General features: G+C 41.7%; 6 protein-coding genes, 1 non-coding gene and 1 pseudogene across 15 annotated transcripts; 5 read left to right on the top strand and 3 right to left on the bottom strand.

Annotated features, from left to right (window-relative positions):
• Positions 1-2250: 2250 nt before the first annotated feature.
• On the top strand, positions 2251-2446 carry LOC132533551 (small nucleolar RNA U3; annotated as a pseudogene).
• Positions 2447-24939: 22493 nt separating this feature from the next.
• On the top strand, positions 24940-35247 carry LPCAT4 (lysophosphatidylcholine acyltransferase 4). The gene is made up of 14 exons (XM_007521671.3): positions 24940-25603; positions 26834-26976; positions 27280-27500; positions 29240-29352; positions 29888-29948; positions 30187-30245; positions 30414-30448; positions 30858-30912; positions 31030-31112; positions 31637-31762; positions 32283-32415; positions 34143-34241; positions 34508-34664; positions 34890-35247. The coding sequence occupies exons 1-14, from the start codon at positions 25490-25492 to the stop codon at positions 35042-35044; spliced, it is 1554 nt and encodes a 517-aa protein (XP_007521733.1). The 5' UTR covers positions 24940-25489; the 3' UTR covers positions 35045-35247.
• Positions 35248-36627: 1380 nt separating this feature from the next.
• Positions 36628-57058, bottom strand: NUTM1 (NUT midline carcinoma family member 1). Its single transcript, XM_060174188.1, has 8 exons — positions 56985-57058; positions 49225-49930; positions 46649-46777; positions 43713-43852; positions 42727-43007; positions 41570-41686; positions 37259-38875; positions 36628-37207 (listed from the first exon to the last, which is right to left on the bottom strand). The coding sequence occupies exons 1-8, from the start codon at positions 56998-57000 to the stop codon at positions 36842-36844; spliced, it is 3372 nt and encodes a 1123-aa protein (XP_060030171.1). The 5' UTR covers positions 57001-57058; the 3' UTR covers positions 36628-36841.
• Positions 57059-60704: 3646 nt separating this feature from the next.
• Positions 60705-61466, top strand: NOP10 (NOP10 ribonucleoprotein). Its single transcript, XM_007521672.3, has 2 exons — positions 60705-60827; positions 61098-61466. The coding sequence occupies exons 1-2, from the start codon at positions 60774-60776 to the stop codon at positions 61236-61238; spliced, it is 195 nt and encodes a 64-aa protein (XP_007521734.1). The 5' UTR covers positions 60705-60773; the 3' UTR covers positions 61239-61466.
• A 9856-nt stretch (positions 61467-71322) lies between these two features.
• Positions 71323-206403, top strand: SLC12A6 (solute carrier family 12 member 6). Of its 3 annotated transcripts, none has more exons than XM_007521673.3 (25): positions 71323-71566; positions 133703-133747; positions 145550-145644; positions 147713-147844; positions 149366-149512; positions 151089-151143; positions 153183-153313; positions 154171-154412; positions 158479-158693; positions 167998-168156; positions 168353-168451; positions 168730-168787; positions 171934-172108; positions 172746-172864; positions 173971-174069; positions 179563-179682; positions 181450-181554; positions 189404-189572; positions 194745-194940; positions 195462-195631; positions 198164-198295; positions 200317-200424; positions 200561-200745; positions 202161-202294; positions 203462-206403. In XM_007521673.3, exons 1-25 carry the CDS (start codon positions 71323-71325, stop codon positions 203551-203553), a joined length of 3426 nt encoding a protein of 1141 aa, XP_007521735.1. In that variant the 3' UTR covers positions 203554-206403. The 3 variants fall into 3 exon arrangements, with proteins under 3 accessions (XP_007521735.1, XP_007521737.1, XP_007521738.1); XM_007521676.3 differs by lacking the exon at positions 71323-71566 and adding an exon at positions 93740-93971; XM_007521675.3 differs by lacking the exon at positions 133703-133747.
• On the bottom strand, positions 159273-159405 carry LOC132533645 (small nucleolar RNA SNORA38). Its single transcript, XR_009545501.1, has one exon. It is a non-coding gene; the product is annotated as a small nucleolar RNA SNORA38 (small nucleolar RNA).
• Positions 206252-211452, bottom strand: EMC4 (ER membrane protein complex subunit 4). 4 transcript variants are annotated; one of them, XM_007521678.3, is made up of 5 exons: positions 211268-211451; positions 210827-210941; positions 207437-207590; positions 207034-207194; positions 206252-206611 (listed from the first exon to the last, which is right to left on the bottom strand). In XM_007521678.3, exons 1-5 carry the CDS (start codon positions 211351-211353, stop codon positions 206576-206578), a joined length of 552 nt encoding a protein of 183 aa, XP_007521740.1. In that variant the 5' UTR covers positions 211354-211451; the 3' UTR covers positions 206252-206575. The 4 variants fall into 4 exon arrangements, with proteins under 4 accessions (XP_007521740.1, XP_060031170.1, XP_060031169.1 ...); XM_060175187.1 differs by having other exon boundaries at positions 210819-210941; positions 211200-211338; XM_060175186.1 differs by having other exon boundaries at positions 211200-211338.
• A 13120-nt stretch (positions 211453-224572) lies between these two features.
• KATNBL1 (katanin regulatory subunit B1 like 1) lies at positions 224573-287621 on the top strand. Of its 4 annotated transcripts, XM_060175181.1 has the most exons (11): positions 224589-224728; positions 260224-260313; positions 262275-262405; positions 263674-263714; positions 268865-269144; positions 271930-272048; positions 273556-273606; positions 273790-273879; positions 274399-274488; positions 278603-278696; positions 283528-287621. In XM_060175181.1, exons 3-11 carry the CDS (start codon positions 262289-262291, stop codon positions 283558-283560), a joined length of 915 nt encoding a protein of 304 aa, XP_060031164.1. In that variant the 5' UTR covers positions 224589-224728; positions 260224-260313; positions 262275-262288; the 3' UTR covers positions 283561-287621. The 4 variants fall into 4 exon arrangements, with proteins under 4 accessions (XP_007521741.2, XP_060031167.1, XP_060031168.1 ...); XM_007521679.3 differs by lacking the exon at positions 260224-260313 and having other exon boundaries at positions 224573-224728; XM_060175184.1 differs by lacking the exons at positions 260224-260313; positions 278603-278696 and having other exon boundaries at positions 224573-224728.
• The last annotated feature ends 737 nt before the right edge of the window (positions 287622-288358 follow it).

Below are 288358 nucleotides of genomic sequence, written 5' to 3'. Positions count from 1 at the left end.
ATGTTAGACCACAAACTATCAAATACTTAGAGGAAAATATTGGCAGAACTCTTTTCCACATAAATTTTAAAGACATTTTCAATGAAACGAATCCAATTACAAAGAAGACTAAGGCAAGTATAAACCTATGGGACTACATCAAATTAAAAAGCTTCTTCACAGCAAAAGAAACCACTACCCAAACCAAGAGACCCCTCACAGAATGGGAGAAGATCTTTACACGCCATACATCAGATAAGAGTTTAATAACCAACATATATAAAGAGCTTGCCAGACTCAACAACAATACAACAAATAACCCCATCCAAAAATGGGGGGAGGACTTGGACAGAATATTCACCACAGAAGAGATCCAAAAGGCTGAGAAACACATGAAAAAGTGCTCCAATTCTCTGATTGTCAGAGAAATGCAAATAAAGACAACAATGAGATATCACTGCACTCCTGTGAGAATGTCATACATCAGAAAAGGTAATAGCAGCAAATGCTGGAGAAGTTGTGGGTCAAAGGAACCCTCCTGCACTGCTGGTGGGAATGCAAATTGGTCTAACCTCTGTGGAGAACAGTCTGGAGAACTCTCAGAAGGCTAGAAATGGACCTACCTATGATCCTGCAATTCCTCTCCTGGGGATATATCCTAAGGAACCCAACACACCCATCCAAAAAGATCTGTGTACACATATGTTCTTGGCAGCACAATTTGTAATAGCCAAAACCTGGAAACAACCCAGGTGTCCAACAACAGATGAGTGGCTGAGCAAGTCATGGTCTGTATACACAATGGAATACTACTCAGCTGTAAAAAATGGTGACTTCACCGTTTTCAGCCGATCTTGGATGGACCTTGAAAAAATCATGTTGAGTGAAATAAGTCAGAAACAGAAGGATGAATATGGGATGATCTCACTCTCAGGCCGAAGTTGAAAAACAAGATTAGAAAAGAAAACACAAGTAGAACCTGAAATGGAATTGGCGTATTGCACCAAAGTAAAAGACTCTGGGGTGGGTGGGTGGGGAGAATACACGTCCATGAAGGATGATAAATGACATAGTGGGGGTTGTATTGTTAAATGGGAAACTGGGGAATGTTATGCATGTACAAACTATAGTATTTACTGTTGAATGTAAAACATTAATTCCCCAATAAAGAAATAAATTTAAAAAAAATAATAAAAGAACAGCAAAAAGGAAAATAAATAAATATTTAAAATAGAATGAAATAAAATAAAAAGAAATTCATATTGCCCTCTCTCTATGCCCAGGGTCACATAAGTCCAAGCCCAGTCTCTTCAGGACCCATATCAAAACTGTCTTATGAGAATTAAAGTGGTTAATACATAAAAAGCTCTATCCTGGCCCCATTCCCATGGAGTTCAAGATGGAATCACATCTGCAAGTTGGTAGCTGAAAGGCAGTAAGTTATGAGGCAGGACAAGATTTTTAATAAATAGTAACCAGCAAGTAGGAAAGCAGGAAGAAAGCAGGTGATATAGGGATTTTAGGATGGTAAAAAGCTAGGAATTCTATTTTAAATATCTTCCTAGGGTCCATGACTTTAGTGATTTTTGCCTGAGCTTGATAGTTAACATGGAAGTGGGTTAAAAATGTTGTCTGGGAAGGTGTACTCAGAGTTGAGAATAGAACTAGAAGACTGCATTAGGACAGAGTAGCTCCCAAACTTGAAGAAAATAGATAAATACAATTAACTGTTTACCACATCAATCTGACCCAGGGCCCACGTATACTCATATTTAGCAAGAAGCCTATATAAACTCCTAGTCCCTGGCAGTAGCAGTCTGTGGTCACAGCTGGGAACATTCTAGGTTGCACTCATTTCAGAACCAGTCTTCCTCGAGTGGCAGAGTAGGATGACCCAGCCTCCCTTTCAAAAGTGGGGCAGTCCTTACAATTGCTACTTTATAATGAAGGCAAGGTCCTGGAGAGGCCCACAAAAGGACTTACGATGACACTCTTGATGGAAGTGACCAGTGATGGTGGAGAGAGGGGTCTGTTAAAGGTCTAGGCCTATCAGATATACACTTTTGGATGAAACTCAAGAAGAGCTAAGATTGGTCTGTTTTTCTCATGACTATACCCCCGGGCACATATCATAGTACTTACTAGATACTCAGTAAAAGTTTGTGGAATGATTTACAAAGTAAATGACCATCTTAACAAATTTTGTAGAATTGTGGTCTACAAACTATTTGTTTCTGTCATTTGATTTACTTGTAGAAAAATGAACATTCAAAGACTATACTTTCAGGGATCATTTCTATAGTTTGTTACTAGAAAAATGAACATTCTGAGGTCCACTACAGACCTCCTAATTAAAATCTCTTAGACTAAATTAGGAATTTTTTTTTAATCCTACAGAGTTGTCACTCCTGGTGGCCTTTGTTTTCCATTTTATTGGGAGAGAAATTGAAAGAGAAGGGAGAGGGAGAGAGGGAGAGAGAAAAATTGACACCTGCAGACTGGCTTTGCAGCTTGTGAAGTGACCCCCTGAAGGTGAGGCTCAAACCCAGATCCTACACTTAGTACTATGTGTGCTTAACCTTGCATGCCACTACCCGGCTCTCTTAAATCAGGAAATCTTTATCTACCTAGAAGCAGACAAACATCTGAGAACTACTGATCCAACCCAGCGATGTTATAGGAGAGGTAAGATAATTAAGTCCATAGAATTAATTTGAAAAAATATATATCATATATTTTTATAAGCATATACCCTATATGTTTACATAAATAAATATTTATACATGTATTTAATATATTGAGGGTACTTAAATATGTATTTTTTAAATATATATCATTTATATTTTTCTTCCTTTTATTATTGTCCTTATGTATTTATTTATTAGATAAAGACAGCCAGAAATTGAGAAGGAAGGAGGTTATAGAGAAGGAGAGAGGCAGTGGTCTGAGAGGTGGCACAGTAGATAAAGCATTGGACTTTCAAGCATGGGGGACTTGAGTTCAGTCCCCAACAGCACATGTACCAGAGTGATGTCTGGTTTTTTCCCCTTCTATTCTTCTCATTAATAAAAAAGTAAATAAACAAATACATTTTTAAAAAAGAGAGGAAGAGAGACAGAGAGACACCTGCATCATTGCTTTAATCACTTACAAAGCTTTCCCTCTGCAGGTGGGGGTCAGGGCTTCAAACCCTGGTCCTTGTACATTGTAGCATAAGTGCTCAACCAGGTGCACCACCTCCCAGCCATATATATATATGAATTACAACTACCACTTAAATGTCCAGTTCATTGAAATTACTTTATTGAGGCCAGTGGTGGTGTACCTGAAAGAGTATACATGTTACCATGCACCGAGATCCAGGTTCATAGGCACCCACTTTGGCCCCACTTACAGAGGGGAATCTTCAGGAACAGTAGAGCAGTGCTGAAGGTGTCTCTTCTTCTCTCTGTCCTTCTCTCTCTCTTGTTACCATCAGGGCTTCATCCCACTGGGCTGGTATTTTTAGACAGAGAGAAACAAACACAGGGAAATGAGGGAAGGCAAAACACCACAGCGCAGTCTGGGAGGTAGCACAGTGGATAAAGCACTGGACTCTCAAACACAAGGTCCTAAGTTGGATCCCTGGCATCATATGTGCTAGAGTGGCACTCCAGTTCTCACATACACACACCATTAACAATAAATAAATATTTTTTAATCACAGCACTGAAGCTTTCTCCAATGAGGTTGGAACTAAGTTCAAATCTAGTTTCACACACTGTCCAGGTGAGTTACCTTATCAGCCCTGCCCCTCTGTGTGTGTGTGTGTGTGTGTGTGTGTGTGTGTGTGTGTGTGTGTGTGCGCTTCTCACCCTCTATCAAATTTTTTAAATTATTTTATTTTGGTTTCATCTATATTGATGTTAAGTTCTCAGAAAGAACCTGAAAAATGACACTGGTCTTCAGGGTTCCTACAGGATGGCCATGAAATGACAGCTGCAAAATAAAATTATATATGTGTGTATATATATAATTTAAAGATTTTAAGTTTTGGGGCGGGGGAGACAGCATAATGGTTATGCAACCAGGCCCTCATGCCTGAGGCTCCTAAGTCCCAGATTCAATCCCCTGCACCACCATAAGCCAGAACTAAGCAGTGCTCTGGTATTTCTCTCTGTGTGTGTCTCTCTCTGCATCTCTCTCAAAAACAAAGTAAATAAAATTTTTAAAAAATAAAGAAAAGGGGGTCGGGCGGTGGCGCAGTGGGTTAAGCGCATGTGGCGCAAAGCGCAGGGCGTAAGGATCCCGGTTCGAGCCCCCGGCTCCCCACCTGCAGGGGAGTCGCTTCACAGGCGGTGAAGCAGGTCTGCAGGTGTCTATCTTTCTCTCCCCTTCTCTGTCTTCCCCTCCTCTCTCCATTTCTCTCTGTCCTATCTAACAATGAATTGCGTCAACAAGGGCAATAATAATAGCCACAACGAAGCTACAACAAGGGCAACAAAAGGGGGAAAAAAATGGCCTCCAGGAGCGGTGGATTCATGGTGCAGGCACCGAGCCCAGCAATAACCCTGGAGGAGGAAAAAAATAATAATAAAAATAAATAATAAATAAAGAAAAAAGAATATGCCATTTAAAAAAGATTTTAAGTTTCAATAATAAAACTTTATTATTTTGACTTAAAGTTTCTGCTACATTTCCCTGTTATATAAAAAAACTGATCATTTAAGGGTTTTTTTTGTATGTTTTAAAGCAGTCCTCAGGAAATGTACAAATATGCAGTATCACTAAGCCATTTCCCCCAGTTCAAAGTTTATTTTATATTTTCAGGGAGAGACAGAGAAGTGAGGGGAGGAGGGGAGAGGAGGCTCCACTCTAACCTCTCTTGGTGCAGTCCATGAAACTCCTATATGGTACGAGGTCAAAACCAGGACCTCCCTTATGGTAAGATGTGCACTTTACACACTGAGCCATCTCCCAGTCCACATTTAAGTGGTTTTTACTGAGCATGACAAGGTGATCTGGGGAACCAGGTCACATCCAGTTAAGCATCCAGTGAAGTGTACAAATACCTGGGTTCAAGCCCCAAGTGGTGAAACACTCAATTTCTCAGTTTCCCTCTGTCTCTATCTAATAATAAATAAAATTTAAAAAGAAAAAGAAAAGATGGCCTGCTCTAGAGAAGCAGTAAAAAGTCCTCCTCTTATAGAACAGACACTAGAGAAGCAGTTGGGGGAAGCAGTAAACACAAAGATAAGTGTGTCATTCAGAAGGTCATTAGTGCTATGAAGAAAAACATATTAAGTTAAAGATATAGAAGGCAGAGGGAGAAGAGGGGAGGAATGATGCTTTTTATGGAGGCTGTTGGGGTTAGTCTCTCAGAGGAAAGAGCATTTGAACGGTTACCAGAATAAAAGAAGGAAGTGAGGTCAAACAGAGGTCAAGTGCCTTCAGTCAGAAGCAAGTTTGCTGTAGATTTGGGGTCAGGATCCCAGTAGCAGACCAAGAGGATACATTATCATCTAATTTGCTAAGAAAATATTCCCAGGAGAAGCCAATAATAGAATTGGGAAAGCAGGACAGCAAAGGGAGAAGCCAAGAATGAATACATTCCCTTACAAAGTCCAGGCCTCAGCCTGAACATACAGGACCCTCTGGAATGCAGACTGATTATTGCTCAAGAGTTTATAGAGTTTACTTCAACTGGGGTCAAAAGAACAGGGATTTTAAGTGTCTGCAGTGGCTAAGGATAGGAAGCACTGGTACTGGTACTGATAGGGAGGCATATAAACTCTCACACACTGCCTTTTGTCTTTGCCTCAACAAAGCACTTTTAATACTTATCTTTCCTTAAGCAAATACCTCCTCCCCTTGTGAAATAAAATTTTTAAAAATAATGTTTGTCTTAGATAAGTACAGAACAACAGTCAGTGAAGCAGAAGGAAAAGTGACAGATTGTCACAGGATCATTTGGAAAAGAAAGTTGTAAGTGCTGGGTCAAAAGTAGGCAGAGGTTCTGAACAGGTGTCCTGTGTGTGCCAATGTCCCTGCCAGGGAGGTGAGGCTTTTTTTTACCATTTTATTGGTGGGCTAGTTAGTAGTTTATAGTACAGTTATTGGCATAACTAGAGTCTGCAAAACACTCATTTTCATTCTCCTTTACCACCATCATGCTACAGGGCTTCAAAGACTCACTCTCAAGATGAACAATCTTTTTGATATGTTGCTGTATCCGGTTGGCCAAGATCTTGTTTAATATTTTGGCATCTATGTTCATCAGAGATATTGGTCTGTAGTTTTCCTTTTTTGTTCTGTCCCTATCAGCTTTTGGTATCAGGGTGATGTTGGCTTCATAGAAGGTGGAAGGGAGTATTCCTGTTTCTTCAATCTTATGGAATAGCTTAAGAAGTATGGGTATTAACTGTTTCCTGAAAGTTTTGTAGAATTCGTTTGTGAAGCCATCTGGTCCAGGACTTTTGTTGTTGGGGAGATTCTTAATAACGGTTTCAATTTCTTTGTCTGTGATTGGTACATTTAGATTTTGTATTTCTTCTTGGTTCAGTTTTGGAAGTGCATAGGTTTCTAGGAATTGTTCCATTTCTTCCAGATTATCTAGCTTGGTGGCATATAGTTCTTTATAGAAGTTTCGCAGGATTCTCTGGATTTCTGTGGTGTCAGTTGTGACATCTCCTCCATCGTTTACAATTCTATTAATTTGAGTCTTCTCTCTTTTTTGTTTGGTGAGTCTGGCTAGGGGTTTGTCAATTTTGTTTAATCTTTCAAAGAACCAACATTTGGCTTCATTGATCTTTTGTATGGTTCTTTTATTTTCGATGTTGTTTATTTCTGCTCTAACTTTAGTGATTTCTGTCCTTCTGGTTGCTTTAGGGTTCCTTTGTTCCTCTTCCTCTGAGTCCTTGAGGTGTGCAGTAAGGTCGTTCATTTGAGCTTCTTCTTGGTGTTTAATATGTGATTGTATGGCTATAAGTTTCCCTCTCAGTACTCATTTAGCTGTGTCCCAAATATTTTGATAGGTTGTGTCTTCATTTTCATTAGTTTCCAGGAACATTTGAATTTCCTGCTTGAGTGAGTCTCTGACCCAGTGGTTCTTAAGGAGCATGTTGTTTAGTTTCCAAATTCTGTGTCTTTTGGTAATTTTCTGTTTGTTGTTAAATGTTAGTTTTACTCCACTGTGGTCTGAGAAGATACTTGGGATGATTTCAATGCTCTTGAATTTATTGATGCTGTCTTTGTGGCCTACTAACATGTGGTCTATTCTTGAGTATGTGTTATGTGAATTTGAAAAGAAGGTGTATTCCAGTTTTTTGGGGTGGAGGAGTCTGAAAATGTCCAAGAGGTCTAGTCTGTCGATCTCTTCATTCAATTCTCTTGTATCTTTATTGGTTCTCTGCTTTGTTGATCTGTCTAAGTGTGAGAGTGGGGTATTGAAGTCTCCCACTATTATTGTATTACTATTGATGTATTTTTGAAATTCTTTCAGTAGATGCTTAATGTATTTAGATGGTCCCTCATTGGGTGCATAGATGTTAATAATTGTTAAGTCTTCTTGGCTGATTGATACTCTAATCATTATGTAATGTCCTTGCCTATCTTTTATTACTTTATTTAATTTAAAATCTATCGTGTCTGAGATGAGAATGGCTGTTTCTGCCTCAAAGACTCACTCTCACCCATGGAGGCTCTCATTTCATCCTAGAACCCCAGGGGCCTGAACCTCCAGAGTCACCACCCCCTAAGGCTCATGTGTTAATGGAATGGAAGCCATCTTTTGAATAAGTTGTTGGCACACCGCAGAAATTTGAAATAAAAGGCATCCAAACTAAAATAATTAAATCATTTCTGTATCTATTTACAGATTTTATGATCTACAGAGAACATCTTAAATAATTCACAGCAAAATAAAATTAAAACTGATAAATGTTGCAAAGTTACAAGATAAAAAGTCAAACACTCAAAAATCAGCAATATATATATATATATATATATACTTACAAGTAATTTAAAGATGAAACCAATAAACCAATTTAATTTATAGTAGCATAGGCAAGAATCACAGAATTGTAAATTTTTTATTCTTTATTTTAATTTATTCATCCATTTATTGGATAGAGAGAGAGAAACTGAAATGGAAGGGGGTCATAGAGTAAGAGAAAGATACCTGCAGTCCCACTTCACTAGTTGTGAAGTATCTGCCCTGTAGTTAAGAGCCATGGGCTTGGTGGTCCAGGAGGTGGCACAGTGGATAAAGCACTGACTGTCAAGCAGTTGAGTTCTGAGTTGTTCTGCGTTGTTCTGAGTTCTGAGTTGTTCTGCGTTGTTCTGAGTTCTGAGTTGTTCTGAGTTGTTCTGAGTTCTGAGTTCTCAGTTGAGTTCTGAGTTCTCAGTTGGGTCCTGAGTTCAATCCCTGGCAGCACATGTACCAGAGTAATGTCTAGTTCTTTCCCTCTCACTTCCTATCTTTATCATTAATAAATATATATATATAATCTTTAATTAAAAAAGAACCTTGGTCCTTAACCCGCTGTGCTACCACCCTACTCCCTTAATTGTGTGTGCTCAACTGAGTGTACCACTATCAGACCTCTAAAAAAAAACACAATTAAGGGAGTAGGGCGGTAGCTCAGCGGGTTAAGTGCATGTGACGCAAATCGCAAGGATTGGCATTAAGGATCAGGGTTCCAGCCCCCAGCTTCCCGCCTGCAGGGGAGTCACTTCACAAGCGGTGAAGCTGGTCTGCAGGTGTCTATCTTTCTCTCTCACTCTCTGCCTTCCCTTCTACTCTCCTCTCTGTCCTATCCAACAATGACTACAACAATAAATAATAAGGGCAACAAAAGGGAATAAATAAATATTTAAAATATTTTAAAAAGAAGAAGAAGAAAGAAAAACACAATTAAGGGCCAGGCAGTGGCACACCTGGTTGAGTGCTCACATTACAGTGCACAATGACCCAGGTTCAAGTCCCTGGTCCCCACCTGCAGGGGGAAAGCATCACAGGTGGTGAAGCAGGGCTGCAGGTGTCTCTCTGTCTCTCTCCATCTCTATCTTCTCTCTCCCCTCTCAATTTCTCTCTGTCTCTATCCCAATAGTAAATAAATAAAAATGTTTTAAAAATAAGAAAAACACAATTAGTAAAAATTTAATCAAGGAAGTATAAGATGTGTATATTGAAAAATAAATAATGTTAAAAGAAATCAAAGAAGCTATAAATTGATGGAAAGATATCCTGTGTTCATCCATCAGGAGACTTAATATCCTTAAGTTATCTGCAACTATTCTAGAGATTCATTGCAATCCCCATTGGGAGAGAGAAAGATAGACACCTGCAGACCTGCTTCACCGCTTGTGAAGCGACTCCCCTGCAGGTGGGGAGCCGGGGGCTCGAACCGAGACCCTTATGCCAGTCCTTGTGCTTTGCGCCACCTGTGCTTAACCGCTGTGCTACCGCCCGACTCCCCATGCTCTGATTTTTATAAAGATCATTTTGGGGCGAACTGGGCCTTGAAGAACAAATGTATCTTTATAGGCCATCTCTCCTGTCTCCAGTTGCTAACAGCACCACAGCTGGTGTTCTCCATTTGAAGGCCTCCACCAATCAAGCCTAACAGGCTGAAAGGAGGCCTACTCTAAGGACAACTTGTGTTCTCATCAAGTAATGTGATGAAAGAATTTTAAAGTCTGACAGATTCCTAAACTAAAATACCACATTTGAACTACTAATATAATGTGCAATTTGACATGGTTCTAGAAGTGTTTTCTTTATTTGTTTGTCTGTTTGTTTTATTGGGGGGTTGATGATTTTAATTCAACAATGCCTTAAATAAAAAGAAAAGAGTGGGGAGATAGCATAATAGGTATGCAAACAACTTTCATGTATGAGGATCTGAAATTGTCAAGTTCAATCTCTGGCACAACTGTAAGACAGCTAAACAGTGCTCTGGTGAAAAAGGAGGAGGGGTGAAGCAAGGAAGGAAGGAAAAAAAAAGAAGGGAGGGAGGGAGGGGGGAGAAAGTAAAAATAACAAAAGGTAGAAAAAAGTACTCTGTATTTAGCACAGCAGAGCAAGTGATGAATTTATTTATATTTATAAATTCATCAGTATTGCTCAAGACATTAAAAAAAACCACAAAGATTTCTAGCCAATCTGGTCAAGAAGAATCAATATTTATCAAATATACAATTAAAGAAGTATGTCCGAAGCAGAGCTTGGACTGGAGTTGGCATATTGCACCAAAGTAAAAGACTGGGGGGGGGGGTGTTTAGGTCGTGCAATATGATGGCAGGAGAGGGTCTAGGGCATGTTAGATTGTTATGTGGAAAACTTAGAAATGTAACAGATGTATAAACTACTATATTTTACTGTCAATTGTAGACTATTAATCCCCCTAATAAAGAAGAAAATAAAGAAATGTGTAAAGTACAAGATGAAAAATTAGATAGCAAGGGCACCTGATGTGGTCTGAGCAAGTTGAGATTTAAGTTGAAAGTAAAAGATAAGTTGAAAGATAGGACATAAAGGAACTGACTAGGAGACAAATTCAATCTTAGACCATGCTCCTGACAGTTATCTGATTTGATATGATTTCATAATTGGTCTCTTTAAGGACCTATCTGAAATCAGCACTCAGTTCATCCTATGCCACCTCTTGCAAGTCAATTCCTCAATCTTTAATTAAGGAAAGGAAAGGCATATTTAATCAGGGCATCAACTTGAGTACAATCAGCAAATGTAAACTTTGGCATTGTGTTAAGCCTCGGTGCCTGTACCATAATAAAATTGGCATTAACTAGAGAAGACTTTTCATTTTTAAATTACTAGTTATTAACTCAAAGGAATCATGTTAAGTGAAATAGGCCAGAATTAGAAAGGTGAATATTGAATAATCTCACTCACAGATAGGACTTAATAAACAAAGAAAGGTTGGAGGAGGACCCACCCTGAGAGCTAGAGTATTTTGCAGAAAACTAAGAAATTTTTACACATATACTGTATGTACTGGAAACTGTTGTTTTCGCCGGGCTGGCTTCACGGGCGGGTAACAGACGACCAGGGACTCATGGTTGAGATGTAGGCAGTATCTCTTTATTCATGCAGGATGCAGCACAATCTAAGCTGAGCTAAGCTAAACTAAACTAAAGTACCCTAAAACTCACAATGCTGTCTTTATATATACTTGCCAAGTAGGGTGGAAACAGGATGTGACATAGAGAGGGTAGAGAGAAAAGTGACTGGTGAAAATCAGAGTGTGACAAGGAGAGGATCAGGGTGTGACAAGGAGAGGGGGTGGAGCAGGTGAGAATTCTACCACTAAACCACCAATGCCCTGGAGGGAAGGTGGTGCTTGTTAACAGAGGTTATGTAAATAGAATGAAGTGGTTATGTAAATAGAATAGTGTTAAGCAGGGGGGATTTAAACCAAATGAAACAGAAGGGGTTTTTAAAAGCATACCAACAGGAAACCATCAACCCCCCCCCCAAATTAAAAAAAAATTTTAAAAAGAGGAAGGGGTGGAGAAATACAGAATGAAACTTTTTTCCAATTTCTTTTTTTTTAACTATTTTTTTCTTTATTGGGGGAATTAATGGTTCACAGTCAACAGTAAAATGAAGTAGTTTGTATATGTGTAACATTTCTCAGTTTCCTAAGTAACAATTCAGCCCTCACTAGGTCCTTCTCTGACATCATGTTCCAGGACCTGAACCCTCCCCCCAACTCCAGAGTCTTTTACTTTGGTGCAACACACCAAACCCAGTCCAAGTTCTGCTTTGTGTTTTCCCTTCTTGTCTTATTTTCCAACTTTTGTCTATGAGTGAAATCATCCCATATTCATCCTTCTCTTCCTGACTTATCAGCATGAAATTTAAAAACAGCTGTGGGTTTTTGCAGCATGTCCAAGGCCTCAGAAAGGGGAGAGGTGGCTAAAGAGGACTGAGGATCCAATGTCCCTGGTGGAGGAAGATGACAAGTTCATAGAAAGTGTGCTGACACTTACCAAGGGGATGTAAGGTATACAGATGTGACAAGCTTGTAAATCAAGTTTCCCAATAAAGTGAATTTAAAAAGTAATATAAAATTATTAGTTATTGGAACCCAGGAAGTGACTCAGTGACAAGAGTGTTAGACTTCAAATTATGAGATCCCAAGTTCAATTTCCAGCATCACTATTATTAGAGCAATGCTCTGGTTCTTTCTCAATCTCATGTTAAATACAGAAATATTTTTGAAAGTAAAATAAAACAATTAGATGTTAATCTAATGACTATTTTTTAACTGAGTTTCAGACATCCAGATTAATCTAATGTCTATTAAAGTTTTAAGTTCTCAAAAGCCTTGATAGCATTATTAATAATTAAATGGTGCATCAGAATTAAGTAACTTTTTTTAAACATTTATTTATTTATTCCCTTTTGTTGCCCTTGTTGTTTTTTTACTGTTGTAGCTATTGACGTCGTCATTGTTGGATAGGAAAGAGAGAAATGGAGAGAGGAAAGGGAGACAGAGAGGGAGAGAGAAAGATAGACACCTGCAGACCTGTTTGTGAAGCGACTCCCCTGCAGGTGGGGAGCCGGGGGCTCGAACCAGGATCCTTATGCCAGTCCTTGAGCTTTGCTACTGCCCAACTCCCAGAATTGAGTAACATTTAAAGGCAAATGCCGGGGGCCAGCCCAAGCAGGTGTCAGGGTCCTAAAGGAGGAGAGGTGTCGGCGCAGCTGAGGAAGACTGAGAGACAGTCAACTGCTTCAAGAACAGGAGAGAGGCACCTCTATGGTGCTCAGGCAGAACTTTATTTTATAGTCTCATAAGACTTAGATCATTAAACCAAAAATCACCAAGGCTTTGGTCACTAATACAATAATCACCAAGGCTTTGATTATTAAAACAAAAATCACCAAGGCTTTGCTTATTAAAACAAAAATCACCAAGTAAGAAAAGGGATCACCTCCTGCTTTGTGGAACATTTGCATTCCAGGGGCACTTTTCTCCCTAGAGATCACATCACAGTTTCTGTGTATTTTGTTATTCCTGTATCTGTGTGCTAGGCAGATGCCCTATTGATTAAGATTAATATTCTACCTGTATGTTTATGCCATCCTCTTGCCCCTATACATCACAAGCTGTGGTTCATAGAAAGTTCAAGCTTGTTATGTTTCTAGGGGCCTTAAACAAATTGAACAGCCCCATTTTTCATAAAATCTGTTCCACTGTTTGATCAAGAAGTTTTGTTTTGTTCCTTACTGAGAAGGTTCTAAGGTGGTGCTGACCTGGCCAGCCTCTCCATAAAGTTAAGCTCTCTAACTGGAATCCATCTTTCTAGTATTCTCACTGTGTGACCTAGGTTCTTGTGTACTATTTCTGTATAAGGAAGTGGAAGCACAGTAGTGGGTGGTAGATTAAAAGGCTCATTGTATCTAGGCGGGTACCATAACTTTCCATTTATTAACTATGCTGTGTAAGGTGGCCCTTTCACTGTGGGAACCACCAATATTTCCCTGTATTTTAGGGGGAATACTAAAGGAAGTGGTGTAGACAAAGGGGAAAACAATTCTTCCTCTTGGAGTCTCCTGAAAAATTCTGCATTACTGATATTGCTTGTTCCATTAGGATCAATCTTATAGAGTGCAGCTCAGGTTTTGTCATTACTTTTGTTATTGGTCAGGCTCTGAGCCTGGCCACAGGTAAAGATTATTAAGACCACACAGCGCTTATATACATGGCAGAAGGTAAAATGGTTTCAGTTTGGCTTGGAGAGTCAACATTGCTGAACTTCCTGCGAAGCTGGTACTGTGTCAAGCAGCTCGCATAGCGGTGCCTGCGCCAGGCAAAATGTTTACTGCTATCTTTGGACTACTGAAAAATAGTCATCACGAGTTAGAATTTTGTGGTCTTTGAATCACTGGGTACCCAGACTTTAATCAACAATAAAAATCATCATCATTAAAACTTACTGATAGGTGACGCTTGGAGTGCTTATGAGGGGAGTAAGAGTGGAAGTGGAGAGGCCAGTTAGGAGGCATTAGTCTGAGTAAGACAATACAGTAACCTGGCTCAGCTCAGTGAGATATGATGATAAGTATTTCTTTAAGGAATATGTTTTAAAAGAAGAGTCAGTAGTTGCTGATGGATTAGATGTGGAGGGGGGAGTCATTAGAACTTCTAGATTTTTCACCTTAGCTATTGATTGAGAAAGTCATTTACTCATATGGGAAAGGTGTTGAAAAGGAAAATCAAAACACTGTTTTAACTGTTGCCATGGACTGCGTTGCATCACACCAAAATGCATACATTGAAGCCCTAACTTCCAGTGAGGCCTTTGGAAGATAATTAGACTTACATAAGGTCATGAGAATGGGGCCTTATGATGGGATTAGCTTCCCCCTCTCCCTCCTCTTTCTGTTTGTTATATGAAGGTAATTAATCTTTTGGCAACTGTACAAACAGGAAAGAAATCTTCACCAAAGAATCAAGTCAGTACTTCACAGAACCAAGGCCAGAGACGTAAAATAACAGAGAAGCAAATGAAAGCTTCAGATTTGTTGGCTACAATCTCATGGCCCACTTTAATATCTGTTTTGTGTAGTATACTGACCTCCAGAATGTGTCTGTGGAGGAGAGGGGCTTGAGAGAAGATACTGAGGGATTTGGAAAGAAAAAATAAACTACACCTTCCTTCACCAATAAATGAGCAAGAAGAGCAATTGATTTCTACCTACACAAGCAGGTTTCACTCTTCTCTGTCCTGTTCCCCAGGCCTTCTACCCCTGTAAGATATTAAGAATCAGCATCAAGGGCTGGGGAGATAGCATAATGGTTATACAAAATACTTTCTTGCCTGAGAATGCCTGGTCCCAGGCTCAATCCCAGGCGCCACCATAAGCCATCGCTGAGCTGTGCTCTGGTTCAAAAGCAATAAACAAAATATTTACATGCTCCCAGTTCATTAAGCATAAAAAATAAATTAAAAAGAAAGAAAGAAGGAAGGGTAGGGGAATTGTGAACCTGCAAAATAGCTCACCTGGACAAAATAGCTTAGCTATGTGAGAACGCAGGTTGGAGTTCAGAACCCACAACATGGTTGGAAAGTTCTGTACTGCGATCTCTCAAACTCTTTGTCTCTCTGTCTCTCTCTCACCGAAAAACAAAGTGGATCTGGAGCAGATCTCATCCCTTCTCACTACCTTGCCACAATCTCATAAATCCAGTGCTTTCCATACTTTATCTGACTGGCTTTTGCTCACAAGATGAATTTCCTGTAAATTGATCTGTAATAACTGTGTTTGTTATAGGAACTTCTTTTTTTTTTAATTTTTTAATATTTATTTATTTTTCTTTTTGTTGCCCTTGTTGTTTAACATTGTTGTGGTTATTGATGTCATTGTTGTAGGATAGGACAGAGAGAAATGGAGAGAGGAGGGGAAGACAGAGAGGGGGAGAGAAAGCAGCAGGTGGGGAGCCGGGGGCTCAAACCCAGATCCTTACCCCGGTCCTTGTGCTTTGCACCATGTGCGCTTAACCCACTGCACCACCACCCAACTCCGTGTTATGGGACCTTCTAAGAGGCTATGATGATTTACCCTTGAAATCACCAGCTTGGAACTTGTTTGAATTATTTCAGATTGATGTAGGGTGAGAGTAAAGCACACCACAGTGAACCCTTGCATGAGAACATTTTGGTGTGTAGAAGCTAGATTACTTGAAAGATTCACCCAGACAACTTCTCCCTGTGTACATTTACCTTAATGATAGCTATCCTTTTTTTTAGGTCCTAGATATTATGTGTGTTACTTTTTTAAGGTGTTCTTCCTTTTGGACTCAGAGGGCTAGATCCAATTCTAAGGGAAACAGGCAGGAACTATACCATTGTGACCTCTTTGTTTTTATAAACTATTATTATGTCATTAACTAAAAAAATAAAATGAAGTAGTGAAGTAGGTCTGCAGGTGTCTCTCTTTCTCTCCCTGTTTCTGTCTTCCCCTCCTCTCTCGGTTTCTCTCTGTCCTATGTTAAAGCGCGAAATCAAACCACCATCCACTGCAAGGAAGCAAAAGATGTTTATTCACGAATTCGAATCCAGGCCGAGATGGTGACTGGTAGCAGTCCCCCAAGCTCGACCTTGAACAAGGCTCAAACCACACAATTTATAGGAATTCAGACTACACTCAGGAAGGGGGAACACATCACCTTATCAGCCTATATCCAATCATTTTAAACTTAGCAAAAGCCTGATCCATTCAGAGCGAAGCATGGGCCAGTTCTAAACATCACACCAGACCAATAGGTCCCCGCCAAAGTGGGGGTCACCACATTCTTTTGCTCTCTGTTGGGACCACCCGGCCATCTGTCTGCAATTTATCAGGCCATCTGTTTTATCTGGTAACAGTATTCCTATGCAGAGGTCATGAGGAGGCCTGTCCACTGCAGGGTCTGTCAAAATAATTGATGGCCTTCACTGTTTAGGTTCTGTGAGGGGAAAAGGGCAAGGAATTTTCCACCTCACTGGGCAGGAGGGCAAAAAGCAACTATATTTAAACTATTCTAAAAAACTCAAACTCAAAAAGCAACTATACTTATAACTATTCTAGAGTTACTGCCTCTAACATCCTGTCCAACAACCACAACATCAGAAACAACGACAATAACTACAACAATAAAACAACAAGAGCAACAAAAGGGAAAATAAATAAATATTTTTTAAAAATTAAAAAAAAGAAAGAGTGAGAAACAAAGACACCTGCAGCACTGCTACACCACTGGCAAAGCTTTCCCACTCCAGGTGGGGACAGAGGGCTCAAACCTGAGTCCTTGCGCATTGTAACATGTGCACTCATCTAGGTGCAACACCTCCCAGACCCAATAAATTCATTCTTTTTTTTTAAAGATTTTTTAAAATTTATTTATTTATTTATTTTCGCTTTTGTTGCCCTTGTTGTTTTTTATTATTGTTGTAGTTATTATTGTTGTTGGTGGTGATGTCGTCATTGTTGGATAGGACAGAGAGAAATGGGGAGGGGAAGACAGAGGGGGGGGGAGAAAACACCTGCAGCCCTGCTTCATCGTCTGTGAAGTGACTCCCCTGCAGATGGAGAGCCGGGGGCTCAAACCGGGATCCTTGTGGGGGGTCCTTGTGCTTCACGCCACTGCCCGACTCCCTCCTTACAAAGTCTCCCTCCTTATAAAGTCTATAGGTATCTGAAATCTTTTTTTTTAATTTTTTAATATTTATTTATTTTCCCTTTTTGTTGCCCTTGTTGTTTTTCATTGTTGTTGTTGTTAGATAGGACAGAGAGAAATGGAGAGAGGAGGGGAAGACAGAGAGGGGGAGACAAAGACACCAGCAGACCTGCTTCACAGCCTGTGAAACAACGCCCCTGTAGGTGGGGAGCCGGGGGCTAGAACCCGGATCCCTAAGCTGGTCCTTGTGCTTTGCGCCACCTGCGCTTAACCCACTGCGCTACCGCCTGACTCCCGGGTATCTGAAATCTAATATGCTTTGTATTGGTTACCAGAGGCTGTCATAACAATATAGACAAAGTGACTTAAGACTGAATTTATTGGGAGTCAGGCGGTAACACAGCGGGTTAAGCACACGTGGTGCAAAGAGCCCCCGGCTCCCGACCTGCAGGGGAGTCGCTACACAGGCAGTAAAGCAGGTCTGCAGGTGTCTGTCTTTCCTTCTCCCTCTCTGACTTCCACTCCTCTCTCCATTTCCCTCTGTTCTATCCAACAGTGATAACGTTGATAACTACAACAACAACAAAAAGCAAGGGCAACAAAAGGGAAAGTAAAATATATTTTTAAAAAATCTAACTTAAAAAAAAAGAAATATAAGATCTCAAGAAAATGTTTTCAGAAAGAAAGTATAATTCATAAATACAAGTATATGTAAAAATTTGAGATTGGGGTTGGGCGGTAGCGCAGCAGGTTAAGTGCACATGGTGAAAAGCACAAGGACCAGCTTAAGAATCCTGGTTCAAGCCCCCACTCCCCACCTGTAGGGGAGTCACTTCACAAGCAGTGAAGCAGGTCTGCAGGTGTCTTTCTTTCCCCCTCTCTGCCTTCCCCTCCTCTCTCCATTTCTCTCTGTCCTATCCAACAACGAACAACATCAAAAACAACAATAATAACCACAACAAGGCTACAACAAGGGCAACAAAAGGGGGAAAAAATGGCCTTCAGGAGCAGTGGATTCATGGTGCAGGCACTGAGCCCCAGCAATAACCCTGGAGGCAAAAAAAAAATTGTGATTAATTTAGACCCCACTAAAAACCTAGATCTAGGGAGTCAGGCAGTAAATACACATGGTGCAAAGCGCAAGGACCCGCGTGAGGATCCGTGTTTCAGCCCACACTCCCCCCCCCCACCTGTAGGGGTGGCCACTTCACAGGTAGTGAAGCAGGTCTGCAGGTGTCTATCTTCCTCTCCTGATCTCTGTCTCCCCTCCTTTCTCGATTCCTATCCAACAACAACGACAGCAATAACAACAATTATAAACAACAAAGGCAATAGACAGGGAAAAATAGCCTTCTCCAGAAACAGTGGATTTGTGGTGCAGGCACTGAATCCCAATGATAACCTTGAAGCAAAAAAAAAAAAAAAAAAAAAGCAAAATTTTTATGTGAGCCAGGATGCAGGGGACTGTTGTAAGGCATCCTTTAGGTCCAGTACTGTAAACCAGGAAGCATTCCCAGAGCAAATGTCATGTTTTTTTGGGGGGAGGTTAATTTTTTTTTATTTAGTTTCCCTTTTGTTGCCCTTGTTGGTTTTTAATTTTTATTGTTGTTGCAGTTATTATTGTTATTGATGTCATTGTTGTGAGAGAGAAATGGAAAGAGGAGGGGAAGACAAGGGAGGGGAGAAAGATGTCATGTTTTAAAGAATTTTGGGAGTCGGGTGGTAGTGCAGCGGGTTAAGCGCAAGTGGCACAAAGCTCAAAGACCAGAGTAAGGGTCCCGGTTCCAGCCACCTGTAGGGGAGTCACTTCACAAGCAGTGAAGCAGGTCTGCAGGTGTCTTTCTCTCCCCCCTCTGTCTCCCCCACCTCTCTCCATTTTTCTCTGTCCTATCCAACAACAAGGACATCAATAATAACTACAATAAAACAACATGGACAACAAAAGGGAATAAATAAATATTTTTAAAAACCTCACATACATAAAGAGTTCTTTTCTTTTTCTTCTTTTTTTTTCTCCAGAGCACTACTCAACTCTGGTTTATGAGTGGTGTCAGGGATTGAACCTGGGACTTTAGAGCCTCAGGAAAGAGTCTCTTCACGTAACCATTATGCTATCTATCCCCCTGCAACCCTGGCCAGAGAATTGTTTTCTAGGGAAAAAAAAAAAATCTCCTTTGGGCATCTCTCTTTGGGAAGATCTAATCTTAGAAGCATGAAGAATTTAAATCTGCATACCTTTGTTTTACAGAGTCTTTTTTTATCCTTGTCATGGGGTTTTAGCCTTCTAGGCAGAATATTTCAGGGAGAGCAAGGCCACAGCACTGAAGCTTTCCCCAGTGCTATAGTATTTCCATATGGCATACCAAAAGTTCAAATCTACATCTAGCATATGGCAAAGCAGGCGCCCTCCCAAGTCGGATACCTTTTGTTCTGTATTTTTATTGGAGAGATTAATGATTTACAGTAACTAGAGTTGTTGGTACATGTGTAAAATTTCTGGGTTTTTTAATAACTGTCCTTACATACTTTTTTAAATTCTTCTTTATTGTCTTTATTTGATACAAACAGCCAGAAATTGAAGGGGAGGGTAAGACAGAGAGAAAGAGAAGCAAAGAGACACCTGCATGAAGCAGGTGACACCACCCATGAAGCTTTGCTCCTGTAGGCGGGGACTGGGGACTTGAACCCAGGTCCTTGCACATTGTGACATGTGCACTCAACTAGGTGTGACACCACCCCACCCCAAATTTCTCAGTTTTCTACAAAACACTCTCACCCCCAGCCTAGGTCTTCCTCCACTACCGTGTACCAGGACCCAAATGCCCCCACCCCTGACTCCTTTACTGGTACAATTCACCAGACACAATCCAAGCTCTGTTTTGTGTTTCCCCTTTCCATTCTTATTTCGCAGCTTCTTCCCGTGAATGAGATCATCCCATATGCATCCTTCTCTGTCCGGCTTATCTCACTTAACATGATTCCTTCAAAGTCCATCCAAGATGAGGTGAAGAAAGTGACTTCATCATTATTAATAGCTGAGTAGTATTCCACTGTGTGTATATATAACACAACTTTCTTAGACACTCATCTGTTGTTGTACATCTAGATAGCTTCCAGGTTTGGGCTATTACAATTTGTACTGCTAAGAGCATAGGTATACACAGATCATTTTGAGTGAGTGTCTGAGTGAAATATCTTATTTATTTATTTATTTATTTATTCCCTTTTGTTGTCCTTGTTTTATTGTTGTAGTTATTATTGATGTCATTGTTGTTGGATATGACAGAGAGAAATGGAGAGAGGAGGGGAAGACAGAGATGAGGAGAGAAAGATAGACACCTGCAGACCTGCTTCACCACCTGTGAAGCAACTCCCCTGCAGGTGGGGAGCCAGGGGCTCGAACCGGGATCCTTGCTCTGGTCCTTGCGCTTTACGCCATGTGTGCTTAACCCACTGCGCTACCACCCGACTCCCGCCTAGTGAGATATCTTAACAGTTCCTTTTTGTTAATGACCTTCCATTTTCCCTCCCCCAATATCTTCTGCTTTAACTAAGATATTTAGAGATGACATCTAAGACCACACACAGTTGCTCAGTTTTATGGGTAATTTGGTTTTTATGGGTACAGGAGGGATATATATTATTAATATCCTTGCATTTTTTTCTGCCATGTTCTTAAGAACCCAGAGAGATATAGGATATTTTTAATTATATATATATATATATATATCCAAGATTATTGCTGGGGCTCAGTGCCTGCACTACGAATCCACTGCTCCTGGAGGCTATTATTTCCCTTTTGTTGCCCTTGTTGCTTACCACTGTTGTTATTATTGTTGTTGTTGTTGCTGGATAGGACAGAGAGAAATTGAGAGAGGAGGGGAAGACAGAGAAAAGGAGAGAAAGATAGACACCTGCAGACCTGCTTCACCGCCTGTGAAGTGACCTCCCCTGAAGGTGGGTTAAATGATATTTTTATCCACTTATCTTCATAAGTGAAGAGGAGAATTAGAGAGAATAGAGCAGTGATCAGTTCTGGCTTATAGTGGTGCTGGGGAATGAACCTGAGATCTCTGGAACCTCAGGCATGCAAGTCTGATGTACTATCATTTCACTATCTCCTTGGTTCCTTTATTTTTACTATTTTTATTTAATCTTGTTATTGGGAAATTAATGTTTTACATTCAACAGTAAATACAATAGTTTGTACATGCATAACATTCCCCAGTTTTCCATATAACAATACAACCCCCACTATGTCCTCTGTCATCCTTTTTGGACCTGTATTCTCCCCCCACCCACCCGTCTTTTACTTTGGTGCAATATGCCAATTCCAGTTCAGGTTCTACTTGTGTTTTCTCTTCTGATCTTGTTTTTCAACTTCTGCCTGAGAGTGAGATCATCCCATATTCATCCTTCTATTTCTGACTTATTTCACTCAACATGAATTTTTCAAGGTCCATCCAAGATCGGCTGAAAATGGTGAAGTCACCATTTTTTAAAGCTGAGTAGTATTGCATTGTGTATATAGACCACAACTTGCTCAGCCACTCTTCTGTTGTTGGACACCTGGGTTGCTTCCAGGTTTTGGCTATTACAAATTGTGCTGCTAAGAACATACGTGTACACAGATCTTTTTGGATGGGTGTGTTGGCTTTCTTAGGATATATCCCCAGGAGAGGAATTGCAGGATCATAGGGTAGGTCCATGTCTAGCCTTCTGAGAGTTCTCCAGACTGTTCTCCACAGAGGTTGGACCAATTGACATTCCCACCAGCAGTGCAGGAGGGTTCCTTTGACCCCACAGCCTCTCCAGCATTTGCTGCTGTTCCCTTTTCTGATGTATGACATTCTCACAGGAGTGAAGTGGTATCTCATTGTTGTCTTTATTTGCATTTCTCTGACAATCAAAGACTTGGAGAATTTTTCATGTGTTTCTCAGCCTTTTGGAACTCTTCTGTGGTGAATATTCTGTCCATGTCCTCTCTCCCCATTTTTTGATGGGGTTATCTGTTTGCTTGTTGTTGAGTTTGGCAAGCTCTTTATATATTTTGGTTATTAAACTCTTGTCTGATATATGGCATGTAAAGATCTTCTCCCATTCTGTGAGGGGTCTCTTGGTTTGGGTAGTGGTTTATTTTGCTGTGCTATTTTTACTACTTTTAAGTAAAGATTGGGCTTTACTTTTATTTACTTGTTTATTTATAGAGACAAAGAAAAATTGACGGGGAAAATAGAGAGGGAGAAAGAGAGATACCTACAGCATTGCTTCAGTGCTAGTGAAACTTCCCCCCTGCAGGGTGGAGTCTTGGGGCTTGAGCCCTAGTCCTTGAACATTATTATGTATGAATTCAACCAGGTGCACCTCTGCACAGTCCCCTTCCTCAACCTCTTAAAAAATAAAATAAAAAGAGAGGGAATGGGCGGTAGTGCAGGGGGCTAAGCGCACATGGCACAAAGTGCAAGGACTGGCTTGAGCTCCCAGCTCCCCATCTGCAGGGGACTCGCTTCACAAGTGGTGAAGCAGATCTGCAGATGTCTATCTTTCTCTTCCCCTCTCTGTATTCCTCTCTTCTCTCAATTTCGCTCTGTCCTGTCCAACATCAATAACAACAAAAATAACAACAACAGTAATAAGAAGGGCAACAAAATGGAAAAAATGGTCTCCGGGAGCAGTGGATTTGTAGTGCAGGCACCAAGCCCCAGTGATAACCCTGGAGGCAAAAGAAAATAAATAAATGAATAACATATATATATATTATATGACAGCATAATGGATATGCAAAAAAAATTTATGCCTGACACTCCAAGGTCCCAGGTTCAGTCACCAGCATCACCATAAACAAGAGCTAAGCAGTGCTCTGGTCTTTTTCTCTACCTCTATCTCTTTCATTAAAATAAATTAACTAATTAAACGGCAAACGCTAGAAGAAGAAGAAACTAATTAAATATTAAATTTTTTTCATTTATTTTATGCACTTACGTTCATTGCAGTACTATTTGTAATAACCAAATTTGGAAGCAACCCAAATGTTCAGTGGTAGGCAAACAGTTAGAGAAATTACACAATATATACGCAAAAGACTATTACTCAGGTGTAAGGAAATATAACATTTTTGCTTTTGCTACAACTTGCAGGGCGCATGAAAAAACAATATTAAGTGAAATAAGCTAGAAGGAGAAGGTCAAATACTGGACGATCTTACTCGTAGTTGGGATTTAAGAAACAAAGGGGAACTATAAGGTAAAACTCAATTCTATATGGTCGACTGCAGCAGATGCAAGGACTCTCACGCAGAGAAGCAGGAGGGGACTGAAAAGGGGAGTAGAGGGAAGCCAGTGTCCTATGAGAACAAGTTGTTGGAAGGTATAGTGTGCTAACACCTATCTTGGCAAGATGTGAAGTTGTACACCTATGACAACAGCAGTAAATCAGCATTTCACCAATAAAGTGAGCTATAAAATCTTTAATTAAGATTTATTTCACAGGAGATAAAGAAAATTTCACATGTGAAAAAGAAATAGAGCAAAAATCTGGAGCACTGTGCCTGTACAACATACAGGTACTAGGGATGTAAGTCCTGGATTTTACCCATTTCACTAGCCCTCCCCACACCACCAGCACCAATACACACACACACTCTCTCTCTCTCTCTCTCCCTCTCCCTCTCCCTCTCCCTCTCCCTCTCTCTCTTAGTGGGATGTGTGCCCAAACTAACAAACTGGCAGAGAATAGCATCAAAGACCAACAGCCTCTCCAGACACATAGAAGATGAACAAAACTAGTGATGAAAGAACATAAATCCACACTAGCCTAAGGGTTTTAGTGAGCTCCACAAAGAAAAAGAATTAGCAATTAATATTAAAACTTTCTCTGGCAATCTAGAAGGTGGCTTAGCTGGTATAGCACAGGACTTGCATAGGTGAGTTCCCAGGGCTTGAGACAGGGCACCTAAAATGTCACAGATGAGCTCTGGCATCTTTCCCATAAAATAAAACTAATTTTTTTCTTTTTTTTTTAGATGTTTTAAATATTTATTTATTCGCTTTTGTTACCCTTGTTGTTTTATTGTTGTTGTCGTTGTTGGATAGGACAGAGAAAAATGAAGAGAGGAGGGGAAGACAGAGAGGGAGAGAGAAAGATAGACACCTGCAGACCTGCTTTACGGCTTGTGAAGCGACTTCCTGGGATCCTCATGCGGGTCCTTGCGCTTTGCACCACGTGTGCTTAACCCGCTGCGCTACCGCCCGACTCCCTAATAAATATTTTTTTTAATGTTTCCTGGAGAGTTGGAAGACAGCTTCACCAGGAAGAGGGCATGCTTTGCCATGAATGCATGCCACCCAGGTTCAAATCACAGCACCACATGAGAGTACTGTGGGGAGTGCCAAGACGAGGTCCTGTACTGTGGTATTTCTCTTTGTCTGAATGAAAAAAAAAGACGTATCAATTTTCTGACCTTACCATCGCCTGACAACCAGGGCTTGACTCATGTGTGTTTTCTGGCACAGTTTGAGCTTTAGGGGTTACAGGAATTACTTTATTCGGTAACTCAGAGGAGATGGGGGCGGAAGAGACGGGGGCGGGGCGGTGAGAGGAAAAGATCCTAAGAGGGAAAAGAGGATTGCTTCTGGGCTCATCGCAGCTTTCCTTGTCCACACGGCCTTTCCCCAGATCGGCCGACCCGGTTCCAGAGCCCTCAGCCCAGGACCCCCGGCCGGATCCCCCACGGGCAGGACGGGGGCGCGCAGGTGTGAGGCAACTTGCGGCCACCAGGGGGCGCGGGCGCCTCAGGTCCTAGCCCGATGGCGTCGCCTAGTCCTGGCAGGAAGAGGGCAGCCTGGTGGGGTGCAGGGGCCGCGACAGCCAGCGGAGAAGGGACCCCGCCTCAGCCTGGGGCTGCTGACCTCCCGCCACCGCCCGCCCTCCCATCCCCGCCACGGTGAGCAGGATGCTCGGGCGGGGTCGGAGGGCGCCGTCAGCTCCGCGCCACTTCGCGGCCCCGGGTGCAAGATGAAGCCGACTTGCGCGGGGAGCAGCGCCCGGGGCAGCGCGCCGGCTCCGCACGTGGCCCGGCGGCCGCGGAACAATGGCCGGAGGGGCCGTGGGAGCCGCGGAGCCGGGAGCCCAGCAGGCACGCGGGGCGCCGCAAGCCCCGCCCCTCCGGCTCCCTGACGACGCGGCCGGGCCGCGCAGCCCGCTCCCCGCCCCTCGGCGCCCTGCACCAGGCGGAGCCGCGGCCACAGCGCCGCCGTCCGCAGCCGCAGCCGCTCCCCTGCACCGTGGGGGCCGGGGCTGGGACCGGGGCGCCTGCCCGCCCTCCTCCTCCTCCAGCTGCTATGAGCCGGGGCAGTCCGGGGGACTGGGCCCCCCTCGAGCCCAACCCCGGACCCCCAGCGCCCCCGAACCCCTTCGTGCATGAGTTGCACCTCTCCCGCCTCCAGAGGGTCAAGGTAAGGTGTGGGCGGGGGGCGCCGGGAGAACTTGGGGGGTGGGCACCGGAGGCCTTAGGGAGCCCCGGCGGAGATGGGGACGCGGCTCGGGAAGGATGTGGCTGAGAGTCCCCGGGTTGCGCACGTGGGGGCGGGCGGGGGCGGGCGAGCGGCGCTGCAGGAGCCGCGGGGGAGGGCTGGGGGCGAGCTGGGAGGTGAGCGCCGGCAGTCTAGGTGAGGATGGAGGGCTGCCGGGGACCAAGGGCAGGGGAGACGGAGGAGGACGCTGCGGGCTGCGGGCTGCGGGCTGCATCCTGCGGGGGCCGGTGGGCTAGGATGGAATGGGAGGCTCCAGGAAGCCGGGGGTGGAGACGTGGGGGTGCTGCGTGCTCAAAGGGCAGAGCTTTCCGGGCCCGGAGGCTGTGTCCCCGTGCCCTTCCAACACCCCCTCTTCCCTTTCCTCCCCACCCCCCTCACTGCAGCACCTCCAGGAGGAGGAGGATGGGGGATAGAGAGGGTTGACTACAGGAAGTAGAGGGCTGCCCCAGCCTGGGGCAACTGGGAGGTGATGTGGGAGGGAAGTGTCCCAGCCTTGCCCTCCCTAGAGGCTAGCTCCTGGGGCTCGGTTTGTTTACCTGCTCCCTCCCCAAGGCAGCTGAGGAGGCTCCTGGCAACCCTTGCCTTGTGGAGAAGGGCGAGCTTTTTTCTTCTCTGTCTCCAGTACCAGGAGGGCAGAACTGGAGACAGCCCCACGCTGGGAGAGAGGGCCTTTCTGTGCTTCCCCCGCCATCTGTCTGTCTCCCAGGGGCCCAGAGTGGCAAGGCCCGTGCACCTGGTTTCTTTTAGGCACAGGAGCTATTTATGGAATGGGACATGGGGGAGGAGAAACTCCTTCCACCATGCTGTACATCAAACCCTTGTGCTGGGCACGCCTTTCACACGCCTGATCATTAAATCCTCTATAAGAGCCTTTCCAAGCGCTAGATGTCTCCTATGACATTGGTTTTACAAGTGCAGTGAGCAGGAGCTGAGACATAAAAGGGGAGCCCTCATTCTGCTCATCTTTTCTCCTCTGGCCCTTATGGGTATCTCCAGCCCACCTTGGCTACCATCCTTCTCCCTTGCTCCCGCTGCACCTGTCTCCTGATCTACCGGGAGCATGATGGCTCTCTGCTCCCCAGTCCTTAGAGGGCAGGGCATACCTAGCCCCAGTCCTGAAGAGGCGTTCTCCACCTCCCCGCCCCCCTGCAGTTCTGCCTCCTGGGGGCACTGCTGGCCCCCATCCGGGTGCTTCTGGCCTTCATCGTCCTCTTTCTCCTCTGGCCCTTTGCCTGGCTGCAAGTTGCTGGTCTCACTGAGGAGCAGCTTCAGGAACCAGTTTCAGGATGGAGAAAGTAAGTGGGGGCCAGCCCTCAGGCCCTCTTTGTCACTGCTTTTCCCTGCCATCACACCTTGAAAAGAAGGGGGTGGAAGGGTGTTCTGAAGCTCTCCTGCACAGCTGGGGTGAGTGAGGCATCAGGTTCCCAAGACCAGGTCTCAGGCACGGGGACATGTCTCACAGTGGACAGAGACTGTAGCCCCGTGAGCAAATAACTGAGGGCATAAGAGGGTTCTCTGCTTTTCTTTGCACCTGAGCTTAGGTGAGTGGGGCTTTGAGCCACGCCCCCACTGAACACTGAACACAGCCTTGTCTGCAGGACCATATGCCACAGTGGGGTGCTGGGCCTCAGCCGTCTGCTCTTCTTCCTACTGGGCTTCCTCCGAATTCGCGTTCGTGGCCAGCGGGCCTCACGCCTCCAAGCCCCTGTCTTGGTGGCTGCCCCCCACTCGACCTTCTTTGACCCTATCGTCCTGCTGCCCTGTGATCTTCCCAAGGTTGTGTCCCGTGCTGAAAACCTCTCTGTGCCTGTCATTGGAGGTGAGAAAGTTGTTGTTTTTTTTTTTTTCTTCTATTTATTTATATGGGAGATGAGAGAAAACCAGAGCATGTCCAAGAAGGATTCAGAGGACCTAGTGGGGGTTGTATTGTTATATGGGAAACTGGGGAATGTTATTCATGTACAAACTATTGTACTTACTGTTGAATGTAAACTCTGAGAATGAATTAATGTAAAACATTAATTCCCCAATAAAAAAAAATCAGGAATAAATAAATAAATAAATAAAAGTAATGACTAGCAACAACAACAACAAATGACTAACAGTGAGTTAAGATGAAACTATATTAGATTTTGTTAAACATTTAAAGTTGCATTAATGTTCTAGAAGCCTTAAGCAAAGCCAAGAAAAGCACATTAAAAATCTTCCAGACTGGCAGCTAGGAAGGTCGTACCATTGGTACAGCCTCTGGCCTGTGAGCGTGGGGTCCTGAGTTCCTCTTCTGCCCCTGACAGCGCATGTGCCAGAGTGATACTCTGGTTTTCTCTCTCATTACTAAATAAGTAAAGGAATCATTTCATTAAAAAAAAGAAAGAAAGAAAAGAAAAAGAAAAAAAGAAAACCAGAGCATAGAACATCACTCTGGCACATGTTGTGCCAGGTATTGAACTCAGGACCTTATGCATAAGAATCTAACTCTTTAGTCATCACCTGGGCTACTAATTTTTTTGTTGTTGTTGTTAAGATTTATTTACTTATTAATGAGAGACAGTGCTTCACTCAGGTCAATGGTGGTGCACCTAGTTAAGCACACATAGTACAAAGCGCAAGGATCCTGGTTTCACCTCCCTACCTGCAGGGGCAGTCATTTCACAAGTGGTGAAGCAGGTCTGCAAGTATATTTCTTTCTCCCTGTCTACCCTTTCTCTCTCAATTTTTCTCTGTCCTATCCAGTAAAATGGAAAACCGGCCACCAAGAACAGTAGGTTCGTAGTACCGGTACATGCAGTTCCAGGGACTGAACTCTGGACCTCATACTTGCAAGTCCACTCCTCTAACCGCTTTACCACCTCCTGGATCATGAGAGAGTTTGATACAAGGTTGAAGGAAAAGGTTGACCACTCTGAGAAAGAAAGAAAAGGGGAAGGTTGAAGAAAAGAACTGACCTCTAAGAGGACATGGGGGCATAAGGGATACTGGCTGACATTGGCAAATAGAATGCAAATTAATATCGTTTGTGAGTCTGCCTCATTTGATTCTGAGGGCAGGGGCTGAGAGAAGGTGGTGGAGAACTGGCCTTGTTTCTAAAAGAAACATACCATAGGGGACTGGGCAGTAGCTCATCGGGTTAAGCGTACATGGCAAGAAGCACAAGGACCAGCGTAAGGATCCCGGTTAGAGTCCCGGCTCCCACCTGCAGTGGGATCGCTTCATAAACCATGAAGCAGATCTGCAGGTATCTATTTTTCTCTCCCCTTCTGTCTTCCCATCCTCTCGATTTCTCTCTGCCCTATCCAATAACAACAATAAACAACAAGGGCAACAAAAAGGGGAAAAAATAGCTTCCAGGAGCAGTGGGTTCATAGTGCAGGCACCGAGCCCCAGCAATAACCCTGGAGACAAAAAATAAAAGAAGAAAGAAAGAAAGATACCATAATGGTAGGGACTCCTGGACAGATAACTGAGTTTCTGCTGCTGTAGCAAAAGGGTGAGGAAGGTGCCAATATTAACACTTCCAGGTAGGAACTGAGTGATGCCTCGTATCTTCTCAAACCCCAGCCCTTCTTCGCTTCAACCAAGCCATTCTAGTATCTCGCCATGACCCAGCTTCTCGGCGCAGAGTGGTAGAGGAGGTCAAAAGACGGGCTACCTCAGGAGGCAAGTGGCCCCAGGTGGGTATGGATCTCAAAACTGTCTCCTCATTTGCCATGCATGCTGCTCAGATTCAGGCCCCAGCAGCACATAAGAAGTATCATAGCAAAGGGGGAAGCTTCAGTGCTGTAGTGTCTTCCTTCTCTATATACAAATGAAAAAAGTAGCCCAGGGGACCGGGCAGTGGCGCACCAGGCTAAGCGTTCATAGTACAAAGCGCAAGGACCCGCTCAAGAATCCTGGTTTGAGCCCCCGGCTCCCCACCTGCAGGGGATCGCTTTACAAGTGGTGTCTATCTCCCTCTCTGTCTTCCTCTCCCCTCTCGATTTCTCTCTGTCCTATCCAAAATAAAAAATAAAACGGCGAGAGGAGCAATGGATTCATAGTGCAGGTACCGAACCCCAGCGATAACCCTGGAGGCAAAAAGGAAAAAAAAAGACCAGGCGTGAGCCCAGCTCCCAAAAATAAAAGCATTCTCTCCTCCCTTTGTATGTGCATTTGAAGAGGCTTCTTTCCTCTCCTGATCTCTGTGCCCCCCCCCCAACCCACCCCCAGGTACTATTTTTTCCTGAGGGCACCTGTTCCAACAAGAAGGCTTTGCTTAAGTTCAAACCAGGTAAATAAAGGGATGGTTGGTAGGCCACAGGAGTCCTACATTTGAAGAGGGAGTCTGCAATAACCCAGGACATGGGGGAGGGTGATGGAGATGAGGCACCTTGAAAAATCTCTGAAAGTCAGAGAGGATAGCTCAGATGAATGGAGCGAGACCTTATCTGAGAACTGTCCACTCCCCTAGCCACCTCTGTACACCAACCTTTCTCTGGGGGGCGGGGTGGGGTGGAAATGGGATTTAGGAGCCTTCATTGCGGGAGTGCCTGTGCAGCCTGTCCTCATTCGATACCCCAACAGCCTGGTGAGTCTTGTTGGGGGCGGGGGGTAGGTAGGCAGAAATCTGCCCTAAATAAGAATCAGTGGTGTGGCATGAGGGTGGGAGGTGGGCCGGGCCTCTGCTCAAAGGGGATTAGTCAGTTGGGGGGGGAAAAGGTATAATGTCCTTCCCTCACCCCTATTTCTTTCATAGGATACCACCAGCTGGGCATGGAGGGGCCCTGGAGTGTGAGTTGTGGTGTTCCTAGGGTGGGTATGGGTGGTAAGCAGGGGCCATCGGAGAATTCCTGGGGCCAGTTGGCTGCACACACTTTGCCAAACCTGAGCTCAAGCCCCTTGTCCCCACAAGCAGGAGTGGGAACTTCACAAATGGTGAAGCAGAGTTGCAGGTATCTCTTTCACTCTGTCCCCCCTCTCAGTGTCTCTTTGTCCTATCAAAGAAAGGGGGGAGGGAATGGCCAGCAGTAGCAGTGGCCACCTCCTGTACCTCTTCATCCCTGCAGTGCTGCTCTCCCCCTGTTGCCCAGCTGCTCTGACTAGGAGTTGATATCTATATCTGTAGGCAGAATCTTCCCACTCCCCTCCTTAGTTAGGTGCTGCTTTACACTGCTTTACGCTGAGGTCTCTCTTCTCTTAGACTCAAAGTTCTCTGGCTCACAGCCTCTCAGCCCTGCAGTATCGTGGATGTGGAGGTAAGGTTGCCATTACCCGGGTGAGAGGACAGACCTTCTGACCCCTGAAGTTTCAAAAAGAAAGGGGGGGGGATGGTGTGAAGGGGATCTGATTTGAGAATTGGGTTCGTGTTTCAGTTCCTCCCTGTGTACCACCCCAGTGCTGAGGAGAGCCGGGACCCCACCCTCTATGCCAACAATGTCCAGAAGATTATGGCACAGTGAGTATCCCACAAAGTACTTCCTGGAGCAAAGGTCCCATGGGTAGAATGTGAAGAGGAGCCTGAGGTTTTGAGGGGGGTTTTTTGTTTGCTTGTTTTATTTTTTTATATTTATTTATTTATTCCCTTTTGTTGTCCTTGTTGTTTATTATTGTAATGATTATTGATGTTGTTGTTGTTGGATAGGACAGAGAGAAATGGAAAGAGATGAGGAAGACAGAGGGGGAGAGAAAGACACCTGCAGACCTTGCTTCACCGCCTGTGAAGCAACTCCCCTGCAGGTGGGGAGCTGGGTGCTCGAACCGGAATCCTTCCGCCGGTTTGCGTCGCCTGTGCTTAACCCGCTGCACTACCGCCCAACTCCCAGTTTTGAGGTTTTAAGGACAGCAGGAGGGGCTATAGGAATGTGAAGACCAAGGAACCTGTGACAGAGAAAGCCTGATCACTCTCTGCTGCTTACAAACAAACCCAGTCAGATTCTTCTGCCTCTGTCCCCCTCCATTACATCCCTTTTCATCTTACAGGGCCCTGGGCATCCCAGCCACGGAATGTGAATTTGTAGGGAACTTGCCTGTGATTGTGGTGGGCCGACTGAAGGTAGCCTTCGAACCACGACTCTGGGAACTGGGGAAGGTGCTTCAGAAGGCTGGGTAAGTGACCTTGAAAATAAGGGTGGGCATTGTTACCTGTAGACCCGGGGACAAAGTAATGAGAGCAGACAGAAAGGAGGAAGGAGGACAGTGTTGTTTTGGTTTGGTTTAGTTTTTGTTTGTTTTCTAAGTGAAAAGAGAGGAACTTATTAAAAGATAATGGAGTCAAAAGTATGTATAATAACCCTGGTGGAAAAAAATAGGAAAGGCTCTCAAGGGTGAGATGTGAGTCATAGCATCTTAGAAAAACACCTGCTGAAGCTATGAGAAAGAGCTCCTGGGACTAGGTCAAAGTCCTGGGTAGTGTGCCCAGAAAGAAACTGAGTCAACTCAGGGGAAATAGCTCACATGGATAGTGTGCCGCTTGGCCACAAGTGAGACCCAAGTTTAAGCCCAGTCCACACCCCATTGAAGGAAGTTTCCGTGCTATGGCCTCTTTGACACTTTGCCTCTCTGTCTCTATCTTACAAGAGAAAATAAAAAGAAACTGAACTCTTCTCTGCATTCAATCCCCCTGTAGGCTGTCCCCTGGCTGTGTGGACACTGAGGCAGAGCCAGGCCGAAGCCGAATGATCAGCCAGGAAGAGTTTGCCCAGCAGCTCCAGCTCTCTGACCCCCAGACAGTGGCTGGTGCCTTTAGCTACTTCCAGCAGGTAAAGGAACCGGAGGACTGAGGACAAGGTGTAGAGCTCTTGATACTGTCTGCGTGGCCATGTCAGACCCACGGGATGGCCAGTTTAGAGTCTGTAATGGACATTCAAGCTGATATCATTTGGTGTCCCGTCTTCTAAAGTGGGGGATTAATTCTCATAGCATGTCCAGTGCATGGAAGAGCGAGTGATTTTTTTTTTTGTTGTTGTTGTTTTTTAATATTTATTTATCCCCTTTTGTTGCCCTTGTTTTTTTTTATTGTAGTTATTCTTAATGTCATTGTTGGATAGGACAGAGATAAATGGAGAGAGGAGGGGAAGACAGGGGAGAGAAAGATAGACACCTGCAGACCTGCTTCACTACTTGTGAAGCGACTCCCCTGTAGGTGGGGAGCCAGGGGCTTGAACCGGATCCATATGCTGGTCCTTGTGCTTTGTGCCACCTGTGCTTAACTTGCTGAGCTACCGCCCAACTCCCCAGAGCAAGTGTTTTAATCATTGTGGAGGGGAACAAGGAAGAAATCGTTGCTGAGGTTCATGAATTTCCAGAGCCAATTTAGAGACTGGCAGAAATGGGGTGGGCACAGGATCTTATGGACAGTGGGTGAGCATCTTTGGAGAAGAATCATGAAGGGAAGGTTGGAAGAGGTCAGTGGAATAGATTTAAAATAGTCACGTGTTTAAGATCCAGCAATATTTGCAGTGTCCGGATAGGTTTCTTTAAATATCCCATGGTTTCTCTGGGGGGTTCCTGAACTTTCTCAAGAATCTTGGCAAGCCATAAATTTCCTGGGACATAGCCAAGTTTTTGTGTCCAATTATAATAATCCCAGAAGATTTTCAATGTTTATAAACTATTGCCAGTGATTCTAAGAAGCTCTTTTTCATTCAAGATGCAGGCTCTGACTCTCCACATCTTCTGAAGGGTCAGAGTGACCAGATATGTTGTTGCTTTGGATGGATGCAGACTGTCCCTGAAGGAAGCTTCCTATTTAGCCTGTTAACAAAGCAGAACTAAATGCCTATCCACTATAGAAAGACATCCTCCAGGAGTTGGGCGGTAGCGTAGCGGGTTAAGCACACGTGGTGCAAAGCCAAGGACTGGCGGAAGGATCCCGGTTTGAGCCCCCGGCTTCCCACCTGCAGGGGAGTCCCTTCACAGGTGGTGAAGTAGGTCTGCAGGTGTCTATCTTTCTCTCCCCTCTCTGTCTTCCCCTCCACTCTCCAGTTCTCTCTGTCCTATCTAACAATAGCGACATCAATAGTAACTACAACAACGGCAACAAGATAAATAAAATTTTTTAAAAAAGAAAACAAAGACATCCTCCCTGGGGTTTTATTTTTGGTAAGAAATTATGATGGTGACCCCTTTTCAGTCTGCTAGACCAGTTCTCCCACAAAGACTGTCTGGAGAGAACTAGTTCTTCCTGTCGGGGGGGGGGGCAGTGATGCCCTCTTTGGTCTACCAGGATGGTAATTCCTGAGGAATTCTCTGAAATTCCCAGCAGTCCCAGAACAAGACAGTGTCATCTCGTGGCTTGAAGGTTCAACTTAAAGCAGTAACCTGAGAAGACTAGGGTCCCAGGGGGGTTCACAGTTCCAAGGGAAACTAACACAAGGGTGACCCTTAGCCCTTAGCCTGCTAAGAAGAGGGAAGACCAGGTGGTTACACTGCACATAGGACATAGATTAGGTCAATTCATGGCCCTGGTTCCTGTTTCACCCTCTAGGATGCCAAAGGTTTGGTAGACTTCCGAGATGTGGCTCTGGCATTGGCAGCGCTGGACAGGAGCAGGAGCCTGGAGGAGCTGACTCACCTGGCCTTTGAGGTATCATGGTTGGGAAGGACACACAGTGTCTGTCCTCACCCCACCTGATGGTCTGTGTGGGATGCGGTTTCAGTCACTTCTGGGGAGCAACTTGCCTATCCTGCACTGTCAAACTGCAGAGCCCCAGTGTCTCTGTATTGATGCCTAGCCAGGAACAAGAACTCAGCAGCTATTAAATCTGAGATTCTGCAGAAATGGCTCTGGGTGAGCGGCGTGGGATGATGGCACTAGGAGAAACTCTTGACTCCTACCCCTTTCTCTCCAAGCTCTTTGCCGAGGAGCAAGCAGAGGGGCCTGGCCGCCTGTTGTATAAAGACGGCTTCAGTACCATCCTGCACCTTCTACTGGGGTCCCCCCGCCCGGCTGCAGAGACTTTACATGCTGAGTTATGCCAGGAGGGACCCCACCAAGGCCTCTCCTTCCGTGAGTCACTGTTTCTTGGCCATGCAAAAGTGGGTGGTAGGGAGAAATGCACTGGTCTGGAGTTAAATGGGATCTGTTGACCCTGATGAGGAGCCTCTGATTGCTGAGGCTGGGAGTGATGCAGAAGGGCAGAGGTTCTGGAGAACCAGTTCTGGAGAGGTGCTGGGGTGCCCTCTTCTGGTCATTCTCAGATTGTTGTTCTCCCTCTCACTCTTGTTCCTTCAGGTCAGTTCCAGGACTTCTCCCTCCACGACCCGCTCCACTGGAAACTCTTCAGCACCTACCTGCGTCCCTCCCAGCTGCTGAGCACCTCTTCCCCAGGCAGTCCCTGTGCCCTGGCTAACGGGACTGTGCAAGCACCCAAACAGAAGGGCGACTGAGGGCCTTGACCTCCCTGCTTGCATCCAGACTCAGGGCGCCCTGGGCTCACCCTGGGCCTCCCTCATACCCATCTTCGCTCCTGCTTGATTGTTTTCGTTAGAGGTGTTTGTTTTCTTTTCTAAGTTGATTTTCATTTTTTCTTTTTTCTTTTTTTTTGTAAAAAAATATTTTATATATAAATATATATATATATATATCTATATCTATTTAAAAAATGAAGCCCGGACACATTGGTGATCTCATTAGATGGGAAGGAGAGGGACTTGCAGGCTGCCTTTTGGGGAATCCCATTGGTTGCCAAGGTCAGTTCTCTTGGCCACAGTTGGGTGGAGCATCCCATAGAGTTGAACAGGACTCTCTCAATTCATATAAATCATGCAAATATCACATCCTCTGTTGTTGTCAGTGAGATGGACAACCAGAGCATCACTCTGGCATATGTGGTAGCAGGGATTCAACTTAGAACCTCATGCTTGAGAGTTCAATGCCTTATCTGCTCAGCCACTTCCCAAGGCTGCTGTACATGCACGTTTTAATGGGTCTTCTCATGTATTTCTTTTCAGCCTATTACCTTTTGTTCTGTCCTTATTAGAGATTAAAAAATAGCTAACTGCCATTCCATATTTAACACTCTTCCTGAGGTCAATCCCCTCCTCCTGAGTAGGGGGGAGCGGAGCTTTGTCAGTAAGAGCCAAGCCTCTTCCTTGCACCTCACCACCCACACCAAGTTTTCTGCTGTGGGATGAGGTTGAGAGCATCTATGCTTTTTCTCTCCAACTTGGAGGAAGGATGAAGTTCCAGTGATGGCAAAGTAAATAAACAGTAAGTCCCACAGCTGCAATGGGAAATAAGGAAAGAAAGACAGATTCCCCCTAGAGACCTTGGACAGTACCTGTCCAGATTCTGAGAGGGTGTTTTTTTGTTTGTTTGTTTGTTTGTTGGGGGGTGAGGGTGGGGGAGTTAGACTTCATGACTTCAAGGCTTAGGTCCCATCTCCAGCACCACCACAGACAGTGCTCTGGTGAAAAGAGGATGGGGGGGAGGTTTATCTGGACTGAAAAGATGACAGGATGTACTGAGGGTCCCCCTGCACTCTAATGCTACATCCAAGTTTTTGATGGGGGAAGAATAAAGTGATCATTGGTTATGTAGTGCTGGGGCTTACTTGAAAGCCTTGATGAGAAGTGGCATAGAATCCAAAACTACTGATAACGTTTTAGTTTGTTTAACCAGAGCACTGCTCAGCTCTGACTTATGGTGGTGTGGGGGACTGAAACTAGGACTTGGGAGCCTCAGGCATGAGAGTCTCTTCGTGCAACCATTATGCTATCTACCCCCACCCAATAACATTTTTTATTTCAGCTTTCTAGTCCATCGAGCAGAAAAGCTCTAAGTATGAAAGACATGGGGAGGAGCTAGGTGGTGGCACCCCTCAATAAAGTCCACATTACTATATGCAAGGGCAAGGGCCCAGGTTCAAGCCCCCCAGTCTCTACCTACAGGTGGGAAGCTTTGTGAGTGGTAAAGCAGTTCTATAGGTGTCTCCTCTCTCTTTCCTTCAAAAGAAAGACACGGCTGTGAGAACAGTAGCAACAACTTTTATTTTCTCCATACAGCTCTTTGGAGTTACTTTCCCTTCACCTACCACTAATAGAACCACCTCCAACCAGTGTGACTTCCCTCCCCTAACTCACCATGAAAAAAACAAACAATAACAGTTGAGCACAAGTCCCTGTTGGTGTTGGAGTGAAATCTATGCTGGGGCCACCTTCAGGGACAGGGTGGTCCTGCTGCTCCTACTGGCTACGGCGGCGTTTTTTCCTTCTGCCCAAGGCAAAACTATCACACCGCCTTTTACGGGGTTGTGTGGATCGAACTACCTCCAGAGCCAGGGGCTTCTCAGAGACTCCAAGTTCACCTTCTAGGTGAGGTCTCTTTCCAACTGGGGATGAACCTCCAACTGAAGCTTGCATCCCAGGATTGGCGGCCGAATTTGAAGCTTGGCTGAGACTACTTGCCTCAGCAGAGAGAGAGTGAGACACACTTTGGGAACCCTGCCCTGTAGGGGGCAGGCCTGAGGCCAGACCGGGAGGAAGTCCTGGCGTAGATAAGCTAAGTTTAGAAGCCAAGAGGTAAGCAAAACTGGAGAGGCTCTCATCTTCCTCCTCTTCCCCCCCCTCCTCCTCCTCTTCGTCCTCCCCCTCCTCCTCTTCCTCCTCCTCCTCCTCCTCTTCGTCCTCTTCCTTTGCAGCAGCCCTGACTGCTGAGCCACTAACAGGAGAGTAGGATTCTCTGGGTACTAAGGCACCATCCCTTGTTGCCCATACAGAAGAAACGCTTCCATGGCTTTGAGGGAACGCCATGGATTTAAGGATTTTGTGTGCATGTGATTCTTGATCTCCCGCAGAGGGGGCAAGATCTCTAAACTTGGATAAATCAGCATCCTCCCTGCCCTTTCTTTGGGGGTCATGAGAATCAAAATCTGGTGGGCAGATATCTTCGAAGACCCCCAGCTGGAGGCCCTGGGCATCTCCGATGTCTGGTGTACTAGCGTACTCTGTGGTTTCCAGCAAAGGGAAAATGGAAGTACCTCTGCTCCCATCCTCGTGACTGGCCTCAGGAAAAGAGGCATCCAGAGTCCCCAGTATAAGGAGATGATCCTGACATGCAGGCAGGAAGGTTTCTTTGGAAGCTCCCAGTACGGGGGAAGCGATTCTGCTATCTAGCAGTGGGGCGTAATCTTCAGCCCACAGCTCACTGGGGGCCAGTGTAGTCCCAGGACTTGGTTCTCCATGTTCCTGGGAGACTGGGCTGTAGGCCTTTGGGGCTCCTTGCAAGCTATAGTAATTTCTCTCTTCTACGGCCACTGTGACATCCGAACCTCTGCAGGGAACTATGCTGTCCCCTGCATCTCCAGGCGCTGTGGCTTCCCCCGAAGCCAGAGAAATGTTGCTCTTGGAGCCTGGAGTCCCAGAGCCTCCCTGAGGCTCAGCTACACAGTCCCCAGTGTGGAAGTTCTCTGTGACCTCCTCAATCTGGAACGGCAACTCCAAGTCCACAGCAACCATGTCACTGCTCAACCAAAATCCTGGACTGAGAGAGTCCCTGTCCCCAGCTGCTCTGGGGGAGCAGTTCTCATAGTTCTGGACGATAAGGGGGCCTCTGTCCTCTCCCCATATGGCTCCTGAAGAAGTTTCCTGCCCTGCCGCTGACAGCTCCTCCAGTGGATGCTCACCAAGGCCCCCCATCTGCTGTCCTGTCTGCAACCCCAGGCCCTGCTCCTCAAACGACTGTCCTTGCAGAGGGGCCAGCTCGGTGAGTCCAACATCTAAATCAGGAACTATCTCGAGCTGGGGGGCTTCCTGCCAGCAAAGGGGAAGCACTTCGGAGGGCTGGCCAGCTACCAGAGAAAGCTCCAGGGACCTAGGCCTGCCCAGGGAGTCATCCTGATGTGGAGGTATGTGACCTGGGACTTTTCCAGATCCTCTAGTCTCAGTCCCCAGAGGCAGAGGAACTGCAAGTGGAAGCTGCAGGTCCCAGCCTCGAGGCAGGGGCTGAGTGACCCCATCCCTGTGCACCCACCTCATTCCATCCAGCGCCTGCTCCTGCCCATTGTGTATGTCTCTCACCCGTTTTCCTGGAGAAGCAGCCTTCCCAAGGCAAATGCTGCCCCCAACCACCCGAGACCCCGGCAAGAGCCGAAGCCGGCCGCCACCCTCTTCATCCTCATCCGAGATTGAAGGGCTGGAGTCTGACTGAGCTCCACTGCAGGTCAAAGGAGCCTCGGTGTCCTCGTCCTCTTCCAAGGCCAAGAGTCGCTTCTCAACCAGCTGGGAGAAAGGTGGACAAGCATGTCACAGTTAGAGGCCAGGAAACAGCTTACCCACTAGAGAACACACTCTGCCATGCACTAGTGCCCTCGTTTGAACTCCTGGTCAACACATGGTAGCACCATGCAAAAAGGGTAGCTTCACAAGCAGTGGAGTAGTGCTGTGGTCTGTCTATCTCTCACTGTCTCTCTGTCACTAGAGTTATCACTGGGGCTTGGTACCTGCACTATAAATTCACTGCTCCCTGCATTTCTTTTTGACTGACTGGGACAGAGAGAACTTGAAAGGGGGACATAAAAAGAGAGAAGACTTGCAGCACTGCTGCACCACTCATGAAGCTTCCCACCTGAAGTTTGAACTCCAGTCCTTGCATGCTCTACCAGACCACCTGGCTCCCCTCTCTCTCTCTCTCTCTCTCTCTCTCTCTCTCTCCCCTCTCTCCTTTCTCTCTTGCCTTCTATCTTAAAAGAAAAAAGTTCAGGGAGTTGGGTGGTAGCGCAGCACATTTAAGCACACATGGTGCAAAGCGCAAGGACTGGCATAAGGATCCCGGTTTGAGCCCCTGTCTCCCCACCTGCAGGGGAGTCGCTTCACAGGCGGTGAAGCAGGTCTACAGGTGTCTATCTTTCTCTCCCCCTCTCTGTCTTCCCCTTCTCTCTCCATATCTCTCTGTCCTATTTAACAACAGCAACATCAACTACAACAATAATAACTAAAAATCAATAAGGGCAACAAAAGGGAAAAATAAATATATATAAAAAAAAAACCAGTCCAGTGGGAGCAGTGGAATCATGCACATGAAACCCCAATGGGGGGAGAGGGGGAATACACACACATAGTTAGATAGGGGTGAGGAGATAGTACTTGGGCAAGACACAGAATGTAAGCAACTGGTTTACGTGATGGCATCAGATACTGAAACTCTGTTCTGCCTTCTTGGCACTTGGTCCCTGCTTTGAGCCCTCATACTGTCATTTTCCTGCATACTTTTTTCTTTTTTTTCTATTTTTATTCAATAGGATGAAAAGAAAATGAGAGGGGAGGGGGAAGATAGAGAAGGAGAGATAAAGATAAGACACCTGTGGTCCAGGAGGTGGCACAGTGGACTCTCAAGCATGAGGTCCTGAGTTCAATCCCCGTCAGCATGTGTATCAGAGTGATGTCTGGTTCTTTTTTTTTTTTTAAGATTTTATTTATTGATTGATGAGAAAGATAGGAGGAGAGAAAGAACCTCTGGTATATGTGCTGCCAGGGCTTGAACTCAGAGGACCTCACGCTTGAGAGTCAAGAGCTTTATCCACTGCGACACCTGGACCACAACGTCTACTTCTGTCTTATCTCTCATTCTATCTTTCTCATTAATCAATAAATAAAATCTTTAAAAACAACAACAACAAAAAAAGACACCTGCAGACCTGCTTTGATACTCATAAAGTGTCCCCACTGCAGGTGGGGAGCAGGGATCAAACCTGGATCCTTGTGTGTGTCTTTGTGCACCATAGTTTTTTTTTTTCTTATTTTATTTTATTTTTGAGAGAAATGCAGAGAGACAGACAGAGAAACACCAGAGCACTGCTCAGCTCTGACTTACGGTGGTGCGGGGGATTGAACAGGGCTTTAGGAGTCTCAGGCATGAGAGTCTGTTTGCATAACCATTATGCTATCTCCCCCACCCTTTTTTTTTTTCCTACTAGTGTACTCATCAGCTCTGATTTCTGGTGGCGCCAGGGACTGAACCTGGGCCAACTGGTACCTCAGGCATGAAAACCTGTTGAATAAACCTCCATGATGTTTCCCCAATACTTTTTCTTTTGTTTTTGTAATTGCCAGGGCAATTACAAAAAAATCACCACACCCAGGCTTCTTCTTCTAGCGTTTGCCCTTCTTCCGTAGCCAGTCAACAGCGTCAGGTTGAGCCTGATGTAAAGTTTCGAGACCTCCTTTGAATCTGGAGAGGTGGCAGTCGTTGACTATGTGGGTGTATGACACACACCCAGGCTGACTTTTTCATATAGAAAGAAGCAGAGAAGGTTGGGGTAGCATAGTGGTTATGCAAAGAAACTCTTATGCCTGAGGCTCTAAGGACCCAGGTTCAATCCCCTGCACCACCATATCACCATAAACCAGAGCTGAGTAGTGCTCTGCAAAAAAAAAAAAAAGAGGAAAGGAGAAGATAAAAGAAGCAAAGAAAGATCACAGTACCATGGGGGTGGGGTTTGAACCTGGGTTGTGCACTTGACTAACAGGTACCACCCACATGAACTATCTTGCTGGCCCCTTTTCCTGAGTCTCACAGTCCTTTACTTCTTTTTCTTTCTTTTTAATTTATTTACTTTTTATGTTGCCCTTGTTGTTTTTATTGTCGTTGTAGTTATTAATGTTGATGTCGTTGTTGTTGTATAGGACAGAGAGAAATGGAGAGGGGAGAGAAAGATAGACACCTGCAGACCTGTTTCACCACCTGTGAAGTGACTCCCCTGCAGGTGAGGAGCCGGGGTCTCAAAGCGGGATCCTCATGACAATCCTTGCGCTTTGTGCCACGTGCGCTTAACCTGTTGCACTACCGCCCGACTCCCTACTTGTTTCTACAGCCAGAACTGTTCATCTGTAAAAGTCATACCGTCCAAGACAGTAGAGGACTAGACAAAATAACATGAGCTTCTTATTCTGATGGTCCCTGCTGCGCAGGCTTACCTCGGCCAGACTGAGTCCTTCCTCTTGCTCCAGCTCCTCTATTAGGGCCAAAGGATCCCTCTGTTGCTCTGGAGACAGCAAATCTTCCAGAAACCGGGGGTGAATGACAGCCTCTACCTGGAAAATGGAAATGAAGGTGTTGAGTCCATTATAGGAAGTAATCTGTGCACCATGAGACTCTTGACAAGAATCCAGGAACCCCCAGCTACCCTCCTAGGGGTGTATATAAGCCAGGCTCCCACCATGTACACACACTCACACCATTTCTCAGAACTAGGAGAGCCTAGTTATTTGTTCTTTTTCTTTTTTTTTAAGAGGGAGGTGGGTCAGGCAGTGGCACACTGGGTTAGCGCACATAGTACAGAGCACAAGGACCCAGTTCAAACCTCCTGGCTCTCCACCTGCAGGGGGGGGGGGCTGCTTCACAAGCGGTGAAGCAGGTCTGCAGGTGTCTATCTTCCTTTTTTAAATTTTTTTTTTCCTCCTCCAGGGTTATTGCTGGGCTCGGTGCCTGCACCATGAATCCACCGCTCCTGGAGGCCATTTTTTTCCCCTTTTGTTGCCCTTGTTGTAGCTTCGTTGTGGTTATTATTATTGCCCTTGTTGACGCAATTCGTTGTTGGATAGGACAGAGAGAAATGGAGAGAGGAGGGGAAGACAGAGAAGGGGAGAGAAAGATAGACACCTGCAGACCTGCTTCACCGCCTGTGAAGCGACTCCCCTGCAGGTGGGGAGCCGGGGGCTCGAACCGGGATCCTTACGCGGGTCCCTGCGCTTTGCGCCACATGCGCTTAACCCACTGCGCCACCACCTGACCCCCGTGTCTATCAATTTCTCTCTGTCCTATCCAAAAAAAGAAAAACAGGAAAAAAAAAATGGCCACCAGGAGCAGTGGATTCATAGTACAGGCATGGAGCCCCAGCAATAACCCTGGAGGCAAAAAAAAAAAAAAAAAAAAGAGGGAGGGAGGGAGGCTACAGCGTTGAAACTTCCTTCAGTGCAGTGAGTTGGGTTTAAACTTGAGTTGCACATGGCAACGCCATGCACTAGAGCCTAGTTCTTAACTACTCTGGGCAGAACCCTGGATCTCTGATTCCTGGGCATCCTCACCCATCCCAGGGCCAACTAGGAACTAGGCACCCAGGTCCCCAGCCCACCTTGGAGACAAAGTCCTCCTGAGAACACAGGTCATCCATGTAGTTCAGCAAACCCAGATCTGGATATAGCCAGGCCTCCTGCGGCTGCTCTTCTTCCTGTTTGTCATCGGGCTCTGTGGTAGCCAGGAGACTCACTGCCAGCCCTTCCATGATGTCAGCATACTCTTTCACCGCTTCTGGTGGGATCTCCTTGGGGGCCTGAGTAGCAGGAGGCCTCTGGGTTTTGCGTTGCCTTCGGCGAGGAGCTCTTGCCTTAGAAGCTGCCTTCTTAGGGATGTACACTGAGGGGAGAGATGGGAAGTGGCACAGAGATGGCAACTTCCACGTCTCAACCCTGTATATATAAAGGCCACAACCTGGGACTGTGGAAATGGTTCTAGATTGCACAGGACTGAGCCAAAGCACAGTACCAACTGGGTGGAAAGATGTGGGGCTGCAGGCCTAAGTGAGAGAATCACTCTGTGCAGGATCTTAGAACCCCTGCAATTCCAAGGAAAATATCCTGATCAGACAACTCCTATACCTTAGGCAGGTAAGGTAGCATATGCCTCTTGAGCAGTCTTGGTGAAAGAGTAGTTGCTTTTTTTGGTCAAAAGTTAGTACCTGTGGGGACCACAGGGCGGCGCACCTCATTAAGTGCACACATTACAGTGCACAGGGACCTGAGTTCAAGCCCCTGGTCTCCACCTGCAGGGGAAAAGCTTCACAAGTGGTGAAGTAGGACTGCAGGTGTCTCTCTGTCTCTTTCTATCTCTACCTCTCCCTCCCTTTTCAATTTCTCATAATAAATAAGTCAGTACCTGCTTTGGGACAAAGGCATCTGAGAACCCAGCCTCCTATATATGTTCTGTTTGGGACACTAAGTGCCACTTCCTAGAGGGAAAGTGGCAAGTGCAAGGACAGTGCCTTCCTTGACCGGGGCCTGACTTGTACATAGCACCTTTGAGTCTTTCCCCACTACTCCTCTAGGAATCAGATAGCTTTACCTGGTGGCTGGCAAACCTCAGGCGGCTGGGGCCCCGGAGGACTGAGTTTCACCGGGGCAGCAGGAGGCAAGCCCTGGGACCCATTCATCAGCTGTGTGTTCTGAATCTGTATCTCTTCCTCCGACTCAAACTCCATAAACCTGCAGAAAGAGAGGAGAGCTGGAGCAGTCCTGGGGTCAGGGCTGCAAGGAAGCTGCATATACCAACAGCTGCTGAAAACAACTGAGAAAAGCAGCTGCTCACAAACTGCCAGAGAGAGGTCAAGCGGTAGCGCAGCAGGTTAAGCGCGCCTGACACAAACCGCAAGGGCAGCCGTATGGATCCTGGTTCAAGCCCCCAGCTCCCCACCTGCAGGAAAGTCGCTTCACAGGCGGTGAAGCAGGTCTACAGGTGTCTATCTTTCTCTCCCCCCCTCTGTCTTCCCCTCCTCTCTCCATTTCTCTCTGTTCTATTCAACAACGAACAACATCAACAATAACAATAATAACCACAACCAGGCTACAACAACAAGGGCAACAAAAGGGGGAAACAATGGCCTCCAGGAGCAGTGGATTCATAGTGCAGGCACTGAGCCTCAGCAATACCCCTGGAGACAAAAAAAAAAAAAAAAAGAAAGAAAGAAAAAAGAAAATCATTTTTAAAAAACCGCCTAGAGCTTGAAAGCTTCTTCAGGACAGAGTCATGTATGGATCTTGCCCACCAGAGGGCAGCACTGGGAGCCAAGACTCCTGAGGCAGGGGCTGTGGTCCTAGCTGTGGTGCTAAGTTCAGTCACTTTGGGGAGGAAAGTGAAAGTAGCACTCCTCTCCAAAAAAAATTGTTTTTAAGATTTTATTTATTAACGAGAAAGATAGGAGGAGATAGAGAGGAAGAACCAGACATGACTGGTACATGTGCTGTCAGGGATTGAATTTGGGACCTCATGCTTGAGGATTCGATTATCCACTGTGCCACCTCCCAGACCACCCCCCAAAAAAATTTTAAAACACTGATATCTTAATCCATTATATATAGAGAGAGAGGGGGGGAGGGGAGAGAGACACAAACAGCACGCAAATCACTCTGGCACATGCTACTGAACTATGGACCTTAAGCTCATAAATCCAGTGTTTTAACCAATGCACCACCTCCCTGTCCACTTTTTTCCACCAAGGGAAATGTGTGATATAAACCAAAGACTATTCAGCACCCAAACTTCCCCTAACCAATCACTTCAAGAACCAGTAGCCTCTGCTTAAGATGATATACTAACTTAACATACTAACTTTTCCAGAGGAGGTGTGGTCGGTCCCTAGTCTGCACAAGTAACCAGCTGCTATCTGGTCAGTGAGACTACCTGCCTGACAGGGATGATCTCACTGCTAGACCCCTTTGGAATAAACTCTTTATACTACTTGGGCTCTAATTCCATCCTAAGTCTTTCACTGTGAATAAAAGACCTAGAGAAGGAAGCGTTTCCAAAAGGAGAGAGGATAGAAAAACGCCAAGTGTCAAGGTGGTGGAAAGAAAGACAACATTCTGGTTATGCAAAAAAGACTTTCTTTTTTTCTTTTTTTTAATATTTTATTTATTTGTTCCCTTTTGTTGCCCTTGTTGTTTTATTGTTGTAGTTATTATTGTTGTTATTGATGTCATTGTTGTTGGATAGGACAGAGAGAAATGGAGAGAGGAGGGGAAGACAGAGAGGGGGAAAGAAAGATAGACACCTGCAGACCTGTTTCACCACCTGTGAAGCGACTCCCCTGCAAGTGGGGAGCTGGAGGCTCAAACCGGGATCCTTACGCCAGTCCTTGTGGTTTGCACCACTGCGCTTAACCCACTGCACTACCGCCTGACTCCACAAAAAAAGACTTTCATGCCTACAACTCCAAAGTCCCAGGTTCAATCCCCAGCACCACAATAAGCCAGAGCTGAGCAGCGCTCTGGCTAAAATTAATATTTTTAATTAAAATAAAAGAATGTGCGACCCAGAAGGTAGCCCAGTGGAGGAGGTGCTGGATTCATGTGTGTGATGCCTGAAGTTTCTGGTGCATTGCGTGCACCAGAGTGGTATTCTGGTTCTTTCTCTGCTCTTGTTGATTAATAAATAGGGCTGGGGGTATAACATATGGTTATGCAAAAGATTTTTATGCCTGAGCCTCTGAGGTCCTAAGTTCAATTCCCCAGCATTATCAAGAGCCAGAGCTGATCAGTACTCTGGTATCCTTCTCCCTGTACCACTCTTGTTAAAATAAATACAATGTTTTGTAAAATAAATAAATAAAATTTTAAAATAATTTATTTATGCATAAGAAAGATAGGTGGAGAGAGGAAGAACCAGACATCACTTTGGTACATGTGCTGCCGGGGATTGAACTTGGGACCTCATGGTTGAGAATCCAGTGCTTTATCCACTGTGCCACCTCCTGGACCACAATAAATAATTTTTAAAACAAAAGAAGGTGGGAGTCGGGCAGTAGCACAGCGGGTTAAGTGCATGTGGCGTGAAGCACAAGGACTGACATAAGGGTCCCGGTTCTAGCCCCAGCTCCCCACCTGCAGGGGAATAGCTTCACAGGCGGTGAAGCAGGTCTGCAGGTGTCTGTCTTTCTCTCCTCCTCTCTGTCTTCCCCCCCTCTCCATTTCTCTCCGTCCTATCCAACAGCGACAACATCAATAACAAGAATAATAACTACAGCAATAAAAAAAAATAAGAGCAACAAAAGGGAAAATAAATAATAAATAAATATAAAAAAAGAATTATTTAAAAAAAAAAAAAAAGAATCAAGGTGGTGGAGGAAGCAGTGGAAATGCAGAAAGGCCCCACCCTAATCCACACCATCCTCCCATTACCCCTCCTAACGATCACTCACACATCCAAGCACAAGCCTCTATTACCTGCTCCTTCCCTCAACCACAGTCCTCTCCCCCTGGGAAATGAGGGCACACTGGACTTACTTCTCTGCCATCTCATAGAAGATCATTCGGTCAAAGTTGCTGGTGCGCTCCCATTCCTGTACAGCTCTGGGCAGTCCCTCCTCCAAGGTCATGGTGGGCTTCAGCCGGGCCAGGGAACGAAGCACTGGGCTAAAACCCAAATTGAGTCAGTTACATTCTGAGTATAACTCCCACCACATCCCAATCCCATTCACTTACCCTAACATCCAATTCAACCCATACGCCTCCTGGTCCAAATGTACCTCACACATCACTTGTGACTGGCCTTTCAAATCCCCACCATCCCATCCATTCGTTGATCACAATCCCCTTCCCATCAAAATTCACAGATCTCATAAAATATAGTGGACTCATCCTTACCCTTTTAAATATTTATTTTATTTTAATGAGAGATTCAGAGGGGAAGATGACAGACAGAGAAAGAGAGAGAACTGCTCAGCTCTGGTTTATGCTGGGTTGGAGATTAAACCAAGGTTATTGCTGGGGCTCAGTGCCTGCACCATGAATCCACTGCTCCTGGAGGCCATTTTTCCCCCTTTTGTTGCCCTTGTTGTTGTAGCCTTGTTGTGGTTATTATTATTGTTGATGATGTCGCTTGTTGTTGGATAGGACAGAGAGAAATTGAGAAAGAAGGGGAAGAGAAAGGGGGAGAGAAAGACAGACACATGCAGACTTGCTTCACCGCCTGTGAAGCGACTCCCCTGCAGGTGGGGAGCTGGGAGCTCGAACCGGGATCTTTACACAGGTCCTTGCACTTTGCGCCACCTGCACTTAACCCACTGCACTACCACGCAACTCCCAAAATAAATATTTAAAAAAAAAAAAATTTAAGCCCAGTAAAAGACTGGACATGTTACATAGTGGTTGTGGCTTTGAAGAAGGAAAAACTCCTCTGCTGGTTAATGATGTTACTTTATAAACCCAAACAGCCAGGCAGCCCAAGACCCCAGGCTCTTGGCTGAGCACCCATTTGTACTGTTATGCATACATTTCATCCTTTCTTGAGTTCTGGTCCTCTTCTCCGTTGCCTTTCATCATCATCATCATCATAGCAAGTGAAGTTTTACTGTGCTAGGTGCTCTACCAAAAAATTAATGTACTAGGTTGTTAGGAAAGTCATGACGTATTTTTTTTCTATGAAAAGATGTGTCGTGACTGTTCTGACAACCTAACAGATCAATTCATGTCATCTCAGCACTTCTGGAATCCACTCCCCCAGCACTATTCAGTTCTGGTTATGATGGTGTCAGGGATTAAAACTGAGGCCTCAGAACCTCAGACATTAAAGTCTTTTGAGTAATCATTATGCTATCTCTACAGCCCCAATTATATCTTTTAAATAGTTATTTATTAAATATTTATTTGGTCTGTATGGAGACTGAGAGGGGAGGAGGATACATACATATATATATATATATATATATATATATATATATACATATATATATATATATATGGAGAGAGAGAGAGAGAGAGAGAGATGGGGATCTCAATTATGAAACTTTCTTTCCTGTTGGTGGGGACCTGGGGCTTAAACCCAGGTCCTTGAGCATGGCAACATGTGCTCTCTACCAGGTGTGCTACTTCCTGCCCCCCCCATGACATCTTTTTAGATGAGAAAATTTAGGACTGAGATGTGAACTGTCTGGCCCATGATCATAAAACCAATGAGCAGAGAAGTCTAAGCCCAAAGCCACTAAGCAAGGGCTATCACTTCCCTACTCCAACTAGAATTATCGTGAGTCAAATAGGGGGTGGGGGTTGGAGGTGTGATAGCTGTTCAGGAGGTGGCGCAATGGATAAAGTATAGGAGGACTCTCAAGCATGAGGTCCTGAGTTTGAGCCCCTGTATCACATGTGTCAGAGTGATTGTCAGGTTCTCTTTCATAAATAAAATATACATATATTTTTGAGTTGGCATGGAGCAGTGAAGCCCTGATGATGACTAAAAATAATAAGTAAACAGTTAAAGAAAGAAAGTGTCAGAGGTGGCCCGGGAGGTGGCGAAGTAGATAAAGCATTGGATTCTTAACCATGAGGTCCTGAGTTCAATCCCTGGCAGCCCATGTACCAGAGTGATGTCTGGTCTTTTCTCTCTCTCCTCCTTTTTCATTAATAAATAAAATATTAAAAAAAAAAAAAAAGGTGTCAGAGACCTAAGGTCCAATCATTGTTTCTTACTTTGTGACAGAAAACATCTCTAAGCTTCAGCCTGCCACCTGTAAATGAAGCTTGCCATGAAAATAATTGCCTGGTGGCTCTGAGGTGGCATAAAAGACACAGCTTATTAGCATGAGGTCCCAAGTTCAGTCCCTGGCATTGCATGTGCTGCTCCGGCTCTCTATTTAATAAAATGAAATAAATCTTAAACACAAAAATAAACTTGCTTGCACTCAAGGTTATGAGGAGCTCTTAAAACACCTGAGAATGTGTTAGAAACTGGGGCCTTTGTCAAGAGACTTTATGTCACCAGGCGTTTCTCACACCACCTCTACCGCTGCCCTGAAGTATTCCCAAACAGCCTGGCCGCTCACCACTTCCGCAAGAGACCCAGGATAATCCGTCTCACTACTTACATAAGAAAGCAGGACAGGGCTTCCACATCTGGGCTTTGGGACTCATGCCTCTGGGCCAGGGTTTTATAGCGCTGCCAGCGACGGAAGTTCTCATAGACACCCTTGGAGGTGTAGGCGAGGTCACCCAGCGAGGGCTTGGCTGGGGCTGCCTCAGGACCTCCTTCCCCGACTGCCCCATGCGGCCCTGGCCAAGCCTTCTCTGGGGGAACGATGGGGGCCAGTTGGGCAGCCGGTGGCGGGAGAGCCTGAAGAGGAAAGGCTGGGAGGCTCTCCTGGCTTATCCCTGGGGCAGCCTTAGGTGGCGGAAAGGGTTTCACGTTAGTCGCTGTCACATATTGAGGTGGAGGGCCGTCAGAGGTCCCAGAGGCAATCCAGTTGAGAGCTGTCTGAGTAAGGATAAAGTTCTGAGCTTGAGAGGGTTCAGCTGGTCCTCCTTCTGTCTTGACTTTGACAATGACCTTGCCACCTCCAACACCACTGGGGCCAGGCCCCCCACTCCCAGTCACCAGCATCGGACTGGGGTAGGTAGACAACACCAGAGGGCTGCTGGGAGGGAATGCTGAAGACATGGAGGGCTGCGTTGGAGGTGGCTCCCACGTTGGCTGGTCTGGCCAGTCAGAACCCGGTGGGGATAAGGGAATAGCAGAGAAAGAAGACAGGGTTGCACCAGGTTTCATGGTCATGTCCGGTCCTGGCAATGGAGATGCTGTTGAGACAAAGAAAAAGAATAGGAAATCAAACGCTCCATTATCAGAATTACATCCTATGGGATCAAGAGTAGTGAGTGATTCTAGACAGGCGAGGGAGAGGATACAGAGGGCAACTTGTGTCTCTGTAAATGTCCACCAAGGGTGGAGAGATAGGATAACGGTTATGAAAAAGAGATTCTCATGCCTGAGACTCCGAAGTCTCAGGTTCAATCCCTTGCACTGCCATAAACCAGAGCTGATCAGTGCTTTGGTTAAAAAAAAAGGGGGGAGGGAGTCCGGCTGTAGCGCAGCGGGTTAAGCGCAGGTGGTGCAAAGCACAAGGACCGGCATAAGGATCCCGGTTCAAACCCCGGCTCCCCACCTGCAGGGGAGTCGCTTCACAGGTGGTGAAGCAGGTCTGCAGGTGTCTATCTTTCTCTCCTCCTCTCTGTCTTCCCCTCCTCTCTCCATTTCTCTCTGTCCTATCCAACAACGACAACAACAATAATTACAACAATAAAACAACAAGGGCAACAAAAGGGAATCAATAAATAAAATTTAAAAAAATTTTTTTAAAAAAGGGGGGTGGGGATTACTGTTTGAATACATTCATTGCACCAAAGTAAAAGATTCTGGGGGTGGAGGGGGTGGGGAGGGAGGGTTCAGGTCCTGGAACATGATGGCTAAGGAGGAAGTAGAAGGGGTTAGATTGTTATGGGGAAAGCTGAGATATGTTACACATGTACAAACAACTGTATTTTACTGTCGACTGTAAACCATTAACCCCTCCGATAGAGAAAAAAATAAATGGGGGGACTGGGCAATGCGGCACCTGGTTAAGTGCACATGTTATCATGAGCAAGGACCCAGGTTGACGCTCCCAAATCCCATCTGTAGGGGGGAAGCAGCCCATCTCTAGCTCCCTTTTCCTTCGCGATCTCTCTCTATCCTATCAAAATAGATATATTTCTAAGAATTTGTTTATTTATTTATGAGAAAGATAGGAGAAGAGAAAGAACCAGCCATCACTCTGGTACACGTGCTGCAGGGGATAATACTCAGGACCTCATGCTTGAGAGTCTAGTGCCTTAGCCACTGTGTCACCTTCCAGACCACATAAATAAATATTTAAAAAGGAAAAAAGAAAATGTTTGCCAACTGTTTTGTTACTCCAATGTAAAGTACTAGATATGTCTCAGTGATAATTGGACCTGGGTGCCAGGAGCTCAAATCCCATAATACATCCCACCTTGAACACAAGTATATCTCTTTTTTTTATTATTTTGTTATATTTTATTTATTTTACCTTGTTTTTTTTTATAGTTGCTGTAGTTATTGTTGTTATTGATGTCATTATTGTTAGATAGGACGGAGAGGAATGGAGAAAGAAGGGGAAGACAGAGAGGGGGAAAGATAGATACCTGCAGACCTGCTTCACCACTTATGAAGTGACTCCCCTGCAGGTGGGCAGCCAGCCGGGGGCTTGAGCCCGGATCCTCACGCCGGTCCTGGCGCTTTGCGCCACATGCGCTTAACCCACTGCGCCACCACCCAACTCCCATATTTCTTATTTCTACACATACCCAATACTTTTTTTTTTCAGAGTTAGATGTGCAGTCCAACATTTTGCAACCACCTGGCCCTAGAGCCTTTTCTGGCTGCTCTATGGCCCCTACCATCATTCATGAAAGCATTGCCACCACAACCCAGATGATAAGGCAGTAGATAAAGTGTTGCACTCTCAAACTCTGACCCTCTCAGCTCTGGCTTCTGGTGGTGATGAGGATTGAATCTGGGACTTTGGAGCCTCAGGTATCAAAATCTTTTTGCATAACCATTATGCTATCTTCACGAGCCAATATATAAGTTCAAAGAAGGAGAAAGAGGAGGAGAGGGAAGGCGAGGGGGAGAAAGAAAGGGAAAGAAAAAAAAAGAGAGAGAGAGAGAGAACTGCTTCCAGGAGAGTGCTTAACCCACTGCGCTACCGCCCCACTCCCGTGCAGAAGCTTTTTTTTTTTCATTTTTTTTCTTTTTTTTAATATTCATTTATGTATTTATTTTCCCTTTTTGTTGCCCTTGTTGTTTAACATTGTTGTGGTTATTGATGTTGTTGCTGTTGGATAGGACAGAGAAAAATGGAGAGAGGAGGGGAAGACAAAGTGGGGGAGAGAAAGACAGACACCTACAGACCTGCTTCACCACTTGTGAAGTGACTCCCCTGCAGGTGGGGAACCTGGCCAAACCAGGATCCTTATGCAGGTCCTTGCCACCACCTGTGCTTAACCTGCTGCGCCACCGCCGGACTCCTTCGTGCAGAAGCTTTTTAATTTGATGTAGTCCCATAGGTTTATACTTGCCTTAGTCTTCTTTGTAACTGGATTCATTTCATTGAAGATGTCTTTAAAATTTATGCAGAAAAGATTTTTTTTTTGCCTCCAGGGTTATTGCTGGGGCTCAGTGCCTGCACTACGAACCCAATACTCCCAATACTCCTAGAGGCCATTTTTCCCTTTCTGTTTCCCTTGTTGTTGTCGTTATTATTATTGTTGTCATTGCTGTTATTGTTGTTGGATAGAGCAGAGAGAAATCAAGAGAGGAGGAGAGATAGAGAGGGGGAGAGAAAGACAGAGACACCTGCAGACTTGCTTCACCGCTCTGAAAACCCCCCTGCAGGTGGGGAACCAGGGGCTCGATCGGGATCCTTACACTGGTCCTTGCTTAACCAACTGAGCCTGGCCTCCAAGGCAAAGCTTTACGTAGCTGCTTAACAAGTTAAAATTTAGCAATAAAAACAATCTGTGGGGGCTGAAAAGACAGCATAATGGTTATGCAAGAAGACTTTCATGCCTGAAATTTGAAGGTCCCAGATTCAACCCCTAATACCGCCATAAGCCAGAGCTGAACAGTGTTCTGGTTTCTCTCTCATTCTGTAGCTCTCATTGAGATAAATAATAAAATGAGATGAAATAAAATAGTTATTTGTGGTCTTTCTGACTGGGACTCCTTATATAGAAAGGTAAGACTGGGGTCGGGCGGTAGCTGAGCGGGTTAAGCGCATGTGGCACGAAGGGCAAGGACCTGCTAAGGATCCCAGTTCGAGCCCTGGATCCCCACCTACAGGGACATCGTTTCACAAGCCGTGAAGCCGGTCTCCAGGTGTCTATCTTTCTCTCCCTCTCCCTGTCTTCCCCTCCTCTCTCCATTTCTGTCATATCCAATAGCAACGACATCAACAACAATAATAAAAACAAGGGCAACAAAAGGGAAAAAAAAAAAAAGAAAGGTAGGATCAAGGCTGTCAGGCAGTGATATACTTGGTTGAGCTCACATATTAACATGTGCAAAGACCGGGGTTCAAGTCCCCAATCCCCACCTGAAGGGGGGGGAAGCTTCACACGCAGTGAAGCAAGTTTGTAGATGTCTACATTTCCATCTCGTTCTAGCTCTCTCTCTCTCCACTCTGAACTCCTTTCTGTCCTGTTAAATAAAATAGAAAGGAAATGGCTGCCAGGAGTAGTGAATTCATAGGGCTGGCACCACGCCCCAAAAATAACCCAGATCGCAAAAAGAAAGAGAAAGAAAAGAAGAAAGGGTAAGTAGGGAGGTAGCGCGGCGGGTTAAGCACACATGGCGCAAAGTGCAAAGGCCAGCGTAAGGATCCCGGTTCGAGCCCCGGCTCCCCACCTGCAGGGGAGTCGCTTCACAGGCGGTGAAGCAGGTCTGCAGGTGTCTATCTTTCTCTCCTCCTCTCTGTCTTCCCCTCCTCTCTCCGTTTCTCTCTGTCCTATCCAACAACAAAGACATCAGTAACAACAATAATAACTATAACAATAAAAAACAAGGGCAACAAAAGGGAAAATGAATAAATATTTAAAAAAATAAAATAAGAAAGGAAAGAAATGTAGGACCTGGGGGGAGGGTTTGAGCGGTAGCTTACCAGCGCACTGGGTTAAGTGCACATAGTACTAAGCACAAAGACCCGCACAAGGATCCCTGTTCGAGCCCCCGGTTCCACACCTGGAAGTTGCTTCACAAGTAGTGAATCAAGTCTACAGGTATCTATCTTTCTGTCTTCTGCTCTTCTCTCAATTTCTCTTTGTCCTACCCAATAAAAAATGGGGAAAAAAGATGGCCGCCAAGAGCAGTGGACTTGTAGTGCAGTCACTGAGCCCCAGTGATAATCCTGGTGGCAAAAAAAAAAAAAAGTAAGACCCAATAAAAATAAGATACTGATACTGAAAATTAAGCTTGAAACAGCACCAGCTAAGGAGGTTGGGGGGTGAAGGGGTGGGAGTAGGTAACAATGTTTATGCAGAGAAACTCCGGAAGCTCCAACAGCCCAGGTTCAATCTCCTGCACCACCATAAAACAAAGGTGAGCAGTGCTCTGGTAAAAAGAAAAGGTGGGTGGCTGTGAATTGGGGCAAATGGATCAAGGATAAATAAATATGTAAGGAGTGTCCTTACTTCACCAGGACATATTTCTCCTAGGAATTTTAGGAATAATAAAAGTAGTAGCTGAGGAAATATCTCAACTGGTAAATCATTAGAGTTTTATGTCTAAGGTCCTAGTTCAATCCCTGGTATCACATGTACTAGAGTAGTGGTTTAGTTTCTCTCTGCAACCCCCTTCTGTCTCATGTGAAACTCTTCTGCATGTTTAACAAATAAAATAAATCTTTTTTAAAAATTTTTATTATCTTTATTTATTGGGTAGAGACAGCCAGAAATTGAGAGGGAAGGGGGTGATAGCGAGGGAGAGAAAGTGCTAGGAGGAGGTACAGTGGATAAAGCACTGGACTCTTAAGTATGAGGTCCTGAGTTCAATCCCCAGCAACCAGAGTGATTTCTGGTTCTTTCTCTCCTGTCTTTCTCACTAATAATAAGTAAAATCTTTTAAAGAGAGAGAGAGACCTGCAACACTGCTTCACCACTTGCAAAACCTTCCCCATGCAGGTTGGAACCCGGGGCTTAAACCTGGTTCCTTGAACACTGAAACATGTATACTCCACATGTCCACCACCTGGCTTCATAAAATAAATCATACACATTTGGTGCACTGCACCAAAGTAAAGGACTCTAGGGGGCGTGAGGGAGCTTTCAGGTCCTGGTGCATGATGGCACTCCAGGAGGACCTAGGCTGGGAGTGAGACTGTCTTGCAGAAAAGTGAGAAATTTTACACATGTATCAAAAACTGTATTTGTGGTAAATCATGAATTTCCCAAATCAAAAAAAGTTTAATTGTAAATGATAGATTTTTAAAAAATTTATTTCCTTTTTGTTGCCCTTTATTGTCGTTATAGTTATTATTATTGTTGATGTCATCATTGTTGGATAGGACAGAGAGAAATAGAGAGGAGGGAAAAACAGAGAGGGAGAGAGAAAGATAGACACCTGCAGACCTGGTTCACCGCTTGTGAAGCAACTCTCCTGCAGGTGGGGAGCCAGGGGCTTGAACTGGGATCCTCACGCTGGTCCTGGTGCTTTGCACCCCATGCGCTTAACCTGTTGCACTACTGCCCAACTCTCATAAATGATAGATTTGCTAGACAGAATCAAACCATCTCTTGGCATGATTTGGACCTTATGTTTGGAAGTCCAGCGTACTAGCTACAGCATTACCTCCCAAGTTTCTTATTCATATATTTATTTTTACCAGAGCCCTGCTCAGCTCTGGCTTATAGTGAGTGGTACACAAGTGATTGAACCTGAGAACTTGGAGCCTCATGCCTGAGAGTCCTTTTGCTATCTCCCTTGACCCCTCCCTTTTTCTAATTTCTTTATTGGGGGATTAATATTTTACAGTCCACAGTAAATACAATAGTTTGTACATGCATAACATTTCTCAGTTTTCCACACAACAATACAACCCCCACTAGGTCCTCTACCATCTTGTCTGTGACCCTTTTAAAAAGCATTTATTCACTTACTTAAATCTTAGAAGGAAGAGGTGGAGGAGAAGTGGAGGAGAGGGAGAAGAAGAAGGAAAAGGAGAAGAACAGTGGGTTGGAAGGTGGTGCAGTGAAGGTGTTGAACTCTCAAGCATGAGGTCCCAAGCATGACTCCTGGTATAGAATATGCCAGAGAGATACTCTGGTTCTCAACCTCTCCTGCTTTCTGTAATTAACAAATAAATCTTTAAAGAAGAAGGAGGAGGGAGAGGAAGAGGAAGAGGAGAAGGAGGGGGTGGGAGGGAAGAGAAGGGAAGAAGAATAGAAAATCATCTGCCTAATTTCCTGCTACTCTCCTGTGCTATTACAAGGACTATTCTACTGGAAAACTGGTAACCTTCAGTTTTTGCTTCCTGACAAGGAAGGTGACATGAAATATGAAGCATGTCACTTCAACCACAGAAGAATGGAATATAGTGAGATGGGCCACACAAGATAGAACAGTTAAGAGCATTTCAGGGCAGTTCTGACTTTCATCCCAGCTAGAACGCCCTCTGCTGGTTCTGCTAAATCAAGGGACACTTGATTTAACAGAATTTAGTGATGCTTCCTAACCTGGACAGAAGCCATCTCTTGGGCTGGAAGGAGGCTAGAGTCTGAGTAGAGGCACTCAGAGCAACTTAAAGTCTAGCTTTCAGGAGTTATTCTAGACGTAATTTCACATAGTCCCAATGTCTGGTTTTCCAGTCAAGGCCTCCCTCTGCCCTTGAGAAAGATGGTGAGTGGTCCCAGCTCAGCAGTCTCTTGGGCTTCAGCTGCCTAGAGACCTGGCCCCTTCCTTAACAATAACCTTGCCCTCTCTGTGCCACTTTTCCCACATATTCTGAAAGGGTTCCTTTTTCATAGAAGCTGGTAGCTAACTGCCACACTTTCTCTAGATTCACAACTTCCTCTCCACCTCCCCTCTGCCCCCCACCCCTACCCCCAGGTGCCGTGCAACTCTGCTTCCTGTTCTTCCCCAAACTCCATCAAATAGCCCATTCTCTTCCCCCATCCTCCCCAAGTGTGATACCTTGGGGGAGAGCTAGTCTTCTCACATCCTTCTTGGTCAACCCAGGAGCTTGTTCCCAGCTAAAGTGTCAAGCTGAATCCCCAAGACTGTAAGCACAGGCAGACTTACCTCCATCTGAAGTCATCTTGTAAGGTCTGGCTGTCTGGAAGCCTCCAGAATGAGTCAGGTTCAGGACCCAGAGAGTGACCTGGCTCCATTAGGTGCACAAGGAAGGGAAGGTAAAGATGAGATCAAAACAGAACTAGAATGTAGGTCTCACAGCATTCTGATTGGGGGGGGGGGGAGGGAGAGTGGAACAGAATGCTGGATGGGGAGAAGGGAGATATTTCACAAAGGGTGCTCTAAGGAACCAAGAACCAGGAATTCCTTCTAAAGCAGAGGATGGTAACACAGTGGTTGTGCACCTCTTTAGGGCAATTTGTAACTTCTTTCTCAGACTCCCAGCATAGTTTTACATTTTCCATTCCCTATACAAGTCTTTACCAACGTATCTACTTTTGTACCCTTTGAATTCCACTTAGTTCTGTAACTGACTTTCTATTAATAGAAGGCTGTGGTGATGGCTTCAGTGACGGCTATATTTTCTAAATTCAGAGCACGCGTTCTGGCACATTGGCCAGAACACTGGATTTGCAATCATGAGGTCCCACGTTTGATCTCCAGCATCACATATGCCAGAGTAATGCCCTGGTTCTCTCCCTCTCTCATATTACTAAATACATATCTATTAAAAAAATCAAAGCACAGAGATTGTGTACTTAAGAGAACTGAATGCAATTAAGATTGTCTGAGAAAGCAGCCCAGGAGGTGGCATAAAGCACTGGACTCTCAAGCATAAGTTCCTGTGTTCAGTTCCTGCATTGCATGGGCCAGAGTAGTGCTCTAGTTCTCTTTTTCATTGACTAATAAATAAATACTGAGAGAGAGAGAAAAGGGAGGCCAATCAGTGGCACACTTGGTGGAGTACGTATTACCATGCACAAGGACTAGGGTTCAAGACCTCAGTCCCCATGAGCAGTGGAGTAAAGTGTCATGAGTGGTGGAGCACTGATACTTCTTTTTCTCTCTCCTTCTCTATCTCTCCCTCCCCCAATTTCTCTGTCTCTAAAAAAAAAAAAAATCAAATAAAAAAGCTGCCATGAGCAGTGGATTTTTTGTGTAAGTACAGAGATGCAGCCACAATTTTGACACACACACACGGGGAGAGAGAGAGAATGGAGAGTGAGTGAATTTAAAGTTGTCGTGTGGCCTGGGTCAACCACAGAATGCTGAAATTGCAAGCATGAGGTCCTGAGTTTGACCCCTTGTCAGAGACGCTCTGCTCTTCTCTACCACCACCCCCCCAAACATAATTCTTTAAAAAGAAAGCTCTTGCTGAGCCCAAATAACCCACTACTGTCAGTTTTTCAATTCACAGAAAGTTCAAATTAAATTTCAACACCAGAGCTTTCTGCTTTTTGCTATTTTAATTTTTTTTTTGGGGGGGGAAGCTTTATTTATTACGAGGGAGAGAAAAGGAAGAAAAGCATCACTTTGACCTGTATGTGAGGATTGGGATTGAACATGAGACCTCATGTTTGCAAGTCTGATGCTCTAGCTACTTTACAACCTACTGGGCTGCTTGTTAAATGTTTTAAATTCTCAAATGTTTAATATATGAGTGTGGTTCAAAAGTTAAAGTGAAAAATAGAATATATCGCAAATCTTTCTCCCCTTCTTTGTTCTGGAACATAGTTTCCTGAGAGCTTGTTTGGAGGTTCTAGCAGGGGAGCGCAGCTACTCTTATACCATCAAGAGCAAGACCGGTCAGTCTCTATTGGGAGAAGGCTGTCGTCTTCGACATATATTCGTCTTCGACGTATATGGAGCAGTGAGGGAGGAAGGGGACACCCACCTAGCCAGCCAGAGCAGGCGAATCAACCCTGGCAATCAATGGGGTGACATGTCGCAGCCAGATCGCCCTCATATCCGGAACAGTTTCTTATCCTAGGGGAAACTAGTGCTATCTCTTTCTTTCTTTCTTTTTTAATATTTATTTATTATTTATTCCTTGTTGTCCTTATTTATTGTTGTAGTTATTATTGATATCGTTGTTGTTGGATAGGACAGAGAGAAATGGAGATAGGAGGGGAAGACAAAGACAGACACTTGCAGACCTGCTTCACTACCTGTGAAGCGACTCCCCTGCAGGTGGGGAGCCGGGGCTTGAACCGGGATCCTTACGCGGGTACTTGTGCTTTGCGCCACGTGCGCTTAACCCGCTGTGTTACCGCCCAACTCCCTTTTTTCTTTTTAAGATTTTTAAAAATATTTATTTATTTATTCCCTTTTGTTGACCTTGTTTTATTGTTGTTATTGTTGATGTCGTTGTTGTTGCATAGGACAGAGAGAAATCGAAAGAGGTGGGGAAGACAGAGAGAGAAAGACACCTGCAGACCTGCTTCACCACCTGTGAAGCGAACCCCCTGCATGTGAGAAGCTCAGGCCTGGAACCGGGATCCTTACGCAGCGTCCTTGTACTTTGCACCACCTGCGCTTAACCCGCTGTGCTACCTACCGCCCAACTCCCGTGATATCTCTTTCTTAAGAATCCCAGAACAGATATTTAATGCAACTCTAATGCAAACTATATTATTTTTTTAAAAAAAACTTCCATTTTTTTTGTTATAAAATATATTTTTCCGGGGTGGGGGAGATAGCGTAATGGTTATGTAAACAGACTCATGCCTGAGGCTCCTAAGTCTCAGGTTCAATCCCCCGCACCACCAGAAGCCAGGGCTGAGCAGTGCTCTGGTGTTTCTCTGTATCTCTCTCAAAAATAAAATAAAATATTAATAAAATAAAATATATTTTCCCATTATAAATAATTCACCCATCATCGTAGTGATATTTGGGCTCCAATTTATTTTTTAAAATTCTATTATGTTTTGCAAAGAGACAGAAATTGAGGGGGAAGGGAGTGCCAGCGAGAGAGAGAGAAAAAGCGAGACACCTGCAGACCTGCTTCACTGCTCACGAAGCTTCCTCCCCGCCGGTGGGGACTGGGGGCTTGAACCCAGATACTTCAGCATGGTAATGAGTGTACTCAATTGCATGCGCCACCGCCCGGCCCCCTAATTTTTCTTTTATTTAAATTGGAGTCCTACCGGGAGAGTCTACATTTCTCTAAAAAAAAAAAACCTTAAATACCTCTAAGAGGTGCATCTTATTGTACTATTATTAGTTACTTACCACTGCAAGAAAAAGCCCTCGCTGAATCAAGCTCAAGAGACCTGAATTTGAATCTTAGTTCGATCACTAGAACATACGCCACCAGTTTCATAAAATAACTTCACGCTGTCCTCGCTGCACAAAATATTGAATACCCGTCATGCACTCCTTACCGCCAATAATTTTAAACAGGGCTGGGGAACCGGATGTGAAAGAGGGGAGGGAGGAAAACTTATTTTTTCTTCTCTAATGTAAAAAGGCCCTGAATATTGGAATTCTTGTTTTCTAAGACACTATAAACCCACTGCCTCTGAAATGGGTGTGTGTGTTGAGATAAAAGCAGAATTCTATGCATTACTATTGAACAAACGTCCACCCCTACCCCCCTCTGGTGCCTAACAATGTCTGGAACACAGTGGGCACACTCCTGGAGTCTTAGAACGCCCGCAAAGTTGCAAATGGGCGCCAATGCCTACAAGGTTACAACTGCGTTGCAACTGGGCCAAATTCCACACTAGTGCGCCCTCTCTGGAGCCACTGAAGAAAGGCGTGGTATGGACTACATTTCCCGGCATGCCACAGGGCAGACTTCCGGCTTCAAGGGCAGGAAATAGAGGAACACGTGGGTCCATAGAGCAGTCTGACTGTGCTTCAGACCTGGTCGGAAGGTCTCACTTCGCTGCAATCATGTTTCTTCTGTATTACCTCAATGAACAGGGAGACCGGGTCTATACGTTGAAGGTGAGGAGCGGAAACAGGTTGTGAATGGCCGGAAGAGAAATCTTCAGTGGGAAGGCTGGCAGAGATCAGCCCTGGGTGTCTAGGTGGGGAGACCCGGGAAATGCAGGAGCCCGCGTGGCGGCAGCGAGAGTGGCTGACATCTGGGTCTGACTGCTGCCTCTCCAGCCTTGCTGTGCACCCTGTGCCCCGCAACTTCTCTGTCTCGGTCTCCATCTCCCTGCCTTCCCCACCAGTCCTACACTCAGGTTCTGTTCTCTCTTCTTTGAGCAGAAGTTCGATCCCAATGGACAGCAGACCCTCTCGGCCCATCCCGCCCGGTTCTCTCCAGATGACAAATACTCCCGACACCGGATCACCATCAAGAGACGCTTCAAGGTGCTCATGACCCAGCAGCCGCTCCCAGTCCTCTGAGAGTCCCTGGAAGTTTCTTGCTTCTTCCACCGCAAGCTGCGCTCGGAGTCCCCGCGGTTCCGTCCGGGCCCGGAAGGCTCCCTCCCACCTTTGTTCTGGAATCCCGCTCATCACCGCCCTGGTGTTTGTGTGAGGCCATCATGGTAGTAGCATTGCCCCTCAAAGGCATACGTTTGGATCTTTTCATACTTATAATCACTGTCAGATCATTAAAATGATTTGAAAGAGTTTATTTTGTCTGGTGTGTGAAGAAAGGAGTGATTTTGTTTATTTTTAAGAAAAGATGTATTAATATGAGAGAACCAGAGCTTCTCTCTGGTATCTTTGATGCCGGCTGGAGATGGAACTCATATTTTTATCCTCTGGGCTGCCGAGTGTATGAAAAACAAGAGATGGGGCGGGAATAGATAGCCTAATGATTGTGCAAACAGACTTTAAAAAAATTTTTTTTTAATATTTATTAATGACAAAGGAAAGAAAAGAGAAAGAACCAGTCATCACTCCAGTACATGTGCTGCTGGGGATAGAACTCAGGACCTCATGTCTGAGGGTCCAATGCTTTATCCACTGCAAAAAATACTCCTAATGCCTGAGGCTTCAAAAGCCCCAGGTTCAATCCCCACACCACCGCCAGCCAGAGCTGAACAGTGCTCTGGTGAAAACAAAAGAAAGGGGTGGGGGTGGGGGTGGAAGTGAGGGGTGAGAGCTCCCCAGCAGTAAACAACTCCACCAAAGGAAGAGAAATTTCAAACTGTTGTGGAAGGAACAATGCTATGTGCTATATATGTGATAGAAGGGAAATGCCCTTGGTTTTATTTAGCTAATTTTTTTCCCCTTTTGTTGCCCTTGTTGTCTTTTTATTATTGTTGTAGTTATTATTGTTGTTATTGATGTTATCGTTAGGTAGGACAAAGAAATGGAGAGAGGAGGGGAAAACAGAGAAGGTGAGAGAAAGACACCTGCAGACCTGCTTCACCGCCTGTGAAGCGACTCCCCTGCAGGTGGGGAGCCGGGGGCTTGAACCCGGATCCTTCCTCCGGTCTCCTTGTGCTTTGCGCCGTGTGCGCTTAACCCGCTGCGCTACTGCCCGACTCCCATTTAGCGAATTTCTTAGACCTTTGAAAATGGTATTTTGACTAGAAATGGAAGAATTGTTTAAAAATAATAGCAGTCATACTTTAGAGAGAAGGCATTAAATTGGAAATCAGGAGACCAGAGTTATCCCCTTTTAGTAGAACGTTGAGGTCAGTTAACCAGTGTAGTTTTCTTTTTTCTATTTATTAGTTTCTGACATCACTGATTTTCTGGTACATGTGGTACCAGGGATTAAACTGTGGATCTCATGTTTGAGAGTCCAATGCTTTATCCACTGCGCCACCTCCCAGACCATTGTAGTCCTGTTTTTTAATCACTTTCTTTCTTTCTTTCTTTCTTTCTTTCTTTTTTTTTAAGATAATTTAATTTTTACCGAAACACTGCTCAGCTCTGGCTTATGGTGGTGCTGTGGACTGAACCTGGGAAGTCTGAGGCTCAGACATGAATTATTATTTACATAACCACTATGCTGTTTCCCCAGCCCTCTATAATCACATCTAAGGGTTTTTGGGTTTTTTTGCATCCAGGGTTATTGCTGGGGCTTCAGTGCCTGCACCATGAATCCACTGCTCCTGGAGGTTATTTTTTTCCCCTTTTGTTGCCCTTGTTGTTTTATCGTTGCTGTAGTTATTATTATTGTTGTTATTGATGTCGTTGTTAGGACAGAGAAATGGAGAGAGGAGGGGAAGACAAAGAGGGGGAGAGAAAGATAAACACCTGCAGACCTGCTTCACTGCCTGTGAAGCTACCCCTTCAGGTGGGGAGCCGGAGGCACGAACCTGGGTCCTTGCGCATTGTGCCACGTGCGCTTAAACCGCTGCGCTGCCGCCCGACCCCCCACGTCTAAGTTTTATCTCCATCTCTAAAAGTGGTGAAGCCAACATCTATAGTGTTTGTCCAGCTTTATGAACAGGATTACTTTTTGCATAATACTGCTCTCTGGAAATATTCCCGGGCTTTTAACTCCACCAACATGCCGATTTTTTTTATATACAGCTAGCTTTATATCGTTTTTTTTCCCTGGTGAGTTAGCTTATATGTGGAACTCCACTTGGATCTTAATTTGGAAAATGAGGTTTTAAATTGAAGTGATGATTCTGTTGTTTTTCAAACTACTGTTGGAGTGTGTGTGTGGTGGTGCAGTAATTAAAGGTGGCAAAATGGGTAAAATATTGAACTGAGTTTGATCCCTGGCATCGTACATGCCAGAGTGATGATGCTCTAGTTCTTTCTTTTTTCTTTCTCCCAAATAAATGGTCAGTGGTGGATAGTATACTTTGAATGTAATAGTCTATGGGTTTGATACCAGGCACACACAACAAACAAAATAACCTGGGAGACTTCATAGACTGAGCTTCTGTCACCATTCAGTTTTTTGTTCGTTTTTAATATACCAGAGCACTACTAAGCTCTAAACTCATGGTGGTGCAAGGGATTGAACCTCAGAGCCTCAGGCATGAAAGTCTTTTGCATAACCATTATGCTATCTCCTCCACCCAACCATGAAAATTTAATCCAATTTTTTCATATTGGAAGGCTAATGAGGCCAAATACTGCATATTGCCACTCAAGAGCTACTATCTTCTTTCTGTCTTTATTTATTATAATTTTTAAAAGATTTTATTTATGAGAAAGATAGGAGGAAAGAAAGACAGAAAGAACCAGACATCACTCTGGTATATGTGCTGCCGAGTATCAAACTCAAGATCTCAAGCTTGAGAATCCAATGCTTTATCCATTGTGCCACCTCTCGGACCACCTATTTTCTTTCCTTGTCAAGGTAATCAACTCATTCCTAGCCTTCTCATTCATGTTTTTGAAATTAGGTTTAGATGCTATTTCTTTTTAATTTGTTATTGGATAGAGATACCTGCAGCCCTGCTTCATCACCTGTGAAGCTTTCCCCCTGCAGGTGGAGACCAGGGCTTTGAACTCTGGTCCTAGAGTATTATAATGTGCGCCCTTAACCACGTATGCCAACTCCTGGCCCTGAATGTTATTTATTTATTTATTTATTTTTACCAGAGTATTGCTCAGCTCTAGTTTATAGGAAATTAATTTGGAACCTTGGAGTCTCAGACTTGAAAAATTTTGTTTGCATAGTCATCTGTTTCCTCAGATCTGTAATCATGTCTTTATAAATCAATCTCTTTATATCCACCAACAACAACCCCCCCCCCCCAAATATTAGCATGTTCCAGGTTTCTTGCTGTGTACACTGGAAAGAAAATACCCTTCCCCGCCCTTCAAACCAAAGCAAAGTTCAGTTCTTGCTTATGGTGGTGCTCAAGAATGAACCTGTGAACTTTTAGCACCTCGGGTAATGATAAAATGTGCTTTTGCATAACTTAATGTTATCTTTTCTACTCAGAAAATGTTTTGACTAGAAAACGTTCTAATCAAGAAAGAAAGAACTGTAAAAAAATCAAATTAGTGGGGGTTGGGCAGTAGCGCAGCAGGTTAAGCACACATGGCGCAAAGCTCAAGGACCGGCTTAAGGATCCCAGTTCAAGTCCCAGGCTCCCCACCTTCAGGGGAGTCGCTTCACAGATGGTGAAGCAGGTGTGCAAGTGTCTATCTTTCTGTCCCCCTCTCTGTTTTCCCCTCCTCTCTCCATTTCTCTCTGTCCTATCCAACAAGGACGACATCAACTACAACAACAATAAAACAAGGGCAACACAAGGGAAAATTAATTAAAAAAAAATTTTAAGTCAAGTAAGTTTAAATACACTTAAAAAAAAATAATCGTGGTCCAGGAGGTGGTGCAGTGGATAAGGCTTTGGACTTTCAAGCATGAGGTCCTGAATTCAATCCCTGGCAGCACATGTATCAGAGTGATGTCTGGTTCTTTCTCTCTCCTATCATTTCTCATGAATAAATAAAATCTTTAAAAATAAAATTAATCACTGAGAGGTTAGGAGCAGACTACCACTCCACAAAGAACCCGAGGCATCCAGCATGAAATTCCTCACACTCGAGAACCATCCTCCCTACTTTTTTTTACTTTTTTGGGTTTGTTTGTTTCATAGCACCACTCAGTTCTGGTTTATGGTGGTACAGAGACTTGAACCTGGAACTTGGGGGGTCTCAAAATCTTTTACATAACCTTATGCTATCTCCTGCCCAGCTTTTTGGATTTTTAGTTTAAGTGATTCCCTGGGTATTAACATTTGTGCTTAGAAATTAGGGCTTTAAGAGGATTAGTATATTGGAATTAGAAAGCATACATACATACATGAAAATTTGATGGAAAAAAATCCAGTATTTCTTTGTAAATGACTTATGGGCTTGCCTCAAGGAAAAAAATGATCCTTCAAGGAAGTCAATTTATTGCTTCCTGAAATTAGAATGCTGGGAAGCTGAATTAATCACAGACTTTCTAAAGAATCAAATTTGAGGAGTATATATGTATGTATTTTTAAATTTAGGTAACTTTTACCAGAGCACTTCTGAGTTCTAGCCTGGAGCTTTGGAGCCTCAGTGTCTAATGTATTTTTGCATAACTATTGTGCTCTTTCCCTGGCTCAGTGAAATATATTTTCAAAGACCCCCCCCCCACATTTGGTTACTTGGACCTTTTAATTTTACTTTAAGTTTTTTAAACTTTATTTGATAGAACAGAGAGGAATTGAGAGGGAGGGGGAGGGAGAATGACAGAGACACCTGCAGCATTGCTTCAGCACTTGTGAAGCTTCCCTCCTGCATTTGAGAACAAGCAGCTTGAACCTGTGTCCTTATGCATTGTAATGCCTGCCCCCCCAATCTTTTTAACTCTACTTTGTCATTTGATGAGAGAGACTTTCCAGGTTTAGGCTTGTTTGTTTATTTTTTATTGGGTTACTGTTGGGACTCAGTGACTACAGAACAACTCCACTGCTCCCAGCAGCCTTTTCCCCCACTTCTTTTTTTTTTGACAGAGGGAGAGCGGAACAGATAAGAGACACGTGCAGCGCTGCTCCAACACACACAAAGCTTACGCCCTGCAAGTGGGGACCAAGGGTTTGAACCTGGGTTCTTGTGCCTGGCAACATGAGTAGTTTCAAGTGGGGTACCACTGGGCCCTTTATTGGTTTAGGTATTGAGTTCTGTCTCCAGGGTTATGCTGGGGCTGGTGCCCATACTACAAATCCATTGTTCCTGGTGGCCATTTTTTAAATTTATTTTTAATTTACTTATTTTTTATTTTATTTTATTTTATTTATAAAAAGGAAACACTGACAAAACCATAGAATAAGAGAGGTACAACTCCACACAGTTCCCACCATCAGAACTCCTTATCCCATCCCCTCCCCTGATAGCTTTCCTATTCTTTATCCCTCTGGGAGTCTGGACCCAAGGTCATTATGGGTGCAGAAGGTGGAAGGTCTGGCTTCTGTAATTGCTTCCTCACTGAACATAGGTGTTGACAGGTCGATCCATACTCCCAGCCTGCCTCTCTCTCTTTTTCTAGTGGGGCAGAGCTCTGGGAAACGGGGCTCCAGGACACATTGGTGGGGTTGTCTGTCCAGGGAAGTCTAGTTGGTATCATGGTAGCATCTGGAACCTGGTGGCTGAAAAGAGAGTTAACATATAAAGCCAAACAAGTTGTTGACTAATCATGAACCTAAAGGCTGGAATAGTGCAGATGAAGAGTTGGGGGGGTCTCCATTTTGTAGATAGCTGCCAGTCTCTTGCCCTTATTCAGCTTTTGCAGTCCTTGTTTTGATAAGATTAACTTTGGAGTGAGTGAGGGAAGTAGGTGAGGAGGGTACCCAAGCCTAAGTAGACACTATTTCATTAGGAACTCTATGGTGTCTTTTTAGGTCCTTCTACTTGCTTGCTGCATATACTGACTCACTGCAGACTATTATGCACTTTTGCTTTCAGGTATATATTTTGCCCTAATTTATAGATACATGTGAACATATGCTCTATCTAATGGGACCTGGTCTATATCTAGGTTTTGGGACTTTGTTAGGAAGTGAACCACCTGGGATGGAATTAGAGGTCTCACTTGAGTAATGAGGCTGAAGGGTTGATTTTCCACGTCTGACATCTCTGGACACAGTCTGAAGTGAAGCATGCTGAGGTGGTACTCGCTGCACTGATTAGGTTGGGATTGGTGGATGCAATATCATTTGGTATGAATTGAGAGAAGCATGCAGGAAAGTGAGCCCCACCCTAGAGGTTCCAAGACTGGGGGAAATATAGGCTCTATATAGGAAGCGGGAGGTTCCTGCTGTCGTAGGGTTTAAAAAGGGAATAGATAGTTATTGCTATAATCACATTATTTGGCAATTGGGTTAACTTTGAAATATACCTTTGTTAGGATTTGCTGTATCATACACAACATCACCACAATTTATGTCCTTTGACGTTATTTGTATATAGCGGTGCATGGGTTGCTTCTGTTCTCCCTGGTTTTTTTTTTTTTTTTTGCCACCAGGATTATTGCTGGGGCTCAGTGCCTGCACCATGAATCCACTGCTCCTGGAGGCCATTTTATTTCCCCTTTTGTTGCCCTCATTGTGCCTTGTTGTGGTCATTATTTTTGTTGTTGATGTCATTCGTTGTTGGATAGGACAGAGAAATGGAGAGAAGAGGGGAAGACAGAGAGGAGGAGAGAAAGATAGACACCTGCAGACCTGCTTCACCGCCTGTGAAGTGACTCCCCTGCAGGTGGGGAAGGGGGGGGGGGCTAGAACCGGGATCCTTATGCCAGTCCTTGCACTTTGCACTACATGCGCTTAACCCTCTATGCTACCTCCCGACTCCCTCAACATAGCATTTTCTTTTCTTTTTTCTTTTTTTTAAGAATTTATTTATTTATTCATGAGAAAGGCAGAGAGAGAAAGAACCAGACATCACTCTGTTATATGTGCTGCCGGGGATTAACCTCATGGTTCAGAATCCAATGCTTTTATCCTCTGCACCACCTCCCAGACCACTCAACATAGCATTTTCTTACAGAGGTATAATTGACAAAAAAGTAAATAGTTGTGCTGTACAGCATTACTAGACACATGTATGCATTATGAAAAATGGTACTTTTTAATTATCTTTATTTATCTATTGGATAGAGACAGCCAGAAATTGAAAGGGAAGAGGGTGATAGAGAGGGGGAGAGACAGAGACATCTGCAATACTGCTTCACCACTTGTCAAGTTTTCCCCTTGCAGGTGGGGACCAAAGGCTTGAACCCTGGGGCCTTGTACACTGTGATGTCAGTGCTTAACCAGGTGTGCCACCACCTGGCCCCATGGTACATCTTTTTAAAGGACTTATTGGTGTCCTCTCTCTCTCTCTCTCTCTCTCTAGTAAGAGAGAACCAATGTCACTGTGATGCTCGGGGTGAAACTTGGAATCTCACGTTTGAGTCTTATCTGTTGTGACACCTACCAGGTCAAGACACCCTAGTTGTTTTTCTTTTCTTTTTTTTTTTTTTAAGTATTTTATTTATTTTAGTTTTGAGAGAGATGCAGAGAGAGAAAGACACAGAGAGAAATATCAGAGAACTGCTCAGCTCTGGCATATGGTGGTTCGGGGGACTGAACCTAGAACTTCAAAGCATCAGGCATGAAAGTCTGGTTGTGTAACACCATTATGCTATCTACCCCCGCCTGACACCCTAGTTCTTAAAGGACCAAAAAAAAAAAAAAAAAAATTAACACAAGGAGGTTAGGTTGTGGTGCACCCGGTTAAGTGCACTTATTACCATGCTCTATGATCCATATTCAAGCTCTCTCTCCCCACCTGCAGGGGGAAAGCTTCATGAGTGGTAAAACAGGTTTGCAGGTGTCTTCCTCTCCCTTCAATTTCTTTTTGTTTTACCAAATAGGAAAAAAAAAAAAGGAAAGATGGCTGCTAGTAGTAGTGGATTTGTTGCGATAACCCTGGTAGATATACATGGCAGGAAATGTGTATAAGTTTAAGAATAAAATGCTGGGAGTCAGGCAATAGCGTAGCGGGTTAAGCGCACGTGGCACAAAGCTCAAGGACCGGCATAAGGATTGCGGTTCCAGCCCCAGACTCCTCACCTCTGTCTTCCCTTCCTCTCTCCATTTCTCTCTGTCCTATCCAACAACAACGACATCAATAACAACAACAATAATAACTACAACAATAAAACTACAAGGGCAACAAATGGCAGTAAATAAATAAATACTTAAAAAAGGAATAAAATGCTTAGGTGTAGGAGATAGCATAATGGCTATGTAGAGAACTTCTTATCCCTGAGGCTTCGAAGCCCCAGGTTTAATTCCCAGCATCATCATAGGCCAGAGCTGGGTAGTTCTGGGTGTGTGTGTGTGTGTGTGTGTGTGTGTGTATCAATAAATAAAATGTTTTATGAACAGAGTTTTACTTGAAAATTCCAATGAAGGTCATTCCTAGGTATGTGACATTTAGAGATCTGTGACCTTTTTTTAAGTTGAATGATATTATCCGAGATGCTTTTATGAAAGAGAGAGATAGCGTTTCTCGTGCAGAGGGGCTGGGGGCAGTCGCCTGTTCCCTAAAATACTTCCAGAGTGCTGTCAAGAACTTTTTTTTTTTTTTTGGCTGCAGTGTGCCCAGGCCTCCACACGCAAACTACAATTCCCGTGGTGCTCCGGGGCCTCAATCCATCTCACGCCCACCAGCGGCCCGCGAGGGGCGCACGCGCACAACCCCCATCGCCTCTAAGGTTGCAGAAACTGGGCGGGGCTCCCTGACGCCCGTGGGCTGGTTCCGCCTATGGGCCCCTCCCTCCAAGCCTTCTAATCGGACCGTTAACCTCGAATGAGGAAGGAGCGGGGAGAAGTGGGAGGGGCGGCTGCATGGGTAGAGCCCGCCGGACCCGGGGCCGGGGACGGAGCCCGGGCCGGCGAGGTCACCTAACGGCCGCTCGGCGTCTGGCTGGGGAGGGAGCCGCCGAGTCCTCGTGTGCGCGCCGCGGCCCCGAAACAGTTACCGGCGCATAAACAACAGCTGCGCGCGCACCCGCCTCAGCTGGCGCCGCGGTCCCGCACCTGCGACTTGTTCTCCGCAGCCCCGCGCGCGGAGGCCGCGTCTTCTCCCCCTGGGACCTGCAGGAAGGACAGACATCGCAGGGTAGAAAAGGACTCCCGGCAGAGAGTGGCCCGTGCTGTCCCGGGCAGGAGAGCCCCACCGGCCGCCCAGCGGTTCCATGGTCTAGCCCCGACCTGCCGCGACCCGGCGCTGCACTGGGCTTCCTCTTGGTCCGCTGACCGCCGCCCTTCAGACCCCGCGGCGGGCGGTGGGCCGGCCACCCCGCGGCCAGTCTGGGTGGCAGGACTCCGCTCTGCCCGCGATCCTTGCTCTCCTCTGCCCACTCGCGTGGGATATCCTCCCCGTTATGCACGCGCACCTCTTCCTCCAGACCCGAGCGGATTACCGGGAGCCGCGGGTGGCCCTGCACACGCCCCCTCCCAGCCGGGCCTGGGGAGTGTTCACCTGATGCCCAACAGGTGGCCGGGTGCGCGCCCATTTGCTGTCGATCCCCACTGTCTTCACTCGCTGGAGGTGGGCCTGCGTGTACTTGACTCAATTGGGATAAAGGACTAAACTACCTTGGCCGAAACCTGCGGGCCGAGGAGGGGGGAAAAGTTGCACCTTTTTATGCTGAGACCGCAACCACGGGCCGGGGGAGATAGCTGGATAGACAGCTCTTCATTCTGAAGGGACCAAGTTGCATGGGACTTGCCGTCGACTTTTCTCCCCATCTCCCCCCTTAAGTCTTTTCAGAGACTGGTAGTGCACCATTTTCCAGGACAGTCTGCTGGAATTCCAAGTGGAAGGAGTCTTGTTTGGGGCTTTTTTTTTTTTTAATGGGGCGTAAATCAAGATAATCAAGGTAATTGAAGATTTTTTTAAGTTGTCTTTTTTTTTTTTTAATTTCGATCAAAAGTAGCTTACGTGGGAGGAAGGATTTTGCGATCCCCACCCCCTCCTTTGTGCTGGTAAAGAGAGAAAGGGGAGGAAAGTGCATCCTCCAGAAACCACCGCCAAGATGGCTTCAGTTCGGTTCATGGTGACTCCAACCAAGATCGATGACATTCCAGGTCTATCAGACACCAGCCCGGATCTCAGCTCTCGATCCAGTTCCAGGGTGAGATTTAGCTCCCGGGAAAGCGTGCCTGAAACCAGCCGGAGTGAGCCAGTGAGTGAGACTTCGGGGATCACCACTTCGCTGGCAACTGTTGCGCTGGACCCAGCCAGTGACCGGACTTCTAACCCCCAGGATGCTACTGAGGGTAAGCTGGAACACAGAAGGCAGGATACTTTGATTACTAACTTACTCATCCCGGGTAACTCTCCACCAGGAGATCATTATTTCATTAGGATCCAGTCGTCAGCATCTTTTGCAGATGCTTGGGAAGCCTTGCTATTAGCTCTGCAGTAATAGTCTGGCATGTGGGAAAGGCATATAGGAAGGAGGAAAGTAGAAATGTATGTCACCTTAACTACCTCACTTCCACCTCCTTAGAATTCAAATGTGTCTTTTAGTTAAGGATGAATGACAGTGAGTAGTTTTTCAGCACAGAGACTGTTAAAACTGAGTGGAAAGCTAACTTTGGGACTCTGTTACTTTTAAGGTCGGTTGTGAAAAAATGATTTCATACAATCATTTCAGATATACATCACACAGATATATATAGATATCGATATCTCAAGGAGCTCACTTAGGATGGCTTTGGATCGATTAAGTGTGCTTTTCTGTCTAGTGGAGTAATTTAAAGGAGGCTTTTAGGGCCTGATTCCTCTGTAATTTTTTCACGTTGAACTTCAGATGGAATGTGTTACTGGGCAGTCTTTTTAGTCAGTAGTAGCGTACAAGCCACTTACAGACCAGTTCACGTCTTGAGCCTCCTAATTTGTGGCAGATGGCTTGAAGGTTTTTCCTTGGATATAGTGGGAAGAGGCGATGGATGAAAGAGAGAAATGAAATAAACTGGAAAAGTCATGTTTTTTAGGCTCTGAAGTTGAAAAGTTGGGAACTGGGAGTGGGGCCTACCGGTAGCGCTGGTGGCGCCACGCAAAGCGCAAGGACCGGCTTAAGGATCTCAGTTGGAGCCCCTGGCCCCCCACCTGCAGGGGAGTCGCTTCACAAGCGGTGAAGCAGGTCTGCAGGTGTGTATCTTTCTCTCCCCCTCTCTGTCTTCCCCTCCTCTCTCCATTTCTCTCTGTCCTATCTAACACTGAAGACAGCAATTACAGTAATAATAACTACAACAATAAAAAAACAAGGGCAACAAAAGGGGAAGTAAATAAATAAATAGAAAAAGAATTAAAAAAAAAAAAAGAAAAGTTGGGAACTGTTGCGCTGCTTTATGTTGAGCTTTGTGCTGTATTCTAACTGATAGATGCCTGGCTGGTAATGAACACGTCCCCCTGGCTCCCACCATACTGGGGGAAGCTTGGATGCTTTAGTGTTCTTTCCCTCAGAGTCTTTTTGTTATTTTCCTCTCTTCCTGTCTCTGTCTGAAAAAGAAGTCAATTTGGAGTGGTAAAGACCAGATGGTGAGAAAAATAAATAAAATAGTAATAATAACAGTAAAATCATAAAGACTGGTAAAATGTTATTTTGCCCATATTTGAAAACAGTGTCTTTCACTTGTGAAATCAAAACTGACTTGTTTTTTTCCGGTGTCAGGAAATATTCTTCCTCATAACCTCAAGTGTACAGAATGATCTTGGTTCTTGATTTATGTTGGTGTTTAATAAAGTAGATTTGATAAAGTTTGTAGTCTTAGAACTTACTTAGCCCTGGCCATCATATCTTTTGTGGAGATTATTGCAAATTGGTTTCTGGACTTAATTATTTTCATCTTTTTGATCAACTTTACACCATGTACCAGTGTGTTAAAATTATTGTGTTTAAAATTATCATTTCCTCTTTCTCAAGTTGTAATTTCTGACTTGTGGCCTGAGTTTTAGTGTATCATCTGGTACTTAGGTTGTGAAAAAATAGACGACAGCAGTATTGATTATTTAATGCTCTAATTATCAGTAGATAATTATCATCATTCTAGCATATGCAGTGCTGGGGATTGAATTTAGGACAGCATAATGGTTAGGCAAAAAGTCTTTCATAGCTGAGATACTGAAGTCCCAGGTACATTTTATTAGACTTATGACTTACATATTATTGGATTGTATTTTTATTCTGCTTATAAAAGTGGATGTAATTCAGTAACATGTTAGCCTAGCTGAGTAGGATCTTGTTCAGGCTGCTGTTCTTATCTTGCCTGTTAGCATTGTTTACAGTCTACAGTGATATCATTTTCACACTGTAGAGATAAAACTGGAGACATGGGGGCCAGCTGCAGTGGGGGAGGCTTCACAAATGGTGAAACAGGCCTGCAGGTATCTATCTTTCTTCCTCTCATTCGCCCCCTTCTCTTCTCAGTTTCTCTATTTTACCAAATACAAGGAAAAGAAAGAAAGAGAAAGAGAAAAAAGGAAAGAATGGCCTCCAGAAGTAATGGATTTGTACTGCTGGCACTAAGCCCCAGTGATAACCATGGTGGCCAAAAGAAAAAAAAAGAAAACAACAAAACTGGAGACATGTCTGTCTGTGTGGTGCATCTGTGAGGTTGGAGACATGTCTGTCTGTGTGGCGCATCTGTGAGGTTGGAGACATGTCTGTCTGTGTGGCGCATCTGTGAGGTGGATTTAAAAAGTCCGCTCTTGAATCGTACACATTTGCCTTATTCTTTGTTTCTGTTATCACCAGGGCTTCACCATTCCAGGCAGACTTTTACATATTTCCTTTTTCTTTTCTTTTCCTTTTTTTTTTTTTAATTTTTTATGCAAGAACACTGCTCAATTCTGGCTTATGGTGTGGCTGGGGATTGAACCTGGGACCTCAGAGCCTCAAGCTTTAAAGACTTATACATAACCATTATGTTGTCTCCCCAGCCCTAAGTATTTTCTTATGAGAGAGAAGAGGAAAAAAAGTGAAGAGAACCATAGCATCATTCTAACATATGCAGTGCTGGGAATTGAATTTAGGGCAGCATAATGGTTAGGCAAAAAGTCTTTCATAGCTGAGATACTGAAGTCCCAGGTTCAGTCCTTCACACTACGGCAAGGTAAGCCAGAGCTGAGCAGTGCTGCTCTGGTCTCTCTCTCTCTCTCTGTATCTCTCTCATTAAAATAAAGACAAATAAAATTATATGTAAGTATTCTACCTGTGCCACCTCCTTCCTGGGCTGCAGTTTGCTATTTTAACATTTATAATCCTGTGATATTTTTTTTCTTTTGGCCTTTTCTGTATTCTTCTTTGGTTTTGACATTGGCATGATTCTCACCTCCCACTCCTCCCATGTATCTTTTTGTAGAGAGTTTCCAGATTTTCCCATCTTAACTTACTTGTCAGATGCCTTTACTCACTTTGCAGTTGCACAACCCTGGGTAGTAAATTTTTAATTTCTCTCTCTCTCTCTGTTTTGGTCATTGTTGGGGCTTCACTGCTCAGAGTTTACTTTTTCAAATTGAAAAAGAGACAGACAGTCGCTGGGAGGTCAGGGATTGACACCACAGTCTGAGTTTCCCCAGACTCTTAGTACTGTCATGTGATATATAAGGACTCAAACCTGAGTCACATGCATGACAATCCAGATGCCCTCTCAGGTGAGCTATCTCACCATCCCTAAGGGCTTTTGCACATGAAGTTTAAATACTTTTTAAAGGGAATCAGCCACTTGCACAGCAGGTTAAGTTCAGGTGGCGCAAAGCGCAAGGACCAGCCTAAGAATCCGGGTTCGAGTCTCCGCCTCCCCACCTGCAGGGGAGTCGCTTCACAGGCGGTGAAGCAGGTCTGCAGGTGTCTCTCTTTCTCTCCCCCTCTCTGTCTTCCCCTCCTCTCTCCATTTCTCTCTGTCCTATCCAACAACAACAACAGTAATTACAACAATAAACAATAACAACAAAAGGGAATAGATATTAAAAATAAAAAATAAATAAATACTTTTAAAAATGATTTATTGTAGCGTAGCAGGTTAAGCGCAACTGGCGCAAAGCGCAAGGACCGGCGTTAGGATCCTGGTTCGAGCCTCTGGCTCCCCACCTGCAGGGGAAGTGAGCACAGGCAGTGAAGCAGGTCTGCAGGTGTCTTTCTCTCCCCCCTCTGTCTTCCCCTCCTCTCTCCATTTCTCTCTGTCCTATCTAACAACAACAACATCAGTAACAATAATATTTACAACAATAAAACAAAAAAGGCAAGAAAAGGAAATAAATACTTAAAAACGATTAACAGAAAGATATATGTCAAATTAAGGTTTTCAAATTTGGGTATACATTGGAAATAATTGAAATCAGAGCCTTGAAGGTACATTTTTTTACATGCACTTTTATATTGTCATATCACAGTAGTCAAAAGATGAAAGCAATCCAAGTGTCCATCAATAGATGAGTGGATAAGCAAAGTGTAGTGTATACACACAATGGAATATTACTCAACCCTAAAAGGAAGGAAATTATTTATTGGGGTATGTCTGATCTAGTAGAGTTCATGTTCTGTTGTGTGTGAAATCCAGGCTTCAGGCATTGACACCACATGGCCGCACCACAGACGGAACCAGATGCAGTAGCACAGGACCTTGGGTTTTTTTTAAAAATATTTTATTTATTCATTCCCTTTTGTTGCCCTTGTTGTTTTATTGTTATTGATGTCATTGTTGTTAGGACAGACAGAAATGGAGAGAGGAGGGGAAGACAAAGGGGGAGAGAAAGATAGACATCTGCAGACCTACTTCACCGCTTGTGAAGTGACTCCCCTGCAGGTGGGGATCCTTATGCCAGTCCTTGTGCTTTGCGCCACCTGCGTTTAACCCACTGTGCTCCCACCCGACTCCCGCAGTACCTTGTTTTAACCGCAGGAGTTCATTTGATTAGCAGGAAGTATCACTGCTATGTCAGCTAAGTCTTAAGCTGTAGGTAATTATTCTACAACATTCTTACATTTTTCGACATTTCTGGTGTTTAGGTACAATTCACTTTTAAAGAATTTTTATAATGTGTGCACTTAACCAGGTGCACCACCACTTGGCCCCTAAAGAATTTTTATTTGTGGTCCAGGAGGTTGTGTGGTAGATAAAGTGTTGAACTCTCAAGCAAGAGGTCCTGAGTTCAGTTCCCAGGCAGCACGTGTACCAGAGTGGTTTGGTTCTTTCTCTCTCTCCTCATATCTTTCTCATGAATAAACAAAGTCTTTTAAAAAAGATTCATTTAAAAAATTAAGTAATTCAGTCAGTGTCAGAAGATAGCTCACCTGATAGGGCATGTAGGTCAGCATGCACACAATCCAGAGTTTAACCCTGACAGCCCTGGGTAGTCCCACATCAAGAGGAGAAGCTTTGGTAGAGCATCTCTCCCTTTTTTCTATCTGAAATCAGAAGAATGAACAAGTTGTGGTGGGCGGTTAGTGGCACAGCTGGTAAAGTGCATAAGCTACTGTGCACAGTGATCCAGGTTCAAACCCGTAGGTCCTGCCTGTAGGAGGAAGCTTCACAAGAGTGCAGTGCTGCAGGTGCCTCCCTGTCTCTCCTTCTGCATACTTTTCTATCTCTGTAATAATTAAAATAAGTAAAAATTTCTTAAAAGAATGAACAAGGGTGGAGGGTAGATAGCATAATGGTTATGCAAAGAGACTTTCATGCTTGAGGCTCCAAAGTTCCAGGTTCAGTCCCCCGCACCACCATAAGCCAAAGCTGAGATTCAGAAAATAGTGAAATCATGCAGGTGTGAGGCCACAGCACCACACATACATAAAAAAGCAATCTGGGGATCAGGTGGTAGCACAGCGGGTTAATCGCACATGGCGCCAAGTGCAAGGACTGGGGAAGGATCCTGGTTGGAGCCCCCAGCTCCCCACCTGCAGGGAAGTCATTTCACAAGCGGTGAAGCAGGTCTGCAGGTGTCTGTCTTTCTCTGTGTGTGTGTGTGTCCTGTCTTCCTCTCCTCTCTCAATTTCTCTCTGTCCTATCCAACAACAATAACAACCACAACAATGGCAAAACTACCAGGGCAATTAAAGGGAAAAAAACAGCCTCCAGGAGCAGTGGATTCGTGGTGCAGACACTGAGCCCCAGCAATAACCCTAGAGGCAAAAAAAGAAAGAAAGCTGAGAGGTTGGCAGAACCTAGATCTAAGTTTTTATTTATTTATTATGAAATATAGTCTTTATAGAGTTTCATGTGAGAGTTGCCAAAGCAACATTTTTTTCAGTTTTTTAAAAAATTTTTAAATTTATTATCTTTTTTTATTGGATAGAGACAACCAGAAATCAAGAGGGAGGGGTGATAGAGAGGGAGAGAGATAGACACCTGCAGCCCTGCTTCACTTGTAAAGCTTTTCCCCTGCAGGTGGGGACTGGGGGCAAAACCAGGTCCTTGCGTATTGTAATACATGTGCGCAACCAGGTGCGCCACCACCTGGCCCCGCAACATTTTATTTTATTTTATTTATTTTTTAAAATATTTATTTATTCCCCTTTTTTCTCTGATTTTTTTATTGGGGAATTAATGTTTTGCATTAATTAAGTACAATAGTTTGTACATGCATAACATTATCCCCTGCACCACCATAAACCAGAGCTGAGCAGTGCTCTGGTAAAAAAAAGGGGGTCGGGCGGTGGCGCAGTGGGTTAAGCACATGTGGCGCAATGCACAGGGACCGGCATAAGGTTCCCGGTTCGAGCCCCCGGCTCCCCACCTGCAAGGGAGTCGCTTCACGGGCGGTGAAGCAGGTCTGCAGGTGTCTTTCTCTCCCCTTCTCTGTCTTCCCCTCCTCTCTCCATTTCTCTCTGTCCTATCCAACAACGAATTGTGTCAACAAGGGCAATAATAATAACCACAACGAAGCTACAACAAGGGCAACAAAAGGGGGAAAAAAAATGGCCTCCAGGAGCAGTGGATCACCGAGCCCAGCAATAACCCTGGAGGAGGAAAAAAAAACGCAACATTTTATTTTTACCAGAGCATTGCTCAATTCTGGTTTATGGTGATGCTAGGGGGATTAAGCCTGGGAATTTGGAGCCTCTGGCATCAAAGTGTTTTTATATAACCACTTGCCCCCACTCTGTTACAGAGATAGTTGAATTAATAGCCTCTGGCATGCAAGTCACAAGCTCTACCAGTTGAGCTAGTTTTTCAAACTCTCAAATTTTATAGTTATTTTTGGATGTCCTAATTGGAAAAATATTATGGACTTTTTGGATTACCTACCTCACTCTTAGCTGGGACCTAAGAAACAAAGCAAAGGGAAATAGAAGGCAAAACTTTAAAAACTGATATATCTCAGCAATTTCAAGGACTCAGAAGGGAGGAGGAAAGGGGGTTGAAAGAGGGTTGGGGTTTCAGAGCCTTAAGATGAAGAAAGATGGCAGTTTGGTGGTGGGTGAGGTCTCTTGACACCTATCTTGGGGAGATGTGAAGCTGTACTCTGTGTAACAACGATAGTCTTATAAATCCTCAATAAAGTGAAAAAAGGGGGCTTTTTTTTCTTACTATAGAAATTTGGTACTTGATAAGCATAGAAATAGAAGACAAAGGCGACATTGAGTTGTAAGGAAATGACAAATGTAGTTAAGTCTGAATCATAACTTCATTTTTCTCTACAAATTCCCTGTTGTCTTAACTTAGTGCTGAGTTTCTTGCTTAGTTAGCCAGTGATATTTTTACCACTACATTGCAGGCCATATTACATCCCGATCATCCTAATGAGAAGTTCATGCAAGACAGCCAACTGATGGCATTCACCTTTTTACACTCATGACCATTTTGGTCGGTAGCTTTAATTTTGCCAAAGTGCCGCCTGGGTTTCTTCCATTTTGCCAGAGAAGTCTGCTTTTACTTTGGAGTAAGGCTATGTACCCCCTCCCTTTCTCTCTCTCTCTTTTTTACTTGCTGTGGAATATATTTCAAAGTTTGTAATTACCTAATTTCCAGAGAAACTTATATGGTACACTTTAGAAGTGGTCCCTACATGCCACATTGGAAAGGAATATGAGGAAATGTGTTGTCTTTTTAAAATTTTTATTTATTCATTTATTGTTGGATAGATAGAGATAATAAAGAGAAACTGAGGGCTGGGTGGTGGCATATTGCTGGGTATTGAACTTTGCCTGTGACATGTGAAGTGAGTGCTCTAGCACTGACTTATATGATTGGCCTAAATTAAACATTTACTTATTAACATGAGAAAGAGAACCAGACCATCACTCTGATTTATTTAATGCTGAGGACTGAATTTAGGACTTCATGTGTGCAGGTCCAGCACTGCTGTGCCAGCTCCCAGGACACTTTTCTTTCATTTTCTTTTCTTTTTTCTGTGTTTATGCCATCCAGAGGGTGGAGTAGTAGATAAAGTGTTAGACTCTCAAGCATGCTGTCGTGTCAACCCTCAGTATTTATGTGCCTGAGTGATACTCTGGTTTTCTCTCACTAGTAAATAAGTACATCTTTTTAAAAAAATATTTATTTATTGATTCCCTTTTGTTGCCCTTGATATTTTATTGTTGTAATTATTATTGTTGTTATTGATGTTGTTATTGGATAGGAAAGAGAGAAATGGAGAGAGGAGAGGAAGACGGGGGAGAGAAAGAGATACACCTGCAGACCTGCTTCACGGCTTATCAAGCGACTCCACTGCACGTGTGGAGCTGGGGGCTCAAACCAGGATCCTTACTCTCGCCAGTCCTTGTGCTTTGCGCCACCTGCGCTTAACCATAAATATTTTTTTAAGGTTTTATTTTATTTATTTATTTATGTATTTATGAGACATGATAGGGGAGAGAGAACCAGACATAATTGGTATATGTGCTGCCAGGGATTGAATTTAAGACCTCGTGCTTGAGAGCCCAGTGCCTTCCACTGCACCACCTCCTGGACCACCATAAATCTTTTTAAAAAGACTTTCATGCCTGAGACTCAAGGCCCCAGGTTCAATCCCCAGCACCACCATTATGATAGAGTTGAGCAGTGCTATGGTCTCTCTCTAAAATAAAATTAATTAAAAAGTGTAATCATGTTCTGTGGACATTTTTGCAATTATTTTTCCTGACAGTGGGTATGAATGTAATTTTTTAAGGCAGTATAATCACAGTGGGTAGCTTACATACCTTGTCATGCGTGCGTGCGTGCGTGTGTGTGTGTGTGTGTGATTTTGAATGAAAAAGCTGCCCAGAGTAATGAAATTAAATGTGCATTTCTGAAAAGTCTAGACTCCACATTAAGGAAAAAGGGCAATAAAATGACATATTTCTGAATAACTTAAGATTCTATGTTCCTGAAAGAAAATTTGGCCTAAAGATAGATATTTTACTGTCTTTTATATTTAATGGTCTGTAAATGTCTAGAGGGTGTAATAGTGCTGAGTTACATAAACAGTTACTGAGTTAGCTACTTCAGTACATCTGTCCAAAAGTTGATGAATATTCATATTTTGAACAATTTTTTAGTAGAACTATTTTTTAAAGATTTTATTTATTTATGAGAAAGATAGGAGGAGAGAGAAAGAACCAGACATCACCCTGGCACATGTGCAGCTGGGGATAGAACTCGGGACCTCATGCTTGAGAGTCCAAAGCTTTACCACTGCGCCACCCCTCCAGACCACAGTAGAACATATTTTTTTAAAATATGTATTTATTCCCTTTTGTTGCCCTTGTTTTATTATTGTTGTTGTTGGATAGCACAGAGAGAAATGGAGAGAGGAGGGGAAGACAGAGAGGGGGAGAGAAAGATAGACACCTGCAGACCTGCTTCACCGTTTGTGAAGGGACTGTACTGCAGGTGGGGAGCTGTGGGCTCGAACTGGGATCCTTCCGCCTGTCCTTGTGCTTTGCGCCACGTGCACTTAACCCACTGCGCTACCACCTGACTCCCAGTAGAACTATTTTAAAATGAAAGTTTTCTTCAGGGAATGAAGGAAATTCATAAAAACATTTGAGGTGAAAATTAATGTGAAAATTTGGTTTTGTATTGTTTTCATTTCTCTTTATAGAAATTCATCTTAATTTTGACAGTGTTGTTTAATGTCAGTTTTATTTTTCTATATACTTTTGTATATTCTAGTTGGGTTTCTGAATATACTAAAAACCCAATTGGCAAAATTTCACAGTATAAAATGAACCTCAGAGTGAGCTGAGTAGTAATCCTTGTTCATAGCTGCCAGTGTTAACTCTTTGGTGATTCTTGTTACTAGAAGTCCAGTACATTATCCATTGAAACACAGAGCCACCCAGTTGGTGATTCTTGAGTCCTCTCACACCTAGGCTAGCATGGAAAGGTGGGCATTCTTATATAGGGAGGTAGTTACCTTATATAAGAAGTTGCAATACTTTTTTTTTTGTTGTTGTTAATTTTTTTTTTACTGTCTTTATTTGTGTATTGGGTAGAGACAGCCAGAAATTGAGAGGACGAGAGACAGAGAGACACCTGCAACCCTGCTTCACCACTTGTGAAGCTTTCCCCCTGCAGGTGGGGACTGGGGGCTTGAACCTGAGTCCTTGTGCATTGTAACATGTGTGCTCAACAAGGTGCGCCACCACCCGGCTCCCAGAAGTTGCAATGCTTTGAGTAGAGAAAACAGTGGGAACTGAGACTTGATGTTTTATTTAGTACTTGGATCAGCAGCCAAAATGTCTGGCTTAGCTAGCTACCAACTCCCTTGATAGAGCAAAGACTCACCCCTTGAAGTTGTTCTTCATTGTTTTCCTATTTCATGGCTCCTGGGGGACACTCAAGTAAACACTGAGTAAATATTTTAATTTGAAATTTTGGTGTACATGGCTTGGGTGGTGGATAGAGTACTGTGCTGAGTTTGATCCCCAGCATTGTATATGCCAGTGTGGTGCTCTGGTTCTCTCTCCATCTACTTCTCTCAGTAACAGTAATAACAGAAAAAAGGGAGAGGAGCAGGGCTGGGAGGATAGCACAGTGGTTTTTGCAAGACTTTGATGTCTGAGACTTAGCTGTCCTAGGTTCAATCCCCAGCACCACTATAATCCAGAGTAGATTAGTTCTCTGGTAAACAAAAAAACATACAAAATTGAGATTTTTTTCCTTGCTCTACAATATTTTGAATTTATTAGAAAGTGATGTCTTGGGGTCGGGCAGTTGTGCCCCCAATTGAGCATACGCATGACTATGCAAAAGAACATGAGTTCAAGCTCCAGCTCCCTACCTACAGGGCATGTGTTTCACATATGGTGAAACAGGTTTATAGGTGTCTTTCTCTCTCCTTCTCAATCTATTCCTCCCTTCTAAATTTCTTTCTGTCCTATTAAGTAAAAAAGAAAACACACATACACACACACACACACACACACACACACACACACACACACACAGTTAAAAAAAACTGCTAGCAGCAGTGGATTCATAGTGCAGGCGTCAAGACCCAGTGATAACCCTCATGGCAATTAAAAAAAAAAACAGAAAAGAAAATGATGTCTTTTACATCTTTGCCATCTTTTGTTTCTTTTTTAAGTTTTATTTAAAATTGTTGTTGTTGTTGTTTTCTTTTTGTTTATCAGAGCACTACTCTGCTGTTGCTTTGGTGGTGCAGGGAATTGAACCTGGGATTTTGGAGCCTCAGGCATGTGAGTCTCTTTACATAACCATTATGCTATGTACCCTCACATTTGGCTGTCATTTCTTTGCCTCCAAAACTGACTGATAAGTATGTGAATTTATCAATAGATGCCATTTTATAAAAATCTATTTTCATAGACAATTTGATGTTATTTTAAGATTTTGAAAGTTTTAAGTCTTATGGCATGAGAGGTGACACGGGATAAAGCCTTGCATTCTCAAGTGTGCAGCCCTAAGTTTAATTCTTAGCATTTTAGGTACCAGTATGGTGTTTTGGTATGTTTTCTCTCCCTTACTAACAAAGATGGCTGGCAAAATAGCTCACTTGGATAGTGTGCTACTTTGCCATGTGCCTGACCTAGGTTTGAGCCCAGTCATCTGTGTACTGATGGAAATGTCACTACTATGGTTTGTTTTCCTCTTCTGTACCTGTTTGTTGCTCTGTCTTTATCTAAAAAGCAAAGCAGGCAAAAAAAAAAAAAAAAAAAAAAAAAAAAAACTTGCAAGATTAGAGCAAGTAACCAAGGAGTGAAAATAGCCTAAATGCCCCTAAACAACATAAACATACAACTGGCTAAGAAGAAATAAGATAGGGTGGGAATAGATAGCATAATGGTTATGCAAACTGTCATGCCTGGCTTGAAAGTCCCAGGTTCAATCCCCTATACCACTGTAAATCAGAGTTGTTCAGTCCTCCAGTAAAAAAAGAAATAGGATATATATTCAATAGAATACTACTCTTCCAATTAAAAATTATGAAATTGTGTCCTTCAGGACAATAGAGAAAGCTGAAACCTATGAATTTGCAGAAAAAGAAGAAGCCACCTGTCTCTAAGATAGTATGAGAACTATGATGGTTATTGTTGTGGGGCAGGGTGTGCAGGGACATATAGTTTTGGTAGTGGGTATGTTGTGGAATTATATCCCTGTTTCTTATTTGCAATTAATAGTGGGTTACAAGATTGTAAGATTATAGTGTGTACACCTACCAACAATGGTATCCCCACCCTCTCACCTCCCAAAGATAATCACCAAAGTTCTCACAAAGTCTTTGAAACTTTTTGTTTGCTTATTATTTTTTTAACTTTTCTAGATTTCTCATGTAAGTGAAGCTGTCTGGTAGTGGTCCATTCATTTTGTCCCCAAGGATACAATATCATCTTCTTCATTGCAGTATAGTATTCTGTAGAGTATATTTATCCCACAACTTCTTTAGCCAGTCATCAGTCAATGGGGATTTAAACTGCTTCCACTCTTTGGCTATTGTGAATAGGAACATAGAGGGGTATATGTCACTTTGAATTAGTGTTTATATGTCCTTTGGATCCTTGTAATCTAATAATCTTGCAAACCATTATTAAATCACTAAAAAAAAAGTTAACCAAAAAAGAAAAAAAATTCAGGACAGGTCATAGCTTTCTCAGAGTATACCTCACCATAGGCAAGATACTGGGGACCCTAGCACCACCATAGTAACCGTGGTACCAGGAGAAGCTCCACAAATTGGTGCGTCTGTGCTGTGCTGCCCCTTCTTTCTTTGACACCCCCACCCCCACCCCCACACCTAAAACACCGATACAGGAACAAGAGAATCAAAGTTTTTAAAATTATTTTAAAAATTTTTATTTATTATTGGATAGAGACAGCGAGAGATTGAGGGGGAGGGGAACTAGAGACAGACACCTGCAGCCCTGCTTCACCACTTGTGAAGCTTTCCCCCTGCAGGTGGGGACTAGGAGCTTGAACGTGGGTCCTTGCGCACTGTAATGCAAGTGCTTAACCAGGTGCGCTACCACCTGGCCCTAGAATCAAACATTTGTGAGGCCCCCAACCCACAAAGAAAAAAAAACCCAAAGGGAACAAAAATACCTATCTGAAGAGACCTATGTTCATAGCAGCACAATTTTTTTTTCCCTCCAGGGTTATTGCCGCGGCTTGGTGCCTGCACTAATCCACTGCTCCTGGAGACCATTTTTCCCCCCATTTTTGTTGTCCCATTATTGTTTTTATTGCTGTCGTTGTTGTTGGATAGGACAGAGAAATTGAGAGAGGAGGGAAAGATGGGGGGGAGACATTTTCAGACCTGCTTCACCGCCTGTGAAGCGACGCCCCTGCAGGTGGGGATCTGGGGGCTTGAACCAGGATCCTTAAGATGGTGCTTGCGCTTCGCGCCATGCGCACCTAACCCGCCCGCCCCCGCAGCATGATTTTTTAAAAAAATTTATTCCCTTTTGCTGCCCTTGTTGTTTTATTGTTGTTGTTATTGATGTCCTCATTGTTGGATAGAACAGAGAGAAATGGAGAGAGGAGGGGAAGGCAGAGAGGGGGAGAGACCTGCAGACCTGCTTCACTGCCTGTGAAGCGACTCCCTTGCAGGTGGGGAGCCCGGGGCTTGAGCCGGGATCCTTCTGCTGGTCCTTGTGCTTCGGGCCAGGTGCCCGTAACCCGCTGCGCTACCGCCTGGCTCCCGGCAGCACGATTTTTTTTTTTTTAAACAATTTTTAAAAAACAGTCTTTACTCTATACATTGGGGAATTCTTTTTTTTTAAATTTATTTCTTTATCGGGGAATTAATGTTTTACATTCAACAGTAAATACAATAGTTTGTACATGCATAACATTCCCCAGTTACCCATTTAACAATACAACCCCCACTATGTCATTTATCATCCTTTATGGATCTGTATTCTCCCCACCCACCCACCCCAGAGTCTTTTACTTGGATGCAATATGCCACCGGCAGCAGGATTTTTATAAGAGATTTTTAATTTGTGACTAATAGCAGCTTGCAAGACTATTAGATTACAGGGTATTGTTCCACACTCTACAAACCACCAAAGTTCTGTTCCTCTACTCTCCCAGTGATAACTACCATAGTACTCACAGTCTTTTTAAAAATATATATTTTATTTATTTATTTATTTATTTATTTATTTACTTATGAGAGGGATAGGCGGGAAGAACCAGACATCACTCTGGCATATGCATGTACTGCTGGGGGATTGAACTTGGGACCTCATGCTTGAGAGTCTAACACTTTGTCCACTGTGCCACCCCCCAGACCACAATACTCAGTCTTAAAGAGTTGATTTTATTTATGTTGATGTGTTTTTGCAAGTTCTCTAGATTCCACATAAGTAAAAGAAACCATCTAGTAGTTCTCTTTTACCTCTTTACTTATTCAGAAAAGCATAATCACCTCTAGTTCCATCCATTTTGTCCCAAAGGAACCAGCACCATTGTTTTTGATTTCAGTAGTCCGTGGAGTGTACCTCCTGTGACTTCTTTATCCAGTCATTTGTGCACGAGTACGTAGGCTTCCTTCACTCTTTGACTATTAGGAATACTGCAGCTTTGAACATAGGGGTGCTTATGTCCCTTTGAATTATTGTTTGCATGTCCTTTGGATAAATGACTAAGAGTGGAATTATAGCAGCATGGTTTTTTAATTGTCACCAGGGTTATTGCTGAAGCTTGATTCCTCCATGATGAATCCACCGCTCCCAGTGGCTATTAATTCCTTTTTTTTTTCCCTTCCTATTTTATTTGACAGAACAGGGGGAAGGGGAAAAGAGAGGGAGAGGGAAAAACACCTGTAGACCTGTTTCACTGCTTGTAAAGTGTCCCCCTGTAATGTGTGAGTTCAACTGGGCATGCCACTACCCAGCCCCAACAGCAGCACAATTTGTCATAGCCAAAAATAGTGATTTACAGGACAGTTGTTGACACCTTGGTACAGTCTCACTTCCTTGTGATCAGTGTCTTCACATCACACCCATCACCAACCCAATTCCCTTTTCACCACTGTGCCCTGGATACCTGAAACCCTGCCCTGCCCTCCCCACCCCACCTCCACACTCTCCCTAGGGCAGAGTCCTTTCCTTTGTTGCAGTACACTCCACCCAGTTCAAGCTTCACCTTGTTTTCCCTTTTCTTCCCTGCTACTTCTTTTATTTAATTTTATATTTATTAATTTGTTCCCTTTTGTTGCCCTTCTTGTTTCATTGTTATAGTTATTATTGTTGTTATTGATGTCATTGTTGGATAGGACAGAGAGAAATGGAGAAAAGAGGTGAAGACAGAGAGGAGGAGAGAAAGACACCTGCAGACCTGCTTCACTGCTTGTGAAGTGACTCCCCTGCAGGTGGGGAGATGGGAGCTAGAACCAGGATCCTTACATGGGTCCTTGTGCTTTGCGCCATGTGTGCTTAACTCACTGTGCTACCACCGATTCCCTCTTCCCTGCTTCCTAAGGAAAGTCATCCAGTATTTGTTATTCTCCCTCTAGCTTATCTCATTAACAATTTATCCAAGATATGGAAAAGGAGAAGATTCGATCATTTCTAACAGCTGAGTAGTATTCCTTTGTGTGTATATGCCACAACTTGCTTTCTTTTTTTAAAAATATTGTTTTAATTGTTTTATTTTTTTTAATTGGGGAATTAATGTTTTACATTCAACAGTAAGTACAATAGTTTGTACATGCATAACATTCCCCAGTTTCCCATATAACAATACAACCCCTCCTCTGAATCCTTCCTGGACTTGGTGCAATATGCCAATTCCATTTCAGGTTCTACTTCTGTTTTCTTTTCTGATCTTGTTTTTCAACTTCTGCCTGAGAGTGAGACCATCCCATATTCATCCTTCTGTTTCTAACTTACTTCATTCAACATGATTTTTTCAAGGTCCATCCAAGATCGGCTGAAAACGGTGAAGTCACCATTTTTTACAGCTGAGTAGTATTCCATTGTGTATATAGACCACAACTTGCTCAGCCACTCATCTGTTGTTGGACACCTGGGTTGCTTCCAGGTTTTGGCTATTACAAATTGTGCTGCCAAGAACATATGTGTACACAGATCATTTTGGATGGATATGTTGGGTTCCTTAGGATATATCCCCAGGAGAGGAATTGCAGGATCATAGGGTAGGTCCATGTCTAGCCTTCTGAGAGTTCTCCAGACTGTTCTCCACAGAGGTTGGACAAATTGACATTCCCACCAGCAGTGTAGGAGGGTTCCTTTGACCCTACACCCTCTCCAGCATTTGCTGCTGTTACCTTTTCTGATGTATGACATTCTCACAGGAGTGAAGTGGTATCTTGTTTTTGTCTTTATTTGCATTTCTCTGACAATCAGAGACTTGAAGCGAAGCATTTTTTCATGTGTTTCTCGGCCTTTTGGATCTCTTCTGTGGTGAATATTCTGTCCATGTCCTCCCCCCATTTTTGGATGGGGTTATTTGTTGTCTTGTTTGTGAGTTTGGCAAGCTCTTTCTATATGTTGGGTATTAAACTCTTATCTGATGTATGGCATGTAAAGATCTTCTCCCATTCTGTGAGGGGTCTCTTGGTTTGGGTTGTGGTTTCTTTTGCTGTGAAGAAGCTTTTTAATTTGATGTAGTCCCATAGGTTTAAACTTGCCTTAATCTTCTTTGTAATTGGATTTGTTTCATTGAAAATGTCTTTAAAATTTATGCAGAAAAGAGTTCTGCCAATATTTTCTTCTAAGTATCTGATAGTTTGTGGTCTAACATCCAAGTCCTTGATCCACTTGGAATTTACTTTTGTATTTGGTGAAATACAGTGGTTCAGTTTCATTCTTCTGCATGTTTCAACCCATTGTTTCCAACACCATTTGTTGAAGAGACTCTGCTTTCCCCATTTAATAGTCTGGGCACCTTTGTCAAAGATTAGATGTCCATAGGTATGGGGCCTCACTTATGGGCTCTCAATTCTATTCCACTGGTCAGTGTGTCTATTCATGTTCCAGTACCAAGCAGTTTTGATGACAATGGCCCTATAATACAGTTTGAGATCTGGGAGTGTGATGCCTCCTCCGGTTCTGTTCTTTTTTCTCAAGATTGTTTTGGCAATTCTAGGTCTTTTCCGGTTCCAGATAAACATCTGTAGCATTTGTTCTATTCTCCTAAAAAATGTGCTTGGGATCTTGATGGGGATAGCATTAACTTTGTAGATGGCTCTGGGTAGTATATTCATTTTGATGATGTTAATTCTTCCAACCCATGAACATGGAATATCTTTCCACTTCTTTGTGTCTTTTTCAATTTCCTTGAGTAGTGACTCATAATTTTCAGTATACAAGTCTTTCACTTCTTTGGTTAGGCTTACTCCTAGATATTTTATTGTTTTTGTTGCTATAGTAAAAGGAATTGATTTCTGGATTTCAATTTCTTCTAGCTTAGTGTTTGCATAGAGGAATGCCACTGACCTTTGAATGTTAATTTTGTAGCCTGACACCTTACTGTATTGCCTCATGATTTCCAAAAGCTTCTTGCTGGATTCCTTGGGTTTTTCTGTGTATACTATCATGTCATCTGTAAATAGGGAGAGTTTGACTTCTTCTCTTCCAATCTGTATCCCTTTAATTCCTTGCTCCTGCCTGATTGCTATGGCAAGAACTTCCAACACTATGTTGAGTAGTAATGGTGATAGTGGGCAGCCCTGTCTAGTACCTGATCTGAGTGGAAATGCTTCCAGTTTTTCACCATTGAGTATGATGTTGACTGTAGGTTTGCTATATATAGACTCCACTATCATCAGGAATTTTCCATCTATTCCCATTTTTTTGTAGTATTTTGATCATAAAGGGATGTTGTATTTTGTCAAAGGCTTTCTCTGCATCTATTGATATGACCATGTGGTTTTTGGTCTTGCTTTTTTTTTTTCCTCCAGGGTTATTGCTGGGCTCGGTGCCTGCACCATGAATCCACCGCTCCTGGAGGCCATTTTTCCCCCTTTTTGTTGCCCTAGTTGCTGCAGCCTCGCAGTTATTATTATTGCCATTGTTGACGTTGCTTTGTTGTTGGATAGGACAGAGAAATGGAGAGAGGAGGGGAAGACAGAGAGAGGGGGGCAGAGAAAGATAGACACCTGCAGACCTGCTTCACCGCCCGTGAAGCGACTCCCCTGCAGGTGGGGAGCCGGGGTCTCGAACCGGGATCCTTACACCGGTCCCTGCGCTTTGCACCACGTGCGCTTAACCCACTGCGCCACCGCCCGACCCCCTTTGGTCTTGCTTTTGTTGTTGTGGTGGATCACATTGGTTGATTTACATATATTAAACCAACCTTGCATGCCTGGGATAAACCCCACTTGGTCATGATGAACAATCTTTTTAATATACTGCTGTGTCTGGTTGGCTAGAATTTTATTCAGTATTTTAGCATCTATGTTCATCAGAGATATTGGTCTGTAGTTTTCTCTTGGTTGTGTCCTGTCTGCTTTTGGTATCAGGGTGATGTTAGCTTCATAGAAGCTGGCAGGGAGTATTCCAGTGTCTTCAATCTTCTGGAAGACTTTTTTTTTTTTTTCCCCCTCCAGGGTAATAGAGAGTGAGACAGAGAGATGTCCGCAGCACTGCTTCACCATTTGTAAAGCTTTCCCCATAAAGGTGGGAACCAGGGGCTCGAACCCAGGTCCTTGCACATTGTAACATGTGCGCTCAACTAGGTGCACCACCATCTGGCCCCTTTATTGAAAATTCTACATTTGTCCTCTTCCCCTTGAGTTTTGTAAACTCTTTATATTGACTTACTGTTGTTTTTAGCCTTTTGTCTAATCTTTGCCATTTAGGGGGCCAGGCAGTGGTGCATTGAGTTAAGCATACATATCACCAATATATGGCATGTAAAGATCTCCCATTTAATAGGATGTCTTTCTTTTTGGTGCTAGATCCTTTAGCTGTGCAGAATTTTATTTATTTATTAACACAAGATAGGGAGAGAGAACCAGGGGGCTTGGTGGTGGTACACCTGTTTGAATGCACAAGGGCCAGGGTTCAAGATTCCAAGCCTACGGTATTTCTTCTAAAGATTATCAAGAGAATAACATTAGTGCTGTTGCTGTCAGAAGAGATTAGCATATCTTACTTACTTTAAAAATTTTTTTATTTATAAAATGGAAATATTGACAAGATTGTAGAATAAGAGGGGTACATTTTCACACAATTCCCACCACCAGAAACCCATATCCAATCACCTCCCTTGATAGCTTCCCTATTCTTTATCCCTCTGGGGATATGGACCCAGGATCATTATGTGGGGAAAGTGTATAAATATTGTTAGCTGTAAACCCCATCAATTTGATCTGGGGCCCATATTCAGCACAGGAGCTTATGTCGCCTCTGTAGGTCTGAGCTACCATCCCTATAGGTCTGAGCTCTCATTCTGTGGTCACGGCTAGGAACATTCCAGGCTGCACTAATTTCAGTACCCATTTTTCTCAGGTAGTAGGTAAAGCATGTTGTTCAACCTCCCTTCAGAGAATGGAACATTTCCTACTATTGTTGATCCACGTTGAGGGCAAGGTCCTATAGGGGCCCGCAAAGGGTTCCATTATGTTGTTTCTGATGGAGATGACCAGTGACAGTGGCAAGAGAGATCTGTTAAGAGGTCTAGGCCCATCATGTCTGTGTGGGAATCCCAGAACTCCCCAACTAGGGCCCCAGGAGATGGGGTGGCCTAGTAGTGACTAAAGAGTCATAATTAAAGTATGTCAGTCTCTTACCCTTATTCAGCTTTTGTAGTCCTTACTTTGACAAGATAGGCTTTGGAGTGTTGAGGGCTCTTTTTTGTGTGTAGTTAATTGAGTAGATAGAGTGATTGGGGGGAGTGAAGTAGGTAGAATAGTGAATAGGAGAGGAGGGTGTCTAGATATAAGTTGTAAATATCTGATTAGACACTTTATGATATCTTTTTTAAGTCATTCTTGCTTGCTGAGCTTAAGTCTAAGTCTAATTGCGGCAGACTATTAAGCACTTTCACTTTAAGGTATATAGTTTCCCCTAACTTATGGATGCATGTGTACACATACCCTGTTCCCTAGGCCCTGGTCTATATCTAGGGTCTGTAACTTTGTGAGTACATCATTTGAAATGGAACTAGGTAGTCCCATGTGTTAGGAAAGGTCTCATCAGATTATTGGAATTGGAGTGTTAACATCTCAGGCTTGGTGTCCCTTCATACAGTCCAGAGTGAAATGTGGCATAATGGCACTGGTTAAACTGATTTAGTTGAGGTCAGCAAAGGCAGTATTACAGGATAGGGACCAAGAGAAGTGTCAAGAAATACAAGCAAAGTCCTAGAGTTTTCAGGATTGGGGGAAATGCAGATTTTAATGAGAATGGGAAGGTTCCTTGCTCTATTAAAGTTGAACCCTGGCATTTATAAACTATGTGACTGGGCAACTTCCTTTGCTTAATGTTTCTGTTCCTGTGATGATTAAATTACCAAAAAATAGATCTTTAACAACTATTGATTTCATTCTCTTTTAAAAATGACATATATTTGAGTTACTGAAGATTGTAAGCTACCATTCTTTCTGTTAGATTTAGCACAGTCTAGTCAGGTGTTACTAACAACAAAGGTTTTATTATGCTACATTGTCAGCGTGGACATCAGGGCATAGGGCTTAGTAAGCTACACACACACACAAATAGGTGTGAGACTATAGCCCTGACACCTTATAATGTAAACTAATGTCAAATCAATAAAAATAAAATAATAAAAGATTAACATTGAAATTTGTACAAAGCTCAGTTTACTAAATTCCATTGTCTAAGTACAGAGGTAGGGCTTCACAGTTGAAGTTAACAACTGAGAGCTTGATACATTTATCTGATAAAACATGCCAAGAGTGAAGCAAATTATTTCAAGTGTGTGCTGAAAGAATTCTGCACCTCTTAATCAGAAAGAATGTTCCTAGATTTTCACTAAAACACAATGGCTAAGCTCTCTGAATATAAAAAAAAATACTGAACTTTGAAAAAAATATTTTGCTTTTTAAAAAAGAACTTGAACTTTTTGGGAAAGTGAATGCCTTTTCTTGGATGTACTGTTATACCCTACATGTCTAACACTGCATCTTGTATAATATACATGTGTTTATTAAATATTTGCTGAATGAATACTCTTATCTGAAGGATAAGAAAAAACTTGGGGGGGGCAGGTGGTGGTGCATCTGGTTGAGCATACATGTTATAATATGCAAGGACCCAGGTTTGAGCCCCTGTCCCCACCTGCAGGGGGTAAGCTTCACAAGTGGTAAAGCAGAACTGCAGGTGTCTCTCTGTCTCTCTCCCTCTCTATCTCCCCCTTCCCTCTTGATTTTTGTCTGTCTCTATCCAATAAATAAATATAGATAATAAAAAATTAAAAATTAAAAAAAGAAAAAACTTGGATTAATGTGTATGACTTTTTTTTCTTTCTTTTTTTTTTTTTTTCTTTTCACCAGAGTACTGACCTGCTCTGATTTATGGGATTGAATCTGGGACCTTAGAGCCTCAGGCATGAGAGTCTTTTTACATAACCCTTATGCTATCTACCGCCACCCATGTGTGTCATTGACTTCCCATCATACGATTTGAAGTAAAGCAACAATAGAAAAGTTGCATATAATTCTTTCATTTTCTAAATTGATAGAAGACTAGTCTTTGTCTAAAGTAGACAGTTTGTAAAATGAACCGTTGTTTCTAATCTTCCCTCTGTGTGAAGTCTGAGGGCAAGAGATTGGAGATCATGAAGTGTCCTTTAGGGAGGCTTGGGTGGAAGAAAACAGATAGGTGAGTTCCCTGTGGCGGCAGTATGCGAATTCTGTCCAGCTCTTGGCAACTCTGGAGAAGCAGCCTATACATTACAGTGCTGGGGAGTTTAACAACAATAAGCCGTGGGTGGAGTGCTTAATCCTTTTAAGTGAATGATAAACACTAGAAGGCGTGTCTTCAGATTCCACTCCAGTGGGGCTGCAGGTCACGTGAGCTTCAAGTACTTCCCGATTCCTCGCCTAGGTCAGTCCCCCCTTGGCAGCGATCAGAGTCTTGGCTGGGACACTGAGTAGGGAGAGGAGGCAGGCAGAGAAAGTTGACTGTAAGGAAGTTCAGTACAGAAAGCTCTGAGAATCTCTTAACTCTAGCAATGCCGCACTTTACGGTGACCAAGGTAGAGGACACGGAGGAGGGGGCAGTAGCTTCGGTCTCCTCAGAGGGGGAGCCCAGTTTAGCAGAAAGAAAATCCCGTACTCTGCACTCAGAGGAACCAGGTGAGTCCTTGGTTTGAGAATTTTTTGAAACTTGAAGGGTTTTTGGCAACTAATACCAATGATGGCAACTAAAATACTCAAAATGCCTCCTTAAGGATGGAGAGAAAGTAATGTGATTAAAATGTTTTTCAGTCCCTCTGCTTCACTCCTTTGCATATCTGATCACTTCTCTCATTTCATGGCCTGGTTTATTTTTCCCCCACAAAGAATTCTGTGTTCATTACTAACAGGTGAAATGGAACCATGGCACTGTAAAAAGAGTTTTCAAGCAAAAAGGTGCCGTAAAAGTTTATATAGAATTTAGAATTCACCTTTTGCTCAGCAGTTTAATTTTTTTCTGGGGAAGTATATGAAGAGGATCATGGTTCAATAGTTTTGTGTGGTGGACTTTACACTTGTGACTTAAGTCATTCAGTATTTTGCCTCAACTTTCCAGTTAAACAGAAATTCAATAATGAATGACATAAGTATTCTTAAGGACAAAACAAAAATACAGTAGATGTTCATTATGGCAACTATCATAGCATCAGGAATTTGATGAATTTACTACCTTTCATAATGTGAAATGAATAGTGATTATCCCTATTATTTTTTGTGAATAGTAATATCTGCACTTGCTAGGGGCATTATTATTTTGAATTTTTAAACAGGCAATTAAAACCATAGTGATATAGTTTTAAATGCAGTTGTTTGAACCTCTTTTTAAGTCTTTAAATTTCATAAATTGTCAGTAAGTTCTCCAGTGTGTGAATCAAAGGGAATACCTTTTCTTTTCAAGTTTCTTTTCAGTTTGTGATCCTGACTTTTTCTTTAGCAACGAATTCATCATATTATTTTCCTGTAAACAGCTGTAGACGCTTTTGCTTGACTAAGTGGAGAGAGAGAGAGAGAGAGAGAGAGAGTGTGTGTGTGTGTGTGTGTGTAAGACTCTTAACTAAAGATGAGAGCTGTATAAAAAAAAAAACTGTTTATTTTTATCTCCCAGTGAGAATTGGCTAGGGGAAGATAAGGTTTTATGAAAATTATTTGTCAAACCAGGTGTCTCTCTTTTCTCTCTTTCTTTCTCTTTTTCCTTCTTTCTCACCTCCTTTTTTTCCCCTGCGTCAGAGCACTACTTTGGCAAGTGCAGTGCCAGGGATTGAACTGAGGACCTCATATTTGATAGTTCAGTGCTTTATTGACTGAAGTACCTCCCAAGCCACTTTGGAAAAAAAAATTTTTTTTATTTCTTCTTCACCAGCTCCATTATATTTGGGGAAATTTACTTGATTTACATTAGCTGAATGTTAAAAGGACTTAATATATTAACAACCAACTAGAAAATTAAAAAACATTTGAGAGCCAACAACTTGTAATGTCATTTCAAGATTTCATTTTCTTCAGTACTAAGTAGTAATTGCTTTGGACAAGGATGGAGTAATAGGTAACAATCTTAACTTGAATTTAATAATGCTTTCTATTTTGGCATTTTCCATAGCAGCCTAGAAAGTATCTACTTGAGTGACCTGTTGTTTGGCAAGTCAACAAAGGATGGCAGTATGTTATCTAAATTGTATGTGTTTTCAGAACTCCCACCTTCTGTACCCCAAATAGATTTTTGGACCATACTTCCAGAGGGATAAACAATAGGGAAGTTTCCAAAGGAGGGGGGGTGGGACACAGAACTCTGGTGGTGGGAACTGTGTGGAATTACACCTCTATTACAACTATAGCTTTTACAATCTTGTAAATCAATATTAAATCACTAATTCTTCTAGCGTTTGCCAAATCACTAATAAAAAAAACAAACCTTAAGGGGGTCGGGCGGTGGCGCAGTGGGTTAAGCGCATGTGGCGCAAAGCACAGGAACCGGCGTAAGGATCCCGGTTCGAGCCCCCGGCTCCCCACCTGCAGGGGAGTCGCTTCACAGGCGGTGAAGCAGGTCTGCAGGTGTCTGTCTTTCTCTCCCCTTCTCTGTCTTCCCGTCCTCTCTCCACTTCTCTCTGTCCTATCCAACAACGAATTGTGTCAACAAGGGCAATAATAATAACCACAACGAAGCTACAACAAGGGCAACAAAAGGGGGGAAAAATGGCCTCCAGGAGCGGTGGATTCATGGTGCAGGCACTGAGCCCAGCAATAACCCTGGAGGAGGGGAAAAAAAAAAACCTTAAAAAAACTAAATAAACTGTATGTATTTTTATTGTAGGGTTAAATTAGAGCTTGTTTGGAGGTTCTAGCAGGGGAGCGCAGCTACTAGTATACCCTCAACTTAAGACCAGTTCTGTCTCTATTCCAGGAAGGCTGTCCTCTTTCATCAAGCGCACAACTTCGGGAGGGATGCACATGGCACAGTGAGGGAGGAAGGGGACACCCGCCTAGTCAGCCAGATCAGCCAAATCAACCCTGGCGATCTATGGGGTGACTGATGTCGCAGCCAGATCGCCCTCATATCCTGTAGGGTTAAGTTCAAAGGGAAATGTATATGTAAAAGTTTTTTTTAAGAATTTATTTTTTTAATATTTTATTTATTTTCCTTTTTTGTTGCCCTTGTTGTTTTTATCACTGTTGTGGTTATTATTGTTGAAGAATTTATTTATTTATGAGAAAGATAGGCAAAGAGAGAAAGAACCAGACACCACTGGTACATTTGTTGCCGGGGATTGAACTCAGGACCTCATGGTTGAGAATCCAGTGCTTTATCCACTGTACCACCTTCTGGACCACTTAAAAGTTTTTTGTTTTTTTTGGCCTCCAGGGCTATTACTGGGGCTCAATGCCTGCACCACGAATCCACTGCTCTTGGAGGCTTTTTTTTTCCCTTTGTTGTTGCTCTTCTTGTTATTATTTTTTTATCGTTGTGGTTATTTTCATTATTGTTATTATTGATGTTGTTGCTGTTGGATAGGACAGAGAAATGGAGAGAGGAAGGGAAGACAGAGAGGGAGAGAAAGATAGACACCTGCAGGTCTGCTTCATCGCCAGTGAAACGATTTCCCTGCAGGTGGGGAGTCGGGGGCTTGACTGGGATCCTTACGCGGTCCTTTTGCTTAGTGCCACGTGCGCTTAACCCGCTGCGCTACCGCCCGACCCCCCCCCTTTTTAAAAGAATTTTTTAAAAAATTTTAAATTATTTATTTTCCCTTTTGTTGCCCTTGTAGTAGTTATTATTGTTGTTATTGATATCGTCATTGTTAGGACAGAGAGAAATGGAGAGAGGAGGGGAAGAAGACAGAGACGTGGAAAGAAAAAAAATTAAAAGTTTTGAAGGATATATATATTTTATATATATATATATATATTATTATTATTATTAACAGAGACAGAGAAATTGAGAGAGGAGGAGGTGATAGAGATGGAGAGAGACACCTGTAGACCTTCTTTACCAATTGTGAAGCTTCCCACCTGCAGATGGGGACCAGCGGCTTGAACCCGAGTCCTTTCGTTTGTAACTTGTGCCCTCAACTAGGTGCGCCAATGCCCAGCCCTTGGTCTCCTTGTTCTTGAGAACAGGGTTTTTTGTTTGTTTGTTTTTGAGCAGCTAATCGAAATATTGTTAAGTTCCAACCCTTTATTCTAAATTTAAATATTCTAAATTGATTGGTTTTTTTTTTGTTGTTGTTGCAAGCGTTCTGCATTAGCCAGGTATGTGACTAAATTATTCTTTAAAAACATTCTTACTAATTTATTATTGTATAGAGACAGAGAAATTCAGAGGGGAGGAGGAGGGAGAGAGACAGAGAGACACCTGCTGTCCTGCTTCACCAATCCTGAAGCTTTCCCCCTGTAGGTGGGGACCAGTAGCTTGAACCTGGTTCCTTGCTCACTTTAATGTGAGTGCTTAACCAGGTGTTTCACCACCTGGCCCTGAATCTTTTTTGGTCTGAGTGTTTTTTCCTTTCATAACTATGAAAGAAAAATATGTAGTGTTACATTAAATTAAATATATAGAAAGAACATTATCTATTAAAATGTTTTTTAAAAGATAAGACTTATTTGCACTGTGCTGGTAATTTAAGATAAAATAGAAATAAGACTACAGATATAACCAAAACTCACTTTTAAAAGTACATGAATTTTTGCCATCATAAGTACTAGAATTCCAGTCTATTATAACTCTGTATCTTGCCTTTGAGGGGAAAAGTAGAAAGTCAGAATTTCCCAGTGTCTATCTGGACTGTTTGCTCCCTTTTCAGTCTAGGTACTTCATCCTGTTTTCTCTGTAGCTTATCCATAAAAATGACCTGTACTTCACTCCGCATTATAGTCACCTGTTAACTTGTGCTGCTGATGGTGCTCTTTGGTCCAGATCTAGCCTTTTAAAAAATATTTATTTATTCCCTTTTATTGCCCTTGTTTTATTGTTGCAGTTATTGTTGTTGTTATCATTGTTGGGTAGGACAGAGAGATATGGAGAGAGGAGGGGAAGACAGAGGGGGAGAGAAAGACACCTACAGACCTGCTTCACCGCTTTTGAAGTGACTCCCCTGCAGGTGAGGGGGCAGGGGGCTCAAACAGGGATCCTTCTGCTTTGTGCCATGTGCGCTTAACCTGCTGCGCTACCGCCCGACTACCTAGATTTAGCCTTTTTAAAATTACCGCCTGAATTAGAATTTATTGAATGCAGTATGAAAAACCGTATTCATTATTATTTTATTTAAGAAAATTGTCACCAAGGTTACTATTGGGTTTGTTAGCCTGAAACTGTCCACTGCTTCTGGTGGCTATTTTATTTTATGATAGGGTGAGAGATAGAGAGGGATAGAAAGACAGAAACTGTGATTTCTTTGAATTTCAAAACTTTATTAGATATTTTTTCTTCATTCAACGTCTCGAAATGTCTGCTCTTTTGAATTTGTCTTTTCTCTGTGTTTTTTTAGTTTGTTTATTCATTTATTCCCTTTTGTTGCCCTTGTTTTCTTGTTGTAGTTATTGTTGTTATTGATGTCATTGTTGTTAGATAGGACAGAGAAATGGAGAGAGGAGGGGAAGACAGAGGAGGAGAGAAAGATAGACACCTGTAGACCTGCTTCACTGCTTGTGAAGTGACCCCCCTTGCAGGTGGGGGAGCTGGGGACTTGAACCAGCCTCCTTAAACCGGTCCTTGCGCTTTGCGCCATGTGCGCTTAACCAGCTGTGCTACCTCCCAGCCCCCACTACCTTTACTTTTATATTGTGTCAGTTATTTATCTTTACTTTTTTTAACGAGAACGTCGCTCAGCTCTGGTTGATAGTGGCGCTGAGGAATGAACTTGGATCAGTTCCCTGATGCCTCAGACATGAAAGTTTGTTGTGCTGCTGATAGTACTGTCTCTTTGGTCAGATCTATTTATTTTATTATTACTGTTTGAATTAGAATTTACTCAATGCAGCATGAGAAACCATATTCTTTTTTTACTTTATTTTATTTAAAAAAAAAAACTGCTACCAGGGTTACTATTGGGGGTTGTCAAGCCTGCATAATAATGTCCACTGCTTCTGGTGGCATTTTATCTTATTTTATTTTTTGATAGGATAAGAGATAAGAGGATCATAAAGAGAGACGAGATACCTGCAGCACTGCTTAGCATTCATGAATCTTCCCTCCTGCAGGTAGGGACTAGGGGCTTGAACCCAGGTCTTAGTGTATGGTAATACACCACTACTTGGCCCTCTATATCCATATTTTATATGTAAAAAATATTCATTTATAGGGTGAGGGAGACAGCATAATAGTTATGTAAAATGCCTTTCAAGCCTGAGGCACCAAGGGATCCCCAGTTCAATCCCCAGCACCACCATAAGCCAAAGCTACACAGTAATCTGGATATATGTATATGTATATTAGCATTAGGATATATATATTAACATTAGGGAGAAAGAGAGCTAGAGCACGAAATGAATGAGAACTTGAGACATTATACTTTTAGGCCCAAAGCTTTAGGTGTTTTGCCACCTCCCAGGCCATAATTCATCATTTCCCGTTTCCTTCTTTTGTTGCACTTTCTTTTTGTATACCAACATTTTCTTTTTGTCATCTTTCTTTATGCTGATTCTTAGGAAAGTTCATCCTCTAATTTTTTTTTTTTTTAAATAGGGGCCAGATGGTGGCTCCACTGAAAAAACACACAAGTTACCATTCACAAGGATCCAGGTAAAGGCCCCCAGTCCTCACATGTAGGGGAGAAGTTCCACAAGTGGTGGAGCAGACTGCGGGTTTCCCTTTCTCTCTTTCCTTTTCTCCCTCTCTCAACCTATTTCCCTGTTTCTGTCATAATTAAAATTTTTTTATATTTTATTTATTTTTTCCCTTTTGTTGCCCTTGTTTTTTTATTGTTGTAGTTATTATTGTTGTCGTTGTTGTTGGATAGGACAGAGAGAAATGGAGAGAGGAGGGGAAGACAGAGAGGAGGAGAGAAAGACACCTGCAGACCTGCTTCACCGCCTGTGAAGCGACTCCCCTGCAGGTGGGGAGCCGGGGTTCGAACCGGGATTCTTATGCTGGTCCTTGTGCTTTGCGCCACCTGCACTTAGCCCGCTGTACTACAGCCCGACTCCCCATAATTAAAATTTTAATGTATTGGGAGCTGGGCATTAGTGCAGCGGGTTAAGCACACATGCCACGAGGCACAGGACAGGCTTAAGGATCCCAATTCAAGCCCCCAGCTCCCCACCTGCAGGGGGAGTCATTTCACAAGTGGTAAAGCAAGTCTGCAGGTGTCTAATCCAGTGGGTTAAGCGCATGTGGCGCAAAGCGCAGGGACCCGCGTACGGATCCCGGTTCGAGCCCCCGGCTCCCTACCTGCAGGGGAGTCGCTTCACAGGCGGTGAAGCAGGTCTGCAGGTGTCTGTCTTTCTCTCCCCTTCTCTGTCTTCCCCTCCTCTCTCCATTTCTCTCTGTCCTATCCAACAACGAATTGCGTCAACAAGGGCAATAATAACAGTCACAACGAAGCTACAACAAGGGCAACAAAAGGGGGAAAAAATGGCCTCCAGGAGCGGTGGATTCATGGTGCAGGCACCGAGCCCAGCAATAACCCTGGAGAAGGAAAAACAACAACAACAACAACAAAAAAAAACAGAAAAAAAAAAACAGCAACAGCAATGGCAACAATAACAGTAACAACAAGGGAAAAACAATAAAAGGTGGGGAAAGAAGGGCCTCCAAGAGCAGTGGATTTGTAGTGCAGGCACTGAGCCTTGTCGATAACCCTGGAGGCAAAAAAAAAAAGTATTTCATCAAATTAAAGACTAGGGGGTAGGGGTGGTTTGGTTCGGGTTCTGGAACATGCTGGCAGAGGAGGACCTAGAGGAGGTTGAATTGTTACGTGGAAACGGAGAAATGTTGCACATGTACAAACTACTGTGTTTTACTTGTTGACTGTAAGCCATTAATTTCCCAATATTAGTTCAGAATTATCCACTACCACTTCTTGTCTAGCCTCCCAAAGTTATCCATGACAGTACCTGAGGGATTTTTCTCAAATATAAACCTCATTCATCTACTCCCCCATTAAAAACTGTAGGTGTAGTCTGGAAGGTGGTGCAGAGGTAAAGCTTTGGACTCTCAAGCATGAGGTCCTGAGTTCGATCCCCAGCAGCATATGTGCCAGAGTGATGCCTGGCTCTTTCTCTCTCCTCCTATCTTCCTCATTAATAAAGAAATAAAATCTTAAAAAAAAACTGTAGGGGACAGGGTGTGTTCGTTCACATAGTTGAGCACATGTGGTAACAATGTGCAAGGACCTGGGTTCCCCATTTACAGGAGGGAAGCTTCATAAGTGGAGAAACAGTACTGCAGATGTCTTTCTTCTTTCCCTCTCTAGTGTTAGTGCTTTTTTTGGTCTTGTTTTTTACTTATTTTTTATTAGAGATTTAATATTGATTTATAACTCCCTCTCTATTTCCACTTTCTCATCTCGGTTTCTCTCTGTATCTATGCAATAAATAATAAATAGTTTTAAAACCCTGTAATGTCAATATACTGCCCACAGAATGGAGTCTGTGCTACTTAACAGGTCATATATCTACTACTACTTGATCTAGAATGTCCAAATTTAACAAAAGTTCATGAATTTCTCTATTGTTTCCACACAGTTTTTTCATCTTCCTGGGTTATTCTTTCCACCAATTCAACAAATACTCTTCCTTGAAAACTGAACTCAAATATTACTTCCTCCTTAATGACTTCTCCATTACATTCTCCAAGGCATATGATGTAATGTGTACCATCCCACGGCTCTTTGCCCCTACCCCAATACAGCATTTTAATTCCCCTGACTAATTATATACTAAAGCTCCATAAGGATAGCCACTGTGTTCTGTTCATCTTTGTTTATCTGCTAGTGCCTGGCATACCGTCTGATTCTTAAAAGCACTAACTAAATATTAGGCGGATTACTTAAAATATAAAGCAAGACAGCATATATTCAGCACTTGAGAGGAAGATTAAACCTGTTAGAATATGAAACCTTGGGGGCCGGGTGGTGGTGCACCTGGTTGAGCACATACGTCGCTATGTTTAAGGACCCAGGTTCAAATCCCCAGCCCCCCATCTACAGAGGGGAAGCCTCACAGGCAGGGCTGCACATATGTATATTTCTCTCTCCCTCTCTCTCTCCTCCCCTCCCATTTCAGTTTCCCTCTGTCTAGTCAATAAAAGAAAAAGAATCTGAAACCTCCCTGCAGACCTAAGGAAAGAAGATACAGTTGAGTTGGACCATCAAATGTAAGTAGAGGAGGACAAGGAAGCTTTCAGTGAAATTTTGACTAAATATGCATGAGTCTAGAATCAAGACTCAAAGTATTTTGGAGAATATGAAGCAGAAGATTCATGACTAAGTGTAATAAATAGAGAAGAGTAGCTAGCTGGTTCTAGAGAATAAACACATTGAAGTGTTAGCATGTAGAGAGTGGTGTAAAGAAGTATACCTGCCTGTCTCTAATAAACTTGACTGCCAGGATAAATTTATACTTAAAAAAATTTTTTTAATGTCCTGCAACTTTAATGTCCTGCTCCCCCAAGGATAAGTTTATTCTATAAGCCAAGGTGTCCAAAAAGATGAACCAGAAGCTACTTACAGGGACTTAAGCCATTAGCCTCTGCTGTGTCAGTTACAGCCACCCATCCAGGTTCAAGCCCAGCCCCCACCTCCTTGATGGAAGCTTTGGTGCTGTGGTCTCTTTCACACACTTTCTTGTTGTTAAAATTCGGACGGCTCTTGCCGGGCGGGTCTAGCTTCACAGGCGGGTAACAGAGACGCGGAGACAACGGCTGGGCAGGGAAGCTGTATGTCTTTATTCAGGAACAACGATTCATAAACTAAGACAAACTAATCACCAAACAGAACTCTGCTGACTCTTTGCGGCGGCACAAGCACTCCCTCTTACTCTGTAACTCGGGAACTCTCCAACTCTCGTACTGGGGAACCCTCTGAAACTCTTCCACTGTGGAACTCTCTCTTACTCTCTAACTCTCAAACTCTCGAACTCAGGAACCCTCTGTCGGGGTTCTTTTGGGGCGGGGCCAAGCGGGCAGCGAAATTAACAGGATTGATGCAATTCTCTTGGCAGGGGAGAACTAGAACCCAATGTAAAGCATACAACACTTTCTACCTTCTGTCTCCGTCTAAAAATTAAAATTAAAAAGGTAGATTTTTAGATTTTTAATAGGAAGAAAATGGACTATTGCTTGCATGTGTGAGAATTGTGGTGACAGGAAGAATAACTGAATATTTTAACGGTCCAAGCTAGAAAGGATGGGGATATAATGACAGTGCTATGGAGAAGAGATTAGTAGCCACCGTCAGTTAGATATGCTGAATGAAGGAAGGGCGAGAAATTAAAAAGTTGGAAACAGCTATACTGACTGCTTCAACTTCTCATATTAGCCACCTTCTTGTTAACTTTTTTTTTTTTTTTTTTTAAGAAGATTCATTTCACAAGAGAAAGAGAGAAACCAGGGAACCTCTATGGTAAAAGTATGCTGCTGGAAATTGAATCTGGTCCTCTGGTATTTAAGTCAGCACTCTACTCACTAAGCCATTTCCCAAGTTATAACACTTATTTCTTCTCTTTTCCTATCAGTTAGACATATATACTAAGACAGTGTCACAATATATTTATTTGTATGCTACGTATATTATTGCCTGTTCTACTCTAGAACTTTTTTCACTAGCTATGCCCTTATTTGTTAGTCCCTTTAACCAGAATGTTTCCCTTTCTCCATATTCTCTTACCATTACTCTCTTTATTAACTATTTTTAGGTAAGAGTTGTTTGTTTGTTTTATGAGGGAGAGAGAAAGACCAGAGCATCCCTTAGTCACATGGAGTGCTGTGGCCTCACACATGAAAAGTAGCCTCTACACACTGACCTGCCCTACCACCCCTGTGCCTTTCTTTTTTAATGCAGAGCCAGAGCCTTGTGCATATATCAAACCACTGTTAAGTGGCATCCCTGGACTGACTTATGTATGTATTTGTGCTTTTATATATTATGAGAGAGGGTGGTGGAGAGAGAGACTATAGAACCAACCCACCATTCATGGAGCTCCCCTACTGCTAGCCATTATGTGAGCAATCTTCCTTCCCCCCATGCATACATATATTTTATGAATTTTAATATTTAGCTTTATCATCCCTTGATACCATCACTTTAATTTTTGTAGTTGATGTACACAGTATTTTATGTATGACAATTATTATTATTTCTTTTTTTTCTATTTTTTTTAAATTTTTTTTATTTATGAAAGGATTAATTAACAAAACCATAGGGTAGGAGGGGTACAACTCCACACAATTCCCACTGCCCAATCTCCATATCCCACCCCCTCCCCAGTAGCTTTCCCATTCTCTATCCCTCTGGGAGCATGGACCCAGGGTCATTGTGGGTTGCAGAAGGTAGAAGGTCTGGCTTCTGTAATTGCTTCCCCGCTGAACATGGGCATTGACTGGTCAGTCCATACTCCCAGTCTGCCTCTCTCTTTCCCTAGTAGGGTGTGTCTCTGGGGAAGCTGAGCTCCAGGACACATTGGTGGGGTCTTCAATCCAGAGAAGCCTGGCCGGCATCCTGATGACACCTGGAACCTGGTGACTGAAAAGAGAGTTAACATGCAAAGCCAAACAGATTGTTGAGCAATCATGGACCCAAAGCTTGGACTTTGGAGAGGAAGTGTTAGGGAGGTACTCACTGCAAACTCTAGTATACTTCTGCTTTCTTACTTTGGTGCCATACTCCAAACTCAGTCAATTTCTGCTTTGCGTTTCTACTTCTTTTTTTTTTTTTTTTACATGCATAACATTCCCCAGATTCCCATTTAACAATACAACCCCCACTATTTCATTCATCATTTTTCATGGACCTGTATTCTCCCCACCCACCCACCCACCGCAGAGTCTTACTTTGGTGTAATACTCCAAAACTTGAAAAACAAGATTAGAAAAGAAAACACAAGTCGAACCTGAAATGGAATTGGAGTATTACACCAATTATTATTATTTCTTATTTAAGCTCATTCCTCTCCAAACTTCTTAAGACTAAAGGGTTGGGAGTCTGGCAGTAGTGCTGTGGGTTAAGTGCACGTGGTGTGAAGCGCAAGGACCCGTGTTAGGATCCTGGTTTGAGTCCCAGGCTCCCCACCTGCAGGGGGGTCGCTTCACAGGCAGTGAAGCAGGTCTGCAGGTATCTTATCTCTCCCCCTCTCTGTCTTCCCCTCCTCTTTATTTTTTTCTGTCCTATCCAACAATGACAACATCAATAACAATAACTACAACAACAAGGGCAACAAAAGGGAAAATAAATATAAAAAAATTTTTAAAAGAGTGCCTAACATATAGTAGGTATTCAGAGTTTTGGTTTAATTAATAACAACAGTTGCCTAGAGGCCACTAAAGATAAGAGACTATCCTAGGGACCATTCTCAATGTGTTATTTGCATATAAATAACACAGTGCTTTAAGTGTACCTGCCTGTCTCTAATAAAGTTGGTATTCACTTCATTTTGCATATCATATCCTTGCTTCCTTCATTTTTAGGCGTTTACATAATTTCATTTTTTTAGCATTTTTCTTTTTTTTTTTTTTTTAGATTAAAAAATATTTATTCCCTTTTGTTGCCTTTTTTTTTTTAATTGTTGTTGTCTTTGTTGGATAGGACAGAGAGAAATGAAAAGAGGAGGGGGCGACAAGGAGGGAGAGAGAAAGACATCTGCAGACCTACTTCACTGCCTGTGAAGCGACTGCCCTGTAGGTGGGGAGCCAGAGGCTCGAACCTTTATCCTTACAGGCGGTCCTTGCGCTTTGCGCCATGTGCGCTTAACCCGCTATGTTACCACCTGACTCCCTCAGTTTACTTTTTTAAAAATAATATTTATTTATTTATTTATTTATTTATTTATTCTCTTTTTGTTGTCCTTGTTGTTTTATTGTTGTGGCCATTGTTGTTATTGATGTCATAGTTGTTGTTGGATAGGACAGAGAGAAATGGAGAGAGGTGGGGAAGACAGAGAGGGGGAGAGAAAGATAGACACCTGCAGACCTGCTTTACCGCTTGTGAAGCAACTCCCTTCCAGGTGGGAGCCTGGGGCTTGAACCTGGACGTCCTTCTGCTGGTCCTTGTGCTTTGCTCCACATGCGCTTAACCCGCTGCGCTACCACCCGGCTCCCCTCATTTTACTTTTTAAAATGTATTTTATTTACACATAACAGAGAGCACCAGCCTAGCACTTGCAATGCTTAGGATCAAACTATGAACCTCAAGCATACAAGTCTGATACTTTACCAACTGTCTTCTAATTGCTTTACACTTCCCAGACTTTTCCTAACATAACCCTGTCCCTCCAAGCAAAACACCCCAAATAGGAGCTGTGTTTCTTCCTTCCTGTGTTTTTGAACACTCCATGATTTTCTTTCTCTCCTTCTCCCCTCCCCCTTTTTAAAAAATTTATTTATTTATTTATTTGGAAGATAGGAGGAGAGAAAGAACCAGACATCACTCTGGTACATGTGCTATTGGGGATTGTACTGATAACCCCATGCTTGAGAGTCCAGTGCTTTAGCCACTGTGCCACCTCCCGGAACACCTTTTTTTTTCTCTTCTCAAGAGAGACCACTCTGCTATTTTGTGCAGTGCCAAAAACCTAACCCATATAAGTTCTGCACACTACTAATCATTACTACATCCTTCTCACCCCATTTTAAAAATGTGGTTCTGGAACTTAAATTTAGGGCCTCATAGATGTTAGAGATGAAGTGTATCACTCAGCCACCTCTCCAGCCCACTGAATCACCATTTTTAAGGTTTTTGAAAGTTCTATTTGAAGTTCTCATAACTTTAATCTCAATTACTCCTCTATTCCTTGGGATTATTGTAGCACTAAATCTAATCCAAAGATCACTAACTCTATCCCCTAAGTCTCTATAATTTTCTCTGAGCTAGTTTCCCCTCCCCCCCCCCTTTTTTTTTTTTGCCTCCAGGGCTATTGCTGAGGCTTGGTGACAGCACCATGAATCCACTGCTCCTGGAGGCTTTTTAAAAATTTTTTAAAAAATTCTTCTTAATATTTATTTATTCCCTTTTGTTGCCCTTGTTGTGGTTATTATTGATGTCGTTGTTATTGGATAGGACAGAGAAATGGAGAGAGGAGGGGGAAGACAGAGAGAGAGAGAGAAAGATAGACACTTGCAGACCTGCTTCACCGCCTGTGAAGTGACTCCCCTGCAGGTGGGGAGCTGGGGGCTCGAACCAGGATCATTAAGTCGGTCCTTGCTAAGAACCGGGATCCTTAAGTCGGTCCTTGCTTAGCGCCACGTGCGCTTAACCCTCTGTGCTACCGCTTGACTCCGGGCTTTCTCCCCTCCTCCTTTTGTTGCCCTGGTTGTTTAACATTGTGGTTATTATTATTGTTGTTGCCATTGATGTCGTTGTTGGATAGGACAGAGAAATAGAGAGAGGAGGGGAAGACAGGGGGAGAGAAAAGTTGACACCTGAAGACCTGCTTCACCACCTGTGAAGCAACCCCCCTGCAGGTGGGGAGCTGGAACCGGGATCTTGCACTTCGCGCCATGTGCACTTAACCCGCTGTGCCACCGCCTGACTGTTGTTTTTTTTTTACTTTTTTAATGTTGTTGTAGTTATTGATGTAGTTGTTGTTGGATAGGACAGAGAAATGGAGAGAGGAGAGGAAGACGGAGAGGGGAAGAGAAAGATAGACACCTGCAGACCTGCTTCACCGCCTGTGAAGCAATTCCCCTGAAGGTGGGGGAGCCGGAAGCTCGAACCGGCATCATTGCTTCGCGCCATGTGCGCTTAACCCGCTGCGCTACCGCCCGACCCCCCTTCATAGATCTCTTGTGCACATTTTCTATGACAGTAGTAAGAATTTTCCCCTAAATTTAGTACTTTAGAGAAAACCTTTATAATCTTTCCATTTTTGTGTATCATCTTTACGTTCATTTTATCTTTTTTTTGAGTCACTGCTTTTCTGGTTTCCTTTATAAAGAAGGATGTGTCACTAAATGAAATAGCAGCATGTTTGCCACAAATAGAATATTAACTAAAAATAGATGTAATACAAACGATTTTAATCTTCCTAGATACTGTTGCCAAGCAGAGGCTGTGAGCCGGTTACAAAAGAGATCTCAGAATTTTGAAGAGATGTTAAATATAGTCTAGTGTACCCATCAAAACGATTTAATAAAGGGCACTGACTTTCCATTAGTAGGATTACTTGCAGGACTTTTATGAGAAAGTGGAATCACATCTAGAGAATCAGGATCTCAATTATTAAGGGAATCTTAGTTATTCAGGGGCTAAGGGAAAGATAGCTTACTAGCTAGGACGCTTGCCTTGCCATACTTCATCACACAGAAAGTGCTATGGGGGCTGAGTGGTTGCGCACCTGGCTGAGTGCACACATTGCAGTGTGCAAGGACCTGGGTTCCATCCCTGGTCCCCACCTGCAGGAGGAAAGCTTCACCAGTGGTAAAGCAGGGCTGCAGGTGTCTCTCTGTCTCTCTCCTTCTCTATCACCCCCTTCCCTCTTGATTTCTGGCTGCCTCTATCCAATAAATAAAGATAATAAAAATTTTAAAGGAAGTGTGTTGGCACTGGAAGAAGCTCTGGTACTGTGGTGTCACTCTTCTCTCTAGCTCTCTTTTCTCAACTTAGTTGAGAAAGCAGGCCAAAGCAATAAAATCGAGCATAACCAAGGCCCTCAGCAATAACCCTGGAGGCAAAAAAAAAAAAAAAAAAAAAAGGGCAGGGGAGGGGGAAGAAACTAGCTCAGAGAAAATTATAGTGACTTAGGGGGTGCAGTTAGTGATCCATAATAAATCAGTAAATACTCAGTCAAAATGTACTAAGATGAGCCAGGGATATAGTGCAATAAATAGTGCAATAGACTTGTATGTCTGAGGCACCAGAGATCCTCATTTGAATTCCTGCACCACCATAAGACAGCCAAGAACTACTTTGTTAAAAAAAAAAAAGACTAACTTGCTAAAATATTTAAGACAAAATGAGTTTAATAAAATTTTCAAGCTAAAGATACAATAAATATTTTATGAATATTATTTTTCATTTTAAAAAATATCTATTGGATACAGTCAGAAATCAAGAAGGAAGGGGGGAGATAGAGAGACAGACACCTACAGCACTGTGTCACCACTCACAAAGCTTTCCCCCTGCAGGTGGGAACTGGGGTCTTAAACCCGGGTCCTTGTGCATTGTAGCATGTGTGCCTCAACTAGGTAGGCGAACCACCACTCGGCCCATGAATATTTATTTACTTATTTATTTTTTAATTTTTTGTTGTTGTTGCACTTGTTTTATTGTTGTAATTTTTTAAATTTCTTTATTGGGAGATTAATGGTTTTTTTTTTTTTTTTGTACTTGCTTAAGTGGGGCATGAATTTTTATTTTATTTTAGTTATAAAAAGGAAACACTGACAAAACCATAGGATCAGAGGGGTACAACTCTACATAGTTCCCACCACCAGAACTCCGTATCCCATCCCCTCCCCTGATAGCTTTCCTATTTTTTAACCTTCTGGGAGTATGGACCCAAGGTCATTGTGGGATGCAGAAGGTGGAAGGTCTGACTTCTGTAATTACAGTAGACAATAACTATAATAGTTTGTACATGCATAACATTTCTCAGTTTTCCACAAAACAATACAACCCCCATTAGGTCCTCTGTTATCCTTTTCCAGGACCTGTACTCTCCCTCCTATCCACACCACAGTCTTTCACTTGGTGCAATACACCAACTCCATAAATATTTATTAAAGAAATAATAAGTAGCACAAAGGGGCTGGTATGTTGTTTGTGAATGCATATTTTATCCAGATTATAAATGTAACATTATTGAACCAAATGAGACTAGCTATTAATACCACATGGTGGTACTATCTTAAGCCTGTGTTTTTTTTTATGAGTGCCAAGTATTCACCCACTTACTTTGACATTTTCTTCAGCATCATTGTACTGCAAAGTGTTTAGTCAGAAGAAATATTTTCAGCTTCTTAAATTCTAACCTTTACCATGACTATCTGCAGAACTATAATTTTTCCCCATTGCTTCCCAGGCTTCACTGGAGCTTGGTGGCTGCATGATGTTCTCTGTAGACTATTTTGTTGTTGTTCTTTTCAGATAGAGGGTGAAAGACAGAGAGGGAAATTGAGACAAGTAGAGGGGGAGAGATACCACAGCACTGCTTCTCCACTCCTGAAGCTTTTCCTTTCCATTGTGCTCTTTTGTGGTAGTCAAGGGCTCGAACCCAGGTTCTCATGCATGGGAAAGTGTGTGCTTGGCTGCAAGAGCTATCTCCTGGCACCTCACACTGTAATTTTTACTATTTTTACTAAAGATCATTCCTTGACATACCACTTTTTCAGGTAATGAATAGCTTCAATAATTTTCTGTAGTAAGCTTTATTATTTTACTTTTTAAAATAATTTATTAATTATTGGATAAAGACAGAAACTGAGAGTGGAGGGGGAGATAGAAAGGGAGGAAAGAGAGACACCCACAGCCCTGCTTCACCACTCATGAAGCTTTCCCCCTGCAGATAGTGGGGACCAGGTGCACCACCTCCTGGCTCAATATTATTATTTATAGTGAGCCTTATTTTTCTGCTCTTTATGTAGTAAATAAAGGTTTGTGTTTTTATAAATATTTTATTTATTTATTGAGAAAGAGAGAAAGAACCAGACATCACTCTGTTATATGTGCTGCTAGGAATTGAACTTGGAACCTCATGCTTCAGAGTCCAATGCTTTGCCCACTGTGCCATCTTCCAGACCACTGTGTGTGTCTTTTTTTTTTTTTCCTCCAGGGTTATTGCTGGGTTCGGTGCCTGCACCATGACTCCACCGCTCCTGGAGGCCTTTTTTTTATATATATTTATTTTATTTATTTATTCCCTTTTGTTGCCCTTGTTGTTTTATTGTTGTAGTTATTATTGTTGTTGTCGTTGTTGGATAGGACAGAGAGAAATGGAGAGAGGAGGGGAAGACAGGGGGAGAGAAAGATAGACACCTGCAGACCTGCTTCACCTCCTTTGAAGCGACTCCCCTGCAGGTGGGGAGCCAGGGTTCAAACCGGGATCCTTATGCCGGTCCTTGTGCTTTGCGCCACCTGCGCTTAACCTGCTGCGCTACAGCCCGACTCCCCTGGAGGCCATTTTTTACCCCTTTTGTTGCCCTTGTTGTAGCCTCGTTGTGGTTATTATTATTGCCATTGTTGATGTTGTTCGTTGTTGGATAGGACAGAGAGAAATGGAGAGAGGAGGGGAAGACAGAGAAGGGGAGAGAAAGATAGACATCTGCAGACCTGCTTCACCGCCTGTGAAGCGACTCCCCTGCAGGTGGGAAGCCAGGGTCTCCAACCGAGATTCTTGTGCCGGTCCTTGCGCTTTGCGCCACATGCACTTAACCCACTGCACCACCGCCCGACCCCCGTGTGTCTCTTTTTTAATCAGTGCATTGCTTAGCTCTGGCTATTGATGGTGCCAGGAATTGAATCTGTTACCTCAAAACCTCAGATAGAAGAGACTATGGCTCTGTCTCCATGGGTCAAGGCTAAGAAATGTTAAATTATTTCATCAGAGTTAAATGAACACTGTATGGTAGAGCTAGGACCTCACCATTTGTATGTTTTCTTTTAACTAGAGCACTACTCAGCTCAGGCTTACCGTGGTTCCAGGTATTAAACCTTGGCCCTTTGGTATCTCTGGCATGCGCAAAAGTCTGTTACTCTACCTATGATGCTATCTCCCCAGCCTAATCTTACCATTTTTTTTTCTGCATCCAAGTCCTGTTCTCTTTGAGCTGTGCCTCTTGTTTGTTCCAGGACAGCTGCATAGCTATCACAGTGAGTCTGCTTCACCTTTGTCTTCATCACTTCTCTTCTCCCAGTCTTTTTTATAACTCAGCAAGTAGCATCTGTGTTCTTATAATTGCTCTAGAAAGAACTTTGAGTTCATTCTTTCTTTCCATCTTCCCCTGAATGTGCCCATTAGCATGTTAATTTTGTGAGCCCTCCCTCTGAAACATGCCCAGCATCTGACTACTTCTCTGTATTTTTACTGATTTATGATTTCATCCAAACTGCCATTAGACCACTGCAAAAGCTTCCTATTTTTCTACTTTTCTCTGCTTAATTTGCCTCCTGTAATCTCTTCTCCAGACCGCAACTAAAAGGATTGTATTAAAACAAAGCCTTTGGATAGTTACCTAGATAACTCTAAAAGTAAAATCAAAATTCCTACAATACCCCACATGATCTGTTCACCCTTTGTCACACACGTATATCTTGAGAGCTTGTTTGGAGGTTCTAGCAGGGGAACTCGGCTACCAGTCCCTCTCTATTTGGGGAAGGCCATCCTCTTCAATAGAGCACGCAGCTTCGGGAGGGACACACATGGAGCGGTGAGGGAGGAAGGTGACACGCGCCTAGCCACCCAGATCAGCCGAATCAACCCTGGTGATCAGTGGGGTGACAGATGTCGCAGCCAGATGGCCCTCACATCCCACACATGTATATTTTATTCTGTGTTCTGTCACTGTTACACTGCTGCTTTCCTGCTAACCTGACCTCTGACCTTTCCCTTCTGCTACTCGTTGAACATGCAAACAGATCTTCCTTGATTCTTCTGACTCTTCTTCTGAGAGTGTGTATATGTGTGTGTGTGTACACACGCGCATGCACAGACATTTGTTTAACTAGATGCCTTACTTCAAAGTTTCTAATCAAATGTCCTATTATTCGAGTGACCTTTTTACAGTAACTATCTAAACTAGGACACAGACCATTCTAATTACTTGCCAGTTTTTTTGTTTTGTGACTTCTTTCACTCTTGACATACAGGCATTTATTATGTAGCTTTTTCTTATTAACATAAGGAGGAAGTTCTTTGTTACTACATTTCTACTGGTTAGAATGGTGTTTAGGGGATAGAAGATAGCTCACCTCATAGAGCGCTAACCTTACCATACATAAATTCTTGGGTTTGACTCCAGGCACCTCATGGACAGCATGGGGAGCTCCATGAATGACGAAGTACTGTTGTTATGTGTATATGTGTCTTTCCTTTCCCTATTAAAACAGAGAATCAAAAATTGGCCTCCAGATGCCACTCAGAAGTAACTTCACATATGTGCAAGGCCCTGGATTTATTCCTCAGTGCGACACTGAAAAAAAGTCTCATAGGATAATGCTGCTGTGTTTCTTTAAAGTTGGAGTAGAGAAAATTAGAAATGTGTTAAAACTTTCAATTTCTGGAATATTACAGTTTTTGTAGTATGCCCAGATAACATAAACATTAATATAATAAACAGAATGGCCTAATATATATGCCCTTGGCCATGCCTACTTTTTCTGAACAATTATGCAACAGTCTCCACTGTTGATTATTGTTTAATTAAATTACTGTTCAGGGTCTGGCAAGATAGCTCACCTGGGAGGGCGCCAACTTTTTATTTTAATATTTTTATTATTATTAGATAGAGATAGAAATTAAGAGGGAAGGGGAGATATGAAGGGAAAATGACAGACACCTGCAGCCCTGCTTCACCAGGGGCTTGAACCTGGGTCCTTTCACACTGTAATGTGTACACTTACCCAGATGTGCCACTGCCTGCCCCTCCCCCCCCTTTTTCCAACTTCAGCATCATTTTATTGAGGGAATGTTGATTTACAGCAGAGGTGGGGAACCTTTTTCCTGCCAAGAGTCATTTGGATATTTATAACATCCAAATGACATTTGACATATATATATTTACAGTCCTTATAAAGTTATCAACTTAAGAATTAGCACTGCTGCATTTCAAGTCCAACTTGCAGTTGCCTTGGCAAGGCCAGACCAAATGACAATAGCCTGAAGACTAGACATTCCCTAGCCCTGCCCTACAGAATTGTCAGGAGGGTACATTTCCACATTTCCCCGAGACGTGTCTGTACATCTTACTTTGCATCAAATTGTGTGAAGGGTGCTTGCTTTGACATGCACCTTGCCCAGGTTTGAGCATGGATGCACTGGAGTAACCTTCAGTGTAGTGATGTCTCTTCCTTTAAAAAAGAGAAGAAAATTATTGATCCTTTTTTAATGAGGAGCCAAAAACTTCAATACTGAGTTTTAGGTACAAGATATAGTCTAGCCTTTCTTTGCTTAAAATTCCCTACTAAGTATGATAAATGAAGTGATTATCAAGGGAGATTTAGGTAAAGACTATTGCTCTGGGCCAAGCTAGGGAAAATAATAAGACTCTTCAGAAAAACTATTTACTGAGACATTTTTGCAAGTGAGTACCACCCACAGTCATTTTTCTTAAGTCTCCAAGTCATATGGCAAGAAACTAAATAAAATCTCTAGTCTTTCCCATTTGCCCAGAAAATATTAAATATATTGAGCAAATATCAATTTTACGAAACTATTATATCATTACAGCTGTAAGAAAAAAAATATATATATATATTTACCAGAGCAATGCTTAGCTCTGGCTAATGGTGATGTGGGGGATTGAATCTGGGACTTTGGAGGTTCAGGCATAAGAGTCTCTTTGTGGGAGCCGGGTGGTGATGCACCTGGTTGAGTGCACAAGGACCTGGGTTCAAGTCCCTGGTCCCCAACTGCAAGGGGAAAGCTTCACGAGATAAAACAGAACAGTGCTGCAGGTGTCTCTCTTCTTCTCTATCTCCCCCTTCCTTCTCAATTTCTGGCTGTTTCTATTAAAAAAATAAAGATAATAAAGATAATAATAAAATAATAATAGTCTATTTGTATAACCATTATGCTACCTAACCCCACCCAGGTTCATTTTTTCTGATTGTATTTATCTGTTGTGAAAAGATGCATGTTTCTATTTCTGTATTTATATTTCTTTCGTTTTTCTTTTCTTTTTTTTTTTTTTTTACCAGAGGACTGCTCAGCTCTGGCTTATGGTGGTGTGGGGGATTGAACCTGGGACTTTGGAGCCTCAGACACGAGAGTTATTCTGTATTTTTTTTTTATTATTTATAAAAAGGAGACACTGACAAAACCATAGGATAAGAGGGTACAACTCCACACAATTCCCACCACCAGCTGTCCATATCCCATCCCCTCCCCGATAACTTTCCTATTCTTTAACCCTCTGGGAGTATGGACCCAAGGTCATTGTGGGATGCAGAAGGTGGAAGGTCTGGCTTCTGTAATTGCTTCCCCGCTGAACATGGGCGTTAACTGGTCGGTCCATGCTCCCAGTCTGCCTCTCTCTTTCCCTAGTAGATAGAGTAGGGTTGTCTGTCCAGGGAAGTCTGGTCTCATTATGCTAGCATCTGGAAACTGGTGGCTGAAAAGAGAGTTAACATACAAAGCCAAACAAATTGTTGAACAGTCATGAACCTAAAGGCTAGAATAGTGTAGATGAAGAGTTGTGGGGTCCTCCATTTTGTAGATAGCTAGTAGGCATATTTTAGTTATATTCCAAAGGGCCTGTGGCTATACTAGCTTTTTTTTTTTTTTTTTTTCTGAGCCTGAAATCTGATATGCAGGTGGATCCAAGTTATTATCTGGGGAGATGATGTCATGATTGGAAGAGGGACAGAAAGCTGGATCAGGGAAGAAAGTAGCTCCCTAATATGGGAAAGGGGTATAATTAATAGAGAGTCACACAGGTTTTTAAATATTACCTGACTACATTTTAAGTTAGGGTGTAGCTTAATTTAGAAGGCTATTAAAAAATAAAAAGAATTAAAAATTCTTGGAAAACTTACCATTACAGGAAGTAATTTGCTAAAATAAATATCATTTTGAGTAATATGTTGGGCAACTCCCAGTCTTAGTCAGACTTGGGTGTGCCCTCTTGAGTGACAGGCAGGAAAAATGTTAAATAGGAGAGTTGAGATTTAGTATAATAGAACGTAGAAATATATATATAAAATCAGAACAATGCTATCAATGTGGATTGCATACCTATCACTTTAAACCTATTTACCAGTCACAATGCTTCACAGGCATAGCTAGCTTCATTCTAGTGGGTTCATGAGCCTTTTTAAAAATTTATTTATTTATTCCCTTTTGTTGCCCTTGTTTTATTGTTGTTGTAGTTGTTATTATTGTTGTTGGATAGGACAGAGAAAAATGGAGAGAGGAGGGGAAGACAGGAGGAAAGAGAGACCCCCTGGAGACCTGCTTCACTGCCTGTGAAGGGACTCCCCTGCAGGTGGGGAGCCGGGGGCTGGAACCGGGATCCTTACACTGGTCCTTGCACTTTGCACCACGTGCGCTTAACCCACTGTGCTACCGCCTGACTCCCAATGAGCCTTTTTTTTTTTTTCTCTCCTAGATTTGCCCTTTGTCTAGCTTTTATATATAGTAAGCATTTACAGGTACTTGGAGGTTAGTTTTCACTTTAGCATGTAAGTATACATTAAAGACTGTCCTACATTTTTAAACTATAACAAAGGAAAAATAGAAATCTTAATTTGAAACTGTAGGGAACTACACAAAAAATACATTTCTACTCATCTCAGAGTAAAAATTCTAGATTGACTGTGCATCACCTGAGGAGATAGCATGAAGGTTATGCAAAAGACTTTCCTGCCTAAGCCTCTAAGGTTCCAGTTTCAATCTCTGGCATCACCTTAAGCCAGAATTGAACAGTGCTCTGATAAAAACAAGTAACGACAACGGCATAGTTCTGAAGCCTAGGGAGTATATTAAACAGTGCAGGAAGATCACTCTTTTCAAAAAAGAAAGTCATCTGTATGCCACCCTCGAAGATCATACCTACTCTAATTATTTGGTTACTTCTCTATTATATTCAGGTACATTCTTTGAAAATTCCAAATAACTTGTTTTAGGCTATTGCACTTTTATATCAAGATTGTTAGAATGATAGATTATTGAAAAGTGTAAAAATAAGTTCTCAGAACATTAGACTAGGCTGGGCAGCATAATGGTTATGCAAAAAACTTTCATGCCTGAGGCCCCCAGGATCCTAGCTTTAATCCCTAGCACCACCTTAAGCCAGAGCTGAGCAGTGTTCTGATGTGTATGCCTCCCCCCTCATTAAAATAAAAAAATAGGGAATAGCGCAGCGAGTTAAGTGCAGGTGGTGCAAAGCACAAGGACCGTTGTAAGGATCCTGGACCAGCGTAAGGTCCAGGATCCTGGTTACAGCCCCGGTTCCCCACCTGCAGGGGAGTCGCTTCACAGGCGATGAAGCGGGTCTGCAGGTGTCTATCTTTCTCTCCCCCTCTCTGTCTTTCCCTCCTCTCTCCATTTCTCACTGTCCTATCCAGCAATGACGACTTCAATAACAATAATAACTACAACAATAAAATAAGGGCAACAAAAAAGGAATAAATATTATAAATAAGTAAATAAGAGGCCAGGCAGTAACACACCGGGTTAAGCACACATAGTAGGAAGTGCAAGGACAGCGCAAGGGTCTAGGTTTGAGCCCCTGGTTCCCCACCTGCAATGGGGTCACTTTGTAAGCGGTGAAGCAGGTCTGTAGGTGTCTTTCTCTCCCCCTCTGTCTTCCCCTTCTTTCTCAATTTCTCTCTGTCCTATATAACAGCAATAACAGTAGCAACAACAATGGAAAAAAGATGGCCACCAGGAGCAGTGAATTTGTAGTGCTGGCAAACCCTGGAGGTAAAAAATAAAATAATATTAAAGAAAAGTATTGACTATATCACCTTTTGTCTTGGCAGTAGTAGAGTTTATCTTTGATCACTTACTAACCCAGAGAGTTATCTTCTCAACTGTAAATATTAATACCTGAAATTCTCAATTCTGTTTCCTCACAACATACCTGAGAAATAAAAATATTTCTATTAATGATAATGATCTCTGGCTTCTGTCTTTCTGCTGGTAGACTCCTTTACTATAGCTTAAACTTCATTTACTGAATTCTTTATCACAGCAGTTTCTGCTATCAGTTCACTCATGCTTTTGCTCATACTTTACCTGACTTTGCAGAAGTTTCTTCCATTGAACTTTTCGTTTCGCTGAGCATCTTCAGGATCACAACTTTAAATTCTCCTTTAGGAAGTTTGTACAGCTCTTTTGGATTTATGGTTTTCTTTAAACTGTAGTCTTGGCTCACCAGTGTCGGTGATTTCCACTGTGTTTGATTCTGTGTTGCTCTATTTAGTCAGAATTTTGGAACAACTGTATTTTACTGTCAACTGTAAGCCATTAATCCCCCCAATAAGGAAAAAGAGAAGAGGAGGGAGGAGGAGGAGGAGAAGAAGGAGACATCCTTCTGCAAAAAGAAAGCTTTTCTCTTAAAAAAAAAAAAAGGAATTTTGGGACTGCATTTTATCACTGACAGGAGAGAATAGATTTTCAGACTATGTGAAGTGAATGGAGTGCTTCTGTACAACTCTATCCCCAAATTCCATTGTTGTGGGACCTGGGTTCCAGTTTGCTGCTCACAGATTACTGGGATTCTCTGAAAGGTTGCTGCTGCTCTGTCCCTGAGCAGCTCACAGCTTCTTTTTCCTCTTTGTTGATGCTCTGAAGTTGTAATAGAATTGAGGTGGCTGATGTGGCATGAAGCCAGGACCTCGAAGCAGCAAGAGGCAATAGGGAGACTGGCAGGCAGCAGTCAACATGGCTACATGGAGCTGGCACAGCGGCTGTGTGGTACTGGGGCACAGTGTGTGATCTGTGGCATCAGGCCAGGGCAACTGTGTGGCTCTGCAAGCAGTGGTGAGGAGGAGGCCCAGGCTAGTGGTGAGGTGCCAAGGAGTAAGCTCTGTGTTACCTTTGGTGTGTGAGCCTTTCTATGTCCTTCCTGTTTAGATATTGCATCTTTGTCAGTTGTTTTAGCTTCTAAAATTCAAGCCTGTTTCTATGCTGGGTTATCCATGTATGTCGTAGTGTTCTGTTGTGGAGACAGATGAAAGCAGATCCTGCTAGTCTGCAATATTGACTTTACCTCCCCACCAATACATCGTCTTAGTCTCAAACTGTTATTCCTACTGTGTATTACATACAGCAGTTCAGATTCTTTTAGACAGTAGTTAATGAGTTTACTTTTGTTACTTTTTTTTTTTTTTACCAGAGCACTGCTCATCTCTGGCTTGTGGTGGTGTGGGGGATTGAATCTGAGACCTTGAAGCCTCAGACAAGAAAGTCTTTTTGCATAACCATTATGCTATCTCCCCCACCCTATTTTTTTTTTTTTTATTTCTAAAGATTCATTTATGAGGGAGAGAGAAGAGAACCAGAGCATCACTATAGTAGATGTGATATTGGGAACTGAGTCAAGGACTTGGTGCTTGAGACTCTGATGCTTGATCCATTATACCACCTCCCGAGTCATGGATTTCATTTTTGTTAAGATGAATTTACATTGAAGACAGAATTCACTTGCTGTTGTGACAGAGAAACTTTTTTTTTTTTTTTCTTCCTCCAGGGTTATTGCTGGGCTCGGTGCCTGCACCATGAATCCACCGCTCCTGGAGGCCATTTTCCCTCCTTTTTGTTGCCCTAGTTGTTGCAGCCTCGTTGCAGTTATTATTGCCATTGTTGACGTTGCTTTGTTGTTGGATAGGACAGAGAGAAATGGAGAGAGGAGGGGAAGACAGAGAGAGAGAGGAGAGAAAGATAGACACCTGCAGACCTGCTTCACCGACCATGAAGCGACTCCCCTGCAGGTGGGGAGCCGGGGGCTCGAACCGGGATCCTTACGCCGGTCCCTGCGCTTTGTGCCACGTGCGCTTAACCCACTGCGCCACCGCCCGACTCCCGAGAAACTATTTTAAAATGGAGAATTTTGAATTTTCTCATTTTCAAAATCAAATTAAGGAAGAAAATTTAAAAATTAAAGATATTCTCTTTCTCACTCCCTACTTGAAATTAAAAGGGAAAAAAGTCCATTTGTGCCTCTGTGGTTCCACACTTCCCAAGACGTGGTACTAAGTAAGAATAATAATAAAATTTCATTGTTTGAATCCATTTCCTACTTATTTTGGTTAGAATACATAAAGTATGCTATCCGGTAGGTACTATATCACAGAAACCAGAATTGTTTTTACGTATTTTCATTGGCATTGTCTAGGATACTTAAAAGCAACAATTCTTAAATTTTTTTAAACATCTTGAATCACTTTGACTATCTGAAGCCCACGAATCCCTTTTTAGAATAATATCTTTATATGTATAAAATAATCACCACACATATATAGAATTTAAAATAACTTGGTTGTAGTAGTCTCCTTTAGCTGTATTTTTGCTTTCTGCAGTTTGTTACTCATGTCAGCCATGGCTTAGAAATACAGCAGACACTAAGACATTTTGAGAAAGAGACCAACCACATTTATATAATTTTTGTCAGTATTGTTACAGTTGTCATATCTTATCATTAGTTATTGTTGTCAATCTTCCTGTGCTTGATTTATAAATTAAATTCATCATAGTTATGTATGTATAGCAAAAATAGTACCTGTAAGGTTCTATACTATCTGTATATCCAGGTATCCACTGGGAAGTATTTCAGTATATCCTATAGATACTAAAATACAGTTATGAAAATACTAAAATTATAAAACATTTTCATTCTATATCAGTAAATGTCAATGGCCTGAATTCACCTATTAAAAGGCATGGAGTAGGAAGATGGATCAGAAAACACAACCTAACCATGTGTTGTCTGCAGGAATCCCACTTAACTCAACAACACAAACACAGACTCAAAGTGAAAGGATGGAAACTACCATACAAGCCAATGGACCACAAAAAGGGGCAGGAACAGCTGTTCTCAATCTGACACGCTAGACCTTAAAACAAAATTTAAAAAGTTAGAGATGGACATTACTTAATGCTCAGAGGATCAGTCAATCAAGAAGACTTAATGATTATTAACATCTATGCACCCGATGAGAGGCCATCTAAATACATCAAGCATCTACTGAAAGGGCTACAGCAATATATTAACAGAAACACAGTCCTAGTAGGGGATTTCAACACCCCTTGGATGTTAGACTAGAAACTACCAAATACTTAGAAGAAAATATTGGCAGAACTCTTTTCCATCTTTTTTTTTTTTTTTTTTTAACCTCCGGGGTTATTGCTGGAGCTCAGTGCCTGCACCATCAATCCACTGCTCCTGGAAACTATTTTTCCCATTTTTGTTGCCCTTGTAGTTACCCTCATTGTAGTTATTATTCTTGTTGTCACTGCTGTTGTTATTGTTGGGTAGGACAGAGAGGAATCAAGAGAGGAGGGGAAGACGGGGAGAGAAAGACAGACATCTGCAGACCTACTTCACCACCTGTGAAGTGACACCCCTGTAGGTGGGGAGCCAGGGGCTCGAACCAGGATCCTTATGCTGGTCAGTGTGCTTTGTGCCATGTGTGCTTAACTTGCTGCGCTACCACCAACCCCCTCCATCTAAATTTTTAAAGGCACCTTCAATAAATGAATCCAATTACAAAAAAAAAAAAAAGTTGAACAAAAAACACAAAGCAGCACTTGTACTGGATCTGGTGTATTGCACCAAAGTAAAGGACTCTGGGGTGAGGGTGGGGGGGTTCAGGTCCTGGAACATGACGGCAGAGGAGGACCTACAGGGGCATTGAATTGTTATGTGGAAAACTGGGAAATGTGAACAGGGGTAGATGGCATAACAGTTATGCAAAGAGACTCTTATTCCTGAGGCTCCAAAGTCTCAGGTTCATGGTGACCTCACCTTCTTTACCCCATCTTGGATGGGGCTTGAAGATATCATATAAAGTGAGATAAGTCAGAAACAAAAGGATGAATATGGGATGACCTCACTCACAGGCAGAAGTTGAAAAACAAGATCAAGAGAAAACACTAAGCAGAACCTGGACTGGAGTTGGTGTATTGCACCAAAGTAAAAGACTTGGGGAGGGGGGGGGCAGGGAAGAGTTTAGGTCCTGAAACAGGATGGCAGAGGACCTAGTGGGGGTTGTTGTGTTGTGTGGAAAACTGAGAAATGTTATGCATGTACAAACTATTGTATTTAATGTTGACTGTAAAGCAGTAATTCCCCAATAAAGAATTAAAAAAAAAAAAAGACTGGGGTGGGGGGAGGGTTCAGGTCCTGAAGCATGATGGCAGAGGAGGACCTAGTGGGGATTGTACTGTTATGTGGAGATGTTATACATGTATAAACTATTGTATTTTACTGTTGACTGTAAACCATTAATCCTCCATTAAAGAAATAAAAAAAATACTAAACTTGTGGGGCCAGAAAAATAGTTCACTTGGACAGTGTGTATGCTTTTTATTTTCCTTTTTTTTGCTTCCAGGGTTATTGCTGGGGCTCGGTGCCTGCACTACAAATCCACTGCTCCTGGAGGCTTTTGTTCCCCCCTTTTTGTTTTATCATTGTTGTGGTTATTATTATTATTGTTATTGGTGTCATTGTTATTGGATAGCAGAAAGAAATCAAGAGAGGAGGGGAAGACAGAGAGGGAGAGAGAAAGATACCTGCAGACCTGCGTTACCGTTTCTGAAGCGAACCCCCTGCAGGTGGAGAGCAGGGGCCTCCAGGTGGATCCTAAGCCTGTCCTTGTGCTTGGGCTTGGCGTCATGTGTACTTAACCCGCTGCACAACCATCCAAACCCGTTTGTTTGCTTTTTTAAAATTTCTTTATTGGGGGATTGGTGTTTTTATTTATTTATTTTCCTTTTTTGTTGCCTTTGTAGTTTTTATCATTGTTATTATTATTGTTATTGATGTTGTTGTTGCCGGGTAGGACAGAGAGAAATGGAGAAAGGAGGGGAAGACAGAGATAGGGAGAGAAAAACAGACACCTGTAGACCTGTTTCACCGCCTGTGAAGCGACTCCCCTACAGGTGGGGAGCCAGGGGCTTGAACCAGGATCCTTGCGCTGGTCCTCAAGTTTCATGCCACGTGTGCTTAACCCGCTGCACTACAGCCTGACCTCCCCTTTTTAATTTCTTAATATGTGCGCTTAGGCAGGTGCCCAGTCCTTTTAATTTCTCTATTAGGGGATTAGTGTTTTACAGTCCACAGTAAATACAATAGTTTGTACATGCATAACATTTCTCAGTTTTTCATATAACAATATAACCCCCACTAGGTCTTTTGACATCCTTTTCCAGGACCTGTACTCCCCCTCCACCCCCCACACACACCCCAGAGTGTTTTTCAGTGCAATACAGCAACTCCAGTTCAGGTTCTACTTGTGTTTTCTCTTCTGATCTTGTTTTCCAACTTCTGCCTGAGAGTGAGATCATCCCATATTCATCCTTCTGTTTCTGACTTATTTCACTTAACATGATTTCTTCAAGCTCCATCCAAGACGGGCTGAAAATGGTGAAATCACTTTTTAAAAAAGGTTATTTATTTATTTTCCCTTTTGTTGCCCTAGTTGTTTTTATTGTTGTTGTAGTTGTTATTCTTTTTTTTTTTTAAATAATTAATTTCTTTCTTGGGGAATTAATGCTTTACATTCAACAGTAAATACAATAGTTTGTACATGCATAACATTCCCCAGATTCCCATTTAACAATACTACCCCCACTATGTCATTCATCATCTTTCATGGACCTGTATTCTCCCCACCCACCCACCCCAGAGTCTTTTACTTTGGTGCAATACTCCAATTCCATTTCAGGTTCGACTTGTGTTTTCTTTTCTAATCTTGTTTTTCAACTTCGGGCTGAGAGTGAGATCATCCCATATTCATCCTTCTGTTTCTGACTTATTTCACTCAACATGATTTTTTCAAGGTCCATCCAAGATCGGCTGAAAACAGTGAAGTCACCATTTTTTACAGCTGAGTAGTATTCCATCGTGTATATATACCACAACTTGCTCAGCCACTCATCTGTTGTTGGATACCTGGGTTGCTTCCAGGTTTTGGCTATTACAAATTGTGCTGCCAAGAACATATGTGTACACAGATCTTTCTGGATGGATGTGTTGGGTTCCTTAGGATATATCCCCAGGAGGGGAATTGCAGGGTCATAGGGTAGGTCCATTTCTAGCCTTCTGAGAGTTCTCCAGACTGTTCTCCACAGAGGTTGGACCAATTTACATTCCCACCAGCAGTGCAGGAGGGTTCCTTTGACCCCACACCCTCTCCAGCATTTGCTGCTGTTCCCTTTTCTGATGTATGATATTCTCACAGGAGTGAAGTGATATCTCATTGTTGTCTTGATTTGCATTTCTCTGACAATCAGAGACTTGGAGCATTTTTCATGTGTTTCTCGGCCTTTTGGATCTCTTCTGTGGTGAATATTCTGTCCAAGTCCTCTCCTCATTTTTGGATGGGGTTACTTGTTGTCTTGTTGTTGAGTCTGGCAAGCTCTTTATATATGTTGGTTATTAAACTCTTACCTATGTATGGCATGTAAAGATCTTCTCCCATTCTGTGAGGGGTCTCTTGGTTTGGGTTGTGGTTTCTTTTGCCTGTGAAGAAGCTTTTTAATTTGATGTAGTCCCATAGGTTTATACTTGCCTTAGTCTTCCTTGTAATTGGATTTGTTTCATTGAAAATGTCTTTAAAATTTATTCGGAAAAAAGTTCTGCCAATATTTTCCTCTAAATATCTGATAGTTTCTGGTCTAACATCCAAGTCCTTGATCCACTTGCAATTTACTTTTGTATTTGGTGAAATACAGTGATTCAGTTTCATTCTTCTGCATGTTTCAACCCATTGTTTCCAACACCATTTGTTGAAGAGACTTTGCTTTCCCCATGTAATAGTCTGGGCCCCTTTGTCAAAGACTAGATGTCCATAGGTTTGGGGCCTCATTTCTGGGCTCTCAATTCTATTCCACTGGTCAGTGTGTCTGTTCATATTCCAGTACCACACAGTTTTGATGACAATGGCCCTATAATACAATTTGAGATCTGGGAGTGTGATGCCTCCTCCGGTTCTGTTCTTTTTTCTCAAGATTGTTTTGGCAATTCTAGGTCTTTTCTGGTTCCAGATAAACATTTGTAGCATTTTTTCTATTCTCCTAAAAAAATGTGCTTGGGATCTTGATGGGGATAGCATTAAATTTGTAGATGGCTCTGGGTAATATATTCATTTTGATGATGTTAATTCTTCCAACCCATGAACATGGAATATCTTTCCACTTCTTTGTGTCTTTTTCAATTTCTTTGAGTAGTGACTCATAATTTTCAGTATACAAGTCTTTCACTTCTTTGGTTAGGTTTACTCCTAGATATTTTATTGTTTTTGTTGCTATAGAAAAAGGAACTGATTTCTGGATTTCAATTTCTTCTTAGTGTTTGCATAGAGGAATGCCACTGACTTTTGAATGTTAATTTTATAGCCTGACACCTTACTGTATTGCCTGATGATTTCCAAAAGCTTCTTGCTGGATTCCTTAGGTTTTTCCATGTATACTATCATGTCATCTGCAAATAAGGAGAGTTTGACTTCTTCTCTTCCAATCTGTATCCTTTTAATTCCTTGCTCCTGCCTGATTGCTATGGCAAGAACTTCCAACACTATGTTGAATAGTAATGGTGATAGTGGGCAGCCCTGTCTAGTACCTGATCTGAGTGGAAATGCTTCCAGTTTTTCACCATTGAGTATGATGTTGGCTGTAGGTTTGCTATATATAGACTCCACTATCTTCAGGAATTTTCCATCTATTCCCATTTTTTGTAGTGTTTTGATCATAAAGAGATGTTGTATTTTGTCAAAGGCTTTCTCTGCATCTATTGATATGACCATGTGGTTTTTGGTCTTGCTTTTGTTGATGTGGTGGATCACATTGATTGATTTACGTATATTAAACCAACCTTACATGCCTGGGATAAACCCCACTTGGTCATGATGAACAATCTTTTTGATATACTGCTGTATCCGGTCGGCTAGAATTTTGTTCAATATTTTCACATCTATGTTCATCAGAGATATTGGTCTGTAGTTTTCTTTTTTGGTTGTGTCCCTGTCTGCTTTTGGTATCAGGGTGATGTTGGCTTCATAGAAGCTGGCAGGGAGTATTCCAGTGTCTTCAATCTTCTGGAAGACTTTTATTTATTTATTTATTTTTCTCTTTCTTTTTTTTTTATTTAAGAAAGGATTAATTAACAAAACCATAGGGTAGGAGGGGTACAACTCCACACAATTCCCACCGCCCAATCTCCATATCCCACCCCCTCCCCCGATAGCTTTCCCATTCTCTATCCCTCTGGGAGCATGGACCTAGGGTCATTGTGGGTTGCAGAAGGTAGAAGGTCTGGCTTCTGTAATTGCTTCCCTGCTGAACATGGGCGTTGACTGTTCGGTCCATACTCCCAGTCTGCCTCTCTCTTTCCCTAGTAGGGTGGGTCTCTGGGGAAGCTGAGCTCTAGGACATAATGGTGGGGTCTTCAATCCAGGGAAGTCTGGCCGCCATCCTGATGACACCTGGAACCTGGTGACTGAAAAGAGAGTTAACATACAAAGCCAAACAAATTGTTGAGCAATCATGGACCCAAAGCTTGGAAAAGTGGAGAGTAAGTATTAGGGAGGTACTCACTGCAAACTCTAGTGTACTTCTGCTTTCTTACTTTGGTGCCATACTCCAAACTCAGTCAATTTCTGCTTTGCGTTTCTACTTCTTCTTTTTTTTTTTTTACATGCATAACATTCCCCAGATTCCCATTTAACAATACAACCCCCACTATTTCATTCATCATTTTTCATGGACCTGTATTCTCCCCACCCACGCACCCACCCCCAAGTCTTTTACTTTGGTGTAGTACTCCAATTCCATTTCAGGTTCGACTTGTGTTTTCTTTTCTAATCTTGTTTTTCAACTTCGGCCTGAGAGTGAGATCATCCCGTATTCATCCTCTTCTGGAAGACTTTTAAAAGTAGAGGTATTAGTTCTTCTTTGAAAGTTTTGTAGAATTCATTTGTAAAACCATCTGGTCCAGGACTTTTATTTTTGGGAAGATTTTTGATAACTGTTTCAATTTCATTAGCTGTGATGGGCCTGTTCATGTTATCCATTTCCTCTTTACTTAGTTTTGGAAGTTGGTAGGTATCGAGGAAATCATTCATTTCTTCCAGGTTCTCTAGCTTGATGGCATATAGTTGTTCATAGAAGCCTCGCATGATATGTTGAATTTCTGAGGTGTCTGTTGTGATATCTCCTCTTTCATTTACTATTCGATTTATTTGGGTCTTCTCCCTTTTTTGTTTTCTGAGTCTGGCTAAATGTTTGTCGATTTTGTTTACTCTTTCAAAGAACCAACATTTACTTTCATTGATCTTTTGTATGGTTTTCCTATTCTCAGTGTTATTTCTTTCTGCCCTAACTTTAGTGATTTCTGTCCTTCTGGTTGCTTTAGGATTCCTTTGTTGTTCTTCTTCTAGGTCTTTAAGATGTGCAATCAGGCTGTTTATTTGTGCCTTTTCTTGTTTCTTAATGTGTGCTTGTATAGCTATGAACTTCCCTCTTAGGACTGCTTTAGCTGTGTCCCAAATATTTTGATAGCTTGTGTCTTCATTTTCATTGAAGTCTCGAAACATTTTGATTTCTTCCTTGATTTCCTCTTTGACCCAGAAGTTGTTAAGAAGTGTACTGTTGAGCTTCCACATTTTGGGACTGTTACTAATCTTTTGTTGATTGTTAAGTGTTAGTTATTTCCATTGTGGTCTGAGAAGATGCTTGGGATGATTTCAGTGCTCTTGAATTGGCTGATGCTGTCTTTGTGGCCTAACATATGGTCTATCCTTGAGAATGATCCATGTGGATTTGAGTAAAATGTGTATTCCAGTTTCTTGGGATGGATGACTCTGAAAATGTCCAATAGTTCTAGTTTATCTATCTCTTCATTTAGCTCCCTTATGTCTTTACTGATTTTCTTCCTGGATGATCTGTCAAGTTGAGAGAGTGGGGTGTTGAAGTCCTCTACTATGATTGTGTTACTGTTAATATATTGCTGTAGCTCTTTCAGTAGAAGTTTGATGTATTTAGATGGCTTCTCATTGGGTGCATAGATATTAATAATTGTTAAGTCCTCTTGATTGACTGATCCTCTGAGCATTAAGTAGTGTCCATTCCTATCTTTTTTAATCTTATCTATGTTAAAGTCTATCATGTCAGATATGAGAATAGCTGTTCCTGCCCTTTTTTGTGGGCCATTGGCTTGTATGATAGTTTTCCATCCTTTCACTTTAAGTCTGTGTTTGTCTTGTTGAGTTAGGTGAGTTTCCTGTAGACAACATATTGTTGGGTTGTGTTTTCTGATCCATCTTCCTACTCTGTGTCTTTTAATAGGTGAATTCAGGCCATTGACATTTATTGATATCAAAGATTGAAGATATTTTAATGCCATTCTTGTAGAGTTTTAGAGTGTTTTGATATATGTCCTATTTGTGGTGGTCTGGTTGTTTATAGGAGACCTTTCAGAACTTCTTTCAGGGCAGGCTTGGTGATGGTTGCTTCCTTCAACTGTTGCTTGTCTGAGAAGGTTTTGATGCTTCCATCTAGTCTGAATGACAGTCTAGCAGGATATAGTATTCTTGGCTGAAAGCCTTTCTCATTGAGTACTCGATAGATATCTTGCCATTCTCTTCTGGCCTGTAGTGTTTGTATGGAGAAGTCTGCTGCTAATCTTATGGGTTTTCCTTTGTAGGTGACTCTTTGTTTTTCTCTTGCAGCCTTGAGGATCCTTTCTTTATCCTTATTCCTTTCCATTCTAAGTATGACATGTCTTGGTGTCTTTAGGTCTGCGTTAATTCTGTTTGGGACCCTCTGGGCTTCTTGAATCTTTATGTCTTTGGTGTTGTCTAGACTAGAGAAATTTTCATCTATTATGGCCTGGAGAATGCTTTCTTCCTCCCCTTCTCTTTCTTCCTCTGGTAAGCCAATAATGCGTATATTGTTTCTTTTGGAGTCATCCCATCTGTTGTTGTTTTCAGCATCTCTTAATCTCTACTTCTTTTTTAGTTGTCTCTAATTCATCCTCAATCTTGCTAATTCTGTCTTCAGCCTCATAGATTCTATTCTCTCTGCCCTCTACTGCTTTCTGGAGTTCATCTATTTTGTTGCCCTGCTCTGATACTGTTTTAGCTTGTTCAGCTAGTTGCCTTCTCAGCTCAGTGATTTCAGCTTTCAGCTCTCTAATAACCATGAGATGATTAGAATTTTCTTCCATATTCTCATTTGTTATTCCTGCATTTCTGATTACAATTTTTTCAAATTCTTTACTCACTCCTGTTATTATTTCCTTAGCTAATGTTTGGATGTTGAACTCGTTGTTTTGTGCTTCACCCTCTGGAGGACTTTTAGCTGGACTCTTGTCCTTGTTCGAGTCTCCAATATTTTTTCTTGTTGTTTTATCCATTTTATATATTATGTTATGAGTTCCCTTTATCAGTACTTTTTCAAATTATTGATTACTATTGCCTGGATTGACTTGTGTCTAAGTAATTTAATTAAAGGGTTTACTCTGGTGGAAGTTAACAGTTTTTTCAATCCCTGAGTTGGAGCTCAGTGGTGTAAAAGCCTCTTTTTTTTCTTCCCTGTAGGCTATGGGAGCCTGAGGGCTTTTAAACTATCAATAGGCTTCTTAGCTTAATCACTGACTCCTGACCAAGAGATAAAGCAGGGTGTGGCAGAGATAATCCAGTGGTTATGCAAAGAGACTTTCACAGCCCCTCACCTATGCCACCGAGGTATAGGTCTTCTCCTGAGTTTCCCGGTTAGATCTCTGTCCCCTGGTGTCCCTCCCTGTTGCTGCTCCAGATTCTGAGGGCAGTAGCAATGGAGACTCAGAGTTGCACTTGGTGAGTCTCTGGGGAGTCCTTTCCTCCCTTCAGCTGTCCCCTTGTTGTGGAGCAGACTGGAGGTGGTGTCTCCACTGATAAACTGTTGAACTGTTAGCAGTCACTTAATCTCTCCTTAGGCCCCTCTCTCCTCTCTGTCACCAGCCACACGTGTTTGTACTCACAGGTGATTTACTGGGATCCTGTGGTCATTCTAGTCCTGTCTTGTTTCGGTCCGGGTGGTCTCCTTTGGTATTCCAAGTTGATCCGGGAGAGGAGAGGAGAGGAGAGAAAGCTATCTGCTGCTCGTAGCTCCGCCTCCGGAAGTCGAATCCTAGTTGTTATTCTTGTTATTGATGTTGTCATTGTTAGGACAGAGAGAAATGGAGAGAGGAGGGGAAGACGGGGAGAGAAAGACAACTGCAGACCTGCTTCACTGCCTGTGAAGTGATTCCCCTGCAGGTGGGGAGCCGGAAGCTCGAACCGGGATCCCTACACCGGTCCTTGTGCTTCGAGCCATTTGCGCTTAACCCACTGCACTACAGCCCGACTCCCGAAATCACTATAATATAATAGCCGAATAGTATCCCATTGTGTATACATACCACAGCTTGCTCAGCCACTCATTTGTTGTTGGACACTTGTTGCTTCCAGGTTTTGGCTATTATAAATTGTGTTGCTATACACACATCTTTTTGGATGGGTGTGTTGGGTTCCTTAGGATATATCCCCAGGAGAGGAATTGCAGGGTCATAGGGTAGGTCCATTTCTAGCCTTCTGAGAGTTCTCCATACTGCTCTCCACAGAGGTTGGACCAATTTACATTCCTACCAGCAGTGCAGGATGGTTCCTTTGTCCCCACAACCTCTCAAGCATTTGTTACTGCTGCCTTTTCTGATGTATGATATTCTCACAGGAGTGAAGTGGTATCTCGTCTTTATTTGCATTTCTCTGACAATCAAAGACTTGGAGCATTTCTTCATGTGTTTCTTGGCCTTTTGGATCTCTTCTGTGGTTAATATTCTGTCCATGTCCTCTCCCAATTTTTGGATGGGGTTATTTGTTTTCTTGGTGTTGAGTTTGGCAAGCTCTTTATATATATTTTGGTTATTAAACTCTTGTCTGATGTATGGCATGTTTTGTAAGGGGTCTCTTGGTTTAGGTATTGGTTTCTTTTCCTTTTAAAAATTTTTTTTATATTTATTTGTTTATTTCCTTTTATTGCCCTTGTTGAGGGTATTGGTTCCTTTTGCCGTGCAGAAGCTTTTTAATTTGATGTAGCCTCATAGCTTTATACTTGCTTTAATCTTCTTTGTAATTGGATTCGTTTCACTGAAGATGTCTTAAAATTTGTGCAGAAAAGCGTTCTGCCAATATTTTCTTCAAGTATCTGATAGTTTCTGGTCTGACATCTAGGTCCTTGATCCACTTGGAATTTACTTTTGTGTTTGGTGAAATACAGTGGTTTAGTTTCATTCTGCATGTTTCAACCCATTTTTTCCATTCTGCATGTTTCAACCCATTTTTTCCAACACCATTTGTTGAAGTGACTCACCTTCCCCCATTTAATAGTCTGGGCACCTTTATCAAAGATCAGATGTCCATAGGTGTGGGTGCTTACTTCTGGGCTCTTAATACTACTCCACTGGTCTGTGTGTCTATTCATGGTCCAGTACCAAGCAGTTTTGATGACAATGGCCGTATAATACAATTTGACATCTGGGAGTGTGATGCCTCCAGTTCTGTTCTTTCTTCTCAAGATTGTTTAGCAATTCTAGGTCTTTTCTGGTTCCAGATAAACATTTGTAACGTTTGTTCTGTATGTGTTTGCTTTTTAATGTGTGCGACCAACCCAGGATTGAGCCTGGCACCCCTCATATGAAGGAGGCTTCAGTGTTGTGGTCTCTTTCACTCTCTCTCTGCCTCTATCCAACCCTCCAAAATAAAAACTCCCAAATAATAAATCTGTGATGTAGTAATTTGAGTGTTTTCCCCCCAATCAATGCCTTGTGTAAGGCCTAGCAGCCATTCTAGTAAATGCCATAATTTCATAGTGGCACTGAACCCTGATGATACTCTTAAGATGTATGCAGTAACATCTCTGATAATTATCATTGGCACATTCATAGCTACTTATATATAGTTTGCTGCCTTTATTGTATTTAAAAGAAAATACTAAGTTTCAAATAATGGTGAAAATAAAGATGTAACTTTGTATTGTGCACAGACTAAAATTTCAGTCTAAAATTATTTTTATCCCCCAAATACATTCAAGGAATCACCTGTATTTCTCATTATCTAAGGAAACTTAATATTTAGGGAAAGTAGAGCTCAAGAGTTTTTCATACTCTTACCCCTTTGTTCTTTTCAAGTTATAAAAATGAGCAAGTTGTTGGCTGTTAGATGATAATTTCAGTATATCTTGCATTGGGAATGTGGCTTATTGCCCCTAATTTTATTATGTATTGTGGAAGGGATAGATATTTATAAAAGTTTTTTAGTCATTTTACCATAAAATCAAATCTGGTCATATCTACTAGTAAAAGTAAGTCTTTACTTTGAGCTGCTATGGTTATGTACTTCTTTGTAACTAGAGAGAAATTTAGTTCATATTATAGGCCCTGAGTCATTATCCTACTTTATGGAACTACTTGTGCTTTATTAAGTTTGTGTGATTTTTGTAAATTTACTTTTTAGCGTAGTAATATACATTTATACATGTATACATACATGTGCATATATACATATATGTAATTTTAATCTTTTCAAAAATTGAAAAGTGCAGGTTGGTAGCACTGATTACATTCACAATGTTGTGCAAAACTTTACTACTATCTATTTACAAAGTTTTTATCACCCAAAGCAGTAACACCCTGCTCCCTAAGCCCTCTACTCGCAAGTCCAGGTAACCTCTAGTGTACTTCCTGTTCCTACAGATTTGTCTTTTCTAGACAATTATATAAATGGGATAAGGCAGTATTTGACCTTTTATGTCTCAATATTTCATTTTCCTTAGCATAGCATTTACAAAATTCATCCACAGCTTATATCAGAAGTTCATTCCTGGGTGGGGGAGATAGCATGAGACACCAAAGATTCAGTTTCAGTTCCCCACACTACCATAAGTCAGGTCTGAGCAGCACTCTGCTTTAAAAAAAAAATCCTTTTCACGACTTAATGATTGATATTCCATTTTATGTATATACCACCTTTTGTTTTTCCCCTCATCTGTTGAAACATGCTCAGCTCACTTCCTCTTTTGATCATTGTGAATAATACTGTTGTAAACATTACTTTGCAAGCATTTGTTTGAGTCCAGATTTTCAGGGGGGTTTTTTGAGTGAAATTGCTGGGTCACATAGTGATTTTATTGTTTAACTTTTTCAAAGAGTTGTGTGATTATTTTTTTTAATTTTTATTATCCTTTCACTTATGTTTCTTCAGCATTATTTTTTTGGTGTGCTTATTTCCTTGGTTGACTTTTGCTGTTAGTTTTTGAACAATTAATTTGTTTTGATCATTCATTCTTTCTTCTTTGTTCAATTGTTTGTCTTTCAGACCCGAATCAGAACTCCATCACAGGGGAACACAGCCAACTGTTAGGTATAGTATTACAGTGGGAACTGACTCTAAAGTTACACTTTCCCTACTTTACTAACTGGCATCACTTCCTTCCCTACTATAATGATCTATATTCTCTCCCTCTCCCCATTTTCTACTCTTAAATTCTCAATTTCCCCTCCTGCTCTTTCTAGTTCTGAAATGTAAGTTTTCGGATGCTAATTCAGCAATTAGTTGCTAAGACTCTAGTAACAAGGGGGCCAGGCGCACATTACCATGCACAAGGACCCATCAAGCCCTTGCTCCCCACCTGTAGGGGAGAAGCTTCACAAGCAGTGAAGTAAATGCTGCAGGTCCCTCCCTTCTCTCTCTCTCTCTCCCCGCGCACGCGCACATGCACGCGCACATGCACACGCACACACACCGCACCCCTCTCAGTTTCTCTCTGTCCTATCTAATAAGATAGAAACATGTCTACCTTGCCTTGCGTATTTTTTGAGCTTTGGCGCCGCGTGGAAGGTGTTAGGATTCCTCGGGAAACTTCTCTCTCCATCTTTCTCTGTTTCTGTTTGTATACCTGAAAAAGTCAGCCCAGAGCAGTGAAATTATACATGTCCGAAGGCTTGAAAAAATATCTATAAGAATTCAAGCTTCTCTCTGTCTTTTGCCACTAGGGTTATTGCTGGGGCTCAGTGTACCTGCACATTGAATCCATCACTTTCAGTGGCTTTGCTTTTGTTTTCCCTTCTTTCCTTTTCATTTTGAGATGACAGAGAGAAGTTGAGGGGAAAGGGGGACAGAGAGGGAAAGAGGGGGGAAGAGAGAGAAAGAGAGAGAGAGAGTGGGAAAGAGAGAGAGAGACAGACTGCAGCATTGCTCTTCCACTTGTGAAGCTTCCCTCTACAGGTGGCTTAAACCCGGGTCCTTGAGCCTGGTAACAAGTGCACTTAACCAGGCAGAGTGCCCCAGAAGCTTCTCTTTTCTAAGATAAGTTTGAAAAACACAATACATACCGCCTTAGGCTTAACAGTCATATTGCACATTTATTATTTTCCTAGATATTTTGGCCACCTTCATGGTAACTACTGTAAGTATTTCATAAAACATCATGTTCTTGGGGTGGTGAAATAGCTCACTTAATATGCTGCTTACCAACTGTGTGACCCAGGTTTTTTTTTTTTTTTTTTTTTTTATTTAAATAAACCAGAGCACTGTTCACCTCTGGCTTATGGTGGTGCAGGGGATTGAACCTGGGACTTGAGAGCCTCAGGCATGAAAGTCTCTTTGCATAACCATTATGCTATCTACCCCTGCCCATGGCCCAGGTTTGAGCCCAACACCTACTGCATTAAAGGAAGATTCAGCGCTGTGCCCTCTTTCACTCTCTGTGCCTGTCTCTATAAAAAAAAGTCATAATCTTTATTATTATTTCTTCATTGGGGGATTAATGGTTTACAGTCGACCGTCAAATATAGTAGTTTGTACATGCATAACATTTCCACATAACAATTCAACCCCCACTAGGTCCTCCTCTGCCATCATGTTGCAGGACCTGAACCCTGCCTCCCACCCCAGAGCCTATTACTTTGGTGCAGTACACTAACTCCAGTCCAAGTTCTGTTTAGTGAGGAGTCATAATCTTAAGTAAGCTATAGAACTTACTGTTCCAAGGCTGGTTTGATAGATCACATGGATAAGGGCTGACCTTTTCAAGTAGAAAGAGGGAGACAGATACAGAGAGTGGGAAAGATAGCACAGCACTGAAGCTTCTTTAATAGTGGGAGTCAGGTCTAATCCTGGGCCATGCGCATGACAAAGCAGAGGCACTATGCAGATGAGATACTTAGCCAGTCTGTCAAATTAATAGATATACCAGGAATGGTTTACATTTCATCAAAAGATTTTGCCTGACCATGAAAAGGAAATTTTATTTTTTGCCTGCCAGGGCTTGCACCTGTGCAGTCCCACCACTCCTAGGGGCTACTCGCCCTCCCCCCCTTTTGATTTCAGTCAAGACAGAATGGGTGAGAGAAGCAGAGGGAAGGGAAGACACTGTAATACCACTTCACCATTCATGCACCTACCCTGTTGCCTTGTGTGGTACTCCTGTGTGATGCTGGGAGCTGAACCCCCACACTTGGTAAAGTGTGTATTATGCCAGTTAGCCCTCCCCCTTACATTATTTCTGTCCCTGATAGGTAGCGAAGTTTGAGAAGCAGTTCATCATCTAGGAATGCGATGATGTAGGAAGAACTTAGCTAATGAAATGGATAATCAAGGGAGTTGGCACCACTTCAGTGATAGTAAGCCAAGTTTTGTTTCTAGTTAAATATTTTTTTCCCTAGCTAAGCACTTGTAATAAAAGAGGAAAGATTAATAGTAGGCAAGAAAAGTAATAGTATGGGAGGTGGGTGGTGGCATGCACATTACCACACGCAAGCATCCGAGTTCAAGTTTCCAGATTCCACCTGCGGGGGTGGGAAGTGTCACAAGTAGTGAAGCAGAGCTTCAGATGTCTTCTTTCTTTCTCCCTCTCTATTTTCCTCCCCTCTCAATTTCTCTGTCTTGTCAGCTAAAAAGAAAAAAGGAATGAAAGAAAAGAAAAGAAAAAAGATGGCCACCAGGAGTGGTAGATTCATAGTGTGTTCTGAAGGTGTGTAAGCCTCATAAATAACCCTGGTGGCAACAAATAAAATAAAATAAAGAATAATATGTGACAGATGGGGGAAGGTGGTTTATCAAGTAGAGCACTGAATTTGCATACATGAGGGCCCTCAATTCAATCCCAGGCATCATATATGTTGAAGCAGAGTTCTGATGTTTCTCTCTTCTCTTTCCTCCCTTTCTTCTCCTCTCCTCTCCTCTCCTCTCCTCTCCTCTCCTCTCCTCTCCTCTCCTCTCCTCTCCTCTCCTCTCCTCTCCTCTCTCCTCTTCTCTCTTCTCTTCTCTTCTACTCTTTTCCCTCCCCTCCCCTTCCCTTCCTTCCCCTTCTCTCCTCTACCCTCCTCCCCTCCCCTCCCCTCACATCTCATCCCCTCCCCTCCCTTCCCCTCCTCTCCCCTCACATCTCATCCCTTCCCCTCCCTTCCCCTCCTCTCCCCTCACATCTCATCCCCTCCCCTCTTCTTCTCTCCTCTCTCTCATAAACTTATGTCTTTACAAATTAATATTTGAATGGCCAGGAGGTTGCACACCTGGTTAAGCACATATATTACAGTGCACAGGGATCCAGATTCAATCCCCTGGTCCCCACCTGTAGGGGGAAAGCTTCACGAGTGGTCAATCAGTGCTTCAGGTCTCTCTCTTTCCTTCCCCTCTCAATTTCTCTTTGTCTCTATCCAATAACAACTAAATACATAAAAACATTAAAAAATTAAAATTAAATTAAAAATAGTATTTGACATGAAGGGGATACTTTGTAGTCATTACTCAAAAACCTATACTATTTCAAAAACTTCTTCAAACATTAATCCTATTAATCCCTACAATTAATTCAATTTTAAACAAACCTCAGAATTAATCAAGTCATTTAGCTAGAGTTTCAAGTATATTTATATTGCCTATATATACCTATATTATATACCCTATATTCTATTTGTTAGGTTCATTATGTTCTGTTATAGTCTTTCTCTCTCTCTCTTTTTTGTCAAGCTCTTACTAATCACATATACTGTCTCCATTATATTTGTTCTAACTGTAATCTTAAAATTGTTGAGGGGTTGAATTATTAAAGGAAAAAATTGGAGTTTATAAACAGTGAAAGGTCATTTTTTTGTTGTATTTTGTAAACATCTTATAGAATGTCAGAGAAGATATTGTTAGTTTGCATTAAAAATTCTATTTATAAAAACTTCATTTGAGGGATCTGGGAAGTGGTACAGTGGATAAAGCATTGGTCTTTGAAACATTGTCTCATTTGATCCCTTGCATTACATAGTCCAGAGTGATGCTCTGGTTCTGTCTTTCCTACACTCTTGTTAACAAATTAATGACTCTTTAGAAAAAAAAATTAATTGCATAGTTTGACCTAGTAGATGAAAAACTGGTTCAAGTGCCTTGATAAATGCAATTTATAATGGTATCTCTCAAACCTAAATGGTTTTCCTGTCAACAGAGTATAGTTAACTTAGTGTATCTTATGTTCCCACTGACTCACCAACTGTCTTGCAAAATTCAGGGTCAGGATGAGGAGATATATAGAGGGATGAAACTGCTGTTGTGATAAAGAATCAAGTTGTGGACTTCCTCTGGTTGTGCCAGAGAGAGATTTCAATTTAAAACTTTTTGGAAACAAACAAGTGAGCAATGGGCTATGGTATTTTTATAATGAGTTTTAGGAAAATATTTCCAGTCTTACAGTTTTTCTCAATGAATGAGAAACTCAGTTGAGGTTTGCATAACTTTTTCTTTCTTATTCTCTCTCTCTCTCTCTTTTTTTTTTTGTTGCTGTTGTTTTAATTTTATTGCCACCAGTATAGTTGGTGGACTTTGGTACGCGCATAACAAATCCACCACTTCCAGAAGCCTTTTTTTTTTTTTTAATCCATCCTTGTTGGAGAATGGGCCCACTGTTTCTGAAAGTCCAGACCATTGTTTGCATGAGATCCGAGCCGATTGACCCCCAACTCGAGAGAAGGGCTGGTTCCCCTGGTCTCTGGAATTTATGACAACTGGAAACCCCTGGACATGGGTACCTTTCTATACATGCCACCTCCCCCCTTTCCTTCTTTGATTAAAAGCCGTGGATCACTGTGTTAACTTTAAAACCCCAGCAAACATTGCTCAGCTTTTCCTCTCTCCTGTTGCCCTAAAGTGCCTGCAATTTACCTCCAATGTACATTGTAAAGCTTATGATCAAATAGTTTGTTGGTAAAAATGTAACTATGCATTGTCTTGCTCTGTGTTTGGGTTAGTGGATACCCCAAATCTTCCTCCCGAGTTATGGCCTATATCTACTTGCTTTTTCTTTCAATAAACGAATTGTCCTCTGAGGCTTTTCCCAGAGCTGACTGTCCTGTCTGTCTGTGCACTTTGCCCTCGGCATGCTGAGCTACCCCAGGAACCTCTGGGGGCCAATTTTAGGTATGTCCCTAGAAACCTATGTCTTAGTAATCTTTGCTCGAGCTTGATAGCTTACACAGGGGTGGACTAGAAATACTGTCTGCGAAGATGGTGTCAGAGTTGAGAGTAGAACTAGGAAGCAGGATTACGGCAGAGAATTGCTCACAAACTTGAATAAAATGTGTAAATGCAGTTAACTGTTTACCACAGTGATCTTACCTGGGGTCCATATAGATTCATATTTAGCACTGGAGTTTGTATAGCCTCTGAGTCCTTGTCAGTCAAACAGAAAATATTGAATTATCTCACCCATATGGGATAAATAAAGAAAGCAAAGTCAAGGGAAGACAAACTTTTGGATCTATAGTACAGTATTGAGATTACCAAAAGGATTTGTAGTGTGGGTTACAAGAGTAGAGAGGGTCCAGTGGCTTTGGTGGGAGGGATACTAGTACTTGGATATTATCAGTATTTTAGCATATTTAATATCAGTTATTGAGACAAGTGTGTTAACCCCCCCCCCATATGATGATAGACTTGCCAGTTTCTCACTGTAATTCTGTCCATTTTTCCTCAAATATTTGGAGGCATGGATGGATGGTTGTGAGCCTCTTATTGGCTATCAGTGATCCTTTGTTTTTGGTGTTCATTCCCTTTCGTAATCTTTTCCCCTTTTAAAAAGCTGAACCTAGTGAATCCTCCTAATTAACAAAGTGAAATGTTTCACTTTCTATTCAAATATGTATGTATTTGTTTGTTTATGAGAAAGAAGATGGAGGAAAAGAACCAGAGCATCATTTTGGCATATACAATTCCAGGTTTGAATTCAGGACCTCAAACTTGAGAGTTCAAAGCTCTATCAGCTGTGCCACCTCCAGAGTGCACAACAGTTTCACTTTCAAAATGAGGTTAAGAAAACACTGAATCTACCTTTCACTCCCTCCGGCTCTCTTTGATGATTTGGTTTGAGTGAACCTATGATGTAAACTGTCCTGTAGAAAGGTCCATATGTTGGGACCAGGCAGTGGCACGCCTGGTTAAGGGCACACACTACAGGTGCAAGTCCCTGGTTCAAGCGCCTGGTTTGTATCTGCAAAGGGAAAGCTTCACGAGTGGTGAAGTAGAGCTGCAGGTGTCTCTCTGTTTCTCTCTCTCTCCCTCTCCTTTCTCAATTTAGTAGTTTTCTCTTAAAGATAAGTTTTCTCTAGTAGTTTTCTCTTAAAGATAAGTTTATTATTAGTATAAGTATCAGCTTTCTTTCTTTTTTTTTTTTTTTAAAGTATTGACCAAGTTTCTTTATCCCGTCCCGTCCCGTCCCTTTATTGCCACCAGGGTTTTCGCTGGGACTCGGTGCCTACACTGCAGATCCAGTGTTCCTGGAGGCTATTGTTTCCCTTTTGTTGCCCTTGTTGTTTATTGTTGTTGTTGCTGTCGTTGTTGTTGGATAGAACAGAGAGAAATCAAGAGAGGAGGGGGAGACGGGGAGAAAAAGATAGACACCTGCAGACCCGCTTCACTGCTTGTGAAGTCATTACCCCCCTCCCTGCATGTGGGGGGCCGGGGGCTCGAACCAGGTTCCTTACACAAGTCGTTGTGCTTCATGCCATGTGCACTTAACCCGCTATGCTACCACCTGGGCGCCCTTCTACTGTATTTTTACATTATAGTTCTAAACAGCCGATACCTTGATTTTATTGTTTCATCCAATATATAATTCTACCATTCTTCATTGTAACAAGTGAATTTAGTGTATTTTCATGATTATAACTATTAGTATAATTGATGTAATTGAACGATTTTATCATCCAGGGTTATTGCTAGAGCCTGGTGCTTGCACCTACAAACCCACTGTTCCTGGCAGCCGTTTTTTCTTTTTTTTTTTTCTCTTTCTATTTTATTACATAAGAGAGAGAGAAACTGAGTGAGGAGGGGGAGAAAGGGAGAGAGAAAGACACCTGCAGACCTGCTTCACCACTCTTGAAGGTGCAGATGGGGAGTGGGGGCTCGAACCTGGGTTCTTATGTATGGTAATATGTGTGCTTTACCAGGTGTGCCACTGCCCAGCCCCACTTTGTTTCCTTTTTCATCTCTTCTTATTTAAAAATCATACCATTTTACCCTGCCCTACAAAAGATCAAAATTATTGATTTATTTATTTATAATTTATAATTTATATTTATTTATTGGATAGAGGCAGCCAGAAATTAAGAGGGAAGGGAGTGATAGGAAGAGAGACAGAGAAAGACACCTGCAGCCCTGCTTCACCACTTGCAAAGCTTTCCCCTTGCAGGTGGGGACCAGGGACTCGAACCCAGACCCTTGAGCACTGTAACATGTACGCTCAACCAGGTACGCCACCACTCAGCCCCAAGATCAAAATAATTTTAATACACTCACACATCACCCCTATAATGTTGTTACTAACTAGAATTAGTCAATGGGAAGTGGATTGACTATTGAATAAGAGGGTTTTGGTAAACTGTGTGATTGTTGCAAATATGGTCTGACTCCTTTATATCGTTCTAGCTAGTCTTTTCCTTCACTTTATATCAGCCATGTTATCAGTTCTGTTTCATGAATCCATGGCAGTGGAGACCAGGAAATGTACTTGTATTATTTAAACTTAAAGATAAGTTTATTACCAGTATAAGTATCAGCTTCCTTTTTTTTTTTTTTTTGCCTCCAGGTTTACCGTTGGGGCTCAGTGCCTGCACTATAAACCCACTGCTCCTGGAGGCCATTTTTTCCCATTTTTGTTGCCCTTGTTGTATTTTTTGTTATTGTTGTCATTGCTATTGTTATTGTTGGAGAGGACAGAGAGAAATGGAGAGAGGAGGGGGAGAGAAAGATAGACACCTGCAGACCTGCTTCACTACTCATGAAGTGACCCCCTGCAGGTGGGAAGGGGGGGGCTTGAACCAGGATCCTTAGGCCAGTCTTTGCACTTTGTGTCACCTGCACTTAACCTGCTGCACTATTGCCCGACTCCCTCCCCCCTCCTTTTTTTTTGTTGTATTGACCAAGTTTTCTTTTCCTATCCTATTCCTATTTATATTATTTATTTATATTATTATGAAACCGTTTATATTATTTATATGTTTTATTTATTTATATATCCTATTTATATTATTATATAAAGTAGCAGTCCTTTTTATTGACATATATTGGTTTACAATATTGTAAGATTCTAGGGGTATCATTTAATACCTATAGAAGTTATGTGTAACGCAACGAGTACCACCTCGGTATGCTTCGCTTCAGACTGTGTCCAGAGACATCAGGCATGGAGTGTCAGCCCTTCAGCCTCATAACTCACGTGAGACCTTTCCTTTCATAGGATTTTCTAATTCTATTCCAGGTGGTTCACTTCCCAAAAAAGTCTCAAAACTTAGATATAGAACAGGTCCCATAAGATAGGGCATATGTTCACATGTATCCACAAATTAGGGCAAAATATATACCTGAAATCAAAAGTATACAATAGTCTGCAGTGAATCAGTATGAAGTTCATAATGAAATAGTGTCTACTTAGGCTTAGATACTTCCCTCACCTATTTCCTATTATACTTCCCTCACTCACTCCCAAGCTATTCTTATCAAAGCAAGGACTGTAAAAGCTGAATTAGGGCAAGAGACTGGCATACTTTAACAATGACTCTTTAGTCACTGTCAGGCCACCCCATCAGCTGAGGCCATATTCGGGGAGTCCTGAGATTCCCAAACAGACATGATGGGCCTAGACCTCAAATAAATTCCTCTCTCCGTTGTTATCGGTCACCTATATGAGGAACAAACGAAACACATTTTTGTGGACCCCCATAGGACCTTGCCCTCTACTTGGATCAACAATGGTAGAGAATGTTCCATCTTCTGAAGGGAGGCTGGACAACATACTCTATGCTACACCTGAGTCCTGAAATTGAGGCAGCTTGGAACGTTCCTACTCATGACCACAGAATGTGAGCTCAGATCTGCAGGCATGCAGAGGTCATATAGGCTCCTAAGCTGAATATGGGCCCCATATCAAATCAAATAGATGGGGTTTACAGTCAACAATATTTATACACATTTCCTGTATTTGAGAGCTACTCTCTTCCCTGATCCAGCTTTCTGGTCCTTTTTCCAGCCATGATACCATCTCCCCAGACATCTCCCTGGATACACCTGCATATCAGATTTAGGGCTCAGGGGGAAAAAGAAAAAAAAAACTTGTATAGCCACAGGCCCTTTGGAATATAACTAAAATATGCCTACTAGCTATCTACAGAACTGAGACCCCCCTACTCTTCATCTGCACTATTGCAGCCTTTAGGTTCATGATTAGTCAACAACTTGCTTGGCTTTATATATTAGCTCTTTTCAGCCACCAGGTTCCAGATACTAGCATGATGCCAACCAGACTTCCCTGGACAGATAACCCCACCAGTGTGTCCTGGAACTCTGATTCCCCAGAACTGTGCCCCACTAGGGAAAGAGAGAGACAGGCTGGGAGTATGGATCGACCTGTCAACACCCATGTTCAGCAGAGAAGCAATTACAGTAGCCAGATCTTCCACCTTCTGCATCCCACAATGACCTTGGGCCCATACTCCCAGAGGGTTAAAGAATAGGAAAGCTATCAGGGGAGGGGATGGGATACAGAGTTCTGGTAGTGGGAATTGTGTGGAGTTGTACCCCTCTTATCCTATGGTTTTGTCAGTGTTTCCTTTTTATAAATAAAAGAAAAAAAGAAGTTATTTGTTTACAACTCACTACACCCACCACCAAAGTTCTTTTGCCATCATACTCCTTGGAACCCTCTAAGTAACATCTTCTCATTCCTTCCTCTCAGTTTTCTCTGATAAACAGGGTGGTTTTCAGGGTTTAAGTCAGTGTGACAGCTACCAACTCCTTCCTCCCTTCCTTCCTTCCTTCCTCCCTCTTTTCTTTCTTTCTTTCTTTCTTTCTTTCTTTCTTTCTTTCTTTCTTTCTTTCCTTCTCTCTTTCTTCTTTCAAATTTATTTTAGTTATCTATATTCCACAAGAGTGAAATCATCTAATAGATGTCTTACAGTAGTGCTGGGGATTAAACCTGTTACCTCAGACATGAAAGTCTTTTGCAGAATTTTGAACTACCTTGACTCCCATACTTTCCCACAGGAGTTAAAACAGTGGTTAGCACGTCACAAGAACTTAACTGTTGTTGAATTAATTTAACAAAAAAAGTAGACAGAATAGCATAATGAACCTCCATGAATGTCTCATCCAGCTTCTACAGAGTTGTGAATATTTTCAAACCTACACTTAATTTTTTTCATGCAATATTTTAGCGATTCTTTTGCTTGCTTCATGTGAGGAAAAGAAACTAGGCCAGGAACTCTGGCATATGAATTGTTGGAAATCACATCCAGAGAAAATCATGCCTGTAAGTCCTATACTCTGCCCTCTGAGTATATGCTTGGCCGATTCCTGAAATATATTTAAGAAATGTTCAAGGAAGAAACTGTCTAGTACTAGAGAGACAGTTTACTGGCTTGAGCATGTAACTTGCTATGAACATGGTCCAGGTTTGAGCCCTAGCATCACATGGCAGCATCAGAAGAAGTTTTGATGCTGTGGTATCTCTCTCTCCATCTCTGGTTCCCTGTTTGACTGAAAGAAGCCCAGGAATGGCAAAATTGTAATTTCTTCTCTGGAAAAAAAAAAAAAAAAAGAAAAGAAAATTACAGCTATCTTTTGACTTAGCTCATCTTAAAAAAAAAAAGTAAACATTTCATACTTACATTTCTTTGACTATCTCAAATAATGTCTTTTAACATTTGATTGTGCAATCTAGCAAGTTTCATACTTAGCATGTATCTTAATGTTGGCCTGTATTTTTAAGTCTATTTTAACTTGTAAGAGTTTGCCTTTTATGCTATTTATTTGTAGAGTTGAGTGCTCATGCTACAATGCACAGGGACCCAGGTTCAAACACCTGACTCCCACCTACAGGGAGAAGGCTTCACAAGTGGTGAAGCAGTGCTGCAGGTGTCTTTCTCCCTCACTCTTTCCCTATTCCCCTCTCAAATTTCTCTCTGTCTCTACCCAAGTAAATACAATATTTAAATAAAAATAATTCATATTATCATATAGTATTTCCCACTTTCTGAATTTGATTACTACAGATTTGTGATGATGTTTAATATGTTTTACTCCTCTGTTTTTTGTGAAATCTCATGTATGGAAGGCATGCTCTTTACTGAACCAATTCCCTGGACCTAGATTTTGGTTACTCTAGTAAGAGTATAGTCTTTATAGGCTAGAATTCTCCAAGAGTAGTATGCAGTTAGAGAGGTGGCACAGTGGGTAGAGGTATGAGATCCCAAGTTCAGTCCCTAGCATTATATGTGCTAGAGCGTTGTTCTGCCACACCCTCTCCTCTCTTCTCTGTAAATAAATCAATTAAAAAAATAGCAATTCTAGAGACCTTTGTATTACTAAGGAGGAATACACCATGCTTGCTTGTTTGATGTTTATTTCCCCTTGGAGAGTGAGCCACATTCTCCAAACAGTGCTGATTAAATGATATCATTCTGAGTGAATACAGGTACACTTTATACATAGTATCTTGTTATTTGCTTTATATGGCATGAATATAAAATAAAGTTAGTACTGCTGTTAAAAATGATATCATTCTTATGTTGATATGTGAATATGAAAATTGGTTCCATTAATACAGAGGCAATATAGAGTTACTTGGTGCTGCTGATTTTTCAATACCAATTAAGAGACTAACTTGGCCTACTTTTTTTTTTTTTCCAGATGATGGGCATAAGAAAGCTCGGAATGCTTATCTCAATAATTCTAACTATGAAGAAGGAGATGAATATTTTGATAAAAACTTGGCACTCTTTGAGGTAATATATAGCAATGAACTAGGACAGACATTTCAGGAACAGATTTCAAGATAGTTATTGTCTATTCCATTTAGTTATAAAATAGTGTAGTAGTTATAACTTGATGCAGTTGATCTATATAATCACATTAATTGTTTCTAATTAATTAGTAGTCATGAAATCAATTTTCTATGAAGTAAGCAGGAGGAGTATTGACTGTGCAGGTACACTGAGAACCTTGCCGTTTACCTCAGCTACAATCGGAATATTTACCTCGTAATCTTCTGTCCTCTAAATATAAAGTAGTGTATTTTTCCATTTCGTGTTTATAAAGATCATTTACCTTAAAGAACTACTTAACAAAGATCAGTGAAGGAAGCAGACTGCTAGAATATGTCTTATATGTATGATAGGATGTATGTCTTAATATAAGTAAGACAGTATAGACTCGGAGGAGGTCTGCAAGGAGTCTGTTTCAGTCTAACACTGCCTTTATGTATATACAGACAGTGATATGAGTGATAATTCTCTCTCTCATTGTCTTTTAGATATTTTCTCTGAGCTTCCTTCAAGAAAAGGTCTTAGTCAAATGTTGCAAAAGTTTCTCATTGGCCTGCCCTTGTAGGTTGTTACTAATAAATGTTAGGAGAGTGTTTGTAGCCTGGAGAAAGGGAGTACTGCAATTAAAGATCATATATATATTTTGCCTCCAGGGTTATTTCTGGGGCTCGGTGCCTGCACTATGAATCCACTGCTCCTGGAGGCCATCTTTCCCATTTTGTTGCCCTTGTTGTTGTGCTTGTTGTAGTTATTATTGTTGTCGTAGCTGTTGTTGCTGGATAGGACTGATAGAAATGGAGACAGGAGGGGAAGATGGGGAAAGAAAGACACCTGCAGACCTGCTTCACCGCTTGCGAAGTGACCTCCTGGCAGGTGGGGTAAAAATCATATTTTAAATGGTCTGAATAGGATTGCAGTGAGCTGTCTGGACTCTGTGGTTTTAATGGTGAGAATATAATGGAAGGGTTGAGTGTGTAAGATTGATAGAGTTAGACTCAGTAGGAATACTTATGGTATTTTTATTTTTACTTATGTTTTATAAATATATATATATATATATATATGTAAAATTAAGCTACTAGACTAATGATGCTCTTCATTTAAGAATTTTTTTCATTTTATTTATTTATTCCCTTTGGTTGCCCTTGTTGTTTTTTTATTGTTGTAGTTATTATTGTTGTCATCATTGTTGGATAGGACAGAGAAAAATGGAGAAAGGAGGGGAAGACGGGGAGAGAAAGACACTTACAGACCTGCTTCACCACCTGTGAAGGGACTCCCCTGCAGGTGGGGAGCCAGGGCTCCAACGATCTTTACGCCGGTCCTTGCACTTTGCGCCACGTGTGCTTAACCCGCTGCACTGCAGCCCGACTTCCCATTTAAGAATTTTTAAAATAAATAAATAAATATTTATTTATTTCCTTTTGTTGCCCTTATTGTTTTATTGTTGTGGTTATTATTGTTGTTATTGATGTCGTTGTTGGATAGGACAGAGAAAAATAGAGAGAGGAGGGGAAGACGGAGAGAGAAAGACAGACACCTGCAGACCTGCTTCACCACTTGTGAAGCAACTCCCCTGTAGATAGGGAGCTAGGGTCTGGAACTGGGATCCTTATGTCTGTCCTTGCACTTTGCACCACCTGTGCTTAACCCAATGCACTACCGCCCTACTCCCTGCGTTTTAAGAATTTTATAAAAAGTCATGTAGCCCTGTTTAACTAATATTTAGTGCAGAAGGAGGGAACAGATACTCACTGGTAATTTTTCTTCTAATGTTTTCTCATTTACTTTTCTTTTTCTTTCTTTCTTTTTTTTTTTTTTTTACCAGAGTACTGCTCAGCTTTGGCTTATGGTGGTTCAGGGGATTGAACCTGGTACCTTGTAGCCTCAGGCACAAAAGTCTGTTTATATAACCATTACACTGTCTACCCCCTGCCCCTCATTTACTTTCCTAGTAGAGAGTTCATTTTGGTGTTTATTTCCAATGTATTTTTCATCACTCATTTCTTTCATATTTCTGACATTTTAGGAAGAAATGGACACTAGACCAAAGGTGTCTTCTCTCCTCAACCGCATGGCGAATTATACAAATCTGACGCAAGGAGCAAAAGAACATGAAGAGGCAGAGAACATTACTGAAGGGAAAAAGAAACCCACCAAGGTGAGGTCTTTAGAATAGCAAGGATAGTAAAAAGGGCCTGAAATAAATAAAAGAGGAAATATCTTGGGTATCACTTTATGCTGAGTAGTGATTTATTGAATGCTTAGTGTATGCTAGACACTTCTGGGTGTGGGGCAGGAGTTATCACAGCACAAACAGAAAAACATTTTACTAACATGAGATCTAGACTCTAGGGAAATAGCCTGTAAGATGCTTTAATTATGTATAGCATACGAAGTATTGAGAAATGCTCTAATAGAAACAGAGATAGTGTCCAGAGATTGAGTGGCCAGCAAGGAAACCAAGGTAGAAGAGATTGAAAGTTTAGACAGTTTGGTCAGGGAGATCCTCTTATAGGGTGATATTTCAACAGACACAAAACTAATTTAAGGAAGTAGGCCATGTAATAACTGAGAGAAGACCATTCCAAGGAAAAGATCAGCACTCCCATCTGCTGCTGCCATCTCTCTGTTGTGAAGTTGTCAATTTTTCCAGAGACCAAATACCAGTTTTTCTCAAACTGAAAATGTAGAATAATATTACAAGTTAGATTTCCGGTTTTTTAGGCGTAAAACAACCTTCAGATTATATGTTAATTTATCGATTTACTTACTTTTTGCCACCAGGGTTATCGCTGAGTCTTGGTGCCTCCATGATGAATCTGCTGCTCTTGATAACCCGCTCTTCCTTCCTTCCTTCCTTCCTTCCTTCCTTCCTTCCTTCCTTCCTTCCTTCCTTCCTTCCTTCCTTCCTTTCTTTCTTTCTTTCTTCTCTATCTCTCTTTTCTTTCTTTCTTCTTTCTAGGGAGGGTTGAGAAAAATTGAGAGACAGAGAGAGAAAGAAAACACTCCTGCAGGACTGCCCCACCACTGGTGAAACTTGAGCCCCAGTTTTCATGCATGATAATATGTGTGGTCTATCTGGTACACCACCAGCTGGTCCCAACCCTCATATTTATCAGTTGTTAGGAAGGATTTAAACTGAATTTTGAGAGCATTTCATAAAGTTATTGTTCCACTTCTAAATGAAAAGAGGAAGTTAATGACTTTGAGTAACAACAACAACAAAAATCAAGTTCTTGGATTACAGTTTTAAAAAGTTTCAAAGCCCAGAAGGTGATATAATGGCTAGGACATTGGACTTGGAAGCATGATTTTCTGAGTTTGATCTCCCAGTTTCACATGTTCCAGAGTGGTGGGCTGATTCTCATTCTCTTTCATCTTTAATGTTAATAGATAATTCTCTTTTTCAGAAGTTTATTTGTGATTACATGTCTGTGTAAAAATATATTGGGACTTAAAAGTAAGAATGTGTAATCCTAGTAACAATAAAATAATATGGTGCTAGACATTTGTACAGTCAAGATTTTATATGTGCTCATTATGGTATTTCTTAAATTTGTCTCTGCTTTGAGATTAATTTGACAGCTAGGATGCAAGAGTTCGTATCCACACTAGAGGATTAGAAACATCTCTTCTAGATGACTATATAATGTCTTTCTTTTGTCAACATTTTTTCCAGAGTCCCCAAATGGGTACCTTTATGGGTGTCTACCTCCCATGTCTACAGAATATTTTTGGAGTGATCTTGTTTCTGCGCCTCACATGGGTGGTTGGCACAGCTGGAATTCTTCAGGCCTTTGCAATTGTCCTTATCTGCTGCTGCTGTGTAAGTCCTGAGTTGGCACCTTAATATCATATAGAACATTGCAAGAGCTGAAAAGTATATGTACTTGCTCTTTAGGAATAAAACAAAAAATTACCAGAGAAAAACTTAAAATCTCAAAGGAAAGATGATTTTGACACAAAAGAATTTTCAGTTTTTAGTGTTATATTGTTTATAATATGATGTATTAGGAATCATAAATAAATATTTCTATTTTTATTATTTTATTATTATTTTTGCCTCCAGTTTTATTGCTGGGGCACCACAAATCCACTGCTCCTGGAGGCCTTTTTTCCCCCCTTTTTTGTTGCCCTTGTTGTTTCATCGTTGTGGTTATTATTATTCTTGTCATTGATGTCATTGTTGTTGGACTAGATAGAGATAAATGGAGAGAGGAGGGGAAGACAGAGAGGAGAAGAGAAAGATAGACACCTGCAGACCTGCTTCACCACCTGTGAAGCGACTCCCCTGCAGGTGGGGAGCTGGGGGCTTGAAAACGGGACGCTTATGCCAGTCCTTGCACTTCGTGCCACTTGTGCTTAACCTGCTGCACTACCGCCTGACCCCAATAAAGGAATATTTCTACAGGAAGTAGATGAAACAATGCTTTATCTTCAAAGAATTCACAATACAAATCACTTGAGCTTGGTAGCACCAAGGTTACTCTTGTTATTGTAACTATAATTCATTTTCTAAGTTAAATAACTAGGAGATTCCACATGAGATCTGTGATTCTTTTTTTTTTTAATTTTTTATTTAAGAAAGGATTAATGAACAAAAACATAAGGTAGGAGGGGTACAACTCCACACAATTCCCACCACCCAATCTCTATAACCCACCCCACCCCCCATGATAGCTTTCCCATTCTCTAGCCCTCTAGGAGCATGGACCCAGGGTCGTTGAGGGTTGCAGAAGGTAGAAGGTCTGGCTTCTGTAATTGCTTCCCCGCTGAACATGGGCGTTGACTGGTCGGTCCATACTCCCAGTCTGCCTCTCTCTTTCCCTAGTAAGGTGTGTCTCTGGGGAAGCTGAGCTCCAGGACACATTGGTGGGGTCTTCAATCCAGGGAAGCCTGGCCAGCATCCTGGTGGCATCTGGAACCTGGTGATTGAAAAGAGAGTTAACATACGAAGCCAAACAATTTGTTGAGCAATCATGGATCCCAAGCTTGGAATAGTGGAGAGGAAGTGTTAGGGAGGTACTCATTGCAAACTCTAGTGTACTTCTGCTTTCAGGTATATATTTTTCAGTAGTTTATGGATACATGTGAACATAAGCTCTCTCTCACAGAAACTGGTGTATATCTAGATTCTTCTTTTTTTTTGAGATCTGTGATTCTTATAGTACCTGACCTACTAATTAGATACTATTTGACCAGAATACACCAGGTAGCAGTAGTGTGACTAGTGTGATGAGTTGAATCATATTATCTCTTTCCACACCATTAAGTATGACAACTCTCTGCATAAAAGTTAGATAGAGTTAAATGTTTGATGGGTGTTTTGAGGTCCACAGATGGGAAAGTAGTACAGAAATGTTACCTTTATTAGTAACAATTTTCTTTTTTTTTTTTCTTAGACATTATTGACTGCTATCTCCATGAGTGCCATTGCCACAAATGGAGTTGTGCCAGGTAAGTAGGTTAAGAATGGATTTTAGGGATTGTCAGTGATTAATTGTGTGTCTGTGTTACAAAGTCAGAGGTATAAACTTTCCAGGAATACAGTACTATTTTGCCTGTTTGCCATACACTAACACTGTTTTACTTTAAGATATTTTCTTTAGTAATCTGTTTCAAGCTTGAACTTTGATGCTTGAACTTAAGCTTTGACTCCTTCCTTCCTTTCTTCCTTCCTTCCCCTCCCTCTCTACCTCCCTCCCTTTCTTTCTTTCTTGCTTCTAAGGTTGTTGGTGGGTCTCAGTGCCTACTTACACTATGAATCCACTGCTCCTGCAGCCATTTTTCTTCCTTCCTTCCTTCCTTTTTTTTTTTTTATTATTTGGATAGAAAAGAGAAAAACTGAGGAGGGCGTGGGAGAGAAGGACAGACGCCTGTAGACCTGTTTCACCACTTGTGGAGCATCCCTCCTGCAGGTGGGCAGCCAGGGGCTTGAACCCAGATCCTTTTGCAGGTCCTTGGGCTTAGTACTGTGTGTGCTTAACCCAGTGTGCCACTGCCCAGACTCCTTAAGCTTTAATTTCTATCATATTATTTTTTTTTTAATTTTGTTATTTTAGTTATAAAAAGGAAACACTGACAAAACCATAGGATAAGAGGGGTACAACTCCACACAATTCCCACCATCAGAACTCCGTATCCCATCCCCTCCCTTGATAGCTTTCCTATTCTTTAACCCTCTCGAGTATGGATCCAAGGTCATTGTGGGAGGCAGAAGGTGTAAGGTCTGGCTTCTGTGATTGCTTCCCTGCTGAACATGGACGTTGACAGGTCGATCCATCCTCCCAGCCTGCCTCTCTCTTTCCCTAGTGGGGTGGGGTTATGGGGAATCGGAGCTCCAGGACACATTGGTGGGGTTATCTGTCTAGGGAAATCTGGTTGGCATCATGCTAGCATCTGGGACCTGGTGGCTGAAAAGAGAGTTAACATATAAAGCAAAACAAATTGTTGACTAATCATGACCCTGAAGGCTGGAATAGTGCAGATGAAGAGTGAGGGGGCATGTCTTCGCTCTGTAGATAGCTAGTAGGCATATTTTAGTTATATTCCAAAGGGTCTGTGGCTATACTAGTTGTTTTTTTTTTTTCTTTTTCCCCGTGAGCCTGAAATCTGATATGCTAGTTATTGTCTGGGCAGATGGTATCATGGCTGGAAAAAGGACCAGAAAGCTGGATCAGGGAAGAGAGTAGCTCCCAAATATGGGAAAGGTGTATAAATATTGTAGACTATAAACCCCATTGATTTGATCTGATCTGGGGCCAATATTCAGCTTAGGAGCCTATGTGACCTCTGCATGCCTGTAGATCTGAGCTCACATTCTGTGGTCATCAGTAGGAACGTTCCATGATGCCCCAATATCAGATCCCATCTGCCTCAGGTGTAGCATAAAGTATGTTGTTCAGCCTCCCTTCGGAGGATGGGACATTCTCTACCGTTGTTGATCCAAGTTGAGGGTAATGGGAGTCCACAAAGGGGTCTATTTAGTTGTTCCTGATAGAGATGACTGGTAACAATGGAAAGAGGGATTTATTCAAGTTCTAGGCCCATCATGTCTGTTTGGGAATCTCAGGACTCCCCGCATAGGACCCCAGTTGATGGGGTGGTAATTTCTACCATTCATAGCTGCTTTTAGTTAAAATAGTTATGTGTGCATCTGTATATATCCTTATAACAATATATTTAACATATAGATATGTAACATATTTAAGGTATGTCTATATCTGTTATATATTTTTATATGCATGTCCAGGATATTTTAATGTAGGAAATACTCTGGCATTTTTCTGAGTAATACTGACTGACAAATTGTGCTGCTTCAGTTGGAGCAGTAGCTGTGCAGTGTATCCTACTTTACTTCCCATTAGTAAATCCACTTTTTATTACACTCAGCATTGCCAGAAGCCTGAAACATTTATCTTTAATGCATAATCTTCTTATGCAGGACTTTTAAAAGTGTTCCCTTTATCCTGTTCGCCTTCCATTTTGTCTTTTAGCTGGAGGCTCGTACTTTATGATTTCTAGGGCCCTGGGCCCAGAATTTGGTGGGGCTGTTGGCCTCTGCTTTTATCTTGGTACCACATTTGCAGCAGCCATGTATATCCTTGGTGCCATTGAAATTTTTCTGGTGAGTAATGACTAAATTATGGTCTATAGTGTGGAAAAGGTAAAGACTTGGATGTATCTTGTCCTTTGTTATCAAAGTTTTTGAGTAATGAGTTTTTAGAAATCAGACAAGTGATTAACTGCAGTGTGATTATGAGGCACAGAGGTTGAGAGTACCCTTTACCAGCCTACTCTTTCCCTTTCACGTCACCAACAGTGCCCTACCTTCTGGTCTCAGAAGCAAAATTTGCATTAGGGGAAAAGTAAATAATAATAATAATAATAATTTAATCCCAGGGAAATGTTTTCTGTTTCTTCACTGGGATTTTTATTTTACTATTGAAAGTAATGAGGGCCAAAGAGATAGCTTACCATGTAGGGTGCATGCCTTGTCCATAAGTCCCAGAACCACTTGGGAGGTGCTTATGGCACCAACGAAACTCTGGGAGTGTGGCGTTCCCCCACCATCCCTCTTCTCCCCTTATCTTTCTGTCTGGATGAAAAAGCTCCCCAAACAGTGAAATTCTGCTTATCTGAGACTAACTCTGCAAAGAAAAGGGAATAATAGCAGAAGAGTCAGGATGTCACTAAAGCTGTTTAATGTAACTCTTTAAATAAATAATTAAAGCATCCATTTTTTTAATTTGTTTTTTTCCCCCCATTTGGAGTTACAGGTATTCAGAACAGCATGCACTTAGAATAAATTAATGCTATCCCATTTCTGTGGGCATTCTAAATCCAAAATGGAATTCAGCTAAGTTTCAATAGACATTTTTCTCTCTCAGCTTTGCTTTTTTTGTGAAAAGAAAAGTAAACTGCTGCAGCCCTTTTACTTGATACTTTGAATTGATGTTATCTTGTACTTCTCTTGCGTAACAGGTATATATTGTCCCTCGGGCTGCTATCTTTCGTAGTGATGATGTACTCAAGGAATCAGCAGCCATGCTAAACAACATGCGTGTCTATGGCACAGCCTTCTTGGTCCTTATGGTATTGGTGGTGTTCATTGGTGTACGCTATGTGAACAAGTTTGCCTCGCTTTTCCTGGCCTGTGTGATTGTGTCCATCTTGGCCATTTATGCTGGAGCCATCAAGTCTTCTTTTGCCCCTCCACACTTCCCGTACGTGTCAGTCTCTCTGATTATTATTATCGGGTAAATTTGTTTATCTATTGGATACAGACAGAAATCAAGAAAGAAGGGGAAAAATAGAGAAGGAGAGAGACTCTTGCAGTGCTGCTTCACCGCTTGTGAAGCTTCCCTCCTGCAGGTGGGGGCGGAGGCCTTGAACCCAGGCCATTGAGCATTGTAACGTGTGTGCTATACCAGGCGCACTACTGCCTGACCCCTGTCAGGTAGATATTAATGATGTGATCATTTCAATTTAGGATTCCACACTGTCTGAGGCTCAGTTTTTTCATTGAGGATAAGCCCAGTTAGTATCTAGGCAGGAAGCCTTCCTGAAGTATGACATGATCTTTATGCCCTGAGTGTAGAATTTCCAGCTATAACCAACATTTGGATATTGATACTGATAATGTTTTAGTCCTCCGATAATGTGATAATCTAGTCCACTGTAAATAACTGAACTACTTTTGCAGGGCTCTAGTGATAGTATAGTTATATCCAAAAGCCTTTACTAATTTTATTTTTATTGCCACCAGCGTTATTGCTGGAGCGCAGTGCCAGCACTACAAATCCACTGCTCCCAGCAGACGTTTTTTCCTTTTTTCTCCTCTTTGTCCTTGGTAGGACAGAGAAAAACTGGAAGGGAAATTAGAGAGGAAGAGAAAAAAAAGACAGACAGCTGCATCCTTGCTTCACCACTTGTGAAGTGCCCCCCACCCCCAAGGAGGTGGGGAACAGGGACTAGAACCCAGCTCCTTACGTGTGGCAATGTGTGCTTACTTAGGTACATCACTACCTGGGCCCCTACTTACTTTTCAGTATGTAATTAACAAGAACAAGCATACCATTCTTGCAGTGCCAGAGATTGAACCTGGGATCTCATGCATGCATGCCTGTGTTTTACCTGCAGGACCACTGCTCTAGCACCTTTCTCAAGTATGTGAATGTTAGATTGCTTTTATTAATAAAATCAAGTCAAGGGAGTCGGGCGGTAGCACAGCTGGTTAAGCACACATGACGCTAAGCGCAAGGACCTGAGTAAAGATCCTGTTTCGAGCCCCCGGCTCCTCACCTGCAGGGGAGTCGCTTCACAGGCGGTGAAGCAGGTCTGCAGGTGTCTGTCTTTCTCTCCCCCTCTCTGTCTTCCCCTCCTCTCTCCATTTCTCTCTGTCCTATCCAACAATGATGACATCAATAACAACAGTAGTAATAACTACAACCATAAAACAAGAGCAACAAAAGGGAATATTTTTTAAAATAATAAAATCAAATCAACATAAATCTAAACTACTTAAATATTTTTAATTAAAAAATTATGTCTCCCATTAGTATCATAATGGCCCTTCTAGTATAATAATAAAGGGAAATAAAGATCACATCATTTACACATATTTATCTTTTATCTACATATTATTTCAAAGTATATTTTAGGGATTTGTAATTGATTTTTAAAGAGATGTTTAATTTGGGGGAGCTGGCCAGGGTCCACTCAGTTAAGTGCACAAATTAGCAAGCATAAGGACTCAGGTTCAAGCCTCCACTCCCCACTTCAAGAATCGTAAAGTAGGTCTGCAGGTGTCTCCTCTCTCTCTTTCCCCTCCCTTCTCAATTTCTCTTTCCAATCTAATTTAAAAAAATAATAATAACCGCCTGGAGCAGTGGATTCATAGTGCCAGTATCAACCCCCAGTGACAATCCTGGTGGCAAAAAGGAAAAAAAAAATCTATTTAATTTTTTATATGAGCCAGCGCATTGGCCTGGTGCATACAATGGCAGAGATCTAACTCAGGACCTCTTCACAACTTCAGCCACTATGCCACCTTCCAGACTATAAAACTGTAATAGATTGTTACAAAAACAAAGTGATTTATAGACTCATCTGACTACCATCAGATTAGTAGCATAGGGACTAGTCAGACCTGAGTGTTGTGTGTACCTTATTAGAGATTATCTTGGAAATGTTATCTGTATCTTCCAAGAATGAAATTTAACTGGTTCTGTGTTGATTTAACCTTATTACATATTGCTCAAGATGAAAAAGTAGCTCCATAGAAATTGACTTGCCCAGGCAGGGGTAGATAGCATAATAGTTATGCAAAGAGACTGTCATACTTGAGGCTCCAAAGTCCCGGGTTCAACCCCCCCCCCATCCCGTGCCCCCCCCACCAGCTAGAGCTGAGCAGTGCTGTCGTTAAAAAAAAAAAAAAAATATATATATATATATATATATATATATATATATAGACTTGCCCTAAAGTCAATGACATAGCAAGAACATGGATTCTATGATCTCCTGACCCCCATATATTCTGATAAATGATGTCAATAACAAATTCCATCATAAACTTCTAGTCTGCTCATTTAAGAACTGCAAACTGGGGGTCAGGAGGTAGTGCAGCGGGATAAGCGTATGTGACGCAAAGCACAAGGACCAGTATAAGAATCCTGGTTTGAGCCCCCGGCTCCCCGCCTACAGGGGAGTCACTTCACAGGTGGTGAAACAGGTCTGCAGGTGTCTGTCTTTCTCTCCCCATCTCTGTCTTCCTTTCTTCTCTCCATTTCTCTCTGTCCTATCCAACAACGAATGACATCAACAACAACAATAATAATCACAACAAGGCTACAACAACAAGGGCAACAAAAGGGGGAAAAAAAAGCCAAAAGCCTCCAGGAGCAGTGGATTCATGGTGCGGGCACTGAGCCCCAGCAATAACCCTGGAGAGAAAAAAAAAAATTTGCAAACTACCTGAAGTTTCATTTTAGAATGAAAGAAGTGTTAAATACTGCATTTCTCAATTTACCACAAATTGGAAATTTTCATTTTGCCTTGTGTTTGTTCACTTTTGGCTCTTCTTCCTTTCTTTCTCCCTTTCCTTCTTTCTTCCGTGAAATTTTAAAATGTGGAATTTAAAACATTCAATCAGAGATTCAGGAGATGGCTCAGTGTTAGGTAACAGATAAACCTTAACCATATGTGAGGCCCTGAGTTCAATCCCTGTTACTACAAAGAGATTCCATGGATGGTGAAGCAATGCTTTAGTTTACATCTCTCATTATTCTTTCCTCTCACCACCACCCCCACCTCCCCACTGCAAAGAGAATGTTTGAAACAACTAGGAAGTCTTGAGAGTTATTGGAACTGAGTGATAGGTGCGTATTTTATTATGTATGCTATCATTTTGCAGATGTAAAAAGTTAACATTTCTTCTCCATATATATATATGATGTGAGTATATAGATATCTCTGGGTTAAAAAAATAAAATCCATTGTTAAATACATTTACATCACCTGTAAGTACTCCAGTCCAGACTTATATTCAAAAACAGTTTTCTTTAAGTCCATAGAAGAATATGCTTTTAATTATATTCAGTCTGTCTTCCTCAGTACCTTGACCACAGGTTCCTACCTTTACCACAAATTTTTAAGAGGGTTGTAATGAAAATAAGGCTCTTGGAGGCAAAGAAAGAAAGAGAAGAAGAATGAAAGTTCTCTAGGATTCTTTCAGGTGTAACAAAATGGGTAATAAGCTAGAAATTTTGGAAGGTAGTATTACAGTCTCTTCAGAATAACCTATTACTGTATGGTCTTGAGCAGACTACTTTATCTTTCTAAACTCTATCCATGAAACATAAGTATTTTTTAAGATCACTGTAAGGATTAAATTGGCAGAAAATGTTAGGTCACCATTTAGAATGCTAATAAATATCAGTTCCTTTCCCATCAATTACAATAGAAGCTCTTTTTGGATTTTTCCCCTTTGCTAACCCCTCCCTCCCTCCCTCCCTCCCTTCCTTCCTTCCTTCCTTCTTTCAGGTAGAGACAGAGAAAAATTGAGGAGAGAGGGAGGGAGGAAGGGCGGGGGTGGGGGAGACAGACCCACAGCACCGCTGAACAGGTTGTGTAGCTTCCCCTGCAAGTGAGGACGGGAGATTTGAACCCAGGTCCTTGTGCACTGAACTAGGTGCAATGCCACCCAATCCCCTTACTAACCTATTTTTAACATACTTTCGTAAGTAATTTTTTTTCCCCATTCTTCTTCCCCCATTTGTTTTCACCTAGGGTCTGCATGCTGGGTAACCGTACCCTTTCATCACGACATATTGATGTTTGCTCTAAGACTAAAGAACTTAACAACATGACAGTACCAACTAAGTTATGGGGCTTCTTCTGTAATTCAAGTCAATTTTTCAATGTCACCTGTGATGAATACTTTGTTCACAATAATATCACTTCAATCCAGGGCATTCCTGGATTGGTTAGTGGTGTAATTAAAGGTAAGGTTTTGGGGACAAATTTTGTTTGTTTGTTTGTTTTTATTTTTCTCTGTGGAAAACAGGCTTTGCCGTATTTGACTCTCTTGTTTATGAAAACTCACTGCCACAGTGCCAATTTCCTCCTTAAGATCACAAGCACATGGGGCTGGGTGGTGGCACACCTGGTTGAGCGTACATGTTATAATGTTATAACCCAGGACTGCAGGTTTCTCTCTCTCTCCCTTTCCCTCTTGATCTCCTCCTTCCCTCTCAATTTGTGACTGTCTCTATCCAATAAATAAATAAAGATAGTTAAAAAAATTGGGGCCAGGTGGTGGAGCACCTGGTTGAGTACACGTTACAATGTGCAAGGACCCGCGTTCAAGCCCCCAGTCTCCATCTGCAGGGGGAAAGTCACAAATGGTAAAGCGGGGATGCAGGTGTCTCTCTGTCTCTCTGTATCTCTATCCCCCCATTCCTCTAGATTTCTGGCTGCTTCTGACCAGTGATTAAATAAAGATAATAAAAAATTTTTTAAAGATAATAAAAAATTTAAAAAATATATCACAAGCACACACACACACACATACACACACACCCCTTTGTGGGAAAGTTGATCTTAAGCATGCATAGAGTAAGCTGGCCCAAGACTTCTCCAAGTCCACATTTCTTTATCTCTCCTTCTTATATGTCTATAAAGACTGAGAGCCACAGACAAGCCTTTGTAGGAGGGTACAAGCATACATCCTTAGTCTTAATCCACCATATTTTTGCTTTTTTTGTCAATGAATTTATCCTTGTTGGGGAGTCCTTGGAGAGTTTTGATAGTTAAGCTTTATTCCTTTTATGTGAGGAGCTGTGCAAGTCACATTAAAAAAAATAATTTTATTGGGAGTTGGTTAATGGTTTATATTACAGTGGCTAACACAGAGGTACAATTTCTTTTTTTTTTATTTTTATTGGGGGATTAATGTTTTACATTCAACAGTAAGTACAATAGTTTGTACATGCATAACATTCCCCAGTTTCCCATTTAACAATACAACCCCCACTATGTCATTCATCATCCTTCATGGACCTGTATTCTCCCCACCCACCCACCCCAGAGTCTTTTACTTTGGTGCAATACGCCAATTCCATTTCAGGTTCTACTTCTGTTTTTTCCCCCGCCCCCCCCCCCAATATGGAAATTGTTCATATGACACACTTTATTTTCAATCTACAACAATTAAAAACCCTTTATAAGTTTACACTGTACAGTTATTCTCATGTCTAAAAAAAAGACACAGGGGCAGAGAGAGCTGGTGGATTGGACCATGTTCGTCCTAGCACCCAATCCATCCTGGGAAGGAACCTTTTGAAGATAGGGATGGAGAGGAGAAAGCAGTGGATAGGAGAGGTGAACAGTTTGGCCCAAGGAAGCCCTCAGCCCTTTCCCTCCCAAAAGCCTTTTCCTGGGTGTCCCCCAGGGCCCACGACTGGAGGACCTGAACAGGAAAATGGGCAGGGCAGGAAGTGGGCTTTACAGTATTGGCAGGAATTGGAAGGGCTGGGATGGGGGTGATGAGAGAATAGAACAGGATAAGGAAGAACAGCTTCTGACTCTTCCCCAGCTGCTGGGGGTTGGAGCTGTTTTTGGCACTGTCTACAAGATTTTCCTGGTGGGGGGGTGGGAGAAGAAGAGGAGCTGGGGATGTAGCTTCTTTTTTTGTGAAGAGTTGGGTTTCTTTCCACTGAAAAGCAGCTATGAGCCTATAGTGAGGTTCCCAGGAGTAATGGTCAAGGTCTTTTGTAAGACCCAGGGAGAAGTAAGTAGAGCTGGAACTAAGCCACAGGCAGGAAATGGAAAAAAAACAAAAAACAAATTCTTTCTCCCTGCTCTCCATCTTATAAGGAACAAAGGTTGTAGTTGCTTTGTTTTGTTTGGGGGAGGGCAGAGAATAGTGTGAATCTACAGGCTGACAGTTCCTTTGTATATCAAAATCACCTGGAGGCCTTTTTTTTTTACAGCTGAGTAGTATTCCATTGTGTATATATACCACAACTTGCTCAGCCACTCATCTGTTGTTGGATGCTTGAGTTGCTTCCAGGTTTTGGCTATTACAAATTGTGCTGCCAAGAACATATGTGTATACAGATCTTTTTGGATGGATGTGTTGGGTTCCTTAGGGAAATTAGGACTTTTGTAGGAGCACCCAGCAAGCTTGGGTTTAAAAAAGACCTCCAAGAGGCCAGGCGGTAGTGCACCCAGTTGAGTGCATATGTTTCCATGTGTAAGAAGCTGGGTTCAGGCCCCCATCTGCGTGGGGGGGGGGGACTTCAGGAGCTAAAAGGCAGAACTGTAGGCATCTCTCTTTCCCTCTTGTCTCCACTTCCCCTTTCAACTTTTTTTAAATTTTTATTATCTTTATTTATTTATTGGATAGAGACGGCCAGAAATTGAGAGGGAAGGGGGTGATAGAATGGGAGAGAGACAGACAGACACCTGCAGCCCTGCCTCACCGCTTGCAAAGCTTTCCCCTTGCAGGTGGGGACCGGGGACTCGAACCTGGGTCCTTGTGCACTGTAACATGTGCACTCAACCAGGTGCACCACCATGCCCTCTCAACTTCTCTCTGTCCTGTCAAGTAAAATAAAGATTTTTGTAAAAAGTTACTTCTGTTTTCTTTTCTGACCTTGTTTTTCAACTTCTGCCTGAGAGTGAGATCATCCCATATTCATCCTTCTGTTTCTGACTTATTTCACTCAACATGATTTTTTCAAGGTCCATCCAAGATCGCCTGAAAACAGTGAAGTCACCATTTTTTACAGCTGAGTAGTATTCCATTGTGTATATATACCACAACTTGCTCAGCCACTCAACAGAGGTACAATTTCTTATTTCTCTGTGATAGTTATCTGCAAAACACTCTCATCTCCAGTTTAGGGTCTTTTTTTTTTTTTTTTTTTATCATGCCCCAGGATCCCAATGCCCTTTTAACCTTCTCTCCTCTCTTCCTTCTACAAAATCATTTTTTTTCTTTTTAATATTTTTTATTAGGGGGATTAAATTCCATCTGTGAGATCATCTAGTATACTCCCCCCTTTTTCAACAGATGTTATTGCTGAGGCTTAGTGCCTGCACAGCAAAGCCAATGCTCTTGGTGACCTTTTTTTCCCCCCACTTCTTTAAAATTTTTTTTTTTATTTTGGAAACAGACTTTATTAACTTATTTTTAATTTTTATTTATAAAAAGGAAACACTGACAAAAATCATAGGATAAGAGGTATACAACTCCACACAATTCCCACCACCAGAACTCCGTATCCCATCCCCTCCCCCAATAGCTTTCCTATTCTTTAACCCTCTAGGAGTATGGACCAAGGGACATTATGGGGTGCAGAAGATGGAAGGTCTGGCTTCTGTGTTTTTATTTTTAATTATCTTTTTGTTTATTTGTTGGGGAGAAACAGTCAGAAATCAAGGGGAGAGACAGAGAAGGAGAGAGACAAAGAGACACCTGCAGCACTGCTTCACCACTCACAAAGCTTTCCTCCTGCAGATGGGGACCAGGGGCTTGAACCTGGGTCCTTGTGCGTTGTGATATGTGTGCTCAACCAGGAGCGCAACCACCCGGCCCTTACCACTTTTCTATTTTTTATCTGATAGATTAGACAGGAATGGGGGAGAGGCACCTGCAGCAATGCTTCACTGCTGGTGAAGCTTCCTTCCTGCAGGTGGGGATGGAGACATGCACACAGTAATGTGTGCCCTTTACCAGGTGCACCACCACTCAGCCACCTTTTCTTTCTCTTTTTGGCTTATTTCACTTAATATGATTTTGATTTCTTCAAGTTCCATTCATGATGAGACAAAGGAGATGACTTTTATTTTTTTATATTTATTTATTTTCCCTTTTGTTGCCTTTGTTGTTTTGTAATGTTGTTGTAGTTATTGTTGTTGTTGATGTCTTCGTTGTTGGATAGGACAGAGAAATGGAGAGAGGAGGGGAAGACAGAGAGGGGGAGAGAAAGATAGAAACCTGCAGACCTGTTTCACCATCTGTGAAGTGATTCCCCTGCAGGTAGGGATCCGGGGGCTCGAACCTGGATCCTTATGCCAGTCCTTGTGCTTTGTGCCACATGTGCTTAACCCGCTGCACTACAACCGGACTCCCAGGAGATGACTTTTAATGTCTTTTAACAGTTATATATATATATATATTATACACATATACATATATAGTAGCTTTTTATTGAAGGTTTATAGTTGATAGTAAATACAGTTGTTGGTACATGTGTAGCATTTCTTAGTTTTCTGCAAAACACACCCTCTGTCTAGGTCCTCCTTCACCATTGTGCTCCAGGATTTGACCACCTTCCCTAATAGAAAAAATTTTTTAAAAGTGGACATAGTTACATCCCTTTTCCCCATCTGCAGGGGGAAAGCTTTGCGAGTGGTGAAGCAGGGCTACAGGTGTCTCTCTGTCTCTTTCCCTCTCTGTCTCCTCCTTTGCTCTTGATTTCTGGCTGTCTATCCAATAAGTAAAGATAATAAAAGAAAAAAAAAAGAGTGGACCACCTTCCCAGAGTCATTTACCTTGGTGCAATACACCAAACCCAGTCCAAGTTCTGCTTTGTGTTTATGCTTCTGTTATTATTTCTCAACCTCTTTCTGTGAGTGGGGTCATTCCATATTCATCCTTTTCCTTCTGGCTTATCTCACTTAACTTGATTCCTTCAAGCTTCATCCAAGATGAAGTGAAGAAGGTGAATTCATCAATCTTAGTAGCTGAATATATTATTCCATTGTATATAGGTATAACTTTCTTTTTTGGTTTAAACAATATAATGTTTATTAGGGTGATACAGGTAAAAGGCAAAATAACTCTTAACCTATCATCAAGGGTTAAGAGTACACTAGGTCCATAAAGTCTGAATATAGCTGCCAAAAGTTTAGTCCCATAGATAAACAATTATCTGCTCTGGTAAAGGTTGCTCATGGCTGTAGAGGGGTCTGAAAGTTTACTGGCTAGCAGAGTCACATGTGTTCAGTTCCCAGGAGCAGTAGTCATGGCGGGTGGATGCCAGGAGCACCTCTGCTGAGATGCTTCTGACCAGGAGAAGCAGCAGCAGCAAAGAGAGAGAGAGAAGTATAACTTTCTTATCCACTCATGTTGTTGGACACCTAGGTTGCTTCCAGATTTTGACCACTACAAATTGTGCTGTGTGAACATAGGTATACATATATCTTTTTTCATGGGCATGTTTGGTTCCTTAGGACATAATAAGGAATTGCAGGTAAGGAATTGCAGGGTCATTGGATAGCTCCATTTCTAGCTTCCTGAGAGTTCTCCACAGGGCTTGGACCAATTGAAGTTACCATTAGCAGTGCAGGAGGGTTCCTTTGTACCCACAACCTTTCTAGCATTTGTTGTTGCTAAAATGATATCATGGCTTTCTTAGCCACTCATCTGTCTTTGGACATTTAAGTTGCTTCCAGTCTGAAGGTTCCTTAGAACACTAAAAATGGACCTAACCCTGTGACACAGCAATTTCTTTCCTGGGTATTATCTAGAGGAAACAAAAATAACTATCCAAAGAGTTCTATGTTCACCTATGTTCATAGGAGCACAATTTGTAATAGCAAATCAATTAAAAAATTTTTTAAATATATTTATTTTCCCATTTGTTGCCTTTGTTGTATTTTTCATTGTTGTGGTTATTATTGTTGTTGTTGATGTCATTGTTGTTAGATAGGATAGAGAGAAATGGAGAGAGATGGGGAAGACGGGGAGAGAAAGATAGACACCTGCAGACCTGCTTCACCGCCTGTGAAGCGACTCCCCTGCAGGTGGAGAGCCGGGGGCTCGAACTGGGATCCTTACACTGGTCCCTGTGCTTTGTGCCATGTGCACTTAACCCACTGCTCTACTGCCAGTTCCTAGCAAACCAAATTTTAATCTGTGATAAGTTGTAAGTTACTATCTGTATTACTGTTAAGTTGCCAGTGTTTTCCCCATAGTGATAGAAGGATGGAATGCTTTCTTAAAAAAATTGGGGGGCTGAGCAGTGATATACCTAGTTAAGTACGCATTATACTATGCACAAGGACCTGTGCAAGAACCCAGGTTCAAGGCCCCTGCTCCCCACTTTCGGGGGAAGCTGCGAGCAGTTGTCTCTTTTTCTCTCTGTCTCCCCCCCCCCAATTTCTCTCTGTTATGTTGAGTAAAATGAAAAGAAAAAAAATTTAATTTATATATGGGTGGGGAGGGAGAAGGAATCAGTATCACTCTGGTACTTTTGATGCCGGGCATCAAGCTTGAGAGTCTAATGCTTTACCCACTGCACCACCTCTCAGGCTGCAGTATGTAACTTTCAATATCACATTTACATGTGTGTTTTCAATTCCTGAAACTCTTTCCTTAAGTGACTTCTACCTTAAATGTTGGAGACAAATTTCTTAGCATATAAGCAAGTTTACATTAAGGTGTTAAAAACAACATTGGTAAATAATTTTTAAAAATACTAGACTTTACAGGGTTTTCAGCTTTAATCTCAACTTTTATCCATTTGCATTTGTATGTACCTGCACATTTTGTCAAATTATATTTGGAAGGCAGCTATGCTCACCACTATACCACCAACACCATGTCAAATTATATTTAAACCAGATGATAAAGGACATTAAGTGTCGTATGCTTTACATTGGTTTGTTCTAGCCCTCCCCCCGCCAAGAGAATTGGATCAGTCCAATTAATTTCGCGGGCCTGCTTGGCCCCGCCCCAAGGAACCCCGAGAGAGGGTTCCTGAGTCCGAGAGTTCCAGAGTTCGAGAGTAAGAGAGAGAGTTCCTGAGTTTGAGAGTTTCTGGGTTACAGAGTAAGAGAGAGTGCCAGAGAGACAGAGTTCCCGAGTACGAGAGTTCCAGAGTAAGAGGGAGTTCCTGAGTTCGAGAGTAAGAGAGAGAGTGCTTGTGCCGCCGCAAAGAGACAGCAGAGTTCTGTTTGGTGATTAGTTTGTCTTAGTTTGTGAATCGTTGTTCCTGAATAAAGAAATACAGCTTCCCTGCCCAGCCGTTGTCTCCGCGTCTCTTTTACCCGCCCGTGAAGCTAGCCAGCCCGGCTAGAGCCTCTGAAATTTTAACAACAAATGGCGCCCAACCTGACCTGCGCATCTCTCAGATAAGTAAAGACAATTTGGCTACCTATGCACTATGGCCTTCTCTTCTGCTTGTGAAGAGATCTCCAAAGGCCTCTGCTCTTTCTTCACAAGACTGTTTTGCTGTTTCTGGAACATTTATCTCTGGACCACTCTGTGGTTCCCACTCGCTTGGGCGAACTCAAAACAGCCAGAAGAGTCGAGAAGTGCCAGCGGGAAGGAGGCAAGGCACGGAGCTGCTGTTTCCACCTGGTGGAACAGCCAGCCAGCCGGCTGCGCCCAGACAACCCCGCGCACTGCGCCCACAGCCCCGCAGCCCCGCAGCCCGCGGGAGGCCTACGCCAGCACACAAAAGCCCCAGGAGCCCAATGCCAACATGCTGGAGCCCTATGCCAACACAAGAGCCCGAGGCCAACATGCAAGAGCCCGAGGACAGCCCACAGGAGCTGGCTCTCCACCGCGTGGCGCAGGGCACTGGACGCGTGATCCCTGCACGCTGCTCGGCCACTGCGAACAGGGCAGCAGACATGACAGGGCCATGGGGCAGGGCCTTGGCGGCCCATCATGGCCGCCACCCCTGGGCACCTAGGCCCACGCCTTCTGCAAAGCTGGCCTGCCTGCCCTCTTTCTATGAATTCTGGAACCATCCCGGGCCTCCCGGACCCCCGGGCTCCCTGCCGAAACTGGACACACGAGATCTCCAGCCGCCGGTCTGGTCTGAAGACAGACAAGCTGGAGTACACAGAGATTTGTGCAGAGATCGCAACCTGCAATTCCTAGAAGTGGAGCTGCGCAGGAAGCCACCTCCGGATGGTGAAACCCCCCCCCCCCCCCCGCAACAACTAAGACAGTACAGACTTAAATTCATGTTTAAAATGACATGTCTTAGTAACAAAGGTTTCTCTCCTTGTGTATTAATGACCATGTTTATGTGTATGTTTAAAGTTTGGTAAACAGTAGCTTTAAGGCTAAATTCTTACTAGTCAAAATTAAATGAAAAAGGTTTTCAATGTAATTCTCATAAAGATAAAATTAACTTACATTTAAAGTCTGAGGTAAAAATTAGTTAACAATCAATATATTTTAACTAAGTTGGTCTAAACAAAAGGTTAAATAGACTTGTTGATATGTAAAACACTACCTTCTCTATTAGAAATGGTAGATCGCACAATGGCTATGCTAATTATTCTCATGCCTGAGGTTTCCTCTCCGGCCCACACCTAGGGTGTGTCTCCATCTTGAATGGGTGTAACAAAAGGTTAAAAGACGTTGTTGATATGTAAAAGTCTCAAATTCCTTCTCTATTAGAAATGTTAGATCGTGCAGTAGATATGCTAATAACAAGTTTTATTTCATAGTAAGTAAGTTACAGCCAGCTGCCCTTGGGACCCTAGGCTGTTCCCCGCCCTCATGCAAATGCCCGTCGAGGCAAGTAGCCCCCCAGAGGCAGATATGGCCCCCTCAGGCCTTCCCTTGGCAACATGCTGGTTTTTGTTATATATGTTTCTGTTCACCCCAACCCTTGATACTATAGTCATTTAGTTAAAAAGAAAAGGGGGAATTGTCGTATGCTTTACATTGGTTTGTTCTAGCCCTCCCCCCGCCAAGAGAATTGGATCAGTCCAATTAATTTCGCGGGCCTGCTTGGCCCCGCCCCAAGGAACCCCGAGAGAGGGTTCCTGAGTCCGAGAGTTCCAGAGTTCGAGAGTAAGAGAGAGAGTTCCTGAGTTCCTGAGTTTGAGAGTTTCTGGGTTACAGAGTAAGAGAGAGTGCCAGAGAGACAGAGTTCCCGAGTACGAGAGTTCCAGAGTAAGAGGGAGTTCCTGAGTTCGAGAGTAAGAGAGAGAGTGCTTGTGCCGCCACAAAGAGACAGCAGAGTTCTGTTTGGTGATTAGTTTGTCTTAGTTTGTGAATCGTTGTTCCTGAATAAAGAAATACAGCTTCCCTGCCCAGCCGTTGTCTCCGCGTCTCTTTTACCCGCCCGTGAAGCTAGCCAGCCCGGCTAGAGCCTCTGAAATTTTAACAACAATTAAGTTTCTATTTATGTGTGCTTTATTGTGAGTGCAATATATATTTGTCTGTAATATGTGTTTGTGTGTGTGTGCACACACATGTCTTCTCACAGTACTGTTTTTTTTTTTTTTTTTTGCTTTTACCCTTCACCTCTCCCTCACTCCCCACTGCAGAGAATCTTTGGAGTAATTATTTACCAAAGGGAGAGATCATTGAAAAACCCTCAGCCAAATCTTCTGATGTCTTAGGCAGTTTAAACCATGAGTATGTCCTTGTTGACATCACCACTTCCTTCACTCTTCTGGTGGGGATCTTCTTTCCCTCAGTAACAGGTAAGCATGTGGGTTGTTGTCTATTTCAGATGCTATCAAACTCAGGGAGTACTATTTCTCAGAAGACATAATTATATTCTCAAAGTTCCTAGATGTGCCATCTAGTCTTTGATATCAGTATGAAAATCAGTGTCCAGGAACTCAAGAAGTTAGTTAATCTGCTTTTTTGTTTTCTGTTTTGTTTCCTTCTCTAAAGGTATCATGGCTGGATCAAACAGATCTGGAGATCTGAAAGATGCCCAGAAGTCTATTCCTATTGGCACTATCCTTGCCATCCTGACCACCTCCTTCGTCTGTATCCTTTTTGTAGATCCAGTCTGGTCTTTGTCTTAGTCATAGAACATCCAATAAGACAAAAGTCACCAGTGTTTATATTCTGATAGTAAAGATACCCACTTCCTTTCATGTCATTTCTTACCAAATAATTACTAGTAATTAATTAACTTATTTCTAAAGTTCAGGAATTTAAAGGACTAATTTAGCAATTGATATTACTGATTGAATAAATATACTGAATGTCTGTTTTTTATCTCAAAGACTAAACATCAATTTCCTTGACTCTCGATATGATAGATCTAAGCAATGTTGTCCTTTTTGGTGCATGTATTGAAGGTGTTGTTCTCAGAGACAAGTGAGTAGTGGGTTTCTTTTTTAATTTTTTTTCTTATTTACTGGGGGAGGGTAGGAGGGGATACCAACAAACCAGAGCATCACTCTGGCACATTTTATATTGGTGATCAAGTTCAGAAACTCATTTGAAGTCTAAAGCCATAACCGTTACACTACCACTCAGGCCTCAAGTAGTTTGTTTCTTTTTTCTTTGTGCTGCCAGGGCTATAGATGGGACTCAGTGCCAGCACTATGAACCCACCACCTCCACTGGCTATATTCGGCCATTTTTCCATTCTTTTATTTGACAAGAGAGAGAAATTGAGGGGGGAGGTATAGAGAGGGGGGAAGATAGACACCTGCAGACCTGCTTCGCCATTGTGAAACATCCCCTCCTGCAAGTGGAGGTGCAGGGGCTCAAATCCAGGTCCTTCCACATGGTGATAGGTGCTCTTAACTGGGTGCACCACAGCTTGGCCCCCAAGTATTTGTGTGTGTGTGTGTGTTTATTGCCTCTAGGGCTATTGCTAGGGCTTGGTGGGTGCACTACAAATCCACTGCTCCTGGCAGTCATTTTATCGATTTTTTTTTTGGATAGTACAGAGAGGGGGGATAGGAGTAGAGAGGGGGAAGGGAAAGACACCTGCAGACCTGCTTCACCACTTGTAAAGTGACCCCCTGCAGGTGGGGAGCCGGGGGATCCAACCAGGATCCTTACGGGCCCTTGTGCATTGTACTATGTGCACTTAACCAGGTACACTACCACCCGGCCCCCTTTGATTTTTTTTTTAAGTACTATATGCGCTTAAGCCAGTGCACCACCGCCCAGCCCCCTTGTGTTTTTTTTTTTCATATATAACAGTCATATACCTGCCTTCCATTATGTCTAGTTGTCCTAAAAATCCCCAAGATAGTTAAAACTCCAAACCTAATCTGATGTAACTATTATGACTAACAATTAGAAAATATAAATATATAATTTCCCCCAAATTAGTAAATGACAAATGCTAGTATGTTGCTTAAAGTATATGAGATACAATGAATATAGTTCTTCAGTAAAGCAATGAACTTCTCTTAATAATAATGACTTTCTTTTACATTAAGAGCTATTTGAAATCTAAGATCAAAAGTAAGGAAGGCAAATAAACAATAACTTCTAGTGTCTCTAGCATCTTAACTAACATATTTGTCTAATTCTGCATTTATTTATCTAATTTATTTATCTAATTTATTTATCTGCATTTATTTATCTAATTCTATTTTTTTATATTGATGTAGTCCCTTTTGTTGTCCTTGTTGTTTTATTGTTGTAGTTATTATTGTGGTCGTTGTTGTTGGATAAGACAGAGAAATGGAGAGAGGAGGGGAAGACAGAGAGGGGGAGAGAAAGATAGACACCTGCAGACCTGCTTCACCGCCTGTGAAGCGACCCCCCTGCAGGTGGGGAGCTGGGGGCTCGAACTGGAATCCTTATGCCGGTCCTTGAGCTTTGCAACACCTGGGCTTAACCTGCTGCGCTACTGCCCGACTCCTGGAATTCTGTTTTTAACTTTTTGCAAAATATTTATTTATTAGTGAGATGAGAAAGAAAGGGAAAGATAGACAACTAGAGCATCACTCTGGCATATGTGATGCCATGGATTGAATACAGGACTTCAGGTTTGAAAGATAATTTTTTTTTTTTACAAAAACATTTTACACCTATAGATGAGAAGAAAGTAAAAATAAACACTAGCACTCTTCAAAGGGAAATGAAGAAAGTAAGTTTCAAGTGTTTAGTTATTGTAGAATGTCAAACAGGTGAGGTGTGGTACAGCAGATAAAGCACTGAAAATATATATTTTTTCCCTCCAGAGTTATTGCTGGAGCTCAGTGCCAGCATTATGAATCCACTATGCCTAGTGGCCATTTTTTCTATTTTAATAGGTAGGACAGAGAGAAATTGAGAGAAGAGGGGGAGATAGAGGGGGAGAGAGAGAGAGATACCTGCAGACCTGCTTTGCCACTTGTGAAGCGTCCCCCTGCAGGTGGGGAGCCTGGGGCTCAAACCTGGATCCTTGCACTTAGTACTATGTGCTCTTAACCAGGTGCGCTACTGCATGACCCCCTTTACTTGTTTTTAAGAAACATAGCTAAAATTTTTTAAATATGCAAAGTATGATAAATATTAGAAGTCATGTTGTGATTCTAGATATCTTCCCCCCCTTTTTTTTGAAAGCAGGTATTTTGAAAAATTGAGGGGGAAAGCAGTAATTGAAACTTAGCTTATTATTTTTACACCCTACAGGATATTTGTGGGCTAACAGTGTATTTTAATTAAATCTGCCTACCTTTACATCTTCTAAGGATTTATTAGTGAGAGAGACACCAGAGCTCTGCCATTTTATATGATGCCAGAGATAAATTCAGTCTCATCATGTAGGCCCTGCACTTTACCAGTGAGGCACCTCCCCAGCCCCAACCCTTACACTTTTCTCTTTCCCCCTCCTCCCCTCTCCTCTGCCTCCTCATACTTCTCTCTCTCTCTCTCTCTCTCTCTCTCTCTACCATAATTATCACTGGGGCTCAGTACCTGCACAACAAATCCAGTGTTCTTGGTGTCTTTCTCCCTCCTTTTTTTTTTTCTATTTTTATTTTTGATAGTTACAAAGAAATTGAGAGGAAAGTAGAAGATAAAGTTTGAGCAGGAATGGGGCGATAGAGATGGAGAAAGCCTCACCACTCATGTCTCTTCCCCCACATACACACATACTTTCTTTCTCTCTCTCTCTCTCTCTCTCTCTCTCTCACCAGGGGCTTGAACTCAAGTCCTTGGGTATGGCAGTGCATGCACTCTGTCAAGTGTACCACTTCTTGACCCCGCCCTTACATTTATTTCTTTAAAATTTTATTTTGGATAGAGACAGAAAAATTGAGAGAGAAGGAAGGAGGGAGAGGGAGGGAGGTAGAGGGGGAGAGAGAGAGAGAGAGAGAGGGAGAGGGATTTGTAGCACTATTTCGCCGCTTGTAAAGCTTCCCTTTGCAGTTGAGGATGAGGGACTTGAACCCTGAGGCTTTGTGTATGGTAATGTGCACTTTACCAAGTGTGCCACCACCTAGCCCCTCAGTCAAGTTATTTTTAAAGAAGTCATTTCCAGCTTAATTTCCCAATTTTCATTTCTTTCCCAGGTTTGGAGATGCTGTGAAAGGCAATCTGGTAGTAGGTACCTTGTCTTGGCCATCTCCATGGGTGATTGTCATTGGCTCTTTTTTCTCAACATGTGGAGCTGGACTTCAGAGCCTCACTGGTGCACCAAGACTGCTACAGGCTATCGCCAAGGATAACATCATACCTTTTCTGAGGGTGAGTGAAACTTTCTTAGCTCTTTTCCCTCCCCACCCCACCACCAGGTCTTACAGAAACAGTATAGTTCAGAAGCTTTGGAATTGGTTGATAAATAATTAGAAGACATATAGGTTTTTAGTACATTGCACTCTAAATCCCTAGTATTCTTTTATTTGTGAGTAAAGGTGTTTTAAAAGATACTATAGGGGGTCTGGCAGTAGGGCAGTGGGTGAAGCGCACATGGCGCAAAGTGCTAGGACCTGCGCATGGATCCTGGTTCAGCCCCTGGCTCGAGTGGTGAAGCAGGTCTGCAGGTGTCTTTCTCTCTCCCTCTCTGTCTTCCCCTCCTCTCTCTATTCCTCTCTTTCCTACCCAACAGTGACATCAATAACAACAACAATAACAACACAACAACGGTGAACAACAAGGGCAACAAAAGGGCAAAAAATAGCCTCCAGGAGCAGTGAATTCGTGGCGCAAGCACCGAGCCACAGCAGTAACCGTAGAGGCAGATAAATAAATAAATAAATAAATAAATACTACAGTTGTGACATTATCTTTCAAATATCTGAAATGTTAGCATAGAGGATTCAGGGAGCAGGGACTCCAAACACTCCCCACACTACTGTTTTTGTTCTGTGCCTTCTGTATACAGGTTTTTGGCCATAGCAAAGCCAATGGAGAACCTACATGGGCTTTACTTTTAACTGCTGCCATTGCAGAGCTGGGAATCCTTATCGCCTCCCTGGACCTTGTGGCCCCAATTCTTTCCATGTAAGAACCAACTATTCTCTTCACTTATATTCACTTCCTCTTCTGTGATAGGTAGTACACGTTGGTTTTCATCAGCTATATAACAATGATAATAACAGAATAACCTAAGCACAGATGCAACATCACCTAAATTATAAGTATTATTGAGAAGTTTCATGGTGAGGTTAAAGTAAGATTAGCTGTTGTTATCTATGTTGTCATCGCCGGGCTGGCTTCACGGGCGGGTAACAGAGACGACCAGAGACACACAGCTGAGCTGAGAATGCAGTTTAATCTTTATTCACGAGCCGGCAGTGTGCTCCTCCATCTTAATCCTCCGGTGCCTGCGGCAGGAACTCAGGAAGTACGTAGGGTAGGGGGCGGGGAGAAAGAGAGGCGAGAAACTAGCAGGGGCTAAACCACAATCTCCCGGGGGGGGGGGGGGGGGGGAGGGGGGGCACGGGGGTAACCAAACCAATGTGAAGCATAGCAGCAATTAGCTTGTGTCAATTGTCGTGGTTTCTTCCTATATGACAGTAAAGGCTTTTAGTTTTCCTTTCTGACTCCATTGTCAGTTGACCTTACTCATTTTTGCATTCTCAGTAAATCACACAGTGCCAGAGTGGTAGGAATACATAAGTAAGTCACAATTAAATTAATAAAGCTAACAGCATTGGTAAAAGTTACTATTGGGCCGGGTTGGTGGTGCACCTGGTTGAGCCCACATGTTACAATGTGCAAGGACCCAGGTTTGAGCCCCTGGCCCCCACCTGCAGGGGGAAGCTTTGCAAGTGGTGAAGCAGTGCTGCAGGTGTCTCTCTCTCTCTCTCTCTCTCCCCCCTCCCTATCACCCCATCCCTCTCTATTTCTAGATGTTTCTGTCCAATAAATAAAGACAATAAAAAAGGATAATATTAAGAAGCTACAGTCGATAGTGAATCAGAAAGGTAAACAAAGACTTTTGTTGTTATATAGGAAGAAACTGACAATTTATGGAAGCTAATCTCCGTCTCTCTCTCTATACACACACACACACACACACGCACACGCATAAGTCTGTACCTCTCATTAAGTAAAATGTTAAAAATAAAGTAGTAATAATAACTCTAACTTTTTTATGCCGCCAGGTTTTTTCTCATGTGTTACCTCTTTGTGAACTTAGCCTGTGCCTTGCAAACATTACTTCGAACACCCAACTGGAGACCCCGGTTTCGTTACTACCATTGGTATGTTACTTTCTTTTTCTTTTCTTTTTTTTTTTTATATATTTATTTTATTTTTTTCCCTTTTGTTGCCCTTGTTGTTTTATTGTTGTAGTTATTATTGTTGTTGTTGTTGTTGGATAGGACAGAGAGAAATGGAGAGAGGGAGGGGAAGACAGAGAGGAGGAGAGAAAGATAGACACCTGCAGACCTGCTTCACCGCCTGTGAAGCAACTCCCCTGCAGGTGGGGAGCCGGGGTTCGAACCAGGATCCTTATGCCGGTCTTTGTGCTTTGCGCCACCTGCGCTTAGCCCGCTGTACTACAGCCCGACTCCCGTTAGTTTCTTTTTCTTTTTCCCTCCATTTTTGGAGTGAGAACCCATAAATGAACTATAAACTAACCAATGGATTTTGGGTACTCAGTACAAGGTTTTTCTTGTCTAGTCATTTCATATTGTCCTCATTCTTCAGTACTTACCTTAATCTCCACTCTCCTACTATGATGTTTCACATATTGATTTATAACTTTTTACGCCCAATGAAGAAAAAGATTGTAGTATTTCCAGACTATTATATTAATATTATTATTATATTATTTTGGTGGTGTTAGGGTTTGAACACAGGGCCTTCTACAAGCAACACATGCACTTTACCACTGAATTATATCCCTGGCACTAGTCTATTATGCCATTCAGACTATAAAAAAAATTGGTTATCTTTTTTTTTTCTTCTTTCTCCAGGGTTATTGTTAGGGGCTCAGGGCCAGCACTATGAATCCACTTCTCCTGGTGGCCATTTTTTCCTTTTTATTCAATAAAATAGAGAGAAATTGAGAGGGGTGGGGGAAATAGAGAGGAAGAGAAAGACACCTGCAGACCTGCTTTGCCACTTGTGAAGCATCCCTACTGCAGGTGGGGAGCCAGGGGCTTGAACCTAGAGCCAGGGCCTTGATCCCGGATCCTTGCATGGGTCTTTGCACTTAGTACTGTGTGTATTTAACCAGGTGTGCCACTGCCCATCTCCCTCAGTTTTCATTTTCAAATATTTTTTCTTATTACAATTACCTTTAGTAGTTAAGGATGTGAGCCAAGGAGTTAATTGACCTAAGTTCCAATGTCAGTTCTATCTTTCTCTTTCATCATTAGGTTTGTAACTTTCAACAAAGCACATAACCATGCAAAATTTCATTTTATTCATTTGAAAAATTTGACTAATTGTTATTACCTAACAGTTAAAACTCATAGGGTTTGGTTTAGTGTTTATTGAGAGAGACCAGAGCATTGCTGTACCATTTTATATGGAGCTGTGGATTGAACCTGGAGCTTCCTATGCTGAAAGGCATGCACTAGTAGAGTTGTTTTGAGATTAGCTAAAATGCTGTTAGAAGTGCTGCTATTGCAGTCAGATCTTCTCAGTCCTGAAGAGGCCCTTGTCAGGTTTTTAGCCTCTACCCCATTTCTTTCCCATTTTTCTTTTTATTATTATTATTTTGCCTCCAGGGTTATTGCTGGGGCTCGTCGGTGCCTACACCATGAATCCACTGCTCCTAGAGGCTACTTTTTTTCCCTTTTTGTTGCCCTTGTTGTTTTTATCATTGTTGTGGTTATTATTATTGTTGTTGATGTTGTTGGATAGGACAGAGAGAAATGGAGAGAGGAGGGGAAGACAGAGAGGGGGAGAGAAAGATAGACACCTGCAGACCTGCTTCACCTCTTGTGAAGTGACCCCCCTGCAGGTGGGGAGCTGGGGGCTCTAACCGGGATCCTTACTCCAGACCTCACACTTTGCACCATATGCGCTTAACCTGCTACGCTACCACTTGACCCCCTTTTTATTTTTTTAAAGACTTATTTATCACACATGAGAGTTCCACATGAAACAGAAGGCAGGGGGAGAGACCAGCCAGAGCACCACATTGTAGAACCTCAGGCAAGCAAGTCTGAATTACTCTACTTACTACTTGAGCCATTTTCCCTGCTGCTCTTTCCCACTTTTCTTACAACCGAAAGTTCTTAAATGTTTCCTGTATGTACTTGGTGTATTCCTCACTGCTGGGTTTTGTTTTTTTTTTTCTCTTTTTTCTGACCCCATTTTAGCTTTACTTACTAGTGGTGGGTGACAAAGTGACCTCTCTCTGGCAAAATTTCTGCTCATCAGGCGTGGTATTTATTATTGGATAGAGACATAGAGAAATTGAGAAGAGAGAGGGGGATGAGAGGGAGAGAGACTGAGACATCTGCAGCCCTGCTTCACCACTTGTGAAGCTTTCCCCCTGCAGGTGGGGAACGGGGACTTGAACCTGGGTCCTTGTGCTACAGCATGTACGCTCAACCAGGTGCACCACTGCCTGGCCCCTAAATATATTTTTAATTATTTTTATATATTGGATAGAGAAAGCCAGAAATTGAGAGGGCAGGGGGAGATAGAGAGGGAGAAAGACAGACATCTGCAGCTCTGCTTTACTACTCACAAAGCTTTCCCCCTGCAGGTGGGAACTAGACACTTGAAACCAGGTCCTTGTACATTATAACATGTGTGCTCAACCAGGTGCACCACACTTGGCCTTTCCTTTTCCACCTCTCTCCCTTACTCTTTATCTAAAAAATCAAAGGGGTGGGGGGAGAACTACACCAGAACAGTGAAATTGTGCAGGCACAAAACCCCAGTGAAATTAGATCACGAACTAATCTTAACATTTCTAATCCTCTTTCTAGCTTTAACTTTGATTAAAAGTGCATTGTGAACTTACTCAGAATTAATATTTTGTTATGTTCAATTAATTTAATTTATTTATGATAGAAAATACCGACAAAACCATAGGATAAGAGGGGGTAAAATTCCACACATTTCCCACCACCAGAGTTCCATATCCTATCCCCTCCGCTGGAAGCTTTCCTATTCTTTATCTCTCTGGGAGTATGAACCCTAGATCATTATGGGGTGCAGGAGGTAGTAACAAAATATTCTGTATTCAGGAGGTAATAACAAAATATTTACAGAATATTTTCTCTCTTCCTTACTACCTTATATTTTCATTAGATCCTAATATCCAGTTAGCAGGCCTCCTATTCATTCTCTGAAATTCATCATAAAGCTAAGAAGGTCATTATGTAGACAAAAGTATTTTAGTTGTCTGCTTAATTTATATAATCAAAGTAAATGCTTCGTTTCTTACATATTAAATAAAATGAGTGGCAAATATTTTCTAGTGGATTCTCTGGTTATGCTAATAAATGTTTATGTAAAATACTTGTTTAAATTTTTATTAGTGATTTAATACTGATTTTAAAAACTATAAGATAACAAGGGTATAATTCCACTGTTCCCACCACCAGAGTTCTGTCCCCATTTCCTCCATTGGAAGCTGCAGTAGTTTCCCAAGATCACAGATATGGGTTGACTATTATTTATGTAATTATCTATATTTATATATATTTGCCCATTTTTTTCCTCTGGTCCAAGTGCTTTCTCTTCCTTTCTAAATCACACCTGTGCCTATTTCTTTTTTTTATTTTTATTATCTTTATTTATTTGACAGAGACAGCCAGAAATTGAGAGAGAAGGGGAAATATGGAAAGGGAGAGAGACAGAGAGACACCTGCAGCCCTGCTACACCACTTGTGAAGCTTTCCCCCTGCAGGTGGGGACTGAGGGGCTTGAAACCTATTGCTATTTCTAAATGACTCCTTTTTTTCTCTTCTCTCTCTGGGTCTTGGGATTTTGATGGAATTGAGGTAGAGAGCCCTCTGGTCACCTTCCCCTAACACCCCCCACCCCACCACCCCCCTTCCCCCGCCAGAGGTATAAGCCAGAATTCTCTTGTGAGTGCAGAAGGTGGAAGGTCTGGCTTCTGTAATTGCTTCTGTGCTTGACGGGGCATTGGCAGGTGGATCCATAGCCCCAGCCTGTTTCTCTCTTTCCCTAGTGGGGTAGGGCTCTGTAGAGGTGAGATTCCAGGACACATTGGTGAGATCATCTGCCCAGGGAAGTCAGGATGCATCATAGTAGTGTCTGCAACTTGGTGTTGCTCAGCTCCCCCTTGTCCTTTTCAGCATCCTTTTGTCAATTCATAAATGGGTTATAATTTTCCACTATGGTTTCTCTTTGTTTCCTCCTCTGGAAATTCCACTTCCACTTAGAAATGCCAGGATCTAAAGAGATTTTTTTTTAATTTTTATTTATAAAAAGAAACATTGACAAAAACCACAGGATAAGAGGGTTACAACTCCATACAAATCCCACCACCAGAATTCTGTATCCCATCCCCATCCCCTCCTCTGATAGCTTTCCTATTCTTTATCCCACTGGAAGTATGGACCCAGGGTCATTATGGGGTACAGAAGGTGGAAGGTTCTAGCTTCTGTAATTGCTTCACTGAAGAGATTTTTTGGCGGAGAGTCAGCTTAGGTGCTGTCTGCATGCAGCCATTTTGATTCTGCTCCGTAAAATACTTTTTAAAAGAGACTATAGAGTTGATAATTTTGTCTGTTACTTTCCTTCATTGAAAATATTAATTGTCCTCATAACTACAGATGGCTTTTATAACATTCCTGTTCATTTACATTTTGCTGATAGTGTGAAAGCATCCAGTTCAGAGGATAGTTTGGGACTCAGTGCAAATCCACTAGCTGTTGTTATTCATTAAGAAAACAGCTATAGAGGAGGCCAGGCGGTAACACAGCAGATTAAGCACACATGGCGTGAAGCACAGGGATCCCGGTTCAAGCCCCCAGTTCCCCACCTGCGGGGGGGGGGGTCACTTCAGAAGCAGTGAAGCAGGTTTTCATTTGTCTGTCTTTCTCTCCCCCTCTGTGTCTTTCCCTCCTCTCTCAGTTTCTCTCTGTCCTATCCAACAACAATAGCAATGGCAACAATAACAAGAAAAACAAGGGCAACAAAATGGGAAAAATGGTCTCCAGGAGCAGTGGATTCATAGTGCAGGCACCGAGCCCCAGCGATAACCCTGGAGACGAAAAGAAAAGAAAAGAAAAGAAAAGAAAAGAAAAGAAAAGAAAAGAAAAGAAAAGAAAAGAAAAGAAAAAAGAAAGCAGCTATAGAGATTGAGAATAAGCAGTTAAGGGGGCCAGGCAGTGGTTCACCTAGTTAAATGCTCACATTACATTGCTCAAGGACCAGCTTCAAGCCCCTGGTCCTCACCTGCAAGAGGAAAGCTTCATGAGTGGTAAAGCAGGACTGCGGGTGTCTCTGTCTCTCTCCTTCTCTATCTCCATCCAATAATAAATAAGTAAAATATTTTTTAAAACTTAAAAAGAAGAGAACAAGCAGTTAAAAACTTTCATAGCAACTTGATAGTGATACAGCGTACAAGATAAATGTTCCTAGTAATCCACTGTTTCTATGATTCACAGATGTACTGTCTACAATAGATTGGAATTTTCAATTAAAATTAAGTAATTTCTCACCACAGTTTGAGAGGCACCTATTTAACAAGATTTTTTTTTTAACCTTTTAAGAAAAATCATAAATGTATGTATGTTTTGTTTGTAATTTCCTAGGGCCCTCTCTTTCATGGGAATGAGTATCTGTCTGGCGCTGATGTTCATTTCTTCCTGGTACTATGCCATTGTAGCTATGGTGATAGCTGGTATGATCTACAAATACATTGAATACCAAGGGTGAGTCTGTGATTTTAATTTTTATCACTGCTAGAGTTATCAAAGGTGACTAGTTTTGTTAGAACCAGTCAAAGTTTCATTGCAGGGGTCTGGGCGGTGGTGCACCAGGATAAACGCACATAGTACAAAATGCAAGATCCTGGATTGAGCCCCCAGCTCCCCACCTGCAAGGGGTCACTTCACAAGCGGTGAAGCAGGTCTGCAGGTGTCTCTCTCTCTTTAAAAGTGGCCTCCAGGAACAGTGGATTCATAGTGCCAGCATTAAGTCCCAGTGATAACCCTGGAGGCAAAAAAAAAAAAAATTTTCATTGCAGTGCAGCAAGGATCCAGATAACTTCTTTCATCCATAGCTAAATTTTATACCTTGATTCTCTTAACCATCTTACAGACACAAGCCTTTGATCACAAGAGGGAGCTCATTGAGAAAAGGAGATAAAGAGGGAGGGTGTTGGGTATCAAGTGCACAATGGTGAAGATAGACTTGGCTTGATGGCAGGAGTGGTGCAGACCCCTATCACAGGGAGATAAAAGACTGTACCCATGTGTCAGCAACTGTCCTGTAAACCATTAATTCCCTGGTAAAATGAAAAGGTGTGAATGAATCAATGAAAAAAAACAACTGAAAGGACATATCTACATAACAATGAATATTGAATAAAGTACAACACAAATAAAAATAGTTTTATCTCAGAGTAAAAGAGACAGCCCAGTTGGTGAAGCAGTGGACTTGCCTATCTGAGGTTCCCCACTCACTCCTCAGTGTCACATGTACAAGAGTGATGCTCTGATTTCTCTCTCTCTCTTCTTCCTTTTCTGTCTACTGTGAAATTCTCTATCATAATCATAAATAAAATAAGCCGTTAAATAGTTTTGTCTCTGAAATCAAGTAATTGCCAGTGAAATGAAAAAATAAATTAGTCCTGAATATCTTTATAACAACTTCCCTCCCTAATAATTTATAGAAATTAGGTCTAAATAATACTCTGACTCATAAACTTATATTGAGTTTAAGTTTCTCCATATTATCTCAAAATAACTTAAACTTTGAATTTGTATTTCTTAATCTGAGTTGCCATTTTTACACTATTGCTTTTGAATTATTTATATAAGGCCCAGTGAGTGGTCAATACTTCTTGATGAATAATAGTGTTGACCTGCTTAAAGGAGTTATTATGTTAGTAAGTAGCATTATATAAATCATTAGCATTTTTAAAGATTTATTTTATGTGAGACACTTTTTTTTTTGATTTTGTATTTATAAAAAGAAAACATTGACAAAATCATAGGATAAGAGGGGTACAGCTTCGCACAGTTCCCACCACCAGAACTCTGTATCCCACCTCCTCCCCTGATAGCTTTCCTATTCTTTATCCCTCTGGGAATATGGACCCAAGGTCATTGTGGGATGCAGAAGGTTAAAGGTCTGACTTCTGTAATTGCTTCCACGCTGGACATGGGCATTGACAGGTCGATCCATACTCCCAGCCTGGTGAGACACTTTTAATGAGAAAGACAGAGAAGCCAGAGCACCACTCGAGCATGCAGTGCCAGGGATCAAACCAGGAGTCTCACTCGCATGTGCAAGTTCTTATATCTGCTGAGCATTCCCTGGATTGCAACATAAATTTTAATCTTTTAGCATATATATATATATATATATATATATATATATATATATTCAGAATAAAAATGTGACTTATTTCTGGACATTGTACTTCTATAGTTTAAGTCTTTCTCTGTCGTTTTCTCTCCCTTTTTCCCCCCCAGAGCTGAGAAGGAATGGGGTGATGGTATACGTGGGCTGTCCCTCAGCGCAGCCCGGTTTGCTTTGCTTCGGCTGGAGGAAGGGCCTCCACACACTAAAAACTGGAGGTAAAGAAATCAACACAGCTTAGTGGTGTTTGGCGCTTAGTTAACACAGAGAAATCTGTGCTTCCTTAATTTCATGGGAAAGATGCAACTCAAGGAATTGGTTTAACAAGGCTCTTTTAAATGAGCCCAGATCTTTAATCCCTTTATTCTTTTTTTTTCTTTGTGTGATTTATAATCTAGATCTCTTATCATTTTTAAAAAATATTTTTAAAATATTTATTTATTCCCTTTTGTTGCCCTGATATCTATCATTTTTATTCTTTGGGGAGAGGGGCTGTTTGTGTATGTGTGTGTTTTGTCTTGATGCCGGGGGTATAATGCAGCATTCTCTCTCTCTCTTTTTTTTTTTTATTTAAGAAAGGATTAATTAACAAAACCATAAGGTAGGAGGGGTACAACTCCACACAATTCCCACCACCCAATCTCCAAAACCCACCCCCTCCCCTGATAGCTTTCCCATTCTCTATCCCTCTGGGAGCATGGACCCAGGGTCATTGAGGGTTGCAGAAGGTAGAAGATCTGGCTTCTGTAATTGCTTCCCCGCTGAACATGGGCGTTGACTAGTCGGTCCATACTCCCAGTCTGCCTCTCTCTTTCCCTAGTAGGGTGGGTCTCTGGGGAAGCTGAGCTCCAGGACACATTGGTGGGGTCTTCAATCCAGGGAAGCCTGGCCAGCATCCTGGTGGCATCTGGAACCTGGTGATTGAAAAGAGAGTTAACATACGAGGCCAAACAAATTGTTGAGCAATCATGGGCCCAAAGCTTGGAATAGTGGAGAGGAAGTGTTAGGGGGATACTCACTACAAACTCTAGTGTACTTCTGCTTTCAGGTATATATTTTGGAGTAGTTTATGGATACGTGTGAACATAAGCTCTCTCTCACAGAAACTGGTGTATATCTAGGTTATGGGACTTTGTTAGAAAGTGAACCACCTGAGATGAAATTAGAGTGTACTATAAAAGGAAAGGTCTCACCCGAGTAATGAAGCTGAAGGGTTGTCATTCCACACGTGAAGTCTCTGGACACAGTCTGAGGTGAAGCATGTTGAGGTGGCAATCGTTGCTTTGGTTAGGTTGTGATCGGCAGATGCAATATTATTTGGTATGGATTGGGAGAGGCATACGGGAAAGTGGGCCCTATCCAAGGGTTCTAAGACTGGGGGAAGTAGGGGCTCTATAGTGGAGATGTGAGGTTCCTGCTGTCTTAGGGTTCAAAAAGACAATCGATAGTTAATGTTATCATCACATTATTTGTTAATTGGGTTAACTTTGAGAAGTCCTTTTGTTATGGTTTGCTGTACAGTATCCAGTATCTTGTATATAGCTGTGCTATTGGATGCTTCTAATCTACTTGGTCTAGGCTTTTGAGAGAGTCCGCATATCAAATACACAGCCTATATATTAGAAAGATTCAGTTTGTGTTTTGAAAAACTTTGAGATATACAATTGATTTTCCCCCTCTCATATTAATTAACTACTGATTTATATGTCTACATTTTGCTAGGAGTGTACATAAACACCATTCCCACCACCAAAGGACTGTGACCCATCCCTCCCGCCCACTCCCACCCCCCACTGGCCCAGGAAGCTGCATGTCTACCCCTCACCACAGGGTTTTTACTTTGGTGCCCTACTTACAATTTGATCAGGTCCTGCTTTTAGTTTCCCTTTCAGATCTTCTTACTCAACTTCTGTTGATGAGTGGGATCATCCCATACTCATCTTTATCTTTCTGACTTAGTTCACTTAACATAATTCCTTCTAGCTCTGTCCAAGATGGGTCAGAGAAGGTGGGTTCATTGTTCTTGATAGCTGCATAGTATTACACTGTGTATATATACCACAGCTTTCTCAGCCACTCATCTGTTGTTGGGCACCTGGGTTGCTTCCAGGTTTTAGCTATTATGAATTGTGCTGCTATGAACATAGGAGTACACACCTCTTTTTGGTTGGGTGTTATGGAGTCCTTGGGGTATAACCCCAGGAGGGGAATTACTGGATCATATGGAAGGTCCATGTCTAGCCTTCTGAGAGTTTTCCAGTCTACTCTCCACAGAGGCTGTACCAATTTACATTCCCACCAGCAATGTAAAAGGGTTCCTTTGTCCCCACATCCTCTCCAGCATTTGTTGCTGCTGTCCTTTTTGATGTACACCATTTTTACAGGAGTGAGGTGGTATCTTAGTGTTGTCTTAATTTGCATTTCTCTGACAATCAGTGACCTAGAGCAGTTTTTCATATGTTTGTTAGCCTTTTGGATCTCCTCTGAGGTGAATGTTTTGTTCATATCCTCTGCCCATTTTTGGATGGGGTCATTTGCTTTTTTGGTGCTAAGTTTGCTGAGCTCTTTATATATTTTGGTGATTAGTTTCTTGTCTGATGTATGGCATGTGAAGATCTTCTCCAATTCTGTGAGAGGTCTCTCTGTTTGTTTAATAGTTTCTTTGGATGTGCAGAAGCTTTTCAATTTGATGTAGTCCCATTGGTTTGTTTCTGCTTTAGTCTTCCTTGCAATTAGGTTTGATTCATCAAAGATGTCCTTGAGGTGTAGGTGGGAAAGTGTTTTACCAATGTTTTCCTCTAAGTATTTGACTGTTTCTGGTCTGACATCTAGGTCTTTGATCCATTTGGACTTGATTTTTGTTTCTGTTGAGATAAAGTGGTTCAATTTCAATCTTCTGCATGTTTCAACCCAGTTTTCCCAGCACTATTTATTGAAGAGAGCCTCCTTTTTCCATTTAATCCTTTGGGCCCCCTTATCAAAGATTAGATGTCCATAGGTGTTGGGATTTACTTCTGGGCTTTCAATTCTGTTCCACTGGTCTGTGTGCCTGTTTTTGTTCCAGTACCATGCTGTTTTGATGATGATGGCTTTATAATATAGTTTAAGGTCTGGGAATGTGATGCCTCCATTTCTGTTTCTTTTCCTCAAGATGGTTTTGGCAATTCTAGGTGTTTTCAGGTTCCAGATAAATGATTGTAGTGTTTGTTCTGTTCTCTTAAAGAAGCTTGGTGGAACTTTGATGGGTATTGCATTAAATTTGTATATGGCTCTGGGGAGAATATTCATTTTGATGATATTTATTCTTCCTATCCATGAGCGTGGTGGGATATCTTTCCATTTCTTGGTATCAGTTTCTATTTCCTTGAGTAGCGACTCATAGTTTTCAGCATACAAGTCTTTCACTTCTTTGGTCAACTTTATTCCTAGGTATTTGATTGATTTTGCTGAAACAGTAAATGGGAGTGATTTCTGGATGTCTTCTTCTTCAGATTTAGTGTTTGCATAAAGAAATGCCACTGATTTTTGTACATTGATTTTGTAGCCTGATACCTTGCTATATTGCCTAATATCTTCCAGTAATTTTCTGCTGGATTCTTTAGGTCTTTCTAAGTATACTATCATATCATCTGCAAATAGTGAGAGCTTGACTTCTTCCCTTCCAATCTGTATTCCTTTGATTTCTTTCTCTTGCCTGATTGCTATGGCAAGAACTTCCAATACTATGTTGAAGAGTAATGGTGACAGTGGACAGCCCTGTCTAGTCCCTGATCTGAGGGGGAATGCTTTCAGCTTCTGTCCATTGAGTATGATGTTGGCTGTAGGTTTGCTATATATAGACTCCACTATCTTGAGGAATTTCCCATCTGTTCCCATTTTTTGTAGAGTTTTGAGCATGAATGGGTGTTGGATTTTGTCAAAGGCTTTCTCTGCATCTCTTGAGATAATAATGTGGTTTTTGGCTTTGCTTTTATTGATGTGGTGAATGACATTGATTGACTTACGGATGTTGAACCAGCCTTGCATTCCTGGGATGAATCCCACTTGGTCGTGATAAACAGTCTTTTTGATATGTTGCTGTATCCGGTTGGCCAAGATCTTGTTTAATATTTTGGCATCTATGTTCATCAGAGATATTGGTCTGTAGTTTTCCTTTTTTGGTCTGTCCCTATCAGCTTTTGGTATCAGGGTGATGTTGGCTTCATAGAAGGTGGAAGGAAGTATTCCTGTTTCTTCAATCTTATGGAATAGCTTAAGAAGTATGGGTATTAACTGTTTCCTGAAAGTTTTGTAGAATTCGTTTGTGAAGCCATCTGGTCCAGGACTTTTGTTGTTGGGGAGATTCTTAATAACGGTTTCAATTTCTTTGTCTGTGATTGGTGCATTTAGATTTTGTAGTTCTTCTTGGTTCAGTTTTGGAAGGGCATAGGTTTCTAGGAATTGTTCCATTTCTTCCAGATTCTCTAGCTTTGGTGGCATATAGTTCTTCATAGAAGTTTCGCAGGATTCTCTGGATTTCTGTGGTGTCAGTTTTGATATCTCCTCCATCATTTACAATGCTATTAATTTGAGTCTTCTCTCTTTTTTGTTTGGTGAGTTTGGCTAGGGCTTTGTCAATTTTGTTTAATCTTTCAAAGAACCAACATTTGGCTTCATTGATCTTTTGTATGGTTCTTTTATTTTCGATGTTGTTTATTTCTGCTCTAACTTTAGTGATTTCTGTCCTTCTGGTTGCTTTAGGGTTCCTTTGTTCCTCTTCCTCTAAGTCCTTGAGGTGTGCAGTAAGGTCGTTCATTTGAGCTTCTTCTTGGTGTTTAATATGTGATTGTATGGCTATAAGTTTCCCTGTCAGTACTGCTTTAGCTGTGTCCCAAATGTTTTGATAGGTTGTGTCTTCATTTTCATTAGTTTCCAGGAACATTTGAATTTCCTACTTGAGTGAGTCTCTGACCCAGTGGTTCTTAAGGAGCATGTTGTTTAGTTTCCAAATTCTGTGTCTTTTAATAATTTTCTGTTTGTTGTTAAATGTTAGTTTTGCTCCACTGTGGTCTGAGAAGATACTTGGGATGATTTCAATGCTCTTGAATTTATTGATGCTGTCTTTGTGGCCTAACATGTGGTCTATCCTTGAGTGTGTGTTATGTGGATTTGAAAAGAAGGTGTATAACAGTTTTTTGGGGTGGAGGAGTCTGAAAATGTCCAAGAGGTCTAGTCTGTCGATCTCTTCATTCAATTCTCTTGTATCTTTATTGGTTCTCTGCTTTGTTGATCTGTCTAAGTGTGAGAGTGGGGTATTGAAGTCTCCCACTATTATTGTATTACTATTGATGTATTTTTGAAATTCTTTCAGTAGGTGCTTAATGTATTTAGATGGTCCCTCATTGGGTGCATAGATGTTAATAATTGTTAAGTCTTCTTGGCTGATTGATACTCTAATCATTATGTAATGTCCTTGCCTATCTTTTATTACTTTATTTAATTTAAAATCTATCGTGTCTGAGATGAGAATGGCTGTTCCTGCCCTTTTTTTGTGGTCCGTTAGCCTGTATGATAGTTTTCCATCCTTTCACTTTAAGTCTGTGTTTATCTTGTTGTGACAGATGGGATTCTTGCAAGCAGCATATGGTTGGGTTATGTTTTCTGATCCATCCCCCCAACCTGTGCCTTTTGATGGGTGAGTTTAAGCCATTGACATTTATTGATATTATGGATTTAATGTATTGTAGTGCCATTGTTCAAAAAAAAATTTGTTTGCTCTGATATATTGCAAGTATTATAGTGATGTTCTTGTTTATAGGAGGTCTTTTAGTACCTCTTTCAGGGCCGGCTTGGTGATGGTTGCCTCCTTTAACTGTTGTTTGTCTAAGAAGGTTTTGATCCCTCCATCTAGTTTGAATGAAAGTCTAGCAGGATATATTATCCGTGGTTGAAACCCTTTTTCATTCAGGGCTCGATAGATATCTTGCCACTTCCTTCTGGCTTTCAGAGTTTGAGTGGAGAAGTCTGCAGATAATCTTATGGGTTTTCCCTTGTATGTGACTTTTTGTTTCTCTCTTGCAGCCTTTAGGATCCTTTCTTTATCCTTACTTCTTCTCATTGTGACTGTGATGTGTCTTGGTGTCTTCAGGTCTGGGTTTATTCTGTTTGGTACTCTCTGGGCCTGTTAAATCTTGATGTCCTTTCTGTTATTCAGGTCTGGGAAGTTTTCTTCTATTATTTCCTCTAGAATGTTTGCTTCCCCTTCCTCTCTTTCTTCCTCTGGCAGGCCAATTATACGAATGTTACTTCTTTTGAGATCATCCCATATGTCTCTGTTGTTGTTTTCAGTGTCTCTCAATCTCTTTTTAAGCTCTTTCACCTCTTTCTTCGTTTTCTTTAACTCATCCTCTGTCTGACTAATTCTGTTTTCTGCTTCTGTTAGTCTGCTTTCCCTTGCCTCAGCTTCTGTCTTCATTACAGCTATTTCAGCTTTCAGTTCTCTAATTGCCTCAAGATAATCAGTATTTTCCTTGGGGTTCTCAACTGTTGTTTCCCTAATACTGCCATTCCTTTCCTCCAATGTTGTTTTCATTTCTGTGATTAATAAGTTTATTATTGCTTGCATACTTTTCTTATCTATGGTTACTTCTGGCTGATTTGTAGTTTCTTCTGGGCTCTTGTCTTCATTCATTGTAGTAGCAGTTTTATTTGTTTTTGATCTACCCATTTTTTTGATTTATGTTTTTATTTTATTTTATTTATTTATTCCCTTTTGTTGCCCTTGTTGTATGTGTTTTTTTTTATGCTCTGTTGTTCCTCAGTTGTTGTGTCTTGAGTACAAGTAACCCTGTACTAAATACCTTTATGACAATTGCACTCACCAACCTCAGGAATTACAGTAGCACTGAAGCAAGTATTGAAGTAGTTTAATCGTTACCAGTTAGCTAAACAATTTCTCCAATCCGTGAAAAAATAGTAACCAAATCCCAGTGAAGAAGAAAGAGAAAAGAAAGAAAGGATAGCAAGAATAGACAGTTATGCAAATCTACTATCCACTGTATATTCTAGGGGTAGCAAGAGGGGAAAGGGAACTAGAGCAGAGATACACACATAGAGAGTCCACTCTGAGTCCGATTTCTTCCCCAAAATAATTCACAAATTCAGACAGGCAAAGAAGAAGGAAGAAGTGTATGACAAGATTAAAAAAAGAGAGAGAGAGAGAGAGAGACAAGAGAGAGAAAAGGGAAAAGATAAGAAAAAGAGCAGTAATTAAAGAGCAGTGAAAGGAAATTCCCAAATGTGTATCAGTGAATTCAAAAAAGCACACTGTTTATTGGTGTGGGGGCTGGGGGCTGTGACTTTGGAAGCTGTAGGATTAAGGAAGAAGGGATGACAAGAATGAGAAAAAGAAAAAGAGAGAGAAAAGAAAAAGATAAGAAAAAGAACAGTCATAAAAGGGCAGTGAAAGGAAAGGTTTTTTTTTTAATGTATTTATTTTTAATTATTTAATTAGCTATGCGGGGTGAGGTGGGGGGGGTTGGCTACTTAGAAAGAAAAAGGGCCAGAGGTTTCAGAAGGGTATAGACTTAGAATGAATGATACTCCCTGGTGGGACAGGAATTTGGTAAAGAAAAGGACTGGTTATGGGGGGGGGGGGGAAGGAGGTATGCTTGAAAATTAAAAGGAAAAAAAATTTTTTTTCCTTTTTTTTTCCCCCCCTTTTTTTCCCTATCTAATTCTTAACCCAAATTAAGTTATAGTCACCTCCTTGGTGTCGCCGCTAGGACCCCTTATTGGCCGGCCTGCTAAAGGCAGAAAATCCTACCGTTTCCAGGAGATGTGGTCAGAGCTCAGCCACTAGCAGCTTCTCAGTCTGCCATCTTCCCAGCATTCTCTTTTAAAGATTGGCAAATTTGAGATACTGGAATAATTGAAAAAAAAAGTTACATTCTTCATTTCTTTTGATTTCTTCCTTCTGTTAAATTATATATTATATGCAGATATCCTGAATTAGAGGGTAGACTTGACATTCTGTTCTCTCAACTTAAAGTGTTTTCTCCCCTCTATCTGCCATCAATCTCTTTACAGGCCTCAGTTGCTTGTTTTGCTGAAACTAGATGAAGACTTACACGTCAAGCATCCTCGCCTCCTTACCTTTGCTTCACAGCTAAAAGCAGGAAAAGGCCTCACTATTGTGGGTTCTGTCATTGTGGGAAACTTCCTAGAGAACTATGGAGAAGCTTTAGCAGCTGAGCAGGTAAGAGTCAATCAAGGCTTACTGACTTAGTGAAATTTAGCTATGGCTTTGTGAGATTTCAGATATCTAAAGTCTCTCCCTGACATGATTTAAGATATTTCTTTTTTTTTTTTAAAGATTTTATTTATTTATTTATGAGAAAGATAGGAGGCGAGAGAAAGAACCAGACATCACTCTGGCACATGTGCTGCTGGGAAGTGAACTCAGGACCTCATGCTTCAGAGTCTAAAACTTTATCACTGCGCCACCTCCCGGACCACAGGATATTTCTTTTTTAATGCTGACTAGTGATAATCATAGTCTCCCAAATAATAAGATAAGAGGGAGATATTCTTTCTTCATATTGAAGTACTAGTAAGCTATAGAAGTTTCAAGGCCAGGAACAATTGCCAAATAGTCTCAAGCATTAAGTTAGCCCTGAGAGAAGCCATGCAAATGATTTTTACCAGAGCACTGCTCAGCTCTGGCTTATGGTGGTGTGGGGGATTGAACCTGGGACTTTGTAGCCTCAGGTATGAGTCTCTTTGCATAACCATTATGCTGTCTACCCTTGCCCGATAAATCTATCCTTTTGAACTATGGACATGAGTCCTCTCAGTCTTTTTGAAGATGTTACTTACCTACTGATTTCATAACATTTTAGAAGGTTATAAAATTATAGAGATATAGTTTGATACCACATTCACCCCCAGAGTTCTATGCACCATAGTTTTTGAAAACTGAGAGACTTTGATAATTTTTTTCGCAAGTCCATATGCTAATGCATATCATCTGTATTCTATATCTGAGTGAAACAATCCAAGTCTTTCACCTCTCTACTTATTTCACTAAAATAATCACCTCTAGCTCTGTCCATTTAATCCATAAGGACATAATATTATCTTGTTTTAATCACAGAGTAATAATATTCTGTTGAATATATATCCCACAATTTCTTTATCCAGTTTTTTGTGGATGGGCTTTTAGGTTGCTTTCACTCCTTGGCTATGCTATTGTGATTAATGCAGCTGTGAACATATGGGTGCATATATCCCTTCAATTAATGTTTCAGGTCCTCTGGATATATGCACAGGAATGTTGGGCATATTGTATTTCCATTGTTACTTGTTTGAGAATTCTAAAAATTATTTTCCACTGGAACTGCACCAGTTTTAATCCTCACCAATGGCATAACAATTTCTTTTCCTCCACGTGTTTGTCAGTATTTGTTGTTCTCAGTTTTGTTGAAGTAGGCCACAGGTGTGAGATGATATCTCTCTCCTTTTTTTTTCTTTTGAGACAGTATGAGATACAGAGAAAAGTAGGGAGATAGAGAGAAGGGGAGATACCTGAAGCACTGTTGACCACTTGGGAATCTTCTTACCTGCAGGTGGGAACAGGGGACTTGAGCTCAGACCTTGTTAAGCTGTGCTCCATATATAAGTTCTCCTTAGTAAATGAACAGACAAGAGTTAAAAGGGTATCAAACCCTTAAACTCTTCTCTGTAGAACTGAGGTCACCAAGGGGGGTGGGACAGGGTTATCAGGATGGGCAGGAGCCAGTTTGGAGAGACACTGGTATTTTGGGTGGTAGGCATGATATAAATTTGTACCTCTGAAACATAAAAACTTATAAACCAGTGTTACCTAAATAAAAATTACATTTTGGAAATTTTTAAAAAGTTCATCCCCTAAAGAAAAAACTTTTTTCACTATAATATTTACAAATGATAGAACTACCTCTACTGTTTATAGAAATTTCCCAACAAGGGCAACTAAAGGGAAAATAATTTTTTAAATATATATTTTTTTAAAAAGAAAAAAATTACAGTTACATTTTTAAAAATTACTGTATTTCACACTGGAATGCTTTGAAACCTTAAAAACTAGAAATAAGAAGAAACATTAGTATAGAACATTAAAATTGAGTGAAAAGAAACAAGACCCTTATTATCTGAGCTATACATATTAATTTCATCTGTGCCCTTGGGAAAAAATTATATCCACTTTTCACCCCTCACTTACCTTTACTTTCCCACAAAAAGGGTGGAGTTAAATTAAACATTGCCTCCAAATTAACTTTTAAAGAAGTAAAAAAAATGTATCATCAATAATTGCTATTAAACTATCAAAAAGGATAAGGAAACAAACACAATAAAAGAAAACTTGCCTGAGAACATTCTAAAATGAAACTGAGTCATCAGATTAAATTTAGAGTAGTGAAAGTCAGGGCATGACTGGGACTAAGGAAAGAAGAACTTCATGTTCACACAAGTGTACTCACCTTGGTCAATTCAGAGAAAACAATGGCTATTTACTTTGTAAAGATCCCTGGTCTTGATTTTATTTTTCTACCAGTATTATCACTGGAGCTTTACATTTGCACAATGCCTGGCAGATTTATTTATTTGTTTATTTTTGATAGATGGTGAGTGATAGAAGAGAGACAAGAGAAGGAGGGATACCACAATACTGCTCCACTGCTCATGAAACTGCCTCTTTGCATGGTGTGCCCATGCTGTGCTGTGGGATCAAACCTAGGCCCTTGTACATGTAATGTGTGCACTTTATTGGGTGAGCCATCTCCCACCCCACCTGGTTTTGATTTTTTTTAAAAATTTTTTAATATTTATTTATTTTCTCTTTTGTTGCTCTTGTTTTAGTTATTATTGTTGTTATTGATGTCTCCGTTGCCAGACAGGACAGAGAGAAGTGGAGAGAGGAGGGAAAGACAGAGAGAGGGAGAGAAAGACTGACACCTGCAGACCTGCTTCACCGCTTGTGAAGCAACTCCCCTGCAGATGGGGAGCCGGGGGCTCAAACCGGGATCCTTAACGCCAGTCCTTGTGCTTTGCGCCATGTGTTCTTAACCCACTGTGCTACCGCTCGACTCCCTGGTTTTGATTTTTTGAAGGCATGTTACAAAGAAAGAAAGCAGATTAGAGGAAAAGAAGTAATCACTTAAAATTTACTTACAAGATGAAAAAGACAAAAGGTAATGAAAAAGTCATTGCAATAGTTTTAACCATTTGGAATTTTCCATATATGTTCTGTAGCGTTTAGAAAGAGGAGGATTAAATAATATGGATGAAGAGTAAATGGGTCAGGGGGCCGGGTGGTGGCATACTCCATTAAGCGCAGGTACTACCATGCACAAAGATTGGGTTTGAGCCCCTCCTCCCCACCTGCAGGGAGGACGCTTCATGAGTGATGAAGCAGGTCTGCAAGTGTCTGTCTTTCTCCCTCTCTATCTCCATTTCCCTCAATTTCTTTCTTTCTTTCTTTTTTATAAAAAGGAAACATTGACAAAACCATAGGATAAGAGGGGTACAACTCTACTTTCAGAACTCCGCATCTCATCTTCTCCCCTGATAGCTTTCCTATTCTTTAACCCTCTGGGAGTATGGACCGAGGGTCATTGTGGGATGCAGAAGGTAGAACGTCTGGCTTGTGTAATTGCTTCCCTGCTGAACATGGGCATTGATAGGTCAATCCATACTCCCAGCCTGTCTCTCTCTTTCCCTAGTGGGGCGGGGCTCTGGGAAGCAGAGCTCCAGGATACATCTGTGAGGTTTTCTGCCCAGGGAAGTCCGGTTGGCATCATGGTAGCATCTGGAACCTGGTGCCTGAAAAGAGAGTTAACCTAAAGCCAAACAAGTTGTTGGGATTCAGATGGTAGCACAGCGAGTTAAGCACATGTGGTGCAAAGCGCAAGGACCACCTTAAGGATCCCGGTCGAGCCCCTGGCTCCCCACCTGCAGGGGAGTCGCTTCACAGGCGGTGAAGCAGGTCTTCAGGTGTCTTTCTCTTGCCCTCTCTGCCTTCCCCATCTCTCTCCATTTCTCCCTGTCCTATCTAACAACTACGACATCAATAACAACTACAATAATAACTACAACAACAAAACCAACAAGGGCAACAAAAGGGAAAATAGGGGCCAGGCGGTGACACACCTGGTTAAGTGCACACATTACATTGTACAAGGTCCCAGGTTCAAACCCCTGGTCCCCACCTGTAAAGGAAAAGCTTCACAAGTGGTGAAGCAGGGCTGCAGGTGTCTCTCTGTCTTCCTCTCCCTCTCTATCTCCCCCACTCCTCTGTTTCTCTATCCAATAATAAATTTTTAAAAATTTATAAAAAAGGGAAAATAAATAAATATAAAAAAATAAAAGCCAAACAAGTTGTTGACTAATCATGAACCTAAAGGCTGGAATAGTGCAGATGAAGAGTTGAGGGGGGTCTCTGTTTTATAGATAACTAGTAGGCCTATTTTAGTTATATTCCAAAGGGCCTGTGACTATACTAGTTTTTTCCCCCCCTGAGCCCGAAATCTGATATGCAGGTGGATCCAAGTTATTGCCTGGGGAGATGGTATCATGGCTGGAAAAAGGACCAGAAAGCTGGATCAGGAGAGTAGCTCCCAAATATGGGAAAGGTGTATAAATATTATTGACTGTAAATCCCATTGATATGATCTCGTCTGGGGCCCATATTCAGCTTAGGAGCCTGTGTGACCTCTGCATGCCTGTAGATCTGAGCTCACATTCTGTGGTCATCAGTAGGAACGTTCCAAGCTGCCCCAATTTCAGGACCCATCTGCCTCAGGTGTAGCATAGAGTATGTTGTTCATCCTCCCTTCGGAGGATGGAACATTCTCTACCATTGTTGATCCACGTTGAGGGTAAGGTCCTGTGGGAGCCCACAAAGAAGTTATTTGTGTTGTTCCTGATAGAGATGACCGGTAACAATGGAGAGATTCCTTCTCAATTTCTTTCTGTCCTGTCAAATAAAAATAAAGTAGGAAAAAATGGCATCCAGGAGCCATGGATTCCTAAGTGCTGGCACTGAGCCACAACAATAACCCTGGTGGCGATAAAAAGAAAATTAAAAAAATAAAAGTGTAATGAGTCGGAGGTCCAGAGTAAAATGATTGATAAATAAATAAATAATAAAGGGCTGGACAAGTAGCCCAAATGGAAGAGTATGGGGCTTTCGTCCTTGAGCTTCCCAGTTCTATCCTCGACCCTGCATGTGCTAGAGTGGTACTCGGGCTTGTTTCTCTCTCCTTTCTGCCTCATGTGACTTTTCTCATAGCTAATGAGTGAGATAAATCTTTAAAGACTTAAAAATACATAAAAAACACATCAAAGTCCAGGACTGATCCACTGAATGTTGAGGTTCTTTCTGTTTCAGACAATAAAACACCTAATGGAGGCAGAGAAAGTGAAAGGATTCTGTCAGCTGGTGGTGGCTGCTAAACTGAAAGAAGGCATTTCCCACCTCATCCAGTCATGTGGCCTGGGAGGCATGAAGCACAACACAGTGGTTATGGGATGGCCTAATGGCTGGCGCCAGAGTGAAGATGCTCGAGCTTGGAAGACTTTTATCGGTACAAAACACTTCTTTCACTATGATGAGGGCCCAAATAGGGGCTGTTGTCAAATACTGATCACCCTAACTCCTCTTCCTAGGACTGTGTCACTGACTTTAAAAGCACCTCGTCATTGTCTGATTCTGCTCATTCCTTCCAGTTGACTGTGCTTATGAATTGTTTTATCTGTCAAGTCTTAGTGTTAGGAATTATCTCTGAAGTGAAATGCTTTCATTAGTGATTGCTCACATTGACATTCTTACAAACACTGGAAGGATTGTCCATCAGCATAAAATATTTCAGATTCATACAGCCTCTCCTCCAGAAGGGTAGTAAACAGAAGCTCTCTATGTAGATAGATAGGTAGATCATGGTTCTCAGTTTAATTCTATTAGCTACTCAGCTTTTTGTTACTTGATGAAGTATGACCTGTGTTAAAAATAGATAAGCATTATCCTTGCTTTCCTGATATGGTGGGGAGTAAGGTAATCCTAAAGGTTCTCTTCTGCTTACCTGGATTCTCACTTTTTTCTCCCTAGGCACAGTTCGAGTGACAACTGCTGCCCATCTAGCCCTCCTTGTGGCTAAAAATGTCTCCTTTTTCCCAAGTAATGTGGAGCAGTTTTCTGAGGGTAACATTGATGTGTGGTGGATCGTGCATGATGGTGGGATGCTTATGCTATTACCATTCCTACTGAAACAGCACAAGGTATTTCATACAACTTTCAGAAGAATGTTTCCCAGTACAAGGTGTCACATTAATAAACCCATGGTCAACTTCAGCAGATCTAAACACTCTAAAGGGGGAAGTGGGAGAGGAGGTCAAGAGGAGGTCAATGCCCGATGGTGGAAGGAAGTGGCACTTCGGTAGTGGGTGTGGTGTGCTGACACATATTTTGGGCAGATGTGAAATTGTATCCCTGTAACAACAGACTTAGAAAATAACATTTTGTCAACTAAAACTATTTATTTATTTTTGCCACCAGGGTTACCACTCAGGCTTAGTGCCAGCATGACTCTAGCAGTCCTCTTAGCCAGTTTTTTCTTTTATTTTCTTTCCTCTAGCTAGAGAGAGGGGCCACGAGCTGTCCTACACTCAGGAAACTTCCCCCCTGCAGGATCTCCTGTATGGTGGCTCAGGGCTCAAACCCCAGTCCTCATACATGGTAACATGACCTCTACTGGGTGAGCCACCTGCTTACCCCTTAATTACAGTTCTTCTGAATAGATTACAAGTAACATTCTAATAAAGATGTTAAACTACCGTGGCCCAGGAGGTGGCGCGGTAAAGAAAGCATTAGACTCTCAGGCATGAGGTCCAGAGTGATGCCTGGCTCTTTCTCTTTTCCTATTTTCCTCAGAAATTAGTTCATTGATAATCTTTTTTAAAAAAGAAGTTAAACTACTGAAAAATAATTTTTCTCCTGGCTTACTAGGCAAATTCTTCCTCTGAGTGCTAGGGCTTAGGTTAAGAAGAGTTCAGGACTGTTCTTACTCTTCCATAATTCCTTTTTCAACCGTATGAAAAGTAATTTCTTTGTAATTGATATCTGCCTGCCTCCAATCAAAATTCATCAAGCTAATAAACATTTTCATATAAGTCTTTGGGAAGAACAGTAACAAGTGAGCACATCCTTGAGAAAAAAATGTCTTGGGGGGCCAGATGGTGGTGCACCCAGTTAAGCACACATAGTACTAAGCACAAGGGCCCTGTTCAGAGATCCAGGTTCCAGCCCCCGGCTCCCCACCTGTGGTGGGGGGGTACTTCACAAGTGGCAAAGCAGATCTGCAGGTGTCTATCTTTCTCTCTTTATCTCCCCTTCCTCTCTCAATTTCTTTCTGTCCTGTCCAATAAAATTGAAAAAATGGCTGCCAGGAGCAGTGGGTTAGTAGTACCAGCACTGAGCCTCAGTGATAACCATGAAGGCAAAAAAGAAAAAAAAAAAGGCTTTTCAACACTAGAAACCTAAGGATAGGTGCTGTGTGTATGTGTATATCATCTACAAACATATATTCACCTTTTGTTAAGACCAACTTAAACTGAACTTCAATTTTTATTTATTGAAAGAGAGGTCAAAGCACCACTGCACCACTATGATGTCCTTTTTGGTTTTGTTTCTCTTGTTCAGTGGTGTTAAGAGTCAAACACAGAACCGCATGCATACAAGGCATGTACTTTACCATTGATCCACCTTGCTGTTCCTAAACTGAAATTGAAAACAGTAAATGTTATGGCCTACATGATTTTTTAAAATGTTCTATCTAGAAAATCCTCTTCAGATATCATGTGCTATTCTTTTGGCATGTTTCTCTTTTTCGAAATGAAGAATACTTAAAATTGTATTTAATGGGGAGTCGAGTTAACTCCGTGGGTTAAGCGTACGTGGCACAAAGCACAAGGACCAGCGTAAGGATCCTGGTTAGAGCCCCTGGCTCCCCACCTGCAGGGGAGTTGCTCCCCCTCTCTGTCTTCCCTTCCTCTCTCCATTTCTCTCTGTCCTATCCAACAATGACTACAACAATAAAATAATAAGGGCAACAAAATGGAATAAATAAATAAATATAAAAAATATTTTTAATTGTATTTAATGTATTGATTAACTAAGCTTTTGGCCTAGAACAGCAAATCCTCAAATAATGTCATTATGAGGCTGAACAGTGGCATAACCCACTATAGCCTGCACACATCACCATGCACTGGGTTCAAGACCCCAGCCCCCACCTGCAGGAGGGAAGGTTCACAAGTGTTAAAGCTGCAGGTATCTCTTTCCTCCTCTCCGCACCCTTCAGTTTCTCTGCCTCTGTCAGAAAACGGCTGCTGGGAGCAATAGAGTTGTCTGGCAGGTACCACACCCCAGTGATAACCCTGGTGACTAAAATAAAATAAAATGGAATAAGAACAATGTCATTACATTCAGTGTCATTTCATTATAATATTGATGAGAGAAGAAAAGCAAACGCCTAGCCAACATTGAGTAGTACTGACATTATCCAATAGTCAACTTCATTAAAGTCACTTCACTTGAAGTCGAAGCTTCTAAGAAACCGTCAACACTGTGAAGTGCAGACTTACTATACAACACTATAACCGGGAAGCTAGGACAAATGCCCTGATACTGATAGAGAGATTGTGCTAGTTAAAACCAAAAAATGCCTCTTGTTTTAAGAAGTTTTTTTGTTTGTTTGTTTTTGTTTAGTGCCTTCTATCATCTAATTTTCCATGTATGTGTGTATTTCCTAGGTGTGGCGAAAATGCAGTATTCGGATCTTCACAGTAGCCCAACTAGAAGACAACAGTATTCAGATGAAGAAGGACCTGGCAACCTTCCTGTATCACCTTCGTATTGAGGCCGAGGTGGAAGTGGTGGAGATGGTGAGAAAGATGCATTTGAGATAAAAGCAACCACCCCTTCCTCACCCTACTCGTACCCTACCTTCTAAAGCCTTTTCTAATTTGGAAAATTGTTCAGCTGAAAATGTGAATTAATCCTTTAGTTCCAACAAAACCCTAATATATTGACCTAGGTAAGTAGAATATACATGTATGTGATATATATTTGATTTTTTTAACTCTCTTGTTACTCAGCTTTATATTTCTACCCAAATTATTGCCAGCTTAATGTAGCTTTATTAGGTTTTAATTCATATATTCATACCAACATCAGACATTTTTTTCCACACAGATTTTTTAGGTAGTGCCAAGAGATGAACCTGGGGCCTCTCTGATATGCTGTCCCACTGAACTGCCTCCCCCGGGCAATTTTCCTTACTTTATTTGAGAAAGAGAGACAGGGAGAAACCCAGAGAGAAAGGGGGAGAGACACCAAAGTACTGCCCCACCGTGCACGGAGTTCTGCTCCATCCTTAGCATTGTCCATGGTGTTTTCCTGTTGTACAAGGGCTCAGACCTAGGGCCTCATGTGGTAAGGCATTCACTTAACCCATTGAGTCATCTCCTAGCTCCCACACATAGCTTTATTATAACATTAAAAGAGTTTGTGCTTTTAAAATAACACATGGGGGCTGGTAGTGGCACACCTGGTTTAACACATACACTACCATGTGCAAAGACCCAGGTTTGAGCCCCTGGTGCCCCTGGTCCCCATATGCAGGGGGGAAGCTTCAAAAAACATGAAGCAGTGTTAAGATGTCTTTCTTTCTCCCTCTCTCTTTCCTGCCCCTTTAAATTCCTCTCTGTCCTATCAAACTAAGAAATAATAAATCTTAGAAAAAAATACACATGGATTGGGGAGACAGAATAATGGTTATGCAAAAAGACATTCAAGCCTGAGGCTCCAAGGTCCCAGGTTCAGTCCTTAGCACCACTTAAACCAAAGCTGAACAGTGCTCTGGTTAGAATTTCTAAATTTAGTACATAATAAATGAAGAAAAATTTTTTAAATTTTTGAAAATATTTTTTATATTTATTTTACCTTTTGTTGCCCTTGTTTTTTATTGTTGTTGTAGTTACTATTATTGTTGTTATTGATGTCATCCTTGTTAGATAGGACAGAGAGAAATGGAAAGGGGGGGAAGACAGACAGGGGGAGAGAAAGATTGACACCTGCAGACCTGCTTCACCACCTGTGAAGTGACCCGCCTGAAGGTGGGGAACCAGGGGCTCGAACCGGGATCCTTCTGCTGTTCCTTGTGCTTTGCGCCATGTGCACTTAACCCGCTGCACTACTGCCCGACTCCCAGTAAATGAAAATTTTTAAGTGATAGATTATGGAAAAACTCTTAGGGCTCTGAATGAATGATAATCTATAATCATGAATTTATGTAGCTTAATGACTGAACAAGATGGAAATGTAGCCTAGGTTGATATTGCAATACTTTCTCTGGTTTAATTTAAAGAGTGACAGGTCTGTGATATAGCTTACCCAGTAGAGCACAGGTCTTGCTGTGCATGAGGACCTGGGTTTGATCCCCAGCATTATGTCAAAGCTCCATAGGCAGCACCAAAGGGAGCTTTATTAACAGTGTACTGTGGTATTTCTCCTACCTCTTCCCCCTCTTCTCTCTCTCTTAAAAAAATTAAAAAGGAAAAGGGAAAAATACTGAGAGCAAAAGACTGCTGGGAAGATCACCCAGTATGATCATGAATGTGTAAGATCCTCAGTTCACTCCCTAGTATCATGTAGAAAAGTAAGTAAATGTGGCCTGGGGTGGTGCCACATGAGATCCCAATTCTGATTCCCAGCACTGCATACGCCGAAGTGATGTTCTGGTTCTCTACCCACTGTCCCCACTCTCACAGATGGATAAAGCTTTAAAAATAAATAAAATAAACCTACCCTTTAAAATGATAATTTGGTAGAAACGAAAACACACAGCTCATTTTCTTTTCTCTTTTGTGCTTATTGTCCAACAACATATTATGACATCTGACAGCATGACAGTGACATATCAGCTTATACTTACGAGCGCACCCTGATGATGGAGCAGAGGTCCCAGATGCTTCGGCACATGAGACTGTCCAAAACAGAGCGGGACAGAGAGGTGAGCCTGGGCTGAACTAACCTAATTTTGACCCTATGAAACCTGTCACTGAAAGAGATGATACTATACTGTTTTCATAAGAGTTGAAAACGAAAGGAAATTGGGCACAATCATAGCTGTGTTGGACTTTCCTCAGGCCCAGCTGGTAAAAGACCGGAATTCAATGCTAAGATTAACCAGCATTGGCTCTGATGAAGATGAAGAGACAGAAACCTATCAGGAGAAAGTTCATATGACTTGGACAAAAGACAAGTATATGGCAACCCGGGGACAAAAAGCCAAATCAATGGAAGGATTTCAGGACCTGCTTAACATGCGTCCGTAAGTTTTCAACTCATAAGCTTGCCATGTACCATAGTATCCTACTCAGTGCCACAATATGTCCTTGCCTATATAGAGAAGATGGAATCTGTTCATTTGACCCCAATTCCAGCTACTTTTTTTTTAATACTTATTTTCCCTTTTGTTGCCTTTGTTGTTCTTAATTGTTGTTGTACTTATTATTATTTTATTGATGTCATTATTGTTAAATAGGACAGAGAGGAGGGGAAGACAGAGAGGGGGAGAGAAAGATAGACACCTGCAGACCTGCTTTCACCGCTTGCGAAGTGAGTCCCCTGCAGGTGGGGAGCCGGGGGCTCGAATCGGGATTCTCATGCCAGTCCTTGTGCTTTGCGCCATGTGCGCTTAACCTGCTGCGCTACCACCCGACTCCCTGCTACCTTTCTTTTGTTTTTGTGTATCAGCTATCAGTTAACATGTACACATACTAATCATCCTCCTTCCTTTGTGGTCTTGGTATAAAACAAGTAACAGCAACCAAGAAAATATTTCAGCTGTTAAGAGCACAGAACTTCTGTGCCCTGTACTACCAGTTTAAACCCTGGTACTGGAGTAGTGCTTTGGCTTCTCTCTTTTATGGGAAACTAAGTTGTTTAAAGTAAATAAAACAGGGCAGGGGTGGATAGCATAACTGTTATGTGATTCTCATGCCTGCGGCTCCAAAGTCCCAGGTCTAATCCCCCACATTGCCATAAGGCAGAGCTGAGCAGTGCTCTAATATATATATATATCCTCCAAGGTTATCACTGAGGTTCAGTGCCTGCACTACAAATCCACTGCTCCTGGAGGCCATTTTTTTCCCCTTTGTTGCCGTTGTTGTTATTGCTGTTGTTGTTGGATAGCACAGAAAGAAATCGAGAGGAGGGGAAGACAGAGAGGAAGAGAGAAAGATAAACACTTGCAGACCTGCTTCACCACTTGTGAAGCGACACCTTTGCAGGTGGGGAGCCGGGGGCTTGAACAGGGATCCTTAACACTGGTCCTTGCGCTTCACGCCATGTGCATTTAACCCACTGCGCTATTGCCCAGCCCCCAGTAAATAATTTTGTCCATTGTATGGGGTTGTCAGAAAAGTCATGATGTATTTTTTATTTTATTTTATTTTAATGAGAGAAACAGAAAGACAGAAATGCCAGACCACTGCTCTGCTCAGACTTATTGTGATACCAGAGATTGAACCTAGGACCTCAGAACCTCAGACATAAGTCTTTTATATAACTACTGTGCTGTCTCCCCAGCTCTATTTTGTTTTTCTTTGCAAAAATGTGTCACAACTTTTCTGAAAATCCAGTATCACTAGTAGAGCAAAACATTTCAGCGTTTCAAAATGTTAGAGGTCGACTGTATGCTTGTTGTCTCTTATCTTCAACTACCTCAATGTCTTTCCCACTCAGTGACCAGTCCAACGTGAGGCGGATGCATACTGCCGTGAAGCTCAATGAAGTTATCGTTAACAAATCCCATGAAGCAAAGCTGGTTTTGCTGAACATGCCAGGGCCTCCCCGAAATCCTGAGGGTGATGAAAACTGTATCCTTTCTGAGAGTAGAGCTACCAGTAGGGAAACTCTTAACCTTTTTTTCTTAGATGAAACCACTAGGTAATTATAAAACTCATTATCTTTGCCCCATTTTCTTCTCAGAGGAGGGAAAACTTAGTCTTAGACAAGGATTCTTTAAAAATAGTAAAATTTATCTCTTTTTAGGAACTGGGGTAGGGGGTGTAATACAGTCTCTGAACCCCAAGAAACTTTTTAGATGGTGTATTTGTAACATGGCTTCTAATATTCCATGTGTAGAATCCTAACAACCCCAGAACTGGAATTACCCAGTCTTTCTCATTACCCACTTTGTAAAATCTCTTTTGAATGGAATTAGAGAAGTAATTGAAGTCAAACCTCCTTTAGGGAGAGAAGATTAAGAGGTCTACCTCATATCCTGAACCTAGGATTGTTTTATGGCATCCCTTTGGTACCGCAGTGGTGTAGTGACCTATCACCATCAGTACCATTGAGGAAAACATAATAAAAAAGAAAGAGAAAAAAAGAAAGAACTGGCAGGAAAATCTGTGTAATAACAAATTATGGTTCCACCCATTTAAAAATAACATTTAGGGAAAATATATAACAGATCTACATTTTTTTAAATTTCTTTATTGGGGAACAGATCTATATATTTTTTCTTTTCTTATATTTATTTTCCCTTTTGTTGCCCTTGTTTTTATTGTTGTTTTAGTTATTGTTGTTGATGTTGTTGTTGTTAGATAGGGCAGAGAAAAATGGCGGAGGGGAAGACAGAGAGGGAGAGAGAGAGAGACACCTGCAGACCTGCTTCACCGCCTGTGAAGGGACTCCCCTGCAGGTGGGGAGCCTGGGGCTTGAACCGGAATCCTTATGCCGGTCTGCGCTTTGCGCCACCTGCGCTTAACCTGCTGCGCTACCGCCTGACTCCCCACAGATCGACATTTTTAACCAATTTAGATTCTTGTATATGTGCAAAAGTATTAGACTACATACCTGGATTACTTCACAGGATTAAATTGAATTAAGTCTATAGTATATACTGTGTACTCCAAGTGTGAAGATAGTTGAAACAAGCATGCTGATCTTGCAAGGCTGTAAGAGAAACTCAGATAATCATGGAATCTAGGTTATAAAGTATGTTCTTCTTCAGACTGTCTCCTTGACAAACTTTAAAGACATGGAGTTTCTAGAAGTCCTCACTGAGGGACTAGAACGAGTCCTCCTTGTCCGAGGTGGCGGCAGTGAAGTGATCACCATTTATTCCTAGTCTGCTCCTGAATGTCTCTGCTTGGCTTCACGTATGCTACAAGGCTTCCATCTTCCATGGAATGTCCAGCTCTCTACCACCACTCCAATGAACTAGAGATCTGCAGTATGTACATGTCACACTGAACTCTTGATGAGTTGAGCCTCAAGAACTTATATATATGTCTGTTCTTTGCTCCCACATGATCTGCTCTCCTTACAGAAGCAAATATTCCCTCAGTGCCAGAACAGTAGTCAAGTCCTAAAAGCCGTGTCTGTACCAGCACAAGGAAAGCTAGAATAAGCAAAACCAGTAAAACTGGCAAAAGGAACACTAGAAATTCATCTGAAGACAAAAAGCTAGTGTGTATCCAGCATTTAAGATGAATCTCTTCAGTCATGATTCAATGATACCATGGAAGTCACTGAACAGCGAGACACAGCCTTATCATACTAAAGAATTAAGGCCAAGTACATGGGCCTAATATCCTTGTGGAAATGACCTATGGCAAGCTACTACAGAAACCCTTGCTGACTTGTTTTCTTTATTGCTCACTGCTCTCGTGGACTCTTATGAGGGAGGATACTAATATACAAAAACTGAAACATGGCCACAACCTCTACTTCCTCCAAAATGAAAGACACTCCCCCCCCCCCCCAAAAAAAAAAATACCAGGCTTAAGTACACTTAATGTGTTGGTAAATATTTCAGCTGTCTCTCAAAATCCATTCCTCAGTTAAGGCAGTTATACAAGTAGTGTTACTATTTTTTTTTTACTTGTTAAGGTGGAGTAGAAATTTCTGGTTCTTTTCAAAGATGGCCCAAACTATTAAGATTTCAGTAAAAATGTCTACTATTTACATGACATGAACAAGACACACAAGCTGCTGTGTAAGAAATACCGATGACATACATGACTAGTAGGTTCTTTTTATTTTTGCCCATGTCAAAAATAACAGGACACTAGGAAAACCAGCTAAAATTCTCCCCTAAAAGCTTTGGACTACCAAAGGGGAAGTCTAGCAATGGAATTGCAAGTTCTAAAGCCATATTCTTTCCAGTGCCAAAGTTACTGAGTTGCTGCTATTCTTACCTACTCCATTCAAGTGGCATATAATTGGCATTAGTCTGAAGAAACTTTTATTCCACAAAGAAATTTGTGAGCTCATTTCCAAAGCCATAATTACTGCAGCACTTAGCTAAATGCAGTTTTAGCATTTTTTTTTTTCCTTTCAAGTTTATTCTTCATTATGACTGCAGAAACTTGGTTCTGAACAAATGTATTATCCAGGTCAATAAGCTTCTATTCCTTTTTGTTTTCAGAAAGCTCTAAGTGTGTCAAGGGAATACTTCTACAAGCTTAGGTTTTTATTTGCTAATTTACCCATCAAAAACACCCGGCTTTCAAATAGAGGGAAACTACTATATGGCTGAGTGGTAATTTTAAATAGGTGAAATCTTCATTTTTACAAGATGATATATTTACAAAAACACCTTGCTTATATTTATGGCTGCTCTTGAATTTTACTACTTTTGATTACATAATAGGATACAGAGCAAACTGGCCTATGTGCTAGTAGACTATTAGTTCAGTTCTTCAAGGACAGAGAAAAGCTTCACTGACTTAAGAAATTGAGTCATTTTCAATCAAAACAAAATGTGCAGTGAGGAAAGAAAATTGAGTCATTTTGATTTGTTCCCCCTACTCTTCTTTCAACCTGCAGGCCCTAATTAGGATAGCAAAACAGACGAGATCTTTTAAGTTTTTTGGTTGTTCTCTCTCTTTTTCCCTCCTCCTCTTCCTCCTGCAGATAGATGGTAGAAGCACTGTTTACAACTTCCATTGCTTGACTGAGTCCACCTATATCTGGGGCAGGTCCCCTAGGACCATATATTTCCATACAGAAAAAAATATGGGCAGAAAATAAGGTTAATTTTAGAAGAACACTTTGTGGTTGGAGCTCTGTAAGAGCTTTTGAGTGTAAGGCAATTTAGTAGCTATTAACAGTAGCCACTACTTTAGCCCCTAAGACAAAAATTCACTGTTACATGGGAAAATGGGTGTTAAGCCAGGTTTAAACTCATCTCTGTCTATAGCATTTCATATGTATGTGTTGCTTATGTTTGTCTATAGTGTCTTGTCTTTTCAAATCACTGCAAATAAAGCAATACTTAAAACTTGAGCAAGAATGCACCTTAGGGGAAAGGGATTTGTGTTTCAGTAAGGAAGAAAAAGACTTCCCTCTGCCTTTTTTAGTAAGATCCAGCTTTTGAGTCGTAGCTATCACTTTACCAGGGCAGGTTATGATAATATATTCTCCAACTGCTGGCCCTCTGCCTTCAATAGCTATCTTAAAAGCTGAAGTTTGAATTTGCAGCATCTGCTTGGCAGGTGATCCACGTTCTTCTTGGCAGAGAGAGATCATTTCTCTTGACTCTTCCACTGCCTCAGATTCCTGTGGCCCTGGCCATCCCATCAATCCTCATACCTCCCCCCCATTAAAAAAAAAAATCCATTACTGTGGATATTAAAATAGTAATTATACTGTAAGCATAAGTATATTTATTGTGCTGTTTTTGTCTTTGTTTTTCTTTTCATCATGTACTCTTGAATTCTGACATTATCCACAAGTGTCTCCAGCAGAATTTCTTTTGTCATAGCTTGTGTTAAATAGAAGTAAATATTAAGGAAAATAGATCTAAGGAAAACTTGTGCGACTATTTTTTAAGTATTGTTCATTTAATTTATTGAAAGGAAATGCTGCTGTGGTTCTTGATTAGCAGCAAACATTTTTTGTTTACATAGTTTTCTTTGTCGTTTTGCTCTGTACTGGAAACATAAATAAAATTTTCTACATTATTTTCAGTCAAGGGTTGTGATACAGTTTGTGTTTGTAGTGATATATACATTCTTTCTAGGATTTATCTCCTATGATGGAGAAAGAGAGCTTTTAGTTCTTTTCAGCATGAGTGATAACGTGAGTATGTTGAGGAGCCGCTGAGCTTCATATACACATAGGCACCAGGAACTTCTCTCTCAGGTTCACAAAAGTAATCCTCCTCCACTAAACTCCATTCTCTGAAACAAGAAAATAGGTAAGTCATAAATGAGTGTAGAAATACCATTTCCAGTACTTTATGTTTTAGTCACAAATTCTTTATCCTTAAAAAAAAACAAAAAAAACTTCCAAGTTCCTAATGAATCTTATTTCTTCAAAGATGAGTTCTAGCAGTCAACAAGCTGGCTCAGTGTGATAAAGCACAGAACTTGTATGCATGCAGCCCTGGCACTGATCTCTGAGGTTCAAGTGTCAGAGTGATGTTCTGATATATTCTCTCATTCTCTCTCTCTCCCTCCCTCTCTCTCTCTCTTTTTTTCTCTCTCTCTCACTAAGAAATAAATCTTAAAAGAGACTTGTTCTAATACCAACTCTTGTCCCCCACCATCAAATGGGTCAGCTATTTACAACTGACCAAAATTTAACTTTTTTTTCATCTTACCTCAGGGGGCTCAATGAAGGCCAACCAGTCTGATGCATGTGTAGGCAAGAGTCCCATGGACTGGCACTTATAAACAGCCAACGCCAAACCCATGAGATTCCCAATGAGATACACCAAACCCTGCAGAAACTTCTGGCTTGAACTTTCTAGCATCTTGAAAGCTGTTGGGGCAATAGAAAATATGTCAAAACCAAAACAACTTTGCTTTTCAATATGGATCAGACCACATATTACAAGGATGTAAGTACTGACAGGTGGTAAACACAACCATGAAAGGAGAACAAACTACGGCAAGCACCAACTTCACTCCCATTCTTCCACTACTTTGCACCCTTAATGCACATTCCTAGGTAAACTTGAAACTCTCAAACTCAAGAGTGGCTATTATTTCAAGAATACTTACTGGCTGAAATAGCCATAAGTGCTTGAATGGGTCGCCAAGCCATCATACACACCATCATTGTAGGGAAGATGGAGATAGTATTGCCTGCCATGTACATGATGAAGAGGTTCATGGGAATCTGTTTCAGTGGACCCAAGGCAATGTCCCAGCAACGCTAAAATAAACAAATTTTAGTCACTAATCATTATCCTCCTTACCATTTTTACTGTATTACTGATGTTAAACATAAATCCTGGTCCCAAGAAGTAGCTCATATAACTGCCAGATGTGCCACCCAGATTCAAACCCTGGCACCACATGGGATGTGCCATGACACCAGGGAAAACCCTGGTGCTGTGATCTAGCTGATCTACTTATCTGAATGAAAAAGTGGGCCAGAAGCATTGATCATGCAAGCATGCATAAAGCCCCAGCTTCACAAAAAAGAAATACATGAATCCCACTTCTGTGCTTCTAATTGAAATGACTTCTTAATCCCACCTCTGCCTCGTCCCAGAAAGCTCACTTATTACAGATAAGGAAACCATTTTTTTTTCTGTAGGTTTTTCCATTACCACCACCACCACCCATCTCATGCTTCTGAAATTTTCTGAAGAAAATTTCCCCTATTTTTGTTCTTACACTTCATCTTATCTAAACACAAATCCACATTGTGAGAGAGAAGCACATCTTAATCAGTAACAGAATTAATAGATCAAGATATAAAATATTTGAATTGCATTATTAGTAAATTTAACCCACTGACATATGTAGAACATTACACTCAATAGTTGGCATCATTTCCAAACATCACATGGGACATTTACCAAAAAATTGCCACGGGGAGGGGGCGGAGGGGGTAGCACAGTGGGTTAACACGTGACACAAAGCGCAAGGACCGGCATAAGGATCCTGGTTTGAACCTCTGGCTCCCCACCTGCAGGGGGGTTGCTTCACAAGCAGTGAAACAGATCTGCAGGTGTCTCTATCTTTCCCCTTCTCTGTCTTCCCCTCCTCTCTCCATTTCTGACTGTCCTATCCAATAACAGCAATGGCAACAAAATGGGAAAAATGGCCTCCAGGAGCAATGGATTCATAGTGCAGGCACCGAGCCCCAGAGATAACCTGGAGGCAGGGGGGGGAGGAAGGACCACTTGGTAAGCTGTGTAGAAAATTTCAACTAATCTCATAAATTCAAATTATACAAAACATCTATGATTGCAGTGCAACCAAATTTTAGTTAACAAAATCCCCCATGTTGGAATTATCTCTCATCTCCTATCTTTCTTACTTTAATAAATAAATATTAAAAAAATTAACATTCTACTACTCATTATATTGGAATTCAAAAACTGACAGATATTATGAGAATTTTTTTTTTACATTTTTATTATTGGGAAGAGACAGACACCTGCAGCCCTGCTTCTACTCAAGAAGCTTTCCCCCTGCAGGTGGAGACCAGGGACTTGAACATGGTTCCTTGTGACTGTTATGTGTACACTTAACCAGGTGCACCACTGCTTGGCCCCATGAGAAAAATTTTAAGATTTAAAACCTGGGACTTATGCTTGAGAGTCTAACATCTATCCAGTGTGCCACCTCCCAGACCACTACAATAAAACTTTATAGACTATCATTCATGAAGCTAGATGCAAAAAATTCTAAGCAAATTACTATAAAGTAAATCTATATAAAAGAATAATATACTACTGTCCATTTGAGTTTGATATTCACATTGTATACAGTAATAAAAATGTCCTTTTTTGTTAGCAGTCCCATATTACATACCAACTACATAGATTATTTCTGACAGTTTAATAATCAAGTCATGCATACCACAGTATTGTTTGAAAAGAAGTATGCTGTTATTATCTACCTTTACATCAGGTCATCTTAGTGAGACTATACTTATGAAAATGACTACGTATTAAAAAAAGGGGGCGAGTTGGGTGGTAGCACAGCAGGTTAAGCACACGTGGCGCAAAGCCCAAGGACCCGCGTAAGGATCCCGGTTCGAGCCTCTGGCTCCCCACTTCACAGGCAGTGAAGCAAGTCTGCAGGTATCTTTCTCTCCCCCTCTCTGTCTTCCCCCCCTCTCTGTCTTCCCCTCCTCTCTCCATTTCTCTCTTCCTATCCAACAACAATGACATCAATAGCAATGATAATAACCACAACGATAAAAAAAAAGCCAAAAAACACCAAAAAAGCCAATCACATTCAAAGACACTGAAACAGTTTGAACAACCTTCCAAATAATAAAAGCATAATTATGCAAAAAGACTTTTATGCCTAAGGCTCCGAAGTCCCAGGTTCAGTCCCCCCAGACCACTATAAGCAGAGCTGGGCAGTGCTGAGGGGAAGACTAGATCAATAATCTTCAAATTTAAAAGAATGTAGATTAATGAAGATACACTATACCTCAACAGAAATGATTTCTAATTGTCTGTTGTAGAATGTCTGCAGAGATAGTGATGGCTTGCAGTCAGATTTCAATCCTTTGGAGTACATGTGCGCATGTGCCATGGGTATTCTGACTCATTAATAAATAAACTCTAAGTGGCAGAGTGAAGCTCTGGTCCTTGTGCTCTCTCAAGATGTTAGTAAATAAAATTAAAAAGTAAAGTCTGTTATAAAAATCTGAGTGAAGAATGACAGCAACTTAAGCCAGAATGTATATGCTGTATATGAATGTATATGCTGTATCTATTTTACAGATAAACCTTCCAAGTTAGATAGTGTGGTGGAACAGAACCAGAGTAGACAATGACTTCAACTAGAAGGCATCACCACCAATAGATAATTTCCAAACTTGAGAAAAAAAATTTTATTAACTTTATTTATTGGATAGAGATGGCCAGAAATCAAGAGGAAGGGAGAGGTAGAGAGCAAGAGAAACAGAGACATCTACAGCACTGCTTCTCCACTCGCAAAGTTTTCCCCCTGCAGGTGGGGGTCGGGGGTTTGAACCTCAATCCTTGTGCACTGTAACATGTGCTTAACCAGGTGCGCCACCACCAGGCCCCCTCAAACTACTCTCTTATTATACCTAATGCCAAACACATTGTGGTTTCCAATTTTTAAGCACTTTTGGAGCTGCTATATAAACCACTGTGACAATCTCAAATAGTTTAGTTACCAAATATACTTCCTTGTGGGGCCAGGCAGTGGCGCAACCGGTTAAGTGCTGACACCAGTATTCAAGGGCCCAAGTTCAAGCCCCGGGACCCCACCTGCAGGGGGAAAGCTTCACGAGTGGTGAAGAAGGGCTGCAGGTGTGTGTGTCTCCCCTTCACCCTCTCAAATTCTCTCGAGAGCTAGAAGACGCTCCAAATATACTGCCTTGACAGAGGAGCGGGGTGTGTGGTTAGCAGTGGCCCCAGGACTGCTGTAGTGACAGCTATACCTCTGTACCTTCTCCACCAGGATCCGGTCTGTCTCTTGCACGCTGGTATCAGGCACTTGCTTGTCCAAGTAACCAACCGGGTACAGCGAGTCTCCCTGGCTGCCGCCCCGGTCACTTCGGCCCCTAAGGAAACCAACCCAGAAAGTAAGGCTGCAGTCCCGCAAACGCCATATTCCACGTTTCCTGATCTATTAATCACAAGCTAAAGATCCCCAGATACAGCTTTCCAAATCAGACCAGCCCCTCTGGGTTAGCAGACCCTCGCCTATATAGGGAGAGAACTGAAACAAGCATCCCTTGGGCATGTAAGTACTGTCCTGGCAGAAAAGCCGCCAGCTCCCCAGGAACCGACGCTGTAGCACAGACTCTTCAGTGTTGTACCTGCGGGCTCCAGAGCTAGTCCTAAGAGGGTAGCGGCTCTAATGTCAAGCTTCGCCACGGCGTCTCACCTGCTGCCGCCTCCCGGCCCGCTCAGCTCAATGGCCCATTTGAAGCGCCGTCCTCGGTTAGCCACAAGACTCCCCTGGGCCGCCATGGCAGCAGCAGCCTCTCAGAGCCGAGGAACTGCTCCCCTGGAGTTGACCGGCTTTAGGCCCAGCGGCGGCTAGAACTTCCAGGTCTAACTGCGTGACCACTTCCGGCGCGGTGCTATGACCTCACCGCACCGGAAGTGGCAAGGCGTCGGCTAGACGTGAGTTGGGGGTTGGAGATGCCGAGAAACGAAAAAAGCAAATAGACCTCAGAGCTCGCTAAAGAAACTGCTGTTGGCTCCCTCCTTTATGTAGAGCCCAGCTACTGTGCCCCGTGCGAGGTACGGAGGAACTCAGCTGGACATGAAAGAGTTGAGGACAAGTAGAGCCTATCGAGCTTCTCTGCTCCTGGGAATATGAAATTGAGATCCTCATATAAATTCTGACAGCACTACGGATTTTGTGATCTTGTTTTGTTTTGGTAGATTTTGGGTACTGAATGTCCACCGTTTCCCAGGAGCTTTGTATTTATTCAGTTTTCACAGCAAGTCTTTCAGCCAGGGTTTTACACAAAAGCAAGGAGACCGTGCGTGCAGGGGAGCGCTCCTGGGTCCCCTTCGTCTGGCAGGACCTTCAGGAGTAAATGATGCGACCTTGGGCGACTTAAGCCCATTCGCTGTGTTTTAATCTTATATGTGAAAGTTTGATTATCTGTAGTCTAGATTGGTGAGGTTCAACGGAGCGACTGCCACAGGTGCGATTAGGTAGTTCGTGTTTGATTTCCCCTGAGCCCTATAACCTTTCAGCACCTTGCCCTAAATTCCTTAAAGATACAAGCTACATGCAAATTGCCTTTGAGTCCACATCCTATTGCTTTACACACGCACTGTATCAAATAGGTGGTTAGTGAATATGAGCAAGTTAGCTGAAAGTAAATATATTACAAAGCTCACTATACTATAGAGTTTCACTCGTGTAAGATTAAACATAAGTGGCCCGGGAGGTGGCGCAGTGGATAAAGCACTGGAGTCTCAGCCATGAGGTCCTGAGTTCGATCCCCGGCAGCACGTGTGCTAGAGTGATGTCTGGTTCTTTCTCTCCCATCTTATGAATGAATAAATAAATTCTTTTAAAAAAATGAAATTAAACATAAAAAACTAGAGAATTCATTGAAAAGTGTTATATTTTATATTCGAGTAATGACTGTAATGCTGTATTGTGCAGTTTTCAAGCTGGACATACTATGCTGCTTTAATAAACTTTACAGGAACACTTGAAAACATTAACAGTCTATCACATAGGGTTTGTCTTTATTTTATTTTTATTGCGTATTAGAAAAGCCGGCTCTGATTCTTGCTTTAGCTTGCCTTTCTTTTATTCCTTCCTTCCTTTCTTTTTTCTCACTCCCCCTCCCCTAACAGCCATTTGTTGCCATTTTCTCCATTCTTTTTTCTTTGGTAGAGACAAAAATAGAGGAGGAGGGGAAAAGAGTTGACTGTAGCACTGTTCCATTACTATTTTTATTTCATATAGCTAGAGGGAAGCCTCAGGCGTCAGTGTTGCTTGGATTCTTTCTTCTAAGTCTTGAAACCATGCATACACAATTAGAGAAATTTAAAAGTTATAATTATCCATGTAGGTACTCCTATGAAACTTTTTGTTCTGTTTCTTCAGTTTATCATTCTTTTTATTTAATTTCATCTTGTATTTTTTATAAGAATGACAGAGCAATACTAGAGAACCACTCAGTTCCATCACAAACCCCCAGTTATTTGTGCCTTTTTACAAAAAATGTATTTATTGGGGGCCAGCTGGTGATGCACCTGGCTAAGCACACATAGTACAAAGGATCCAGGTTTGAGCCCCCGCCTTCCCACCTGTAGAAGGACGCTTCACAAGTGGTGAAACTGGTCTTGAGGTGTCTGTCTTTCTCTCTCCCTCTCTTATCTCCTCTCCTCTCTCAGTTTCTCTCTGTCTCTCATAATAAAATGGAAAAAAGGGGCCAGGTGGTGGCGTACCTGGTTAAGCGTACACATTACAGTACACAAGGACCCAGGTTCAAGCCCCTGGTCCCCACCTGCAAGGGGAAAGTTTCACAAGTGGTGAAGCAGGACTGCAGGTGTCTCTCTGTCTCTCTCCGTCGTACTTCCCCCTGCCATCTCAATTTCTCTCTGTCTCTATCCAATAATAAATAAATAAATATATTTTTTAAAAATAATAATAATAAACAATAAAATGGAAAAAATGGCTGCCAGGAACAGTGGATTTGAGTGCCAGCGCTAAGCCCCACAGTCAACCATGGAGGCAAAAAGAAAACAAAACATATATATATATATATACATATACATATTAAACAGGGAATAGAGGATCACTCTAGTATACGCAGACTCATGACCTCATGCTCTTATCACTGCATGACCTCCTTGACTGCTATTTCTGCCTTTTAACTCTACAGTTGTTATTGTCTTCTAAAAAGGACTATCCTATCCTAAGTTCTTGATAATTCATTTTATTCTGTGTCAGTATGGAGTCTTTAACAAGAGAATGCTTTCTCCCTTTCTTTTGTCAAAAATTTTCAAATCTCTTTAGAGAAAATAAATTTTAGGGGATAAGATCTTGTCTTACTAGTTAATGTTGGATTTTCTGCATCATTGCTATACAGGTTATAATATTTTAAATTTGTAGTGTATGGCTCTGCAGTTCTGGCATATGCAGTTGAACCTTGGGCTTTGAACATAAAAGTTTTGTGCCTTACCACTGAACTCTCATATTAGGCCTTATTTTTTTTTTCCACAAAAAAGAAAAAAGCCCCCCACCCTTTCTTCCGACCCATCCTCTTGTTGTTTTTTTTAATTAGAATATAATCGGAATAATAAACCCTTTACGAAAATGGACCTTCAGTTGAAATTAAATGTTTGAGGATTGAATTTTTGCATAAATTTGTGGGGGGTTTTCCCCCAAGAAATAAAAGGAGTACTAGATTCTTTATTATTATTAGTTATTTAATAATGATCAACAAGATTGTGGGGTAAGAGGGTTACAATTCCTTACAGTTCCTACCCCCCAGAGTTCCATATCCCATCCCCTCCATTGGAAGGTTCTCTATTTTTCATCCCTCTGTGCAGAAGTTGGGAAGAGAAATACTAGATTCTAACCCAAACAAATGAATTTGAATCACTTTAAAAACTTTTTTATCCTTAACTTTTTATGCATTTTTGTTTGTTTGTTTGTACCAGAGCCATTCTCAGCACTGTCTTATGGTAGTACTAGGACTTGAACTTGGGAAATTTGAGTTTTAGATATTAGAGATTTTTGCAAAGCCATTATGATAGCTTCCCCATTTCCCCCAATGTCTTATTGGGACTTTGTAGCTGTACTGATTTTACCACTCTTGGTGAACTTTTTTTTTCTTTTAATTTTAGAGGGGACTGGTTGGTGGCACACTGGTTGAGCACACGTTACAATATGCAAGGACAGGGAGCCAGGCGGTGGCGCTGCAGGTTAAGCACATGGTGGCGCAAAGCGCACTACCTGGATAAGGGTCCTGGTTGGAGCCCCCACTCCTCACCTGCAGGGGAGTCGCTTCATAGGCGGCGAAGTAGGTCTGCAGGTATCTATCTTTCTCTCCCCCTCTCTGTCTCCCCCTCCTCTCTCCATTTCTCTCCTATCCAACAACAAACGACATCAACAACAACAATAATAACCACAACAAGGCTACAACAAGGGCAACAAAAGGGGGGAAAATGGCCTCCAGGGAGTTGGGTGGTAGCGCAGCAGGTTAAGCACAAAGCACAAGGACCAGCATAAGGATCCCAGTTCGAGCCCCCAGCTCCCCACCTGCAGGGGGGGTCCTTTCTCAAGCGGTGAAGCAGGTCTGCAGGTGTCTTTCTCTCCCCTCTCTGTCTTCCCCTCCTCTCTCCATTTCTCTCTGTCCTATCCAGTAACAACGACATCAATAACTACAACAATAAAACAAGGGCAACAAAAGGGAATAAGTAAATAAATATTTTTTTAAAAATGGCCTCCAGGAGCAGTGGATTCATGGTGCAGGCACTGAGCCCCAGCAATAACCCTGGAGGCAAAAAAAAAAAAACTTTGATAGCTTGAGGGGCTTGTTTGTTTGTTTTCAAGAATTGCTATAAACTGAATATTGGCATACTCCGAAAATTCATTTGTTGAAATCTTACACACACACCCTCCGATATTTGGAGATGGGGGTCTTTGGAAAGTCATTAGGGTTAGATTAAATCTGGAGTTCTCATATGTTGTTAGTGTTCTTATTATATGTGCTTGACTGGGTGTGCCACCGCCCAGCCTCTATCAGGTGTTCTTAAAAGAAGAGGCAGAGAGGACTTAGTCTCTCACTCTACCATGTAAGAAACCCAAGAAGATGACTATAAGTCTGGAAAAGAGCTTTCAGCAGGAACCAAATCATCACACACCTTGATCGTGGATTACCCATCCTCCTGCACTATGAGAAAAGTAGTTTCTGTTGTTTTGCCACCCCACCCAGTCTATGGTATTTTGTGTGGCAGCCTGAACAGTTCGGAAGAACATAGATTGTTTTGGGTGGAAACCTTGAACTAGTTTAGGTTCTGACTTGGTTTTGTTATTGCAAGAGTGACTTTGCCTTTGCGGCCTGTTCTAAGAAGACTTCACTCCTGGTAAACTTCTCCATGCTTTCATCTCTCTGACTGGGGACTTGCCAAGTTCAAGTTCCCTTTCTAAGGACATTATCCTGTTTCTAGTGTTTTTTGCGCTGCCCAGCTTACTTACTTCCTGTCTGCCCCTACCTTGGAACTCCACTGCACTATACATGTTTATTATGAGCCTCCAGCAATATCTACCCCCTATGCCCACCTCCAAGTAACTGCACAGGGTGTGACTTGTTCTTGGTAAAATGAAACCTTTCAGATACTTTGTTCTAATTACCAGGTCATCAGCACTCCTGAACTGAACTAGTTCTAGGACTCTGCTTCTTCTGGCATTATGCTTCTTCAGTTCGCCTCCAGGGTTATTGGGGTTTGGTGCCTGCATTATGAATCCACTGCTCCTAGAGGCCATCTTTTTCCCATTATAGTTGTTGTTCCTGCTGCTGCTGTTGTTGGATAGGACAGAGAGAAGATAGGACAGAGAGAAGCTGAGAGAGGAGGGGAAGGCAGAGAGGGGGAGAGAAAGACACCTGCAGACCTGCTTCATCGATTGTGAAGCGACAACCCCCTCCCCCACCTGGGAAGCCAGGGACTCGAACTGGGATCCTTGCACCCATCCCTGCATGTCACACTATATGCACTTAACCCAGTATGCTGCCACCTGCCCCCCCCATATTCTTTTTTTTTTCTTGGAAAAAAAATCACTGAAAAGGCAAAGTTAGGAGTGGAGAGTGGAGAGTGCAGTGAGAGATTATGGTTGTGTGGATATTAGCATATTGCTGGATTATCCAACTTTTCTATATCCTCTGAGAGAGGATCATTGTTTCCTTTGTGCAGTTAGAGAAGAACTCCTGTTCAAAGAAGCCAATGATAGTGACACAGCCTTTCGGTAACAAAGAACCTTGCTCCAAAGCAAGTGTCCTCTCTAAAATGTTGAACCTAGTGTTGTGCACTTCGTGATAGTGTACCCTAACAGCAGAAAAACCATCTGGGGAAGATTCAGATTAGAAAATCTGTGAATAACAGATATGGTTACCCGATTTCCACCTGTTGAAGTATAGCAGCTGCAGAGCTGTCAGAAATAAATTGTCTTAACAGGAGGATCCTCTGCCTGTCCACCCTCCCCCCACACCCACTATTCCCTTCCTCCACTCCCCAGAACAAAGAAATGAACAGAAATTATGTTTTTGCCACCGTGGAAGCTTCATTTTTATGGCTGTATTTAAAACAAACATAAATCTTGTAAAGTGGCAGTGGGGTTTGCTCATTTCCACTGCTACTTCTTTATCTGAAAGATTGCCTAATACCATTACTTCCTTCCACGGTCTACACAGGAAAGCGGGGAAGGGAGGAGCAGAAGAAAGGAATTTTCTCACTTGGACTTGCCAAAGTCAACTGCCTGGAATTTTCCAAAGGCTGTGAAACTGAGCAGTGGAGGTAAATTACTTGTAAAAAGATCTCTCACTCTCTGTGCCTCCAGGGTTATCACCGGGGTCTGGTGCCTGCACTATGAATCCACTGCTTCTGTGGCCTTTTTTTTTTTTTTTTTGGGTAGGACACAGAGAAATAGAGAAGGAAGGGGGAAGACAGAGAGAGGGACAGACACCTGCAGACCTGCTTCACCACTTGTGAAGCGACCCCCCTGCAGATGGGGAGTCGGGGGCTTGCACTGGATTCTTATGCAGGTCCTTGCACTTCAGCACTATGTGTGCTTAACCCTATGCACCACCGTTTTGTCTCTTTCTCTCAAGATTTTATTTTATTGTTTTTTTTTTTTTGTTTTTTTTTACCAGAGCACTGCTCTGTTCTGGCTTATGGTGATACAGGGGATTGAACCTGGGACTTTGGAGCCTCAGGCATCAAAGTCTGTTTGCATAACCATTATGCTAACTGCCCTTGCCCCTCAAGATTTTATTTATTAACACAAACTAGAGATGAAGTTGCATGGATGGTGGAGTGTGACATCACACTTCTATCTCCCTTTGAAAGAGAAATGAGATAAATGATCCAGGGGAAGCCACAGAGCAGTGGTATCATGCATATGTAAGAACTTGACCCTGGGGCAGAGAGAGGACTTTGAGTGGCATACCTGCACTGCCATATGTGTGACATAGCTTTGAGCCCCAGTAGCACATGGGGGGGTTCTAGGAGAAAGGAGGTAGCTTCAGTGCTGTGGTGTCTCTCCCTCTCTGTTTCTTTAACTGAATGAAAAACTAGCCTGGAGTGGTGAAGTCACATGTGTGAAGCCCTGGCCTCACCAAAAACAAACAGTCCCTAACAAACAAGCAAAACCCCTGACTTTAGTGATAAGAAAACAACTCAGCCCACTGGTAATACACAGGACTTGTAAAATATGACGTGGTTGAGGACCAAGGAGAAAAAAATTATCAACCTTACTGACTGAAAAAACATCAATAAAAAGAATAGATTCAAATTTTCTTTTTTCTTCTTCTTTTTATATTTATTTACTTATTCCCTTTTGTTATCCTTGTTGTTTTATTGTTGTAGTTATTGTTGTTATTGATATCGTCATTGTTGGATAGGACAGAGAGAAATGGAGAGAGGAGGGGAAGACAGAGAGGGGGAGAGAAAGACACCTGCAGACCTGCTTCACCGCAGTGAAGTGACCTCCCTGCAGGTGGGGAGATGAGGCTTTGGGTCAAGTGTGCTTAACTGGCTGTGCTACCGCCTAACTCCCAGATGCACATTTTCATTACTAAAATAGCACATACTTCACAAGTAACAATGTGAAGATGCATGTTACTTCCACCTTAAATAACATTGATGTTTGACCACCATGTGAGATCCAGGGGCTTGGGCTACTCATCACTGGCGTGTAAACCTCAGAACCTGAGTTGAGAGACAAAGCCTGGTGAAATGAGAACACTGGGATTGTCCTCAGGCAAACAGAGGCCTTGTTTTAGTCATGACTCTCCCATGTTAACAGAGCAGACTACCTGAGTCCTAGCACTCTGCTGCCCTGGGAAAGTGTTGCAGCTGACACTCTTCTTAACCTTCTTGTGGTGAGGACCCAGAACAATGCCTTTTGCACAGTGGATCATCAAGAAATACCTGTTTATAATGATGGTGATGAAAAAATAGCTTGGGAGAAAATGACTTCACCCACATATATTGTATTTTTAGTTTCTTTTAAAACAACACACCTACTCATTGAACACCATACTTGGGGAATGTTCTAGAATATTTCCTAGTACCCAGGGTTCTGCTTCTTTCATTCACTCACCCTGCTGAACTCTCACCTGTCCTATATGTTAATGGGTGTGCCCTCACACATAGGCATGTGCCTGCTTGTACTCGTTACCACCCAAAAGACTCTCAAAAACATTGGCCATGCAAAAATATACCCTAGCTTCTCTGGAATTCAAGAAATACTGGTCCTGAAATTAGTACAGCCTAGAATGTTCTCAGCTGTAACCATGAACTTCGAGCTCAGACTGACAGGGACTCTGAGGTTATACCGGCTCCTGTGCTAAATATGAATGTATGTGGGCCTTAGGTCAGAGTGATGGGGTAAACAGTTATATTTTTTCTTGTTATTTGTATTTATATATTTTATTCAATTTGGGGAGCAATAAAGTCATGGCCCCTAGGAACATAACTAAAATAGACTTACCTTCTTTTCATTCAAAGATCCCTATTCTCATCTGCTCTATTCCTATTTTTGGTTCCTGTTTATTAAACATTTTGTTCTGCTATTTAGAGCTTACTTCCTTTCAGCCACCAAGTTGCAGATGATACTAGGATTCCATCCTGTACTCCCTGGGCAGACAATCTCACCAATGTGTCCCAGAACCTCACCGCTCCAGATCCCTAACCCACTAGGGAAAGAAAGAAACTAGCTGGGGGTATGGATCAACCTACCAATGTCCATGTCCAACAGAAGCAATTACAGAAGCCAGACATTCAACCTTCTGCACCCCATAATGACCCTGGGTCTATACTCCCAGAGGGATAAAGAATAGGAAAGCTATCAGGGGAGGGGATGGGATACAGAGTTCTGGTGGTGGGAATTGTGTGGAGTTGTACCTATCTTAACCTATGGTTTTTGTCAGTGTTTCCTTTTTATAAATAAAAAAAAAATTAAAGGAATTTAAAAAAATTATTTATTTTCATTTTTGTCACCCTTGTTATTTATCACTGTTGTGGTTATTATTGTTGTTATTATTAATGTCGTTGTTGCTAGATAGGACAGAGAGAAATGGAGAGAGGAGGGGAAGACAGAGTGGGGAGGGAAAGACACCTGCAGGCCTGCTTCACCGTTTGTGAAGCGACCCCTCCCCCTGCAGGTGGGGAGCCAGGGGCTCGAAGCAAGATCCTTGAGCTTTGCGCCGTGTACATTTAACCAGCTGCACCACCGCCGGAACCCCCCCAAAAAGGAATTTTGATTCACACTCCCACCGGGGGGGGGGGGGGAATGTTAAAGGAAGATGACCAGAGGATTCTGAACTTGAATTCTACCAGGACTCAGAGAGAGAGAAGAGGAACAGAGGGAAGGCCTTTGGAAATAGCAATAGATGTAGGTGTGACTTAGAAAGGAAGAAAAGGGGGTCGGGCGGTAGGGCAGCCGATTGAGCGCACATAGCACGAACTAGCGTTAAAGATCCCGGTTCGAGCCCCCAGCTCCCCACCTGCAGGGGGGTCGTTCACAAGTGGCGAAGCAGGTCTGCAGGTGTCTTTCTCTTTTCCTCTCGGTCTTCCCCTCCTCTCTTAATTTCTCTCTGTCATATCAAACAACAGCTATAACAACAATAATAACAACCACAACAAGGGCAACAAAATGAGAAAAATAGCCTCCAGGATCAGTGGATTTGTAGTGCCCTCACCAAACCCCATGATAACCCTGGAGGCAAAAGAAAAAAAGGAAAAGAAGGGCAGACTATAGAAAAAATGGGCAAATATATATATATATATATATATATATATATAGTTATAGTTATAAAAATAAGTTAACCCTTATTTGTGACCTAGGGAGAATTACTTCAGTTTCCAATGGACGGACTGGAGACACAGAGCTCTGGTGGTGGGAACAATATAGAATTATATCCCTGTTATCTCATAATTTTGTAAATAAATATTAAATCACTAATAAAAATAATAAAATTTTTAAATACATATACCCTAAAGTAATTTCTCCCACAAACCTAAGATAGTGCTTGAAAAATTCATTATTACTTTTTTTTTAATTAAATTGTGACCAGGCAGGGGTAGATAGCATAATAACTATGCAAAGAGATTCTCATGCCTAAGGCTCTGAAGTCCCAGGTTCAGTCCCTTGCACCACCATAAGCCAGAGCTGAGCAGTGTTCTGGTTAAAAATAAATAAAAATACCCCCGGCTCCCTACCTGGAGGAGTGGTTACTTCACAAGTGGTGAAGCAGACCTGCAGGTGTCTTTCTCTCCCCCTCTCTGTCTTCCCCTCCTTTCTCCATTTCTATCCAACAACAATGACAGCAATAATAACAACAACAATAATAACAATAAACAAGGGCAACGAAAGGAAAAAGATAAAAAAAGTAAAAATAAAATAAATTCTGAATTAAATTGTGACCCTGTTACTGGGAAGGACAATGCCTTTTTAAAAGCACCTAAAGACACATCTCATTTCTCTGAATTCCTACAGCATTGAGGATATATGTCTTTTAGGATTTCACTCACCATAAAGGAATGAAATACTGTCTTCATTTGTCTGACTCACTGTGAGCTTCTCCAAGTGATCCCTAGAACCTGGCACAGTGTCAAGCTTAAACATATAGGACCTTGAAAGGTATAGTTGAGGAACTGGAGGTTAGCACACCTGGTAGAAAGCGTGGTGCCATGCACAAGGATCCAGTTTCAAGCCCTCAGTCCTCACCTGTGGGGTGAGGCTTCACAAGCAATGAAGCAGTGCTGCACGCGTCTCTATTTCTTTTTCTTTTCTCTTTCTTTTTCTCTTTCTTTCTTTCTTTTTTTTTTTGCCAGAGCACTGCTCAGCAAAAACAGGCTCCTAGAGGAGCCTGTTCTATAATTGATACACCCCTATCAACCTCGCCGATCTTTACTAATTCAGTCTATATACCGCCATCTTCAGCAAACCCTATCTGGCTTACGGTGGTGTGGGGAATTGAACCTGAACGTGTCTGTATTTCTCTCTATCTCCCTGTCCCCTCTAAATTTATCTATCATAAGAAAAGGGGGGCATGAGGAGTACTGAATTTGTCATCCAGGCACTGAGCACTAGCAATAACCCTAATGGAAATTAAAAAGAAAGTATTGGGGAGTCAGACCTAAGCAGCCTGTTCTATAGACAAGCCCTGAAGAGTTAGGGAAGGAGTGCCTGAGGAAAGCAAGTGAAGGAATGTATGTTGCTTGGGAGTCGGGTGGAAACGCAGCAGGTTAAGCCCAGGTGGCACAAAGCACAAGGACCTGCACAAGGAACGTAGTGAGGAAATGTGCCCTCAAATGCACTGCTTGATTGGCTTCTGCAAGGGGCAAGGGGGCCCAGAGACACCCTTTCTATGGTCAAAACTTGGTTAGCTTTTCCCAGTTCTATCTGAAGATGAGTAGATTCTGGCACCAGTGAGAGGAAGGGAGTCACCTGCAGTAATTAAAATGAACCTCAGAGACAGACCCAGCCCAAACCTCAGACTTTAGTGTTCCCTAGTCAAAGAAGACTGAACCTGCTGCCTCAGGACAGGACCTTCATTAGCTGCATTTCATTAAAAAAAAAAAAAAGGTTTATTTAGTAATGAAAAGGAAAGAGAGAACCAGTGCATCACTGCATCACTTTGGCTCATGGGATACTAGGGACTGAATCTAGGTCCTCATGCTTGAAAATCCAACACTTCATGCATTGCATCACCTCCCTCATTACTCGTGTCATTAAAAATCTGGCATTGAGGGAATGGGGCTGTACCGCAGCAGGTTAAGCGCACATGGCGCAAAGTGCAAGGACTGGTGTAAGGATCCCAGTTTCAGCCCCCGACTCCCCACCTACAGGGGGGGGTCGCTTCACAGGTGGTGAAGCAGGTCTGCAGGTGTCTTTCTCTCCCCTTCTCTGTCTTCCCCTCCTCCCTCCATTTCTCTCTGTTCTATCCAATAATAATGACAGCAATGGCAACAATAATAACAACAATAAACAAGGGCAACAAAAGGGGAAAAATAGCCTCTAGTGGATTCATAGTGCAGGCACTGAGCCCCAGCAATAACCCTGGAGGCAAATAAATAAATAAATAAAATAAAATAAAAATAATCTAGCACTGAGTGGCACATACTAGTTAGTATCCTAAGAACTAAAATTATATAGTGCTTAGCAAGATAGTTCACCTAGGAGGGTTCCTGCTTTGCTGTGTTCATGATCTAGGTTCAAACCTAGGGAAACTTAGGTACTTTGGTGTCTTTTCCTCTCTGTTTGTCTTCTTTCATTTAAAATATATATTTACTTATTAGTATTGGATAAAGACAGAGAAATCGAGGAGGTAAAGGGAAAGAGGCAGAGAGACACTTTCAGCCCTGCTTCACCACTCATGAAGCTTCCTCCCTGCAGGTGAGTACCAGGGGCTTGAGCCTGGGTCCTTGTGCACGGTAGTGTGTGCGCTTAACCAGGTGCACCAGTCTCTTTGTCTTTCTATCTGAAAAATTCAGTCCAGAGCAGTGAAGTCCCAGCAACAGCAGCAACAAAGATGTGTGTGTGTGTGTGTGTGTGTGTGTGTGTGTGCCAGACACATAAACATTGTATATGCATTATACTGATTTAATCCTTACACTTATGAGGCAAATACAGTTATCTCCATTTTATAGATGGGGATAGAATAATATAGAAGTTTAGGAGGAGGGGATGGGACACAGAGTTCTGGTGGTGGGAATTGTGCGAAGCTGTACCCCTCTTATCCTATGGTTTTGTCAATGTTTTCTTTTTATAAATAAATTTTTTTAATGAAAAAAAGTTTGTGATTTGCCCAAGTTACACATCTTAAATCCATCTTTCTAAGTATTTTGCCTTAGTGTGTTTTATTTTTCATTTGATTAAATACTTTTCCCAGAGCACTGTTCAGCTCTAGTTTATAGTACTTTGTGCGCTTAAGCCAGTGAGCCGCCACCCAGCCTCCAGCTCTGGTTTATGGTGATGCCAGGAATTGAACCTGGGTCTTCGGAGCTTTAGGCATAAAAATCCCTTGCATAACCACTATGCTATCTCCCCAGCCCCTGCCTGAGCTTATTTGTCTTCTTTTTAATTAACTTTTAACCAGAGCACTGCTCACTTCTGGCTTATACAGGTGCCAGCGAGTGTATCTGGGACCTTTGGTGCCTCAGGCGTGAAAGTCTGTTGCTTAAACCACTATACTATTTCCCTAACACGCCTTAGTACATTTAAATGCAAGTGTACGAATAAATCTTTCTTCGCAGTATATTTTCATAGCAGATTGTATGTACCTCCTGGCACAACAATAAGTCACCATCTTCTCCACTAATTGTCATCAACTTTGACTTTTAGCCCCCTTCCATTCCTGAATGGGTGTCCCTGCATACATGCGGCCACCAGGAGGCAGTGTGGCCACACGGTCCTCATCGCCCTCCCTCCACCCCTCAGCGACCCGAGAGGGGCGGGGCCGGGGTTGGGCGGAGCCCGCGAGCCGTCCCTGGGGGAGCTATCCCGGCGGGCCGCGCGCGCGGCCGCGTTTGAATGGCCGTGAGCGGAGCTCGTCCCGGGACCTAGGGACACTCTAGGCTGCGGGGCGTCGTTCGTCAGCGCCCGCACCGGGCTGCAGCACCGCGGTACCATGAGGCACCGGTAAGTGACGGCCGGGCCTGTGCGGGCCGGCTCCAGGAGCAGGGTTTCCCCCGGGGCCCGGCCGCGCCCCTCGCCCACCTGCAGGCCCTGCGGCGGCCCCGAGGCGGCCGGACAGGCGACCGGGCGGCCCGGGGCGGAGTGGCCAGGCCGCGGCCGCCGGGCTCTCGGGGCGCGGCGAGCGGAGTGGAGGCGGCGGGCGAGGCGCCCGAGGGGTCCGGGCCGTGAGGGGCGTGGACGGCGCCCGCTGTCACCTCTTCATCCCGGGGCGGAGTCGCGGTGTGCGCCCCGCGGAGGGGAAGGGCAGGACGCGTCCTGGGCGGCTGTGGGAGGACAGGTTTCCCGAGAGCCGCCTAGGCCCGGCTGGGCCGTTTCCTCCGGTGCCGCGGGGCCCTGGCGGAGACCCGGCCGCCCCCGACACACCTGCGCGGGTCCCGCAGAGTTGGGCTGTCACAGCCCCTGGACTGGCCCGGGGGCAACAAAGGCCTGATTTGTTTCCTTCCTTGGGGCTCGTGTCAGCTTCTTTGTACGTGAAACATGCAAAAAAAAAAAAAAAAAAAAAAAGAACAGAAGTCAGGTCTGTCATCACCATTTTCGGATCTGCAAGAATCCCCGGATACCAGCCCCACCTAAGAACTTTAAGGTTGTGCGAGTAGTCAATTCTGTTGTGTCTTGCTGCCCCCCCCCCCTTTTTTAGTCGAACTAGAACTGCCTCCATTGAGTCTTCCGAAACCAGCTCATGCTAACGATGGCTAATACAGATTCGGTGCTTGCGTGAAGCTCAGCACTGTTCCGAGAGCTTCAGGACCGGGCAGACACTTTGCTCATCCCCATCTTGACAAGTAAACAGGCCCCGAGCAGTGACCTGCCAGGTCGCGGTGAACACAGTGGGGACCAGCGTCTGCCCCTGTGCACCTGCTCTGTAGTTTAGGCCCCGCTTTCATTCCGTGTGCGAGGGGGGTGCGACTGTGTCCATAGACCTTCACACACCCTCCATGAAGCTGGTGTCTGTATCATGGTGGATAGTCTTAATTCCCTTGTGTCATTTCCTGAAAGTTTGCACAACAGTTCCAAACCTCTGCATATTCCTTAAAATAGGTCACCATGTGTTAAATGTTTTCAGTTGTGAAATGTTACGAAGGTTTTACACTATTTGGAATTATTATACATGAGGGTCATCTATAAGACAAGAAATGTTTTAAAAGCAAAATCATGGGGGTCGGGCGGTGGCGCAGTGGGTTAAGCGCATGTGGCGCAAAGCGCAGGGACCGGCGTAAGGATCCCGGTTCGAGCCCCCGGCTCCCCACCTGCAGGGGCGTCGCTTCACAGGCGGTGAAGCAGGTCTGCAGGTGTCTCTCTTTCTCTCCCCTTCTCTGTCTTCCCCTCCTCTCTCCATTTCTCTCTGTCCTATCCAACAACGAATTGCGTCAACAAGGGCAATAATAATAACCACAACGAAGCTACAAAAGGGGGAAAAAATGGCCTCCAGGAGCGGTGGATTCATGGTGCAGGCACCGAGCCCTGCAATAACCCTGGAGGAGGGAAAAAAAAAAAAAAAAGCAAAATCACTTTGTGTGTGTGTTTATTTTTTGAATTTTTTAAACTTATTAATCTTTATTTATTGGATAGAGACAGCCAGAAATCGAGAGGGAAAGGTGGGATAGAGAGAAAGGGACAGAGAGACACCTGCAGCACTGCTTTACTACTAGTGAAGCTTTCCCCCTGCAGGTGGGGACCCGGGACTTGAACCTGGGTCCTTGCATTGTAACATGTACCCTCAACCAGGTGGGCCACCACCCCACCCCCGTGTGTTTATTTTTTAAATCAGAGCACCACCCAATTCTAGCTATTGCCAGACAGGGAGGGGAATTGAACTTGACTTGGGATTCCTCACCCTTGTGCAACCTCTCCAGCTGGCCGTGGCCCCACTTCATAGGTTTATTGTATTTACAGGAGAGCGTTTAGATTTCATTTATCAAGCTTTTGATATACAAAAGAAGTAACCTGGGTAACCTTAAGAATGCCAGTTTAAAGATCAGAAAAGAAAACACAAGTAGAACCTGAAATGGAATTGGCATATCGCACCAAAGTAAAAGACTCTGGGGTGGGTAGGTGGGGAGAATACAGGTCCATGAAGGATGATAAATGACTTAGTGGGGGTTGTATTGTTAAATGGGAAACTGGGGAATGTTATGCATGTACAAACTATTGTATTTACTGTTGAATGTAAAACATTAATTCCCCAATAAAGAAATAAATTTTTTAAAAAAAGAATGTCGGGGGGGTCGGGCGGTGGCGCAGTGGGTTAAGCGCATGTGGCGCAAAGCTCAGGGACCGGCTCCCGGTTTGAGCCCCCGGCTCCCCACCTGCAGAGGAGTAGCTTCACAGGCGGTGAAGCAGGTCTGCAGGTGTCTATCTTTCTCTCCCCTTCTTTGTCTTCCCCTCCTCTCTCCATTTCTCTCTGTCCTATCCAACAACGAATTGCGTCAACAAGGGCAATAATAATAACCACAACGAAGCTACAACAAGGGCAACAAAAGGGAGAAAAAAAATGGCCTCCAGGAGCGGTGGATTCATGGTGCAGGCACCGAGCCCAGCAATAACCCTGGAGGAGGAAAATTAAAAAAAAAAAAAAAGAATGTCAGTTTAGGATGGGGTGTTATATTAAGTAAATATATACTGCTTTTGTTTTTTTTAATTGTATTTATTTATTGGATAGAGTCAGAAACTAAGAGAGAAGGGGGTGAGACAGAGTTGTTCTTTTGAAATTGGGAATTTTGCTGAGTATTCAAAAAAGAGATTTTTTTTCCTTTATTGGGGAATTAATGTTTTACATTCGGCAGTAAATACAATAGTTTGTACATGCATAACATTTCTCAGTTTTCCATATAACAATACAACCCCCACTAGGTCCTCTGTCATCCTTTGCCAAGACCTGTACTCTCCCCCCCCCCCCACCCCAGAGTCTTTTACTTTGGTGCAACACACCAGCTCCAGTCCAGGTTCTGCTTAGTGTTTTCTCTTCTGATCTTGTTTTTCAACTTCTGCCTGTGAGTGAGATCATCCCATAAAAGACAGGTATTTGACTAGAAGCTATTTGAAGGGAAAAATAGTAGAATATGATGACTGACTAACCCCACTGAAAACAGAAACATGCAGCCCTGCTCTACCAGGTGAAGTTGGTGAAGCTTTCCCCCCTGCAGGTGGGGACCACTGACTTGGACCCCGGCCCTTACACACTGAAATGTGAGCATTTAACCAGGTGCACCACCATGCTGCCCCTATGCTGCTCACATATACAAGCTGCTCTTCATCGGTCCAGTGGGTGTCTACTGAACTGCAGGTTTCAGGAAAGCCTCTGCAAAGAACTGACGATAGATGGATGTGGACTATTGAGTAGACATGCGAATGGGGAGTTTTAGTGAGGAAACTGTGTTTCCTTGGTACGAAGAATGAAAATGATATTTCTAGGAAATAGTAAATCTGGTCTGTTTGGAAAATTACTATTAAGGAAATTAAAATTATGACTATGATTAGTGTTGTTGATTAGTGTTGAAAGTTTAGGTTTGATGTTTGTGTATAGGAGCAGAGAAAGCTGTGACAGTTTTTAAGCCATTTATTGTTGTTGTTATTATTATTTTAAAGATTTTTTAAATTTATTAATGAGAAACATAGGAAGAGAGAGAGAAAGAACCAGACATCACTGTGGTATATGTGCTACCAGGGATTGAACTCAGGACCTCATGCTTGAGAGTTCTGTGCTTTATCTACTGAGCCAACCTCCAGGACCACTATTATTATTATTTTTTACCAGAGCAGTGTTCAGATCCGGCTTATAGTGGTTCTGAGTACTACACGTATGGGTGGCACTTCTGAAACTTAAATTAGTGCTTCTCAGTGGGGTCAGTTTTGCTCTGTCACAGCTGGGGGACGGCGGGGGGGAGGTGCTGTTGTTATCTGGTGTCTTGGCATCTCAGTACAAAGTGAAATTACTCCAATTGTCAGTGAGGACCATGTTTAAATTTGATTGTTTATATGGTGAGCCTCTGCTCTCATCTGCTGTCGGTAAGTGTGGTTGATGGATTTTAGGAACATGAGTATAAGCAGGAGTAAAGGTGGAGGAAGCTGGTTCAGAATCGCAAAAAGAAAAGTGTTGGAGTCTTGGGAGAGGGCGTGGGAGATAGGAAGGGGGCAATAGGGATGGATAAGCACTGATAAAATGAGATAACTATTAAAAGAACATTTTTTCTCTAAGTTTCAAAAAGAATGGATGTTCATTATAGGAAATGTAGAGAAAGTATGAAAGAAAAAAATAAAGCTACTTAAAACCCACCCAAGCAGGAAGAATAGCTGTTAACATTTTCATGTGGTGCCTCTTTGTATCTTTTTTTGATGCTGAAAATTATTTTCCTAGAGTAGGGTTATATATTTTTTCTCCCTGTGAAGCTTCCCCCCCCTTTTTTTTTTTGACTCAGCATATCATGAGTATAGCCCATTCTTTGGGGGGAAAAAAGTGCTTTTTAATGGCCATAGACTTCTTTGTTTTTTGTGTGTGTTCTTTTGAAATTGGGAATTTTGCTGAATATTCAAAAGAGAGATTTTGAATGGAAGCTATTTGAAGGGAAAAGTATTAGAATATGATGACTGACTAACGCCATTGAAAACAATAAGAGTCGATAGTATCTCCAAGGTTTTGAATCTGGGAATCTAAAAGAATGGTGGAATTACTGAAATTGCGATCCTTAAAATAGTTTTCTTCTTAGATAATTAAACTGTCTTTCACAGAGACACATAATGAGATTTTAATGAGGGCCCTTTATGCTGACTGAACAAATTGCATTCTTCCTCAAGCTCCTAATTAATCTTCCTTTTTTTTTTTTTCCCTAATCTTTTGTTTTTTTTGTACTAAGCTTTTGTATTGTTTTTGTATTGTATTGTATTTATTTACTGAGACCTACTGGGTACCAGGGATAGACTCTGGGGCCTCCAGCCTTCAATTCCTGTTCTCTACCCACTGAACACTTCCTACCCACTGAACACCCACTCTACCCTGCTCACTACATCCACTTTCTCCCCCCATACTCCCTGCCTCCACTACTAGACTTAGTTTTCAGTTCTTTCTTAAAGAAGACACTCTCTTACTGGGTAGTTTAAAATATATATATTTAACACACACCAGGGCATTTCAACTCTAGTTATGGAGTGCCAGGGACCGCCAGGATTACATTTAAAAGTGCTTGTCCAGTGATAGAATGTCTCATACCACACCAATCAATATTACAGTGCAATTTTATTAAATTTTTAAAAAAATCTTTTATTCTTTACTGAAAGATGATCCTTATACTTGTTCTTTTTTTTTTAAGTATACTTTTTAAAAATATTTATTTCCTTTTGTTGCCCCCGTTTTGTTTTTTTTTATTGTTGTTGTTATTGTCGTTGTTGTTGGGTAGGACAGAGAGAAATGGAGAGGGGAGGGGAAGACAGAGAGGGGGAGAGAAAGATAGATACCTGTAGACCTGCTTCAGTGACGCCTCTACAGGTGGGGAGCCAGGGGCTCGAACCTGGATCCTTACACCGGTCCTTGCACTTTGTGCCACTTGCACTTAACCCGCTGCACTACCGCCTGACTTCCTTTTTTTTTTTTTTTTTCTTTTTTCTTTTTTACCAGAGCACTGCTCAGTTCTGGCTTATGGTGGTGTGGGGCATTGATCTTCTTGTTAGGTAATGTGCTTTCTGGAAAATGTACTTAGAAAAGTAAATGATACTTTTACTAGGAGCCATCAAACTGGAGAATGTATTATTTGATGTTGCTATATTCACATTCTGTGCTTACCACTGCATGCTCATCTCCAGTTATCTTCTCACTAGTAAGATCCATTAATATGAAGAATTTTTAAAACATATTTTTATTTTTGTTTGATAGAGACAGAGAGAAATTGAAAGGGGAGGGAAAAGTAGGAAGAGACACCTGCAGCACTGCGTCACCACCGGTGAGGCTTCCCCTGCGGTTGGGAGCCAAGGACTTGAACCTTTGTCTTTGCACACTGTGATGTGTTCATTTAAGCATGTGCACTACTTCCTGGCCCCAGAGATTTTTTTAATTTATTTATTCCTTTTTGTTGCCCTTGTTGTTTTTTATTGTTGTAGTTATTATTATTGTTGTTGTCGTTGTTGGATAGGACAGAGAGAAATGGAGAGAGGAGGGGCAGACAGAGAAGGGGAGAGAAAGACAGACACCTACAGACCTGCTTCACCGCCTGTGAAGCGACTCCCCTGCAGGTGGGGAGCCAACCGGGATCCTTGTGCTTGTGCTTTGCGCCACCTGCGCTTAACCCGCTGCGCTACAGCCCGACTCCCAAGATTTTTTTTTTATTGTGATCTTTTTTCTCTTTATTCTTCTGAGCCAGGCTCTTGTATAGTTTTGCTGCTCCTGAGCCACTTTGTTTTTTCTCTCCTCTCCTCTCCTCTTCTTTTCTTTTCTTTTTTAACCAGAGCACTGTTCAGCTCTGGTTTATGGTGGTGCCAGGGATTGAACCTGGAACTTCAGAGCCTCAAGCACAAGAATCTCTACATAACCATTATGCTATCTACCCCCCCCACCCTGTCCTACTGAGCCACTTTTTTGTTGAGATAGATAGATAGAAAGATGCTACGATAATGGATCTCCCCCTAGTGCCGTAACACCTTCCATTTGGTTCTAGGCTCAAACCTGGTCTCTGTATATGACATTACTCTACTCCTTGAACTATGTCTCAAACCCCATCTTTGGAGAAGTTTTTCATTCTTATCTTTGTTCTTGGAATATGATGAAGGTAGAATTGGGAGCCTCACCTATGTGCAACTTTACCTATATGGGCTATTTTTTTTAGAGATAGAGACAGAGACATGGAGATATAGAACAAAAGAAAACACCTCCAATGTAGTGGTAGATCTCAGACTTGTGCCATTTGCAAGGCATGCCTCCTCCCCAGTGAGCTATCTCCCTGTCCCTGAGAAGAGGTTTTCTGGCAGGTCTCCATTCCCACTGTGACTGCTTTCTCTGTAGTAGTGTAGCCTCTTTCTTCTTCAGATTTACTTGACATGCTGTCTGAAATTCTTTTCCCTCAAGCAAATCACCTGTATATGAATCATGAATGTTTTTAGTCTCTTTTCATCTGTGTATGTGCAGGCACATGTGAGCGCATGATATTTAGTGTGGTTCCAGGAATTGAACCCAGAACATCAGGCATGTAAGGTATGCGCTCTACCATTTAACTCTTCCCAACCTCTACCAATATAATGTTAAAGCATGAGTCCTTGATACTATATGGGAATGGCACCGACTCTGGAAATCACAGTTCTAAACTTTGTTCATTCTCTTTTTAGTAACTGAGTGTTCTTGGACGAGTTCCTTAATCTCATCTGCAAATGGAATGGTCTCCAGGATCCTTTCTAACTCTTAAAAATCATTTAATCTGAGAGTTGGGCGGTAGTGCAGCAGGTTAAGTGCACGTGGTGCAAGGCGCAAGGACCGGTGTAAGGATCCCGGTTCGAGCCCCCGGCTCCCCACCTGCAGGGGTGTCGCTTCACAAGCAGTGAAGCAGGTCTGCAGGTGTCTTATCTTTTTCTCCCCCTCTCTGTCTTCCCCTCCTCTCTCCCATTTCTCTCAGTCCTATCCAACAACAATGACAACAATAATAACTACAACAATAAAACAACAAGGGCAACAAAAGGGAATAAATATTAAAAAAATTAAAAATCATTTAATCTGGCAAGTACTTAATTTTCAAGGAGAGTTACTTGTGAAGAAGCTATTAAGTCTTTCACATTTTAGTTTAAGTTAATTACAGATGATTCCTTCCAAAGGCTTTTGTTAAATAGTAGGATCAATGGAGGAATGGCTTATTTCCTTCTTCTTTTTTACTTTTCTATTATTATATTTTTCCTTCCATGGTTGTTGCTAGGGATTGGTGTCTACACACTGACTCCACAGCATCCATTTCTTTCTTTTCTTTTAAACTTTTAAAAAAATTATTTATTAACTTTATTTATTGGATAGAGATAGCCAGAAATAAATAGGGAGGGGGGTGGTAGAGAGGGAGAGAGACAGAGAGATACCTGCAGCCCTGCTTCATCACTCATAAAGCTTTCCCCCTGCAGGTGCAGACCGGGGGCTCGAACCCAGGTCCTTGCACATTGTAATACATGTGCTCAACTAGGTGCGCCACCACCTGCCCCTTCCTTCCTTCCTTCCTTCCTTCCTCCCTTTCTTTCTTTCTTTCTTTTTTCTTTCTTTCTTTCTTTCTCCTCATAGAGACCGAAGTAGAGAGGGAAAGCTTGAACACAGGTCTTTGAGAATAGTAGTGTGTGTGCTCTATGGGATATATTACCTCCTAGTCCATGGATCTGTTTTGCTTTTGTTTCTGTAGTATGATGCCAGGATTTAACTCAGAATCGTGTGCATGCATCCTACTGCTGGGCTACTGTCTTACCCAGTTTTTATTTATACTTTTTTTTTAGTACCAGTTTATATCTTTGAAAACAATACTTGAGGGAGCACTAGAGAAGGGCCCAAAGGTAGTGTGAATTTTACTGTTAAGATGTCTCTCCTTTCTGTCATCTTCTTCTTTGCTCTTCCTCTCTTTCTTTCTCATAGGGAATTGGTATTTGCATAATAGTGGTAAAAGACTTTTTTTTTTTTTTGATAGGAAAGAGAAATTGAGAGAGGAGGGAAAGACAGAGAGGGAGAGAGAAAGACACCTGAAGACCTTCTTCACCACTTGCAAAGTGACCCATCCCCGCAGGTGGGGAGCCAGGGGCCAGAACCAGGATCCTTGCGTGGGTCTTTGTGCTGAGTACTATGTATGCTTCACATACATATGTATATCCAAGATTGTATTTTTTTTTTTTAATTTCTAAAATAAAATGTTAGAAAATAACAACAAAACCGTAGGATAAGAGGGGATAAAATTCCACACATTTCCCACCACTGGAGGAGTTCCATATCCCATCCCCTTCACTGGAAACTTTGCTATTTTAAAGCAGCACCAGAGTATGAACTGAATGATCTTGCTCATGTGCAGTACCATTGAGTGACCTCCTCAGCCCAGTTTTTCATTCTGTACCTATTTTGGGGGGAGTGAGGATGGGAAAGACAGTTGAGGGAGGAAAGACACCCAAAGCACCACTCCATCATCCCTGGAGTTCCCTCCTGGTACTTCCCAGGGGTCAAACCAGAGCTTAATGCATGGTGAGGTGTGCATGCGGCCCACTGAGCCTCCTCCCAATCCCAACACCTGTGCTTTATGGGGAGAGTTTCACCACGCCCCACTCACTACCAAAGCACCCATTTCTTCCATTAAGTCTGTTGGAACTCTTTCACCCTGATATCTCTGCTCTCGCTTTGGGAGCCCACCAGTGGTTTATTTTTCATAGGATGGCTGGTAAAGAAAGGGAGGCACATGAAAACACTAGTCTACCACCATGGAGTTGTACTCATTTTATTTGTTATTCTCATATGATGCCAGAGATTGTACATAAATACTTTTTATTTCTTTGATTTCTTTGGAAACTGATAGGACAGAAGGAAATTTAATATGTATATTTAGTAGCATCAGTTGACTATTTAGTGAGACTGGCTAAATCATTCTGTGCCCACATTACTTGATTGGTTCACCAATTTAAAGGGGCTAGGTTATTTTGCATATCACCCCAAAATCTCCATGTCCTAAAATAGCAAGGCTTTATTTCTCCTCAGTTTATGTTACTATGAGTTGTTCAGGAAGTCTGCTCTGTGTTACCCTTGCTAAGGAATGTGGACAGATGGAAGCTTAACCTCTCACGGTGGTTACCATGGTAGAGGGCAAATGATAGTGAATCACACAGGTTCCTCATGCAGACTGTTGTTTATATTGCATCGGCTAGAGCAAGTTGTTTGACCAGGTGCTACTTCTAAAATGATGGGCAAGTATAAACCTACCATGTATTGGAAGGAGAACTGGAATATTATGGCATAGTTTTCATGTTCACTGCAGTTGGGCATTCTCAACTTGACATTTTTAGACATGTTGTTGCTCGTTTCTGACTGTTATCTTTCAGGGTTGATAAAAAGCTTTTACCTATATTCCTTCATGCCTCAGCTATTTACTAAGCATCTACTACATGCCAGATACTATTCTAGGTACAAAGAACATGGTTCATGTTCTCATAGAGTTCACAGTCTAGTGGGAGGATAGTAAGTAAATAGATAAGCTTATATCAGGTAGTGGCTAAGTGCTGTGGGGGCTGGAATACAGAGTACCACTATGGCAATTGATTAGAGGTAAGGGTGGGGGGGGTCAGGAAAATTCTCTCAGGAGGGTGGCATTTGTACTGAGAAATAGCAACCCTCTATGTGGAAGACATTTGGGAGGGGGGAGTCAGGAGGAGGAGGATGTAGAATGAATGGCCTGGAAGGGAAACAGAAACAAAAATGAATAAACGGGACTATATCGGGCCAGGTGGTGGCGCGTCTGTTTGAGTGCACGTGTTAATTATGTGCAAGGACCCCAGTCCCCACCTGCAGGGGAAAGCTTCATGAGTGGTGAAGTAGGGCTGCAGGTGTCTCTTTACCTCTCTATCACTGCCTTCCCTCTCAATTTCTGCCTGTCTCCATCGAATAAATAAAGATAATACAAAAATATTTTTTAAATGAGACTATATCAAGTTGAAAAGCTTTTAGACATCAGAAGAAAACTTCATAAGGATAAACAGGAAACCCAACAAATGGGAAAAGATATTTGCACACTACACTTTAGACAAGCGGTTGATATCAAACACATATAAAGAATTCCTATACAGCTATTAAGAACAATGAACCCACCTTATCTGACCCATCTTGGATGGAGCTAGAAGGAATTATGTTAAGTCAGCTAAGTCAGAAAGCTAAAGATGAGTATGGGATGATCCCACTCATCAACAGAAGTTGAGAAAGAAGAACAGAAAGGGAAACTAAAAGCAGGATCTAATTAAATCGAGAGTAGGGCACCAAAGTAAAAACCCTGTGGTGAGGGGGAGGGTGGACATTCAGCTTGGGGGGGGGATGGGCCACAGTCAAAGAAAGAAAAAAAAAAAAAAAGAATTCCTATAGCTCAACAAAAGGAAAAGAACAACCCAATTAAAAAGTGGGCAGAAGATATGAATAGACAATCCTCTAAAGAAGAGATACAGACCTATGCAGAAATACTCCAGTTATCTCATCAGAGAAATGCAAATTAAAACCACATTGAGATTCCACCTCACACCTGTGAGAATGGGCTCCATTAATAAAAGAAGGAAAGATAACTGTTGGAGAGGGTTTGGAGAGAGAGAAACTCTACTACATTGCTGGGCTGGGGAGATAGCATAATGGTTGCAGAGACTTTCATGCCTGAGATTCCAAGGTCACAGTTTCAATCCCTAGCACCAACGTAAGTCAGAGCTGAGCATTGCTTTGGTCTCTCTCCCTCTCTGTATCTCATTCAAATAAATAAGTAAAATGTATTAATTTTTTAAAAGTGATGTCTGCTACATTGTTGGTGGGAATGTAAACCGGTGCTATCACTCTGGAGAGCAGTATGGAGAATTCTTAAACAAATACAAATGGAAATGCCATGTGACCTAGCAATTCCACTGCGAGGCACATACCCAAAAGATATAATAAAATGGATTTGGGGAGTCCTGCAGTAGTGCAGCGTGCACTTGTGCTGAGCGCACCGACTGGCGTAAGGATCCTGGTTCCAGCCCGGGCTCCCCACCTGCAGGGGAGTCGCTTCACAGGTGGTGAAGCAGGTCTGCAGGTGTCTGTCTTTCCCTCCCGCTCTCTGTCTTCCCCTCCTCTCTCCATTTCTCTCTGTCCTATCCAACAACAATGACATTAATAATAACTACAACAATAAAACAACAAGGGCAACGAAAGGGAATAAATAAATATTTAAAAATAAATTAAAAAATGGATTTGAAGGGATATATGCACCCCCAATGTTTATAGAGACTTTATTCACAATAGCAAAAACCTGGAAACAACCAAAATGGCCTTTGACAGCTGACTGGATAAAAAAGGTGGGAGTTGGGAGTTGGGTAGTAGCACAGTGGGTTAAGCACAGGTGGCGCAAAGAGCAAGGACTGGCATAAGGATCCGGGTTTGAGACCCCAGCACCCCACCTTCAGGGGAGTCGCTTCACAAGCGGTGAAGCAGGTCTGCAGGTGTCTGTCTTTCTCTTCCCATCCTCTCTCCATTTCTCTCTACCCTATCCAACAATGATGACAACAATAATAACTACAACAATAAAACAACAAGGGCAACAAAAGGGAATATATAAATAGTAAAAAAAAAAAAAAAGAATTATGAATTCAGGGGGCCAGGTGATGGTATACCTATTTAAGTGCACATATTACCATGCACAGACACAGGTTGAAGACCGTCGTCCCCACCCGCAGGGAGGAAGCTTCACAGTGGTGGAGCAGTGCTGCAGGTGTTTCTCTTTTTCTCTTCCTCTCTACTTCCCTCCCCTTTCCAATTTCTCTTTCTCTATTCAATTAGTCAGTCAACAATAAAATATTTTTTAAAAGCATTATGACCACTGTTTACAAAAAAAAAATGAGTCCAGAGGGCTGAGGAGACAGCATAATGGTTCTGCAAAAAGACTTTCATGCCTGAGGTTCTGAGGTCCCATGTTCAATCCCCAGCCCCACTGTAAGCCAGAGCTGAGTATTGTGTTGGTAAAAAAAAAAGGGGGGGGGAAGAAAGCAAGAAAGCAAGTGAGATTAATGAACCACTTCTAGTTACAGTTATCTTGAACCTGGGAGACTTTATAACTTCAAAAAACAATGTGTTTCCTCTGTTGGAGAAGGAAGTTTTCTATAAGATTGGGGCATTTTCAAATTCATTGTTAATTCTGCTGTCATCCATGGGGATTCGGAATACAGCCAAGTGTAAGTGATGGTGATAAATGTTAATCCTCATAAATGCCAGAGTATAAAAAAGACTAAAGAGGTAACTGGGTGATGGCTCACCCTGTAGAGCACATGTTACATGTGCAAGAACCTGGGCTCAAGCCCCATCCCTACCTGTGGGTGGGTGGGTGGGTGGAGGAAGCTTCAGATGTTCCAGATGTCTCTTCTCCTCCCTCTTTATCTCTGCTTCTTACTCTCTTTTTAAAAAAATGGATGGAGTTGGGTGGTGGTGCACTTGGTTTAGTGTACACATTACAGTGCACACAGACCTGGATTCAAATCCATGGTCCCCACCTGCAGGGGGGAAGGTTCAAGAAAAGTGAAGCAGTGCTGTATGTACCACATTTTCTCTAGTACAGTGGAGGTTGTAACAAGGCAGATACACTCTTTTTTTTTTTTAATTTATTTTATTTATTTATTCCCCTTTGTTGCCCTTGTTGTTTTATTGTTGTAGTTATTATTGTTGTTGTCATTATTGGATAGGACAGAGAGAAATGGAGAGAGGAGGGGAAGACAGAGAGGAGGAGAGAAAGATAGACACCTGCAGACCTGCTTCACCGCCTGTGAAGCGACTCCCCTGCAGGTGGGGAGCCGGGGTTCGAACCCGGATCCTTATGCCGGTCCTTGTGCTTTGCGCCACCTGCGCTTAACCCACTGTGCTACAGCCCGACTCCCTGCAGATACACTCTTCAGGTGAACTATTTAGCAGCCCTTGACAAGTAAGAGTAGTTCCTTACTACCAGGTGATTTAGTTATGAGGGAATTGGAAGTACTGCCAATGAAAATATAAAATGATCTAATTTTTAAGGTGTTTGGCAATTTTCCTAAAAAATTGAGCACAGTCCTATCATATAACCTAGCTGTTCCACTCCTAGGTATCTATCCAACTACTTGTTCATACTAAGAGTTGTGCGTGACTATTCATAACAATTTTATTAGTAATAGTGCAAACTAGAGACAGCCCAAATATCCATCAGCAGGTAAATGTATACAGATTGTGGTTTATCCACACAATAAAATACTGTTCTCCAACTCAAAGGAATGGACTGCTACTACTAGCGTTTGCCCTTCTTCCGTAGCCAGTCAACAGCGTCAGGTTGAGCCTGATGTAAAGTTTCGAGACCTCCTTTGAATCTGGAGAGGTGGCAGTCGTTGACTATGTAGGTCATAGTCTGTCTGTAGCCGCAGGGGCAGTTCGGGTCGTCTCTGGCTCCCCAGCGATGGAGCATAGCGGTGCACCGGCCATGGAATGGACTATTTACACATGAAACAACATGGATGAGTCTCAGAATAATCATGTTGAATGAAAGAAATCATGCCACCTTCTCCAGGAAGAGACTATATACTATGTGATTCCTTTTACACAAAATTCTAGAAAATGCAAACTAATCTATAGTGACAGCGAATGGATTATGTGGTTGGGGAGAGATCATCAATGTGCACAGGAAATTTTGGAGAAGATGTGTAGGCTCACCATTTTCCTGATAGTGTTTTTGTTTGTCTGTTGGTGCTGGAGGTTGAACAGAGCTTGATACATACAAAGCATGTACTCTACCTTCAGCTACATCCTCAACCCTTAAATTCACTATTCTGCTTGCAGTGGGTGTGTGCATATGATTAATATGTACAGTTTATTATGCCAGTTATACTTTAGAGTTGTAATACCATGTATTCAATTAATATTCAATTCTAATGATTCTCATATATTTTAATAGTTTAAAAAATCTAGAGTGACCCAGGAGGTGGTGTAGTAGATTAAGGATTAGACCCTCAAGCACGTAATCCTAAATTTGGTTCCTGATATTGCATACGTTAGCATAAGGTTCTGGTTCCTTCCTCTTTCTTGTCCTCCTCTCCCTCCTCCTCCTCCACCTTTTCCTCTCAAATAAATAACTCCCGTCCCCCCTTTTTAAACTAGGATTACATTTAAGTTAATAGTCTCATTTTTAAAAATTTACTTTTATTACAAAGTTTTCATTGAGAAAACTAACTTTTATACTCAAAAGAATTTGTTCCCTGATTTTTCTAATTATATACCTAAGTTAATGCCTATAATGCTCTTCTGTCTAATGTACTTCCTTTAAACTAGTAGCAGATAACAGGTAGTTGAGACTTGAATTTTGTTTTGTTTTGTTTTACTAAATATACTTAGTGGTAGTGTTGTGTAGTATGTCCTGTTCTATCACATCGTGAGGCATGTAATATCTGGTTGTCTACTTTTTTTTGATATTAGTGTTTATCCATGCTTTGAATATTGTGGACCTAATTTATCCATTATAAAGTTTCCTTTTAGCTTCTAGGTGTTCATTTGCTCTTGTTTTTATTTTCATGCTGTAATTTAACATCCAGAGAATAATTTAAAATATGAAAATGAGGAAAACTAATTCCTGATATGTATATTTTTCTTTTTTATTTAGTTTTTCTTTATTGGGGAATTAATGTTTTACATTCAACAATAAATACAATAGTTTACACATGCATAACATTTTCTAATTTTCCATATAACAATACAACCTCCACTAGGTCTTCTGTCATCCTTTTTGGACCTGTATTTTGACTTCTCCACCCATCCCAGAGGCTTTTACTTTGTTGAGATAAGACGAGATCGAGTGTGTTCAGGGTGTTATGGTCATAGACCTTCATTTTTTTTTCAGTATTCATAATTTATTATACAAATTATCACTTGATGAACTGATACTCGTTCTTCAAGCAGAGGGACTAAACAAGTTAGTTACACTTTAGCATATTTATGTTGCTTTCACAGCTGAATGTTTTTAGACCTTAACTTGAAGTAGAAGACCACCCAAGTAATTGTTCTTTCTATATGTGACTAGCATTCCACCTGTGAGAGTGTACAAATTCAATTATTTAAAAAAATACCCAATTAGCTGTAGTTGGATATCATTTTTTGGACAGCTTTGATTTCAGTGACCTGTTGGTGGTTTTGGGAAGCTGAACTCCTTATAAAAGACACAGATCTCACAGGATGTGTCCAGTGGTCTCCTCAGTCCAGCCAGAAGAAATCACCTCTGCACTTTATTGTTACAATTTCCTGTTTGTCTTTGGGATTCAGAGTAGTATCATTGATATATATTCCTTGATGCTTCATTGCCCCTCAAATTAGATGAGTTGCTACTACTTTGTAGTAGCTTTTACTGTGTATTCCTCCATTGTAACAGTACTTTCTACTTCCTTTTTGTTCTTTCCCACTACGCTTCAGTAAGCCTAGTGTTACTGAGAAATAACACATGTACTTTCTTATTAGATATTTTTATTACTTTTATTTACTGGATAGGGACAGTGAGAAATTGAGAGGGTGGGGGAGATGGAAAGGGAGAGAGACAGCACAGCGTCGCCACTTGCAAAGCCTCCCCCTTGTGCACTGTAATATGTGTGCTCAACCAGTTGCGCCACCACCCAGCCCCACACATGTTGTCCTTCTCCCTCTCCTCTCTTTTCCTTCCTTCCTTCCTTCCTTCCTTCCTTCCTTCCTTCCTTCCTTCCTTCCTTCCTTCCTTCCTTCCTCCCTCCCTCCCTCCCTCCCTTCCTTCCTTCCTTGTGTCCAGGGCTATCACCTGCACTTTGAATCCACTGCTTCTGGCAGCCATTTTTAGCCATTTTTGTTGTTGCTGGATAGGACAGAAATTGAGAAAGGAAAGGAAGGCAAAGATAGACACCTGCAGACCTGCTTCACCACTTGTGAAGCAATGCCCCCCCCCCACGCCGCCCCTGCGTCCCGCAGGTGTTGGGGGGGCTCGTACCAGGATTCTTGTGCTGGTCCCTGCACTTCACACTATGTGCACTTAACCCCGTACACCACCGCTGCCCTACACACACGTACTTTTTATACTTCTTGACACATAGTTGGTGCTCAATAAGTGCATGTCGAATTGAATATGTATTCTTCCTTCCTTTTATGACTTTAAAAATTATACTTAGGAGGTCAGGAGATAGCTCACCCGATAAAGGGCACACTGACTTGGGTTCAAACCCCTTGCAACTCCATGGGACCGTCATGCCTCAGGAAAGACTCACAAGAAGTAGAGTAGTAGTATGGTTATCTGTCCTCTCTGTCTCTTACCTTCTACCTGGGAGAAAAAGCAAAAGATTGTGCCCGGAGCAATGGAATTGCACAGGCATGAAGCTTTAGTGGCAAAGTAGAACCTTAAAATACTAGCACTTTGATATGCTCATTTGCTCTTTGGAGGTTATAAATGCATACATACATATATGTGTCTATTAAGTGCAGTTCCTTGAGAAGTATTTCAGTCTAGCTGATGAGGAGACACACCAAAATCAGTGCTGTAATGTTTTTCATCTAAATCCTCAATTTGTTGAATGTTACAGTATGTGTTACTATGATAGTAATATGTGCTGTAAAGAGGTTGTGAAGGAAAAGCTCAATGAAGAATCAGGAAATGGGGCAGGGGTATAGAGCATAATGATTATGCAAAGAGACTTTCTTGCCTGAGGCTTCGAAATCCCAGGTTCAATCCCCTGCACAACCATAAGCCAGAGCTGAGCAGTGCTCTTAAAAAAAATTTAAAAAAATAAAAAATGGAAATGTTTCAGAGAAAATGGGAAAACAATTATTATAGTGAGAAATCTGTGATAAACTGGAAAAGTACATTTAAGGGGGGAATAAATTTTTGTTTTCATAAAAATGAAATATCTGAAAGACAGGAAGTATCAATGGCAAAAGTTTGGAAAATGAGACAATATTGTAAAGTATGCTTTCTTTGTTTAAGGATGGTTACAGAGAACCTAGAAGTCCTTACTTGTGTGTGTGTTTCCTTTTGTGAAAGCTTTAATTTGGCTAATTTCTTCAGTTTGGGGCTTTTCTCAAAAACTTTCTCCAGTAATTTCTGCAGTTTAATGTTAGTGCTCTGCTTTCTTTACTCGTTTGCCTGCCACTTTGAAGTCACATTGACCATTCAAAATATTCTTTCCTCAAGTTTTAAATCTGACAGTTAACTTACTTAACCCCCATTCTCTTTATCCTGGTTTCCTCCCGTATTTTGAAAAAAAAAATTTTTTTTTAATCTGAAGGTTTTCTCATACTTTGGAGTGAGGTGGGGAAATATTTAAATATCTTCCCTTTTATAGATGAAGAAAATGAAATTTAACTGCTTTTAAGATCCCATTGCTATTCAAGTGGGAAGCCTGGGAATTTGAACATGGGTCTGTTTGACCTAATCTTTCAACTACAGCAGCCTTTAATAAGTTGGTGAGTTGTGATACCTACTGCACAGTCAACAGCAAGCTTTCCAGAGAGCTGGGTGGGTTAGGGGTAACTTGAGGGCCTTTGATGAATAAGATTTTTAAACTCCCACTAGTCTTTATGAAAGAGCACTCATGCTGGGACTTTGCATACAAAGGAACAGAGGGCATCTTCATCCCTGAGTGGATCCTACCCACACAGTCAAGTGAAGCCAGGAGAACTGACCTAAGTAATCATCAGTTGAAACAGGGCATGTTCTTCACATGCTTCAAGGAATGTTTTTGCAATTTCTAGAACTGGAATGTGGATCAGTTTCCTAGAGAAAAAAAGACTGGATGTAGGCCCTATTTCTCATTCTGTCAAGTGAATGTGGAGTGTCTAAGAAATCCAGTGAAAAGCCATAAATACATGTCCTCTGCACCCCAGATCATGTAGTAAGGTTATTGAGGTATCATTTATAAGAGCATTGACATACACATTTGTATGATCACCACCACAGTCAAGCTATAGAATGTGTCTCTTGCTGCAATTAGTTCCTTTATATAGTTCCCTTATATATTAGTTCCCTTATATAGTTCTCTTTTATAGTCAACTTCTGTCTTTGGCCAGATATGGGTAACCACTAATATGTTATCTTCCCTATGATTTTGCCTTTTCTAGACTGCCATAAAAATGAATTTATGGGGGCCGGGCAGTAGTGTAGCGGGTTAAGTGCACATGGCGCAAAGCGCAAGGACCTGCAGAAGGACCCCGGTTCGAGCCTCCAGCTCCCCACCTGCAGAGAAGTCGCTTCACAGGCGGTGAAGCAGGTCTGTAGGTGTCTATCTTTCTCTCCCCCTCTCTGTCTTCCCCTCCTCTCTCCATTTCTCTCTGTCCTATCCAACAACAATGACAACAATAATATTAACAACAACAATGATACACAACAAGGGCAACAAAAGGGGAAAAAATGGCCTCCAGGAGCAGTAGATTTGTAGTGCAGGCACTGAGCCCCAGCAATAACCCTGGAGTCAAAAAAAAAAAAAAAAGAATTGATATAGTATGTAGCCTTTTGAGTCTGACTTCTTTCATTTACCATGGTGCATTTGGGACTTACTCATGCTTCCATAGGTATAAATAATTTGTTCTTATTGCAGGGTAGTTGATAGTTTTTATAGAAAATCAAAATAAAAAATATATAGAAAATCAGCATCAAAGTAAATATTTTAACTGAGTTAATTGCACATGCAGATTTACTTGGGACAGACCTGGTTTATGTCTTTTGACAGGGCACAATTTTTTAATTTATTTTTTTATTTAATAAAGGATTAATTAACAAAACCATAGGATAGGAGGGGTACAACTCCACACAATTCCCACTACCCAATCTCCATATCCCACCCCCTCCCCTGATAGCTTTCCCATTCTCTATCCCTCTGGGAGCATGGACCAGGGGTTGTTGTGGCTTGCAGAAGGTGGAAGGTCTGGTTTCTGTAATTGCTTCCCCGCTGAACATGGGCGTTGACTGGTCGGTCCATACTCCCAGTCTGCCTCTCTCTTTCCCTAGTAGGGTGAGTCTCTGGGGAAGCGGAGCTCCAGGACACATTGGTGGGGTCTTCAATCCAGAGAAGCCTGGCCAGCATCCTGATGGTGTCTGGAACCTGGTGGCTGAAAAGAGAGTTAACATACGAAGCCAAACAAATTGTTGAACAATCATGGACCCAAAGGTTGGAATGGTGGAGATGAAGTGTTGGGGGGGGTACTCACTGCAGACTCTAGTGTACTTCTGCTTTCAGGTATATATTTTGCAGTAGTTTATGGATACGTGTGAAGATATGCTCTCTCTCACAGAACCTGGTCTATATCTAGGTTTTGGGACTTTGTTAGAAAGTGAACCACCTGGGATGGAATTAGAGAAAACTGAAAGGAAAGGTCTCACCCGAGTAATGAAGCTGAAGGGTTGTCATTCCACACGTGAAGTCTCTGGACACAGTCTGAGCTGAAGCATGTTGAGGTGGCAATTGTTGTGTTGGACAGTGCATAATTTTTGTAGTATTTGCTTTCATTCTCAGATGTGTCCTTTGCTGGATGATTAATTATTATCACTGTAAATTGAGTGAAAAATTATTATGCTTCATTTGCTCTGCAGTGCTTTTAACTTTGCCCTTAAAAATACGGGAGTTGGGGGGAGCTGCAGAAAGAGAGAAATAGAAAGAATTTCCTGTCTACAAACAGACATACAGGCTTTGCACCTATAGAATTTCACCACTTTGGCAGACTTTAAAAAAAATTTTTTAATTTTTAATTTTAACTTTTTTTATTTAAGAAAGGAGACATTAACAAAACCATAGAATAAGAAGGGTACAATTCCGCACAATTCCCATAACCCGATCTCAGCATCCCATCCCCTCCCCTGATAGCCTTCCCATTCTCTATCTCTCTGGGAGTATGGATCCAGGGTTTTTTTTTTTTTTTTTTTTTTAAGATTTTATGTTATTGATTTATGGAAAATGATAGGAGAGAGAGAAAGAAGCAGACATCACTCTGGTACATATGCTGCCTGGGATCGAACTTAGGACCTCATGCTTGAGAGTCCAATGCCTTATCCACTGTGCCACCTCCCGGACCACTGTTTTTTTCTTTTTTTAATTTTTTAAAAATTTTATGAGAGCACTTATTAGCTCTGGTTTATGGTGGTACAGGGGTTTGAACCTGGGACTTCTCCCTCCCATATAAAAATAGTGGGGTACAGCTTGAGAGGTGGTCTAGTGGGTAAAGTGTTGGGTCCCAAGTTTGAGCCCCAGCATCATGTATGCCAAACTAATGTTCTGGTTCTCGTTCTCTCTCTCCCCAGCTCTTCTACCCCATCCTACCCCCCCATAAATTAATATTTTAAAACAAAAATAAAATAATGGGAAATATTTGTTATTTCAGCCTTCTAATTAAAAAGTCACTAATTTCTAATAGTATGGTATCTGATTATGAAGGCATTCAGCATTTAGTTATTGAGATAGTTAATTCCACTAACTATGCCCACTGGAACATCTGCATCTGTCAAAAAATTTAACATCAACATGATAGTTAAGTTTACTAGACAGTTAAATAAAATTATGCAGGCTTCCCAGGGCATTTTAAATATATGTCATTATGATCTCAATATTGAGTTGTCAGAAAACTCATGACATATTTTTCTGTGCAAAAATGAATCATGACTTTTCCCACAACCCAACAGTTTAACATGCAACTTACCCAAACTTATTTGAACAGAGTAAAGCATCTATTAAATCTCTCTCATTTTCTTTCTTTCTTTCTTTCTTTCTTTCTTTCTTTCTTTCTTTCTTTCTTTTTTTTTTGCAGTCATTAAATTGTATCTTACTAGGGGGTAGATAGCATAATGGTTATACAAAGAGATTCTCATTTCTGAGACTCCAAGGTCCCAGGTTCAATCCCTTGTACTACCATAATCCAGAGCTGAGCAGTATCCTGGTAATAAATAAATAAATACACAAATAAATAAATAAATAAATAAATAAATAGTGATACGGGAGGTGGCGCAGTGGCTAAGGCACTAGACTCTCAAGCATGAGGTTCTGAATTCAATCCCTGGCAGCACATGTACCAGAGTGACGTCTGGTTCTTTCTCTCTCTCCTATCTTTCTCACTAATAAATAAAATCTTAAAATAAAAATAAATTTTATCTTACTATATAATATAATTTGGTTTCTCTGTGTCTCTCTTTCTGTGTCCTCCCACCCTCTCGATTTCTGTCTCTAATAAAGATAATAAAATTTTAATGCATATACATAATATATAAATATAAATAAATAAATTATATATGTGTGTAATTTAGAAACTTTTATAGTAAGCTACAGGTAACTGTTGGAGATTGGGGTTTTTGCCATGAACAACAGCCAGTGATTTTTGTAGGGTGATTTATAGGAACTAGTAAGATACTGGTTACAGGAAAATAAAATAATTCTTGTAATGATTTTGACTTGAAATGATGGGGTTAGGGCTCTGGTAATGCAAACATGAAGTCAGAATGGATCCATAAAATACTTTGGTGGGAGTTCCAATAAGACTTTGTGATTGGTTGGAAGAGAGGAGTTAAAATAACTCCTAGGTTTCTAGTCTAAGAGAAATTTGATACCAGTAATTTGATATGTGGTAGCTAGAGTGGGCAATGACATTGGAAGAGATTGAAAGGTTTGCTTCAGATACGTTGACTTGGACCTAGCAATGGCAGATCAGAAACCAAATACTAACAAGTTAGAGAGAGTAGGTCTGGAGAAATAGTTGAAACCATGCAAGTGTATTTTTCTTGGCAGTGGAAGTAGCATAATGGTGATGCAAAAAAAGACTTTTGTACCTGAGTTTTTAAAGTCCCAGGTTCAATCCTGTGCACCAGGATAAGCAGTGCTCTGGTAAATATAAGTAAATGATAAAAATACTAAAGCTTTCGCAAAAGAGATTATTTTCCCAATTTGAGTGTAGAGAGGAAAAGAGTGTTAAAGCAAAAGAAAGCAAAGGGAGTAAGAAAACAAGGAGAGTCAAAATAATGCTGCTCTGTGGAACAGAAAGTTTCGGCAGGGTGGATGGGGAAGAATCACATGATGGGGGGCCGGGTGGTAGCACAGTGGGTTAAGCACACATGGCGCAAAGTGCAGGGACTGGCATGAGGATCCCAGTTCGAGCAAGTGGTGAAGCAGGTCTGCAGGTATCTGTCTTTCTCTTCCCCTCTCTGTCTTCCTCTCCTCTCTCGATTTTTCTCTGTCGTATACAACAACAATGACAGCAGTGACAATAATAATAATAACAAAGGCAACAAAAGGGAAAAAATTGCCTCCAGGAGCAGTGGATTCATAGTGCAGGCACTGAACCCTAGCAATAACCCTGGAGGGAAAAAAAAAAAAAGAATTACATGATGAAAAGTTAAATGATGATGAAGGCTCACTTTGGAGAGCATCATTAGTGCTATAACCTTACAGTTTCAAGTGACCTTAAAGATGTTGTGTTTTTTCCCAGATGAGAGGCCATAATGAAAGCAAGATTGTCAAGAGTTAAAGAGAAAATAGAAACTGAAAAAACAGTCATTGTAGAAATTTGGCAGGACAGAATAGAAGCAAGAGTTGATAAGGGAGTTGATAGAGGAAACCTGAGCATGTTGGAAAGCAGATGAAGAGGAATCAGTTCAAAGGGAGAAGTCAAAGATAGGAAAGTATGTGAAAGCCAAGTTCTAATTGGAGAGAGGAGGCATGAATTAAGAAAAGCAAATGCAGTTCTAATTTGAGAGAAATTAAATTCTTCCAGTGAGATGTTTAATAACTTTGTACATTTTGTAAATGATTTTTTAATTTATGATTAATAATGGGTTACAAGATTACAATGTATAGTCCCACAGGGCATACATGATTTTGTAAATGTGTAAATTCAGCAAATGTGTTGGCATTCACACTGCTTTTGCTTTGTTTTATGTCAGTTATAGAATTGTACAATTTCTTTAAGACTTTTACCATATATTTTATTAGGTGATTTTATGTAGTCCTTTTAAAAATATTTATTTATTTTCCCTTTTTGTTGCTCTTGTTGTTTTACTGTTGTTGTAGTTATTATTGTTATTGATGTCATTGTTGTTAGATAGGACAGAGAAATGGAGAGAGGAGGGGAAGACAGAGAGAGGGGGAGAGAAAGATAGACACCTGCAGACCTGTTTCACCGCCTGTGAAGCGACTCCCCTGCAGGTGGGGAGCTGGGGGCTCGAACCAGGATCCTTATGCCAGTCCTTGCGCTTTGTGCCACTTGCGCTTAAACCGCTGCGTTACCGCCTGACTTCCTTAGTTGTACGATTTCTATAAAACAGTATTTTCATTAAGTTAAAACAGGTCTCAGACTATGAAAATAATTTATGTTTATTGTATAAAATAAACATATAATTCAAGGAAAATCTGTAATCCCACTAGCATGATTAAAAATAACGTCAGTTAGTATTTTGATAGACACCTTTTGAACAAAATGACCGCGTATGGTTATTTCAACTTATTTTTTTATCTTTATTCGTTCGGTAGAGACAGGCAGAAATCAAGAGAGTAGGGGGGATATGGAGAAGGAAAGACAGAGAGAAACCTGCAACCCTGCTTCACCATTCGCAAAACTTTACCCCTGCAGGTGGGGACCGGGGCTCAAACACGGGTCCTTGTGCACTATAACATGTGAACTCAACCAGGTGCGCCACCACCCGTTCCCCATGACCATGTATGCTTTTTTTTAAAAAAAGATCTTATTGGGGGTGGGTAGTGCAGCTTGTTAAGTGCACATGATGCCAAGCTCAAGGACAGGTAAGGATCTGGATTACCGGATTTGAGCCCCCGGCTCCCCACCTGTAGGGGGATCACTTCATAGGTAGTGAAGCAGGTCTGCAGGTGTCTATCTTTCTCTCCCCCTCTGTCTTCCCCTCCTCTCTCAATTTCTGTCTCTCCTATCCAACAACAGTTATAACAACAATAACAACCACAACAAGGGCAACAAAATGGGAAAAATGGCCTCCAGGAGCAGTGGATTCGTAGTGCAGGCACCGAGCCCCAGCGATAATCCTGGAGGCAAAATAAAGAAAAAAAATGAGAAAGAACCAGACATCACTCGGGTACATGTGCTGCTAGGGATTGAACTTGGTACCTCATGCTTGAGAGTCTAATGCTTTATCTACTGCGCCACCTCCTGGACCACTGACCATGTATGTTTTAAAGTGAGTATATTAGGGGCTGGGGACATTGCTCAACCTACATATAGTTGGAGAACGTGACGTCCATGTGGGAGGTCCTGGTTTCAATCCCTGGTACCTCATGAAGACAACAAAAACAGAATTACTAAAACTCCATGGATGATGGAGTGTTCGTGTTCACCCTTTGCCTCTTCCTATCTCCTTGTGTAAATATCTTAGTCTCACTCATAAAAAAATATTAAATTATTGGGCTAAGGAGATGCTCCAGTCTCTGGTTCTGCATGAAAAAATGTTTTTAAAAATGGACATATGGGGCCCAGACTCCCAGTTGAACACACATTACAGTGTTACAGCTTCAATTGGGACAAGAGAGGGGCTAGGAAGAGAAAGAGAGAACATGCTTGACAGATTCTGTGGGTTTGTACCAGATGTAGGCTCAGGCTATTTATTGGCTTTGCAAAGGTGGGCATGGTGTTTAGTATTCGTAGAGCAAGTGGGTTGGACAGAAGCGAAAGTTTCAGGATAGCCATGTAAACCCTTGGTTGCATCTCAGAGGGCTCACCCTTTAGCTGAACCGACAGCCAATAGGACTGCAGGTTAAAGCCCACTCAAGTTTCGTAGCTGTGAAGGTGTGGAACTGTAACATGCACTCACATACATCAGAGGTTAAAACATTTTCCGTTTATATTTTTAACAGAGCAGGGTTATAGAATGTTTATGTAAAACACTCTCAGGGTTATATAATGGTTATGTAAAAGACTCTCTTATGCCTGAGGCTCCGACATCCCAGGTTCAATTCCCCTGCACACATAAACCAGAGCTGAGCTGTGCTCTGGTTAAAAATATATATGTTTCTTTGGGCTGGGGAGACAGCATAATAGTTATATAAGACTTGGGAGTTGGGTGGTAGCGCAGTGGGTTAAGCACACGTGGCTCAAAGCGCTAGGACCAGGTAAGGATCCCGGTTGGAGACCCCGGCTCCCCACTTGCAGGGGAGTCGCTTCACAGGCGGTGAAGCAGTTTTACAGGTGTCTGTCTTTCTCTCCCCCTCTGTCTTCCCCTCCTCTCTCCACTTCTTTCTGTCCTAACAACTACGACATAAATAACAACAATAGTAACAACAACAACAATAATAATAAAAAACAAGGGCAACAAAAGGGAAAATAAATATATATTAAAAAAAGACTCTTGCCTGAGGCTCCAAGGTCTCAGGTTCAGTCCCCAGCACCACCATCAACCAGAGCTGAGCAGTGCTCTGGTCTTTCTCTAACTTTCACTAGTATAAAAGAAATAAAATATTTTTTAAAAAATTCTAAGAGTTAGCTTTTCTGGGGGCTGAACAACCTAGCCCTATTCAGCTGTACAACTTGTCTGTCCAGATGATCAAACCCACTTGACTTCACTAACTTAACATTTCTCTGGGGACCTTACCTTACCCTGAGAGAATCCTTGTTGCAGCCTGGCTGTGCCATGGAAGGAGTCCCGGTATACTAGTGGGGTGTGTGCTTCTCTGTTCTTGAGAGTGGCCAGCTCCCTCCTACTCCGGAGTCCTGGTCTGGTCTATATGGGGCCATGGTAGTCAGATCTTGCTGGGGCCCCAAAAATGTTACAGCTCCAAAAATGAGACTGAGAACCACGTGAAGGGCAAGGAGTAAGTTTTATTAAGCTGGTGGGAACAGTCAAAATCATGGGAAGGCAGAAGTGGAAGCACACTATAAACAGATGGTTTCCTCTCAGCTATAGGAATTCAGGAGTAGAGGCCTGCCACAAACCTTAGCAGTTTGCCCTCCCCTTTCATTCCCTGCCTGTTGGTTTTCCAACAATGCACAAGGAGCCAGGTTCAAGCTCCCAGTTACCATCTGCAGGGGAAGCTTCCTGAGCCATGAAATAGTGCTTCAGATGACTCTCTCTCACTTCCCTCTCAGCTTCTCTCTGTCTATCCAGTAAATAATTATAATAAAATGGACATATCTATTAGAAAATATACATATTATTTTGGATTAAATAGGATTTTGCTACACATTTAATCCTCTTATGCTGCTTTTAATATTATTATCATTATTTTTTAAACATTCTTCCACTTCTTAAAGCATACTTTGAAAATAGTTTTAAATACTCTGTTTTGTAACCACTCATCCCATTTGGATCAACCTTGGCACTCTTAATTCTCTTTTTTGTACGTTTTTTTCTTTTTTTTAAAAAAAGTATTTCTTGGGAATCAAGTGGCATGGTGGGTTAAGCATAGGTGGCGCAAAGCGCAAGGACCGGCTTAAGGATCCTGGTTCGAGCCCCCGACTCTCCACCTGCAGGGGAGTCACTTCACAGGCGGTGAAGCAGGTCTGCAGGTGTCTGTCTTTCTCTTCCCCTCTCTGTCTTCCCCTACTCTCTCTATTTCTCTCTGTCCTATCCAACAACAATGACATCAATAACAATAATAACTACAACAACAATAAAACAAGAGCAACAAAAAGGGAAAATAAATAAATAATATTTAAAAAGTATTTCTCATTTATTTATTATTGTATAGAGACAGAGAGAAATTAAAAAAGGGGTGATAGAAAGGGAGAGAGACACTGGCAGCACTGCTTCAACACTTGTGAAGCTTTCCCCCTGAAGGTGGGGCCCAAGGGCTTGAACACAGGTCCCTGCCACACTAATAATGTCACCCCTTTTTTCTCAACTTGATCCAAATTCCATTTTTTTCCCCTTATTGGGATTAATGGTTTACAGTTGACAGTGAAATACAGTAGTTTGTACAAGTGTAACATTTCTCAGTTTTTTAAAAATTTCTTTATTGGAGAATTAATGTTTTACATTCGACAGTAAATACTATAGTTTGTACATGCATATCATTTCTCAGTTTTCCACATAACGCCTGGGTCCTCCTCTCCAAATTCTATTATTAACCATAAATGCTACAGATACCAAAGTAGTTATTAAGAGTCTGGAGAAAGGAATTAGTATCTCATTGGCCTAAATCTGACCCAGGAAACCTCATCTTTACTATTCTCCTCTCTAGTTAAATTCCCGAAGAAGTTCATGCTCATCTTCCTTTCTTCTTGAGTGGTAACTGTCTCATGGGGAAGTCTCGTCTGTAAGCACTTGAAATCCTCACCTAGGTCTTAGAAGTGGAAGAAAATTTTACCCCTACTAGGTGAGGGAATGATGAAATATGGGAGTCTCACAGTTTGTCTTCATTTGTCCCTCTCATCATCTCCTCAGAAAAATTAGTATGATTTTCTTATTTCACTATTCAGGATTGAAAAGGTAGATTCAAATCTACATGGGCATAAATTGAAATGAAATTTCATGAAACCAAAGATTTGGTAGGATTCTGTGTCCTCAATTCTACCACTAATTATCTAAGTGTCTTTGGGTTCATTACTTGATCTCTCAGGTTAATAAAGAAAAAATATGCGGAAGATTTAAATTATAACACCTCTTTACTTCTTGTTTATATATCTTATTACCATAAGATAGTAGTTATAGACCATTTTCAACCTCAAGACACTTTTGAGAAACACCACACATACTCTGCACTAGTGAGAATGACTGAAGTGGTGACTGCTAATCACTGAGATCAGGGATACTGGTGGTTTTTTTTGTTGTTGTTTGTTTTTTGCCTCCAGGGTTACTGCTGGGGCTGGGTGCCTGCATTATGAATCCACTGCTGCCAGAGGCCATTTTCCCCATTTTGTTGCTACCCTTGTCATTATTATTGTTGTTGCCATTATTATTGTTGTCATTGGATAGGACAGAGAGAAATTGAGAGAGGAGGGGAGACAGAGGGGGAGAGAAAGATAGACACCTGTAGACCTGCTTCACCACCTGTGAATCGAACCCCCTGCAGTTGGGTACCTGGGGGCCCAAACCGGGTTATTTAAGCCGGTCCTTGTGCTTTGCGCCATGCGCGCTTAACCCACTGTACTACTGCCCGGCCCTGCTTTGGTTTATGTGGTGCATGGGATTGAGCCCAGAAATCTTGTTGTAATTCTTTGAATACAACCAAATCTGGTAAATTGCATTGTTAAATACAGTGATATAGTAGATTTTTTATAGATTGTTTTAAAAGCTTAAATTAGAATTTCTTAAACTTTTTAAATTTTTTATTTTTTTCCCTTTTGTTGCCCTTGTTGTTTATCGTCTTTGTTGTTATTATTGTTGTTATTGCTATCGTTGTTGTTGGATAGGATAGAGAGAAATGGAGAGAGATAGGGAAGACAGACGGGGGAGAGAAAGACAGACACCTGTAGATCTGCTTCATCGCCAGTGAAACGAACCCCCTTGCGGGTGGGGAGCCGCGGGCTCCAACCGGGTTCCTTAGCTGGTCCTTGCGCCTTGCGCTACGTGTGCTTAACCCGCTGCATCACTGCCCAGCTCCCAATTAATTTGATCTTTAACAATAAGTGGTTAAGAGAAAGAAGTCCAGATATGTTTCATTCCTGTATAATGAGTTTTTTCATATGTTGTGATTAGGTAGGGAGTATCTGAATGCTTAGAGCTTTTTAATATCTTGATTTGGTAGCCATTATAGCTTATTTGAATAGATCCCTTTTCATTTTTTTCTTTAAATTTCTTTATTAGGGGATTAATGGTTTGTAGTCAACAGTAAAATACAGTAGTTTGTACATGTGTAATATTTCTCAGATTTCGATATTTCCATGCAGTCCCCTCAAGGTCCTCCTCTGCCATCATGTTTTAGGACCTGAAGCTTCCCCCCCCACCCCAGAGTCTTTACTTTGGTGCAGTACACCACCTTTTCATCTTTCTTTTTTTTTGCTTCCAGGGTTATTGCTGGGCTCAGTGCCTGCATCATGAATCCACTACTCCTGGAGGCCATTTTTTCCTCCTTTTGTTGCCCATGTTGTTGTAGTTTTGTTGCGGTTCTTATTGTTGTTGATGTCGTTCATTGTTGGACAGAGAGAAATGGAGAGAGGAGGGGAAGACAGAGAGGGGGAGAGAAAGAGAGACACCTGCAGACCTGCTTCACCGCCTGTGAAGCGACTCCCCTGCAAGTGGGGAGCCGGGGGCTCGAACCGGGATCCTTACTCCGGTCCTTGCGCTTTGCGCCACGTGCACCTAACCCGCTGCGCTACCGCCGGATCCCCCTTTTCATCTAACAGCTACTAGATAAAAGGAATTCACCCTTCCAATTTCTTCTAAATACCAGTGTCTTTTCACCTTCGCAAGAAAAATACCATAGCTATCAGTGTATTGTCTTTATTTTAAAATGTATGTACATCACTCTCCTTTTTTTTCTCTTTCCTTTTTTCCTCCCTCATGGATAAATAATCTTTAAAACAGAGGGAGTCGGGCTGTAGCGCAGCGGGTTAAGCGTAGGTGGCGCTAAGCACAAGGACCCGCATAAGGATCCTGGTTCAAGCCCTGGCTCCCCACTTGCAGGGGAGTCGCTTCACAGGCGGTGAAGCAGGTCTGCAGGTGTCTATCTTTCTCTCCCTCTCTCTGTCTTCCCCCTCCCCTCTCCATTTCTCTCTGTCCTATCCAACAACAATGACAACAATAATAACTACAACAATAAAACAACAAGGGCAACAAAAGGGAATAAATAAATAAAAATAAATATAAAAAATATTTTTTTAAAAAAGATTTTTTTAAATTTCTTTATTGGGGAATTAATGTTTTACATTCAACAGTAACAAAGAAGATTTTTAAGTGACCTTGGAGGTTGTGTAGCATATAGAGTGTCAGACTCAAATGTATTAAGTCTAAGTTTGATCCTCAGTACTGCATATGCCAGAGTGGTGTTCTAATTCTCTCTATCCGTCCTCATAGGTAAATAACTATTTTTAAAAAGACTAACAATAGGGGCCAAGTGGTGTCGCACCTGGTTAAGCGCACACATTACAGTGCACAAGGACCCAGGTTCAAGCCCCTGGTCCCCACCTGCAGGGGGAAAGCTTCACAAGTGGTGAAGCAGGGTTGTAGGTGTCTCTCTGTTTTTCTCTCTCTCTACCTTCTCCTCCCCTCTCAATTTCTCTCTCTATATATTCAATAATAAGTAAAATAAAATAAAAAGATTTAAAAAAAAGACTAACAAAAAATAATCTATCCAATGTTCAGGAGAGTTGTAAGTAAACTGTATTGGTCTCTTTTCAGTACTTCTAGATCTTGCTTTTATTCTCTTAGAGTCTTGGTTTTAATTACTTTTTCATTAAGATACTACCCTTTCTACTTTCTACAATCCCTACCTTCAAACACTTTTTTTTTATTGCCCCTGGAGTTATCACTGGGGGTTTAGTGCCTACACGATGAATCACCACTTCTGGCAGCCTTTTTTTTTTTTTTGATAGGACAGATAGAAATTGAGAGGGCAGGGAAGAGGGAGATAGAGAGATAGAGATGTTCGGGAGAGTGTCTTGCAAACACCTATTATGGGAAGATGAGAGATTGTGCTTATGTGTCAACAACTGTGTTATAAACCATTAGCCTCCCGCTAAGTGGAAAAAACAAAAATAAATATAAATTAATTCAACAAGGAAACAAGTTACCCAATACGTAAGTAGGCAAAAAATAGATACTTCTAAGAAGAGAGACAGATGGCCAACAGACATGTGAAAAAAAATTCCATGTCACTCACTACAGAAATATAAATTAAAACCACAGTGACTTACCATCTCACACCAGTGAATAATGATCTACATTTTAAAAAATTGGAAACAACTCCTGGCAAGGATGTGGGGTGGGAGGGAAGAAAAGCTTTGGTACACTAGTGGTGAAGAGCAGATCTGCTTTTCCCCCTCACCATCTTCCCCTCCTCTCTCAGTTTCTCTCTGTGCTATCCAATAAAAAATAAAGGAAAAAATGGCCCCCAGCTATAGTGTATTTGTACTGCATATATGCAAAGGAGAAAGAACCACTAATTTGATATATGTGCCTTTGTGTCCGTACCTGCACTATGTCAAATAGCCAAAATGTGGAGTCAACTTAAATGTCCATTAAAAGACAGCTAGACAGAGTTATGGAATAGCCCCACCAGTGTCACCATAAGCTAGGACTTAACAGTGCTCTGGTTTAAAATAGTAATAATAGGTATGGAGTATGTATTCAATATAAAACTATTCAGATATTAAAAATAGGACATTATGCTATTTAGGACAAGATTTATGGAACTAGAGGTTATTTATGCTATGTGAAATAATGTGAAGGACAGCTATTGAATGGGTTCATGCATATGTGGAATATTGATAACCAAAACAAACGAATTTGCCAAAAAAAAAAAAACCACCAATAGTAATCAAACTGACTCTTAGATTTGATGAAAGCTATGTGGTTATCAATCAGAGGGAACACAGGTGAAGAGGTGATGTGGGATAGTTGGAGGGTTCCAATTAGTTATGGCACAGGAACTTTGATGATAGGTGTGATAGCTTCTTTGGTATTCTGAAATGTACCAGTAACATGTCTAGATTTATCTTCATTCATTTACTCATTTAATGTGCCCTTTCATTTTGAGAAGTCATGCACAGAAACCCTGTACATTTTATTTAGCTATTTATTAGGTTTTTGCCTTTGTTTCCTATGTTTCTGGGATTTGTATTATTTCAATATTTATCCCTGTTCATCAACTTTTGATTTATTTATGTATTTATTTATTTGGTCTTATACTTATTGATTGTATAGAGACAGCCAGAAATAGAGAGGGCAGAGGGGATAGACAGGAAGAAAGTGGAGGGTAGATAGCATAGTGGTTATGCAAACAAACTCTCATACCCGAGGCTCCAAAGTCCCAGGTTCAAGCCCCCACACCACCATAAGCCAGAGCTGAACAGTCTGGTTAAAAGAAAAGAAAAGAAAAGGAAAGGAAAGAAAAGAAAAGAAAAAGAAAAGAGGTCCAGGAGGTGGTGCAGTGGATAAAGCATTAAGACTCTCAAGCATGAAGTCCCAAGTTCGATCAATCCCCAGCAACACATGTCCTAGAGTGATGTGTGGTTCTTTCTCTCTCTCCTCCTACCTTTCTAATAAATAAATAAATAAATCTTAAGAAAGAAAGAAAAGAAGGAAGGAAGGAAGAAAGGAAGAAAGAAAGAAAAGAAAAAGCGACAGCCACAGTCTTGCTTTATGGTTGTTGAAGCTTTTCCCCTGTAGGGGGTACCAGGGACTCCAACCTGAGTCCTTGCACATTGTAACTTACACTCAACCAGGTGCACCACCACTCAGCCCCTTTACTTTTTTTTAAAAATATTTATTTTATTTATTTATTCCCTTTTGTTGCCCTTGTTGTTTTATTGTTGTAGTTATTATTGTTGTCGTCGTTGGTGAATAGGACAGAGGGAAATGGAGAGAGGAGGGGAAAGACAGCGAGGGGGAGAGAAAGATAGACACCTGCAGACCTGCTTCACCGCCTGTGAAGCGACTCCCCTGCAGGTGGGGAGCCGGGGGCTCATACCGGCATCCTTACGCCCTTCCTTGCGCTTTGCGCCACCTGAGCTTAACCCGCTGCGCTACCGCCTGACTCCCTGCCCCTTTATTTTTTTACCCTGTGTTCTAGGAGATAACACTTAGCTGAATTTTCCTGGTTGGGTGTTTTTTTTTTTTTTTTTTTTTTTTTTTTTTGTGTGTGTGTGTGTGTGTTACAAAATTACAAGATAACAGGGATACAATTCCATACTGTTCTCACTCCACAGAGTTCTCTGTCCTCATTCCCTCCATTGGAAACTGCAGTAGTTCTCCCAAGGTCACAGATAGCAGTTGACTATTATTTTTGTAACGGTCTGTCTGTCTATTTATATTTTAACCCATTTTTTTTCTATAATCCTACCTTCTATTTCTTTTTTTTTCAAGTTTTAATACTGCTAAGCTTGACTTTTTTATTTTTATTTATAAGATGGAAATATTGTTAAGACTATAGCATAAGAGGGGTACATTTCCACACAATTCCCACCCCCAGAGCTCCACATCCCATCCCTTCCATTGAAAGCTTCCATATCTTTATCCCTCTGGGAGTATGGACCCAGGGTCATTATGGGATGCAGAAGGTGGAAGACCTGGCTTCTGTAATTGCTTTTCCACTAAACATGGGCATTGGCAGGTGGATCCATACTCCCAGCCCCTCTCTCTTTTTCCCTAGTGGGAAGGGGCTCCGGGGAGGCGGGGCTCCAGGACACAATAGTGGGGTCATCTGCCCAGGGAAGTCCGGTTGGCATCATGGTATCATCTGGAACCTGGTGGCTGAAAAAGAGTTAAGATATAAAGCAGAACAAATTGTTGGCTAATCATGCACCTAAAGGCAAGAATATTGGAGATGAAGGTTTGAGGTTTCCGTTTTGGAAAAAGCTAGTAGGCCTGTTCCAAGGGGCCCATGACTTTACTACTTTTTGCCTGAGCCTGACATCTAATATGCAGGTGGACCCTGGTTATTGTCTGCGGAGATGGATGGTGTCATGGTTATAAAAAGGACTAGAAAGCTGCATCAGGGGAGAGAGTAGCTCCCAAATATGGGGAAAGTATATAAATAATGTTAACTGTAAGCCCCACCAGTTTAATATGGGGTCCATATTCAGCACAGGAGCCTATGTAACCTCTGCATCCCTGTAGGTCTGAGCTCACATTCTGTGGTCATGGCTAGCAACATTCTAGGCTGCACTAATTTCAGGACCCATCTTCCTTGGGTAGTAGGTAGAATATGTTGTCCAACCTCCTTTCGGAGAATGGAACTTTCCCTACTATTGTTGATCCACGTTGAGGCCAAGGTCCTGTAGGGGCCCACAAAGGGTTCTATTATGTTGTTCCTGACAGAGATGACCAGTGACAGTGGTGAGAGATCTGTTAGAGGTTTTGTAGATTTTAGATTTGTAGTGCCAGCACCGAGCCCCAGCAATAACCCTGGAGGCTAAAGTAAATAAATAAATAATAATAAAGGCAATAGATAGTTATTGCTATAAGCAAACTTTGGCAATTGGGTTAACTTTGAAAATTTCTTTGTTAGCATTTGCTGTATCATACAAGACCTCACCGTAATTTTTGTCCTTTTGTGTTATTTATATATGGTTGTATCTTATAAAGTAACACCACCAGTTGCTTCTGTTTTCCCTGGTCTAAGCTTTTAGAAGATTAATATTTCAAGGAACAGGTCCTTATTAGAAATGTGTTAATAATTTGAGCCCACTGATAAAATTCAATCTATCAGTTCGAAGTTTTAAGTGCTTAGATTGAAGGAACATATACTCAGCCTATGGTCTATGCATCAAAAAGTTTGAGACATTCAATCTATTTTTCACCTTTCATATTAATTAAATAGTTATTTATGAGACTGTACGTTAATAGGAGTTTATATTAACACCATTCCCACCACCAAAGGTCTGTGTCCCTCCCTGTTTCTCCCCTCCCCCCAGTGAAGCTAAACATTTACCCTCACCCTCCACCCAGAGATTTTTACTTTGGTGCCATATTTCCATAAATATATATATTTTTAATTCCTGCAACCCCAGGCGGTGGCATAGTGGATAAAGCATTGGACTCTTAAGCATAAGGTCCCGAGTTCAGTCCCTGACATCGCATGTTCCAGAGTGATGTTCTGGTTCTCCCTCTCTCATAAAAAAACCAAATATGTAAAAAAAAGATATTTAAATATACTTCCTAAATGATTTTTTTTTCTGTTTTATTGGGTAGGACAGAAATTGAGAGGAGAGAGAAAGACAAGAGGTAGAGAAAGACACCTACAGATCTGCTTCACCACTTGTGAAGTGACTTCCCCTGCAGGTGGGAAACTGGGGGACGGGGCTCGAACCAGAATCCTTGGGCTGTCCGTGTGCTTCTTGTACTATGTGCATTTAACTCAATGCGCCACTACCCGACCCAATGATTTTTTTTTTTTAGAACAAAATCTGTCTGTCATCTACATTAGCTCCAGGGTCTGGCATATAGTAAACCCTCAGTAAATGTTTGAAGAAAGAATGGAAAAGAAACTTGTGTTCATGGGATGAACTGTAATAAATTTTTTTTGTATGGAACCGGAATGCAGGGAGGAAATCACTGACTTCTTTTATATAAATAAGTAAAGAATCTATTTTATTCTTGTTTGATATAAATGGATAAATTGGGCAGTGTGGATTATTTTTTCAAACTTTAGAGAGTTAGGAAAACTGAGGGGAGTGGACATAAAACAGGTTTGATTTTGGTCCCTCTGCCTACTGGTGGCTGTATGTGAAGCAATGTTTTTTTGTTTTTTGTTTGTTTGTTTGTTTTTAAAGAATTTATTTATTTATTCATGAGAAAGATAGAAGAGAAAGAATAAGACATCACTCTGGTACATGTTGCTGCCAGAGATTGAACTCGGGACTTCATAGTTGAGAATCCAGCTTTGTCTATTGTGCCACCTCCCGAACCACATGTTTGTTTGTTTTTAACTTACTTATTGGGGATTAATGGTTTACAGTTGACAGTAAAATACAATAATTTGTACATGCATAATATTTCTCAGATTTCCACATAACAGTTTAACCCCCATTAGGTCCTCCTCTGCCATCCTGTTCTAGGACCAGAACCCTTCCCCCACCCTAGAGTCTTTTTTTTTTCTTCTTATTTTATTTTTTATTTTGTCTCCAGAATTATTGTTCCTGGAGGCCTTCTGCCCCCCTTTTGTTGCCCTTGTTGTTATTGATGTCATTGTTGTTGGATAGGACAGAGAGAAATCGAGAGAGGAGGGGAAGACAGAGGGGGAGAGAAAGATAGACACCTGTAGACCTACTTCACCGTTTGTAAAGTGACTGACTCCCCTGCAGGTGGGGAGCTGGGGACTCCAACCAGGATCCTTATGCCGGTCCTTGCGCTTGGTGCCATGTGCGCTTAACCTGCTGCACTACCGCCCGACCCCAATTTCTTCTTCTTTTTTTAAATTTCTTTATTGGGGGATTAATGTTTTACATTCTACAGTAAATACAATAGTTTCTACATGCATAACACTTCTCAGTTTTCCACATAACAATACAACCCCCACTAGGTCCTCTGCCATCCTTTTCCAGGACCTGTACTTCCCCTACAACCCCAGAGTCTTTTTTTTTTAATAAATTTATTTCTTTATTGGGGAATTAATGTTTTACATTCAACAGTAAATACAGTAGTTTGTACATGCATAACATTCCCCAGTTTCCCATTTAACAATACAACCCCCACTATGTCATTTATCATCCTTCATGGACCTGTATTCTCCCCACCCACCCACCCCAGAGTCTTTTACTTTGGTGCAATACACCTATTACAGTCCAGGTTCTGTTTAGTGTATTCCCTTCTGATCTTGTTTTTCAACTTTTGCCTATGAATGACATCATCCCATATTCATCCTTCTCTTTCTGACTTATCTCACTTAACATGATTCCTTCAAGCTCCATCTAAGCTGAGGTGAAGAAGGTGAATTCACCATTTTTAATAGCTGAGTAGTATTCCATTGTGTATGTATACTGAAGCAGTGGTTTGGTTTCTGAATTTTAGTCTTTGGTACATTTGGCTGTCATATTTACCACCACTACTATAAAGACATGAATTAATGCATGACTCATTATATGGAAAATAAGACTAAAAGGTTGTATAAATTATGATTGTGTTCTACTTTATGTAAAGTATCTCTTATATAGCTTGAAGCTGTTGTATTTTAATCTTTTATGTATGCAAATGAAATGAATGGACTCCACCTTTTAACACTTTCCATTTATCACTTTGTCTAGGTATTTAAGAGATTATGGCATCTGAAACCCACAATGTTAAAAAACGGAACTTTTGCACTAATATTGAGGATCAGTTCATTGATCTTCCTCGAAAAAAAATCTCTAATTTCACTAATAAGAACATGAAGGAGGTAAGTCCATAGTTCCTAGGCAATTAGTAAGACAGTATCTTAGTCTTTTTAGGCTGCTATAATAAAGTAAAATTGACTAGTGATTTACAAACAACAGAAGTTTGTTTCTCAGCATTCTGGAAGCTGGGAGTTCAATAATAAAGCCTTGCAACATTTGGTAACTGAGGGTCCACTTATTTGTTCATAGATGACTGACTAAATGCTGTAGTCTAATATTGTAAGAGAAAGAGAGGCAAGAGAGATTTCTGGTGTAATATGTATTCTCATATGTATTTTACCAGAGCACTACTTAGCTCTGGCTTATAGTGGTGCAGGGAATCGAACCTATTTATTTATTTCTTCCAGCGTTATTGCTGGGGCTCAGTGCCAGCCAACACTACAAATCTACTGCTCCAGGCAGCCATTTTTCCCCCTTTTACTGGATAGGACAGAGAAATTGAGAGGGGATGGGTAGATAAAGAGGGGGAGACACCTGCAGAGCTGCTTCACCACTTCACAAGCCTGCAGGTAGGGGAGCCGGAGGCTCAAGCTGGGATCATCGTGTGGGTCCTTGCACTTCGTATTATGTGCGCTTAACCCGGTGTGGCCACCACCTAACTCCCCCTGCTGTATGGTTTATAAGGCACTAATCCTATTCATGAGATTGCCACCCTTATGGCCTAATCATCTCCCTGAAACCTAACCACATAAGGCCAGCACTGGTTATTAGGGGTTTTTACTTTCTATATGAGTTTGGGGGAGAAACTGTCATTTAGTCTATCATATTAGTAATTTATGCTGTTAACTATATGAAATGTTATGACTAAACTGAACAGTGGGGAGGGGATCATTATGCTTGATCTCCCAAAGTTAAATATAGTTAATAAAATAAAAATTTTTAAATGTTCATATTTCCAAAACTTTGAAAACTCCTTTCCTGTAGTATACAGTTTTGACATGATATCATTTGAATATTAAAGAGGAATTCCAGAGATGTTTTTTATGTTCTGTGTCGTAAGACTCATTAGCACAGGTATGATTTCTTTTAAACCATATTAAAACTCAATTCTCTTATTAAGCATTCTTTGAGTTTAATATGCAGCTAATGCATGGAAAATAGAGTTATGGATATGTTATTTTGCTAAAAATACCTGCATACAATGTTGTAAGTAGAAGCAAGACTGTAGTTTAGAACATCAACAAAGCTTTAATTTGGAAAATGTAATCATTAAATTCAGATTTGTTGATAACAATTAAAAAGGTAATATAGCTTCTGTCTAATTTTTCAGGTTAAGAAATCTCCAAAACAGTTGGCTGCTTACATAAATAGGTAAGAACTTATTTGAAGTCTATGGGAAACTACAAATATTAAAATCTAGGTAAGATGAAAAAGGGGCCTGGAGCTAGTTCACCTAGTAGGGCACTGCCCAGCCCAAAATCTTGGATTTGGTCTTGAGCAACACATGGGGCGATCCTGTGTTGTAGAGTGGTGCTATAGTCTTGATCCTTCTATCCCCTCTCTCTAAACATGAAAAAAATGAGTAGATTGATCATGGAGACACTACTGGGAGGTGGTATCACAAATGTGGAAACCCCAGCGCCACAGTAAAATAAAAATGAAAATAGGGTAAAACAAATACTCTTTCCTTAATTCCCAAGTAGCTCTTCATGTCAAACTCTGTGCTAAACTCTTCCATATCATCTTGAGTATTTTTAATACTTTATTTATTTACCATGAGATATTGACAGAGAGAAACTGAGAGGAGAGGGGGAGATAAAGAGAGAAGGAGACAGACACCTGCAGCCCTGCTTCACCACTTGTGAAGCTTTCTCCTTGCAGATGGGAACCAGGGGCTTGAATCTGGGTCCTTGAGCACTATAATGTGAGCACTTAACCAGGTGTGCCACTGTCTGGCCCCTCATCCCGAGGCTTTACAGTAGTTGTATTTATAATTATCCTGACTAGGAGAAAAACCAAAGATTAGAGATATTAAGTGCATTGTTCCAGGAATCTTACAGCCAGAAAGTGGTAAAATTGCTCACAATCTCACTTCTTTTAAACTCTAATGGCATTTTCTACTAAACCACTGATTCTCAAAGCATAATAGTCTGATGACACTTTGGGTTCTTTAAGCAATTTCAAGAAGTTTATGACGTCAAAAAATACACACACATACGGAGTCGGGCAGTAGCACAGTGGGTTAAGCACATTTGGTGCGAAGTGCAAGGACCGGTGTAAGGATCCCAGTTCCAGCCCCCGGCTCCCCACCTGCAGGGGAGTCACTTCACAGGCTGTGAAGCAGGTCTGCAGGTGTCTTATCTTTCTCTCCACCGTCTGTCTCCCCTCCTTTCTCCATTTCTCTCTGTCCTATCCAACAATGACAACAGCAATAACAACAACAATAATAACTATAACAATAGTGAATAAAAGAAGGGCAACAAAAGGGAAAATAAATAAATATTTTTTAAAAATTTAAATAAAACAAAACACACACACACACACACACATACATTTCACTACAATACCATTACACACCATCTTTACTTTCACTCTTACCAAGTATACAAATCTTTGCAGAATCTACATGATATTTGATACCCTAGTAGATTGAATGTAGAAGCAGGCAAAGAATTCAGCCATTTCGGGTGGGTTATGGAGATTGGGTGGTGGGAATTGTGTGGAGTTGTACCCCTCCTACCTTATGTTTTTGTTCATTAATCCTTTCTTAAATAAAAAATTTAAAAAAAAAAGAATTCAGCCATTTCAATTGAGCTAGGTATTAGAATTTTTGCAGAATACAAAAAGTGTTATTCCTCTCCCTATATTTTTGTCTGTTTTAGAAAGTATAGAATTTTTGGTAAGTATTCTTTATTAATATATAACAAATCTTGTATTTTTGAATGAATTAAATATTCTTAGTTTTACTTTGTGGCACAGTAAAGCTCAATAATTCTTGAAAATTCTTTGTGAGATTCCAAGAATTTAAGAGTGCAAAGCATGCTGATATTGGGGGATAGTTCACCTACTGGAGCACTTACTCTGTCAAGCTCTAAGACCTGGGTTTGAGCCCCAGCACCATCTGGGGGCACTTTCTCCAGGGGAAGCTTCATGAGTAGTAGAATGTTGTTATAATGCCTCTCTTCTCCTTCCTTTCCCATCAATGTATTTTGCTCCTTCTTTTTTTTCTTTTTTTAATATTTGTATTAGTGATTTAATATTGATTTATAAAATTATAAGATAATAGGGGTATAATTCCACCAGAGTTCTGTGTCCCCATCCCCTCCATTGGAAACTCTAGTAGTTCTCCCTGGGCCACTGATAATGGATTGATTCTATAACTATATCTATTCTATATATACCATATATATGTGTATGTGTATATATATATATATATATTATTTGTTTTGTTTTTGTTTTCTTGCCCATTTTTTTTCTACAGTCCTGCCTTCCTATCTTCCTATCTCAGCCACACCTATACCTATTACTACTTCCAAATATCTTTCCTTTTTCCCTCTTCTTTCTCAGATAAGAGAAACAGTGCCTGGCCTCCTCTGGTGTTTTTCAGATTTCTCTCCCTTTCAGTGATGGTATAAAAACAAGATTCAGGGGCCAGGTGGTGGCATACCTGGTTGAGCACACATGTCACAATGCACAAGGACCTGGGTTCAAGCCTCTCTCTCTCTCTCTCTTCCCACTTCCCCCTCCTTCCTCTCCCCTCCTCCTCCCTCTCTCTCCCCTTGCGGGGAGAGAGCTTTGCAAGTGAAGTAGTGATTTTCTTTTTGAGAATAGTCTGTAATATTTCATGAAAAAAAAAATCTAGTAGGAAGCTGGGTGGTGGCCCCACCTGCAGGAAGGAAGCTTCACAAGTGGTGAAGCAGTGCTATAGATGCCTCTTTCACTCTGCCACTCTATCTCTCCTTTCCCTTTGAATTTTTCTTTCTCTGTTAAAAAAGGGGGTTGGACAGGCAGTGGTGCACCTGGTTATGCACAGGTGCGTAAGGACCCAGGTTCAAGCTGCTGGTCCCCATCTGTAGGGGGAAAACTTCACAAGTGGTGAAGCTGGGCTGCAGATGTCTCTCTGTCTCTTTCTCTTTCTATCCTCTTCCCCTCTCAGTTTCTCTCTGTCTCTGTCTAATAATAAATAAATAGATAAATCTGTATATAATTAAGAAAATTGTGGTCCGGAAGGTGGTGCAGTAGATAAAGCGCTTGACTCTCAAGTATGAGGTCCTGAGTTCAAGCCCCGGAAGCACATGTACCAGAGTGATGTCTGGTTCTTTCTCTCTCTCCTCCTACCTTTCTCATCAATCAATAAATAAAATCTTTAAAAAAAAAAAAAAGAAAGACAGAAAAAGCCACCAGAAGCAGTGAATTTGTCATATAGGCACCAAAAGCCCCACAGTAATAACTCTGGTAGAAAGGGGAATAAAAAGTAAGTTCCCCCCCTTTCTACTTTTTAAATATTTGTTTATCAGTGAGAAAGAGAGGGAAAGAGAGCCAGTGCATCATGTGGGCACATGTGATGCTAGAGATCAAACTCAGGACCTCATATTTTTGAGATCAGTGCTCTCTATCTACTTATTGCACCACCACCCAGGCTATAAGTCCTCCTTTTCATTGCTTTTCAAATGGTTAATAATTTTACTCTTTACAATAAAAATTAGAACTTTTTTTTCTCCATCAGGGTTATCACGGGAGCTCAGTGCCTGCACAAATCCACTGTTTTCTTTTTTTTTTTTTTTTTTTTTAAATTTTTTATTTTAGAAAGGATTAGTGAACAAAAGCATAAGGTAGGAGAGGTACAACTCCACACAATTCCCACCACCCAATCCCCATAACCCACCCCCTCCCATGGTAGCTTTCCCATTCTCTATCCCTCTGGGAGCATGGACCCAGGGTCGTTGAGGGTTGCAGAAGGTAGAAGGTCTGGCTTCTGTAATTGCTTCCCCGCTGAACATGGGCGTTGACTGGTCGGTCCATACCCCCAGTCTGCCTCTCTCTTTCCCTAGTAGGGTGTGTCTCTGGGGAAGCTGAGCTCCAGGACACATTGGTGGGGTCTTCAATCCAGGGAAGCCTAGCCAGCATCCTGGTGGCATCTGGAACCTGGTGATTGAAAAGAGAGTTAACATATGAAGCCAAACAATTTGTTGAGCAATCATGGATCCCAAGCTTGGAATAGTGGAGAGGAAGTGTTAGGGAGGTACTCACTGCAAACTCTAGTGTAATCCTGCTTTCAGGTATATATTTTGCAGTAGTTTATAGATACGTGTGCACATAAGCTCTCTCTCACAGAAACTGGTGTATATCTAGGTTATGGGACTTTGTTAGAAAGTGAACTACCTGAGATGAAATTAGAGTGTACTATTAAAGGAAAGGTCTCACCCGAGTAATGAAGCTGAAGGGTTGTCATTCCACACGTGAAGTCTCTGGATACAGTCTGAGGTGAAGCATGTTGAGATGGCAATCGTTGCTTTGGTTAGGTTGTGATCGGCGGATGCAATATTATTTGGTTTGGATTGGGAGATGCATACGGGAAAGTGGGCCCTATCCAAGGGTGCCAGGACTGAGGGAAGTAGGGGCTCTATAGTGAAGATGTGCATAGGTTCCTGCTGTCTTAGGGTTCAAAAAGACAATCAATAGTTAATATTATTATCACATTATTTGTTAATTGGGTTAACTTTGAAAAGTCCCTTTGTTATGGTTTGCTGTACAGTACCCAGTATCTTGTATATAGCTGTGCTATTGGAAGCTTCTAATCTACTGACCAAATTGTAAGTGGGGCACCCAAGTAAAAACCCCATGTTGAGGGGTAGACATGCAGCTTCCTGGGCCAGTGGGGGGTGGGAGTGGGCGGGAGGGATGGGTCACAGTCCTTTGGTGGTGGGAATGGTGTTTATGTACACTCCTAGCAAAATGTAGTCATATAAATCAGTAGTTAATTAATATGAGAGGGGGAAATCAATTGTATGTCTCAAAGTTTCTCAAAAGACAAACTGAATCATTGTAATAAATCCACTGTTTTCTTTGGTAGAGGGTAAGAGACAGAAATAGAGGAGAAAGAGACAGGAAAAAGTAGCAGCACTGCTATACCACTTGTGACACTTTCCCTTGCAGGTAGGGGCTAAGAGTGTGTGAGTCTAGCTCCTTGAAAACATTAAGATGTGCTCTACCAGGTGATCCTGCCCCCCAAATTAAGTTTTTTTTTTTTAATTACGTCTAGTAGTGAATTATGGCCATACCACTTACGTTATGAAATCTTTACATTTCGAGCTGGAGAAATACCTCAACATGTTAGAGCACAGGACTTGCATGACTACTCCCCAGAGATCCCTGGCACCACTATAAACCAGAATTGAGCCATGCTTTAACTTCTCTTTCTGTGTCTGCCTCTTATAAAGCATCTTTATAATAAATCTTACTGTTTAAAAGCTTTAAAGGTTTTATGTAGTTTTAATTGAAGAAAATAAACTCTTTTACAGAACCGTTGGACACGCTGTGAAAAGCCCAGATAAACTACATAAGGTGATCTTTCACAGAAAGAAAGGTCATCATCCTTTTCCAAGCCCTTACTACCAAAAAAAACAGTCCCCGAGAAGTGGGGACTGTGACATGGCAAATAAAGAAAATGAACTGGCTTGTGCAGGCCACCTGCCTGAAAAGTTACGCCCTGATAGTCGAACATATTTGATTAATTCCAGTGATTCTGGTTCTTCACAGACAGAAAACCCATCTTCAAAATATAGTACTTTTTTTTCTGAGGTAAGTCATTTATATAAATTTAGCTTTCTTCCTGTTGTGCTCTTGGCATTTTCCTTTGCCATATTCTGCTAGCAGAATAATTCACCACCCCTTGAACTAGGATCTACATGAATTGTTGTATAGACTATCCAAATTTGAATTCATTTTTTATTACATTTGTTTCAGTAAGGCATGTCTGAGATGGAATGGAATGATTAACATACTATCATAAATATTCCAAGATGGTAGATCGGTCAGTAGAGATTTAGAGGGAAAAAAATTCTTGCCAAAAAAGTGGACCACTGAAGTTAGTTATCTAGATACATTTTCCTGGATTCTCCAGATTGCTAAGTATAAGCAATGTTTAGCCAAACTTTCTAAGGTATGCTGCTCATCTGGTTCAGGCAGTGTTAGTTGTTTCAATAGACTTTAGGGCGGTGGGGGAGAGATACAAATATTAAGAAACAAAAGTGCCCCACTGCAGGGGGCCCACTTCACAAGCAGTGAAGCAGGTCTGCATGTGTCTATCTTTCTTCCCCCCTCTCTGTCTTCCCTTCCTCTCTCAATTTCTCTTTGTCCTATCCAACAACAATGACAGCAATAACAAAAACAATTAACAATGTTAAAACAATAAGGGCAGCAAAAGGGAAAAACCTCTAGGAGCAATGGATTCATAGTGCAGGCACCGAGTCCCTGGAGGCAAGAAAAGAAAGAAAGAAGAAAGGAAGGAAAGGAAGGGAGGAAAGGAAGAGGGGGGAGGGAGGGAGGGAGGGAGGGAGGGAGAAAAGAGAAAGAGAGAAAGAAATGAAAAGTATCAGTTGTGCATTTGAATTAGTGTAACAGTGAGCCTCCCCCCACACTGTCTTTTTTATTTTACTCTCTCATTTTAACTGCTTTCACACGCCTTCCTAACCTCACACTCAAAGAATATTATTATTGTTACCTCTTGCTAGTGGGGAGCAGGGGCTCAAACCTGGGTCCTCGCACATGGTGATGTGTGTGCTTAACCAGGTGTGCTACTGCCCACCCCTTGCAGCAAGGAAGCCTCACAAGTGGTGCAGCAGTGCTGCAGGTATCTATCTCTCCTTTCCCTCTCAATTTCTCTCTGTCTCAAAAAATAAATGTTTTCAGAGAGAGATCTGATCCAGCAGAGCACACACTTTGCCATGCACAAGGGTTTAGGATTGAGCCACATGGAAGAGCCACGCCAAGGTGAAGCCTCATGATTGGTGGAGTGGTGCTGTGGAGCCTATGTTTCTTCCTCTCTTCATTTTTTTATTATTTTATTTTATTTTTTTCACCCAGCACATGTGCAAGAACATCTTCCTCTCCCTCTTTGTCTCACCCCTCTGTCTGGAAAAGAAGACTTCATTGGGAACATTGGAATCATGCAAGATCAAATCCCTGACAGAAAGAAAGAAAGAAAGAAAGAAAGAAAGAAAGAAAGAAAGAAAGAAAGAAAGAAAGAAAGAAAGAAAGAAAGAAAGAAAGAAATAGGAGGCTGGGTTAAGCACAGCAGGTTAAGCGCACATAGTACAAAGCACCAGGACCTTGGTTTGAGCCCCCAACTCCCTACCTGCAGGGGCAGGGGTCACTTTGCAGTGAAGCAGGTCTGCTTTCTCTCCCTCTTTTCCTGTCCCCTCTCAACTTCTCTCTGACCTATCCAAAAAAAAATGAAAAAAAAATGGTTGTAAGAAGCAGTGGGTTCATAGTGCAAGCACTGAGCCCCAGTGATAACCCTGCAGGCAATAAATAAATATGCAAGAAGGCAAGATTTTTATAAAATATGTAGATTTTCATTACTTAACTATTTACAAAAGGTTATTATTTTATTATATAGAAAAAAATCACTTAATTTAAATACTTGACACAGGACTGAGTTTTTGTGACTCCCTTCTCATGCAATTCAGTGGTAATAACTAAACTTTGTGTTCACCTTTTCAATTAATTTTCAATAAATCCTAGTTTGTTGGTAAGCTAAGAAGCATTCATATTATAGATTATTGAGATATAAGAGAAAAATGGTAGCAGATAAGAAAAAGTATTGGTATAAAATAAACAGGTCCTAAATTTATTCATACCATTTTTCTTCTGTGTTCAACTTCAATATTGTTTCTTTCTTTCTTTTTTTTTTTTTGCCTCCAGAGTTATTGCTGGGGCTCAGTGCCTACACTATGAATCCACTGCTCCTGGAGGCTATTTTTTCTCTTTTGTTGCCCTTGTTATTTTATCGTTGTTGTGATTATTGTTGTTATTATTGATGTCATTATTATCAGATAGGACAGAGAGAAATGGAGAGAGGAAGGGAAGATAGAGGAGAGAGAAAGATAGATTACTGCAGACCTACTTAGCCACTTGTGAAGCGACCCCGCTGCAGGTGGGGAGCCGGGTGCTTATACTGGGTCCTTGCGCTTTGGGCCAAGTGTGCTTAATCCGGGGTGTTACCGGCTGACCTCCTTTTTTTTCTTTAACAATTGATTCGAAGAGGTCAGGTGGGACACACAAAGCATATCCAGAGCTGGGGAAGTGTCAAGTATATGCTCCCCATTTTAAGCTTCCAGGACTATTTCTTTGTAAAATGATGTGTATAACATACATCAGAAGTGAATGTCCAGGTATAAATAGCATGTGGTTATTACACATTACATAGATCAATATTACTTTTTATGGGTTAGTAAAAGTTCCTGCCTTTGCATAATTTTGAAACATACCTACCAGAATAAGATAACTGGGGGGAAAAGAGGCGGGAGTATTATGTCCTGTTTCGACTTTTTTTTTTTTTTCAAATTAGAATATTGCTTTTCAGGTTTCTCAGGACCATGAAACAATGACACAAGTTTTGTTCAGCAGAAATTTGAGACTAAATGTAGCTTTAACTTTCTGGAGAAAGAGAAGTATAAGTGAACTCGTAGCTTACTTGGTGAGGTATGTATTTAACCTTTAATGTCTTGTTTTAAATAAAAGTAATACCCAATGTGTTATCTAGAAATACTCCTATTTTATGTTGTTATAGTCTAAAATTTTAAACTTTGTTTAGCTTCTGTAAAGATGCTGTGTTTTAAATTGCAGTTACCACCAATCTAAGAGTAACCAAAATACAGAAAACTATCTGGCTTATCAAATTGAATAAAGTGGTTATCTTCTGGGACTAGGATTCTTCCTGATAAATTATGAGATGCCAGTATAAGAAAACTAACGTTTTTTAAAAAATATTTATTTCCTTTTTGTTGTCCTTGGTTTTTTTTGTTTTTTTTTAAATATTTATTTTATTTATTTATTCCCTTTTGTTGCCCTTGTTGTTTTATTGTTGTAGTTATTATTGTTGTTGTCGTTGTTGGATAGGACAGAGAGAAATGGAGAGAGGAGGGGAAGACAGAGAGGGGGAGAGAAAGATAGACACCTGCAGACCTGCTTTTCACTGCCTGTGAAGCGACTCCCCTGCAGGTGGGGAGCCGGTGTTCGAACCGGGATCCTTCTGCCGGTCCTTGTGCTTTGCGCCATCTGCGCTTAACCCGCTGCGCTACAGTCCGACTCCCGTTGTCCTTGTTTTTATTGTTGTAGGTATTGTTGTTGATGTCGTTGTTGGATAGGACAGAGAGAAATGGAGAGGTGAGGGGTAGACAGAGAGGGGGAGAGAAAGACAGACACCTGCAGACCTGCTTCACCGCCTGTGAAGCGACTCCCCTGCAGGTGGGGAGCCGGGGGCTCGAACCGGGGATTCCTTCCGCCGGCCCTTGCGCTTTGCACCACATGTGCTTAACTCCCTGCACTACCACTCGACTCCCGAAAACTAACTTTTTAAAATTCCCTATGAGTGAAAAAGTTAAGTACTACCTTTCTTGCTATATTGAAGTCTCTTCTCAAGTGCTATATTAGTGACCTTCCTTAACTCCCTTATATAAAAGCATATTCCCTCACTCCCTCTATCCCTTTTTATTTTTTTAAATCTTTTTTTTTTTTTTGACAGAGAGAAATTGAGAGAGGAGGGGAAGACAGAGATGGGGAGGGAAAGACACCTGCAGACCTGCTTCACCACCTGTGAAGCAGCGCCCCTGCAGGTGGGGCGCCGGGGGCTTGAACCAGGATGCTGATGCCGGTCCGTATGTTTTCTATCATGTGCGCTTAACCCGCAGCGCCACCGCCCTGCTCCCTACCCCTTTTTATTTTTCTCAGTAGCACTTAGCATCAATATATTCTATGTATTTTACTTGTTTATTATCTGATTCTGACTTCTCCCAGCCCGTAGATGCTTGTGTACATTGAAATACAATCCCTCTCTTTGCTCATTACTATGTCCCCAGCACCAGGCTCATCTTAGATGTTTCAATCATTAATTTCATGAATGAATTTTCAAAAGTAGTAGTAAGGTTATTATATGAAAGTAAATAAAGAAATAAACATTCTAAACAATGCTATCCTTCTGCGTCCAAAGGATAGAAGACCTTGGTGTCGTGGTGGATTGCCTTCCGGTGCTCACCAATAGGTAAAAAAGAGTATTTTTCATAGGTACAGGGATATAGCTCAGTGGTAGAATACATGCTTTGCATGTATGAGACCCTGGGTTAGATTCTTGGTACCAACAAACAAAAAATTCATAAAAATATACATTTTAAAAAGGGTGAATTATCACCTGTATATTTATATATATAATTTAGTGTCTCTTTAGTTTACAGGAAGAAAAGCAATACATCTCACTTGGCTGCTGTGTGGACTTGTTGCCTCTAGTAAAGTCTCTACTTAAAAGCAGATTTGAAGAGTAAGTGCCAGACTGCATCTCAGTTCATTTTCCTCTTTCAAAATCCTTGTTTTTGTGCCTTGTGAGTACACAGTAGGAGATTGAATGTCACAAGATATACCTGACTTCTGTTTTCAAGGTACTTACAATCCAATTAAGAGGAGAATAGAGGTATATTGCATCCAAGTAAAGAACTCTGGGGAAGTGGGGGCAAGGCTTTCAGGTCCTGGTGCATGATGGTGGAGAAGGACCTGCCATGGGGGTGAGATTATTTTGCAGAAAACTGAGAAATATTACACATGTGCCAAAACTATATGTACTATAAACCACTGATCCCCCAATAAAAAAATAAAATGACCCAAGGACAATTGTGAAAGGACCTATAAACTTACTCAAATACATTTTTTCCATAAATACTGTTTTAAAAGGAGATGAGATCAGTGTTGTGTATGTGTTTTGTTTGTTTTTAGGATGACTAATATTTTTTGTAAAGCTTCTTGCATGGAAACACTTGAATTTTGTGTCATAATGTTGTTTCAGGTATATAATAGTTGGTTTAAACTGGCTTCAAGCAGTCATAAAAAGGTGGTGGTCAGAACTGTCATCCAAAACAGAAATAATAAATGATGGGTGAGTATACCTTTGAAGTCAAAACTCAAGTTACTAATTTTCTCCCAAAAAGCATAATTAAGCAAGGTGATGACTTTATTCCATGATTATCAGCAGCTAACATTTAGCCTCTTCATTTTCAAAAATAAAAAAATAAATTATACTTGTGTCAGGTGGTGGCACACCTGGTTGAGCGCAAGTATTACAATGCACAAAGACCTGGGTTCAAATCCCCGGTCCCCACCTGCAGGGGGAAAGATTTACAAGTGGTAAAGCAGGGTTGCAGGTGTCTCTCTGTCTCTCTTTCTCTCTATCACTCCCCTACCTCTTGATTTCTGGCTGTCTCTATCTAATAAATAAAGATAATAAAAATAAATAAGTAAATAAATAATACTCTTGGTCTGTAAAAATTGCACATGGAAATTGAATTCCACAATAGTTACCCACAATCTCTTTTTATAGCAGAGCCTACACTTTTTTTTATTATATTTTTAGGAATTGTACATGTCTTTGTTCTAGAGGTGACATTAGTTTCTAATTCTATATATGTTTTAGAAGTACAGCGTCATATCTCTTCAAAATATACTATCATACCACACCTACCACCCAAGTACCAATATCCCTTCCCCCTCCCACCCTGGCTACCCACTCATCCATTTCAACTCCTTTCTTCAGTGTGAGTCTAAAGGTTTGTTTTCACTTGACTTTGCTTTGTTTCTTCATATAGCCAATGTGAGATTATTCTGTGTTTTTAAAACTCCCTTTAGCATTTCTTGTAAGACTGGTTTAGTGGGTAGTAAGTGCCTTTAACTGTTACCCATCTAAAAATCTTTAATATGAATGATAACTGGGTAGAATATTCTTTGTTTGAAGTCTTTTGTATGAAAAAAAATTAAATATATTCTGTCAGCACCTTATGAATGTTAGAGTTACTGTTAAGAAATAAGCTGATGGGAGTTAGGCAGTAGTGCAGCAGGTTAAGCACATGTAGCGTGAAGCTCAAGAACCGGCTTAAGGATCCTGGTTTGAGCCCCCAGCTCTTCACCTTTAGGGGAGTTGCTTCACTGGTGGTGAAGCAGGTCTGCAGGTGTCTCTCTATTTCTTTCCCCCTGTCTCCCCCTCCTCTCTTCATTTCTCTCTGTCCTACCTAACAATGACGGCATCAATAACAACAATAATAAAAAACAATGTCAACAAAAGGGAAAATAAATATAAAAAAGTAAAAATAAAAAAATAAATAAGCTGATAGTCATATGGGGGTTCCATTATCCATGACTTTCTTTTATGTGTGACTTCTTTCTTTACCTTTAAACTTTGTTATCAGCTGTCATTTATGTTGCTTTGAGGTTTTGTGGTTTTTAAATAATTTTTATTTGTTATTAATAGTTTGTTACAAGATTATAAGAGTACAGTGTATAGTCCCACACTATACCCAACACCAAAGTTCCATATCCCCACCCTCCAAAAAGATATCCACCATAGTTTTCAGAAGTTTTACAGTTTGCTTGCTTCTGTTTTGTTTGGATTTTTTTTTCTTTTTTTGGCAAGTTCATGTAAATCAGATCTTTGTATTCCACGTCTAAGTGAAACCACCTGGTAGTTGTCTTGCATCTCTATACTTATTTCGCTAAGCATAATCACCTCCAGTTCCCTCCATTCTGTCCCCAAGGGCATAATATCACCTTTTTTTTTTCTTTAACTACAAAGTAGTATATATTTCCTTTTTTTTTTTTTTAAAGAATTTATTTATTTATTTATGAAAAAGATAGGAGGAGAGAAAGAACCAGACATCACTCTGGTACATGTGCTACCAGGGATCAAACTGAGGACCTCATGGTTGAAAATCCAATGCTTTATCTACTGCGCCACTTCCCAGGCCATAATATATATTTCCTTTTTTAACAGTTCTTAAACTCAGACCCAAAAGTGGTGCAGCTAAGCTGTTGGTCTCCCAATCTGATACCAGCTGTTCCTGAACACCAATTTTTTTCTCATTATTATTATTTTTTATTTCTTTATTGGGGAATTAATGTTTTACATTCAACGGTAAATACAATAGTTTGTACATGCATAACATTCCCCAGCTTCCTATATAACAATACAACCCCCACTATGTTCTCTATCATTCTTCATGGACCTGTATTCTCCCCACCCAGCCACCCACCCCAGAGTCTTTTACTTTGGTGCGATATGCCAATTCCATTTCAGGTTCTACTTGGAACACCAATTTTTAGTCCTGGGAATCTCTCCCTCACCCTCTTCCTCCACAAGCCACACTTGTGTGTACTCACCTGTGGCTTGGGTTTTCCTTTCCTTTCTTTCTTTTTTTTTTTTAGCAGTTGTTTCTTTGACTCAGACCTGGAAGTGGTGTGTCTCAGCTGTCACTCTCCCAGTTTGGTGCCAGCTGTCCCTGAATATGGCCTTGTAGTCTTGGGGATCTTTCCTTCACCACTTTTTTTGTCCATGAGCCACAGGTGTTTGTACTCATCTGTGACTTGGTGAGTTTCTGAAGAAGTTCTCGCCGTATTTTGTTGAGTTTTCAAGTGATTGTTGTTGTTTGTCCTTGTTGACTGAAGAGAGAGAAAGGAGGCTGCTGCTCCATAGCCAGGCCTCTGGAATTGACTGCTTTGAGTTTCTTTTTATTTTGCTTAGAACTCTTTGAGCTTTCGGGATCTGAACATCTGTCTCCTTCACTTTAAATTCTTAACTAGTATTTCACCAAATTAAAATTTTCTCCCTTTCTTTCTCTCTCCTCTTGAATCCCTTATGATTTATATGTTGTTCCTCTAGATGATACCTCATATCTTCATTTGTTTTAGTTCTTTTTATTCTTTGTAGGTGTTTAATGGTTTCTTCTACCTTTTTAAGAAGCTCACCAATTTAATCACTGATCTTCTTCAGCTAATTAACCTCTCTATTTTTTTTCAAATCAAATACTTTATTCTTATGTGATTTCTATTAGCATTTTTCTTATACTTAGTTGAAATTTTCTTCCATCAAACTTCTCATCTTAGTGAATGTCTTAGAAGTTATCATTATAAAGTCTACAAATGAATTTGGAGTTTTCACCAAACTGTCTTGATCCATCAGCGTAGATAATTTCCTCTTTCTGTTTTCTCATTATTTTTATTGCTCTTTGAGGACCTGGCCCAAGTGTCTATGTTTGGCAGAAGTTACAGCACCAGAGTCAAGCTAGCCAATGCAGCAGTCTAGGGTTTGAAGTTCCAAGTGTTCAGCCGCCATTTGGTGACCCTGAGCAACAATTCAGGTCTTAAGGAAAGCTAAGACCTCCGTCCTCAGAGGTAGTAGTATGTACACAGTGGGACTGACATGGAACAGAGTCTGGCAGTCTGTGGGCTGGCAAGGGAGCAGGACAGGCAGTCTCACTGCTGGCTGTTTAAATACAAATAGATTGCGGGGCACTTAACTGGCTGTAAAGATAGAAGTTTGCTAGTAGTTAGGAATGAGCTGGTGATGACTGGGTGTGTTAGCATTCTTGATAAATGTCAGTCCCCAGTTAAAGCTGCTAGCTAGGGGTGGAGCACTCCTCTTAGGGTCTCTTCTCAGGGTCTGTTACTATAGAGATCAGATTCCAATATGGTGTCCACCCACCCTGTGCTCATCAAGACTACAGAGGTCATTAGAAGGCTGCTGTTGTTTGTGACTCTCACTCAGTTTATTCATATAGTTTTTTGTGTCCCGTAGCTATCCTGTGTATAAGATCATAATAGAATTGGGATGTTGGGAGTTTGGTAAACTTGCCCCCAGCTTCCCAGGTTAAAGTTCTGCATCATGAAGATCTTTTCCTGATTGGCGCTTATTGTGATAGAGTAGGGTTTTTCCCTCTGTGGGAAGGCCTCTTTTGTGTTCTTATTGCCTGGATGCTATCCTTTCATCCTGTGCTATAGAATTTCACTCCTCTGGATTTCATGTCTGTTTCTGTGCAGATTATTCTGTGTATTAGTGTAGCTTGGTTGTTATTGAGGGAGAAGGCATATACTATTTGTCTATACTGTTTTGAAGAATTGCTGAAATCAAATAGTACTATTTTCTCTGATAATTGAAAATGTATTTACTACCAGAGTTCATATCATACTATATTTGCATTCTCATTTTTCTTCTTTTTTCTTCCTAGTAATATTCAGATTTTAAAACAACAATTAAGTGGATTGTGGGAACAGGAGAGTCATCTAACTTTGGCTCCAGGATATACTGGTAATATAGCTAAGGTAATCTATATTTAAACTTTGAAAGTTAAACTTGGGGAGTTGGGCAGTAGCGCAGCAGGTTGAGTGCATATGGTGCAAAGCACAAGGTAAGGATCCTGGTTCGAGCCTCCAGCTCCTCGCTTGCAGGGGGGTCGCTTCACAAGCGGTGAAGCAGGTCTGCAGGTGTCTATCTTTCTTTCCCCCCCTCTCTGTCTTCCCCTCTTCTTTCCATTTCTCTTTGTTCTATCCAACAACAGTGAGAGCAATAACCACTATAATGATCAAAAACAACAAGGGCAACAAAAGGGGGGGGGGAAGTTAACCTTGAAGGACTGGGCAGTGCCACACCTAGGTGAGCACACACATTACCATGCACAAGGACTGGGTTCAAGTTCCTACTCCCTGTCCTTAGGGGGAAGATTCACTAGCAATGAAGCAGCTCTGCAGGTACCTCTTTCTCTTTCCCTCTCAATTGCCCCTTCCCTCTAAACTTCTGTCATTCCTATCAGTTAAAAGAAAAAGAAAATGACCACAGAAAGTAGTGAATTTGTCATGTACACACTGAACCCCAGTGATAGCCCTGGTGGCAATAAAATAAAATAAATAAATAGAAGTTACGCTTAAAAGGCCTACAGAGATAACACACTGGCTAGAGCGTGTGCCTTGCCCCTATGAGTACCACAACAGCAGGGCTGTTAGAAAGAGCTCATACTGTGTCGTTTTCTCTCCATCTCTGTTTCAGTAGTAATGAAAAATTGGGCTCATGAGTGATGAAATCAAATGTGCACAAAGACCCAGCTCTACAAAAAAAGAAAATAAAGCATAAGATTCCAGGAAATAGCTCACTCAATAGACTGCACTTTTACTATGTACTAGAACGCTGGTTGAGCTCCCAACTACCACAGGAAGGATGATGCAAAGGGGAAGTTTCATGAGTGGTAGAAGAGTGCTGTAGTTTCTTTCCTTTATCTGTCTCCCCTTCTTTATTTCTCTGACTGTTTTAAAAAATTATTCTCTCTCTCTCTCTCTCTCTCTCTCTCTCTCTCTCTCTCACACACACACACACACACTCACATACCAACCAGGGAGGTGGCACACTGGGTAAAGCGTTGGTTCTCAAGCATGAGGTCCAGCGTTCAGGCACCAGCACTGACTGTGTCAGAGTGATGCCCTGGTTCTCTCACTTTCACTTGCCCACCTTTCCTCTTTTCTTTCTCCTTCCCACCTTCCCCATAAATAAATAAATAGAAATTAAAAATAAATAAATGTAAAAGAGTCTCCTGTGAATAGTGGAACAGTGCAGGTGTAAAGTCCCAGTGAAAATCATGGTGTGTTTGTGTGTGTGTGAGGGGAGTTAAGCTTAGCATCTGTGTCTCAATGTAATTAAAAATTAGAAATGAATTAGTATATTTATAAGTGAACTTTTTGGTATCTCTAAGCAAACTAATTCATTACTATTTTAATAAGATCTATGGCCAGATTCATATTTTCAAATGCTAAAGTTCATTTAATATGATTGTGAACACCGAAATTAGCTAGCTATTGGGTAAACTTCAACTATAGCCAGAGGAATAATGCACTAAAGCATATTTAATGACTTCTTTCCAATTAGAGAGGGGAAAGTATTTTTTTACATCAAGAATCCAGGTAAGGAAGGCATCTGTAAAGAAATTGATATGAAGGAAGCAAGAGGTGAGGAACATAATCAGATGTTTGGGGGTATTGATTTTTAGTGGACTTTTGTTGATGCCATGCTTTTAAGGAAAGTAAACTGCTCAGGCCATACAGTATGAAGTTGAATGGTCATTCTTGGTTTACTGTTCTTTCTCTCTCTCTCTTTTTGATTATCTTTATTTATTGGATAGAGACAGGTAGAAATCAAGAGGGAAGGGGGTGATAGAAAGGGAGAAGGACAGAGAGACACCTGCAGCCCTGCTTCACCACTTGTGAAGCTTTCCCCCTGCAGGTGGGGACCAGAGGATGGAACCTGGGTCCTTGGGCATTGTAACGTGCACTCAGCCAGGTGCATCACCACTCGGCCTCCTGATTTGCTGTTCTCTTAAAGGAAAAGATTCATAGCCATGAATTTAGCATAGTGGCTAAATCACTAGATTTACAATCATGAAGTCCTGAATTTGATCCCTGATTTATGTGCCAGAATGATGGCTCTGGTTTTCCTTTTTCTTCTCTCCTACCCTCTCTACAAATAAATAAGTAAATAAACCATTTTTAAAGGAAAAGGCTCATGCTAGTTTGGAATTTTAGATGAAAAACTCCAGAAAATATTAACAGTCCAAATTTTATTACAGAAAAAAACATTGTTAAGAAATATCCCCCCTCCCCTCCCCCAGCTCCCCACCTGCAGGAGAGTCACTTCACAGGCAGTGAAGCAGGTCTGCAGGTGTCTCTCTTTCCCCTCTCTGTCTTCCCCTCCTCCCTCCATTTCTTTCTGTCCTATTCAACAACGATATCAATAACAACAACAATAAAACAAGGGCAACAAAAAGGAATAAATAAATAGAAAATATTTTCATCTTTTTACTAGTCTACTTCTATTATAAGTGAGCACTAGCCTGGAATTTAAATTATTCTTTTATTTAAAGAAATTTTTAAAAAATACTATGTTCAGGGGGTCGGGCGGTGGCGCAGTGGGTTAAGCGCACGTGGCGCAAAGCGCAGGGACCGGTGTAAGGATCCCGATTGAGCCCCCGGCTCCCCACCTGCAGGGGAGTTGCTTCATGGTCGGTGAAGCAGGTATGCAGGTGTCTATCTTTCTCTCCCCCTCTCTCTCTCTGTCTTCCCCTCCTCTCTCCATTTCTCTCTGTCCTATCCAACAACAAAACAACGTCAACAATGGCAATAATAACCACAACGAGGCTGCAACAACTAGGGCAACAAAAAGGGAAAAATGGCCTCCAGGAGCGGTGGATTCATGGTGCAGGCACCGAGCCCAGCAATAACCCTGGAGGGAAAAAAAAAAATACTATGTTCTAAGTAATAAGTTTTGTGTTACGGAGTTCTGGTGAAATTCTTCTTGAATACCTTTCAGAAAAGAAGCAGAATGAGCATCCAGGGCGGTAACTCATCAAGTAGAGTTCAGGATTGCCATGAATCAGGCCCTGGGTTAGATCCCTGCCACCACATATGCAGAACAGAGTCATTCTGTAGCCTCTAACATAAAGTCTATAATTAAAAAAAAAAATTAAAAGGTTGTTATATTCTTGACAATATAACAAAAAAAATTGTTTCCTTAGGAATTTGCTCTTGATGGGAAGAAGCTTTATTTGAACATGCTCTTAGGATATTATGTTCCTTGGGGCCAGATGGTGGTGAACCTGGTTAAGCATATACACTGCAGTGCACAAGGACCCAGGTTCAAGCCCCTGGTCCCCATCTGCAGGGAGAAGCTTCATGAGTGGTGAAGCAGGGCTGCAGATGTCTCTCTGTCTCTCTCCCTCTCTATTTCCCCCTCCCCTCTCAAGTTCTGTCTGTCTCTATGCAATAATTAATTAATTTTGAAAAGAATATTATGTTCCTGAATACAATATTGAGTTCTTAAAAGTTCTAAAAAGCTCATTAAACTATGATAAAATCTCTTTTATACTAAACCTTTAACTGTAATTTATGTGAGCATAGAAGTCAGAAAGAAGAAACTTCCATTGCCAGGCTGGGCTAGCTTTACGGGCGGTAGAGAGAAGACCAGGGACTCGTGGCTGAGCTGGGAAGCAGTATCTCGTTTATTAATCAGATACATTCCCTTTTATGCATCTCTTCACCAGAAGTGGCAAGGGAAAGGAAATGACTGGGAGAGGGGGCAGAGCAAAAAAAGAGCTCGAACAGAACATAGAAAGCTTCCATCTAACCAGTGGGGATTAAACCAGTACCCTGCAGGCAGGGCGGGACCCAGGTAAAACAGTGATTATGTAAATAGACCACATGCGGACCTAATGTGATGATCAAAACAGAAGGTCTTAGAAGCAGAATTTAGTAGCATACCAACATTCCATAAAGCTGGCTTAGAGTTTATATAGCAGTGAAAGAATTTGTGTGATTTAATGCCTGTGCCCAGCTATACAGAGTTAATTGTTGCCTGGGAGGTAGGAGCAGTGGATAAAGTATTGAACTCTCAAGTATGAGTTCTTGAGTTCATCCCTGGCAGCACTTGTACCAGAGTGATGTCTGGTTCTTTCTTTCTTCTATTTTTCATCAATCAATTAATAAAATCTTTAAAAAGCAAACAAAAAGAAAGCAGATATCTATCATAGGATCCAAAAGACTGATTCAGCACCTACAAACATTTATTGAGCGTTTTCTATGTGCCAAGCTTTGTACTAAAATAAACACTGATAAAGTTGAGTGATAGAGGGCCTGGTTTTGGCTTCAACAGGTAAAGCACATGCCTTACCATGCATGAGACCCCAGGTTCTATCCCTATTACCACATGGAAGCATCATGAATACCATTAAGGAAACTCCACAGATGATGGAGCAGTGCTTGGGGGTCTCTGTCTTCCATTTACTCTCAAAATAAAAATTGGGCCAGGGCATATGGTTATATAAACAACTTTCATGCCCATGGTTCTGTGTCCCCACGTTCAATCTCCAGCACCACCGTAGGTCAGAAAAGATCAAAGGGGTGGGGGGAATTGGGCCAGGAGTCCACTCAGGTATAGTACATATACAAGTCCCTGGGTTCATCTCCTAGCACCATATGTAATTGCCAATACATCTTTTACTCTCAAAAAGTCACAAAAAGTGTCTAAGGCAAATCAAGTTCAAGTTTCAAAAAAGACAAAATGGATTTTGCATATGTGTATTGTAATATCTAATAAGTTGCTTTCTTCCTCTCTAAGGATGTGGATGCTTATTTATTACAATTGCATTGAGAGACTTCATCTGCTAGAGAGCATTTGGATATTCAGAACACCTTTAGACTCTGTGGTTTCCAAAAAATGTCTTGCCTGAGAACTGTGGAAGAAACCAAAACCATTTTTTTTTCGTTAAGAGTCTACCTAATGAAACCCTAACAGTCTACTTCACATTGAAGTCGAAATATCCAAAAGGGACAGCTTCAACTTCAGTGAGGTGAAAGTGCACTGTGAAGATTGTTCACCTCCATTGCATTTGGGATTTATATGGTTATATGGCAATGTTGTTTAAGAACTACTGGATCTTGATACAATCCTGTATAAGAATATAATTTATACTATGTGAAAAAATAAGACCGGACTTATTACTAAGAACCACAAAGACCAATCAATCATCTTTTAAAGATTATCTTTTGTAAGAAAACACTTAATTGTATGCAGCTATTTTCTTATGCTGAAAAGACTCTGCAAGTTTAAACACGATAGCAAATAATCAATACTAAAATGTTTTGTCCACACTGAGGTATGGTGTATACAAAATGCCTTAATTTTTAATAAGCCAATGTGTAGGATAGTAAAATATGTTTGAAAAATTAAATCAACCATGCTTCTGACATAAAATCATGGAGTTAATTAGATCAGGGGTTTCCATTTATGTGGAATGTTATTAAAACTATTCCACATCATTCTTAAAACTTGAGGCTATTTTTAGCACCTCTGATTTTTTTTGGGGGGGCAGCATCTTGATGTCATGTGTGGATGTATTATTACTATATAAGAGAAAAAGCTGAGTATGTATTTGTATGAATGCTTAACTAAAAATATCCATGAAGTTGACTAATTTATATTCAATTTTTATTGTACATAGATTTCTAATATTTTCAGTTATGTGTCATTTAAGCCTCTTTCATTTGAGTAAATTCACTTAACATTTCTACTTTTGCTTTTGTATTCTGGTTTTATATGAATTCTAACTATCACTACGTATGTCTAAAGAATTACATGCAGTGCTCTAGAAATGTTTACAGTTAGTGCTGACCATGTATTTTTAAGTTCCAACACTTTACATTCCTACCTCCTCTAATGGTTGGTATGAAATCTGCCAGTAGGCTAGATGAGGTTGTTTTATTTTTACTAATACCATTTTTAATGACGGGACCCATTCTGGAATGTCTTAACAGCTGTGTATCTGATCTATCTTGAAAGTGACTGGGGTTTAACACCGCTGTTGGTGGATCATATACTCTCATCTTTAATAAATCTGAGAGGCATCTGAGCAGATATTTTAAATAATTGAATGTCTATGCAGCAATCCTTTAAGCACTTGAATGTAAATCTTGAGCATTTACACAATTAGCAACTACTGATATGTATCCCAAATAAGCATCTTTCTTGCCTTGAAAATGTTCTTTCACTGTATTCTGTTTTGTGTTATTCCTCACAGTGAGCATCACTGATAATTTATTTTCTTAAATCTTTAGAATAATTTCAGATTACAGCAGTCTAAATTTTGAGAAAGGTTTGAGTCATTTTCCAGGAGATGGAAATCTGAGTCATAAGCTGTGGTCTCTGTGTAAGAATCTAAGATGATAAAGTCTAACCCTTCTACTCCTTTAATTATCACTGTTTCACCTAACAGTTTGAATCAGTTAATTCATTTGGAACATGGTGCTAATGAAGCTAAGGACAGGAGTTCAGTTCTGCTATAGATCCTTTAGCTTCATACACAAAAGTATCCATAGCTATAGAGTTCCTTCTCTTAAGTAGCCATATTACAAATTCAGCCCTTGGTCATAAGGAAGATAATGTGCAAAGTAGTATAAACTATCACAAAAGGAAAGATAATTGAAATAATTGGCATATATGTCGATACATAGATATTTTAAATCTAATATCTAGAATAATATTTAAAATGTCATATTTAAAATATTATGTCACTTTATTTTCTCTGGGTCAGATCACTGACTAAATAAAGTTTCACTGACTAAATCAAGTTTCAATAATACAAAGTAAACCAGTAAAAATTAAGAACAATAAAATACAAAATGAAACATACCAAGAAAAGGTAATGGGTGGGGTGAGTAGTGCACATATATATAAGGATGGGAAATTATACTCCTAAAATCTTATAATATTGTAAACTAGTGTTACATCAATAAAAATATTGTTTAAAAAAAGAAGAAAAGTAAAGGTACTGTCCTATTAACATTGAATTCTTGTGCCTAAGTTTGGATTTGTTGAAGGAAAGGAAATAACATTCCATTTTATCTTATTTGGGACTATTATATAAATTGGCAAAGTATTTAGCTCACAAAGAATATTTAGTAGCACACAATTCTAATTTATTAGCCTCTGCAGTTTACTTTAGTACCTGCCTGTTACTGAGATGTATGTATTTATTATCAGGCTGCTTAAAAGATCCTGGATAAAAAAATGTTGGTTAAGTCAATATTGTAAAACATTTCTATCTACTACTGTTAGGCTCTTTTCATACTACTTAATCAGAACAGTGTTGATACCTAGAAGAAGCCAAAGAAAGTGCCTACAAAGTATTTTGGCTGTTCTGCTGACCTAGATTTGGATAATTGTTGTGTTATTGCTCATTTGTTGCTGTGCTGTTACACAGTATACAAAACTGAGGGACTACCCAAAGTCTCCATGCCTTTTTACCTCTTCTCTTTAGGTTTTCTATACTTGACTTAGCTAACTTTGGAAGTCTAGGGACAGATAGCTGAGAAAGTATTATAGACAGCTTGCTTCTACTAGAGATGAAAAATGAATGGATTTTTGTAACAAATAATCATGATCAGAATGTGGGTTAAAAATTAGGCAGCAAGGGCCAGCAAGATAGTCTGCCTGCTTCACACATTCAGCCCAGATTCCAGCCTATCCCCCACAGCATTGGAGAATTGTTGGTGCTGTGATAACTTTCCTCTCTCCCTCTGTTTGAAAAAGTCAGCTCAGAGTGGTGAAGCTAACAAAGTTAGGAAGCAAATTCTATGCTTTGTTGTTTGTTTTTTAGCAAGCTTTATCAAATATTTTCAATTAGTCTTTGGGCAATAAGTGCAAAGGAAATTGATATAAATTATTTATGTGAGTTCTTACCTGTGAGGATTGGAATATAATTGTCCAAATATTGTCCAATTTGGGGAATCATTAATGTCAGCATTGAACTTTAAGACTACCGAATAATTTTTTTTTTTCTTTTTAAACTAGAGACTGCTCAGCCTCTGATTTATGGTAGTGTCGGGAGTTGACCCTGGGATCTAACAGCCTTAGGCATAAAAACCTTTTGCACAACCATCATACAATCTCAAGAATTAAATTCTAATGCCTCTAATATACTGAGTACATATAATGTTTTAATCTCAAAGATGGTGTGTGGGCTCAAAGCAATATTTTTGGTCTTTAAAATAGAGATTTTTCTTGAACTTAAAGCTTTTTTTTACTTCACAAATTGTTATAAATGGCATTAATGGTGACTAATTTGAGTAATGGCTTAATACTGATCATAGAAATCATACTTGAGTATTTACTAAATTAGCCAAGGAGTTCAGCAAAGCAAAATTTGTTGCTATTTTATTAGTCATTTTCAGTTGTCTTTATTCTTACTTAAGAACAAGATGGTATTATCAGTTGCATTTTTTTAAAAGATTTTATTTATTTATGAGAAAGATAGGAGGAAAGAGAAAGAACCAAACATCACTCTGGCACATGTGCTGCTGGGCATCGAACTCGGGGCCTCATGCTTGAGAGTCCAAAGCTTTACCACTGCGCCACCTCCCGGACCACAGCCTTTTTTGATTTAAAGAAGATGAGGAGAAAGTAGCAAGTTGCTGACTCAAGAATGATTGATTTATTTGAATGTACTACTTATCTTTCAACACAGATTTTTATGTTTGGATTCATCGGATGGAAATAGTACTGTTGGACATTTGTTGGTAGGTGTTCACTCCTGTGTTATTTTTCCTTAATTTCTAATTATTCTACCTAAAAAAAGTTGTCATAAAATGTTAATATGCTGTTCTTCCTGTTTTTTATGCTGTAACAGGAATATGCAATAAAAGGTCATCCCTAAATAGTGTATGCTTCTAATTTTTAATGTAGTTAGAGTGATTCAATGACAACACCTAATTTAACAGTAACAGTAAAAATAAATACTGTATGTTATATACTTAATATACTGAGTACATTATCCAGTGTTATATTTAAAATATGAGTTGTCAGAAAATCGTAACACAATTTTGTAGTGAAAAACAGAAAAATTACATCATGACATTTCAGACAACCCAGTATTTAAAATGTTGTAGTCATTGTCATTTCCTCTAGGTAAAATCATTGACATGAGTATCCGCCAAAATCAAACCTCAGCAAAGATTAAGTGAACTACCAGTAAAGCATACTATAAGTCACAGTATTTTGCTTTATAGACCGTAATTATAACAGAGATGAGACATAGGTACTATGTGACAGTAGGCCTGTGTAGACTTTTTCCTAGCATCGCTTACTATATATTTTTGCTTTGATATGCAGAATTCCTATTCTCTGAACCAAATATGTATATCCAAATTTTCAAATTGGATATACATAGTTTAGGATCCAGCCTCTCCCAACTCCAGCACACTTGAACTACTGTTGATTTGAATTTATATTCTGTATTTTCATTCGGATTTAAATCAATTTAAATCAATTTTCTTTAAATGTCTTGGACATGGCCAAAAGTATTGTGAACTATCCAGATTTATACCCAAAGTAGGAAGAATCATTCCAAACTTGTTTCTAGGGTAAGAAAGAGTTGTCATGGGAGTCGTGGAAG

Source organism: Erinaceus europaeus, chromosome 16 (genome assembly GCF_950295315.1).
Source record: "Erinaceus europaeus chromosome 16, mEriEur2.1, whole genome shotgun sequence".
NCBI classification, from domain to species: domain Eukaryota; kingdom Metazoa; phylum Chordata; class Mammalia; order Eulipotyphla; family Erinaceidae; genus Erinaceus; species Erinaceus europaeus.
Note: the sequence above shows the minus strand (reverse complement) of the source record. Positions and strands in the feature narration are given on the sequence as shown.

What these genes read in the sequence shown, in the direction of transcription:
- KATNBL1 (XM_007521679.3), top strand. Translation starts at nt 262,289, where the DNA reads ATGGCATCTGAAACCCACAATGTTAAAAAACGGAACTTTTGCACTAAT. An exon ending in TTGGCTGCTTACATAAATAG is followed by an intron (nt 263,715 to 268,864) that starts GTAAGAACTTAT and finishes ACTCTTTTACAG; the next exon opens with AACCGTTGGACACGCTGTGA. An exon ending in ATACTGGTAATATAGCTAAG is followed by an intron (nt 278,697 to 283,527) that starts GTAATCTATATT and finishes TTCCTCTCTAAG; the next exon opens with GATGTGGATGCTTATTTATT.
- NUTM1 (XM_060174188.1), bottom strand. An exon ending in GCCCTGTCCTGCTTTCTTAT is followed by an intron (nt 46,778 to 49,224) that starts GTAAGTAGTGAG and finishes TTTGGGTTTTAG; the next exon opens with CCCAGTGCTTCGTTCCCTGG. An exon ending in AAGAGGAGGAGGAGGAGGAG is followed by an intron (nt 37,208 to 37,258) that starts GAAGAGGAGGAG and finishes GGGGAAGAGGAG; the next exon opens with GAAGATGAGAGCCTCTCCAG.
- LPCAT4 (XM_007521671.3), top strand. Translation starts at nt 25,490, where the DNA reads ATGAGCCGGGGCAGTCCGGGGGACTGGGCCCCCCTCGAGCCCAACCCC. An exon ending in TTTGCTTAAGTTCAAACCAG is followed by an intron (nt 29,949 to 30,186) that starts GTAAATAAAGGG and finishes AATGGGATTTAG; the next exon opens with GAGCCTTCATTGCGGGAGTG. An exon ending in CCACCAAGGCCTCTCCTTCC is followed by an intron (nt 34,665 to 34,889) that starts GTGAGTCACTGT and finishes TTGTTCCTTCAG; the next exon opens with GTCAGTTCCAGGACTTCTCC.
- SLC12A6 (XM_007521673.3), top strand. Translation starts at nt 71,323, where the DNA reads ATGGCTTCAGTTCGGTTCATGGTGACTCCAACCAAGATCGATGACATT. An exon ending in GGAAAAAGAAACCCACCAAG is followed by an intron (nt 147,845 to 149,365) that starts GTGAGGTCTTTA and finishes CATTTTTTCCAG; the next exon opens with AGTCCCCAAATGGGTACCTT. An exon ending in CTTCTTTCCCTCAGTAACAG is followed by an intron (nt 168,157 to 168,352) that starts GTAAGCATGTGG and finishes CCTTCTCTAAAG; the next exon opens with GTATCATGGCTGGATCAAAC.
- EMC4 (XM_007521678.3), bottom strand. Translation starts at nt 211,353, where the DNA reads ATGGCGGCCCAGGGGAGTCTTGTGGCTAACCGAGGACGGCGCTTCAAA. An exon ending in GGGCCGGGAGGCGGCAGCAG is followed by an intron (nt 210,942 to 211,267) that starts GTGAGACGCCGT and finishes TGGTTTCCTTAG; the next exon opens with GGGCCGAAGTGACCGGGGCG. An exon ending in ACCGGATCCTGGTGGAGAAG is followed by an intron (nt 207,591 to 210,826) that starts GTACAGAGGTAT and finishes TGTTTATTTTAG; the next exon opens with CGTTGCTGGGACATTGCCTT.
- NOP10 (XM_007521672.3), top strand. Translation starts at nt 60,774, where the DNA reads ATGTTTCTTCTGTATTACCTCAATGAACAGGGAGACCGGGTCTATACG. An exon ending in ACCGGGTCTATACGTTGAAG is followed by an intron (nt 60,828 to 61,097) that starts GTGAGGAGCGGA and finishes TTCTTTGAGCAG; the next exon opens with AAGTTCGATCCCAATGGACA.